The following is a 256,208-nucleotide window of genomic DNA, read 5'->3' on the forward strand; positions in this document are numbered from 1 at the left end:
CTGAATTGCCAAGTCCCCATACCTTATTCACTGAGAGGCTCTTGTCCCATGAGGCAGCAACTTCTGGAAACTAACAGCTGCCTCCCTGCTTCCTACCATCTATTCACAGTGCCCTTTTTTCCTGGAGCTCCAAAACAGGGATGCAGCTGGGTAATTTTAGACTCAAAGTTGTAATCTAACCCTGCTGCCTTTGGGGTCTCCTGCCTTACACTCCCCTTCTTTAGGTGGTATTGCTTCATTTTCTTCAAAATATGTGGCAATACAGTCCTGCTGGATTGGGGTGGGTGGGCTTTTAATGATTGTGTAAGACAGGGGTCAGCAAATTTTTTCAGCTGTGGGCCGGTCCACCGTCCCTCAGACCATGTGGTGGGCTGGACTATATTTTGAAAGGGAAAAAATGAACAAATTCCTATGCCCCACAAATAACCCAGAGATGCATTTTAAATAAAAGGCCACATTCTACTCATATAAAAACACGCTGATTCCCAGACCGTCCGTGGGCCATATTTAGCAGGCAATTGGGCCGCATCCGGCCCCCGGGCCTTAGGTTGCCTACCCCTGGTGTAAGACCTCTCCCCCAAGCTGGTTAACTGAAAATGTTCCCTTTAAAACTTCACTGTGACCAGTGATCATTTGGGGAAATACGAAGTCATATGGATGTTCTTTCCTCAACCAGACAGTTCACATTAATCATTCTGAGGAGCCTGTTTGGCCTTGTTCACTAGTGTTATGGTAGCTGCCATAAATCAGCACCACCTGGGCACAATTCCAAGCAGAAGCTGCTTGTTCAGAAGGAAGTTGTAGCATGGTGTTGCCCATTTTAATTACCCCAGCTAATCCATTCAGGGCAGGCCCCATTAGGATTGTGGTACCGTTACTACTGCAAAGTAGCTCCACAGGGCGGGCTCACACATTCCATTAGTAACTGATAGTTATCAGGATCTCATAAGCAGTTTGACTTGTGGGTACTTACTCAGGCCACTGTCTCTTAGGGCTGGCTGCCCATGCTTGCTCAGGAGGTATCCATGTGATCCTGGCTACTCATGTGCTCCAAACATCCACACTGGGCTAAGTTCAGGGTGTTGGTACTGCTATATAAAGCCTTATACAGCTCAGTACCAGGGTACCTAAAATATTGCCTTATCCCTTCCATACCCAACTGATCACTGCACTCTACAGGTGAGAACTGTTAAGTATAATTGACTTAATTGACACTGAAATGAAAACACCTGTATATTAATGAAGTTCTAAAATGAAAAATAGCTAAATGTGTGTTGGTGAAAAGGTTTAACCTGGTGTGCCCCCCCCCCAAATGGGGCTATATTAAAGACAAGGAGAGTACTCTGAGCTCTTGCTGAGTTAATTATTAACTGATGGTTGTTCTCTGGTAGCTAACATGTGAGTGAACCTTTGATCATGTGATGAAGGTATTGAGTTGCGAATCTCTATTTTGAAGGGAGTTGCCTTTGAGTCCTTTTCTCCCAAACTCCATGGAAGGGAAGATGTAAATGAAGCTCTCCTGAAGGGAGCCAATGCAGGCGATGGAGAGGAGAAAGAGAGACCTTTGCTTATAGGTCTGTTTAAATTATTTCATATTTTGTAAGATGCTGAGCCTGTGCCTATGGATATTTTTGGATATTTTTGGTTGCATCTTTGATGCTTCTGTTTTATTTTGCACAGTTCTGCTAGTAAAATTTGAATAACATTTTCATGGGTCTGGACAATGCTTCATTTCCAAAAGGAGTCAAATTTATTGCATCTTGTCACTTCAAACTGCACAATATCTGCAACAAGGACATCCCTACAGATGCAATCTGATCAGGAGGTTCATTCGATGTGATGTTAGAACTGTGCCTTCACCTGCGCTTTGGAGCTCCTGATATGAGGTTTTAGCTGTTAGCCTCCATGTTGTGTCAGGAGTGAACCAAGGATGAGTTTGGCTAATGTGAAAGACCCTGGCTTGACCTTAGGTGTAGTATTGCCATTGGTTTTTCTATGCTTGATCTTTTTGCCAGAGGATCCAGAAAGTTCATCTGACTCACTAGAAAGCCAACATGCAATAATTCTAATAAGATAAAATGACTGGAAAACAAAAGGTTAGCTGGGGCAGACTTCTGGCATCTAAAAGCCCCTGCATCTGAAGACAAATTTCCTCCATCAATCACAAAATCCACAAAAATGTAGATGCAGATCAGCAGAACAATAGCATCTGTAGGTAAAACAGCATGACTCACTAGAAAGCTGTTTGCCACAGTCATTGTTCTTAATAGGTAAATCCATTCAGGAGGATCCATTCAGGTCCACTATGTAAACATCCTGGATGAGTCATCCTTGTTGTGGACATGTCCCAATCTACCTCTTACCTTTAAGACTGGGGTCTTCTCTCCTGAAACCCTTCCCCTATGCGTAAGCCCGCCTACCTGGATTTTGCCCCCTTCTCATTGGTTATCATGCCAACTCACTGAGACACACTTTTGAATCCCCTACAAACCCTTGCAAGCCCAGATTTTAACCTTGCTCTGTGTGTGTGTCATCTCTATGACTTCTGTCTCTATATGCCATCTTTCTGGAGATCCCCTCTGGGTTTCCTCTCTCTGCACCCCAGGAACACCTTCAAACTTGCTGCTGGACTTCGAACCCAAAGCTCAGCAAAGGGTCTGTGCCTGTGACCCTGTTTTACTAATAAAGACCTGAAATCTCTTTGGCCATAGACTCCTGAGCAAAAATGCCTGGGTCACTCACAGCTCTTTTATTGTCTACACTCACATGGTGTCAGGAGTACTTTAGCCAGAATGGAAAATGAGCGAGCTCCCAGCTAAAGAAGAATGGCAACTTAAGCTGATGGAATATGCGCAGCTTGCAGACCTAACATATAGAATAAGAGAAGAAGAAGAATACTGTATTGGTAAAGAGAAGATTGGAAAATGTTTATTAAATATATGGAGGGGAATTGTGTACACTTGAAAACGTTGGCAGCATTAAGATAAATACAACAGTGTAAATAAGTTTTGATGGATGTAATAATGGAATACTGAATGGTTTAATTTATGTAAAATATGCAGGGATATATGGTATGCAGAATGAACCATGGAAAGAGAAGAAGGGAAGATATTGATATTTTAAGGATGTTTAAGTAAGTATTCAAAATAGTAAAAGAGAAAATTTAATAAAAAATTTATATATATATATATATGGAGTACTTTAGCCAGCACTAGAAGAGGTGAACTTTGCAACACTCTCTGTTTTTAGTGCTATTCCCTCCTTTTTAGTTTAGAATTCTTATTTCTTTAAGACAGAAGTGTGAGTATGTTTGAATATTCTTATGTGTGCCTGACACTGTACCTAGATATATATGCTGCTGTGCAGTGTTGTTAAATACTACATTTATAATTATCTTCTTTTTCTATCATCTTTGTTTGGGTATAAATCCCTAGCCTGAGAGGGTTCAGATACATGTAAATAGGACAGCACTCAGTTTGACGCTAGCTACCGTAAATATCTTTTGGGGGAACATCTTTCCAGGACCTATTGAATATCTTCCTCTTCCAACAAGTTTTTATCCAAGTCTTTATATAGATTGGACTACAATTGTATTTTTATGTTTTTATTGTTACATTGCTTCAGGATGTTTTATGGGAAGGAATTCACAAATGAAAATAAATGTATGTATGTATGAATGGATAAAAAGTTATCTATGTGGTGTGGGAGTGAGCCATGAGCGAGCAGATTTGGGGCAACAGCTTCATAACAAGGGTAATGAATGAATTGGGCCTTTTTATTAATTTGCTCGAGCCATTCTGGATGTAGCAACACAGTTGGCTTAGTTAGCAAGTGAAGGGGAAAGGGAACTTTGGGATCACTTCATTTTGCAATTTTTTTTTATATTCATCTGAACAAGCTGAGTTTTTCAGCAGATTCTGGCAAGTGTAACCAGTCACAACTCCTTTGACAAAGGACCATTTTTTAGGGGCTGAAGTCAACGCAAGTTGGTTTCTTCAGCTTTTTTGGCAAGCCAAGTCAGGTTTACGAAATTTCTGTCAGGAGTCCAGACTGCAGCCTGACTCATCTCCGTTTCTACAGTTCTGTTAAGATATGGCAGGTCACATTTTCAACCAATACTGCATTTGAGTGCATAAAACAGGGTCCCGTGACTAATTCTCTTGTCAGGCAGAGCAGTCCAAACCTCCTTATGCTGGGCTGGGCGAGGTGTTCCTCTACTCAGCTCTGCTGGCTGAACTTGCAGATGAGAGGCCTATTGGCAGTTTCCCCACCAGCAGGAAGCTCCAAAACAGGATGTTCTGAGGACAGAAAGGGAGCAGGGATGAGCCGGCCCAGGATCCTGAGCTTGTCTCACAGCCATCATACCATGACCTTGGCTCTAATTAGGAGTGAATATGTCCAAAGTTTAAACTTCATTGCATGAACATTTTAACTAGGGTCTCACCTACAGAAATTTGCCTCTCCACAGAAACACTCAACTGTGTTATTCCTGCAACTTACCAAAATGCCAACTAGGAGTGATTCTAAAATGCAAACAAGTTACTTATTAGGGTAACAATGAGGAAGTTCCATACAAAAGCAAAAGTTAATGCTGATGCTATCTTTAAATTGCCCTGACTCTGGGATAACTGACTCTGAAAGTTTGTGACACCCAGTAGCACCACACAATGAAGCAAGAGCTGACTGCATGACCCTCAGGTTGGAAACTCGCATGTTGAGCATAGAGAGCCAAATAGATCCTCTGCTACTGGTTTAGAATTCAACAGATGGACAACACTACAATAGAAAAAAAATGCCTGATTGAGCTCTCAAATGGATTCGCCCTTAAAAACTGGGTACATCACGCTGCCCAACTGATGGGCAAATATGACCTCTCAGTGACCGAGATCAAAGAACTTCCCTTATATTCACAGATAAATATTTTTAAACAAACTGTAAGGGCAGTGGCAATTAAAAACGACCTAAACTTTATGTACACATCCACATGCGCCCCATTATATTTTAAACTTGGAGAGGCCCATGAACAAACACCTTATTTTAATGAACTGACTTTTGTACAACTTTGGAAAGCTTTTACAGAGTTACGATTAAATACAATAAACTCTGATAATAGAGATGGGAGACACAGAGACATACCAACAAACAAACGTGTTTGCATTAGGGGATGTCCTGAAGTAGAGGACCTTATGCATTATATCTTGCGTTGCTCCTTATATAATGAAGCAAGAGAATGATTTTTAGCACCTATAATGACAAGGTCCCCTGGCCAGAACCCCTCTGACATGATTTTATATCTCCTCGCAGACATAGATAAGTATGTGACCTGGCGTGTAGCACTCTTTGCAACTGCCGCTAGGAAAATTATATAGCAAATTATATAGCCAAGATAGCCACCAACTGTAAAGGAGATGAATTTATTTGACCCTACCTACATCAAGCTATATTCTCTCTTTATCACCAAACTCCAAATATAATTGTACAGTGGTGCCCCACAAGACGAATGCCTTGCAAGACGAAAAACTTGCTAGACGAAAGGGTTTTGCGTTTTTTGAGTCGTTCCGCAAGACGAATTTCCCTATGGGCTTGCTTCGCAAGACGAAACGTCTTGCGAGTTCTTGCGAGTTTGTTTCCTTTTTCTTAAAGCCACTAAGCTGTTAATAGCTGCTAAACCGCTAATAGCTGTGCTTCGCAAGACGAAAAAACCACAAGACGAAGAGACTCGTGGAACGGATTAATTTCGTCTTGTGAGGCACCACTGTACATTGTATTAATTCACATTATTTTTAATATATTAGTGGCCATGTGGTGATTTTAGCCTATAAATTTTATTGTTTAAAGTCTTAACCTGTATATTAAGGTACTTCTATAACTCTGTTTAGAGTAGGTAATGTCTTGATAATATACCGGGAAATGTTTTAAGTTTTTTGTATTAACCCAGCATATTTCCCTTTAACTGTTGAATGATTCTGTGTACATTGCGGCAGCCTTTGGCTATGTGCAATAAAACTAACTGACTGACTGACTGACTGCATGACCCAAACAAATTACCGTATGTTAATGGACCTCACTGGCTCTCATATTTTGTACTACCTGCTATGATTCCTGCTGGTACGTCTTTTTAGTCTTGAGTTTTGTTTTCATTTGAATCCTAAATCTCAGGCTCTTTAATCACCTTGGAAAGACTTCCTTTGTTTAATCAGATTAAATACTTTGTTAAGAATGAAATCTGATGGGATGCTTTGCTGTAGCCCTGTGTGTGGCTTCTTTAATTATATCTGATATTCTTGATATCAGTGTGAGATCCATGTAAAAAAAAAAGTGGCAAGCTGTTGGTCTGAGAAAGTGACATTTGCTTACCAGCTCTAGTCACGTAATGTGGGCCAGGGCTGCAAAATGTTTTATCCTTGGCACAGTCAATATCCCTTGACTCCAGGGTCTATTTTTAAATTTGCACTTTCATAAAATTGAACTGAAGTCTCTTACGCTTGGTTGGTTGGCATCAAAAAAACAGCAGCAGAATTGCAAATTATTTTCAGTACTCACCTCCTTGACAATTACCGTACTTCTAATGTCTTCAGACATTATTTGTGTTTGGCAATACCTATGGAGGAAAGGAAACAGTTGTATGTGAAGAAGCAATATCTTTCATCCGGCTGTGAAGTCACTCTCAAGGACACTAATGACACTGTCTGAATGGTAGACGAAGCCTCCCTTCCTCTTGTGTCATCAGCACTGTAATAAATTTTAGCCCATCTGTTTCAACCACAGTTCAAAGGAAATATACAAAGCACACTGAAATGCAGTATTGCTGTAACATCAAATATGCAGTTCATACAAAGCAGGACTGTGGCACCAAAGTTTAATCACATTTTAGTCAGCACTAAAGCAATGGGTGTGACCTTTTCGCAGGACTATCTGGCATCAATTGCAAGTTAGTTTTTTAAAAAACAGCAACAGCAAAACATTTAATTCTTCTGTGTGGGGCCCAATGAGGTGCTGGGGCATTCAAACCATCAATGACCCAGGAGGAAAAGTTGTGTGAGCATTGTAGAAAAACTGTTGTACATGGGCAAAGTTGGGTGTTATATAGAAATGTTTGTGAAAAGCAATATGGTGAGCTTATTGGAGCCTGGAGATTGGTGTGAAGCAGCACTGCTTGGGCTGGATGGATCTCTATAAATATGGTCCATAAATAGCAACACCCTAGTGGTCCTGGGCCCTAAGGAAGTTAGATTGGCTTCAACCAGAGCCAGGGCCTTTTCAACTCTGGCTCCGGCCTGGTGGAACGCTCTGCCTTATGAGACCAGGGCCCTGCAGGATCTGCTTTCTTTCTTTAAGACAGAGTTGTTCCACCTGGCCTTTGGCTTGGAGCCAATTTGATTCCCTCCCCCTCTTTCTCTTTCTTTTTTCTTTTCCTTTCTCCTCCTGTGATGAGGCTACATTTTAATATTTCAATATTTTAATGTTGTATTTTAATTTTGTTTTTAAGTTGTATTCATTCAACTTGTTTTTATTATTGCTTGTTAGCAGCCCTGAGCCCAGCCTTGGCTGGGGAGGGCGGAGTACAAATAAAAATTATTATTATTATTCCCTCAATTAGCACAGTCGCAAACACACAGGTGATCACAAAGACACCATCCATTTCCATGACTTCTTTCCCTCGTTTGGGACGAAACTACCCCTGCCCTAAAAGTATGAATCTCCAGATTTGAAACAATCATCAGAATAGTGGACCTGGGGTCCTTTATGATGAAGAGTGGGATATACATTTCATAAATAAATGAAATGAATAACTCTTACTTTGTTAGCTAACTTGCACCATATTTATTTCTGTTGAAGATCTCTTGCAAGACTACGTATTCCTACCCCTGACATCTTTGTTAATGATAACATTACTAGACTCCTGGTGGGCTGAAAGGTAGACTGTAGTACATATACAAAAATAAAAATAAAAATAAAAGTAAATGAATGATTCAATAAATACTTCAGTTGGGCCCTCTCGGTTACTTCACAGAGAGCCCCTGCCTACAATCAATAAAATTCATATTTTCTCTCTGGAAATAAAAAAAGGTATATTTTCATACAACTTCCCTGGCAAGACTCTATTTTGGGAGAAAGATGGAGAATGTTATTTTGTGCACAAAATATATGAACAGGCCCTATAATTGTGCATTGCCAGAATCCTGTGTCCTCATGCAGCATCCTAAGAACAGCCACAATTCTGCTGGCACAGTAAAGGCTACAGCAAGGCTGTGTGTGAGACAGAGAAAAAGAGACAGTCAGACAGAGAGACTTTGTGTTGCTTATAAGAAGCCAGGACCTGTATGTATCTCAGTTATATTTTGCTAAATTGTGCATATATGCAGTCTCATGTTTAATACTGGCGAAAGGATCTCTCAGGTAGGAGTTCTGGGAAAAACTTTAATGAGCTGTTGCCAGTTAAAATATTCAGGACTGTGCTGGGTGGATTGTTAATCTGGGTATAAAGCAGCTCTTTATAAACCTGGGTGTGTGTGGTTCCCACACTTGAGAAGATGCACTGCATGTTCTTCCTGGTGCTAGAGCCTCTGAAAAGGAGGGTAGAATTAAGCCATAAATTACGTAGTTACTCTTGTCAGATACTTACATGGACGCTTCACCTATATGCTTCAGATCTTAATCTGAATCACATTTTTAATTAATTAATTAATTAATTAATTCCAACAATTTATATACCACTTGACTATGCAGTATACAGGAGATTGAAATGAGTTTTAAAATGAGTTAAAACTGTAAAATCTGAAATAAATTAAAATAAAACAGTTGTCAGGAGCTGTAGTCCAGGGGTCAGCAAACTTTTTCAGCAGGGGGCCGGTCCACTGTCCCTCAGACCTTTTGGGGGGCCAGACTATATTTTGAAAAAAAATAAATGAACGAATTCCTATGACCCACAAATAACCCAGAGATGCATTTTAAATAAAAGGACACATTCTCCTTATGTAAAAACACACTGATTCCCAGACCGTCCTCAGGCTGGATTTAGAAGGCAATTGGGCCAGATCCGGGCCCCGGGCCTTAGTTTGCCTACCCATGCTGTAGTCAGTAATAAAAAAACCCCTGATCAGTGAAGTTAATTCTTTATTCAAAGAAACAAAAACAGCGCAGACCCAGTAATCAGAACAACTCTTCCCAGTAGGTCTTGCTCCAATGAGGCAGTTGTGAGGACTGAAGATCCCTGCCTTCCCACCGCTCTCTAAGGTTCCTCCTCCGGTTCCTTCCTCAGCAGCCTAAGGCTCCTTTGTCTTGTCTCTCTTCACTCCGCTCTCTTCACTTCTCTGCATGTTCTGGGAGACATGGGAAGAGGGGAGCTGGTTGCAGGAGGAGTAGGAGTAGGATTCTTCAGCAGCATCTCTATCTCCTCGCCCCCACTCCTCTCCTGCCTCTGAGTTTGGACTGCTCTCTGCCAGAACCTCTTCTTGCTCACTGTTGCCTCTTCAGCTTTGACACTTCCTCTTCCCAGTCTGCTCCCTCTTCTCCCTCTGACCACTCACCATCGACCTACCAACAATCCCCTGGCTCTGAGCCTTCCTCCCTTCAGAGTTCCCTTGGGGGTTCCCCCAGCTGGTGCCTCCCATCGCTCCTCTGCATCCAGTCAATGACAGTAGTGAACTCGTGTTGAGTTATGAGACCCAAAGAGTCTCCAAGCAGCCTATATCGGTCAAAATATATATGCATAAATACATTATACTATAGAAAAGGAGGAGGGAGATCATATAGGACATTAATATTTCATACAGAGAAAACAAAAACAAAAATTGCCAGCATAAGCTCCCTCAGAACAGTGACAGAAAACATTAGCAGCATGCAAACAATAAACAATGGTTTCTCTGCTTATCTTACTGGGCTGTATAATAAAATTGCAATGGTGTTGTCATGCTGCAGTTTATGTGGCCTCCAATAGCGTGAAGACAAAACAGCAAGCAGGTGATCGAGCAAGCAGGGCAGGGGGCAGGGGGCCAAGGCAAACTGTTTAAAGGAGGGTGGGAGGTGCTTCCAAAAATGGTTTGGCAAACCATTCTCAGATGTGCCTGCCCCTCTCCTTTAAAATAGAGTGGGGGTGTGCTGGGCAGAGGTAGGCAAGGGGTAAAGGGAGGGAGTTGGTCAAGTGTAAAGGGAGCAGTGGTTGGCTAGGTATGTGGGAAGCAGATTGGCAGGTAAGTGGGGTTGGTGAACAGAACAAGCAGGAGTAACAGCCCCGAGTACATAAAAAGAACATAAGTAAACCCCTTCTTTAGCAGGCCCAAGGCCCTTCTGGTTTGGCATCCTGTTCTCTCGTTGATGAACCAGATACAGGTGGGAAGCCCACAAACAGGACATTAACACAATAGCAATTTTCCCACCCATGTCCTCCAGCAACTGTTATCAGAAGCATATTGCTTCTGATACTTGAGGTTGTATACAGACATCATGACTAGTCTCCATTTATAGTTTTACTGTCCATGAATTAGTCTGAGCCCCATTTAAAGTTTCCCAGGTTGGTAGCAAATTCAATAGCTTAACAATGCACTATGTTTCTAGATTAACTATACAGCAAGTGAGGATTCTAACAGTGGATTCTGGTGCCACAGTATGGTCTCTATTTTTACCTCATACAGTGGTACCTCAGGTTACATACGCTTCAGGTTACAGACTTTGCTAACCCAGAAATAGTGCTTCAGGTTAAGAACTTTGCTTCAGGATGAGAACAGAAATCGTGCTCCGGCAGCGCGGCGGCAGCAGGAGGCCCCATTAGCTAAAGTGGTGCTTCAGGTTAAGAACAGTTTCAGGTTGAGTACAGACCTCCGGAACGAATTAAGTACTTAACCTTCTGAAAAGTTCAGAAGGCTCAACCAGACAGTGCATGCAGGTGTGTATAACATAAGCCTAACAACCTACAATAAATAAGAAAAGCCACTTCTGTAGGGACAAGCAGGATTGGAAAAGGTTTGTGTATTTGCGTGTGAGAGGGGTATGTGAGAGGGGCGGGGAAGAGAATGCAACTCTTTATTTGCACATTGTTTCCAGACAACATCTCTATTCTTCTTAGAGTGGGCAGATGAAATATTTAGACAACTGAGAGACAGGAGAATATTCAGCAACAAAATTCAAGGGGCAATTTTGAGAACTTGAGGGAAGAACATTTATTTCAGCTTTAGTCTAAGCTATCCTTTCACACATTGCTGACAGACAGGACAGCATGCTCAGGGGAAATACACCCCATAATAACTGCTTGCTGCTACTACATCAAATCCTCCTTGCTGGGAGGAATGTACAAGCAAGGTCAGTGCTGCGGGCACCAGGGTAGAATCTTGCCCAAATCTGAAAAGCAAGCTCTAGTTGGGTAAAGCCAGTTAGAGAAGCGTGGAGTGGGGCTGTTTGTCCTGGCATGGCAGCTCCTGTCCCTGTTCTTAGCTAGCTCTGCCTTTGACACACATCTGGCATTTTGGCCTTGGGCCCAGAATCCCAAGTAATTTTCCAAACCCTGCTCCCTGAGTAGGCAAGGGGGGGAGTGTTGGGGGGGGGGAGAGAAGGAGGGAGATCAGTTTCCTTGTTAACAAAGGCTAACAACAGACAGAGCTTCCTGCTTAAATCTCAGTCCGTTACCCACCTCCTCACTGTCATCTGTCTGCTCATAACTGCTGGAGGAGAATGCTGTAGCAAGTTCACCTGAGGGGGTGGGGGAGGAGGATAGAAGCAGAGCGGGAGAACTGATCTCTCGCAGCAGATAGCATCATCTTCCCTGTGAAATGAATGAGTCATCTCTGCAACACACTTTGCCTCTGTCAGCCAGAGACACGGGGTCCCATTTCCCTGCCTGCGGAAGCAGTCCAAATGTGCATCAGCTTGACAGCACAACCCCCCTCCTTTTGAGCCACTTCTTTCATTTGTTTTTTAATGGTCGGCACCTTTTATTTTAATACACACACACACACTTTCAATTATGTTTGCTCTTTTGGTCTGAACTAGTCATTTTAAAGGACAGATTATTTGTGCCTTTTATAGTACTGGCACCATACAGAGCCAGTAAAACAAAACACATTGTTTATTTAACTACACTAAAAAAGGGTGCATGCGAAATCTAGCTGAAGTTCTCTACTGCAGTGGCTGCAAAGCTCTTTGCAGCTCTTGGCTCAAGCTGCTTTGGAAAGACAAGAATAAAGGACGTTTTTCTCCCAGCTTGCGAGTGGGAGAAGAAGAATAACCCTCTGCCTCACCCTGCCACCAATTTCTACCCAGCCTCCCCCACCCACATAGGCAAATGTGGAAGGATGACTCAGCACACCAAAGCAAAATATATTGAGCTGTCTCAACTCCAGTGTCTCTCCCCCCCCCCCCCCCCGCAATCTTCTCCTTTTTCTGAGCAGCTGGTAAGGCCTGCAGAGCCAGGGGCAATGGACATTTGTTAGCTCCTGCGTTTCCAAGCGTGAGAGTCCAAGGAAGAATATATGCCCTTGGCATGAAAAGTTCAAGAGAGCCCTGCTTGGCTGAGGTCACAGAACAGTGGAAGAGAAGGGGACCGTGCCAATCAGCAGTAAGTGACATCTGAATACCAGGAGATGAGATGGTGTTTAATGATGCCATTTCACATTTTAGGGCTGGAGTGGGCAAAGATGGATGGGGGGTCCTCAGCAAGATTTGAAAGTCCATGAAAACTAGTTGGCGGGAGGGTGGGGTAGTGAAAGAGTTTCAGTGGCCATTATTAGGAGAGCAAGGACTTTGCTAGACAAATTAGATACAACATAGGAGCCAACTCCTAGGGGCCTTGGGGGCTTTGGTCCCCACAATAAAATACTTGAGGGGGCTAGGCCTCCTAAAGTTGATGGACATTGCCATTCAAATGGTGTGTGCGCACTGCGTTATGTAATTGATTATGTGAGCGGGGCTTATCTGGGCCCCCACAATATCTTATTCAAGTTGGCACCCCTGAGATACAAATATACTGTGAGTGAAGACTAGAGAAGAAAATGAGGTGCTAGACCAGCTTTCCTCAACCTCGGCCCTCCAGATGTTTTTGGCCTACAACTCCCATGATCCCTAGCTAGCAGGACCAGTGGTCAGGGATGATGGGAAGTGTAGTCCCAAAACATCTGGAGGGCCGAGGTTGAGGAAGCCTGTGCTAGACAATGTTGGTGGGAATGCCTGGTATCCTTATTACACAGAGTCGTTCTTGCTTAAAAGTTCACTCTTGAATAGTGTTATGGATGTTCAATATTTGTTAAGCTGATTGCTTGTTAACAGAGATGATTGGTTGATCTTTCTTCGATGGGAGAAAATAAATGACTCATTCATTTAAAAAAACCCCAAATCTATCTGCAAAATGGGGTCTGAGGGTGTGTGCTCAGGGGTATGTGTGTGAGAAAAGAAAGTAGTTGGTCACTTGAATTAGGACAAGGAGATAAGCAGAGAGAATTTAATGTTTGTAGCTGGAGGAAGCAGCTGGGGAAGAGGTTGTGCCGTTGTGCTTTGTGAGATCTGAAGCAATGTTTTTAATAGGCCAGTCAAAATGTCACAAAATACTGGGTGTGAGCTTTCGAGTTATCCAAAACTCTTCATCAAGCCAGATGGTTTGGGCGGGGGAACAGAACTTGACTAATGTTCATGCCATAAGGTCTGAATCTGATCATAGTCTCTGATGGAAAAATTCATTGGGAGCCAAGATCCAAGTATGGGGCAAGTACTCTTTGGTGAGAGAACCCCAGCAGAGATTTAGCAGGGCAAAACATGTAATGCTTCTGAATGTCAGTTGCTGGAAACTATGAGAGGAGTTCTTGTGTTTATGTTCTGCTCCCTGGTTTCACACTGGGAGAACAGAATCCTGGACCAGATGGGCCATTGGCCTGATCCAACAGGCTGTTTTTATGTTTATGTTAATAAGCAGCTCAGAAATGTTAGTGGATCATGTAATTATATACCTTAATCACTGGTGCCGTTGGACTTGGGGTGGAGTCAGGTACTATTCTATTCCTGTTTAAGAGAGACAATAAAGTTATTGCCTTGCTTCTTCACTGACATGTCTTGACCATCTTTCTTCCCATCATTTGATCCTGCCCCTAGAGGTGAATGTTGTTTACAGTAGCTAAAATGGCTTCCAACAGAATAATGCTGACTGCTTGAGGCAATGCAGAGTCCCTTGACAGTGTTTTCTTTTCAGTGCCGATCTTTAAAGCTTACTGTGACTCATTCCCCATGCCAAAATAATGCTAATATGTATGTGACAGCAGAAAACATTCCCACATAGCAAACAGGCAGAGTACATTGTATATTCTAAGAGATCCTTTTCTAAGGCCATGCTGCTTTTCCCTTTGGACCCCTACTATACCTCTCTCAGAGGCTCATTGGCTGTGCTCCTAGCTTACATTTGATCTTGTCAAGCAAAGGCAGGAAGTGTCAGGTTGCAACGTACATGTGTCACAGAGAAGAGGAACAGATGCCAACTGGAAAGGGATAATTTACGAAGCTGCTCTACAGCAAGTCATACCATCAGTCCAGCTAGCTTAATATTATCAACCTGAACTGGCAAAGGCTCCCAGCCCTATCTAGGGACACCAGGGATTGAATATGGAACCTTTCACATGCAAAGCATTTGCTCTGCTACTGAGAGAGGGTTCTTCTCCTGTGTTGCTTGAGTGGGATGGCGGATGTGCACAATGCATGTATCTGAGCTACTTTGGCTTCCAAAGCAGAAACATTTGAGAATGGTCCCTTTCTTGTTTGAGCCTCCTCCCAGAAGAATCGATGACACAATTTCTCAGGATGCAGCCATGGGGTAATTAGCAGCTTTGTTATTATTATTCCTTAGGTAGTGTATAGTTGTGGATCATTTGCAGGGAACCAGGTGCACAGAGGTACACTTAATACCCGGCGGAAGGGCCTTTATTTCTTAATGATCATTACAATTGGCTCTTGAGGAATCGCTGAGAACATTAGGCGAGGCAATCATGTTGGATAGCTGCTCTGGGGTGAATGGAGCTGAGTCTTATTAAATCTTAATGCGAGCTTTATTCCTGGGAAATGTATAAAGCAATTAGGTAGAAAATTCTCATGATTTAATTAGAAAAAATGTCTGGGAAATGCAGTGCCACGTGACACTGCAGTTGTGGCCCGATCCTATTCTCAAGAGGGAAAGGCCAAATCTTGAAACACAATATCTGAAAAGGAGAGTGGAAATTTAACTACTCCTTCCAATAAAGTTGCAAGCTCATCAGATCCCATCCAGCCTAAAGATAGTAAGTGGGAGGCATTTTAGCACACCCACTTGAATATTCTTTCCCCCAAAGATGCAGCTCCTTTCTCATTGCTATAGGCTAGCTAAGATGGCATTTTGGTGCCTTCGGGACCAGTTGAGTGGTCTATTTATTCTCCTCCTCACCCTCTTCATTCACAGTGATGATCTTACAACCACTCCCCAGCCATTCACAGTGCCTATTTGTGGTAGTATTTGGAAACTACAGGTCTCCTCCAAAGCAAGCGGAGAAGAAAGGAGCTGGTGGTACTATTTGGGAACTCCTGCATTAGGGAAAGAGACATGGCTCAGTGGTACAGCAAATATTTTGTATGCAGAAGGTCCCAGGTTCAGTCCCTGGCATGTCCAGGTAGGTCTGGGAAATTTCCCTGTCTGAAACCCTGGAAAGTCATTACGGACAGTACTGAGCAGTGGTCTGACTTCATATACATCAGTGCCTTGTGTTTCTGCCTGGTCTATATCATAATTTTCCCATGGAGCTAGAATGTGGTTGCTGTTCTTTAAATCATAGGGAGGAATTCAGCAGCAGCAGCACAAGCATTCCTTCTTGCCTAGCAGAATGATCTTCCCTCTCTCCCCACTGCACCCTATTCTGGGGACTCTCCTGCTTCCCCCAGAGCCGATGGGAGGAGGAGAGGGGAGCAAAGTCCCATTGCATTATCAGTGGCACACTGTTGTTGGGGCTATGTAGGGGAGATGTTGGGGAGTGGTAAGATGTGAAAGAATCTGCAGTGATGGTAGTTGTGGGGAGAGAGTGGAACTGGATGGCCATAATCTCACACAGCATTAGGCATGTTTCAGTCCCTTGATTTGAATGTCCTTAAGCATCTCTATGGAGTCGCAGTCATCAATTTTGTAGGTCTTTTCAGCTCTATGATTTATGAACTGTTAATGAGGCCTCTCTACTTCTTGGCCATACTTTTTACTGTTTGTGTGGTGAAGCGCTAGCACTGCGCAGACAGACCCCACAACAACTATATTTAACTGTAATGTCTCTCTTTTTGGAGTGTAATGAAAACTTTAAAGGCCAACACATTTTGTGTGGGTTAGAATCTAGAGAACTGGAGTTTGGGGGCATGTCTTAATGTAGGGTGGCCATATTTCAAACAGTAAGAATACAGACAGAAAAGTTGTTGAGCTGTTTTTGGCAAAGTTGTTGGGTTTTGGGGGAAACTGGCCAAAGCAACACTGCCAGCGTGGGCTGCCATATGTCTGGGTTTCCCAGGATTCTCCCCCTTTTTTTGCTTATTTCCACCCGAACACTGCTGCCGACTGCAGTATTCTGGATATGTCCAGGAAATTCTGGACGTATGGCAACTCTACTTAATGGTCTTCTTATAAACTCATCCCACCGATGGCATTTATATCTCAGTCTGTTTCTGCTCTGCGCTGTCAGCAAAAGAGAGATAAAAAGGTGGAAGATGACTGATTGCTGAGTCATCCTTTTCTTTTGCTCCACTTCCTGTCACCTGCTACTACTACTACTGTTAATCCAGGAACTTTGAGTTCAGCCTAGAAAGGCAGAGGTATTTATTCTTCCTTGCAGGCAGTATTTCATGCTGTGCTGACAGACTGCAGCATGCAAGCTGTGTACTAAGATGCCATCTTCTGGAAGCTGACAGTTGCGAGTGAATTAATTGTGACAGGAGAAGAAACTCTGCAGACTGGCTAGGCATCAGGAAGAAGTAAAGGGTTGTCTCCAGAAACTGCTGATGCTCTTTTCCTTTTGTAGAGAATAAGCTGAGCTTCATTTTAGACCACTTTAGCTTGTGAGTAATGAATCAGCATGAACACTAAGATTGCATGGACATGTAAACACAAATCAGGACTCAAAATGATTTTTCCTCTTGTGGTTTGAGCCCAGCTTCTCTCTGAATTTGTGACCCATTTGATAGACGCACTGGCCAATGAATCACATTCTGGCTCCTTATTCTTTTTACTCATGTTTCAGGCAATCTGTCCTATTTTTAATTTGTTTACTGTTATTAAATGTAATGTACCTTCACCCTCTTCTTCTGTTTTCCTTTAAGGGCAGAATAAAATTTTGAAATGTTGACAAAAATTTCTTTGTAGAAGAAAGAGGAAGTCAGTAAGATCAGCAGTTCCCAACCAATCAGTGCTACCCACCACTTGTTTCTGCAAAAACCAGAAATTATGTTTCCCCCCTTGAACTTGATTTCAGGGAGTACTTCTTAGACTCATAGAATCATAAAGTTGGAAGGGGCCATGAGGGTTCTGAACAAAGCATGGTGGATGCTTCCACTGTGGGCTCACTGCTACAATGTGCACATTGAGTTTAGGCATGGGGGAGGAATGCTATTCAGTTCCAATTTAAAACATATATCTAATTCTCACAATATACCTAATTCTCACTTTCCAAAAAAAAATGTGAACTGAAACACAGCCATCCTTTCAGATTTATATTTTCTGAATTATGCAGTGCAGTTCTCCAGCAAAGTAATGTGCATAAAAATGCATATACTAGGATAAAGTGTTTGTTATTATATTAATTTGTAAAAATGTGCATTTTAAGGAAAATTGTATTAAAAACTGCATATTAGGAGCAATTTGCACTAAATTGCTGTTGAATTTTCACTTTTTAAAAAAATCACAAACTGATATGGAAATGTAGACAACTGAACTTAAGAATGGGAAAATGAGAAAACACATTCAACTGTCCTTAATCTTACACATCTTAAAATACAAAGGAATGGCTAATGTGCATTCAATTTTCAAAAAGGATGGTTTAACTTCCTTTGGAAAAACCACTCTTCTCATCTCAGTGCCTCCAGGTGTCCTACTGCAGATGTCAGTAAATGAATAAATCTTATCCATCTACTCCCTATTGAACTAGCTAAGTTCTTTCAAGGCAGATAAGTACATAAGAGACACTACCAGACTGTGCAGCATCTTAATACTCCCCCCCCCCAGCCAATCTTGACCGAAGGGATTTGAAGTTCCAAAAGCAATGGAGCATCCATTGCCCATGAATTCTGCTGTGATCACATTCCACCATGCCTGGTACTGAATTAAAATATGTAGCAAAATGCTCTTCTCTTTAAGAATGATATACTGTAATGGTTTGGGCCAATTCTATGGGCAGAATCACCAAGCAAATTCACAGCTATGTTGACAAGGCACTAGCAAAACTGAAATGTCAGCTGCCAGTTTTTTCAGACACGACAAATCCATTGTTTTGTGTTGTGAGAACAAGTGACAGTGATCCTTGGACTCACATGCTTTCCCCCAACTTATACAGTGTGGTCACAAGGAGATAACCAGAAGCTTCCACTCCACTTTAGATTAACCTCAGTTTGCCATGATGTCTAAATCCAGACAAATGGTGGTTAACTGGTACTATAGTCTGTTGAAACAAGCTGACTTCAGACCATTATCCATGGAACTGAGCTGCTTCAACTAGTCATAGTTATGATCCATCATATTTTAGGGTTCAGAAAATACACTAAGCCGTGTTTAAGCAGAAGTGATCTTGCTGGAGGAGACTCTTGAGAGTCCCGTGGACTGCAAGAAGATCAAACGCATCCATTCTTAAGGAAATCAGCCCTGAGTGCTCACTGGAAGGACAGATCGTGAAGCTGAGGCTCCAATACTTTGGCCACCTCATGAGAAGAGAAGACTCCCTGGAAAAGACCCTGATGTTGGGAAAGATTGAGGGCACAAGGAGAAGGGGACGACAGAGGACGAGATGGTTGGACAGTGTTCTCGAAGCTACAAACATGAGTCTGACCAAACTGAGAGAGGCAGTGGAAGACAGAAGTGCCTGGCGTGCTCTGGTCCATGGGGTCACAAAGAGTCGGACATGACTAAACGACTAAACAACAACAAAAAGATCTTGCTGGAGGGGAGGAAGAGGACTCATGAGCCTAGGCTCACTGAGATTTGCTCTCATAACACTAAAACACTTGGTTTAGTGTTTTGTCTAAACTCAGCCAATAATAGGGAAAAGTTAATGTAATTCTTAAGCATATTTAAAACTTAATGCAGCAGGCAGAGGAAGCTGGTAGAAAGCCTGTTCAGATGAGTCACCTTATATATGTGAATAAATTACTAAGCAATTAGTGAGGAATATACTGTGAAAGATAATGACTTGGGTTAATAGATGCTGGCATGGCCAATTACAGAGGCACCTGACCCAGGAGCACACCAAAATGAGAAATTAACTTTGAGTCTCAATACCTGTCATAAGACATAGGCTTCTTGTTGTTATCTGACATTACCATGAATTTCAACAAGCAAAATTATGGTAATACCAGGAAGTAGAATTCCACAGTTGTTGCTAGCTAAAGATCTGTCTCAGGCACAGAGAACGCGGTACTCTCCAGATGTTGCTAGACTATAACTCCCAGTACCCCTGACCATTAGCTGTGCTGGCTAGAGCTGATAAACATCTGGAGAACACTACATTTCCCACCCCAGTTGCTATCTGCAACATGGTCAAAATACACCCCTTTTAAAAAGTTTAATAGTAATCTCCTTCAAAATTATTATTTACTAAATTTGTATACCGTCCTTTATCTGTAGATTTCAGGGCAGTTCACAACATAAATACAAGATAAAAGACACAACATACATAATAAAAACTAGAACAAAAACAACAACCTAATAACCCTTAAATATGGCTGCATTCAGACAGCATTTTATTTTTCCTGATATTTCATTACCAGATAATTTTATCTTATGTGATCTTTCACATGACAGAAAAGCCACTTCTCAATATCTAGTGGAATCTAGCAGAAGTTTAGCATTTCTTTCCATTAAGTACTAGAAAAATCCATTTGCAACTCCATTAATCCAGAAAATTATGGGTGTTTTACATTGTATTCCTCCTGTAATTTTCATGGATCACACCACCACTGCTCACAGGGCAAAAATTGAGGTTGTATTCCAGCATACAGTTATTTCATGGGGGAGCAGAACCACCCATGACATGTCCAGTAACATCCGCTCTTGGTGTTGGCAGTAACTGGAAACAGCAAACATAGTGCGGTGGAGATGGTGGTGGGAAAGGAAAGGGAAGAGATGGAGGCTCAGCAAGTCTGACAAGGCCCATGGACAGCCTATAAGAAACAAAGATCCCTCCTTTGGCTTTCTGGTGGGGTCACACTCTGGTATTATGTCACATACTGATTCACAGGAGCACAGAGAGAGGTGTGTGTGTGTGTGTAGTTCCACTCCTGAAACAGGACTTCCCCTTCCTCCCACTTGTTGTTGTTTAGTCGTTTAGTCGTGTCCGACTTTTCGTGACCCCATGGACCAGAGCACGCCAGGCACTTCTGTCTTCCACTGCCTCCCGCAGTTTGGTCAGACTCATGTTTGTAGCTTCGAGAACACTGTCCAACCATCTCGTCCTCTGTCGTCCCCTTCTCCTTGTGCCCTCAATCTTTCCCAACATCAGGGTCTTTTCCAGGGAGTCTTCTCTTCTCATGAGGTGGCCAAAGTATTGGAGCCTGTCCTTCCAGTGAGCACTCAGGGCTAATTTCCTTAAGAATGGATGCGTTTGATCTTCTTGCAGTCCATGGGACTCTCAAGAGTCTCCTCCAGCACCATAATTCAAAAGCATCAATTCTTCGGCGATCAGCCTTCTTTATGGTCCAGCTCTCACTTCCATACATGACTACTGGGAAAACCATGGCTTTAACTATACGGACCTTTGTTGGCAAGGTGATGTCTCTGCTTTTTAAGATGGTGTCTAGGTTTGCCATCGCCTTTCTCCCAAGGAGCAGGCGTATTTTAATTTCGTGACTGCTGTCACCACTACATGCTCCCACTATATGCTCTCAAATCTGCTCCAACCCTCTAGAGCAGCTTTTGAAGGTGTGCCCAAGAAGTGAACTGATGGAGAAGAAAGGAAAGAGGGCTTTAAAGAGTCTGGTGAACTGCTAATGTGTTCTATCAAAGGTGGCACAGGCAATGTGGCCAATTTGACCAGCTCTGCCCCCAGTGCACACCCTCCTGCTTGCCTCACCCCTTCCATCTGCAAGTGTATGTGGCCATATTCACACCATATATTTAAAGCACCAGGATACTGCTTTAAATACTCATGGCTTCCCCCAAAGAATCCTGAGAGCTGTCGTTTGGTAAGGGTGCTGAGAGTCGTTAGAAGACCCTTATTCCCCTCCCAGAGCTTCAATTCCTGGAGTTCCCCATGTGGAGGGATTGATTTGTTAAACCACCTTGTGACTTGTAGCTCTGTGGCAGCAGTAGGGTCTCCTAAAAACTCTCAGCACCCTAATGAAGCTACAGCTCTCAGAATTATTTAGGGGAGGACATACCTGTTTAAGGCAGGATCATATATTAATTGTGTGGTGTGAATGTGGCCTGTGAAGGCTGCCTACAGACTTTTGTACCAAATGCATAGATGTGGAAGGAAGGGCTAAGAGCCTAAGAAGAGCTTTGTGTGACTTGGACTGATCTAATCCAATAGCCTGTTTCTCACAGTGATCATCTAGTTGCCTATGGGAAGGTCACAAGCAGAACATGAGGACCATAGCCATCTCCCACAGTTGTTCTTCAGTAACTGGCACTGAGAGACCTACTACCTCAGATGCAGCAGATAATATACAGCCGTTGTGATAAGCAGCCATCCAAGTTGGTGGCCATTATTCCATCTGTCTGCAGAAGCAAATTCTGTTGTTTAACATCAACTGTGTCCTGAATCGTTTATCATTTGGCATCTTTAGATTATGAGAGCAGGAGAAAAAAATTCCTTTTAAATTTCTCTGCAGCATGTACAGCTTCTCTTCACCCCACCCCTTACTTGCCTTAAAAAAACACACACTAATGCTAAAAGGGGTGGCTCTGTGTTTCATGTGAGAATCCCATCCTATTTATACCCTTTGCATCAGCTCGGAGTAAGGATATTAAAATTAAATGCATTTCCGGCTATTAAAAAAAACTAAAATCCCTTTGCCTTTCGAAAGACTTCCAAGAGGTAGACTCCTATTTTTTTGCAATACGTACATATGGATATTGTTTAAATTAATGTTTTTGTGGAATTTCTTCTCCCCCCCCCCCAATAATCAGAAAATACTTTTGGAAATTGTTCACTTATTTTCTGACGTTTAATTATCAGCTGAAGTCAGCCACAGTAAAATGAGAGAAGGTCCAGTGTTTATGGGTTGCTGCCACCTAAAGATGGGAAGTAATAAGGACACCCTGAAAAAAAACCCTTAAATAGCTTTCTCTGCATTATATCATGTCTTCAACAACAAATGGCCAGCCGGGGGGGGGGGGCTTGCCATTGCAGTGAGGAATTGCCATAGCTTACTTATGCCTCTGCTGCCCCCCCCCCCCAAAAAAAGCTGGAGTCAATGTAGCGTAAGTGTGGACATGGCATAGCCTATGTGGGCAGCCTCAAATAAGAAGCCAGGAAGAGGAAGGGAAATGGGGTTAATTTGACACTGGGGGAGTTTTTAAGATGCACATAGGAAGGAACTAGAGAGACATGAAGAGAAATTTCTCTAGAACTGTGAATATTCCTTCTAGGTATGCAATTAGACAAGAGCTATTTTGCACCAGAGAATTGTCAAGGCTTCAGCTGTCTGGTGAAACAGAAGGCAACTGCTTACCTCAAGCAGAAGTGGTTGGGCCTATTTTCTCACATGTGAAGCTTCTTCACAATATCACTGCCCACAACTGTTAGGTTTTTGAACTTTGAATTTGTCCGCTATTTCCCCTCACGTTTCACCCTATCCAGTAATCTTTGGTGCAGATTGTGTCCCCATTCTGCTCCCACCATAACCACAATTACTAAAAGAACATAACAGATTTGTAATCGTGTGCTATGATCTTTGGCAGAGGACCAATAATTTGGTTTTTAATAATAAATCTCCTTCTTTAAGGCTGTTCTATCTTCCAGTTAACATAAGTGGCACCAGGGGCTTGAACTGGGAATCCTGCAGCTGCTAATTCCACTATTTTTGTTTGCAGTGTTGTAGGATTGGGCTTAAGCCCAAAGACAGAAATAGGGCCTTAGAAGCCTTTTCCCTAAGCAAAACATTCCATGGCCTTCTTCCAATGTTGCCTTTCAGTTTAATTCCTATACCTTCTTTCTATCCATGCAGCTCTTTGCCTCAGATACTAACATGCCTGTATCCTGCATGTTTGTCCTTTGTCATACTTACCCTTATGAAAGGTTCCCTGCTTAAACAACTCAGGGTCACACCCTTGACTCCTTTCATGTTTTCCTCTAAGCAGACATCAGTTGCTTGTTGAGTTCAGTTTGTCTTTTGTTGTCAGCCCAACCTGGCTACTAACCATGTTCCCTATGGTTGACTTGGGCAGTATCTTTTGTGATAATCAGGAGCACATTTCTGGCTAAAACCTGCTTTGGGCCTGGCCCTTAAGAGTGCAAAGTGCATCATAACACATTCTATAGCAGAGGCTATGTGTTTAAAAAGTACCGTATTTTTTGCTCTATAAGACTCACTTTTCCCTTCCTAAAAAGTATGGGGAAATGTGTGTGTGTCTTATGGAGCGAATGCAGGCTGCGCAGCTATCCCAGAAGCCAGAACAGCAAGAGGGATTGTTGCTTTCACTGCGCAGCGATCCCTCTTGCTGTTCTGGCTTCTGAGATTCAGAATATTTTTTTTCTTGTTTTCCTCCTCCAAAAACTAGGTGCGTCTTGTGGTCTGGTGCGTCTTATAGAGCGAAAAATACGGTAATAATTAAATACTGATTTTAAAAATCAGTGCACAATATGGAGCTCTTATCAGCAGAAAGATGTTTCTGTCAGGAGGGGGAAGGTGGATTAAATATTTAATATTTAAGAATATGAAGAATTATACAGTAAAAGACCATGTGAAAGTTATGAAATTAGCCATTTCATAACTTTCTTGCGGTCTTTTACTGTATAATTTCTTAGACTATTATTTCCAAATCCCACACCACATTGTAATATTTAAAATCAATTTTCAAATTATCAGCTTGATTTGCAAGTTGAACGATACAAGAGAGAGCAACAGAAGTTAGATAATTCACTGTTCAGTTATATAAATTTGAAAGACTGGCTTAAATCACATGACTGTCCCAATTAGGGATCAGAAATGAGGTAACAGGCAGCACTATAAAGCACCGCTTTTTATTAAAGCTCAGAACCATAATGCTAAGCTTTGTACTTGGAAGTTGTGCAGTACACCTCAAGTCTGTATCTGGAACCAACTCTGATATACAAATCTTTTAATCTCTTCTCCAGGAATACACTGGAAATAATAGTTGCAGTAAATTTATATTCTGTGCAATCAGACTGTCCTGGTGAATTCTTTTTATCCACTGATTTTGTAGGGCAGCCTTCCTAACAGTTCACATTAGGACTTCCTAATAGGTCAGGTTAGGACTTCAGTAAAAAAAAAAACCCATGCAGGATTTCATGTTTACAGTCATATAAATAGATCTGATAATGCTGTCACATGGGGGAAGATTAGTTTCATTTTCTTGGAATAAAGAGGAGCAGGCAAAGCTCATCTCTGCTGTGGTTATAACACACCCTCTCCTGCTTTTGAAATTTATGTAATGGCAGTGCAGCCATAAGGTATTGGTTTCATCCAGTGTAGATTAAATCTAAATCAAAGGCTACAACTACATTTCCAGATCTAGTGGTAGACTAGATATAGTCTACCACTTCCTCTTACTGTACAATGTTGCAGATATTAGGCTATTAACTAGCGTTTCCCAGTATGGGAAAATATTTGAATCGCCAAGCTCCAGAAAAGAGACTCGAGTATCGTCAGTCAGTTATTAAGGACACATTTGAGGAGGTGCTGAAATAGGAGCATAAGGTTAGAGAAGGGTATGTAAGACAAGAAGGCTGGTGTCCATGACAGTCAAATACTCAGTGCCATAAGCTTATTCCATAGAGTCCTGGTTTTGAACTGCAGCTTTGATTCCTGAGGTAGACACCTCTCGGGAAGTTTGCTACGTCACAGTTCCAAACTCCAGCTTAAGCAGAAAGACTACCTATCGAGTGCGAAGAGTTATTAATACAACACTAGGCACAGCTCTCTTGAATTTTTAAAGAGGCACAACACAGGAACTCTCCACTATAGTATTGTCTGTCCACAGTCATTGCATCCAAAGGAAGTGTTCAAACACACACAACAAAAACTGTTCCGCAAACAGCTGAAAAAGAACACTCCAAGGATAAAATTGCTTCTTTCTTTTGCTGACATTCTGCCTTACATGCAGAAACTCAACAGGCTGCTTTCTCCATTGCTTTTTCTGCATTTCACGCCTGTGAATGGAGCCTGGAGATAATTCAGAACCAATAAGGGAGGGTATACAAAAGATCCATTTATTTGGTGGATAGAACATTAATATATAGAAAAAGCTATAGCTAGAGTTTCTCTTAGACCTTCTGGCCTTCCTCTTAGCCTATATTCCCACAATCATTTTAGTCCTTAGCAATTAATTCCACATCTTTAACCATGAAACTCAGTGTTTTTCTTCTAGAAAAAAAGGTGCTGGTACTCACCATGAAGTTTTTACAGTAAGTGCCACAATTTTAACCAATGCTTTTCTAGGGGGGGAAAGGTGCCGGTACTGCGTACCCTTGAGGGGGAAAAAGCACTGATGAAATTGTAAGACTAGAGAATTAGGATGAAGTGTGCATATTTACATAATTTGCCTGACATTCTGAGCACATAATCCAAATTTCATTGAAGCAAAATATAAAGGGTTTCTTTTGGTTTTTAGAGTAGATACAGTTTAATCAAACCGTAAGTCTCTAAATACTGGAAAATCATAATGGCAATTCTACTTCATAGCCCAATGGAAAGGCACTGTGGATAGAAACTTGGAATCAGATGTAGGAAACCAAGGTACTAATCCCAGAATTTCTCTACTTCATTGCCTCTCTTGTAAATATAGATAGATGATAGATAGATAGATAGATAGATAGATAGATAGATAGATAGTAATCTAGATTAAAAGTGGCCAAGGACTACTTATTGTGAATCTCTTGGTTGTAAAAACCAGCATTTCTCGTCAAAACAAAAAGAAGAGCTAAACAGGAAAGCACTTCACCCCAATTTCCTTGCATTTTCAAGGGGAATCTGCATTTGAAACACACATTTCCAGCTTAATTTGTGACACGTGTTTGGTTTCTAAACACAAGCCCCAAATGAGAAGCAATTCTAAATCTTAAAAAACCCCACAAATCTAACCACAATCCACCCACTTTTCTGTCTAGCATTTATTAAGTCAATACTGATAATGCCAAGAAACACTTATAGTTAAAATATATCAGTATTGTACAGCCAAATGTTAATCCCAATTTAGTGACTATAATACAAGGAATCATAGAATTGGGAGGAACTCCGAGGATTGTCTCGTCCAACCCCCTGCAAAGCAGGCATCTCAACAAATATGTATGTTTTAGTCTCACTAATGACAGCGGCATGCATGGGGCACCTGAAACTACTGTAGGAAAAATTAAATTAGACACACTTCATTCATATTAACATTTTATTAGTGAGTTTCTTCCAGCACAGTCTTAAGAGTTACTATCCTTTTAAATGAGTTAGCAAGCCAACTCTGAGTGGCAAAACAAAGTATGAAACACTGCCAACTCCCCCCGCAAAACACAGAAATAATGGCTGAATAACCTTAGGAACTGTCTGCTTTCTGGAAATAAATGCTTAACTTGCTAAATAAACTAAAACTGCCCCATGCTGAAGAAACCAAAGCAGCGGGAGAATAATTCCTTCGTCTCTTTCTTTGGCGTTTCTACCTAAACCTGTTAACAAAGTCATTTTGTTAACAGGAGAGTGGCTGGTTTGGACAAAACACTAAATTAGTCCTTCCCCTTGTTCTATGGTGTGCCTGTGAGGGGGAGTTGGTTATCATAACTAGTGGTTATCATTAATGAATACAAACAAGCTTGAACCCTAAACTGTGCTTAATCTAAAACAGAAGCTTTCAATTTTTTCCTCACCATCACACTGGAGAAGGAGAAGAGAGCACACAAGCCCAGGAGGAGTCTAGGCTCATTTTTAAAGCACTAAACCAGGGATAGAGAACGTGTGGTCCTCCAGACATTTTTGGACTCCCCAGCCAGCATGGCAAATGATCAGTGATGATTCAAGTTGTAGGCCAATAGCTGGAGGGCCACAGTTTCACCGTCCTGAACTAAACCATAGTTTAGTGTTACATCCAAACATAACCAGTGTCTGATTTCTCATTCTATAAATACTGGCAAGGTACTCCAAGAGAAGACTGTAAAAACCCAAAGGGAAAAAGGGTTTTCATATCAGATTAAAAACAACAACAACACTGGGCTGGAACATGAATTGCCAATACAGGGATCTACTGATGCTTATCAGATGTTTGTTATACCCCATGTATCAAGCCTCTGCTTTGCTGCCAGTTGGGGATCCATGCAAGTTCCCCACGTGTGAAATTAATTTCTTAATGCCTTGTGTGGAGCAGTCCTGAAATTGGGGCCCTAGGGTGTGAAGAATAATAGGGGCATGTGCTAAAAAACAAAACAAAACCTTACATAATGCTTCTTAAAGCATTAGCCTATTCATACCTCTGCCCTACTGTTACAGCTCAGACTGAGACTAATAAGGCATTCCTGCACCATTAAACAATATATCTTGACAGGATAGTGTCTTTCTTCACTAGTGACATGACAGGCCTAGTCTCCAAAATGCTCTTGTTGTCACACCACTATTTTAAAACTCTAGAAAAATGTTTAGGTCACAAGGTGGAAACCTTTAGCTGTTGTATTTCCTTATGCATGTGTGAAATATTATGTGATAATTACACTCATATATGAAGGTCTGCCCAGTCTATCAGCTAATAGGATTGTGTGCTCAGTCCATAATTCAGTGATGGGGAAACCTGTGACCCACCAGGTATTGATGGGTTGTAACTCCTATCATCCCTGACCATTCACCACACTAGTTGGAGTTGACGGAAGCTGGAGCCCAACAACATCTCATATTTGACTACTGAAAGGATTCCAATGAAAGTCAAGACACCCAGAAAAAGTATCAACAATAATCTGTATAAATGTATTCAAAGCCCTAAATTAACTTTATTGGTACAATACTGGGACTCAGATGGTGATTAAAGTAAATTAAATAATTACTCTGCCTCTCACCAACAAACCTGGAAGTGTTATATTTTAAAATGATAAATCAAGAAAAATATTAAACACGTTAACAGCAATAAGCCATATTTCAAGTTCTTTTGCAACATCTGATATTTAGGCACCTGTTTTCAAAAGCACTACATCGGCCCTCACTTGATTTTAGTGATAGAATTTTTTGTACTTATTGAAAAGATGTCTTCAATATCTGAATAGACAAAGACTCTTCTTTCCATGGAAAAAAATGGAGCACTCACTCTGAACAAGGCTACAGAATAAATATGCAGAATGAGCAATATAGGAAGTATAACCACACTGTCAGTTCCTCCCTTCCAAGGGATTGTAGAAACTGTAACCTTGTACTGAAGTTGGAGAAATCTTAAAATTCTTAGCAGCCTCTCAAAATTACAGTCCATTGTTTTCTCTATGGAATGCCACACAGTTAAACCAATTTAAAATGGTTTTACTTGCATAGTACAGTGGTAAGCCGAGTTAAAATCAGGTACCAAGTAGCAGCAGCCATACTCGGATATAGATACATAGAAAAGCTATCCTTGAAGTCTCAACATTATAACAATCTCTGACCACACTTCAAAAATAAGTATTCGATGTATTACATGACATAGGTTATGTTCAGGTGCCACAATAATTGTTTATTGTGACAGGAAGGAGCCAAGTCCCTGCTCCTCACATGACTCTTACATTAAGGAGATGCTTACTCTGCCAGGTTACTTTTGTAGGTAGTACCCCAGATCAATCACCTCTGCCAAGAATCTTAAACTATTCCAAAAATCACAATGTAGTACCTACTCATGAATGAGGTAACTGCAAAGCTTCTTCTCTGCACGACGGCTATCAATTTCATCAGCCCATGAACAGTTCATTAAAGAAAGCATTGTATCATAGCCAAAATGGGCAACTAGGAATCTCCTTCCTAGGGAGTACTGGCTGATAAGAGATAACAAACACTGCATAGCAACTAACAGAATGCACAAACACTTCCAAGAGGAATGAAAACTGCTCAAGATAAGGGGTATAACAGCTACACTCAGAGGCCTCAACCTAGTGAACAAAATCTAGAAAATTTAGGAAAAATTTAGAAAATTCAGAAAAACAAAATCTTGTAGATCTTAAGTGCTGAGTACACTGCCCTATTCCTTAGGCCAATAGACTGCCATCCTAAATTATCCACCTTTGCCACATCCCAGAAGCTTGTGCAAAACACTGTTTAACCTATGGATGCAGCAGGGCACAAAGCCTTTCTTTCTTCCTGTGGTTCTTTAAATTCCTGCACGAAATCCAGGCATTCACTAGTACTATGATACAGTGAGATCATGGTACCTCTTGCTGTACAACGTGGATAACTGGGAATGAATGCTGATATTCAGAAAACATGGTTAAAATTAATTGGATTAATTCCCAGCAAAAAAGTAATCAGATAAATAAATTAAAAAATCTACAGTGCACTGAAATTATACTGCATTTCAAAAAGCTACCCCACATATTCACATTTTGAGACATCCTTACTAGGTTAAGACACATTAAAATGAAGTATTTCCCATTAAAGATGTCAAGAAACGGGATTTAGTTTTATTGCATGACGTTGCATAAGAAAGTATATTATTGAAAACTGTAAGGCATCATGCAATTATCCGTAAGCTGATTCATTACTATTCTTTGAGAGGTGGTTATACACTCTACATTTATAAAACCAGTTTTGAAAAAAGTACATAAAAATTTAACATGATGAGCATTATATATGACCAACAAGTCTGCAGAGTTGAGCTGTTAAAAAGTGCATTTAAAAACAACAACATACTGAGTTAGAAAGTCACTGGCACACAAAAAAGGACTGCAGACAAGAGACAAGCTATGAATCCCAAAAGAAAGTTGTTTTATAGGACTAGAGACTAATGTTACAAGATCCAAAGTGACAAACTTGCTTAAAATCTGTTTTCAGTCTTTACACTTAAAATTTAACACAATTGATACAATAATAAAAAAAATACGCTATTGTAACCAAAGTCTATTGAGTTCAAGTTATGTACACTGAGAGATCAAATAATGAACAGGCTTGGGATAGTATGTACTAATGTGATTTTGGCATTAATCAATGTATTGTGCCATCCAACGAAATCCTTCACCATAGCCTTGCCTCTTTAACACACTGCACATGAAGACTTCTAAGGGTCGGGTGTTCAATTCTTTCACTGAAACATTCCCCTGAAAATGACATAAAAAGAAGAAGGTGGGTCAATAAATTGAAACTCAATCTTTCCCATTTCTCTGTACCTTTTGAGCCTCAAGTAGCTAAACTGAATGACTTCCTATCAGTTGAGACCAATATGGTGACCGCAACCCTCTTCTGGCCAGTTCTCCAAGCCCTGTTAAAGATTGCTACAGTAATCCAACCTAGAAGTTGGGTAGGGGAGCTATAATTGAAAACAATTCAGCCTTATAGTTCTTTTCACCTCTACCCCTCTCTTCTTTGGGACTGTCTTCAACAGTTAACACCAGGCTTCCTCAACCTCGGCCCTCCAGATGTTTTGAGACTACAATTCCAGTCATCCCTGACCACTGGTCCTGCTAGCTAGGGATCATGGGAGTTGTAGGCCAAAAACATCTGGAGGGCTGAGGTTGAGGAAGCCTGGTTAACACACAACTGCCTTTTGTTTTGCTTTCTCAATAAAAACTCATTTTCTGGGAAAACTCAGGTTCCATCTCTGTTGCACCCACCCTGCAAGTACCTTAGAAGGGTGATCTGCTACCTATGCAGTATTGCTGTATGTTTTGGTTCTGTGCTAGTATTGAGGCCTCTCCACTATACTAACAGGATTTCTCGCCTCTAGCAGAATAAAGTGCAAAGAGTTGAACTAGATGACCAACAGGACCCCTTCCAACTTTACAATTCTATGATTCCATGAAGACACAACCACTGAGGGAATAGGTTCCCCTAGCGCTAGAAGGCAATGTCTTTCTCTCCATTGTCGTTCATGTTCAGGGAGGGCTTATTTCCTCAGCATAGAAAAGTAGGTTTCAGATGAGTGGGTGGCAAAATTTTCAGAAGCACAAGAAATAATAGAGAAATCTGCTTCTGGTATTCAAAGTTGCCTACTGTAAATGACACAACCCGGGTTATAATTATATTTAATTAAAATATTTAAAATAAACTTTGTTTAAAATTGGAACCCTTCAGTTTATTGCTAGAGGCATTAGCAAGAACATTTCACAAGGCAACAATTCAGATTTCCATTAGACAATTAGCTCTAAAAATTCTGTATTATATTAAAAGTACAGTTTAACAAAGCCAGCTTGGCTTTATGGTGAACAAGTAATCTGTAAAGGCTTACTTGTTAGTGGCTTATTTTAAAAAGGAATCTATGAAGTCCTGTAAGCATCCTTTTAAAAATGCATCTTGAGAACAATATGGAACCGACAAAGAATTACCATACTTTTCCATGTATAAGACTAGGTTTTTCCCCTAAAAATAATGTCAAAAATTAGGGGGTGTCATACTCTGGGCCATCTCCCCCCATTTTCTTAAATCTGAGTCCCCCCAAATAGGGGGCGTCTTATACATGGGGGCATCTTAGACGGAAAAATACGGTATATGCAAGCTTTCAGTAAAGCAGACCACAGAAACACTGGGGGGAGAAAATGATAGGCACATTGAAATTACGTATTTTGAAGCAATGGGAACAGGACAATTAATACCTTTCCTGTTGTCTGGCCATACAAACCGAACATCTCTCGTAGCCCTTCTTCGCTGATGGCTTCTGGTCTGTCAATCTTGTTACCAAGAATTAGGATAGGCACGTTAGCAATAGTTTCATCTGTCATAAGTGCCTATGTATAGAGGAAAGACACATGTGTTAGGTTTTATACATTCACAGACAACATACATGAAGTGAAGCTTCAGAGACTCAATGGAGAAAAGACGGAGAAAATTTTGACACCTTTAAAAATATTCCATTGAAGGATCTCTCTCACTCTTACATCAAGGCCAAAATATATTCAAAAATAGAGAGAATGGTCACATATTAATCAACCATAACATGGCTTCCCTTCATTAAACTAAACAAAGATTCATTAATTAACCAGGGAAGGAAAATAAAGCTTTACAGAACTGCATATTTAACAAATGTATAAAACCTGTAGAAAGATTCCACTGAGCACATGGATTGATAATATGGACAGACTAGCTACATACAAACGAATTGCATGTCGATGTAAATTAAGAATGGATAAATATGAAGAAATCTGGAAGGAATATTTAAGCGATAAGGTGGACAGTGGTGGGAAGTAGGGGGAGGAAAGGTGGGGAAATATTGTTAAAAAGGTGTAGTCATAGGTATATCAGTATTCAAATCTGAATTGTCAAATTGTGTTATTAGTGTTATTATGGTTTTTGTTGTATGTGTCTTTTGCGGTTGTTGTTTGTATTGAAAAAGCAATTAAATAAATTTTTAAAAACACACAAAAAAAACCAGTAGAAATACCAAATATGATAGAAAGCTGTGAAAATCAAATGCAATCTGATAATCCAGTGATGGCTTATGCCTAATGAGACTGGTGGGGCAGAAGGCAGGGAGACTAACAGTAGGTGGAGCCAGAGCCAACTAATTCTAGTTTTGTTCCCTTCATCCTGTTTTCAGAGTTCTACAAGGACAACCTATAGACCAGGGGTCAGCAACCTTTTTCAGCCGGGGGCCGGTCCACCGTCCCTCAGACCATCTTGTGGGCTGGACTATATTTTGAAGGGGGAAAAAATGAACGAATTCCTATGCCCCACAAATAACCCAGAGATGCATTTTAAATAAAAGGACATATTCTACTCATGTAAAAACCACGCTGATTCCTGGACCATCCACAGGCCGGATTGAGAAGGCGATTGGGCTGCATCTGGCCCCTGGGCCTTAGGTTGCCTACCCCTGCTATGGACTACGGAGAATGAAGCTGACAGGTAGTACCACCCCTGGGGTGGTTTTAAATAGGAAGACCAACACTGGTGGGGCAATGTCCCATTTGCTCTTATGCACCAGTCTCCAGCAAGATAACCTTTCCCCAAAAAGTTCTCTTTTTTATCTTTATTTTATTGAGTTGTAGAGTCATATATGATGCTGTAGCCATACAGATGCAATGCCCACCCTCGTCCCTGCGAAACACAGACTCTCCCTCTTTTCCCCATCCATCAAAATGTCACACACTTCACTAGTATTTTACAAATACCAAGTACATTACTAACTCACATCAATTTCTTGCTTTGATTCAGCCAGTCTGTCACGATCTGCACAATCCACCAGAAAGACAATCCCATTGATGGCAGGCAGATAGTTTTTCCACACTCTGCGAGCTAACAAAAGAGAGTTATAAAGGAGCTGCAAGAGGAAATTATCTGTTATTCTTCTAACTCTATTCATAGTAACACCTCATTAAGGAGCAGAAACTTTAAAAAGGGCATTATGAGATATATTTAAAAGCTTTTTTAAAGCCCACTCTCTTTTGTTCTACAGTGTGAAGTACTGGGTTTAAAACTGAAAAACCATATTAATTTTACTGCAAGAAACAGCCTTAATAGCCATAAATCCACTTCTAAACATGTGCTACAGTACATGGCTTGCAGGTTTTAAAAAAGAATGCTAAACTTCGTGGTAGAACTTAAAAAACACAACAAAATGGCCGTATCACCATTAGAAATATTTATCTCCTAAACACGTGTTTATGGAAGACAATCTTACTTGGCTATGAGTGATCGCCAAAGAAGAAGATTTATCTCCTAAAAAAATTAAACTACCCCCAAGACAATAACATATTTTCTGTTTCAGCCTCTAATAAATTCTAGAAAATGCCCTCTTTGATCCACCGGATACCCAGTATCCACACTGAAGTATTTAAACACAAAACCAAGTAATATTTGAGGATCAGTTCACTGTAAGGGTGGGGGGGTTGTATCCAATGTAGTCATTGCTATTGTGGAACTTCCTCTTTCTCTCCTTTCTTCCAAATCTTAAGAGCCTACCAAATCTGCTCTGGGGGTTCCCCAATCCCATTGGAACAGATTTTGGGGTCACAGGGGTAGGAGAGGAAGGGGGAATTCCATTGCATGAGTCGAAGTTGTTCCAGGAACACAATGAGTTGCATTGGATACAACTATTAACTTAAATCAACTTGATCAAATTACTGCCTTAACCTATTTTTATTGTGTATAATGAAAACAGAGGTGTTTCATAACTTTAAGCTCTCCAAAGAATCAGAGACTAATTAAAGGCACACATTGACTTTTATTTTAGCATTGCATTGAAAATTAAATGCTGCAATAATCCTGGACCTGTTAGAAAATTCTATCACCATAAGTGTAATGCATTGCTTCCATTCTATTAAGTACAAATATTGCAGTTGAAGCATCCTGTAGCTCACACTCAAGTCAGTGTGTTGGTTTTTCTTTATCTTAAAGTGGTCAGTGAATGGGGTTGGTTAATTGAAGCTCACAGGTGTATGTTTGCAGTTTGACCTACTTAGCTGCACACCTGTGATCGCTCGACTTTTTGCCTAATTAGAAGGGGAGTTACTTTCTGCACCAAATGCAGGAAGGGATGTGACAGGATACCGTAACTGATTATTTGAAAACTGTATTTAAGTTGATCATATGTTTTGTATGCTGCTGGTGAGGAGTGGTAATGGCTTGCAGCCTTTGGCTGTTACATTTTCAAAATTAAAACTAAGCAAAGATATTGCGGACAGCCTTTTATTTCTATGCTTCAGTAGCTGTGCACACTCTGTGTTGATGAAAAAGTCCAACATCCCACACACCTTGCATGTGTATATAACAGAACAAGTAGACTACAGTAAAAATTTAATAAAATCAGGAATGTTTTCAGAATTGAAAATACACAGCCCTCTTGCAATGCAGTAACTTTTGATGTGCAACCAAGGAAGCTTAACATGTTAAAAGAAGCCTTCTGCATGTTAGCATCACTTACCTTGGGTATGTCCGCCTAGATCAAAAGTAGTGAAAGTCATACCAGCAATTGTCAGCTCTTCTGCAGCTGCAGAAACAGAAAATACTATTTTTCAAAACCCTATCTTACAGCAAACTATTCTCTAGTAAAGGTAATAATCATACTGATAAACCATATTGCATTACAGTGGTACCTCGAGTTACAAACGCTTCAGGTTACAAACTCTGCTAACCTGGAAGAGTTACCTCCAGTTGAGAACTTTCCCCCAGGATGAGAACGGAAATTGTGTGCCGACGGACCTTCGGAACAAATTAAGTTCGTTACTAGCGGTACCACTGTCTAGAACAAGGTGATGAAACTGACCCTATACATGCTTCCTCGGAAGTAAATGCTACTAATCACCTGCAAGCATGCATAAGGTTGCAGTCTAACTCACACTGAACTGAAGAGTTTATTCTGGTTCCCCATTCCTGATCTAGTTCAATAGTCTACTAAAGTCCTGAGATTTGAAGCAGCACTGGGCATATTACAGTGGTACCTCGGGTTACAAACACCTTGGGTTACAAACATTCCGAGTTACAGACTCCGCTAACCCGGAAGTAGTACCTCGGGTTAAGAACTTTACCTCAAGATGAGAACAGAAATTGCGAGGCAGTGGCACAGCGGCAGTGGGAGGCCCCATTAGCTAAAGTGTTACCTCAGGTTAAGAACAGTTTCAGGTTAAGAACGGACCTCCGGAACGAATTAAGTTCGTAACCAGAGGTACCACTGTATGAGAGAAAGGATATCTTGACTTACTTGCATGTAGTGTGGGGACATGTTGACCCAGTCTGCCATCTTTAAGCATATGTAGGAGAGTCGTTTTCCCAGCATTATCCAAACCAAGGAATACTAGTTTACCAGTTTTTTTGTACAGTCCTGGAAAAGATAAAAGTATTTGATGAGTAAGTACTAATTTCCACAAGTGTCTCATCATAATAGAATGTCTGATGATTAAGTTTTGCTAAATGCTTATTTAGGATGGAACACAACAATTTCCCTATCATTACATAGTCTCAAAACATTCTACATATGTAAATACAGCCATGCAAGTATTCAGGATCAGGTTACTCTAGAAAAGATGGAAAGAGGATGACACCTTTAAGACAGGGTATCATTCTAGCTCAAGTTTATCTGCTAAATCTAAGAGAAGAATGCAGTACAACAAGCCTAGGAGGCTCCATCTAAGATCTCCACAACATTTGGGAAGGGATCATAGGTCAGTGACAGAGCACATGCTTGGCATGCTAAGCTTCTAGGATTATTCCCTGACAATTCCAGATAAAAGCATCCAATAGCAAGAGATGTGGAAAACCTCTGTTTGATAGCTTGGGGAGCCACTGCCAGAGTAGACTATTGAACTAGATCAGGAATAGCGAACCTGCAGCTTTCTGGATGCTGCTTGGCTTCAGTTCCCATCAATTCCAATTCAGCGTGGCCAATGGTCAGGAATAATGGGAGTCAAAGTCACTTGGGTATGTATATCTACATTATGAATGTTTGTGTTTTGATCCAGGCAGACATTCTCCTTAGCTGAACAACAAGTCAGCCCTCAGATGTTTCCTAACACATTACTATGATTATAATGCAATTATAGTTATGTTTCTAAAATGCCATTTTTAATTTAAGCCCGTTTGAATAATGAATAGAGAACAGGAGTCAACTGAACTGAGTTTTACTGAGCCAACTAGGCTGACCGCGAAAAAAGAAATGAGAAAGGGAAAGCTTCAGAGCTGAACACAAATCTTCAAGCAGAAATTGCAAAGATGAAAAGTGATAAAACATCTGTTGAGTTCTAAAAGTTATTCCTTTCTCAATGAGTCAATTACCCCCTCCTCCACAGTGCCTATCTCCTTTTCAGAAACATTTAAAATTACTAATCATGTATTGCTCTGAAGGCCTGCAGAACAAAGTCAGTTTTGAGTGTGCTTTTCCCTCAATCATAAGAAAATGTAGCCTGAAAGGCTAAAAAACAACCTTCCATTAGCGGCATCATCACAAAATGAATGGAAAATGAATGCGTTTCAGAGCCTAAAATAAAACATCCTAGCTTAAAATTCATGCTTTATCCATGTATTGATTTTTTTAAGGTGAATCATGGAATTATAGAGTTGGAAGGGACCATGAAAGTCATCTAGTCCAACCCCCTGCAATGCAGGAATCTTTTGCCCAATGTGGGGCTCAGGTCCACAACCCCGAGATTAGGAGTCTCATGCTCTACCGACTGAGCTAACAAGGGTTATTCACTTTTAACAACTTACCCATAAATGGTGAATTTTGACACTTGACTGGGAAGGGCCATAAATCCCAGGTGTCTCCACCTAGGGTTGGGAGAGACCAGTACCTGAAACCTTTGAGGGCCACTGCCAATCAGCATAGAAAATCCTGGACTAGATGAATGGTATAAGGCAGCTTCCTATGTTCTCTCTGAGCAGCTGCAGGGGATTTCAGAGAGCTCTGCTTACCTGGCAAAATTTCTGAACATCCAGTCTAGGAATAAAAGACGCTACCTTATACTGTATCAGACCATTGGTCAATCTATAGCCAGTGCTGTCTACACTAACTGGCAGCAGGATTGCTTTTTGAACTTTTGCATGCAAAATATGTGCTCGAACCAATGAGACACAGCCCTTCTCGTGGTTACTGCTGCCCCTAAGGAGGAGGAGGAGGGTTCCCACCAGAGGGACCCAATCCTCAGAAGCATGTAAAAGGCAGCAGGTGATGACAGCCACTAATGCTCCTCCTGAGCACCAGGGGGGCAGTGGTGAGAGTTCCCAGGGTGCTGGGGCCTCAGCTCTGAAAGTCTAGCTAACTTCACAAATGATGCTTCTCATACATAGACTATCTCTGTGTAAGAATTATGAACACAATACTATTTTAGACACATTCAGGATGTGATGAAAAGCACCAGCAGACCTTTAGATGAACTCCTGTGTGTCATAAAGATAATGATGTGACACATTTGCTTCAAAATTGCAGAGAAGCTCTTCACACTGCTGGTCCTAAATGGTTTATACAATCTATATTTTGAGCTTTTGCTGCCCTGCTCTTCAGTTCAACAGCTTCTCAAATCGGCTTATGATTAAATTTAAAATCCACAATGAAAATCAGGAAAAAAACACCACTTCTTTTAAAAGACAGCAACCACCAAAAGCAGAACTTTTAAAAAGACCTAATAGCTTTAAAAAGCGGGGGGGGGGGGGGGGAGAATAAAAATCTTTTTCATCTCTCCTTTCCTCCCCAGACTTGCAACCAGGGAAATAATTTAAAAGTGAGGAAGCTACCTCAGAAAAGACCTATCCAGGGCCTGCACCAGATTTGAGAAGGTCCCTAGCATAGTGCCCTCCAGCTTGCATACAAACACCACCATTTCTGTTTCCCAATGAAAGCTGCCATTGTAGTTTCCCACAATTCCTTGGACCACCACCAGCGGCATAGCGTGGGTTGTCAGGACCCGGGGCAAGGCAAGTAATTTGCGCCCCCTAACCCGGGGCAAGGCAAGTAATTTGCGCCCCCTAACCCCTAACCTGCCGCCGCTGCCAGCTTCTTCTTGCTGCTGCCTGGGCTGGGCTGGTGTGGTTCTCTCCCGCGCTCAGCGCTGCGCTGGGCGGCCGCTGCACTGTCCCTCCCCCAGATAGTCCCTCGCTCTCTCTCCGCACCGCACGCCTGGCACCCACCCCCTCCACTGTGGGCGACGACCCAGCGGCTCGGATCAGATTCGCACAGCCAGCACTGCAGTGAGAGAGAGTGAGTGAGCCAGGTAGGGGCAGAGAGCTGCGAGTGCGAGCGCCCCCCCCAGATGTTGCGCCCGGTGCGGCCGGCCCCCCCTGCACCCCCCACGCTACGCCACTGACCACCACTAAGTCAGGGGTGCTCTGGGGTCATGCTAGTCGAGACTGTTGGGGATTTGGGGGGTGTAAAACCAACTGGAAGGTAACAGGTTCTCTACCCCTCCCTTAAACTGTATTTGAAAATATATTGGGATTTTTTTTTTTTTAAGAACTGGATTATAATTCATTCTGTTCCAGGCAGTAATGTAACTACTCTATTTTGAACCAGCTGTTGTTTCTAAACAGTCTTCAAAACAACCCCAAGTACAATGCACTACAGTAATGCAAACAGTGGGGTTGTGCTGTGTTTGCAGATAGTTTTTGAAATATATGTAAGTATGTATGTATGTAAAGTTAAAGTGATTTATTCTTTTCAATAAGATGTATTTTCCTCCTTTAGGAGTTTACAAATGCACCATCTTAAACCATTTCAATGTCCAGAGCTGCAATCCCATGCATCTTTATTTCTGAGCAAGGCAAGCCCCATTACGTAGTTTAAATTTACTTCTGAGTAAACATGTGTAATCTGCAGTTCAGTGCTGGTTTGTACAATTTATTATGTTTGTCATGCTAGTGAGTAACCTAGATAGCTTTAAGAGGCAGTCTTAAAGAGTTCATCTGTTACAAAAGATCTGCCCCTAGCAAAACTGCAGCTCATAATGATTTGAAGGACAAAGTTCGCTGCTGCTAAGCGTACTATGATACAAAGGTGCCTTTATTGCTGCCAAACTGGACAAAGTCAGAAGGCCTATCGGGGGTGCAGGCAATTCAGCATGGATAAGAGCATTTTACAATAACCAGTGGCAGTTTCAATCAATTAGAAAAGGTGTGTTCTCTCTTCAGGAAGACTTGTGAACAAGTACATTGTTAAGGCTTCGACAGGCCGCTTTAACATTTTATAGACCAAATTGAAAATGCTACTACATTTTAGTTTTTAATTGAGGCTTTATTACTATCCCCAATTCAAGGTATATATTTGCGGTACAGAAGCTAATTTATAGAGGCAGTGGCCAGTCTGTAATGAGAAGATCATAGTGATGATTAACTAGGGCAGGCTTCCTCAACCTCGGCCCTCCAGATGTTTTGAGACTACAATTCCCATCATCCCTGACCACTGGTCCTGCTAGCTAGGAATCATGGGAGTTGTAGGCCAAAAACATCGGGAGGGCCGAGGTTGAGGAAGCCTGAACTAGCGCATTGTAGAGGATTGGACAAGATGACCGTTGGGGTCCCTTCCAACTCTACAATTCTATGATAGTACTTAGTCACTTGATTGTACTGCATGGACCAATGGTCCGACTCTGTATAAAGCAGGTTCCTATGTTTTTATTAACAGCACAACACGTTTTACAGTTGGCATCTTTCAGAAAAGAAAATCAGCTCTCAGAAGGATGCTGCCCAATTTGGCAGCTGTCAAGCAGCTTCTTTTCTCACATTACCGACTGAAAGTATTTTGCTTTCCACTCCAGCTTCCCATGTTTTGCAGAGCAAGGGAGAAGAACATGGCACATGGGGTTATAACAGTGCTGTGTGTTTCTGTGGCTCCCCTTCCACTGCAACTGCCAGGAGGTTTATTTATTTGTTTAAAATGCAACAGGTAGAAACACAGGGAAAAGGAAGAGCATTAGTAAAAATAGGTTGCAAGGTTGCACGGTACAGCATAGGCTAAAGAAAAATTAAACCAGAAATGGAACATTAGTGAGGTGGACTGCCAGCAGATATGTATCATGACAGTTGATTGTATCCAAGGCCGTCCTTCCATCCACAGACAGCTCTCTGATCAGCAGGGGTTTCTTTGAAGGCAAGATGGAGGGAGGTATATTTTGCTGGTTTCCCTTCCCTCCATAGTTCTCTCTGCTCCCCAAACTGGAGGGTCCCACAAGTCTCTGAAACAGATGGGTAACTGAATAGAAAGGGAAAATTTATCCCCCCCCCCAAAAAAAAAATACCTCTCCTGCTTCCATTCATGAAAGCCTTTGCTGGATCAAAGAGCCATCCATGAATATATGGATATAATCAGTGTGATGGAAATGGAAGTAATCAGAAGTGTCCATTCCATATGTAGATGTCTTACCTAAGAACTGTAGTACACTACTGAAACCACTGTAAATCCAGTCAAATATAAAGGACATGTCCAAATCTTGCAGGTTCTGAAAGAAATCAAAAGAGAAGCCCCATACATCAAATGGCATTAACACTCTACTGAAATAACGTTGAAAATGAATAGAGAACTGTGGAGTACTTGACAGAAATAACATATCCAGAGATAAATCACTTTTATTATTCAGTTGTGAAACCACCAATACTGATGGATTGGAATCTTAAAAACTATTCTGGAGAGGCAAACTTTCTGTTTTGATGCTTTAAAAAAAAGGGAAAAAAGAAAGATTAAGGCCACATTCCACTGAAATGCACAACTAGTTCTTCATGTCCAGCAGGATTTGAAGTGTCATTTTTCAGGTCCTCCATCCCTTGCACTTGGAGTAGGTGTGCGCATGCATGAATGTGAGACCCATACAATCTGCTCACCTACAGCCTTTCTCTGCAAGAACAGCACAATGTAGAAAGAAAAGCTACAGTCTTCTGTGACTTTCTGTGACTAATGCAACTTGGAGTGCTTGTGGGAACAGTTCTTCTAGCATAAATCTGTTCATCAGAAGATATCTCCAAAAGGCATTTTGAAGTAAGTTTTGCGGTATGCCAAGCATCTGTGCTACACAAAGGACTCAATGGGTATGTGGAAACCCCTTGACTTCATCTGAAATAACTTGGATCCAGGTCTACAACAGCTATTGCAATATAATGGGATCATGTAAAAATAAAGGTGAAGTAACTGTGTGGCTACAGTCCAGAGACACACATATTTAGTGGGGTTTCCAATGTCTGCTAATATGGAAGTGCTCCATGAATGCACAAAAGTCACTTTCCCCCTTGTATTATTAACAATGGAGAGAGAACAGGATTGGATTCAGAAATCACAGAATCCAGAAGGCACAAACAGGGAATTGAGTAGAACCCAAAGCCCAGAAATGCCAGTTTCATCTTTTTCCAAATAAAAGCATGTATCTTCTTATACAATTGGTAACATTGCTTAAAATGTACACAACCAATTATACTTTTTAATATCACTCTAAGACTAGCATTGGTTCCACATCCCAAACTGTTATTGTGGCACAGCATAAATCTAGCTTGGTTCCAGACTTCAATGAATGGTTCAGAAACCACCCAGAAACTGATACAGGAATCTACTCTGATATGGCAAACTGCAGATGAAGTCGGGGAAAAAACCCTTGCTGCTGAACTTAAGGTGGTACAACTGGAGAGGAGAGTCCCATCCATACAAAGACAACTTGATGAACATAAGCTGACATTCGTTATGATTGAACTTAAAGAAGAACGGATGAATTTGAGGACCAGAGCCCTATCTGAATTGGAAAAGGAAAGCTTGACAGAGTTTCAGGAGGCGACAGGACTAACATTGGTTGAGAAAGAGAGGTATTTGGGGGTTAGTATGACTGCCAAAAATGTGAATCTGCTTAAGGACAACTGTGAAGGATGTTGGATTGAAGAGAAGGGGAATTTGGAAATATGGACAAATCAGAAGTTGTTACTGTTGGGCCGAGTCATTGTGGTGGGGATGAGGGCTGCTGTGTTGCTGGGGATGTTGCTTTTGTTTCAAACATTGCAAGCTCTGGATGGGATGGAGGGTCTCAGGAGGTGGCAGAGGGATGCTCCTAGAGTTGTTTGGCAGGGCAGGAAGCCTCAAGTTAAGCTTAAGATATTGATGGATGCTAAAGAAGGAGGTGGACCTGCCCTGCCAGACCTTTAAACTTCGTTGTGAACCATCTGCCTTTTGCTGGTTGAGAGAATGGTTGCTTCTTGAAAACACTGAAGTGTTGGACAATGGCAGACGAAGTTGATGGACTATAGGGAATTAGTGGAAATGACTGGCAAGATCTGAGACCAGGGTGAAGAGTCGGTGGAAGAAGATTGGAAAAAGTTTAAAGACTATTTATAGAAATATGGTAAAATTAAGGAATGTTAGAAAAATGTTGGAATGAAATTACATGGCTTTAGTAGAAATGTCATAAGGAATTAAGTATAAATAGATTAATAGAAAATTAAAGGAAAAGTATGGCAAGAATGTGTTAAGATAATTATAGAACAGAAAACAGAGTAAGATGGAAAGGAATTGCCGAAACAAATAATAGAAGTGGAATACAAAAATGGAGGTGTGAGGAAGTCGCTGGAAATAAGTGAATGAAATATAAGATATTGAAAATGTTTGAGGTGTTTTTAAATTGTTTTTGTTTGTTTTTGCTTGATTTGTTATTCGTATTGTTTTCTCTTTTTTTTCCTCTTTCTTTGTGTTTGTAATGCTGTGTTGGAAATTTTGAAAAAGTAATAAATATCATTTAAAAAATAAATAAATACAGACTTCAATGAATGGTAAGGAATATCACATCCAGAGGAGATAAAGAGGTATCATCTCTGCCAAGGGATTGTTGACCCCTTCTTTGATGTTTTACGAAATAAGAATTAAAGTGGTGAAATACAATGCCTTAGAGTTTAACACTCTTCCCTTTCATATGAAAATTTGGAAGTACTTTTTGTGAATCATAATTTAAATTAATGGCAATTCATGTTTATTTAACTAGGTAAAAGACCTAGAGGAAAACCAGGTCATTTGTTCAGCGTAATTGGCAATGCTAGCAAAAACAATTAAGCAGTTCTTCCAGCATAGGATAATCAATTTCATCTAATTTTGGGTGGGACATCTCCATTTCAAAATACAAGCAATATGACTTTCTCCAGCCAGACAGGTAACACAAGAGAAGACATCACAATATGATTCAAATTAAACTACTATTGCAGCTTGATGTGTTGTCTGAAAGTTCTCAGAAAAGTAACCAATAGTGCTGAGTATAACGGGGGGGGGGGGGGCATTGTGGAAATCATTAAGATTTTCACACACTCTGAAAAACAGCACTCTTTTTGGCCATTTTTTGCTGGGGCTCCAAAGGACACAAAAGTATTCACAGGAGGGTTAAACAACTGATGTATTCCTTCTTCCTCTCCATTCCATGTGAAGACAAAGCTAAGGACTTTGTTTGCCTTCTGTAACATCACCAACTAATTAAATCTACATGCTGCAGTGGCATCATAGTGGGCACATGAATCATGACTGGCTGGGACCTCAAAAAGAGAACACACAAAATGGTTTTGAATCAGTGGGGCAGCAAATAGGTTCACCACCTAACAGACCCTGAAAGCCCATTTTCCACACCAAAAATATTCACCCAAAAAGTGTGTTACAGTAACTAATCAACATTCTGAGCATATCATGGTATGGAATTAAGTCTTAAACAGCCTTCAGCAAAGGGCACATCCTTCGAGCAAACCAAGATAATATCTCTCATTCGGAGGAGCTGGTTTTATTAGTTACAAACTAGGAAGCCTACAGGACTTATAGATTCTTATCTACTGGCCAGCGAACACTTCCCTCCAGTCTTAACTCTTAATTGTTTAGATTGCATGAGATTGGTGTACTCGTATTAGGGTTATACCATCCATTCCTTCCCTGCTGCCATTCATGTTTTGGGCTTCTACTCCCATCATGCCAGACCACTGGCCTTTCTGGGAATAGTTGTCCAACACATCTGGAGAGTACCAGGCTGGGCTTATATCTATAGGGTTTCAATGTAAAACTGGGAGGAAACATAAAAGTACAGCAAGTGTCCCTTTGTTCCTGGAACTCCAGAACCAACAGCAAACCGTGGTCCAGACACACTGCACAAAGCATCTGCATCATCCATTAAGAGATGAATTGGTATGAGTGCAGCCAGGCCTGAAAGATCCTTTCACCCTGAATGCCAACTAGAAGCACCACAATTAAAACAGTTGCTGGGGGAGCAGTTCACTATCACCACTGTCGTGTCTAAGGAAACACATGGATCCAAGTGACCCTGGCACTCTTATTTCCTTATCACTGCACTGTCCTACTTCCAATCAAAATTAAACATGTCTTCAGCTCCTTGAGTGTTTGCATTTATAGCCTGCTCAGAAACAGATTGCAACACCACTAGGATAATTACTGATCAGCTTTAGCTTCCCTGATGGCACAGGAATCTGTGGTTACAACTTTTTATAAATGTTCACCCCTAACATCTGTGTGGATTGGGTCAGGTGATATGAGTTCAGAGTCCCTTGGCTGCAGTCTAGTGTAATCAAAACTTCAGTGATTCAGTGAAGGCTCCAATGTCCATTTTTGTGACAAGACAATAGAAACTGCGAGAAAGCCACATAAGAGAAACTTTAAACCTTTCTATCACCTGGTGTTGCAACATGGAGATAGATGGTCAATAGTTTTTTTGAAGCAGCCAGAAACTATATCCAGATCGCAAGGACTAGATCCTTATTTTCTCTTTTGAGAACTGCAGTGCTCAGTATTGTGCATGAAAAACATTTGAAAGAGGAGAAAAAACAACTGCTTCCAACTTGCTGCTTTATTTTATTAAAGTCCCTAGAACTCATTACAGCTCTCAAATAAACTCTGAACTTCTGAAATACTTTAAATTACCACAAACAAACTGCAAAGGTGGCACTCATGTTCTTTCACTCCCAGAAATGCCTATATACTGGCCTCTCCCATGAAAATATATACACTCACAGATTTGCAATACATCCACAATAGCCATTGGCCACAAATCTATCCCACTTACCTCATTAATATTAGCTATAGGGAAACATAGAAAGGCTGAATAAGAAAAAAAATCTGTTTTACAACACTTCCTCTCCCTGCTCACCAGGAATAAAATAATAATCACCATAGGTGATCTGGTAGTTTCTCTTTACAAGTCTGGGATAACATCTTACCAATTATAATACAAAGTAGTCAGGGCAAAATTCAACAGTGGATCAAGACCTAAAACAGCTCTATAGGCACTGTTATTAGGAGTGAGGAGCTATGTTTTTCCTAGATTCCTGAAGACTATTATTAAGTATCAAAAAAACCCCAGAATCTTCTGTTGTTAATATAAAAAGCAAAGATCTATCACATGAAGTGTAACAAGAAAAAACAAATATTAGGACCTATGCTGTGCTTCCCCTAATTAGAAAAAAACTGGCAACCTGTTCCTATGTTTACTCAGAACTAAGTATCACTGATTTTTATATGATTTACTCCCAAGTAAGACTGCATGGGATTGTGCTGTAAAAGGCTAGGCTAAACTATACAACAACTGATTAGATACAAGATGCATTACAAAGAAAACATTAAGGACAGAACATGCTCATCACATGAACTCCACATTACACAACGGCACATCTAAAACTGACACTTACAGGACTGAAAAGCAAAGGTCAAGAACAAGCAAACACAGCAGTACATACACGTCATCTGATTTATTTATTGCTTGAACAAAATACCGAACAGGGAAAGCTTCCAAGAGGTTTAGAAAAACTATCTACTCAAGTAACATACAAATCAGTCCACAGGGTGTGATGCAAAATAACTGCTCATATTTCAGAGGTGAAAATAACATGACTAGGCTTTAGGAAGTTGAGCTGGAAGGATCCTTTTGGGTTAAGCAATCTTGTAAATCAAAACAGAGGCCTCTGGAGATTTTATTTAAAGTTACACTTAAATGCAACACGCTATATAAGAGAGGAAATTAATATATTGGATTGAAACAAACTATGGAGGGGGAGCACAGTAGAGAAGATACCCAGCATCCAAAGTGGACATTTCTATTGCTAAATGGGAAATTACATATTTTACTGAGAAGCTTGATACTTAAAGGTAGTTTGTTCTTTTATAATTGCTGCCCTATGCTCCTTGCAGAAGGACAGACAGGATAGAAATGATGCAGTAGTAACAACAACAAAAACAATCTACAAGAGTGAAATTGAATATATCTACCATGGGAAAGAGGAGGAGAAAGAACCATAAAAGTGCAATAGTGCAGTACTATTGGCACGTACGATTAAGGATTTTGTCACCAGATATCTTTATATAAAAATCCTGTTTGGGTCTTTCATGCTGAGGCATATTCAAGCCTAACCAAAATAAAAGACATATGCAGTTGTTTGAGGAGAAACGCTTAAGTTCCCATATGGCATCTCCTGCATGAGGAGTGTCAGAGATTGCGGCACAGAAGGAAAGTCCCACCACAGCTTCACCGTTTGTTCATCCAAGTCACTCTAGGTTATGCAAGAATTCGAACCAGGTCTGGATACTGGGCCCACCCTGGATCTTCCATGCACTGTAACACTGGCTTCTAGTACAAGTTGTGGAATGGGTCAGGAATCTTCCACACCTCATCACATGAAGCAAACAAAGGGTAATGCTGCTGATTACCTATTGCACATTTCAACACTGTATTTGCTAATGTCCTATTCTAATGTCCATTACTATGTGTTCGGTGCAATGTAGCCTCCGCAGTGATGTTTGAGATATCCAAAGAAATGGATCAGCCTGGCCCAGGTTCTTGTGGTTAAAACTCTTCTTTTCACTGAAGCTTGCACAGGTCAGATTGAGTATCAAAACCCCACAAAACACAGCTGGTGTTCTTTATTTCAGAATGCTATGGCTTTGCCATTGTTTTTTTGAAAGGTTGATTTCAAACCTCTCACTGCAGGCCAAGGATACTGATGTGATTTGCACACTCCTGCCTGAATACCTATGGCTATAACTACTAAGAACACAGCAAGAGGCAAGTACGGTAAATGTTATAGGAAATGATCTAGGAATAGGTGTCCTTTCACAAAGAGTATAATGTTTGTTGTTGCTGCTGCCCACACTCTGCATGGGGTGGCAGGGAGAAGGCAGATGCAAGAAAGTAACATTGCATAAGCATAGCCCACATAACTCTATCCAATGCCTTCTTCTTACACTGCGGTCCTTGAAGTTCACAGTTGTTCTACACTGTCTGCACAAGCACATGGAAACATGCACACACTTTCCTTCCACTCTACCATATATGCTCCCTAGCTACCACATTCAGAATGCGGAGTCATTTTTTTAGATCTAAACAACTTTAACCCGACAAGATCTTGCATACATTTTAAAATGTATTCTAATGCCTTTATATTAGTCCTCAAGAAGAGGGCACACAGATTTAGGCAGCCCCAGTCCCCACAGCAAATGGTCAAGGATGATGCAAGAAACATCTGGAGGGCAGCAGATTCCCCCTTTCCCATTCTAGAATAAAGGGATATTTGAAACAGTGGCTTTCTCCAAGGCTAAACATCATAGTTTCCCCCTAGCCAGCATATAGGATGACAATTCTAAGGTAATTATTTTATAAACGTAGTAAATGATAACTTACTATTTTGGAAATTCCCCCCTCAAAATTATGATCAATAACTAGAAGAGAATTCACTAGATAACAGTAACAGCTTTGTTTCAAAATATCAAGTAAAAACTCCTCTAAGAAAAATTATGGAAAGAGTTAACATACAATCTGATTGCACTTTAGCCATTGTACTTTGTGCACCTAGAATTGTATAGATTCAATCTTCTAGAAACAGCTTGGCAAATGAAAGTTCAAAGTCTACTGTGTGACTCTGCAAGACTCACAGCAGTTTTACTGAACTTTGCATTCTAAGAACTGCCTGCATTTTCAACTAATTTTCTATTGATGATTGAGTTCTATTCCATTGTAAACTCCATCATAAGTAAAGCAGAAATATATTATGGTCTCTGGAAGCTAAGTAGTATCCAATTACCTTGGAGAACATGCAAGTTTCCAAATGAAATATTTCCATATAAATCAAAACTGTGATTTATGTAAGCCTTTTTTCTATGGCTATCTGGTTACAGTACAATGTAGTGAAACACTATTAGATAGTCATGCATTATTTGAGAGCTACCAAAGGGTGAGGTAGCACCTTTTATTTGAAAAACAGAAGCTGACCTGAACCTGCAGGCTTCTAAATCTACAAGCTATGCTAAGCATCTTTATGTAACTTCTGTAACTGAATACTGATTACCAATCTCTGATGTCTCAATAACCAGTTAAGTTTCAAATCCCAAGTACAATGGAATCCTGGTAAACCTTAACTGCAATTAGTGCTAATGGAGATTTTGGTAGGCTTCAGGCTGACAGGGTATGAGCAGTGACAATTCACGCACCAGAACAGAAGAATTGGGGGCAGGGGGAGGTATATGTCACCCTGCCTGCAATGGCTCACACCCAGTCTCTTAACTATAGTTAAGAAATTGACTATGCTCAAGTAATGAAATTATATCACGTACACCACTTCTGTTTCCCTCCCTGTCCTCTGTATCAACTTTTTGATTGTAAGCTCCATAGGACAAGGCCCATGCCACTCATACCTTGCAAATTACTTTTGTGCATCAATGAAGCTATAAACAAACAGTGAGCTCTAACTAGTCCATCTGCACCGTGTGTGTATGTGTCCCCTATGAATGAGCATAGTCAGAGTGCTCTATACCAATGGGGTTCAAATTTCTCAGACCTTCAGTGATCCCATTTCGTATTGCTGTTCACAGAATCTCTGCTCATCTTCCATTGAATCCTTGTGTGTTACTGTTTCGACCTAGTCATTGCCCCATATGTGCTGACAGGCCTTCCTAGAACACACACCTCAACCCCTTCACAGCTGCACATTGCAAGGCAATACTAATGATGACAGACAAACTGTCTATCAGGCAGCTCACCCACCACTAATAATCCTATCACTGTGGAGCTACCAAGCTTTTATGGAATTCCAAAGTTTTGTGAACACAGTTTGAAAACTGCCACTCTATTATTGAAGGGCAATTCCGTAGTGACCAATATAACATCTGGAAGCTTATGTACATAACATTTGTGTTTTAGCTACTTTTATTTGAACTCCAATTAACATTAAACTATTTGTGTAGTAACTTTATTGATCCTCCCTCCAAAACAAAATCAGTAAGTATTTTTAATTTAAATACTTCCTTTTTCTTTTCTTTTTTTAAAAAGATGTGACCAACATGACAATCTTGCAACCTTAAGAATTTACCTATAACTTTAATAATGTTATTGTCTTTAAAAAAAACCAAGCAAAAAAAGAAATCCATCTGCAGCAATATATGTAAAAAGCTAATGTTTCACGGATAAGAGTCAATCATATGCTGATGTTTCTTGGGAACTGTGGAAAAATGGTTTTCTGTCAAATGATCTGTGACCACTATAACTTGTTACAATTCAATGACAGACACTTACAAATAAATGCCTCCAAAGCAAGAGCCTATGTATATGACATTTAACTATGCATTGACAAGTTGTAGGTCAGCATCAAGTCCATGTGGAAAATTGTAATGTCATTATTTGTTTCTTTTCAACCCAACATTTATCATCATTTGCAGGGAAAACAAAGGTCACAGAAATCCCCTTTTTAAGATGATGATTTCATATCGATGAATATAATCTGGCATCATTTGGCCAACAAATTTTCATTTAAATTTCTCTGCCTCAAACTTAACAACGAAGTTGCCAGCTGACACCAATACTTCAGTGGCTATTTCTGCTTCTGCATCCTTTCAGGATAACCACATTTTCCATAGGGGAAGTATTTCCTGTGCTTGTGGCTTGTTTTAAATTACCTGAAAACTTCATATACACTTTGTGTTCAAGCCTGTTTTCAAACTTTACAGGGTTGTACGGCTCCCTAAGGCAAGGCAAGATATCTTCAGCATTTTTTTTGTGAGGGGGATATATCTAAGGAGAAGATAGAAGCCCCTAGATGCTTCAAGAAATGGGGTGGGATTCTAGTAGCAACATCAATTCTACACTTTTCCAAACCACACCTAGTTTGAACTTACTAATAATTAACCTAAAAGGTTTTCCAACTATTAAATACATTGTCTCTCTCTTGAAAGCAGTAACATATATCCACTCCTCATCCGACCTGTCTTTCAGATTGTAAGCTTCTTACAAAACCTCCATAAGATGCCCTACATGGTACAAATTTTAGGCCCAATAATTATTAAATTCTCAGGGAAGGAATTATGACAGTCCTAAGAAGGGATTTAAATGACACATATGACAACATATTTACGGTATGTAAGTTGCACATTGTGGCGTAATATGAGTCACAATAACTGTTGCATATAATATACATTTCAAGTAACGTTTTATAACTATTATGCACTGTATGTGACCTGTTGTAAGAACATATGGCTGGGCTAGTAGAGGTGTGTGTGTGTGTGTGTGTGTGTGTGTGTGTGTGTGTGTTAGTTTTCTATGTATGGCACTCAACGTGTTTTGTCACTTTCAGACCATGGCCAGAGCTGGATGATTTGGAAGAAACATACCAGAAGGCTCAAGGCAATTATTTAGTAATCCAACTCCTGCCATTCACTGCTTAGTTTTGAGTAATCAGACGTATAAGGACACCTTGGGAGTAGTGTTGCAATTGTTTGGCTGCCTTGCGTCTCTATCATCTCTGTCTCAACCTTTTAACACAACTGCATTCCTACCTTTCAACATGTAAGCAGCAACCTTTCTTGAAGTTGCACTACTACAATGCTAAAGCTAAGAAAGTATATAGGTCATGCCATGCAAACACTTATTTTTTACACATTCTTAAAAAGCTAGCCTGCTTCATAGCACTTTGTAGTGGTATATATGTATAACAGATTAAATACAATGATTTTAATGCCAATTAGATTCACTATCAGAGAGATGGTGGCACTTCTGTATTCATTATATAATGAGGTGGTAATGGTGATCAACTAAAAGTAATTTAATACTGTTTAAATTTACCTTGAATGAATTTCATTTTTTATTGATTCATTCCATTTCACCTAATGCTCCTTCCACCCAAAAAAGGTAGAGTTAGTAATGCAAAATAATCTACACTGACATATGTCATCAGATTCTTAAATGTTAGGAAATCAAAGTGAAACTTCCATGCCTGACCTATAGTGACCTACATATGACTAAGATTGCAAAATTACTTCTTAGTAAGAAACAACTTCTTACAAATTCCCACAGCAGAACTTACAATTTTAAATAGACGTGTGGTTAATGTTTAGTGTACTCCAGAGTCCATTTAAATACTAGCATATTGATTTGGTACACATTACATTCTACAAGTAATTGATGTTTTCTTTAAATACAGACCTCTTTCTTGTATACTATTTTGCTGTTGTTAATCTCTGAAGACTTCGTAACTTTCTACCAATGTAGCACAATGCCTGCCTTCTTTTCCACATTAAATATTAGAAATATATGAAGCTTTATATCAGTGAATAATATTTTTCAGTTTGCCTTCTGGTACAATTCATTTTTTGAACTTCTGACACATGCATAAATTTTCACTCATTTGTTCTAAATTAATTCACCTAAAATTCCTACCACCAAACATCAGGTCCACTAATGTGATATCTGCATTCCTACTTCATTGATAAACAAATTTAAAAGTAGGAGGGTGAGTCTAGAAAATCCTGATTACAAACACTACATAGTTAAAGCATGTTCAGGGGGAACTAATTTGTATTAAGCAACCTTAATATCCATACCTATTATTTTTAACAAAGGAACACAGTCCCCAGGAAAAGCCTCCTAGCCTGACTTCCACATAAGAAGCATGAAAACATTTTAATGAGCTGGTTGAGTAATGAAATATGTTTTAATACCAGTTGTAGGAAAACAAGCAAACGGAAGCACTTCTTAATAGCTAAATTATAATTGTATTTGCTAGAAGCAAACAAAGTTCAATGGGATTTCCTTCCTGGTGCAAGTAGTGTTAGGATTGCTATCCAACAATACTTTTGATTTGCTTCCAGGGTAGAGCTGCAGGAACCAGTGATACTCCAGATGGTGCTAGATTACTACTCCCATCATTCCTGATCATTGATCATACTGGCTGGGGCTGATGGGAGCTGGAGTCTAATACAGTAGTATCTGGAAAGCCTAAGGTTCATCACCCCTACTCTAAGTGACTTCAGATGCCCCAGAAACAGCAGTGAAGAGCGGACAAAATATTAAACGAACTATAAGTTTATGGGGTATTTATCACTTCATGTATGTATTTAATTCTGTACAAAATAGCTGATGGGACAAAAAAGGTTATTATAAAAATTATGGTGTGTGCTTTCTCCTTCTCCCAAGCTGCTATATATACTACACTATAATAGCCCACCAGCACCAAGGCAGCAGTTTCTAATTTTCAATTAAGCCAAGTTCTTCCCATACAGCCAGTGGTGTGTCTTCTGAGCTTCCCACCACTGAGAATGTATCAGTATTAAGCCTTTTGTTTCATAATTATCAATCGGAAGAATTCGCCAACTGACATCTTATCTGAGAATATCATGTCCTCAGTGAGAATGTGTGTGGCCATGGGCACAGCTTGCCAGCTTGGTCCAGAGGTGGTGCGCTTGGCTTGACCCGACTTATGTTTACGTGGGAGGTTACCTGGGCAAATCACTCCGAGTTCCGCATCCGTATATGGAAATGACAAGGGCCTACCTCACAGAACTGTTGTCAAGGGTGAAAGAAACAGAAACCGCCACATATTTTTTAGCTCATTATGTGTGCTATAGCAGTGATTCATTAGTGGCAACTTGATATGTGACAGCGGCAAAGGTTACTACTAGTCAAATCACCAACCCAGTTTCACCCTTCGTGCTCCCTGCACTGACTCATCATATGACAACTGGGCAAGGCACCATACTTGGTTTCCTTTCTAAATTGCAAGTGTCCTTTAGTTAGGCAAAATGCATGACAGCACTGATGAACTACGGAGCCACCAACATCTATTTTAAAATAAATAAATAAAAACCACCATCATAAACAAAACAGGGAAGAACATAAAGAAATAAAGAGGGGGGCAGGCAATCGAGAGACAGGGAGGGTGCGGGGGTATTGGGGGCAAGTGACAAAAGGAGAGGGGAAGAAACAGCGCGAGCTTATTATTGTTATTATTTTAGTGGGAAGGGGAAAGAATCAGTGGGGCGAAAGAAGGGATCTTTTTCGAGAAGGGGCAAACAAATATCAGAGACAGCACTAAGAGCACAAGCAGAGCCAAGGGGTCGGGCAAGGGAGGACTGGGCATGGGGTGGGGGGCAGCAGAGGTAAGGTGGGAGCATATGGCTAGCAGGACAGACCCGGCAGAGAGAGGCTATGGGGCCGGAGAGTCGTCGCGGGGCTCTGTGGGGCGGACAGGCCAGAGGCGGCGAGAGAAAGGGGAGCCAGTCCCTGGTCAACCACCTTCCCTCCCGGCCGGCAGCCCCGCCGCCAAGCGCCACTCACCCGCTACCGAGAGCCTGGGATCCGGGCCAGTCCGTCTTCAGCTCCGCCCGGCACCAACACAGGAGCCCGAGGCCGCTCCGCTCGGCTCTTCTCCTCTCCTCCGCTCCGCCCCTCGCCGGCTCCTTCCTTCCGGGTCCCGTCGGATTACGGCAGCCGCCGCCGCCGGGAGCTGAGCCGCCGCCTCCTGTTTCTGCTGTGGATGGTCGGGGTCGGCTGATGGGGCGTTTTGCCTCTGGCTGGGTCGCCCTCGAGCATCCCGGCCCCCAACGAAGGCTGCTCCTGTTCCAGACGCTTCTCGTTCAGAAAACAACCGCCACCATCGCCCTATAGCTGCTTTCAAGGGGTCTATTCGGAAAGAGGGTCCTTTATGGGAGGGGGGTCTCGCTGGAGGGCTGCGGCTTCAACCCAAATCCGCGGTTACTCCTTCAGATCCTTTGTTAGGCAGGCTGCATCCACTCCTTATTTCCTCACCCTTTTATTATCGTTGGGTGTTTTAGGGTTCCAAGCCCCCCCCCCCCCCAATATTTACCACGAGGCCAAGAGCAACATTTGAAAAATGAGAGATATTACTAGAACTGGTGGTCCTAGAGATCACTAGGCCTTGCGTTGAGTTCTTTGCAGCGCAAGCCTAACCATGTATGCTCAGAAGTAAGTCCCGTTGAATTAAATGACGTTTACTCCCAGGTAATAGTTATGGAGCAGGTGAAAGTGTTCCTGCTACCCTGGGGTCTCAAACCACTGTAAGTCACAAGAGCCCTGCTAGTATGTCTGGGTGTTGCTATTTTATTTTATTTTTTATTTTTTTATTGCATTGTACTTTGGTATTTGTATTTACTGTAGCTTTGCTATATTTTCTTTGTAGTAATCATTTCATCACTTTGGGGCCTGTGACCAAAAAGCAGTACAGAAAATAACCAATGATGATGGCTGGTTTGCAGTCCCACACAGTCTGTGCCTTTCCTTTTCAGGATCTCCTCCACCCCAGATGCTATGCAATTAGGACTTTGACATTGCCACATGTGTTTGTATGTTTGTTGCCAGGGTGTGGGAAGCAGGAATCCCTTTGCCTCACACTGTTATGATCTGGCTTCAGCTGCCCTCAAAATGGGACTTTCAGTAGGGAGCAGGGAAGTTGAAAAGCTCAGACACAACAGCCCTTCCTCATTCAGATCCTCTGGACTGTGAAGGAACAGGCTCTCAGGGTACACAAGAAGGGTGCATGTTGTTGCCAGGGTACATGAAGCAATCATTTGGAGATGGGGGGGGGAGATGGGAAGAAGGGGGGAAAGCAGAGGGCAGAGCCCATTGGGCATTTAGCTCTGTTGGGATGCTACCTGGTAAGGATAGCTTATCAGGCAACATTGGGGTGAGGTAGTAGGTCAAGTGGGGTGCCCCTGCTACCCTTTAATATACAAGCCTTTCCTCGACGTGACTCACTTGTTGAAATGTTTGGCATTTTATATAATAAAACATATATAATTATATATATGTTTTTGGTCATGTATTATTTTTTAGAACGCTGAATTTACACCCTGGGACACTTCAGTCAAACATCAAATTAGGTAGATTTCCAGGGTGCAAAGGGATTGTTAGCAACTCTGCAAAGGATCATAGCCTTAAGCCCACTAATTTCATTAGATCATCTTAACTGTGTGCTGAATTGTGGTTAGGATGTGAATATAAGTAAGGTCCAATTGCTATGTTCTTCTTTGTAAGCATGGCATATTAGCTGGATGTAAAGATAGTAATAATCTGGGCACTGAAATGCTGCATTCAGGAAGTCTTGGAAAATAATCTGGTAGTCTTATTTTGCAAAGTATTGTTTGCAGCATGAGAAAAAGAATGCCTGATTACCTTGATTCTTCCCATTGTATAATATTTCCTTAACTTTCAGCTGTTGCATAGTTTAAGTTTTCAGTATTTGATCAACAAATGTCTTCTGTACTCAAGTATTAAATAACTCAAGCGGTTGGCATCCTTACATGTAACTTTGTAACTGGGGCCAAGAATGGAATGCACTAAACTATATCACTCTACTAACATCATTCCAAATAATTTTAGAAAATAAAATAGTTCTGTGATTAGGAAATGCTTTACTAGGCAAATATTTAAAAGGGTTAGGTAACATTTGTATTGTTCAGGGCAATTATAAGTAAAATTAATGTGGTTTGGAGTTTCGTGCTTGGTTTCTCCCCTTTCAGAAAAAAAACTGAAAATACAAGGTAAATAAGACTTGACTAATTAATGGGATAGGAATAAAGCTTAGTCAGTGTGGCCTTGTGTCAGGGGAACGGCCCATCGCCCATCTGTAGAAAATTCAACATGCCAATGTGCCACGTTCATCAGAAACATTGTCAGGATATCGGTCATAAGAATCTAGCAACCATGTTCTTCTCTCGTCATTAAACACTCCCTCCATTAAACACAAAAAAATGATTGTGGCCTTCCTCCACGATAGAAAGATTGCATCATGGAAACGACTTCTTTCATAAGTCACTTGCTAAGGATGCTTTTTGGTGTACAGTAAAAGCCAGAATGAATCTTGTTGATTTCATTTTGATAGTATCACAGTTTACCTTGTAAAACCTATTTTCCAACCCCACCCTTTCAGGTAAGGGATGTATTGGGACTCTCTGAAGCTGAGAATTTACTTCTTGTGACAGAGTTTAATCTAAAAAAATTTTAAAAATTGACACAAGAACTGCATAAATTCAAGCCTACCAGCGAGTTACTTTTATTTTTATTTATTAAATGTCTATACCACCCTTCATCTGAGGATCACTGGGCAGTTTTAAATATTAAAACCACAAAAATACATAACAGTAGCAACAATAAAAAACCAACCCCCAAAGTTTAAAAGGCTATAGATTGTTTTATTAGCCAAAGGCCTGGGAGAAGAGGAATGTTTTTGCCTCTAGTGTGCACTAACAGTCATTATTTGCTACTGTCTTTGTAATAATAGTGTTATGAGTTGTGGGTACAAGATTCCCCTAAATTCTTGGGTCTGATAAGTGTTAGAATTTAATCAGTGTTTGGGGTGTTAAATTTGGTCGCCAGTCACAAAATTTAGCAAAGTTAAAATACTGGCCAAACTAGCTTCCTATTTTCAGGAAATCTTACCATTAACCAAAGGGAAGGTAATGGGCCATTAGGAAAGCCAGACAGAGGGCACTTTTTGCCAGTCAGAAAATGGGAGGGGTCCGTTACTCAACCCAGATTTAGTTTGGAAGACAAAGGAGAGTTTTGAGGTAGAGTTTTAGAAGTGACTTTAGGATTGGGTTTTTGCAGTGATGCTGCAGTCTGTGAAATGCAGCAAGTTGGAGAGAGGGTCAGAGCCATGTTTGAGAGCATGTTGGATTTCTGTTTGAATCCAAGGCTGCAGCTATGGAGGAAGCTAGATCCTCTTGGAGTGTGATTATGAGAATCTTTCCATTGTAGTCCAGGTTGTATATATGTGTAAATAAACCATATATCATAAAGACACTACAGCCTCTGCCAACCCTCATTTCCTGAATGAAACATGAACTCTGGGTAAGCACCTAGAAACCTCTGGAATCTTGCACCACTCAGAGATTGGGGTAGTGTGCAACAATACATATGTATATGCTTACCTTCAAACTGGCGTTAGATCACAATTTGGATGGCAGATGCAGAACATGAGGTGCGTTTACATTCCATTCCATATATCTATAAAAAGGAGGCTGGGCTGGAACACTGTAGAGTCCATGGACTGTCATCCTCCCAACTGCTAACCGTTGTTTCTAGGAGGGAAACGCAGCACAATGTATCTATTGCATTTAAATTATAAATCAAAACACAGCATAGGCACAGGGATTTGGCAAACACTGAGGTACATTCGATTAGCAGAGCCTGCAAAATTGCTTTGAGCCCACAACTGAGGTGTAGAGCAGGTTGGTGTGAAAATGGTCTTCCAAGTCAAATCCTGCTGATGCAGAGGTTCCCCACCACTGTACTTTCTCCAGAAAACATGGACAAAATATTACTAGAAACCACCCTCCCTGAAAAAGTATTTCCCAGACAGGAATATAATCAGACTTAGCACCATGCTTATTATACTTCTATTGATACATATATTAGAAGAGAGTGGAGAATTCACGTCATTGTAGAAGTGAAGGCTGACATTACTTTACAAGAAGATAATGGGTGGCAGTCATTACTTGATGAAGACATAAAAAGCTTTTATACTTTTCTGTGTAATGCCATGACTCCGAGGAAGGAACTAATGCATTAACACTACTAGGTATCTGAAGAAGTGTGGATGCACACGAAAGCTTATACGTACCAAGAACAAACTTAGTTGGTCTCTTAAGGTGCTACTGGACAATTTTTTTATTTTTTATATATATTTCGACTGCGTCAGACCAACACGGCTACCTACCTGAAACTATTATAATGATTTATGTTAATTTATAATATAAATACTAGATTGAGGCACATGTTTAACTACATCATAGTGGCTGAATTCTTTCAACAAATGATATGATTAATTAATTGGTTAAAAAAAGACCGCAGATGTGTAGTATCTTGGTTTTTGTTTTAAATATAATGAAAATAAAAGCCACTCGATAGCACTTTTGACATGCTTGTTTATATTTATTTATTTTTCAGCAAAAAAAGAGTAGAATGTGGTGGAGTGCCCTTATATTTGAAAACCTGAATCCTCTGGCTGATGGGGGAATCTATCACTGTCATGTTGGTGCCACTGTATGAGGAGTGGGCAGAAAAAAGTTTTCAACTTTGTTTCAGCTTATTGGAGGGGAGAAAATAACTTTTAACTCATTGAAGATTCTATATGATGAACATTTCAACGTATACCAACAGGCAAGTCCCAAAGCCTGCACTCCCAAAATAATATAGTGTATGTAACAGGGAGTAAGTAGGTATTTCTAAAGGTTTCTTAAAAGATATTGTAGAATGATTTGAAAGTGACTGTTTTGCCTGCAGAATGCAAAATAACTCATAAGCAACCATACTCTCAACATTTAGATAACTATCTAAAAGAAATACAGTACATTCAAACACCACAGTCTATAAAACAAGCAGCAACAAGAACACGCCCCCCCCGCCCACGCCCAAGCCCAAACACGCTGAATCTGGCTGGTGGTGGTTATTCGACGGCGAAGAAAGCTCACTCTGCACATCCTCAGAGATACCCTAATATTTGTTCGTCGCGCAGAATTACTGTGGGTCAGGTCTTGCACTGAAAATAGACACTGGCGAGCTCGGTTGCAACGACCTGATACAGAATAGACAGGCTTCCTCAACCTTGGCTCTCCAGATGTTTTGAGACTACAATTCCCATCATCCCTGACCACTGGTCCTGCTAGCTAGGGATCATGGTAGTTGTAGGCCAAAAACATCTGGAGGGCTGGAATAGAAGAACAAGCAAAAGTCCGGGGCAGCGCGCTCGCCGTCCTGTCCCTTTAAGCACCCCCGCCTCCCTCTCTCCCGCGCCGCTGCTCTTCAGCCATAAGCCCCGCCCACGACCCCTCTCGCTCCCTCTGTCCCCGGAAGTGCCACGTGTACGGAGTGCGCTTGCGCGGCTGCGTCCGGTTCCTTCCGGTGTGAGGAGGGTGAGCGCCTCCCCGCCCTCCCACTCTGGGCTTGGCGCTGGGGCCGGGCGCGCAGTCACGGGAGCCCGCGCACCGACGACCCTCCTGCCGCCGCCGCCGCCACCACCATGGCCCAGCCAGGGAGACCCGCCGCCTACAGCAGCCAGAACGGGGCTGGGCAGCCGCAGCAGCAGCAGCCGTACAGCAACGGTGAGGGAGGCCCGGCCGCGTCCGGGTGGGGTCGGGTAGGGGCAGCGCACGGACTGCGCGGAGGACCCCAACATGCCGGCGCTGACGCCCGTCTTGTGCCTGGAAGGGCCCTTGGGACGGGGCGCGAGGCGAGTGAGCGCCACCAGCAAAGGCAGGGAGGGGTGTGCGTGTTTGTCTAGATGTGTCTAATGAGGAGCCCTGGGTTTTCCTTCTCGTTTGTTAGCCCGCCTTACTGCTAGAAATAAGGGCTAGACGACTCACACGGCTTTGGGAGCCTGGGAGGGTTTCTACTTCTTAACCCTGACCCAGACCTTTCAGGCTTCGTTTCCTGACCGGCTCCTTAAGTCGCAGTCACGGCTTCTCTAGTAGCGAGTGACTAATGGGGAAGTGCTTTGAGCAGTAGCACTCTTCTTATTATTGTTCAGGCTTGATTTGATATCCGGTTTTGGCTTCATGGCAGACCTTAGTGTTTTCCTGCTGGGAGGCTTGTGAATGGCGTGGGTTCGGAGCCCTGGTGGCACCCTTAAAAGCGAAACGTTCCTTGCCGGAATATTCGCGTACCTTAATACAGAACAAAAGGAGAAAGTGTCGAGTGACTGCTCTGTACAGCCAGCTGCTCATGTAACCTGTTAAAGGTAGTTTCTCGATTTCACAATCACTTGATCGATGATAAGTTGCGTCTTCGGAATAACCGCCCCACAGTTTTTTGGAAGAATGAAGGGCTTGAAGAACACAAACTAAAGCTACTACCACACTGCATGCAGTGTGGTAGTAGCTTTAGTTTGTGTTCTTCATCTGCTACAAAGAATCTAGGTCGATCATGACCAAGAACTGCTGGTGTGAGTATTTGGATACAAGGTATAACATCGAATCTCTTTTATCTGACTGATTGCTCAAGTCTTCTTTTACTGTGGAACATAACTATAATCTGAGACTGGGTTGATACATGTCTGAACTATGCCCCTTCACCCACAGGTACACCTGCAGATGTTTCTGGGTTAAGCAACACAATTCATAACCTTTAGATCTGGTCCACTGTGCATTTATGCGGTTGGATGGGGCTGATAGAAAGCAATTGCTAAATATCTTTAAATTGTACTTGCTGGAAAACATAGGAGGGGAGAGTGCTCTTGTGCTTGAATCCTGTTTGCTGGTTTCTCACAGGCAATCACTGTGAGAACAGGATGCTAGACTAGATGGGTCTTTGGCCTGATCCAGCAGGCTCTTCTTATGCACCCCAGTTTCAGGATTTCTGTTGTCTGAAATACACTTTTCTTACTGATTTCACCAGTCCTTAGCAATTACAGGATTTATAGGAATGACCACAGGACTTCATTATTTGGAATAATAAAATGCTATAGCATTGGAAGTATGTTCTTCCATATCCCTCCTCTTCCTGTTGCATGCTAGCTATAGCAAAAACATTCTGTCTTCTGTTAAGCCAGAGTTCCCATTACATACCAACTGGGAAACGCTAACTTAATGTCAGTCATCCTGGTTTGCTAGCAAACATCAAACCAAGGAATTATTGCTGAGACGTGTCGTGCCTAGAGTTTTGTAAACCATGGCATATAAAGCTCTGGACAATGCTGCCCATATGTCCCAATGCTGCCTCTATGTAGCAGCAGAGTGCTGCACGTTAAGTTCACATAAAATCAAGTTGCTCACTCTTGCTCATATTTCTAAACACTATCTGAAATCTGTGTAGCACCTTAAAAAGGAACATTTCTTGTTTTGGAATCAAATGAGGAAATAAGGTTACAGATTCAGTGTGGCATTTTGGAATATCTTCACTTAGCTGAAATATCCTTGAGGCCTCAGTCACCATTTTGAACTTGGTTTGCCTATGTGGCACTATGTTTATGTGGTGGTGGGAAGATCTTTATCCCTGAAGTACGGCTCCTACACTTAAATAGCTGCAGATTTATACTTGAATATCTGCAGTTGAAATGGCTAGCTTTAAAAGATTGTTGTTTTATAAAATCATCATTTAATTATTTGTCTCATAAGAGATTCTAAATAAAGTTTGGATACATGAATGTGGCTTGTGTTTTGCCAACATCATGAATGGCTCATATAGCATAAAGACAGCCCTTCTTCTGAACAACTTGTACTCTAAATAGAACAATCTACAAGCAGAGAGTAGGCTGTCAAAAAAGTGCTTCTGTTAAAAATGCACAGTTCTGAACAAATGAATTTAATCATATGTAAGTATAGATGGAATAAAGAAGTAAGTTTAGAACAAGCTGAAACAAGGAAACCAGTGGCCTGGATCAGACATAATGGGAAACATAACGAGCTACTCCTGCCCTTCATTTATTTATTTATATGCATAATGGGAGGAGATTTGTTTAGCAGAAAATCAAGGTTTCTAATTATGCCTAGAGAGGCCCTGAGGCCACTGGAATATGTGAGGGAAAGGAGCAAAATAGCAGGCTAGTGTGATGCTTCCCAATAACGGGAGAGTTCTTTGCTTATGGAATTAGGAATTGGTTTGGCCACCTCATAAGATGAGAAGACTCTCTAGAAAAGACCCTGATGTTGAGAAAGATTGAGGGCACAAGGAGAAGGGGACGACAGAGGACGAGATGGTTGGACAGTGTTCTCGAAGCTACGAACATGAGTTTGACCAAACTGCGGGAGGCAGTGGAAGACAGGAGTGCCTGGCATGCTCAGATCCATGGGGTCATGAAGAGTCAGACACGACTAAACGACTAAACAGCAACAACATCTTAAAGGAACTTTTTGGCAGAGTAAATAAATACCCATCCTTTACACATGTCAGGCGTACCGCTGGCCCACATCCCTTTAACACCCATACCACTACTGTGCAAGGCCAGCAGCATAGCCCCAGTCATTATGTGAGCTGATGTTGTGGTTTGCTGTCTGGAAGGCCATGTTTAATTGTCTGAATAGGACCCAAAAATCTAAAGACTGTGTGTAAGGATGAATGTAGATGTAGAACTTACCAGGTCAGTTTGTGAGCTTCTGAGCAGACCTGAGATTCCAGCAAAACGTGCCTGTTCCGGCCTTACATGACACACGTATTTATTCCTCCACATCCTTTATACTCTAGTGATTCATTTCATTCCCAGAGAATTCTCATTGGACTTACCCTTGATACTTTGCATCTCTTGATGTTCTTACTTCGGCTGTTCTCATTTATTCTCATGACTCCTGGGACAACATATTCTAGCAGTGGGAAACCTCCAGCCTGTGGGCCTAATTAAGCCTGGCATGAGTCCCAACTTGGTTTTTGAGGCCTTTATCCACAAAACACACCCACTTGCCCCACATCTCATGCAATTAGTGGTATCAGGTGTGAGGCAGGTATGGATTTGGCTACAAAGGAAAAAATGTGGGCTGAGGTTCTGATCATTCTTTTGGAAGTGGTGCTCCCTGCCAGTGCCAATTGATAGCTACTGGCAGGGAGTCCCATTCCGACTGGCTGTACTAGGGAGTTCTTTGATCAAAATAGTGTAGTTGAGCGGGACTAACTTTATCTGTTTGGAGCAAGCTTTGAATTCAGACCACTTCTTCCAAATGGTGCATTGATCCTTCTGCAGATGCATGCAGAGGGGGAAATGCAGTTTGGAGGAACAGTTATAGCAAACCCCTTTGAAGATGTGCTTCTCATCTGTAACCTGATATTATGACAGGTAGGTGGTCTCTCTCCTGTCAAAGTAACCCTGCCCGGGTGGGTGGGGAATTGGGGATCCATCATGATGAATGCCCAGTTCCCCACACCTGTCTTATACTGATACCAATCCTGTATCTTGATTTGAATTTTGTAATTTTGCTGTCTAGTATTGTTTTGATTCATTTATTTTATTTATTATACTTTTGCGGTACAGTCAAACCTCAGTTGACGAATGTAATCCATTCCAGAAGACCGTTCAACTTCCAAAATGTTTCACAACCGAGGCACAGCTTCCGATTGGTTGCAAGAACTTTTTGCATTCAAGCGGAAGCCACGTCATATGTTCTATTTCCAAAAAACATTCAAATACCGGAGCATTTACTTCTGAGTTTTTGGCATTTGGGAACCGATATGTTCCAAAGAGGAGGCATTCGGGAACCAAGCGTTGACTGTATATTTGTTTTGTATTGGGAAGTATTTTTGTTTCTCCTGTGAGCCACTTTGAGCTCAAGTTGGTTGCTGGGGAAATGACATACAAATATTAAACAAAATCATTTTAAAAATCTGCCCGATCGCTTACCCTAAGTATTACAAGGATATCTGGATATTCTCCAGAACGCATCTGGCTTGATTCAGATCTTCTTAACAAAGAATGCTTACAACACTTGTATATAATAGAAGAGTGGCAAGCTCTAAAGAATGGAAGAGCAGAATTCAGCTTTGAACTCCAGCTTTGAAATGTATACAGGTGCAATTCTATTCTGGTATACCCCTGTTCATAGCACCCATACGTTTGGTCCTTCCACAGGTAATTTTGTCTTATGGCAACTTCACATACTCTGTGTCATTTGATTACTTTTCAAAATTACCGTATTTTTCACTCTATAACACGCACCCGACCATAACACGTACATAGTTTTTAGAGAAGGAAAACAAGAAAAAAAATATTCTAAACGAAACAGTGGATGTATGATTTTTGTGGTTCATGCTGTGGCCACAGACATGTGATCTGATGGTGAATTTGGGGTAGCCCAATGCAAAAATCCTGAGGATCCATGCTTTGTAACCACGTTTTTGCACCACTGTGGCCCCAGGCAGCAGTGGGTGCGTGATTTATTTGGTGCAAGCTGTAGCCATGGACATGCTATGTGATCTGATGGTGAATTTGGGGTGACCCAGTGCAAAAATCCTGAGGATCCATGTAGATCCATGCTTTGTAACCAGGCTCTCTGTCCCTCTCTCCTCCTCACTCAGCGGCTCTTCTCCCGCTTTGCTGTTTCAAAGCGAGCCACGGAGGAGGGAAGGAAGGGGAACCATGGATCCTCTGCTCACGACTGCAGCAGACCCCCCTGCCATCCGTAGGCATTCGCTCCATAACACGCACAAACATTTCCCCTTACTTTCTAGGAGGAAAAAAGTGAGTGTTATGGAGCAAAAAATACGGTATGTGGATTGCAGTTCCCTTACAGTCCTGTCCTGGAACAACGGCAGGATATTAGCTGGGGATGGGAAGGGAAAGCGCATTCCTAAATTTACTGATCTTCATGAAATCTGGCTTGAGGAATTAGAAATCAATGAGAGCTCACTTGGCTGTTCAAAAGAGTGGGATCTTGCTGCTTTCTGAAAAACAGGAAGTACAGATCAGTTGGAGAATTGACTGAATTGATGAGTTGTCATCTTGAAACTGAAAATCAAATATGAAAGAGTATCTTAGACTACTTATGTTTGGCAGTTACACTATACATAGAACACACACCTTAAAAATTATATTGGCTACCAAATTATTTTAATGGCTAGGACATCTGCATGCATGGGGAATGATTTCCCCCGTAAAAATTATGCTGTGTGATAGGTATTATTTAATATCTATATTCCACAATATAGATTTGATTTGTACTTGTTCAGATTATACACAAAAATCTGCCCACTACTGTTGAGCAGAGCTTTTACTGAGGTAAGCATTGGGGAGGGGGTGGAGAGAGGGCATGGTGTTTGCCACCTTATTCTGGCTGTCGGTGACAGTTGGAAGCAACACGATTCCTTACTACATCCAAAACCCAGCATAGATGAGAGATTTTCCCAAAGCCCTTTCCTTCTCCAGAGAAGGATGAGGAGAGTTCCTGCCATAATAACGAACATGCTTTCTAGTAGCAATGACATTGTGGACCTTTGATTCCAGTCCTTCCCATGAAAGGAGGCAAACTTGGCCCTGCAGTCACATTAAGATTCAGAGGCCCATGAAACCTCAGCAAAATATATTTTAGAGACACTGCCAGCCTTCTGAATGATGGCTAGTCAAAATGTCTGTACCCTTGGGGGAAAGCTCTGTAAAAATTACTCTGTACTGGTCAGATTATCACTTGTTGTAATTAGTTATTTACTCTGTTACCTATCTAAAACTAGGTCCCTCACACCCATTTTTCGGATCGCACCATCACAGAGACCCAGGGTGCAGTGGTGGTAAAATAGAAGATGTGGAACTTATTTCTCATGGATCTTAGCATTTTGTTTTTAAAAAACCGAGTTGATTTTTCAGAAACAGATTGTATTTTGCTGAACATTACTGATGACGAAACTAAACTTTTATTTGTGCACCAGCCATGAAACTGAACAAATAAACATCTGTTTCAAGAGAAGCTATCTAAAAATTAAAAAATAGTCAGCATTTCATGCCCAAACCTTTTGAGGGAACTGTTTTGGCAGATTGCCCTTTATTAAAGATTATTGTCCAAATTATGCCTCTGGTCTTAAGCTACAATTTGAGAGAATGATGATGATACTGAATTTTTTCAGAAAAGTTTTTAAGAACTATTCTAGGCACCCCAGCTCTCCATGAGTATTTTCTCTGAAGTGAAGTAATACTCGGGGTAGAATTGTATGTGCATTTGAACCTTTTCAAGTATTGAACTATATTGCTAATAGATCCAAAGCAGATTCCCCAAAATCTGTTTTACAGAATGTACTCAGCTCAGCCTACCAGTTGCAGTGATGTTTTGATCATGTGGATTTTTGTTCATGAGTTTTCTCGATTTTGAGCATCCTTTGTAATGCTGGGACTCAAATCCAATAATTCTGTCTTAGCGGGATGGATGGGCTACATGAAGATGGCCCCATGTTGTGTTTATGTACTAAAATGTTGCTGGAAATTATTTAACTGATACTAACAGTTGTGTTGAGCAACCCAAGTGTTTACCATTCTCACATTCTACAAAATACCACATGCAGTTCTGCATTAGAAATATTGGAAATCCCCTTCAGTTTGCACCTTTGTGTGTCATAATTGACTGCATTATTCGTTACTTGCTTAGTTATTCTACAACTGCAAGTATTGGAAATATAGTTGTCCTCCAGCTGATAAATTTGGTAAAATCTATAAAAGAAGGCCTTTTATAATGAAAATAAGCAGGCTGCACAGTCACCACATCTTCCTTGGCAAAATTCTTTTTGAGCCTGATGCTCTTGATCTGTTCCTTGGATCAGTGTGGTGGTATTTGCTATGACTCTTCAATAACAGGAAAGACTCCTGCAGTTATTTGTTCTTTCATCTTATCTGTTTCTGCCTGTTTTGTGTTTTTGTTTTATGCCTGCATTTGTTTGGGTATGGCCTGTGGCTGAAGCAAATTAACTATACCGTGGTCCCCTCTCTTACTGCCTCATGGCGGCTTGGAGCCAAACCAGATGTGACACAGGATACATGGGGAACATCTGCTGACAGCTCCTGTTCTGTTTTCAGTTGCAGCAGGTTCTAAATTTGATCAAAGCAGTAGTTTGGGATGGTCATGACCCCTTCTTCTTTCACATTTGTAGGGGAGACATCAGGTCAACTTAATATTTCCTCTTTGGGGAGAAAAATACCCTGGATGGGAGAGTTGGATTTTTTTTTTAGGGCTAAGCATCCCCTTCCCACTGCTCTGATCAAACATGGAGCTCTCTGTGGCTGCATTAAAGTAACAATCAAAACTGTTGCGATACATTCCATATCATGCCCATAGGGAGCCTAAACATTTTGGGAAGGGGCACCAAAAAAGCAATAGGGCATTTATCTGGTCTGTAGGACTTTTAAAGACAAAATTGTAAACTGTTTTTATTTAGCCTTTAACTGTACTGCAACTTGTGTACACTCAAAATATTTCACTAAGCAACTTCAACAATTGCTACTTTTCTTGCAATCAGTTAACAAAAAAGGTAACAAAACAAGAGAAACTACTAGTAGAAAGTCAAGAATGAGCTTCAACTGTATTCTTACAGTTTATAACAAAAGTTTTCTTGTTTTCGATGCTGCAAAATGTAGTGAATTGAAGACCAATGCTATCGTCATGACGTTACTGCTTAAAAGAGCAAGCTCTGCTTTACATTATTACAGTACTGGCAATAGCTGTGAACCTTAAAAAAAAAAGGGTAAAGAACCCCTGGATGCTTAAGTCCAGTCAAAGGTGACTATGGGGTTGCGGCATTCATCTTCCCGCCAGAGCGGTACCTATTTATCTACTTGCACTTTGTCGTGCTTTCAGACTGCTAGGTTGGCAGGAGCTGGGACTGAGCAACGGGAGCTCACCCCGTCATGGGGATTCAAACCGCCAACCAAGGCTCAGTGCTTTAGACCACAGCGCCACCCACGTCCCTTGTGAACCTAAAACTAGTGTTAAATTAGGAAAGCAGATTTCAGCTGTTGACATACTGCTTAATGAAAAGACCATGTCCTGGAAATGCTGTTCCATATTTTGTGAGCTCATATGCAGATTGCACCAACGATGGACGTTCTTCAGTAAGGGATTTTATCAACTCAAGCTCTGATTTCAAGTAGTCTGGGGTGTGTTTCAGTATTTCAATGAGTGGATTCAAATTGTCCTCATTCAGCGCTTGAGCAAATGTTTGCAAGCTACAGATATAACAGTATTGTATGTCTCCTTGAATGTGTTTTTTGATTAATAAGTGCAATGGTCAATGACTCACCTAATTGGTGAATTTAGATACTTAAGAAAAAATTGACCAGCTCTATCAATCTTCCGTCTTTCCATTTTAATGGAAAGCATCTTACCCTTGTCACATGATGTTTAATGGTAGGCAGATTCTGCTCCAGTACCATCCCAAATAAGAGCATATTTAAGAAGAAAAACAAAGGTTGTCATGTTCATTTTCTAAAATAATTTTAATTATCAGTTCATTAAAAGTTAGGGGGTGCAGAGAATTTGGGGGGCAATCTCCCCTATCCCAACTACAGACCTGCTTCCCATGTCTCCTGCATGACACCTGGGTTGGTGATTCAGGGAGTTAACATGACTTAATTCCATTCCCTTGTGTAACCATGTGCCAATCAGCTTGCTATAATGCTACAGTGCTAATGGAAAGGGTATCTGCTTGATTTGGGGCTATTTCCTGTCTCCTCTGGTAGCTCCCCATCTCACACCAAAGGCCTTTACTAAGGGTTCTTTGAACCTTTGGAGAAGATTTTTAAGGTCACAGGGAAATATAGTGAGGAGCAGTGGGTTGTGAATTGCCTTGGTGTAAGCTTCCCTTCTTTTTGTGCAACCAAGCACTTTTTGTGCAGTAGTGATTGCATACCTTTTTGTTTGACTGTGCAAAATCTTAAACATGTTAGTTCTTTTTATGGAATTATACCCCATTGTGAACAATGATATGGGGGCTTTATAATTAATGTGAAGCAAATCGGCAAAAATTGCGTATAGTTACTGCTTTTCCTGGTGGCTTTCTCTCTGCCTTTAACTTGTATCTTCAGGAAAATTTAGTTTCTGTTACTGTAATGTTCGCATTCCTCAATGGCAAGAATATATAGCATTCATTCAATGATTTTCCTCCTTCCCCAGGTCCTGTACAAAACCCAATGGTGAATTCATCACGCTTACCAGGTGGACAGGGATACAATTCTTTTGTCCCAGGCATGTATTCTCAGCAAGCGCCTGCAAAGAACCTGGTGCATACATCTTCTGGACCCTATAACTATGGTGCACCTCAGAACGCTTCACCTTTTAGTAATTATCAGGGACCTGGGCAAACTCTTAATCGGCCACCTATTGGATCTGCTTCTCTAGCAACAGCACAACAGGGACCTGTTGCCCAGATGCCTCCTCTATCGCAGAACTCAGCTGCTGCATCAAGCTCTGCCGGTAGCTTTCATTCTGGAGTTAATCCCCCAGCACACTCAAACTGGCAGTACGGACAGGCTCCTTCAGTTCAGCCAGCAATGGGCTCTCAGCCAAACCATTTTGCTCATGCAGGGGCAACTCAGCCATTGTTACCTTCATCAGGGAATACAAATCCATCATCAAGCTATCATATTTCTTCTGCTGGAGGTCCTCCAGTTCAAAACAGCTATACAAAGCCAGGTAAGAAAAGAAATTCTCCCAATATATTTCTGCAACTGGAGTAGCAAAGAATATTGACTGTCATTCATCTTGAGCATTCTTGAGTCCAGACTTTTGAAATAATGATGTACTTAAAAGCAATCAATTCTGGAAAAACGAATAAATGTTCTCATGTCTATTGTGGGTGGAAATCAGTGCTTTTTTTCTGGGGGGATGCAGGGATACGCATACCCCTAAACATTTTGTGAATCTAAGTTTGGCCTCATTGAGGGGCAGTATTTCAATATGAGTAGGAAAATGAGCGTATCCCTAAACATTTTTAAGATAAAAAGCACTGGGTGAAATTCAACATTGTGCTATTATGATGGTTCCAGTAGTGCAAGCATTTTGCAACAGACAAGTAGATGCTTCATTGTTGCTGGTATGAGAAAAAGGTGGGTGGGGAGAACACTTTATTCCTGCTACTTCATGGTATATGTTGTACCTTGTGGCTTTATAGACAGAATGTGTCATATGGATGGGGTTACACCATGTGTAGCTCTTACCTACAGAGTGATTTGTTACACTTGTACGAAACAAAATGAACAGGGCTAAACCTGGTGGTGTGGGTAGCCAAATACATTTCACAATATTCACGCTACACTAATTAGCACCAACATTCTAAGTGAACTCCCTCAACCTGTTCCAGCAGTTTTGTATGACATGATTGCATTGTGATATATTATCACTATATTATTATTGTTATTGTCATTATTCCTGGCCATTCTGCCTAACGAAGACTTCTGTGCATATTCCTACACCTGCTCTTTGGATCAATATGCAGATTGTATTGAAAAAGGGAGTAGAATGAGTTTGGCTTTGAATTGTATTAAGGTTACCTAAAATATCCCTCATGTAGAAGAAATTTAATGCACTTATTAAACCCTCTTGGTTGGTTCTGTAAAAAAAAAAAACAACTAATCAGAAGCAATGTTGATTCTATGTTCTGATGATTCTTGCAGGTTCTGTTCCTCTTCCAGGTAATCAGCTAACATATTCGCCAGTTAGACCTCCTTTAGGACCTCCTCCAGTTAGCAGTCCAGCCTCTACACGGCCCATGGCTCCTCCAGCAAGCATGACACCCCAAGCTTTACAAAATTCATCAAATACACAAGGAGGTAAGGAATTGATCCTGTAATAAGGAAATGTTATTTAATGTTACTACTAAAGATTAGTAGGGTATCAGTGTTGCTCTATTAAACAGCAAAAACAAGAGTTTTGTTGCACCATAATATATTTATACAGGTATAAGCTCTTAAAGGCAAGTGTATAGATCCGGAGGTGTGTAGGGGATGGGTGGGATTAAAGATGGCATTAAAAATCTAAAAGGACAGTACTGTATAGTCTTAGCAATTCAATTAGAATTTAAATTAGCTTTCCTCAACCTCGTGCCCTCCGGATGTTGTTGAACTACAGCTCCTCTAATCCCTTACTATTGGTCATGGCTGGAATTGATGGAAGTTATAGTTCAACAACCTCTGGAGTGACCATTGACAACCTCTGGAGTGACCAACAGCAGTCAGGGGACCCTCCCACATGGCATGGGTGGAAGGAATCGGCAGAAATCAGGGTTGGGTATCTCTACTTTTAATGTTGTCCATAGCCTTGCCCTACCCTCTTTCAGCTCTTGTTATATCTTGAATGTTATAACTTGGATGTTGTTGCTTATGTATTAAAACAGTATTATATGGAAGGAAATCTATGCAAGATTCTGAAATCCTAAATGGTTACTAGGGAGTAAACCCTATTGAGTTATCATGCATAGGACTGCATTGATTTATCGTAAACTTGAGGTGACAGTCTTTATCCATTCATAACTTCCAAATCACTCTTATTTTTCTAAAATAAGAAATATTCATCTGGTTCAAGTCTGATCAAAGGAATCTGGAGGGAAGAACAGGTCACCTTTGTTTTCAAAATAGGCCAGAATAATGAAATCCTGGCTGCAAGTATCTTTGAATACTCTTAAGCAGCTTTGCTTTTCAAATAGTTATCCCTTAGGATCTGACTTAAACTCAGAGTGTTATTTTACGTGCCAAAAAGCTTATGCCTTACTGGATTTATAGGACTACTGTTAACCTTACTTCTGCAGTACTACACGACAGAGGCCAAGGGGTAGCCACCAATTTTATCAGGCTGTGTATTTCTATATTTACATGTTTCTGTACCAGAAAGTGCATTTAGAAAGAGTCTGTTAAAGGTGACTTCTACACATCCCTTCTCTCATCATTCATGTAAGCATGCTGCAGAAAGGTAGCCTGATGAATTGTGGATATTGTACTGTTTGAATGGGTAGAATTGTCATGTAGGGTGACTGAAGAATTATTTTCCCAACTGAGAAAAGCTGTATATAACGGGGATTATTTAACCTTAACAACATTTAACCTTTGCATATCATCCATAATTGTTTTTAGTGGTAAATGACCAATAAGCAAGAACTACACAAGTACTAGATTTAAGCATTTGCTTTTAACAGATGCCTTTCTTGGCAGGTGATCCTGCATCCACTGCCAGTGATGGATTGTTGGTCCAGAACAATTATGATACAATAGAAGGAGGAGGCTTCTTGGGTAAGACATACTTTCTTCAATTTATCAGCCATCTCATTGCTACTTCATGACAGCAGCTTCCTGCCTCTTCCATTGCTTAAATGTAAATATATGGAGAGTTAACTGTTTCAGACATTCTGAACCTAAACACATGGGCCTGTTTAATATCCATGCAATGGTGTGACAGGTAGGCCTTTGGGTGAAAAGATTTATAAGCCTTCTGGTGCAAGAGACTGAAGTCTGTAATAGTTTGGCCTCTGCTCTTTAGCCATGCCTATTTTTTAATGAACACTGTGATGCTTTTTTGGGGGGGAACCGTTTTACTTGTTTTATAAAGGTAGAAACTACTGGGCTTGTTTGATTATATTGTAACCTGCCTTGGGATCTTATGATAGAACGGCAGTAAGAAACATTATGAATACATTTTTGTTTTAGAAAGTGAACATAACATATGTAGATTATACATTGTGTAAAGCTAAGTCCACTTTAAGTTGAATGACTTCCTTTTAATTTTAATAAACTTTAATAATTTAACTGGTAAGATTAATATTCCTGAAAGTATTAAGTCACTCACTGAACTCATGTTATATTGGGCAAGACGATAAATTCTTGACTACAGGGGAAAATTGCGAATTATAGTTAAGACCTCCTAGTGCTGCTTGAGGACATAATTGGTTAAACACAAAGCATGAAGACAAACAGGCAAATGGAATCAGTTGACACTTGCAGAACTACAGTCACTAGGCTACTGTTGGCAAATCAGGAGCTGAAACATGTTTCCTTTTCCTGATTGGCTAATTAATGAAAACCCTCTGGCCATATACAGTATTCCTAAATTAAGACTAGCAAGTTAGAAATGGAAATACTTCAGTTCTGTTTAATGTTAGATTGTAATGATATTGTTGCTGCTGTATGCCCTATCCAAGTGCATGCTGCAATGCAAGCCTTAGGTCTTCTTTAAACCACATATCCTGCAGAGTTGTTCACTCAGAAAGTGTTTTTACTTCAGTTACAGCAGTGTATGGGTTGTATTGATTATTGGGAGCTTGTGGCCCTCCAGATGTTGCTGGACTGGGGGGGCGTATCTCATCCTTGACCATTGGCCATACTGACTGGAACTGACAGGAGTTGTAGTCCAGCAACATCTGGACTCACAGTTGCAGGTTCCTCATTACTGAGCTAGAGTTTTAAAGAACGTGTAAAGTGGTGTGCATATTGGTGTTGCTATATAGAAAAAAATATATGAAGAGAGTTCCACATTGTTACGACTGGAATGTTAGTGTTATTGCTTGCATTTTAATGAGTACCTTCTTCTTTTAGCAACTGCACATCCCCCTTCTGCTCCTCAGAATCTTAAAACAAACAGACATGTTGGGAGTGCTTATCCCACCTTGCCACCAGGCTACCAGAATGCATCTCCATCTGCAGAACCAAGAATGCAGTATCCAGGTGGATCACCACAGTTTCCTCAAGTAAATCTTTAAAATCTTACTAAAATGTTAACTATGTAAGCTATCTTGGGAGTTCATTGAGCTGCCTTGAGCACTATTTGTTGGGGGGGGCACAGAATGAAAATTTAACTAATAAATACATTTACATAAATACATTGCTGACTTTGAAAGTCAGCCTTCTTTATTCCAGAGAGCTTGAGTGAGTCCAATATCTATACCAATTGAGAATTCTGGGTACATTATTTTTCCACCAGTCTTTTCTGCATTTATAATAATCAACAATCAAGCATTGTTGCTTGATATTGTAAAAGAAAATTGTCTGAAATATGTGTTCCAAAAATTATTTAAAGCACAAAGAGATCAGATGAGGCCTTTCATTTCCAGTTTGGCTCTTAGTTCAAACAGCATTTTAGGCAAGATCAACTTCTACTTAAACGCTCTAGTGCAAGTGGTCTGCAAACATAGCATTCCTCCATCCAGTTGATATGAATGAATTTTAAAGGTGACTCAAACGGCTAATCTTGCAATTCTGTTTTCATTAGCCTGGCCTGGGAGCAAATTCCTTAGCTGCATCTATGGGTGGACTGAGCCTTCAACCAGAAGGATTAAGACCTATTAATCTTCTTCAAGACAGAAATATTCTCCCTGCAACCCCTTTGCAAGCACCTATTCCGAACTTGCATGAAGATATCCAGAAGGTCAACTGTAATCCAGAGTAAGGCCAATTTAAAAATTATTTATTTTGAGGGTTGGGGGAAGGAAGACTCTTCACTTTCATATGTCCTGAAGGTGTGTCTGTCTGCTGTTGAGAGCTTAGTCAATAGCTGGCATGTAGCCTGTGATTGCTTTTCAAGTAGGATTAATAGTAAACAGAAGAACACTTCTGTAGATACCCTCTTCAGAGTGTGTCCCTGTGGTTTTCACCTGGGGTATTATAAACTATATTTAGATTTTGCATTTGTTGGTGGTTGTCACACCGCATAAAACTGAATCTGAGCTTATTGCTTGACTGAAACATTACGTAAGAGAGGGTCATAAGGAAAACTATCTGTCCTGATCAGGAAGGGGTGATGCATGCAATTAATAGTGACTTTCACCGTTTGTCCCTCATGTAGGTTATTCCGATGTACCTTGACTAACATTCCTCAAACTCAGGCCTTACTGAACAAAGCCAAACTTCCTTTGGGGCTCCTGCTTCATCCTTTCAAAGACCTATCGGTATGATACATTATGTAAAACTCTGAGTGATGGGGAGTTGGCTTTCAGAATAAGGCATTCAAATAATCCTCCAAACAATATTTGGAGGATGGAGTGTAAGCGCTGTGCACATGCATTCTCCCCACATCCCATTTCTCCTGTAGGGCTTGAATCAAATGGTGTGGCCAGTACCTACAAATTGGGATTGCAAACCAGGATAGATCCTTTTACACAGTATCACCCAAAGTGACAGTTCAGTGGTTTGGGTGGCACTGCAGCTTGTGGTTTGGTTCAATACAGAAAGTAAGGAATTAGGCCCTATGTGCAAGGGAAGGAAGAAGTGTGCTCAAATTCCCCCAAACCATTGTTTTAGAAGATCATATGGCTGCAGCCAGTATAAATGGTTTTGTTAGCCTTGCCCTAGAAAAATAACATTTCCTGCAAGATGACATTTCAGAGCCCCACTTGAAAGGAGCTTTGTTAATGGAGACCTTCCCATTCTTCAACATCTTATCTATACCCTTGTGGTAGTAACTTTGTGCATCATTCAGCACTGAAGCCTTCAAAAGCCGTATGGTGTTAGGTTTATTCTTAACAGATATTTCAGTTGCTAATCTTTAAATCAAAGAGTGCATTCAAAATCCGCCTTTCCCTGATTTTTAACCTGCTGTGAATAGGTTGCTGTTTGCAAATAGGTAGAGGGTTTCTAGGCTGGGGAATAACTACTTGATCCTAGTGGGAAATGATTGTGGCATCGGTTGTTATCATTGTAGACAGCCACGCTACCCTGTTTTCTTATAATGGGTTTCCTTTTTATGTAAATGTACATTTGAATGTGACCTTACAGGATTAAGTTTAATACTCCAGTTTAAGAATATGCTGGTAAGGGGACTAGTGGCCAAAACTAAATAGCACTTCCTGATCAAAGGAGGGATTGTGATTGTATCCTGCAAAGTAATTGCACCAGTGGAACAACATCCTCTTGCAATGGAATTTCCCTTCCCTCTCCTCCTCCTACAACTGCCCCAGTTTGCTCTGGGGTTTTTCAAACCCTCTGCAGCAGTTGATGGGGGGTAAGGAAGGAGAGGGAAGGGAAGTTCTGTGGGACAAGCAAAGTTGTACCATTAGATACAACCCTAGTAGTCCTTCTGCTTCCATTTCACTGCAGCAATAAACTTAACTTTGTGCATTGTCACTTAAGATATTTTTTTGCTTGTAAAACTGGTGATTTAACATAATAATATGGTGGTACCCAGTCTTGTAAAACCATTCCCCCTCCCAGAGCATGATTTATGTATCTCTCAGTGTCAAATAAAACACTGGGCTGCAGTTAAAATAATTGTTGTTATCACACATGTGGAAACCCACCTTCAGCTTAGTGCTTAGACCATTGCACCATATCTGTTTACATCTGGGCCAGAGGTAGGCACCCAAATTACTCAAGGTGGCTAGTGCATTCCCAACACATGACTTACAAAAGCATTCCTCTTTTCCAGCAATTGCCTGTGGTAACCTCCAGTACAATTGTGAGATGTCGTAGCTGTAGGACATACATCAATCCTTTTGTCAGCTTTCTTGACCAAAGGAGATGGAAGTGCAATTTATGTTACAGAGTGAATGATGGTGAGTTTTCTTTGTCAAATGAGCATAAATCCACTAAAAGCATCAACTGTATTGATATCAGATACCTGCTGTATGTTAATATGCTACCTGATTCCAGTGGGACATAATTGTATCAATTGCTAGCTCTTTCAAGGGTTTAGTGCTTGCGGGTGTAACATGTTAGGGGGATAAATTTTATGTGATAACCCTAGAGAATGCTAGGTGTGCGACTATATCTAGAATATTCAATCCCTAGAATGCTTGTATCTTGTAGTAAAGCACTATATTTTTCCCCCTCTTGCAGTTCCTGAAGAATTTATGTACAATCCTGTGACAAGAGTTTATGGAGAACCTCATAAAAGACCTGAAGTTCAAAATGCCACAATTGAGTTTATGGCTCCTTCTGAATATATGGTGAGGTCCTTTACCCAAGCTAGCTGCCTGCTATAATAACCCAATTAAAAACAGCTTCTGTTCAGTAGAAGTCCCTATTCCCTTCCCTGTCTTTTACCTGCAAAGCAGGGCTTTCAAAGTGACTACCCCGTTCTGTGGAATAGCATCCCTGTTGAGGTACAACAGGTGTCCACTATCTGTACTTTGGGAGTCAACTGAAGACCTTTTTGATATGACAGCCTTTTCCAGATGGATGAAAAGGTGCCTTGGGTTTAAAAACAAATCAGGGAAACACCTATCTTCAGGGCGTGGGTGGGGGTTGTATTTTTTATTATTAAAAAAATAGCTGTTTTTATGGTATGCATGGAAATCATCTGGCAAAACATGTAAAATGCAATTTATAAATAATAAAAATATAAAAGTAAATCAAGGTAAGTGTACTGCTTTAGGAATGCTTTAGGAGAACTTAGTATAGTTCTCATTTTGATTATATTGCACTGTATTAGTCTAGGATAAATGGCTGTGATCCACACAGTGCCAAGCATAAGCATAAGTGCTTATGTTTTCAGTAATGAGGGATTACCCATTTTTCTTTGACTATAGCATTCACACCATGTTGAATGCTGTTCCCTGGTGGTGTCCTTGCCATCAGGAACGGTTCCCCCCGTGTGTGTGTGTGTGTGTGTGTGTGCAGAAGGGAGCACAGATAAGCCCTGGAGAACATACAGCACACCAAATCTATCTCATGGATGCTGCCCACTGAATACAGCTTTTTTTGTAAAATTGCAAGCCTATTGCCTGTAAATGCAATAAACTGGTTTGTATTTACTCTGTTAAACTTCCATGATAGAATTGTGACCCATAAGTTTATCTGGCTTGGTTATCAGGCATAGCCTTTCTCTGTCTGAATATGACACCAAGAAAAGGAATGAAAATCCTCTCAAATAAAGATGTTCATTTTTAGTAGAAAAAAACACCTAAGACACCCCAACATTACATATTTTAAAATGCTTCCAGACCACCCTTCAGTAATTGAGATACCAGGGTGTCATACAAAGACAAATAAAGCAAATTCATTATAATGCAATGGAGGATAAAACAACAAATTCGTACATAAAAACAATGGCAAGCAGAACAGGTTGGATACTAATCAACTTTAAAACTTCACAAAGCCTCGGATCTGGTACCACAACAGGGAAGGCTCTGTCCCTCATTGTCACAAAATGAACTTAACCCAGAGATGAGTCAGGAAGACAAGCCATGTGTATTGTGCCTTCCAAGGAAAAGATGATCCATAAAATATTTTTTTCAAAGAACAACTGCTTGTTGTTCCTTGAGACTAGCCTCAGAATTTCAAAACATATTTGAAACCTTGGACATGATTGGGACAGGACATGGGATAATATTGGATGTCAGCACACATAGCTATAGCTGAGTATTCCAAATGTGTGAGAAATTTGGTTTCCTCTCCCACATTCCATTCCTGGTAAATATATTTCAATTGATGGATGAAAACACACAATGCCTGGTTGTTCTCAGTTTGGTTTTTCCCCCTCCTCCAGCAAAAACCTACCTTTTCCAATTGTGCTTCTAATTTTAATTTAAAATCAACTAAGAGTAGTGTCGTGACAAGGTTTAGAAATTTAAACTAAGGTAACTGTTTCTTTTTCAGCTACGTCCACCTCAGCCTCCTGTGTACCTCTTTGTGTTTGATGTGTCACATAATGCAATAGAAACAGGATACTTGAACACTGTATGCAAGACCGTGTTGGACAATCTAGATTTGTAAGTCCTGCACATCTTTTCACTCTGTCCATATAGTTTTTAACGTTCATGTCATTGTCAAGTTTGGTCCAATCCTTTCATGTGCCAGACCTGAAAAAAAATCAGTTGATGTTATTTCAAGCTGCCATTTTCATAATATGCACTTTACGCACTTACTGTGAATTTCAGGTACCAAATTTGTATTCATCACTGAACAATTTACATTCTCAAGCTCATTGTATTAAAAACCCCAATTTGCTGCACTGTATTTCTTTTCATTAAAGCAGCTAAAGGACTTTAGTTTCTTGTGGTACTGTACTGGATTTCAAAAGAATATATTCAAGAAGCACATTCACGCAAATAACGAATGTAGGTACTTTGTAGAGGCATTCTGATTAGGAACATTGTGCTTTTGTATTGTTTTTTCAATAAACAAATGTAAATATTTTGGTGTAACAAATGAAATCTTTATAGAACCTACAATGCATTTCAGATATGCTTGGAATAACCTAACCTAGATCCAACCCATTCCAATTTTTTTCTCCTTGCAAGATTATTTTTCCTTAGTGTGGAGCCTTGCATGGTGATATGTTTTTGTTACCTTAATAAAATCAGCATAAGGTTTTAATCTACTACATTGAATGCTGCCACCCTGAATGACATTTTGATAGCCGTTTGCAACAAAAATGAAGCATTAACCAAAGGGTAATGCATTACAAGCATTTATTCCCAAATAAAATACATCTATCTGACATGAATGTGCACCTAGGGCCTTATTAAACATGATACCAAGTTTCTATGTTTAATTTTCAGACTTCCAGGAAACACTAGAACAAAAATAGGCTTTATAACATTTGACAGCACAATCCATTTCTATAGCCTTCAGGAAGGTCTCTCTCAGCCCCAGATGTTGATAGTTTCAGATATTGAAGGTAAGTAGAAATAATCTGTAGCATTGGATTTATGAAGTGTGCTTTTATGAAGTATGCTTTGTGATTCCTAGAATCAGAACTGGTGTAATAGACTTGCTGCTGTAGAGGTGCAGGGAGGCTGCTCATTCACTTGGTTCCTCAGATATTACAGCCCCTTTCAAAAGAAAGGACAACTTTATTGACTGTCTCCTGTCATTTGTCTACCCCAATAAAGGGAAAATTGGGGCACTGCTGCTTCCTGAAAAGGCTGCCTGAGTCAGCACATGGGACATCCTTGTGCCATTGCCACCTCAGAAGCTGCTTTTTTCAGTTTGGGTCAAACCACCTTTTTGACAAGAATGGGATGGAGCACCTCACTTGCCACTCTCAAGGCTTTTGCATCTTCATTTTTATCCATTTCTGTGTTCATTAAACAACTTTTTACCTGGGCTTTCTAATTGTTGGGGGGGTCATTCATTCCTCTTGGGAGGGACATCAAAGTTGTTGGTCTTGCCTTTGAGTGGAGAATGGGTTAACTGCTTCCTGCTGACATACAAGAATGGAACTTTGCAGTAAAACCAACTTTTCATTTTCTTGCAGAGGTGCCTGTGTGTGTGTGTGTGTGTGTGTGGAGGGAAATTGCTAAAGCAGCTAAACCAACCAGTTCTTCTAAAGCATTTTTCTCAGTGGACAGTCTAAAGATGCCCAGTTGCATACCATATCCTTGACTGAAGTGTCTGTTGCTGTGGAAGTCTGATATCTCCTTCCCACCTGCCTGGACTATTATGAAGAGAATGCTTTACAAGCACTTAATGCATTTCGTAGATGTGGGGAATATTTAAGAATACTTCTGAAACAGTCAAACTGATTCAGAGAGCTTTCATCGCATTTTTGTTTTTCTTGTAGAAGTGTTTATCCCAATGCCGGAAAACCTACTAGTAAACTTAAATGAAAGTAAAGAGGTAAGATTAATACTGTGCAGTCATTATGCAAGTATATGTTTAAAACAGATGTCATTTAACTCTGTCCTTTTGATCATTTCCCCCTAGCCCTTATAAGGCTATGAGCTAAAGTTTTCCCCCCCACTCCAGTTGATTGGTTGCGCAAATATGTACAGTGCAAAGTTCTTTGGCAACTGACTAGGCAACATCTCTTCTAAGAACAGAATAAATGATAAAACCGCTAATCTGAATTTGAGGGAGTGGGGGGAGCTGACTTCTAAAACTTTAACAGTTATACTTGAACATGTTCAGTTGAAATCCTTTTAAATCAGTGGTGTCCAATCTTTATCTTCAAAGTAATGTTTTTAAAAAATATTTCCTTTATGCTTCATGTGTATTTGGTATAGATTCCCTCTTTCTAGACGAAACCAAATATGGTATAAACAGTTGCTTCCCAAATTATCAAATCATGTGGTATTAGTGTTTCCCAAAATATCCAAGTCTTCAGTTTCATTAGATTATGCTGCCATATACAGTGGTACCTCGGGTTAAGTACTTAATTTGTTCCGGAGGTCCGTTCTTAACCTGAAACTGTTCTTAACCTGAAGCACTACTTTAGCTAATGGGGCCTCCTGCTGCCGCCACTCCGCCAGAGCACGATTTCTGTTCTCATCCTGAATCAAAGTTCTTAACTTGAGGTACTATTTCTGGGTTAGCGGAGTCTGTAACCTGAAGCGGATGTAACCCGAGGTATCACTGTAGTCTGATACAAACCGAAGTTCCATGTGTGCTTGCATGTGAATAGGTAGGATATAATGCATATTACTGGAGTTGCAAGACTGTTTTAAAGCACAGATACTTTGTAATACTAATCAAGAGGACTTTAAATCCTTATTAAAGTGTTTCTATATGAGATTCCACTTCAGGAATTTAGCATTACTTTTAAGCTCATACCCTTGGTGAACACGCTATAGGCACAATAACTAAGTCCCCCCCCCACCCGCAATAAATAAATAAATCCCAAATTCTGTTTATCTGACCGCCCACCTGTGTTGCAGATATTGAAGCTTCTTTTAGTCTATCTTGAAATTATATTCAGGGAGGCGAGGATGGTAATGGGCTAGAGATTGGGAACACATTTTTGGACAAGTATGTGAAAGAGAGAAAGGACAGTTCATTGAATTTGTGGGGTTATGTTTGATTTTGAAAGAATGTGTATCTTGGAAGGGGTTTGGGTGGGTTGGGAATCTTCAGAGACCAGTTGCTATAAAATGGCAAGGCTTACTATTTGCTAACAAAATGTCTTTTATGAATGCTTCTAATGAAATTTTGAATTCTATGGGAGACATGTCTTTTGAATATTCTAATGCTCTTATTCCCCCCCCCCCCCCAGCTAATTCAAGATTTATTGAAAACTTTGCCTCAAATGTTCACTAACTCCCTGGAAACTCAGAGTGCTCTGGGACCTGCACTACAGGCGGCCTTTAAATTGATGTCCCCCACTGGTGGTCGGATTTCTGTCTTCCAGACACAACTTCCAACTGTAGGAGTGGGTGCGCTCAAACCTCGGGAAGAGCCTAACCAAAAAGCTGCTGCAAAGGTTAGCAAAAGCTCTTTCTATGTATTCTTTAAGTAACCCTTAATTTAACTTGTCTTATTGTCTGCAACTGCATCCCTCAAAATACCGTTTTGAACCCATGCCCAGTCTCTTTTATGGATAAGTTGAGCTACTGCTTCAATCCATGCGAGTTTATGAAGAACAGCAGAAATGTGTATTTTGAAGTTCTATCATTTTGACTTTTTTACTAGGATATCCATCTTACACCATCTACTGACTTCTATAAAAAGTTGGCCTTGGACTGTTCAGGACAGCAGGTTGCAGTTGACCTGTTCCTCCTTAGCGGGCAGTACTCTGACTTGGCTTCATTAGGTGAGTAAGGTATTTTCACATTTGTGTTTTCTGATGTCTCATTGTGAAAAGGAAAAGAAATCAGCATGATAGTTTTAACAATACGTTTTAAATAGTAAAAACTGAATCTTAATGCTGGGTATAGGAAGTATAGGAAGTTAAATTTTAATACAATAAGCTCAATGCGCACAAGTTAAATGTGCATAAGTTGTGGGCTTATTGTAACATTTCTACAATATTTTAAAAGACCCTGGCACATACTTTCTCCCAATACTGTTAGTGCATCTCCCAATACTATCAATGTTAGATTGTTTTTATTGTGTTGACTGTAGTTTGTTCCTTCAATTTATCCTTGGATTTTTATTTTTAGGTTGTATATCAAGGTATTCAGCTGGTAGTGTCTATTACTACCAATCTTACCATCAACAACACAATCCTCTTCTGGTGGAGAAACTACAGAAAGAGCTGAAACGATACTTGACTCGGAAGATTGGTTTTGAGGCTGTCATGCGAATAAGGTGTACGAAAGGTCAGACAATTTAATTTGCTAATGTTAAGCAAAGCAGTGCTTCGATAAGTGCCCAAATAAGTAATTGGCAGAAGCGCACATGCAAATATTTAAAAGCTTAGCATTGTGAATTTAGAATATTTAGAACAGTGAACATGCATCTGTGAATGTATTAGATTCTCCCAGTGTGTTGTGATCCAGTGGTCCAGAATACTGGGTGGTTGTTCTCTCTATCGACGAGTAGGCCAGGCTGTTTACAAAAAGGAAAGACTTGGATAAGTTGAATTTGGAGTCAGGAAGCAGTTCCCACGTCCCTAGAGATGGATTTCTGCTTCTTCAGTTTTAATGGATACAGGTCTTTAAATCTTTCCTTATACAAAAAATAGCACCTTTGTCTATTTGTTACTTACTTTTAAAAATAAATAAAACAAAATTAAAGAGAATATTCTTGAACTAACTAGCCTTGAGAAAGGTAAATGTTTATTTGTGTGATCTTGCCCTGGATTTACATATAGAGTCTACCAAGTCTAGTTAAAAACAACCTTCAGACAGTTCTGCCAGTGGAAAAATTCGTTAATAAAGTGAGATCATCCCCCGAGTGTTAATCTTTAAATCAAGTTCAGGTGAAATAGTAATAGAGTTGCTTCTCTGTCTTTTATTTTGAGAGCATTATTTTATTTTCCTTAGTCCCCCTTACAGGACTTGACGGACTGTGATAATGCAAGTGTTAATACATTTGTGTAATTATTCCCTAAGATATTGTGCTACTTATCTGTTTAGTCACTGAGACTGAGACTTTGAGACATTGGCTTGGTCCAAAGAGCCCTCTGCATGTGCCAAAATAGCTTCCACATCAGCACAGGAGGATTGTTGCCCTTTGCACTTATGTTAAATATTTCTCTAATAAAGCTTTCCAGCAATGTGAGAGTTTGTAGTGGAAATGGGTGCTAGTAGCGTCAGTAGGTCCATGGAATATCACATATGGCCCTTTGGATCTCAGCCATTACATTATACAAGTTCTCTGTATAGAGGACACCCAGTAAATAGGTGTTTAGTGGCACTGCCTAAGGCTGGTCTGATGCTGGAGAACTGGATAAATTACTGAACTTCAGCAGCTTTCAGACGTGCTTATGACTTTCTTTGCAAGGAGACAATGCAGTCAAAGTGATTGTGCAAGATTTGAGTTGAAATAGTATTCCTGAAACACTTTTCTCTTCCATAGGCCTTTCGATTCATACCTTCCATGGCAACTTCTTTGTACGGTCAACAGATCTGTTGTCTTTACCCAATGTGAACCCTGATGCAGGATATGCAGTACAGATGTCAGTAGAGGAGAACCTCACAGACATGCAGGTTGTCTGCTTCCAGTCAGCTCTCCTCTATACGTCTAGTAAAGGTAAGGATGTCATGGCATCAGTTGCCACTAGTAGTATCTGCTACAAAATATATACATGCTTGTTGATCTACATTTTTTGTGAAGTTAAGATTAATTGGTCTTGAGTCTTCATAGATCTGACTAATTAGCCTACACTAGCTTGTTTGTAGTTTTTTCATTACTGCATTAATGAACTCCAGGCCAGAATGCACATTGTTAAATAGAACGACTGCTTAAACTGAAGATGGACAATTGTAGTACAGTATTTACAATTCTATGATTCTGTGTTGAGATTCCTGCATTGCAGGGGGTTGGACTAGATGATGCTCGGAGTCCCTTCCAAATCTAGAATTCTATGATTTTTCTTCTAAAGTGTCCCTGGTGGAAGTTTGGTTGAAAAACTGCAACCTGTGTTTGACTTATGTGAATAACTACATTAAGGCGGGGGGACAGGATGGGGCTATTAATTATAACGTTGGGCTACATTTGTGAAGGTTTCTGAAGCATCACCTGGACACATTTGTTAGATGCAGCTCTGATGTTATGGATTTCCCTGTACAGGTGAAAGGAGGATTCGTGTTCACACTTTGTGCTTACCAGTTGTTAGCCAGCTGAGTGATGTTTATTTGGGAGCTGACGTGCAAGCAATTATCGGGCTGCTAGCCAATATGGGTAAGTGCTTTGGTTGTTTTTTGAATGTAAGGTATTTGTAGTTTTGAATAATAATGTCTGAACAATTATTATTTTATTACCACCATATTGCTCTTGAGATACTGAAGGTGGTGGTGAATGTTTTTGGTTTGTATTGACATAGAATGCATAGCATTCTGCTATAGCTGTGTGGGTTCAAGTGACTGGAACAATGACCCACTGTGTGAAGGGCTGACATTTTGCCATCTCTGGTTTGCATTCTTCCTAGCTTTTTGTGTGTGTGTGTGTGTGTGTGTGTGTGTGAGAGAGAGAGAGAGAGAGAGAGAGAGAGAGAGAGAGAGTCTTAAGCAACTGTAGAACCATAGATCATCAAGAACGCCTAACTTAATAGCCAAAATCAGTATGTACTTTTTTTCTTTAGCTGTTGACCGGTCAGTTACTGCTAGCCTGAGTGATGCTCGAGATGCACTGGTGAATGCTGTAATAGATTCCCTGTCTGCATACCGGTCCTCTGTCCTAACCATTCAGCAGCCTGGACTCATGGCTCCGATTTCATTACGTCTCTTCCCATTGTATGTGCTGGCTCTCTTAAAGCAGGTAAGGACAAAAGTGAATTTGAAAACATTATATCCAGGATATGAAGGTCCCAAGATGTGCACCAAAATACATGGAAACACTGGCTTTTACCATTTCCTCTGTCCACTGCAGCTCCAGTGGTTTTTCAGTGTTCTATTTTGGCTTCCCTGAAACTTTACAAGTTGTGGTTCAAGCTTTTTGACAGCAGGTTATGATGGGAAGTTGTTCCTTAAGTCCTGGTGTGTGAGGAGAAACTGGCCCTCTGGATTTAGACTAATGAATCCTACCTTCTAGATTGATTAGTGTTTGTTGCTGTTGCACTTTCAAATTTATTAACTATATTTAAATCAGACTGTATCAAACACAACATGAATTTTATACAAACAAATAAGCAGAACACAGATTTGCCAGCAAAGTTGTCCTATCCACTGCAAAGACTTCTGCCTGCACAACAGACTGCTTCTCCCTGTGTCCCCATACCTCCCTAAATCTATTCCAGGGGTTTCCCCCAATCCTCTGGAGCAGATGGGTTTATGTGTGTGAGGAGGAAAAGTCTCATTGCACAGGTGCTAACAGAACAATTTTGTTGGATATGCTTAAACTCTAGATTCTGAGTGCAGGCTTGCCTGCAACCCATAGCTCTTGGTGTGTTGCCCTCTGAGATGTCCTTTCATCTTCCTCTCTTACATATATTACCAAATGGGATATAAATTGTATGCTATGCTGTGTATGTTTACTTCCTGAGTAATGGATATGGTAATGATGCTACTTTTATTCACAGAAAGCATTCCAAACCGGGACAAACATACGTTTAGATGATCGCATCTTTACCATGTGTCAAGTGAAGAACCAACCTTTAGTGTACCTCATGCTTATGATGCATCCTAATTTATACCGAATAGACAATCTCACAGACGAGGTATGATCATTTTCCTCTAAATTGTGCCTGTAAACACCACCTCTTAGGCCTCGATAAGGTTTTGCCATGATTAAGGTTAATCATAGGTAAAGGTAAAGGGACCCCTGACCATTAGGTCCAGTCGCGGACGACTCTGGGGTTGTGGCGTGCATCTCGCTTTATTGGCTGAGGGAGCCAGCGTACAGCGTCCGGGTCATGTGGCGAACCAAAGCAGCGCACAGAAACACCATTTACCTTCCCGTTGAAGCGGTACCTATTTATCTACTTGCACTTTGACGTGCTTTTGAACTCCTAGGTTGGCAGGAGCAGGGACCGAGCAACGGGAGCTCACCCTGTCGCAGGGATTTGAATTGCCGACCTGATCGGCAAGCCCTAGGTTCTGTGGTTTCACCCACAGCACCACCCGCATCCCTTAAGTTTAATCATACTAAAGGGTAAAATGCAGTTGGAACATACGGGTCGGTACATTGTGCCTTTTTACACGATAAAGGTCTTTATTCCTATTGTTAGTCAAGATCTGACCTGTAGCCTCTTCATATCTTATCCATTATATGCATATTTCTTTAGGGAGCCCTCAACGTCAATGACAAAACAATACCTCAGCCTCCCATTCTCCAGCTGTCTGTGGAGAAGATAAATAGAGATGGTGCCTACCTTATGGATGCTGGCTCTGTAAGTTACATTCTGCTAATATTCATATTGTGTGCAAAATGTGGCTCATTCTCTTTGAAGCTTCATAGCTGTCATTTGCCAGAAAGTGTATGAGAAGAGTAAAATGCACAGAGTAATGTTTTCTGGTTATCCATGTCTGCCTTTACAGGTGATGTTTTTGTGGGTTGGAAAGAATTGTGGACAGAACTTTATCAGCCGTGTCCTTGGAGTTCCACACTATGCATCAATACCACACAATATGGTAAGAATGTGGAGGCAACTCCCAACTCGCAAAACTGTGCACAAGGGTGCACAGCGCCGAATGGGTGCGGGGGCAGAACAGGGTCAGAATGGACTTCAGCACATCCCAGAATGGAACCCCCACGTAAGCGAGGATTCCTCTGTAATTCAGAAGAACTTCTAGCTCCTTAGAACTACATGAAAAAGTTAAGCTACACAATTAAAATTCCTGCTGTGCAAACTGCAGTATTTTTAAGGATTGCCTTACAGGCAGCTCATTTCACCTGTTCTAATCTTTAGATATCCCTCACAAGTGTCTGAATTTATGGGCAGCATTCAGTGAAATAGTTGCACTAGTACAGAGGGATGTCTTTCCTCTAGGATGCCTCCAGATCGGCTCCAGAGAGTTGAGAAAGCCCCCAGAGCAGATTTAAGGGTTGTGCAGGCAGAGAAGAAGGGGAGATGGTTCCATTGCATGAGGAGAAACCCTTACACTGATAGAATGATCCACTTAACACAATGTTGAATACACCCTGTATTTCCTTATTTAGGGGAACAAAAATGTTTCCTCAAAGATTTTCCACTATGTAGGCCTGAGGGTGGGGAATCTCCAGACTGTGTGAGCTGCCATCATTTTTAAGGCTGTTTGCAAGTGGATGGTACAGAAATTGCTTGCATAGGGACTTTAGAGGCAAGTCCCTTTGATGTTGTCACATGATGTCACAATGGTGTCAGGTGATTGAGGGATCCACTTCCAGTCCTGAAGGAGACATTTGGGATAGGATCCAATGGAGTGCAAGCAGGTGTGCACTGCAGCTTTCCCCTCTCCTCCTGTCCCATGCACCCCAAAACTTGCGCTGGAGAGTTGGAGGAGCTTACAGAGCGTGGGGGTGGGAATCCTGTTGCACAAGCGAATTTCTATTGCACATGCAAGTGAACCCCATTGAATGCCTCTTTGTTTAAGTATACACATGGTTCACTACCAATTAGCCAGGAGTTGAAGATAAAGAACGGTGCAGAGAGTGAATCCTACTGCTGACTAAATCTTTTAAGTTTCAGAAGGGCTGCTCTTGCACCATGGTTGATTGATAGTGGGTTGCTGACAGACTGCTAATGACATTTGCACAACGCAGGTTTACTTGAGCAGCAGTGCCTGAAAAAATGCAGTGGGAACAGTTTTTGCCTTCTTCAGACAAATAGGGGGGATATGCATATTCATGCAGGTATATGGGGGCCAATGTCAACCTGAATATATATAACCTGAATACTTTAGATATTATTTTTGACTGGCATTCACAGTAGCTCTTTTTGTGACAGACACAACTTCCAGAACTTGATACGGCTGAGTCTTCTAGAATGCTTGCTTTTATCTCTTGGCTGAGGGAGCAAAGGCCCTTCTTTCCTATATTGTATATTTTAAGGTAAGTGGCATTTTTATATGAGAAGACTACATCAGCATACAGACCTGGTAGCCGTGCAGCTTGCTGCTCACCTGGGACAGGTAGCAACTGGCTCTCTGCGAACAGCTTAGTTACAAACTTCCTCTGTTGCATGCCTATTAAAAAGAGGAATATTCTCTGCCTGCTTGCTTCTGGCAGAGATGGAGTGAGACCACATTCAATGAAAGTAAAAAGGGGTAGCAACACTGATCTTTGGTGGCATATGGGGAGTGTTAAGGGATGTACAAATGGAGGGATGCTCAGACCCTTAAGTACTTACCTGAAATGGCCAGTCTTGTGGCATGCATGGAGTTCCCACACAAGCCAGTAGTTCCCTTCCATTTCAATAGCAAGAACAGCTACAGGGCTGTCCCAGGTGCTGCCATGAATGAAGAAGTGTTTGCTTCCTCCGATCCATGTATGTATCAGAGTTTGTGCCCATGCAAACAGCATGAGCACCTTTAATGCTATAGATTCCCGACATGTTAACAAAATAGATTTTGCTTTTATCAGACAATTCACATTGTAAATATTTTCTAGGAATGAAGCATTAAAAAGTGTTGATGCTCATGAAATTCTGTTTGCTTTTATTTTTAAGGGATGAAAGTCCATGGAAACCAAGTTTCCTGCAAAATATGATAGAAGACAGAACAGAATCTGCATTATCGTACTATGAGTTCCTTTTGCATATTCAGCAGCAAGTGAATAAATGAGCCCCTTTCAAAGGACCGTTCCTGCATACAGAACACTTGTGCTTGTAATGCTCCTATAAAGTTTTTGGCCTGATGCAGTTGATGAGAATCTCACTGTGATTTTCAGAAAGAAAGGAAAAACAAAGCAAATAAAGGACCACCAAATCTTGTACTTCAAACAATTAAAATCCATTTGAACATGTTGGATGCCTTTTTAATTTGCTGCAGAATGTTTCACTGTAAGTAGCATTATAAAGGCAATATTGAAGAGCTGAACCTTTATACAAGATTTTTTTTGTTCAAAATACTATGTTTCTAACTTTTTGTTTTGTTTTTCTGCTTTCTTTTGCTGCTATATTTCAAACCTCCCAAGACTGAGTTGCAGGGAAACTATATTGTCTTGATTTATACAATATGTATCACTAATTTTTTTTAAAATACATTTTTAAAGAAGCAATGAAACAATTCGTTGTGAACAAAATATTTAATGAACTTAGTTTCTAGTGCTTTTCAAAATGGATTATGATAAGCAAGGCAGAGTAAACGTGAAGGGATCTGGCTGGATTTAAATGAATATGAAACAATTCATTTAAAAAGCTTTAAGATGCACCAGTATTCTAGTACCTGAAAGAACCATGAACTTGCACTATGTCCATTGAGAATTATAATCACATGGCCTGAATCGGCTACAAAAATGGTGACCATGGATTCTTGTCTTCGATAGTAAAATGATGTGTGTAAGTCTTAATTCATTAATTGAAAGTAAATAGGGGAACAGACTGTCCAACCAAAAGTCATGGATTGCATTTGATTAAATATAAAGTCACATTTTTATATTCAGTTAAGATTTTTAATATGAGTGCTTAATGGTGACACTAAGCCATAATCATCACGTTAAAAACAGTGTTGAGTAACTTGTCTAAAATCCAGATGAGCATCTAACATGCTGCCATTTAAAATTGAAAAAATGCAGGGAAGAATTTTTGTGGCTTTAATGGAAAAAGATTCAGAAATCCCGCTTAATAGGCAAGAATCCCAAGTTCTGCACAGTATAAGCAAGAATAATAAATGTTAGTTTTACTCATACCCAGGAAACTACTGTGAAATAAATCATGGCAAACAGCATTAGTGTTTTTATGTAGATTACCACACAAGCAGCCAGCATTAGTATCATCCTTCATCAATGGTAGAACTTCAACTTGTAGCTGTCTTGGATTTCTATTTTCTCTCGCACCTCTTCTCCTCTCCCAAGAAAAGTGGATGGGAAATATATTTCCATTGCACTTCTTCCTTGGTGTTCCTTTTGTGGAATGATACTTTGCAGCCATTTTTTCAGGCCGTTGCTTTTGTTCAGTTATAGAAGATTAACTGAAATGTCCTCAGTGACGGGCATGGGTAAGCATTACATGCACAAAAAGCCACTAAAGTTCTCAAAAGAACTGTGGTGTTCATAAACCAGCATTTCGAATCGGAATACCAACTCTTATCTACTTCTAACAACATTGTCTTCTAATCTATCCAGTGTGTCAGAGTGGTCTATAAAAAGTTGCTTATAGAATTGTTTACTTTCATGTTACGGGGGGGGGGCGGATCTCCCTCTTCAAAAGGGATTAAAATACCTGTTGAAATCTGCAAAAGAGAAGTTCCTTATTGCTGGTGTCATTCTTTTTTTAAAGTAGTAATTCAGTTATGGAAGTTGCTATCAAGAATGATATGCACATTTTCAGCATGTGATCATAATGCAGTGCGTGCTTGTGAGTACTGGAAATCAAAACCTGAATATTATTATTTTGACCATAGTTCCATTGACTCTTCTAAACAAAAGTGTACAAAATATACCAAGAACAATTTGTGCGTAGAAACAGGCTTGTGTGCTTAGATTATTTTTCTGGTTCAGGCACAGGTACTGTGCATGGATAACAAATGCATCCAGCACCCCTTGGGTGAATAACTGCTCCCTATGCTGCAGGCATAATATTTTGAACAGATAACTGGTGCCGCCAGGCTTGATTGCACTCCTTGGGGTGGTGGGAGCCCTTAAATGTAGCACCATGCCCAGCTATCTCCTGTGCACAAAAATACTTAGTTTGAAGAGTGTGTCATGGGGTGTGTGTATTTCAAACGTGGTTTCACTTCATGTAAGACAGGATGATAGGCCTTGACGGAACTAGCCTAACTGAGGGAGAAAATGATTTCAAGAATAAATCCCTAATCTCCACCTCTTTAACAGAAATAAAAAGGATGGTGAGCACATTATACTGTCTGGATAGGAATGCTTTTTAGAATGTTCATACTCTTTTTTGCAATATTGAATTTTCTAATTTTCCTCATGATGGACAAAACTACATCTCCTTTTTAATAATAGGGATTGCAGGGCAGACCCATGTGTAAAATTGCCTATGCTATACTTTTACTTACAACTGTCTCTTTTAAGATCTGTCACAACTTAACTAGGCAAGAATGGCCCTGATGCTTCCATCTTAGCATGGCAGTTCACAACAGATGTTCTCTATTTTTCTAGTTTTAAGATTTTTAAACAATTTAGTATGATTGATGGATATGTTAAATTCAGTCAGCATCAAAACCATCCATTTTAATTAGCCTTTACATTTCTGTAATTTCATAATTTGCAATAATGATGAGGTTTATTTTTATTCAAAATTAATTTAACAGAATATATAATCATACAGAATGTGAAGGGACCATCAAATGTGACATAAAGCTTCTGTCCACCAGTTACAGATTAAATCCTTACGTAGTAAATTGGATTTTGTAAAGTAGTGTAAAATATTGTAATATTAATCCTTGTTTTCTGAACTCAGACATTGATATTCGGTGTGAAATTGTAAACCATGCTCTTCTGAAATTGGAGGCAAGGTTTTACTTGTTCCCCTTTTTACAGTTTGTAATTTTCACTGTTTTATTCCTGTATAAAGTCATTTGTAACACATGCAAATGCTTATTTTAGCTGTGCTAATTTATCAAATTTGGCTACTCAATAAAATTAATTGAAAGAGCTCACACAGAACTTCATCAGTCCTTTTTACAAACAGAAGTTGGATGCCACAGGAAACTTGGCAGTGTTAGTGCCATAGCCAGGCTTGAAGCCAGACTGGAATGGATCAAAGTAATCAGTTTCCTACCAAGTACAGTGGTACCTCAGGTTAAGAACTTAATTCGTTCTGGAGGTCCGTTCTTAACCTGAAACTGTTCTTAACCTGAAGCACCACTTTAGCTAATGGGGCCTCCTGCTGCTGCCGCACCGCCAGAGCCTGATTTCTGTTCTTATCCTGAAGCAAAGTTCTTAACCTGAGGTACTATTTCTGGGTTAGCGGAGTCTAACCTGAAGCGTCTATAACCTGAAGCATCTGTAACCCGAGGTACCATTGTATGCCTGAAGCTGGACTGCCACCACCTTCCTGACCACCTTGCCCCAAAAGGAAATATTCACCATTGGGCAATAGATTAACACTTCTGGAACCAAGTAGGTTTTCTTGAGGAGATGCATCACTGCCTCCTCTATGACAGGGGGTACTCCTCACTCTCTATTGAAGAATTAATCACTTCCTGAACCCACCTAATCAACTCCCTGCAGCTAGCTCTAAGAAGCCAGAATCATCAGCAAGGGACAATGAGACCTGTGGTCAGCTACACTTCTCTAAGCAGCTTGCCCACACCCTTAGGTTGCAATAATCTAAACTGATCCAGTGCTCCAGATGCCTTAGTTGGACTTAGTGTACCCATGAGGATACTGCCTACCAGCCTATTCACAAAAAGTTACAAGTAGAGAGTCATTAGTGCACATAAAGGAGCTTAAAAGCAAATGTCTTCATTATATAACACACACACGCACACCAGGAAAAACTAAAAGTTTGTTTAGGGGGTGGTATGGGCATTGGCACAACATTTAGAAAGAGGGGAGGAATGAAGGACAAAAAATTGGCAAGTAAAAGTATAATTGCTTGATATGTTGTACAAATGTTAATGCTGCAATCCTATGCTTGCTTCTTTGGATTACAGCCACTGAATATAATGTAAACATGCATAAGATTTGGGGGTGCATGGATTTTACAAAATCTCAGGAAACAGCATTTACAATGGCAAGGTATATTTCACCAAAATTTTAAAAACAACCAGAAACTATCAGGTATACACAACCCCCACAAAAAGACATGTCATGACATCCTTGGCACCCATTTGATGCCTATAATTAATGTATAACGACTCTATTGCTGTTTTTTGTTTAATTGAAAAGCATAGGTTTAATGCAATTTATGAACGTTATCCTCTAGCTGTAAGGATTTCTACATTTAGGAAACAACCAGTCTATAATAACATAGCAGGATGGGACAGCATTCCTTACTTGTGTAACCACAGAAGTGTGAGTTGAAGACTTGCGTGTTTATGCAGAGATTGCTGGTGGGGGAGGTGAGTGCAGCAAACAAAAACAACCCCTAATTGGTTTTGAGGATCTAGAGAGCAGTGGAAAGAAAGTAGAATGGGAACACATGGAATTAAATGGAAGGTGCCCGAGTATGTCTTTTTGTGTTATCTTTGGAACACATTAACACAATGACACAGCCGCTTTCTCAAATTACTTGACAAGGCTTTAGAACTTCTAAAATCACCCTTCAAGAATTCCAGTAAGAATGGTGCAGTCCCTTTTATATTCAGACAAAAATATGGTGATCTCTAAATCATAATATTGCAATTACAAAGGTGTGACAAAACAAATTTAAGCCACAGAAGAGGTGGCTAAGTGTGACAAGTTTTATTTCAACAGTAGGGTTTTGAAATAGGCACTAATATTTTAACTTCTAAGTTATCAGCTGGACGAAATGATCTCACCTGCTAGACTTTTTTTTTTTATCCATATGACGACACTGTCTGTAAATGACTTCACTGTTGTAGTTAAGTGTTCCTGTAAATGTGTATGTGCTAGTCTTTTTGTAAGCAGAGGGAATTCATGGTTCTGCCTGAGGAGGGAGAATATGAACCATAGAAAAATATTTCTCCTAACAGTACTAGGAAGACTGATGCTGTAGTAAGTTTATTAGTACAGTGGTACCTCGGTTTACGCACTTAATCTGTTCCAGAAGTCTGTTCTTAAATCGAGGTGTGCTTTCCCTAATGAGGCCCTTCCACTGTTTGGATTCCGTTCTTAGACTGAGGTAAAGTTCACAAACCGGGACACTACTTCTGGTTTTGCGGAGTTCATAAACTGAATAGTTCATAAACAGGTTTGTTTTTAAACCGAGGTACCGCTGTATAGAATTGTAGTGTTGGAAGGGACACAAAGGGTCATTGAATCCAGCTCCCTGCAATGCAGGAATCACTGCTAAAGAATTCCTGACAGATGGCCATCCAACCTGCTTACTACATTTGAGGTTTTGGTCTACCACCTTCCCAGGTAGTTTGTTCCACTGTCAAACAGCTCTTACCATCAGAGGACTTTGTCTATTTGCAAAACAGCTCTTAGGTTTGGAACTCCAAGCAAGATGACAGAAAGCATGGTTTAATTCTAACAGTGTCATTTTTAACACTCCATAGTAAGGAAGACTTTATTATAATTTTAAGTGCTAATGTTTATGATTTCACATGTCAAATTCTGGCGGGTCTGCTTTAGATTTTGTTAGGGTTGTGGAAGAGTAAAGAGATTAATGTATATTTTGTAATTTTGTGCATGAGAAATATCTTTGTATGCATTGCATAGCTGAGTCAGATTACACTTTGAGTCTTGGAACAATCTTAGATTCCTTAACTAAATACAGCTCTTCCTGCTTTTATCTTGGAGAAGTCCCCCAGACATCCAGGTGTTTTTAGACACCCATGATAGGAGAGGGAGACAAAACCTTGTATGTGTGTACTTACTGCTCTGTTTAATATAGGTTTCCATAAAAGACCACAAGCTTCCATGAGAGATATGCTATGATTAGCAGGCATTTTCTCGAAGACCAAATAAAAACGCTAAGAGCTATGAAGACGGGATCTGAATGAGACAAACCCTTAAAATATGGGCAAGTTATATGTATTTCCTCAGATAAAGGTGCATGCTGCTCAAAATTTCTTAAAAGGGAATATTAGTTTTAAAGGAGCAAAATGGGTGCCTGATGATTTTTCTTTAAAGAAAACAAAAGGCTGTTTAAAAAACGAAAAAAATTAACACTAAAATTTGTGTTTCAATATGAGAAAGGCAAAAGTAAAAATTGATATACAATAGCTGTTGGCAGTTGTTCGTTCATACATTGAGATCAGGCTATTCAGCTTGGATGCTGAGCTAATAAACGTTAACTCCAAAAATAAATCCGATTGTGGACCTCTGGTGCTTACTCCCAAGTGCATAGGATTTGCAGACTACATTTCCTCGAGTAATTGTCCTATTGTCACTCCCCCCAAATACATTTGTAGAGTCAGGTTTGAAGATGCCACCATCTCCTGCATTAGGACAAATGCTACAGCGTGGAGCGATTGTGACACCCACCCACCCTTGCTGTATGAGGTCATTGCATACTCCTCATCCCCGCCCGGGCACTATCAACGCCTCTCCCTCCAGCACGCATGCGCAAGCACTTCTTCGGCAGGCTGCTTTCGCCATCTTTGCGAAGGGCGCCATCCTCCAGCGAAAACAGCCTCAGGTTACGAGCCCGTCGAGGGGGTTTGCCGTAAGCTCCCGCGGTTACAAGTAAAAGCCTGTCCTCACAACCCGCATCCAAGATGGCGCCGCTCGTGCCACCGGCTGGAGGCGGTACCTAAAATGGCGGCGCCGGCGGCGCATGCGCATTAGCGAAGGGTTGGCAGAGCGGGGCCTGGCCGTTCCCTATTGTGTGCCTTCTGCGGAGAGGAAGCTCGAGGGCTTTTCGCTGCTGCTGCTGCCGCCGCCGCCTCGGTGCTACTAGGGATGGAGACGGAGCCTCTGGAAGGAGACGGCGGCGGCCATGAGGGGCCTAAGACGACTTCGGCCACGGCCCCCGGACTCACGGCCTCTCAGCGCCGGGCCGAGATTCGCCGGAGGAAACTGCTGATGAACTCGGAGGATCGGATCAACCGGATCATGGGCTTCCACCGGCCAAAGGCGGGTGAGGACGGGGCGTGGCTTTGGGGGGCGGTTTTTGACTGCGCTGGGCATCCCCTGTCTTGCCCGGGCGCTTATGAACGACCTCTTTCCTTCCTTGTCGGGGGTGGGAGCTCAACACGCGCCCGTCTTTCCTCGTCAAGTCCTCCTCTCCTTCCCGAACAATGGGTTAACATAGTCCGTATATTAACAAGCTAATCTGATCGCTCAAAATGACACTGCCCCTCCTCCCCGAGCGATATATCGCATTCGTCTTATTTGAGGTGCTCCCCCCCCTTTACCTTTTCAGTAAAGGTGCTTTGTTTGAAGATAAATCAAGTTCTTTCATGCGATCCAAGGATGGCTGTTTCAGCATTGAAAATGGTCACACCTGCCTCTACGTCCTTTGGGAAGAACAAATCATGCACAATTTATAAATTAATGTGTGTTTCGTTCAGGATTTGTGTTTCCATTTGCAATGGAGAAAGGTGAATGCTCTTACTATATTTGACGCGAAAGTGCCAACAAACCGTGCTGAATCATTTCAATACTTATTACTGAATGAAATCAATATTTTTTTTTTCATAATTCTATTCTCTGAAACATTTTTATCCCACCTGTTGCTTATTTATTCACTCAATTTATTAGTTTTTTGGGATGACATATGGGTTTAAAACAGCTATTACCACCAAGAAGCCCTGGGTGGGTGTATCCTTGCAAATAAGCTTGCAAGGTCTGACTGCGCAAGAGCTTTATGTGAGAGAACTTTAAGAGTACAGGAATTTGAATCTTTCTACTCCTTTAACCCTAACCAGTATAGCACGCTGACTGGTCTCTCTCCTGTTATTTATCATTTAGATAATGTTTCCAGTTCACAATATAACTTGTAACACTTGTTTGCCTTGTGTTGCCATTTTTAAATGTGGAACTGAGACCAAGATGATTTGCCTACTGCTTGCATAATGAATCTTTGTCATGTTCCTTGATTTCCTATTGAATATGTAGATAGTTTTATTAATGTGCTGTGCTTCTGGCTGCATTTAAAAGCAGAGAATGTAACTTAACACTTAGGTGGGGAAGCTGTACAGTAGCTCCTGCTTTTAGTACTTTTTGGTCAAGAAGAGGAGGAAGTCAGTTGTGGAAATCACAACTCATTAGAGCTTGCAGGTGTTTACGTGCTTTGATTATTTCTGTGTCCTTCCAGTACTCTTTAATATTTTCAGAGCTGAGATTCCACAGTATGTATTGGTGCCATGCTCTTTCTTCTGGTGTGTTTGAAATATTGGAGATTGAAATTGTTTCTTTCTAGTTTAAGGGTGCTAGTAATCCTCTGAAGAATGATGACAACGTGAAGCACTTAAAAGTCCCTGAACCAGGTGCTGCTGAAGCTTTTTTGTCCCATGGGTCACATTCAGTATTGACCAAACCTCTAGAGGCTACAGGCAGCGGCGTAGCGTGGGTTGTCAGCACCCGGGGCAAGGCAAGTAATTTGCGCCCCCTAACCCGGGGCAAGCCAAGTAATTTGCGCCCCCTAACCTGGGGCAAGGCAAGTAATTTGCGCCCCCTAACCTGCCGCCGCTGCCAGCTTCTTCTTGCTGCTGCCTGGGCTGGTCTGGTGTGGTTCTCTCCCGTGCTCAGCGCTGCGCTGGGCGGCTGCTGCACTGTCCCTCCCCCAGATAGTCCCTCGCTCTCTCTCCGCACCGCACGCCTGGCACCCACCCCCTCCACAGTGGGCGGCGACCCAGCGGCTCGGATCGGATTCGCACAGCCAGCACTGCAGTGAGAGAGAGTGAGTGAGCCAGGTAGGGGCAGAGAGCTGCGAGTGCTAGTGCGCCCCCCCCAGATGTTGCGCCCGGTGCGGCTGGCCCCCCCCTGCACCCCCCACGCTACGCCACTGGCTACAGGTCAGCACTGGATGTGGCCACCCCATACCCTCACTCATGCACACCTGCATGTGTGTACTTTGCCCACAGCTGATTTGTGCAGATTAGCTGAGGATCATCAAAGTATTATTGGTCATCAAAGTATGGGTCTGAAGGCCAGGGAGACGGTGATTTTCATTCCCATCAGGTTTAGAGCTTTCTATCATTGTAGCACCAATACCAGTACTTTTCTTTCTAGAAAAAGAGTTACAGGAACACCCACTTTTTTTTTAGTTGAGCTTCTTTAAGGGGAAACCAAAGCTGGCGTGGGGGGGCAGCCACCCCTGTGCTAAATGAGGGTTTAGCACTGCTTCCTCCCCACAAACATGCCCTCCTTCCTTCACTTCTTCCTGGCCAACACTAAGGGGAACAGATACTTCATTTTAGATTAACCACAGTTTAGTTTGCTGTCCAAACCCTGAACTATGGCTGATCTTAACTATAGTTAACTATCTTAACACAGTTTGACTGAGCTTGGATGACATGAGAAGCTGTGACTAATAAAAAGTGGAAAGCTCTGGGAGAGGTTTGGTGAAAGCATGTGAGCCTGGGAGAAAGATAGACTTGCTTTCGCAACGCTAAACTGTGGGTTAGTGTTCTGTCCAAACTAACCCATTATGGTCAGCTTTCTCCTTGGCAGGCTTTGTGACTTTTCATATGTGTGCTATAAAGCAGTTTTGGAAAGCCTATAGAATGGTGTTTTTAATTATTCTGTCACAGTTCTTGGAAAAAAGAGGCATGAAATGTTTACACATTTAAAAGATTAAAGATCGCATTTCTGGTTTGTACTTTTGTTCTTCCTTCTACAGTTTGTAGTCACAAATCCTTCTTGGTATGACTTGTTTCTCTCCAAACCACTGTTATATGCAAAATGAGTTATTTAAAGAGCTTCGGCAAAAAGTCTCTCTGCAATCAATCTATTTGACTCAGGAAAAAAATATGTGTGGAAAATTTATTATTTGGTTATTTGGCCTCGATAAACTACTGTAATTGGAATGGAACCAGAGGAAAGCACATGGAATGGAGTTGGTAGAAGTAACCACTCTAGCTTCATGAAAATCTGCTCTTGAGTATTAGGGAATACTTTTGGTTGGAGTGGGCTGTAGTGCAGGGGGATGAAGGTGGGAGAGGGGATCCCCCCAAATTAGGTGGAGACATGAGCGCTGATTGTGAAAGTTGCTTCTATCTGACTTTTTAAAAAATTCTCCTGCTGTCCACATAGTATGAAAATTAAACCAGCAATAAAACACAAGCAGCACAACCCTTTTTAAAATTACCACTGAACGACTAGTCCTTGTGTTTCTTTCAAAAGCCAGCAAGTAACTTGTCCTGTGTCCTTTTGAAGGGAGCTGTTTTGTAGGCTGAGGTCTGCAAGAGAAAAGGCACCAACTCTTCGTATCTTTTTGAAATGGCATTATGCTTTATTTTTATTTATTTAATAAAATTATGCCCTACCCCTTTGCCATATGACTCTCCAGGACAGGTTACTGTAATAAAACACATAAAGCAACCAGTAGTTCAAACTCATAAAACAATCAGTATAAATAACTAAATCATTGGCTATCTGTCAGTATATCACTGCACAGGCCAGTTCCTTAAAAAGACCTGAAAGAAACAGCAGGTATTTAGCTGGGGCAGGAAGGGGGAGTGTCATTAGGCTCAATGTGAAAAGTATATGCCATTCTTCTTTGACCCCTGTTTTCCTTACAGTGCTTAGTTCCACAGCTACATGGCCTAGGACCTTAGTCTGTAGGGATCTACTACCAGTTTATGACCTGATCTGAGATGGTCACAACAGCAGCCCTACCATTGTACAAATATATGGTAAAAAAATATATATGGTAAAAAAAAGTAATAAGAAGAAAATGTTCTCCAGATGCGTGTTTTGGTTTAAAGTGGGTCCCAGGTTTGAAAACATGGAAGACTACTAGCCTAGGTCTTGTAGAGTAACCTACAATATTTAGCATAGTGACTCCTTTCTTTTTTGCCTCCTCTTTAGATGATGACAGCCATTCAGAATCAAAACTTCAGCTGGAACAAGATAAGCCAAGCACCCTTCCCACTCCTGTTTCCAAACGGGTTGTGCTAGGTGACACTGTTTGCAGTTTGGCAGGAACAGCCGACCATGCAAGCAGTGCAATAGAGCACAAGGGAGAGAAAAAGGACTTGTTTAGCATAACTCCCGAGGTTGGAAATGATGGCACTGGCGAGCTCCGACAGCGCAGCAGAGGGGATCTGATGGAGGTTCCGCAGAGAGCACCTCGCCACGGGTTAGACCAGTATCTCTCGAGGTTTGATGAAGCGATGAAGTTAAGAAACCAACTTATCAGTGAGAAGCCAAGCCAGGAAAATGGAAATGTAGTGGAGGAATTTGATTCCTTCCGCATTTTTAGATTAGTGGGGTGTGCACTACTTGCCATTGGAGTTAGAGCTTTTGTGTGCAAATACTTGGTGAGTAAAGAAAAGTCTTAGTAACTTAGTACTTCTTGTTTATTTGACCTGGTTGCCTTACTGATTAGCCCAGAAAGTTTGACAGTGGAATTTGCATTTGGCAGATAAGGATTTTATGCTGAGAAAAGTAATAACTTTCCCTAAGCCCGCCCATCAAGTTCATAGCTAAGTAGAGATTTGGATTTAGGCCCAAATCCATAATTCTGTCCACTCTTCAACAGTGGCTTGTCCTAAGTAGTGATGATTGAGCAATGATTATTTTAAGACACATGGTGTTTGGCAAGAGGATCAGAACCACAAGAAATGGTAAGCCCTGGCCTAGCAAAAGCATCAAGAAATTACTGTACTTTGGTGCTCTTCTGTATTGACAATAATTAAGCTATGGGTAGCCCTGGAAGCCCAGGACTGCCAGCAGTTTGCTTTTCAGGCTGTGCCAAGTACTGTTCTAGTCTATGCAAATGGTGCTGAAACACAGCTGACAATTTACTAGCCAGTGATAACATTTAATAGTGGAACAAACGTGGCCTTATGCATGAAGCTTAACTACAAAATATGCCTAGGTTTCGCCTTGTCTTAATCCTGTTGTGAGCTAATGAAGCAGCCTGTCCAAAGCAATTGGGCTAAAGTTTTCTTGCCATCAGAACCCTTAAGGAAGATGTAGCCATCTGATTTTAGGACTGAGGTCAAGTTGGCAAGATATGGACACAAATTCCTAGACATCAAAAATGAAGAAGACTGCTTTCTTAAATTACTTAATCATCTGTCAAAAATCATACAAAACAATTCAAAGATTTCGAGATTCCCAGGCTCGTTTTTATGGGAACTGGATAATCAGCAGAAAAGCATTTCCTAACTATATAAAGTGCAATGCCTAATCATTGCTACTATCAAGTAGCTTTAAATTATTCAAAAGTAAATTTGAATGTTATTGTTTAATTATGTGCAAGGATGATTATTTACTGAATGATTCATATGAAAGTTTTCCTTGGGGACTTTTTGAATGGACATCTTCCTAGACATTACTATAGCACTCTAACTGGTCTGTACCAGTATGTTAGATATATGTTAGTGACTTCTCTGGATCTTCCTTAAATATAAATTCAGTCTGTTTTGACAGTGGTGCTTTGAAATTTGGTTATCTTCTCTATATTTTCCAATCAATTGGTTGAAACACTTCATAGGCTATTTCCTTGAAATAATGTAGCAATGTGAATTTCTTGTTACTACTTTCTGTTTCATTTAACTTCTTTGTTTTTTCCCCCCACAGTCAATATTTGCTCCATTTCTTACCTTACAGCTTGCATACATGGGGTTGTCAAAGTATTTCCCAAAGGTAAGACCTTTTTTTAGGACAAATGGATTATCAAAATGTCTTAACTTAAAATAAGATTTGACAGAGAAAGCTCTGTTTTAGAATTTTCTTAGCTTTTATGCAGAATAGCAGATAATGACAATCCAATGCTAATTTAGGTTTATCAGCAATTGTTTGCATTTTGTGTATATACATTTTGAATACTTGAGAGTAGTCAGCTACAGAGACAATGCATAAACTCTTCAGTACTGAGGATCTTCATGGGTGTAAGTTACATTCAACTTTAGAATACTTTATTTCTGAGTAAACATGTTTTGGACTGTGATTCTAGGCACGCTTACCTGGGAGCCACTCTCTGAACTCCATGCAGCTTACGTCTGAATAGAAAAATACAGGAATGCTCTGTAAAATGGGCTAACCTATTGATCTTGCCGTTACCTGGAAGTCACCATCTATAAGCTTGGTGGCATCGTTATTGTAAAATAGACTTTGTCAGACTTCAGGTCCAGGGTACCAAACTCCCATTCTTTTAGGTGCATATTGCGACAGGGAATTTCATTAGCGTGAGCAGTTTTCTGAGCTCTGGGCGCAATATTGCTCCTAAAATTTCAGATTAAAACTGCAGAGTTGAAGGAAAGGAGGACCTTTTTCTGCCTCCCCACTTCCAGCTACTCTGTGAAGACTAGAGAAGAGACCCTCTTAAGACTATTAAGGGGATGGGCAGGGGAAGGACTAGACCATGTGAAAAATGAACATAATATTTGTATTGTTGTTATAAAAAAGCATGCCTAGACATTTCGTTGTGCCCATAACATAGATTTAAGGTGCCATTTAGCTCCTAGCTTTCATATCCCAGTTTCTAACACTGACCAGGCCACATATTGTGGCAGATTTCTCAGAGGCTTTTTGTAGCATAGGCAATGTATTTTCATCTTGAGATTTTCTTACGGCATTGGCAATAATATTTATGTGACAGACTGATCATCTGAATTCTAACTGGGAAGAAAATTCCCCTTGATTGAATAGGGCTCATTCCTGTCGGTGTATGTAGGGTTGCAGATGGTTTGTAAAAGAAAAGCACAATGTTTACTTGAAAGTTGTCTCTCCTCCACCATGTTTTGCGACTGTGAATCCAGTGAACTAATCACTTTTCTGCAGATTACTTTTGAATAACTTTTGTGGGAGATGTTGGCCTTCTTGATGTATATCAGGGGCAGGGAACCCTTTTCAGCCTGAGCGCCGCATTCCTGTGTTGGCAGCGTTCCAGATGCCAAAAATGGGCAGAGAAACAGACGTGGCATGTACCTTTGTATGGAAGGTGACATTCCAGCCACACACAACAGCCAGATGTTTCTAATTACACAAACCTCTCTCTATCTTCCATCCAGGCAAGCGAGGTGCATCATTGTAGTCCTAGCTAGGCAGAAGTGCTTGAGGGAGGGCACAGATCAGGACTCATGAGGGCTGAATTTAAAGGCCTTGCAGGATTTTAAAGGCCTTGAATTTGAGACCCTGGGCATGAGGTTTCTGTCCCCTTTGCTTTACATTTTTGCCCAGGGATTGGCGCACAGCCTCATGTCTTCTTCTCACCTTTTAGTGTATTGATCAAATATCTTACTTTTCTTTCAAACTGGTGACATTTTCAGCTAACTTTCCTTTGCTGTCATCATTGTTTTTGTGACAGTTGTATTGAGTGAAACATGAGAATTACCAAATGTGGATGACAAGGGACTTATTAAGTAACAATTAGTGGACAAAAATCCCTTTTAGTATAGCCAACTGGCAAGCAAATGTAATGGAACTTTGAAGAAAGGAACAATTTCCAGTGTGATAACACCGTTTCCAGGTCCCAAAGTCATTACTTCATCACTGTAGCCTCTGCCCTTGCCTGATGAATGTAAGAGAATAGCACCAGCTGCTATTTGTGAACAGAAAGAGCTCATCATAATAGAAACAAGCAACCAAGATTACAGGAAAATACCTCTGAGATGCTTTTTTAAATGCACTTTGAGAGGTGTATGGTAGAATATTAGGTAACCTTATGAAATGTATTATTATTATTATTATTATTATTATTATATTGAATTTATATACCTCCCTATACCCTGGGGGTCTCAGGGCAGTTCACAGAATAAAATCAAGATATAAAACCATAAAATACCTAATAAAAATAAATGTATTAAAGCTCTGATAAGGTGCTTAAAGATGAAAGCTGTGAAAAACGAAGTAATTTTTATTTCTTACACAGAGTGAAAAGAAAACGAAGACCACGGTATTGACTGCTGCTCTTTTACTGTCTGGGATCCCTGCAGAAGTGATTAGTCGTTCCATGGACACTTACAGCAAAATGGGGGATGTTTTTACAGACCTTTGTGTCTATTTCTTTACTTTCATCTTCTGCCATGAACTGCTTGTGTTTTTTGGTTCCTGAAGTGCCATGATAGCTGTGGAACCTGGTGTAATACTTCAGCTGGACTGCGTCACTCTTGATTTCATACATGCCTCTGGATATATAAACAGTGTTAACCCTATATCCAATACTTGGTTCAGTGCAGCTTAAACATACTTTGATTGGGAAGAGCTTTGAAGTCCCGGCTTTGAAGCTGAACTGGTAGATTTTGAGTACAGTCCAGAGTGATCTCAGATAGGGACAGTCAAATGCAAATATTGGTCAATGGTCCAATGACACACTTTTCTGTAAAACTGAAATGTGTCCTTTCTGTCCACCACCCCAATTAAAAGGAATCACCCTGAAATTGTAACCTTTCCCTTTGGCTCTGTGATTTGAGAGCACAGTGCAGCTGAGGTCTCCTACTTGAATAGAATTATGTTAGTCTTTATGGGTGAATCCAAGGATTCCATGAGCAAAACTCAACTCATCAGATGCTCCTGCTGGAGGAAAGGTGGGGGAGGTGATTTTTGTGTTCCTCCTATACCAGAGGGCTGGGGATTCTCCAGAACTTGCGGGGGTGACACAGGAGGAAATGGAGATCAGAAAAATTGTTACCCTCTTCCTTTTCCCAGCAGGAGTCTCTGATGGGTCTCTGTTTTTCCTCCAAATGGATCTTTCTGTTCATGGAAGGAATGCTCTGAATACAAGCTTATCATAGGAATATCCTATTTTATTAGCTTATAGCCCTCAATTCATGCATTTTAGCAGTCAGGATAGTCTTACCAAAATATGATCAGCGCCAAGATTGATTCTACAATAGAATTAGGATGGATATAAGTCATCATTTTATGTCTTCCTTAAATGGGGTAGTATTCTCTTTGTTTTCTTGTAGTTAGGGAGGTTTGATTTTAGGATGTGAATGCAAGAGCTAAGACGAAGCAGTGAAATTCAACTTCTTTATGTGTTCCCATTAAGCATTCATTGGGTGATATCAAACATTAATCATACTCAAAGTAGACTCATTAAAATCAGTGGATTTTAGTCCTTCATTTCAGTTAGCCTACTCTTGAGTTTGACTTCCATTGGATATTGCCTGTTATCTTTTTTTTACCTAACTAGGAAATTTAATTACTTGTGTTTACATGATCTAATGCAATATACAGCATTAGTGCAGATTTAAAAGCTGCTCTCTTGGGTAACTATACTTTCGTACCTAAAAATGTCACAAGTTTTGCTCATTCCTCTGACTTGACAAGTGCTTTTTTTTGTTCATTGTAGTGTAAACTAACACAGGTTTCTGCTTCCTATTTCCTATATCTTCCGTTGCAAGAATATTGCATGTGGAGTCCGGCCTCTTCTGTCTGGACATTCAAGGGATCATTACATTTATCAGTAGCAGGGGGAAAATGTGACTTGTAAGAGTACAGACCAGATTTTAACCATAATTTTAATCAAATTATTAGTTTGTACAGCTGCTTACATGTTCATTTCACATGGGAATGCTGACTCACAAGTAAGTTTTTATAACCCATCTGAAACAGATACTTGAAGCGTCTTCCATCAAAACCATTAGGGCAATTTTAGGTAAATGCTCTTGATTGGTTCATTTCTGAAAGATTCCGTTCTATTGGTCAGTACCATAAAGCAAGTCTTTACTTGGTTTTAGCTGGTGGGCCTTCATATTTATTTATTTATTTAGAGTTAAGTTCCTTCAGTAAATCACAGTTGTTGTTTACCATTAAAAACAGATTTTATTACTAAAAAATAAATAAAAATAAATTAAGAACCCTATAATATTTAAAGGCTGGTTCAGAGGAAGCCCAGATTAAGAGAGCATGCACATCCAACCTTCCTTTCTCCCTCCCCATCTTTCTCTGCTCTGCTTCAGTGCTGTGTGCAATGTTTGCGATCCCTGGTTCACTTCTGAACCTGCCACCCTGACAAGTAATTGGCACCAGGCTTAGGTATTCAGTGAGAAATTAGGCTGGGAGAAATCAGGCTATTATATAATAGTTCCCTTTATGCTGAAGGATGAGTGGATATTTGCCTGGGACCTTAAGAATTAATGGGAATAAATGTTCTGGAGGTACAGTGGCCATCGTAAACGATAGGTGTTACCCATATAGCTGTGATCCCCTAAGTTACTGAAATCATTCTGTGATTATAGAGGCTAATGTAGCTTCTCTTTTTAGAGGCTGTCACTTTTTTGTTTTTGTTTTGGATAATCAAAATAAGCTGTTTTCCTTATTTTGCTTCTTTCCTCCGTTACAGTTTTAATACTGCATTCATTGACCCAAGTTTCATTGTTCTAATTGTATGTGTTACATGAAGAAAAGAGTTTTTAGAGTAAATATGGATGCACTGGAGACATCTGTGCACTTGGATTGAGGTGTTTGCCATGGCAGTTCCCCACGCTGAAGACATGATTCTGCTCAGTTTAAAAAACCAACTTTACTCTTTAGCAGTAGGAACTGTTGTGGCAAAAACAGCAAGCAAAGCCCTGTTTGTATCTGAGTTCTTTCCTGGGCATGTATTTCTTTCCTCTCTAGAATCGGGCCATGATATATTCTATTGTGTTCAGTAGACTTTGCACTACGATAAACTCTCAGCATCTAATTGTATATGTTAAGGTCGGACTATATCTCTGTCGACATGTTGAAAGGTTCTGTTTGAAGCTAATGGATGTAATACAAAAGATTCAGAACAATTGCTTTGCAAGCGAGGGCTGAAATTGAGCTGGCATTAATAATTTTATCTGTAAGGAGTGACTGTTGCAGAAATACTGTATCTGCGTCACATCTTCAAAATGCTTTGAAGTTTTCATCATTCCCAACTAATAGTTTCAGAAAGCTGATAGACTTAACCATTAAAACAACTTTCAGCTGGTGTTTCTGAATTTCTTTAATTCATATTTGCCAAGCTGGACTTTTCAACAGTGATAAATCAGTATCAAGTCTAAAATTTAATGGGTAGAATATAGAATTTTCCCATATTGCCCACTTCCGCTATGAAAAGTGATGTATAGGGTGGGATAGCAGGTGAATAGTAAAAAGGTGTTTTGTATGTGGTTCCTTTTGCAAAAACCTCATTTTGCAAAATCCAATAAACCTCATGTGGTCATGTATGTCCTCCAGTGTAATTATTTCTAGACTGCTTCTATGAAGTCTGTTAACCATTTATTTGTTGGCATGCCTTTGTAATTCATTTTTAAAGACTACTTGGGTTGTCAAGTGTTTTACTAATATATTTCCAATGTTATTTTCATTTCCAACTATGGAATATATGTTCATGTAACTTATGGACAAGCATGATTTAGAAAGTAAAGAATTAAACACTGCAGTTAGCTCTGTTGAATCTGTTTACACACCACAATAGGAACCTGCCATCTGCCAGCTGAACAAGGACAATAATGTGTAAAAAGACCAGAATGGGAGTTATGCTGAACAGCTGGTAGCAAAAAGCATTGCATGTCACCCTTCTAGAAAAATTAACACAGAAACTAATGAGAGAATGTCATATTTCTATTTACAATTGTGAAAAATGTAAACTGTGGTCCTGTACTGTGCAATTCCACCCGGAAAGAACATCTGGAGAACTACGGAACACTGTGTTTGGACACCTGTAAAAAAGAAAGATTATTTCACCCTTTGTCGTACTAACAAATAGAGCATGCTTCTCTGCCAATCCTGTCCCCGTCTCACCCACCCAGTTCTACCATGACCACCAAGTAGCTTTTTACTATAGGCTATACCAATGCACTACTACTAGATCAACAGTTGTCCAGTCTCTCTCCAGATTTGGTGGTTTGTTTTATTTATATCTACACCCATTATTCACATGGTATACTGGAGCATGTTAGCATATTTGTAAGATGCTTAGGCAGTGACTGTGTTAAAAAAGTATATCTATAGACACACTAATTAAAGCAGATTGATGTAGCATGTCTCCGCATTTAAAGTCACTGAAAGCAGCATGAAATAGCAATAATTCCATACAATTAAAGAACTTGCTATCCCAGGTCTCCTCATCCCATGATTCTGCTCACTGTAATACTATTGCACACACCTCAATTCAGTTTCCTTGGAGTGAAGGTCACTGGAGACTGGTGATTTTAGGATATATGATTTAGTATAACAAAATAACAACTTCTTATTATTTATACCCTGCCCACCTGTCTGGGTTTCCCCAGCCACTCTGGGTGGCTCCTAACAGAATCAAAAGCACAATAAAACATAAAACATTTCACTAAACAGGGTATTAACACATGAATAGATCTTGCTTCCCCATTAAATTTATAGGGAGATCTCCAAACCCATAGCTCTGGATTAAGCACACAGGGAAAGTCAGGCCTCCTGTTTTTTTGCAGCTTCAGCCCAGACTAAAAATTGTGACTAGCTCTTGGCTAGTCTCCTACCTACAATATGTCATCTCTCTTCCTGGAAGCACCATTAGCTTCTTGTTCCTATTGCAACATGGCCAACTCTCTATTCTTGTAACAAAAAAGGTGCTTAGCAGCCCAGCTAGGCTCTTAACTTAAAAAAAATAAATAAACTGGTTTGGCCGGTTCAGCAGTTCCTTCTACCACAGACTACAGTCTTATAGATAAAAAAAAAGCACAGACTTGGCTGGGATCCACAGGCATTAGCCAAACCAGCCACCCAATCCTATAGCAATACTTTTACCATCTCCATTAAGATAAATAGTTGCATACCTGGTCTGTGTTAGACATGAATCCAAGTTGTAAGTAGGAAGTATTTGCTATCGCATCATATTAGCTAGTTTGGGGTATTTGTGTATGTTAATATTAATACTAGATGGTTGTACACAGGGCATTGAAGCAATTGCCTTCAGCTTTTTCCAACCCAGCACCCAGGCATACATTTTGGGGAACAATTTCTTAATTTCTGGGGTGGGAGTGCTGCTTTTGCAACCCAACTTAGATCAGGCCATGATAGTGTGTCCCTCCTCACCAGTTGAAGACCAATGCAGTAAATACATTATACATTTATTGGGTGTATTACTTTTCTGTTCTCCTGGAGCCAACACCCGCATTTTCTGTCTCTGGCATCAAACCGTATTGTAGCTAAAAAGAGAATTCGTGAATTTTATTTTTATATCAAGGTGGCTTAGAAATCAGAACGGAATCACAGACAAGTCAGAATTAAATGCAAACATCACGAAGCAGCTGATAAATGGAGCGTGTCTCCTAGCTCAGCACCGTCCATTACAGAAGAGATTACAATTTGCGCAATTACAATTGCAATCCATAGGTTGAACATCAGCTTGCCATGGACACCCGTCTGGTCACTATGAGAACGAGATGTTGGACTAGATGGGCTTTGGGACCCATCCAGAAGGGGCTCTTCTTGCGATCTCATCACCTGCCGCCTCTTCCACACAAACACGCCGGAGAGAGGAAGGTCCCGGCCAGAGCCTGTGAAAGCTCGGCCCTCCGGACGCTAGGGGTCGCTGTGCCCGGCTGGCGGAAACGCGGGTGACGGCCCCTTCCTTCCGCTTTCTGCGTAGCGCGGGTTCATTTCCGTTTCGCTTATTCCTTCGGAAATGGCTGTTGCTGCTGCCGCCGCCGCTAAGCCTTGAGGGATCAAGGAAGGAAGGAGGAGGAAGAGGCCGCTATGGGTCGCGAGTCCAGGTGAGCCGGGAGGCCTTTGCGGGAGCGGGTCGGGCCCTGCCCGCGTTGGCCTTTCCGCAAGGGACAAAAGTGGCCGGCCGGCCCCTCGGGGAGGCCCTTCGTGGGTTAGGGGGAGCCGCGCGGGAGGAAGGCCGCTCGGGGTCGCGAGGTTCTCCACGAACTTCTCGCCGTCGGGAGTGTTGCAACTGCCAAACGGGCCGGGACTTTATTTCAGGCACTTTCATAGAGTCCGTCATTATTTTTCTATATTATAGTGATTTACAACTTTAGACGGGGCATCATCAGGGCAGTTTTTCGCTCTGCTTCTCTGTTATGTGCTTGAGGCGGCTGATGGCCATCCTTTTTTCTCAGCCCACCCCTGGACAGGAATGTTTCTGTCCCTGTTTTTGAACCCACCTCATCACCAGGCCAAGGGTCGATAACAGTAGCTTCAACAACCCAACAGAAGGGTGTTCTAAATATGAATTTCATCCAGAAAGGGCAATGCCACATATTTCCCGTGCAAAGGTTGGATTAATTTTGATGTTCATGAGATCAGTTCTACTTAATTGTAATTAAATATGCAAAATGATATCTCCTCTCTGCTTATTGATTTCTAATTTGTTGCTGCATCTCACCTATACCAGGCCATTAGTTATCCAGACTGGTCATAATCCTCTGTAAATTGGGATGACCTGTGCTCATGAACAGCAAACTCGATGTGACTGTTGTGAGAGAGGTTCTAGCAGACCAAGAACGTAGACTTTAAGAGTACACAATCATCATCATCATCTATTATTTCTACCCCTCCTATCTGGCCGGGTTTCCCCAGCCACTCTGGGCTGCTTCCAACAAAAAACTAAAAATACATGAAAACATCAGTTATTAAAAACTTTCCTAAACAGGGCTGCCTTCACATGTCTTCTAAATGTCATATAGTTGTTTATTTCTTTGACATCTGATGGGAGGGTGTTCCACAGGGTGGGCGCCACCACTGAGAAGGCCCTCTGGCAAGGTCAACTTTGTTCTTTTTTAAAAGTTCAATATGTCATTAGCTGCCACTGTGTTACTGCTGTTAATCAATATTGGGATGAAACAGATTTGCAGCACAGGTTTATGGTAGCTAGGCTGAACCAAGGCTAGCAATGAATGGTTGTAGCATACCTAATCCAAAATAATTTGTAGAGAGAGACTTAATAGTGACTTGGCAGATTACGTATTTTTATTTTTCTTGGTTATATCACATTCTTATTTTAGGAAGCTCAGGGCAACTTTTGTGGGGCTCACAGTAGTCTGTCAGGCACTGATCTAACCCATCCCTGCTTAACATCATTACATCCTTGGAGGCTCTCGGACTGTTCACTGAACCAGTAACAATAACACAAGGCTGCTTCTTATGATTTTTGTTGTAGTACATGGACACGAATTCAGTGTTGTACTATGACAAATGTTCCATCTGCACAACCATCACCAGACAGAATGATCTCCCTTCTTTCACCTGCACACTGTTCTGAAGGTTCTCCTGAATCCCCTTAAGCTAATTGGGGGGTGGGTGCAGGGGGAAGCCTCATTAGGTCAATCCCACTCCGTAGTTTAAAATGCACATTATCCAACAGGTATGAATTGTGCATGTGTGTGTTTTTAACTGTGTTCCATACTAAAAATACACACAACCAGGTGATTGTGTCTCTACCTGCATGTATGTTGAAATGAAATAGTGTGTGTATATGTATATGTATATGTTTTAATGCACAATGTGTGTATTTTGTGCTTGGGAATTCATAGCTGTTTACTGACAATTCTTACAATATTTGGACCTCTGTCTTTTCCAACATCCCTATGGTTTGCCCTGGAAATTATTAATACTGTTGGAACAACTGCTACAGATTGGTTGTCTTGTACAGGTGAAGCCTGGCCTCAAGGCAAATGGATTCCCATATTAGCCATTTGTTAAAAGCCAATGTAATGCTTCTTGGACAAAATGGAAGAAAACTCTTGACTGGCTTGGAACATGGTTTGAAGACTTCTGTAATAAGCTTGTAATGACTTTCACAGTAACACATGGTTTCATGACATTAGGGAAAATCCCAGTATTGCATGGCATGAGTCTGGACCATTTATGTCACATAGTGTGAAAGGTTTCATGCTGGTTTAGTAGAAGGTTTCACCTTGCTTATCTTAATCTCTCTCATTTCCTTAGATCAACAAAGCAACAGGTGTCCAAACAAAAACAGTGAGTTACCCTATTTAAAATAATAGTTTTTGATCTCACACTTTTTAAGCTCAGATGTACTATGTTAATGATTGTGTTAGTAAAGTTCTCATACTTTTTCAGTATATCTGTATGGGGCCCAATTTGGATATTCACAGGGCCCCTATTCTTTTCTAATATCTGTGGGTTCTTCCTGCTCAAGATGAAGTGCATTTGTTGCAAAGGAAGTAAACAGTGCTGGGACCTGTCGGTTTTTCATAGTACTACAAGATACCGTTCTTTAATTTTTCTATATTTTCAGTTCCACAAAAGGTTTTAGCAAGATATTTATTTAGGTTGCAGTGTTTTAAGTAATACTTTACTCTTTTCACCCTATGTTTGATTTTCTTGGTATGGTTTGCTTAGCAGCCTTAGCTGTGTTATAGGGTGCTAGTGGCTCTCTTGAGAATGTTTGGCATGTATTTTAGTTATTAACTAAATACTTCTAATTTATGATATATGGTAGAGGAAAAGTGCAATTCTTAACATTTTGGGCATAAAAATACTACTGTTTCTACTGCATTATTTCTATCCACCCCATCTCAAAATTAAAACAGAAGGCAATGCTGACATGAATGGCTTTCCCATTGTAATTTAGGGGCTGAGTATACAATTATCCAGAGATTGGATTGCTTGATCAAACTGCCAACAAATGGATAATGTTATCTTCTGTCCTAATTTATAATCTACAGGACATTACAGCCCTAGAAATTAACAGTGTTAATAGTTAGTTGCCTGGAAATGGTTCAAAGGATGTTAGTTTATCATTTATTTTTGCTTTTACTCACTGTTTTATTAACTCCTAAACTGCTTTCCTTCTATTATTGTTATGCTTCTTTGCCTTGAGCCATGCTTCCATTTGAAAAGGAAATACTTTAAATACAAAATAATAGAGCTCGAATAACCAAAATGACATTGTCAGCCCCTCTTATGAGTTCTGAATTTTATCTTATTTACCGTATTTTTCCATGTATAAGATGACCCCTATTTTTTGAGGCTCCAAATTGAGGAAATGGGGGGGGGTATTGCCCAGACTTGTTGAGCTTTTTTTGGGGGGGGGGATTATCAACAATCGCTCACCTGCCTGTAAAAGTAGATTAGACTAAGAGAGACTGGCCCATGCATGGTTGAGTAGGATTTGTAGCTGTGCCTCCTCAGTCCTTGTCCAGCAGGTGAAGATAAGTCAAGAGCTAATTTTTAACCTTTTTAAAAGCTCTAAAGATTGTATTCTTTGAAAACATCTGTGATTGTGTACGCTAAACTCCAATTTTGGTGTTGTATATCTTGACCATTCTGTTGCTACCACAGGCATTATCGGAAGCGCTCCTCATCACGAGGGCGTTCTGGTAGCCGTTCTAAGAGTCGCTCTCCATCTGACAAAAGAGCAAAACGTGGAGATGATAGACGTTCTAGAAGCAGGGACAGAGAACGTAGGCGTGAAAGATCACGGAGCAGGGACAAGAGGAGATCTCGGTCACGTGACCGAAAGCGTGTGAGGTAAGCAATGGAAAATTGAATAACTTATGAAAACGTTCCTCCCCTGGGAGATACTGGGTGTTTTCTGGTGAAAGAGGTTGCTTCTAACTAGAAGATGTGTCCAGTAGGAAGTGTTCTCAGTTGGTCATTTTCCTTGAAAAGCTGTAATCATTGGTATTAATGCTTGTCCTGTTTTCTTTTTGGATTACTAATGAAATCTTTTTAGATTACTAATGAATATTTTCTACTATCTCTCTTTTTAATGATTAAACTAGAAATAATATTTTGTTTACACAGTATTACCCAAAATCTGCTTGTGCGTAGGCGTTCACGAAGCAGAGAGCGGGAACGGAGCAGAGAAAGGAGACGATCACGCAGTCGAGAAAGAAGAAGATCCAGAAGCCGAAGTAGAGGGCGACGGTCCCGATCTTCTAGCCCTGGCAAGAACAAGAAAGTAGAAAACAGGTAATTGACATACTAATGCATGCCATTTTGTTAAATATTGGAATACTTTAATAGAATAGCTGTAATTCTGGTCAACTTTCTATAGACAAGTCATAAGAAAGTTTGAACTTACTCTGGCTAACCATGAATTAAGCATATACACAGAGAGGGAACCTGCCATCAGTACAGCTCATTTGAAGATTAGGGAAAAAATCCGGGGGGGGGGGGAAGTGTTTCATTGTGTGTGCTGTGAAGTGATGGTGACATTGGAGTATCTCTGATAATGTGATGAGGGAGTTACAGCTACCTGTTCTGTGACTTTGGGAAGGGAAAAAAACCCACATTGATAAATACCAGTGAGAGAAGAAGAATGTCCCTGGGTAGAGAGCAACATATAGGAAGGCATGGAGATAAGCATGGTAGAATAAAAAATAAGGAGGATTGTATTGCGTTTGTGAGGAATAGGGACAAGAGATTGAATATGAAGAAACAAGTGAGTAAATGAAGTGATTAGGGAAGAGCACTGGGGAAATATGCCTAGTTGCTTCTGTATGGTATCCAGTTAATAAGTTTTTTTCTCCCTTCCCTCTGTCCTGGTGTGAACTGCAAGAAAATTTCTAATGCTTTTGCTGCAACCATTAGTGCTAGAGATGAAATGCCCAGGTTCTGAAAATTCAGAGTCTGACATTAGAAGTTTAATTGTTGGGAAATACTACATTATAGAGTCCTTTCCTTTATCAAGTTTTATTACAATATTTCATTTGACTGCTTTGAAATCTGCTTCATCACGACCACCACCACAGTGCCAAAAAGGAAGAGCCCCACATTTTTTAACATACGTTTGCCACATCTGAACTTGGTATGATTGCAGCAGAAACTATCATGATAATAATAACCTTAAAATTTTGCTGAGATCCAGGACAGACGTTTTGCATTTGCCGCCTTCTTAGGTTTGACCTGCTGTTCACTTTGGTGGACTTTCTCCTTTTAGAACTTTTATTTACCTAAGACACTTCAGTTCTGTATTCTCTCCCCCCCCCCCGCTCTCTATCTCTCCCCCCCACCCCCAATTCCTAAGCTGTATCCAAACATTTTTAAAGCAATTCCAATAAAAATGGAAGAGCATGTATGGGCAGTGTTCATATACACAGCATTGCAGAGACTCAGCAAAGACACAAAACGGGAAATGTTGAGTATTGTAAGGGACATGTAATGCAGAGTAGTTCTTGATTCTGGCTTCATAATGAGGGAGCCGTTTCTTCTTGTTGAGGTTCTTAACTTGTATCCAAAAACCTCTCTTCATCCTTCCTGACAGGGGCTTGGTGTTGCATACACTCTAATCTATGTGTTGTTACCTGTACCATTATGACAGGGAGCCCTTTATTTTTATTTTTCTGTAAATAATACTATGTAAGAAAAGATTTAGTTCTGTTACTTGTTTGTTGAGGAGCTGCTCTATATAGAGAGAGTTGTGTGTATACTCCACCTAGTGATTGATCTTGGTGCTCTCATTGCTGGGTACTGTGTTTATCTGCTGCTTCGTTATGCTGGGCTGCAAGAAAATGGCACTGGTGATTCTCTGGCCTCTCAGAAAATCAAACCATTCTTTATAACTTGTTCCTTTGGGGTCTCTGTGCTGCTATCACTACGTTTAGAAAACCTGAAGGAGTCCTCTTTGTTCTACAGATCTGCTTTCTCAAAATTAAAAACAGGTGTGCTAAATGAAAAGTTTTAAGCAAGCATGCGGTCAAGGTATACAATAAAAATATGTAAGCCATTTCAGAAATATATCCATCTAGCTTTATCCACCTTATTCTAAAGTCACAAAGATAATGTCTTGAAAGTTCAGTGACATAAACTGTTGTTTAAGATAAGCATATGGTTTTTGTTAAAACCTTTCAGTGGGCTCTAAAGAGAACTTTATAAGATTTTACCAACCAAAATGATTTCTACATTTATAGCCAAGGGTTAGCACATGTTTGAATTGGATTTGTCCGTTTTGTGGGAGAAGAGGTGGGAATAATAAAAATCCATAATAAGCATGATAAATGGCTTTCATATTGAAGCCAAGTCTGTCAGATTCTGAGGGAAGGTGTGTGTTTTAAAACATTCATTTTAGCCAGCAGTGACTCCTTGGAGGACACTAACACTTCCAAAGCAAGTGCTAAATCACTTAGTGAAACAAGCATTCATTTTTAGTTGATTTGCACAAGCTGTTTCCTTCAAGGAGGTGTAAAATAAACACTGGGACTATTAGTTACGCGTAGGTATTCTGGAAATTAAATTTTCAATAAGTGTTTGCTTTCAAAAAGAGAGAGAAAGAAAGAAAGAAAAGATCAAAATGGAGCCTAACACTTGGTATATGCCTATAAATTGTAAATGTCTGAAATTATGTGCATGATGAGATTAAGGCTAGGATCTAAAGAGGCAAATACAGAGCGATGCAGACAGTTTTCTTTTCCTTTTGAAGGCCCTTGAGTCACATGGGCATAAGAAGGGCCTGGTGGGTCAGGCCGTCTTGTTCAGTGTCCTCTCACCATAGCAGCCATATGCCTATGGGAAGCCCACAAGCAGGGCATGTGCAAGAGCACTCTTCCCTCCTATGGTTTCTAGTAACTGATATTCCAAAGCATACTGCCTGTAATTGTGAAGGCAAAGCATAGCCATCATGGTTAGTAGCCAGTGGTTGTTTTTATTTTTTACTTCCATGAATTTTTCTAAGCTTCTTTCAGAATCATCCAAGTTGGTGGCCATTACACCTTCCTGTGGAAGCAAATTCCATAGTTGAACTGTGTAAGGAAGACACTTTATTGTGTCTTGAATATTCCAAAATTCAGCTTCATTGGGTGTTATGAGACAGAAAGAAAAACTTGTCTATCCACTTTCTTCATGATATGCATACTTTCATAAACTTCTGTCATGCTGCCTCTTGCTTTCCATTTCTCTGAATTAAAAAAAACCAACCCCAAATACTGCAACTTTTCCTTATAGGGGAGTTTTTCCATCCTCTTGATCATTTTAGTTGCCGTTTTCTGAACCTTATCCAACTCTAAAGTATTCTTTTTGATGTGCGGTCACTAGAACTGTACACAGTGTTCCTAATGTCTCATACCATAGCTTTGTGTAATGCTGTTATGATATCATTAGTTTTATTTCCAGCTTCTTTCCTAATGATCCTTACAGCTGCCACACACTGGATCAACACCTTAATTGAACTATCCACTATAACCCCAGGTCTCATTCCTAGTCAGTCACTGCTAGTTCAGACCCCAGGAGCATATATGTGAAATGCATCACTTTATACTTGTACTCTAGATTGCTTATGAACAAGTTAAAAAGCACCAGTGGGGCAGTGGTATGCAGTAGGGCCTTTTCAGTGGAAGCTCCTACATTTTGGAAATACCTATTTTTAGATGTGTGTCCGATGGCAACTCTACATATATTTTGAAGGCATGCTAAGGTACAGCTTTTTACTCCAGCTTTTGGGAGTGTTTGGTTGTTTGTGATTGTATTCTGGTTATGTTGAACTGAGTTTAGCTGTCATTATTTTATTTTATATTGTGCTGTCTTTTTGCTGTGTAGCCTGTTCTGTGACCTTGTGGTGTAGGGCAGGTAATAAATGCACCAAATAAGTAATAAATCTTCTCTAGCCAGCATGACAGTAGTTAGGGATGATGGGGTTGTAGTCCATCAATTTTTGGGGACTCAAGGTTGGGGGAGGGTGCTTTAGATTATATTTTATGGCTGTAATGTTTTGCACATTTACTTGGGTGTGAATCCTGTTGAACGTGGTAGTCTTATTTTTTAATAAACGGGTTTGTATCCATCAAATTCAGCATGCTTATTGAACAAATTCTACTTGTTCAATGGAACTTCTCCCTTTCTTCCCCCTGTGTGCCCCTCCAAATCTGCTTTTAGGATTCTACAGTGCAAATCTCCTAATCTCCTCTTTGGGAAAAGAGAGGGATGGGAATTTCCTTTGCGTGAATGGAAGTTATTCTGCAAGTGCAATAACATTATTCCCAAACATTTTGCGTTTCAGAGCACATTTAGGAAACTAAAACTATTACTTTCAGCACAAAATATCCCACTTCATGTAAGAAAAACCGGCAGTGCTCACACAACCCCCCTCTCAGAAAAGGCAAAGCACCTGCACATATGCCAAAACAAACAGAATGCACAGGAAAGAAGCAGGTAGCTCATACCCAGCAAAAATTGAGAGAGGCAGGGGGCCTTGACAGGTGCAAAGACTGTGTCTGTGGGTGCCATGTTGGGGATTCCAGTGTTAAATAATATTTTTCCATAGTTTGTAATTACTTATGTGCAATACCATTATTGTTTCGTTCACTACACCTAAAGCCTCTTAAGGGAAGCTGACATTCACCATCAGTCATATGCAACTCTTGATACTGTCTTTCAGATCACGATCTAAAGAAAAGGTAGAAGGTGTGGAAGTTAACAAAGAAAAGAAAAAAGAGAAAGAGGACAAAGAAGAAGAAAAGGGTCAAGATGTAAATGTATGTATAGTAACTATTGAAAAGTTTCATTGTTCAATAATGGGCACAATACTGTAGTTTATGGACTTGATAGTGTTTCTAATGCTGTATAAAGTCTTGTTTCTCTGCATGTAGCACAAACATCTGTTCTAAATCATCCTTCTGGACATAATGTAGTGGCTCAATAGAGGACTTCTAACAAGTAGAACATAAGCTACATTTGTGTTGTGACTGTGGGCATTTACTTACTGCTGCTGTAACAACAGTCTCTTGTAATTACAGCTGTGCAGCTGGAACCTGCTTGCTTTTTCCTATGTTCTGCTGCTTATGTTTTGCTTCATTAGTGAATGAAACACAGTAGCTGTCCAAGGCACAGAATGACAGTACTTAATTCTCCAAGAGAGTGAACTTGTATTGAGTTTCCCAAGATTTTATGTTGGATGTGACTGGCAATGTCTTGCATCTCCTTTTGGAAAAACAGAGTTCATGTCAGTGATCAGTAACTGCATATGGTTGCTTTTTCTCCCTCAGAATTTCGATCAGAACAAACTAGAAGAGGAAATGAGGAAGCGAAAAGAAAGAGTAGAGAAATGGAGAGAAGAACAGCGCAAAAAAGCTATGGAAAATATAGGAGAACTAAAGAAAGAAATTGAAGAAATGAAGCAGGGGAAAAAATGGAGCTTAGAAGATGATGATGGTATTAACTTCTTATGTAACTAACTGTGGGGAGGGAAGCCTTTTTGTTGCTGTTGAACATGTGCAGATGTGCAAGATCATGTGCTGTACTATGTCATATGTACTTTCAAAGTGGTTAAGGGAGAGTGGAAGATATGGGCTGCATTTGCATGTCACGCTAAGCCCAAACCATGGCTGATAGTATGCAAATATGCAAACTCCCGAGGAGGAAATAGCACCCGCTTTGCTCCTTCGCAGACTTCTTAGTTTGCTGCTGTGTAACAGCTAAGCCAAGGTTAGGTTCAGTGTGTTGTCTGAACCCAGGATCATGGTTAAGGTCTCTCCTGAACTATGATATGTAGCCAAGGTTTGCAGTTACAGGTCCTGGTTAGGTACGACACAGTAAGCCAAATCTTGGCTTAGCTGCCATCCCATGCTGGGGAGGAGCAAAATAGGTCAAGCTCCTTGTTGGGAACCAGCATTTTTGCATTGTCATGATAAATCATTCATTGGTTTACAGTGATGTGCAAACCAGGCCATTGGGTTGGGCCCATGTTAAGCTTCTGAGTCTATATGAACTGACCCAGACCCTGTGATCATCATCTGAGGTCCTTTGTGTGAGGTCCATGGGAGGTCCAGAGGGTGGCAACATAAGAATGGGCCTTTTTTCTGGCGGCTCCCTGTTTGTGGAATGCTGTCCCAAGGGCAGCTTGCCTGGTGCCTTCATTGCATATCTTTAGGTACCAGGTGTAAATGTTTCTCTATAAGCAGGCCTTTGCCTGATTAAATATTCTATGGCCTCTTAAATGTGTTTGTGGGAGGGGATTTGTTTTTATTTTATTATGTATTTGTGTTCTCATTTTCTATTTTTATTTTGTGAACCGCCCTGTGATCTTTGGATGAATGCAGTATACAAATATGATGATGATGATGATGATGATGATAAATGGATGCATGCAAGTGTTAAGAGTTTTCCAAGTTGTTTGGCAAGAAGAAACAATTTGATTCATTTATTTATAAAAGCATGTAATTGTAATTGTAATTGTACAAACTTCTTGTATCCCAAAATGGTATTAAATACTACTAAAATCTCTTTTTGCATTAGATGATGATGAAGAAACTGCAGAAGGGGAAAAGGAAGGTAATGAGATTGAAGATGAAGAACTTGATCCATTAGATGCATATATGGAAGAAGTGAAAGAAGAGGTTAAGAAGTTCAATATGAGAAGTGTAAAAGGTGGAGGTGGAGGTGGAAGTGAAAAGGTAAATTAAAAATAATAATAATAATGTACAGGTCTTAAAATAGTTTTTTGTCCATTAAATCTGAAAAATATGAGATCAAAACTAGTATCATATAGAGTTTGCTAGTAGGATGGCTTGTAAAATTTCTAATGTTTATGACCTTTTCTTTTTAAAGAAATCTGGGCCAACAGTTACTAAAGTAGTAACAGTGGTGAAAACCAAAAAAGCATCTCCAGAAACAGAAAAGAAGAAAGGAGAACTTATGGTGAATGACCAAGATGCAATGGAGGTAATTACAACATGCCAAATTGTTTATTTTGCCATATGAAATCCCCTATCAAATTTATAGATTTTAGAAAACAGTTTGATTTAACCATGTATGTAACCCAGTTTTGTGGTGTTCACCAATCTATATGCAAAATTGTATCTTTCCCACAGGAAAAATGAAGAGTTGCCATAGGCATTGTGAAATATAATGGCATTTGCCTATACTTAAGTCTTAATACCTTCCTTTTGAGATTTATACTTTCAGAACTGCAGAGTCACTGATAATAATTAGAAGTGAGAAGGATTAGGATAAGCAGCTTGCGAGGCCTTATCGTGGCAACAGAAGAGGGCAGAAATAGTAGTGGCAGCCTATGAAGCCTCATGGTGACATAAGCAGTGGGGCTTACAAGGCCTCGCCATGGTGGAAAGAAGTGGCGGCAGCCTGCAAATCCTCCTGGCGGTAGTGGGAGGTGGTGGTAGAAGCTGTGGCAGCCTGCCTCAGCAAGGCCTTGCAGGCCACCTCTGCTTCTGCTAGCGTCTCCTGCCACCACTACAAGGCCTCACAGGCCGCTGCTGCTGCCACTGCCATGAGAAAGGCTTGCGGGCCGTTGCAGCTTTTGCCACTGTGGCAAGGCCTTGAAGGCTACCACTACTGATGCCACCACGACAAGGCCTCACAGGCTGCCACTGCTGCCCACTGCCGTGACACGGCTTCTCAGGCTGCTGATTAATGTGCCACTGCTGCCAGGCTGCCGCTGCTACTGCCCCTTCCCCCCCGTTGTTGATTCTGCCACTGCCTCTGCCGCCTAGAAGGCCTGCTGGCAGTCCCAGATTATTTCTATTCACTATGACTCATCACCATATTTTGGATTGTCCTGAGTACCACCATTTGCCAAGTCCCAAACCAAAAATTTGGATGAATTTTGGCTTTCCTGCTGCTGAAAGTTGCCATGAGGTGATTGATAATATCATCATTTATCAGTTTTAGACCTGTAAGTAGTAGCAGTTGCTAGGACATTGTGCTGTTCGCTTCTGCATATTTCCTTCCTTATTTCAGATATTGTGATATACCACGATGTTTAGCTGGTGATATATTGCTATATTAGGGACGCGGGTGGTGCTGTGGGTAAAACCTCAGCGCCTAGGACTTGCCGATCGCATGGTCGGCGGTTCGAATCCCCGCGGCAGGGTCCCAGCTCCCGTCGTTCGGTCCCAGCTCCTGCCCACCCTTAAGTGCAAGTAGATAAATAGGTACCGCTTTATAGCGGGAAGGTAAACGGCGTTCCGTGTGCTGCTCTGGTGCCGGTTCGCCAGAGCAGCTTCGTCACGCTGGCCACGTGACCCGGAAGTGTCTGCGGACAACACTGGCTCCCGGCCTCTAGAGTGAGATGAGCGCACAACCCTAGAGTCTGTCAAGACTGGCCCGTATGGGCAGGGGTACCTTTACCTTTACCTTTATATTGCTGTATTGGAAACCAGATATTACCCAGCCCTAGACTGCTCTTAGTATAACTTTCAGTTAGCAAGGTAAGGTAAACATGCTCTGCAGAAAGCAGATTTCCCCTGAATATTACTTTGCCTGAATGTTTGGCTTTTGTGATTTTATAACTCAAACAGTATTCTTCTGAAGAGGAGGAAGTAGATCTCCAGACTGCACTGACAGGGTACCAGACCAAACATAGGAAACTGCTGGAACCAGTGGATCATGGGAAGATTGAATATGAGCCCTACAGGAAAAACTTCTATGTTGAAGTCCCAGAGCTAGCTAAGATGACTCAGGAAGGTAATAACAACTGTCAAAGTAGTAGTAACTCTAGTTTCAGAGCTGTTGCATTTCAGATGACCATGGATAAAAATACGTTGGGAGACACCTGGCATACAGTAAGCCTTCAAACTTATGTGGGGGCTACATTCTGGAGATTGCACTAAAGCCAATTTCGTATATAGCCTAAACTCATTGGGTACAATGTTGGTGGGATTGCCAAATTCTTTTCTCCTGAACACCCACACCCTTCCCCCCCTTTTTTATTTTTCTCCAAGTGCTTAAAGCTGAATGTACACAAGTTAATTACGCATAAGTTGTGGGCTTACTGTGTTAGGAAAAGAGAGTCATCAACATACATTAATGCCTATATTAATGCATAACACTGTCTTTTGTAGTCATGCTTACAACATAGAAAGTAGTCATGCTTACAACATAGAAAGCGTATTGGAAATCTCAATATGCTTTATCAAAAACATTGCTGCAGAGGTCAATAATATCACATGTACAGAGAATATCTTACAAGAGGGCATTGATTTATGTGGATAAGTTAATCAGTATGCTAATCTGGATTGTGTTTCAGAGGTGAATGCATATAGGCTGGAAATGGAAGGAATTATAGTCAAGGGTAAAGGATGTCCTAAGCCAATTAAAACCTGGGTACAGTGTGGTATTTCTATGAAAATCCTGAATTCCATGAAAAAGTAAGTGAACAACAGCAAAATGAAGCATGCATGTCTTGAAGTGTATATGAATTCTCCTTGTGTCTTTGCTTTCTGACTCGTGCTCTTAATAATAATAATAATAATAATAATAATAATAATAATTTATACCCCGCCCATCTGGCTGGGTTTCCCCAGCCACTCTGGGCGGCTTCCAACAAAACACTAAAATACAATAACCTATTAAACATTAAGAGCTTCCCTAAACAGGGCTGCCTTCAGATGTCTTCTAAAAGTTTGGTAGTTATTTGTTTGCAGCACATAGTTACCATGTGGGTCTGTGTAAAAGAAATTATCTAACAAAGCCATGCAAATTCAAGATTTCAGGGTAGCTACAGGTAACTTACTTATTTCGTGTCACTTGTTCACTAATCATATATATGTTGTGATGTATTTTAATTTCAATTAATAATTGACTCTGTAATTTATTTTTTTTAATGTGCATAATAGAATGTTCAGGTTCTTAACATACAATCTCTGATTTCCTTTAAGGCATGGCTATGAGAAGCCCACCCCTATCCAAGCCCAGGCTATACCTGCAATTATGGGTGGACGTGATTTAATTGGCATTGCTAAAACAGGAAGTGGAAAGACTATTGCTTTTCTGTTGCCCATGTTCAGGCACATCATGGATCAGAGACCACTAGAAGAAGGAGAGGGTCCAATAGGTACATGATAGCGACATTCTTTTTAATGCCATGCTGTTTGTGTGCAGGTTTAATGGATCAACCATGAACTGGAAGCAAACTATGAAAGGAAATGCCTGCTTGTGCTATATAGTTATAATTTCACTATTAAATTTGGTAGCTGTTCTCCTTGCCAGGCGGAGGGGAAGACAATACAGGATATGCTCTGCTTCTGTGTTGCAGGTGTATCTTAAATGTTAATTTCTTCTAGCAGAATATGTGTGGATTAGTTTATGGAGCCATCCTCAAGTTTCCTTCCCTCCCCAATCTTTCTTCCCAAACACTGCCTCATATATATTGAGGTACTGGGTGCTACTAAGCAACTTCAGGATTTACTAAGGAAAAGCACCAGGTTGCAGTTCAAAGGAGAATGGAGCACAGCAGGAAATGTGCAGCAAAATGAGGAACAAAACTGAAACAAAATGCAAAGGATGGTTGTCTGAATGTGCCTGTAAGCCACCAAGCTAGAGCTTTGTTATCTAAAAAAAGCAAGTTCGTGGCTTAATGGGAAGAAATTGGATGAAATTCATATTTACCTTGTTTCTTTACACACTTTTACATTGTACATAAAATCCTATACATCTATAAGATACCTATTACTATGACATATTAGATTTCTCTCACAAAAGAAAATTGTGTCATTCTAGAAATTGGATTTCTTTTGTGGAAGGAAATCTCGCTACCTTCTAAGCATGTGTTGGAAGTAAGCTGCTGAAAATGGTGAGATTTGCTTATGAGTAAAGAGTCAGGATTTTTGTAATTACACTGCTTTGTTCTTTTCAGCTGTTATTATGACTCCTACTCGAGAGCTGGCTTTACAGATTACAAAGGAGTGTAAGAAGTTCTCAAAGACACTTGGGGTTAGAGTTGTATGTGTATATGGAGGAACAGGAATAAGTGAACAGGTACATATAAATCTTGTCTCTCTATTCATAGTATCTTGATTTGTGTTGCTGTCAGTGCAGAATATGTTTGGAATCCTTATTCTTTTTAAGGTTTCAAGTAGCTTCTCTGTAACAATTGTTTAATTTAGAGAGAATGTGAAGGTTACTATTTTGGATCCAGAGAGGCATGAGCTGGGCTCTGCTCTTGCAGCAGCCTTCCATGGCTATTCTACACTACACCCATGGGGGGTGTTCGTATTTCTTCTCTGATGCATACATTAGCAAAGGGGGCTTTTTGCTGAAGGATTCAGCAAAATCACCATCTTAGTAACTCAGTAGGTGGAACATGAGACTCTTAATCTCTGGGTCATGGGTTCAAGCAAAAGATTGGGCAAAAGATTCTTGCATTGCTTGCAGGGGGTTGGACTAAATGACCCATCTGGTCTCTTCCAACTCTACAGATCTATGAAAATGAATATGTTCCTATTCTGGTAAAAATTTTACAAACTTTCAGTTTTGTTGTTGAACCCACAGCTGTTGTTTTGACTGCAGAGTTGCTTTCACAATTTAGATAGTAATTGGGAGTTTCCCAGTTGCATATTTGGGACATTCCACACTTAGTAATTCACAAGAAATGGAATGTAGTGAGTCTAAACTCTGCCACAAAACAAGAGCGCAGTATTCAACTAAGTTTTATTTGGAATAGACCCATTGAAATTAATCAACATGGCTAAGTTAGCTCCATTAATTTCACTGGGTCTACAGTAAAAGCTGGATACCACCCAAGGCAATTTAAATTACAGTAGGTTGGATGGAGACTTTGCCTTCTACAAACAAAAGGCTGCCCTGATCTAGCCAACTGCAGATCAATCTTTGTGGGACACCGTAGCAAGTAAGGTGTTTGCAAGCATCTTATTATGTTTTGATTTGTTTTAACTGACAAAAAATGAGCCAGTCAGATGTTGCAGGGGAATAGTACCCCCAACCTTTCATGTTTACAGCTGAGGGAATTGGTACTAAATCACTGATGAGTAGAATAAATTGCTTAAGGGTTGCTGATAATACCATAAGTGTTATATATTTTAATTTTCCTCAACTTATTTTATAACCAGATTGCTGAACTGAAAAGGGGTGCTGAAATAATCGTTTGCACACCTGGCCGCATGATTGACATGTTAGCAGCTAACAATGGTAAGAAGATACTTTCATTTAATGATTTTCTTTCATGATAAATAAATGGAACATTTTGTTCATAAATGGAATTCTGGAAGTTATGTATTTCTTGAAGCTGTGATATCAGATATCGTGAATATAGTCATAAAAATGGTTCTTTCCAATAACTTTTAGATGTGGGTCTTATAAGTGAAGGACAGTAACTCTTAATAATTTCTTAGAACAAGTACATGCATTTTAGATTTATATCTCAACTTCAAAATTGGCTTACTTAGGATTACTGTTTCTTAATTTGAAGTTATGCTGCCTGTCTGATGCTTGTTGACATTAATGCAACATAGTAATTAACTTTAGTTGAAGGAAATATAGCTGCACATTTCTAAATTGAAGTAAATCCACAATTCTTTTTCAACAAAAACATGAAATTTCTCTCATATATTGTAAGTTTTCCTTCTTAGTACAAATCAATATACTAAACAGAGATATTGCAGCTTTAAAATGCTTTTTATTTCAGTATTGCATGCTTGTCAAGTAATGTTTGATTTGCTTAAATATTGTACTTCAAAACCTCTACTAAACTGTTGACATTTGACTTCTGTGGGAAAAGTTCCTTCAAGAATTATAGAACTGGGCTTCCAAGACTTAAGCCATCAAAGGTAGGTACATCATTGCAGTTCCCAAGCAATGTACACTTTTAGGAGCTGAATAAATAATGAAAATTCTGCCAATTAAAATGGGATAACAACATATGTATTTAGTCCTGAAGAAGGAGATTTACCTTTTATCTGCTTTAAATTAGCTACCTTAAAAGCCACATTAAAACAGCTTTTCCTCTTCCTTTTCTTTAAAGCAATATCCTTGCTTCAAAATAGCTAAATTGTGTGTTCCTCCCCTTGTGTGTAACTCAGTCCAGCATCCAAATAAGTAGTTGAGAAATTCAGATCATAATTGATGATTGGGGTGGAAGTAACCTAGGGATCTGCAGAATTAAAGAATCACCTGGAAGGGAGCTTCTGGTGGAGTACATAACCCCTATGCTGTGGAGAAAGTTCCATGCTTTCTTAGATTTTAATGTACCCCAAACTTCATGTCGGGTTTCTGCTCTTCCCATGTTCAGAGGAGGTTGGGTAGGGTTTTTCCTGCCTTACCCATTCCCTTTACAACATATAGAAGCAGCAATACCTGCGGGTTTTAGACATTTCAGTTCTTCCCTAGTTTTAAGTGTTTAAGGGTTTTGTTGTTAAAACTCAATCTTCTCTCATGTAATTCCGAATCACATGAGATTAGATCCTAAAATCCCAAGTGGAAAGCACTACCACAAATGCAGGGTGTGTATGTGTTCTTCTGACCCCACCCCTTATTTTTTCATCGACACCCACACCCCGTGCTGTGCTTCACACTGATTCATGATCCGCTAGAGTGGTGGGGGGAGGGCTTTAGATGTTGCTGCTGATGGAGGGGGGAACCCACAAATTGCATATGCAATGTGTGTAGGGAAGTGTGTTCTACTTACATATGGGGTGTATGATATAATGTAGAATTGCTACTGTGTACAACATTTAAGTTTAGCTTCAAGTGCCTTTTGTATTGGCCCTTCTGAAAGAATCTGTTGTGATTTATTTTTAAAGACAAATTCTTTGAGTTTAGACCATAAAATAAGACAAAAGACATACTATGCATAGGCCCATTTGCTTTTTAAAGACTGAATTTTAAAGACTGTAGCTTTTTAAAGACTGAATTGTAAGTGTAAAGGTGTGTCTGAAGGTATTGGAAATGTGGCTTATACAATTCTTGTTGTTAGCTGCTGTCTAGATGATTCTCCTTATCTTCAAATCAGTGTGAGAGGTGCTGCTTCTGACAAAAACAGTGACAAAACTCTTGTCTTTGTGGTTACTTTCACCCATCCTAAATATTTCAAATAATAATCTATGTAGAGGCTTTTGTGGGGCTTCTTCAGTTAGCTCTTGAACTTTGCCTTCCACACATGCGCTGTAATCTCTAATATGTTTTTTTCTAGGTGGCGCTCACAGATAGTGGCTGATGTGGCTCGTTGCTTCACCTCAGTCTTAGTTTTATGATGTGTTTTGGTGAGGGCTGTTTTCTGAATTTTACAGGTTCTCCTGGCCCTGTACTGGTATGCAAGAGAGGAGTTTGACAAAATAATGGGCCTTGTGCATCAGTACACAATTGCCAAAATGTCAATGGAGCAAGAGATAAGGCATTTAGCAAACTGCTTTTCTAAAATAAATATAACATTTAATGTTTGTTTAGCCAGTAGTCAGAATATGTACCATTTTATTTACATTTGCTGTTGAAGAAAAATGGCCTTTAGATTTATTCTTGTTTCTCTTTATTTTTCTCTCGCCTTTTCATAGGTCGAGTGACAAATCTTCGGAGAGTGACATATGTTGTCCTTGATGAAGCTGATAGAATGTTTGATATGGGCTTTGAGCCTCAGGTGAGAATGGGGAGCTACTAGACTTAGAACAATTGTATTGTAGAGTTTGAAGAAGTTATGTGTGTCTGTTTAGTTCAGACCTTGGGCCATATTGCAACCCTCCAGGTCTTTCTATCTGGTCCTTGGGACTCTCCCTAAACCACATCCTGGCCTTGCTTAGCACCATCCTTGAGTGTTTTGCCTAGTGTCAGTTTGTCCTTGAACACTAATAATGCTACTTGCTTGGCTGGATGGAAGATAGAGAGGGATGTGTAAACAGGTGTAGAAACTAGCTTGCTGTACAAGGCAAAATTAATATTTGTTCTGCCCATTGTTACCTCTGCCCTTGCCCATGTGGCTTCTGAAATATGCCTAAAAGTGATTGCGGCTCCCAAGACAAAAATAGTTCTTCCATCCATTGTTTAGAACATATGTGATTAATCTGAAATGGGTGCCTGGAAAGTTCACAGACATGGCTGGTACATACTTAGCCCTATAGTGCTGCCTGCTCCCCAGTTCAGTAGACTATATACAAAATAGCATCAGGCAGCAACAAAAGGGATGTATTTAAGAAACTCTAGAAGGCTTATGCTTGTGGCAAACTTATCAGAAAGATTAGCCACCACTAATGTAGACACTGAAGTTTCTTTCCTGTAGAATGTAGGAGGGTTGTTCTGCACTTTTTGTTGCAGAATTTGTACAGAAGTAGACCTGCAAAAATAATCCTTATAGGAGATTGTCCCATGCCCAACAGTAAAGAATGTCCCCAATGTTCACTTGTTTTCCAATTACAATTTTCTTTCAGTAAATGAAAAAGCAGTGAGAGCATGTTGCTATTTGAGTATTTGTACAACCAATGTAAAGTGTTGGGGTAAACCAGGCATAGGCAATCTCGGCCCTCCAGATGTTTTGGGACTACAGTTCCCATCATCCCTGACCACTGATCCTGTTAGCTAGTAATCATGGGAGTTGTAGTTCCAAAACATCTGGAGGGCTGAGTTTGCCTATGCCTGCTATGTTCCATAGGCTTTTGCAAAAATGTTTGGTTACTAAAATGTTTCCCAGAACTGTCTATGTAAGGTTTTGCATTGTATTGCATGAGCTAAGGTGCAAGTAATTTGATTTGGAGAATTGTGGTGTTAACCTTCCCTGTGAACTTGCTCTAGGTTATGCGCATTGTAGACAATGTGAGACCTGATCGCCAGACTGTTATGTTCTCTGCTACCTTCCCTAGAGCCATGGAGGCTTTAGCTCGTCGAATATTAAGCAAGCCAATAGAAGTCCAAGTTGGTGGTAGAAGTGTCGTCTGCTCTGATGTGGAACAAAAAGTGGTAAGTTTCAGGAATATATCTGCTGCGTTTGCAACAAATTGCTCAAAACTCAGTAGTACATACAAAACTATACATCCAAGATGGTTTCAGCTCTGGATTATTTTGAAAAAAATAGACCTCTAAAATACATTCACTTTACAAGGTAGGGAATAGTGATTATGTTTATCCTTGTCTTACATGGCTTTGGCTAGACTGACAAAAATATCTTACAGTAGTGAGATTTATTTTTCCTTATACCAAGGATATTATTTATTTTTCCTTCCACCAAGGTTACTATTTGTATGCACAGTCTATGAGCTGTTGTGCCAGGAAGCTTATATATAATGGTAGCTTCCTTTGCATGATTTTGACCAGCTCTTTGAATCCTAGCAGCACAGCTCTTTCTTGTACTTCTTTCAAAGCAGGGTGACTCCCCAACTCCCAAAAGCAAGAGAAGAGAAGAGCCTTGACCCACTTGCTTAGATGCAGCTGTAGTTTTTCTTGCAAAATTTAGCAATTTGCACTATCAAAATTAAAGCAAGAATCATAGAGTTGAGATGGAAGAGAACTGTATATTGACTTGCTTGATTTTTACTTCCAATACGACTGGAAGCCAATTTAAGCAATTATCAGTGAGATGCTGTCTCCTTAAACTATGTTGTTCTTTCAGATTGTCATAGAGGAGGAGAACAAGTTTTTGAAGTTACTTGAATTATTGGGACATTATCAGGAACAAGGAGCTGTCATTATATTTGTAGATAAACAAGAACATGCTGATGGATTGCTGAAAGACTTAATGAGAGCCTCCTATCCCTGCCTGTCTCTTCATGGAGGTAATGGACATTATTCAGTCATTACATCTATATAACTAGAGTAATGAAACCTGAATAATGTCATTTCTCAACATCTGTATTATGTGTCCTCCACAGGTATTGACCAGTATGACAGAGATAGCATAATCAATGATTTTAAGAGTGGAGTGTGCAAGCTTCTTGTGGCCACATCCGTGGCAGCCCGAGGTCTTGATGTAAAACATCTTATGCTTGTAGTCAACTACAGCTGCCCCAATCATTATGAGGATTATGTGCACAGAGCAGGCAGAACTGGACGAGCAGGCAACAAAGTATGTATGCAATATTTTTTATAAATAAACTGCTAAAAACGGTACTCTGATAAAGATGATTTTGTTTGCTGGAGGTAGAGAATTTGCAGAACACTGCAGGTGGATCAGTTTTAAATAAAGGCTATTTTAAATCTGATCTAAGTCATGATTTAAATCAGCAGGAAGTTCATTTTGACATTCACGTTTTCTGAACAAGCATGCGTTCTAACTGATCACTCAGTTAGATCAGAAGATGATAATGGTAATAAGAATCTTATATTGGTTTGTAACTATATAAAGCCATTGTGTAACCTCAAGGCATAATTCAGATTCTTTTGGCCATGCATCCCACACCAGTTTTGTACTGTAGAATTATGTCTGCTTCAAGGCAACCATATTCATATGCAGGTACAGTAAGATCACTGCAGTCCTGGAACAAATTAGCATGCTAATTCATGTTGCACTGAACTATGGATAATGTCTATGTACAGCATATGTTTGCATTGTTCCAGTTTCTTTTTAAATGAGGTTATTTTTTAAAGAAGACCTTTTTATAACTGAAATGTAGAAAGATAAAATTAAGACTTAAAAATATAAATTCTGGGTTGCTTCCAGTGCTATGCCAGTGGGATTCTGCTGGTGCAACAGATCTTCTGTTCCCTTCCCCCCCCCCCAATCTTCTCCAGAGTCCCCCAAACTGTCTTGACCTGATGAGTGGGCTGTTGCACACACACAAGTTTCTTGCATCAGTGTAGTTGACTTGTTGGATGCTGCCCCCTGTCTCTTGCCTTTAAAAAAAGCTAAAAGTCAATCCTGGAATGCTATCAGGTCTTGTGGAAACCTTAGCAAAAGAACTGTGATACCACGGAAGTCAGCGACTACATTCCCATTGATTCACCTGTGGGTCAAGAAGTCGCCACAAGATTAAAACAGACTGGTGTCTTGTGATTGCTCTTCTTACCTGTTACCCTATTTGTTATATATTTGGTTGTCCCCAAACAGTGAATTAAGTTCTTCACACTAGCTTGGTGGATTGTTGTGTCCTAAAATATAACTGCCCCCAAAGTTTATACATAATATTTTATTAACAGGGTTATGCCTATACCTTCATTACTGAAGATCAAGCACGGTATGCTGGTGATATAATTAAAGCTTTGGAGTTGTCAAGTAATCCAGTTCCTCCTGAGCTGGAGAAGCTTTGGACTGACTTCAAAGATCAGCAGAAGGCTGTAAGTAATCCACTTTTCCGTTGTCTGATAATGTTTGTGCAAAGACAAAACAGTTGTTAAATAGGCTTCAGATGGGCACTTGTTGGGACATAGTTTTAACGTGGCTTTTATGGGGTTGGAGCCAAAGTGTCTTCTGCTCAAGAACTCCTCCCACTTTGAGTGTTTGGAGAGAAAAGTGAAACGAATCCAAATATGTTTTTCTGAGAAAGCAAACAGTAGCTTGAGGTCTGCCATAGAGCCTGCCTACTTGAGCACTATGTGTCCTTGTTTGCAGGAGCTTTGTTCCTTTTGCTTTTTGAATCCAAGCTGTACTTTTAAAGTTTGGAGGCCATGCTGTAGAGTTAGGCCTGGTAATAATATAATGAGAAGGAGGTAAAAGAATGTAGTTTACTTCAGACTGCTGGTTTGGTGATGGCATTTTTGAGTGCTATTTTGTGCAACAACTTCCCACTACAGTGGTACCTCAGGTTACATACGCTTCAGGTTACAGACTCCGCTAACCCAGAAATAGTGCTTCAGGTTAAGAACTTTGCTTCAGGATGAGAACAGAAATCGTGCTCCGGCGGCGCAGGGGCAGCAGGAAGCCCCATTAGCTAAAGTGGTGCTTCAGGTTAAGAACAGTTTCAGGTTAAGAACAGACCTCCGGAATGAATTAAGTACTTAACCCAAGGTACCACTGTAGTAGAGTCCTAGAAAAGGGAGTAGCCTGTGCTTGACCTTTCTGCCTTGTGTTTTTGTTTTTACATCTAGGAAGTTTTATACATAAGGAGTAGTAAAAAATAGCACCCACCCCCTACCTGCAGCTTGAAATGGTGTACATATGCATTTTGCTGCATATGTAGATCATGCCTCGATTTATAGGCTGAAAAGCATTGCAGTTTTATTTTTTAACTTTTTTGTTAAAATGCTGCTTGGGTGTGCATGGAAATATTTAAAAAAGAATAAGGGTTCAGTGGATTTGTTCTTTTTGTTCCACAGGTGCCATGTAGTTACTTTTTAAGGTGAAATATATTTCTGTGTGATACCTGTTAAATCTGCTTTTTTGTTTCTACATTTGGACTTTTTCTGCAGATGGAATTTTTCTACCTGCATTATGTGTTGTGGGTGCTTAGCAGTACTTTAGCAGGATCAGCTCCCCCATTCATTAACATAAACAAGTATTGAAATATTTGCAATAGACATGTTAAAAGCTAAGTTGGAATTTTTATGTTGTGGAAGTGACTTCTGAAAAGGAGATTTGCCTTTTAGGAGGGAAAAACAATTAAGAAGAGCAGCGGGTTTTCTGGGAAAGGATTCAAGTTTGATGAAACTGAGGAGGCTTTGGCTAATGAGCGGAAGAAATTACAAAAAGCTGCACTTGGCTTGCAAGATTCAGATGATGAAGATACGGCAGTTTCAGTAAGTATTTAAATTTACTTTTTAGTATAGCATTCTCTTCATATATACACATAGTAACTACAGAATTGTGACTCACTTTTTCTGCTTCTGTTCTGATTGATTTCACAAAAACATGGTTGCTTGTTAGCTGAATTTCCTTTTTATATACAATTAAAAGGATTTTTGGCATTCAGATGCTTCGTACTCTTTACATTAAATGGAAACTGAATACTGGATGGCATCCAACCTTGCACAAGTGGACATCCCCTTGTGCAGCAGGAGTTTCCTGTCTTCACCTTTTGTAGGACCCTGGGAGCTCCCAGGCTTCACTCCAAAAGATTGTCAGATCTGCTGGATCAGATTTGGGGACATGTGGGGGGCTTCAGGGTTGAGGAAAGGAAGGGAAGTCATGTTACACAAGTGAAGTCCCTTTGCAGAGTTGGGCAGACATCACTGGACGTTACCCGCTGTTTATAACAAAGAACCATGTGAGACCTTGAAGACAAACAGATTTATTATACATAAACTTTTGGGGGCTAAAGTCCAGTCCACTTCATCAGATGCATTTGATGGAGTAGATTTTGGTCCACGATAGCTGTATGTAATAAGAAATTTGTTACACTTCAAGGAGTCACAAGGTTCCTCGTTGTTTTTTTCTGCAATGAACTAATTTATCTACCTTTCTGGAAACTGCTTATAATGAAGGTCAGGCATGGTTTTCAAGTTTTGAGGATTTTTCTATTGCCTTTCACTCAAAATGAGACTGTCAGCACCCCAGGATGAATTATTTCAGAGACTGATTCTTGCTTTTATTCATATAATAGGTGGAATTTGGCGTTGCACACGTCAGATGGAACAATCCTGCCTCCACTGTGTGCTTTTCCGGGGAGTTCTGACCTCCCCCAGAGCCAATTGTGGGGGTCACACAGGGGGAGGAGATGGGAGAAGCCCCATTACACAAGGAAAAGCCCTTGCACTGGGCTTCCATTGACGGAGTTGACCATAATTTCTGAAAACTTGAAATTACATTGTTTTTTCTTTTTCAATAGATTGACGAGCAGATTGAAAGTATGTTCAATTCAAAGAAAAGAGTAAAGGACATGGCATCATCTGGCGGGACATCTAACGTTCCTGCCCCAACAGCAGGAAATGCAGAAAAGTTAGAAATTGCTAAGAGGTTGGCATTGAGAATCAATGCACAGAAGAATCTTGGAGCCGAGGCACAAGTATTGGTCTCTTTTCAATTTAAGGTCACCCTCCTTTACAAAGCAAACATTTCTAAACTTTTATTGAATATGTTATATGTTGCCGACTGCATCCAGTAGAATTCTCATTATCTGGACAACCCTAAGAGACACACACATTTACACTGGGGTAAAAAATGGTGTAGACATTGTTTACAGAGTTCTGTGTTAAAAAATGCTCAGTTTTGATTGACACAAAACCATACAGTCCAAGTTAAGTACTATTGAAAAAGGAGTAAAAAAATTCACATTTCCTTTTAATGCCTTTCTGTGGTTCTATATATGTAACTATCCCAGAAGTGAGGAGTGAAGTATTTATTTTGAATAGCTGCTACAGCAGGGATGAAGAACCAGATGTTGCTGGGCAGTCTAGGAATTTGATGACTTGGTTAGCAGAGCAGAGGAGCACAGGGCATGAAAAGGAATTCATATATGGGAGGTCCAGATAACCAAAAGTTCCACTGCATATATGTTGGCAATATTTGAAGTGTTTTCGATGTGACTGTTGATGCAGAAATTCAAAGTATTAGTGCCAATAACTGGGCCAACTATGAAAGTTAGAAATACCTTAATAATTTTTCACAGTTCCTAAAAAAAGTCATTAACCATATTTGACATGCAAATATGCCTTTTTAACAAAAGTTCTTTATAGAATGGTATTTCTGCATGAACAGTTTTTTTGTGGTTGGCTGTTAGCATGCTCGGTATCAGTGATTACCAAATAAGAATTTTCTCATTTTTGTCAATAATTCTCTCTTTTTTTTATGAACGCTTCAGTCCCAGTTTGGGATAGATAGCAAAAAAAAAAGGTGCCTAAATAGTCCCAAAGGACATTAAATAAAATTAAGTAGTATGTTTGTTGACCAAAAAACAAGGGAAATAGAAAAGGGAAAAGAAAAGATAAGAAAAAAGTGCACCAGTACTATAAATATGTATGTACTAATGCTAAACAGGCCCAACTTACTTCAGCCATAAAGTTAATATCTGAAAATATAAGGGTCTGGTGACTTCTGTTTCAGTGTATCTGAAGAAGTGTTCATGCACACGTAAACTCATACCAATAACAAACTTAGTTGGTCTCTTAAGGTTCTACTGGAAGGAATTTTTTAATCTGAAAATGGGTTACTGTTCATATACTTTTTGCTCTGCACGAGCCACTTCCTAGGTGAGCAGTATTTTGCCCACTATTTGTGTGCAATGTGGAGAACATGCCAGAATCATGAGTTAATGCAAAGTTGCCGGAAAACCTTAAACAGGATCTCTTTTCTCTGCAACAATTCACAACTCTCGTTTCTTCCTCTGTAGGTATTTTGGCACTTATTTTTTTGGTCTGAGCTATCTTCTCCTCTGACTTACTCTAACCGGTCAAGGAACATAGAGGGAATCATACGATAATGGCCAGTGTTGGCCATCAGGGAGGGGAGTAGGACACATGCCTTGGTTGCTGAGGCAGCTGGGCGGACGCTCCCTGCCTTGCTGTGCGGCAGTGAAACTGCCACAGTGCAGTAAAATCGGGAGCATTCCCATTGCTGAAGCACCTCAGTCACTTTTTCCTATCTTGGCATGCTGAGGTAATTTCACTGCATGGCAAGAGAGTGTGTTGGCTCAGTTGTCTTGGTAACAGGAGGCATTAAAATGCTACAGAATTTATTTGCTGCTCTTTCAGCACAGACTCTCAGAGCAACTAACAGTCATAACATAAAACTAAACAGTAAAAATTTAGTTACAATCATAAATAAATAAATGCAGCATAGCAGTAAAACCATATGAAAAGCCTCCTGTCACAGCAAAAAAAAAGAGCAACCAGTTATAGCAGCTAGTTGAATGATCAGTGACTGGTTGAGATCATTCAGAGAATAAATAGCATGCCAGTCAGATTATCACTAGCAGGTAAAAGACATCACCATACTAATTTTATATTACTTTTAGGTGTAATCTATTCAATTCTATTGGTCCTTGGATTTTATGTTTGGGGTGAGTTCATTTTGCTAAGAAGCGGAGGGTTTTTCTCATAGAAGGTATTTCATGGTACAGTGGTACCTCAGGTTACAGATGCTTCAGGTTACAGACTCCGCTAACCCAGAAATAGTACCTTGGGTTAAGAACTTTGCTTCAGGATGAGAACAGAAATTGCGCACCGGCGGCAGCGGGAGGCCCCATTAGCTAAAGTGGTACTTCAGGTTAAGAACAGTTTCAGGTTAAGAATGGACCTCCAGAATGAATTAAGTTCTTAACCCAAGATACCACTGTACTAGGATAAAACTCCATTCAAAACTTAGGCCAGAATCCAAAGATGCATGCAACTACTTGCATGCAGAAAATGCAGGTGTGGATTTCTGGAACAGCAGTGTTTGGAACAGAGGATTTACAAATACAGTTTTTTGCCTAGCATTGTTTTCTTTTGTATAACAAAAGCATCCTGAAACCCTTGGGCTTTTTGGATCCCTACCACTTGGTTGCTTGTATAGAGTTGCAGCCTAGGAAAGGGAGTCATGACTTGGGGGCAGCTGTTTTGAGAAAGTGCTTAATCCTGTTCCAGATTCTTTTCCTCTTATTATAAGCTCATTCTGCAAACAAGCCAACACAATACAGTTTAGGCCATGTTTATAGACATACCTGTATGTAAACCCGTGCAAAATTGGACAAGAGCCTTCTAACGCTTTTCAGCATTTTCATTTAAAAGCATAATTGGTAGCAAAATGCTGTTTTAGTTCTGTTAGGCCAAACTTGATGTGATGGGGCAGCCATATTTATTTAGGAATATGTCTCACTTTCATGCCTTAAATGGGCAGACATAAAAAATAGTACATGGATGAGGGAAGCTAGGCCATCCCTTACTTTGCCTTGTGCTCCATTGCTTCAAAACACTCCCAGCCAACTCTAATATCTGAAGTGGGGAGAAAAATGCTTGCAGCAGAGGAAGCCAGCCGTGTCGGGCAAAGGAACGAATAGCTCTCCTCACTGGCATATACTCCTAGGTGCAAAAAATAAAATAAAATAAAAATTCAAAAAGGACAGATGTTCCGCTTCATACTTGAATGCATGTAGCTGCTCCAGTCACTTATAATTTGGCCCATAGCTGACCTGCCCAGTTGATAATGTATTGATGAGTTTAAGTCTGTAATGAGAGCAGCTCCACTGTTAAAATTTCAGGGTCTAACGATACATGAACAAGATCACTCTTGGAAAATACACTGCGTTGTTTATTATCTAAATAAAAGATATATCCAGTATTGCAGATCTGTAGATTGTCACAGCAGTGGCCCTAGCCTGCATTATTTATTCTGGCAGTTCCTTCCAAAACCTGGGCACGTCACATCTGCTGTAACCTGGATTATAGCTAGTGCATTTCTGACTACACTGTGTTTGATTTCAGGCTTAACTTTGAACACCAAGACCGCATGGTTCTGCTCATAATTGTATCAATTTTTTATGTGAGGTGTGCTGTGCTTTTATATATAGTTGCTACTAGAATGCAAAGCCCGTCTGAAGGCCCGTTTTTATGATTAAAAATAGCAGTTTATGGCACTTTAAAAATTAAGAAATTTATTATGGCATAAACCTTTATGGTTCATCATCCATAAAAGCTTATTCAATAATAAACTGGTTAGCCTTTAAGGTACCACAAGCATTTTTGTTTCCAGTCTTTTTAACTGCTTTTGCTGCAACAGGCTCGCATGGCTACCCATCTGGGAATTTATATGATTAGTTATCCTGGGATAATATTGTCTTTGTTTCAATTCAACATTTGTTTTGTTTGTACATCCAAGGGGGCTTGGGATTAGTCAGTGATAGGGACGTCTCATTTGTGCAGGTTTAGAATATATATGCACAGGTGGTTATGAAACAACATTCATATGCTGATAAAATTCTTGTACTACCTCATGCTGTGGTATGTTTCTGAAATTCGTTTTGTTTTGTTTTATTTAAAAAATACCTTATTACAGGATGTGATGCAGCAAGCTACAAATGCTATCCTGAGGGGTGGCACCATTCAGGCTCCAACCGTATCTGCAAAGACCATTGCAGAACAACTGGCTGAGAAGATCAATGCCAAGCTGAATTACGTGCCCATAGAGAAACAAGAGGAGGAAAAACAGGAAGGCGGACAAAATGAATCTTTTAAAAGATATGAGGAAGAACTGGAGATCAATGATTTCCCACAGGCAAGATTTGGTGGTGGTGGATTCTTCATATTGCAATGGTGGTTGGATAGCTCAGGGCTCTAGCTGGGAATCTAGTAGACAGTTTCTTGCTAGCATAGGTTCTTAATTGCCATATCCATCCTTAATATTATCAACTGTTTAACTGCTGCTGTGCAACTATGGACTTTCTCACTAAGCAGCATTTGTGGTTTAATGAAGGATTGAAACTTTCACACTGAAAAAGATATTCTTCCACTTAATAAGATTTCCTTACTTTTTGTTTTCTGACCAATATATTTTTGTTGTCTTGAAAATTACTTTAAAAATATGTCAACTATATTCACACTTAATAATCCATTGACATTCTGCCAAATAATTTTTCTTTCCAACTCATAAAGGCACTTCAGAAACTCACTGCAGAGACTTCATTCATGAACAAAACTACACTTCCACCAGGGCTGTTTTATAATAATATATATAATGATTATCTGAGGACAGCTTGTGCATATATATATAGCTGTCTTCTGATAATGTTTTATATAGACTATTTCTGATACATTAAGTGTTTCGCTTTTTAAAATTGTCCTACGTAGTAATGAAAGAAAAGAACTATTAAATGGTGCTTATTATACTTTTCATAAAATGTTACTTATATATTTTTTAAAAATTCTAAATATCAAAGCATTAATCACTTACACTGTGTCCCCATTTCTGGTTTCCGGTCATTCTGTTATGCTACGTACTGTGAAGTCCCTTTGTTTAGAATTCCACTTAGCCTTTTTAGATTTAATACTTAGCATCTTTTACTTTTCTTTGCTTCTTTTGTTTTACAGACTGCCAGGTGGAAAGTAACATCAAAGGAAGCTCTGCACAGAATAAGTGAATATTCTGAAGCTGCCATTACAATCAGAGGAACATACTTTCCTCCAGGCAAAGAGCCCAAGGAAGGAGAACGAAAAATTTACTTGGCCATTGAGAGTGAGTATTGCTAATCATTTCCACTAAAACAATATATTTAGTACAGTCTAACAATTGTTATGGGAAAACTCCCATTACAGCCGTCTGGTGAATGTAAAATGAATGCCACATAGGGCATGTTTTTAGCAAGCATTGCAGCTAACTAGGCTGGAAAGTCAAGTGAATTGTGTTCTTGTGAAAAGATGCCCAGACACATCTATTGTTGCTTTCTTAAAGGGCAAAGAAAGGAATTCTGCCTTGTTCTAGAAAAGTTGGCACAGCAGGTGATATGTGCTGCTGTTCTCAGTGAGGTGGGAGAAGTGCTTGACACAAATATTGGCTGTAGTGATTAACCACTTAGTCAATTTGACACAAGCCAGTATTCAGGAGGGTACATCTGCAACAAGGTGTGGAAAATCTGCAATATTGAGTAATTTCAGGAGTCAACATGGTCTGACATTTCCCTGTGTGCCCACACCAGCAGAGGGCTCACTGTTGACCAGAGTGTCCAAAATTGCTGACAAGAAGAAATTAAAGGAGCAAGTTGAACAATAGTAGCTTTTACATTTTTAAATACTGCCATCTGGACTTCCCATTGGTTCACCTGGAGATGAAGGACAATGGATGTGTGTTCCGGTTACAGTGGTTACTGTGAAAGTGCATGGAGTTCAAACAAGCTGTCAGCTCATTACAAGACACCTTTCCCATCAACCAGCCAGCGACTTGACCTTCTAAAGATATTTGCGATGATTTGTCAAAAGCAAGGGGAAGTGCAGGGCTTCTGGTGGTGGCATTTTTAAGCTGGAGCAAAACAAGTACCCAGTCTTGACCAGGGTAACACACCAGAGTAGATTCAGGTTTGTCCTCCCCAACCGGAAATGCCCATACAGTAGCAGGATGAAATGTCAGTGGTAGACAGGGCCTGTTCCCTGTCTTTCTCTCAACTGAAGGGGGTGAGCACACTCCACTGCATTGTTCTAGTTCTATAACCAACACCAGACACTCCTGGCAGCCTCAATTATTGGAGCAGGAATCTTCCATATTGTTAGATGTTTCCATGTGATGGGGAGGGGAGCCACATTAGGGCCAGCTCCAAGAACTTACAAGCTCTAAGGCATATACAAATTTGTATCACATCTTGCATGTACAGGTCATCTCAGCAAATGGGGCTCTTGGGATGCAGCAGGTAATTGCCTCTGCACATCAGCCACCATTTTACTTTTGGCTCCAGCTAGGAGGATGGTAAGGGACACGGGTGGCGCTGTGGTCTGAACCACTGAGCCTTGGGCTTGCCAATCAGAAGGTTGGCAGTTTGAATCCCTGCAATGGAGTGAGCTCCCGTTGCTCGGTCCCAGCTCCTGCCAATCTAGCAGTTCAAAAGCACGTCAAAGTGCAAGTAGATAAATAGGTACCGCTCTGGTGGGAAGGTAAACGGCGTTTCCATGCATTGCTCTGGTTTCACCAGAAGTGGCTTAGTCATGCTGGCCACATGACCCGGAAAAACTGTCTGTGGACAAATGTTGGCTCCCTCAGCCAGTAAAGCGAGATGAGCGCTGCAACCCCAGAGTTGTTCGCAACTGGACTTAACTGTCAGGGGTCCTTTACCTTTTTGGTTTTTTTAGGAGGATGGTAAAAAAGATTCTACAACCCTCTTTTCCTACCTCTTATCTAACCACCATCAGCCATAGCCATAAGACGCTGCCAGTGTAACTTCAGGATGTTGAATTCTTAGTTACAGGAACATCTCACTCTTTTCTTTGGGGGCATTTGCAGCCCATCATCGAGAAGGCCTCCTTTCAGATCACCACCCACGGTGTCTCTGCTGGGAGCAGAGACTGGAGCAGGGTTTCCTTTATTTAATCAAGGTGTGCAGGCAGTTTCATATGGGAAGCCACTGTTTTAGACCTAAACTATTTTAATGGCTTTTAAATTTGGTGTAATGTCATAGAAAGAGAGAATTGCATCACTCCTGCATAGCTATTCAGACATACAAAACTCACTAAATATGTAACCCTGGCAAGCACGTTCCCATACGTATATCCTTGTTATTAATTTTGGTGGGAACTCCATGCAAGCCCCATGGATTTAAGGCGACATGAGGGTGCTTGTTCCATTGTTCACTAATTTCTTCTTGCTGTTTTTGCTGAATTTCTTGGTAATGTGAATATGTATGTGTATAACATTATGAAACTTAATTTAGGTTTAATGTCACAATATACGAATTATTGGATTACTGAAGCACTTTCATGGCTACCAACACAATGTGATTCTTCTGTTTTCTTGCTTCGTCCTTGATGATTTAATTTTTGTTTACTTTCTGCTTTCAGGTGCCAATGAATTGGCTGTGCAGAAAGCAAAGGCAGAAATCACCAGGCTTATCAAAGAAGAGCTTATCAGACTGGTAGGTGAAATAGTCATAATTTTTGTCTGAAATTCCAGGTATTTCATAGCAGTTATCAGCGGTGGGGAGCAGCTCACCTGCGGGCTTAATTAGGCCTTTCAGGCTTCCCCTTTTGACATGTGGCATGAGTTTGGTCTAAACCACGCCCACCTGCCCAACACCTGACATCGTGTGACAGCAGGTGAGGGGCAGGTGAATCCACATGGCTAAAATGTAAAGGAATAAATAGGAGACCAGCCACTGATAGAATTTGGCACTTTGGTATCTTTTTCTGTTGCCCAGCCAAATTAAAAAAAGCACCAGATTAAAGGAAGAATGCATTTCTTCTTTTGCAGCAACAACTTGAATTCTGGGGTTTTCCTTTTGATCTTAGAAGTGTATTAAGCTAGAGATGCAAAGGAAAAATCAGGAGCATGCTTAGAGATTCAAAGGAAAATCACCTCATGTCATATGACAGGTGGGCAGCCCCACCCATGTGTAGAAACTGCTCAAGGAGCATGAAGGAATTCTGGATTAGCCAGATGCAGTTTGCCACTTGTGCTATAATTCCGCAATACTATCTGGACAGATTAATCCTACGAAGTTCATGGAGGGCGGGGGAGACTCAGGGGTGAAGTAGCCTCCATTTCCAAAAGCCCTACCAGGTTTATGCCAGACAGGGCAAAATATAGTTGTGTGGGTGGCTTCTTACCTAATCCTCCCTCTTTTTTCCTCACCAATTCCTTTGTTTGAAAAACCCTCTCATTGTTTCCAGTGGGAGGGGAAATAACCTATACCAGCTCCAGAACTGGTATAGTTACTCCTGCGTTCTCTAGGCATTTCTGGGAAATGGAGGAGCTTTGGATCCAGGAGAGCCAGTGCCTCCCCCAATCTGCCCTGACATGCTCCTGTAATGACTCGCTTTGTTTTACTGCCTTCTGAGCAGAGGACCAATAAGCTGTGGCAGCAGGGCTTTGTGCTGCCAAACCAGTGAGGCCTCTGAGCATGGTTCTCCCTTTCTAGTCATGGAGAGGAAGGTTCAAGTTATTCAGCAGCCTCCCAGGCGCCCTCCACAGAAGCATAGGATTGCTCCCTTAAGCTATTTATACTTAATACCTCAAATCCAGAAATACTGGACCAGTCAGCCCCCCAGTGTTCTTGCTAGTCTGTTAGAGCAACAGATACAGAATACTGTGAGGATTTTGCTATTAGAGACATCTCTCCAAGGGGTTAGCAAACATATCCTTGTACATTAAAAAAAATTAAGAGGGTTGCATATGTGCTTCTTTGGAAACATCTCTTACCTTTCCATAGAAGACAACTGATTTATTTCCTTTTGTAAATTGAAGCTTTCTTTTTTTCAAAACCAATGTTAATAATTTTCTGCTCTGTATCGTGTTTCTTTTGGATTCGGATTTGGGATTCTTTGTTTATTCCATGGTGAGCTGACTTCAGACACTTAAACTCACAATCAAATGCTTTATTGAGCTTTCCATTATGTGTTTCCTTGCCCTTAGACACTCTTGTTTTGCTACACTGTAATATACTTTTGTTACTGTTTTTATAGTTGAGTTGGCTTAGAAAGTATGCTAACTATATGTCTGATTAATCGTATCCTGCTTTCTTCTCTTACAGCAAAATTCATACCAACCAACCAACAAAGGAAGATACAAAGTTTTATAAATATTTGGAGTAAACATGTCTGCCAGTTTTCATTTGTGAAACTTGTCATTTCTGTTTATCTTTGCTATTTACACTGCTTATTGTAAATTACATTTTTTAATGTAGTCATGCTGGATTTTTTTAAAGATCAAAATTACTTTTGTCAGGGGGTCCTTTTCTGCGCAGATTAAAACAGTTTCAGGAGGGCATAATTAAAGGGTTTTTTAAAAAAATTGTGTGCTTCTATGTATACGGAATAAAATCAGTTACAACTTTTCTGGACAACTAGTATAAGCTCAGCTTGAAAAATCTTAAACAGGGGGTGATAGTTGTACTTCAACAAAGGTTGAAGTTTCCCACTCGCATAGAAAAAACCTCCCTTGCCCATCTTCCTCCCATTCCGAGTTAGATAAGTGAGAGGCATATGAACTTCTAGAACCATATAAATGGCCTGGAAATTGTGAGTACTTAAACTCTTAATGGACTTTGATGCATAAGGTTAACAAAAGTAGTGTCTGTATATTTTCCTGCAAAATGAGAAATTTGGAAGATTTAAATAAGTTTTCTATACATGTCTGGTTTTAGGAATTAGCAAAAAAAGTTTTTTAAAAAATTGAACTTATTATTTAATGAGAGAAATCGTACTTCCATTACATGAGAAATCTTTTTCCATAAGGGAAGTACAGAATTAGTCAAGCTTATTGTGAATGTGTGTGTATATATATTCTTTAATTATTTCCCCCCATTTTTCTGTGTCGGCATATGAGAAAATAGTTTGTCAGTCACCTCCAATGTTGGTGGCTATTGTATCAGAATATGGTAGCCTACCTGAGACAGTCTCTGACCTGTAGACACTTAACTGAGAACTTAGTCTAACTCTCCCTGGTTCCAAAGCTGTTCTGTTTTCCACTTCTTATCACATTAACATTTATGAGAGAACTTTTCTCAAATTCTTGTAATTTTGCCTTTATTATTGCATCACTGGTAGTATCTGTGTAAACAATGGCAGTAATAATTGGGAGCTGAAAATTTGTCCAGTTTTGAAATGTCTGTCTTGTAGAAGGGTGTGATGCTATGGGGCAAAATCTAATTTTAATATGTAAAATGTACATTGATCTAAATAAATCAGGCTCTAAATTTAATAAACTGGAACACCAAAACAAGCTCATGTGTTTTTCAAAGCATGAATTGCCTTTAACTGTGTTGGACTTCCCAGAATATTTTGCCAGATTAATGACATGTGTTGTGCTGATTTTATGTTTCACTTTTCAACAGCTTTGACTTGCCATGTGGTAGGACTGTAGCTGTTTTGTTTTTAAAAGAAAATCTAAAACACTTTCACTGGGCTGTAAGAATTCATGGGAAGGTGAGGAGATTAGCAGGAGCATGATTGTGCTGTTAAATACTTTGCGATGGGAACTACTTTGAGAAGCCATGATATTGGAAACATTTCATTTGAGAAGATAGTTAATTCTTTCTTTACCTGTAATTTTCAGTTTTAGAATGAATACAAGGTCTTTGTAAAGAACAATTTCATTATATGTGTGTTTTCTAACTTCCTCATAAAATAAAATAAAACGTCATTGTGTATTCCTTTTCTGAAAATACTGAATAGCTAAGGTTTTTTCCTTACTTGGCTCAGACTTGGTATTTCACTCCAGCAGTTCAGCTACATTTTTAAAAGGAAGGTTAAATGCCAGGAGCTCTCTGTGATAAGAAACAGGTCACAAGAACTACAGTTTCAAATCTAGAAACATTGAAATGCTTTAAAACTAAGGTTGGTTTTTTCTCATCTGGATCTGAGCTTATTTTGGTTTAAGACATGGATGTTTTCTTGACTCAGCCAGCTTCTGCTGAAAGAAAAGTACGTGCATATTTGTAGACATAGTGGGTTCTATGTCAAATATAGGAGGTATTTTTGTCAGTACATACACTAAAAACATTTGCTACCTCTGTGGAAATTGACATAGAAAGTGATACGCTGGATCAGACAAAAAGTCCATCCTGTTTCCCACTGGAAATCTTTGAAGTCTGCTTTGACTTTTAGCATCCTGAATAATACCATATCATCTGCTTACTAAACTACTTTATGCAACACTTCCTTTTACGTGTATAATTTGTACAAAGTTTGTAGGCTGTTAACGGCTTTGATATTTTATTCTTTAAAATGTGTAGTGTTATACAATCGAAATTAATAATAATGAAGCTATGCATAAAAATGAAATACTTTTTGACAACTTGAGTTTTAGGTATTGATGAGCCATCAACTTGTAAGCTTGCTTTTGCTTTGCTCCCCATATGTTCTCTCTTTCTTCTTCCTTGGAGTCTTCATAATCCAACTGTTCAACTTGTCCCTATAGCTATGTTTCCTGCTTGTTTCTGCTTTTTATATTGGCTAATTCTTTTTATATTGGCTAATTCTTTTCATATTCTACTTACATTTCTTCTGTTAACTTTTAAATGCCTTCATTCTTACAGCTCCACTTATATATCTGCTGCTCCACACACTCTTCGCTCCTGTAATGTCCACAGGATTATATCCTCCATATCCTGAGCTTGCTTCTTCTTGCTTGCTGCTCCCTGTCATTGGAATTCTTTACCACCTGACATCTGGCTGGCTCCTTCCTTTTGTTTGTTTATAATATTTTTATCTGCTGAGCCTTTTTCCGGTTTTAAGCTTTTTTGTTTTTATATATCAGTGTTTTTTATTGTAAGCTTAACTGATACTGATGTATGAGAAGGGTGGGGTACAAGTATTTAAAAATAACAGTTCCTGATTTAAAAAATGTGCCTCTTTATACTAGCATCTTCTAACTGTTCTCAAACATCTACCCCTTTCCTTTCACTTCCCTCCCCTGCTGTGTCTTGCCTATGATTTAAGTTCTGATGGCAAAACCTTTTGTCTTCTTATGTAATGTATTTAGTCTTGAAAGATGCTTTGCAAATCTTATACCACTTGCAGCTTGCTATCCTTTGTTGATAACATTTTATGTTAACATAATGGGGAGAGTGTTCCTGCGTGTGCATGCACGTTTATTTAATATATTTCTACCCCGCCTTTTAGGGCACGTTTATTTGCTTGCTTTTCCAGTCACATGACTGAAAAGGAATGTGCTGCTCCTATGATTATTTTTCTTGACCAAGATCTCTTCCAAATATGGTATCTGCTTAAACAAGTTTGTGTTCTTAAAGGCTAGAATAGAAGAAATTCTGCCTTCTACTTAACCCTGGTTTAGGACAGGAAAAATGCATTTTTCCTCAGCACTCTTGACTGAAAAATGTAAAATCCATAGATCAACCTTAAAATTGTTTTTTAAACTGTTTAAAGATAACTTACTGTGTAGTCGTGTATTTATCTAGTCAGAAGTAAGTCCCAATGGGACTTATTCCTGGGGAAGTGAGTGCAGGATTGCAGCTTTAATTTTAGAGTTTAGTAACTTCTTTGTTTAGAAAGCATGCTTTAAAATAAATTACTACTGTGAAGGTAGCTATTGATCAATGTAGAGGAAATTATATGGGTGCGGGGAAAGGACATGACTGACTGCCCTGAGAATCAGAAAAAATAGTTTGCAATTTGCAAGGCTAAGGATTGATGGTGTCTTCTGCATATGCACACACTACTCATTTTTTGTTATGTTGAGTTTCTTTACACAGGTTAGAGAAGACTGTAATTCAGTGATATATAAATAAAATATCTACTTTTCCTACCACTGACTGAAAAAAGATTAACCCCCTCCACCTCTACATCGGAGGAGTAGTAAAAGGAAGAAGAGGTTCAGTCAGAAAAACTATTCAAGCTATGTAAAGCTGTATATGGAGAAAAAGCCATTCTTTAAGGGATGTCTTCTATGTCTTACAAATATGACTTGATGTGATGTCTGCTTTTTTGCTGCAGACTTCTAGGGAGGCCACAGATAAGATTAAAATCAGTGAGGCAGAAATAAGTCTCATACATAATTAACAAAATCATTATGGAGCACAAAAGCTGGTTTGACTGAAAAGGTTTCTGTGCTACTTCTTCCTGCTACTTAGTGTTCCGTAAACAAGCAAAAACTCATACTACTGTTACTTCAGCCCTTTCTAATTCTTCCCGAGATCAAGGCTTTGGTTTGAGGTAAGATAAATTACTCATTTCTGCAGCTGTTTTTATTCCAAAGGTCTGAAATATTTTTAACAATCCTATCTGAGCTAGAGAACAAAAGCCATCGCATAACCCAAGAGGGGAAGGTCATGTCTATTTTTTTTAAAGCCACATTCTTGTTGAAAAGCACAGCCAAACAGCCTATTTAGTCTGGTAGAAAATATGGGTTTCCTGAGGAAATTCTGTGGTGTGTCTCTAATAATACAGACCTCTTGTGGTGAAAATATTACACATGCGTGTAGGCAGCATCTGCTGAACCCAAGATTTAAAGGGCACCTTGTTTCTCAGGCTACCTCATTCTGTTTGCCCTGGCATATTATTCTAGCACATTTACCAACCTTGCTCTTTACAGGGTATTTCCCCCCCAACATGTTCATGCAAGGAGTGGGAGAGTTTGTGGTAGTGTGCAAGCAGATGTAATGTAACAACACCTAAAAAAACTAAGCACAACTCTCCTACAGGCCTAAGCCCCCTCTCTGAATTTGGCTGTTGTGCTATATGAAGAATGGTGCTCCTGATAGCAGAATATATGGGCTAGTAGGCTGCCACAATTGGATGTCACCCAACTACTTTGGCTTTCACCCACCACTGTAATGAATACATTATGGAGATGTAAGGAGAGATGTAAGGAAGTGATTTAAAGTACAGAATGTGCATTTTCATATATTGATAGAGTGCTGTGGTACATGGTTTTTTTAAGCATATCAACCTGATATTACATAAACTTTCCACAGTAGTTTGTTTATCATTCAATATCTTTAGCTTCCCCTTGTATCAGAAACCTGAGCCAGAGCAGCTGGAGGACATCATGTTTGCTTTCCACTATGTCAATGTTTGAGGTCCACCAGCCCATCAATGGAACAGTTCTTAAGTATACTGGAATTCATTCGTTTCCCAAAATTCAGAAGGACACCCAACCTAGTTGGTCTACCACTGTGGCAGCAGTACAGAAGATGGTGATCTGACCACACAGCTAACATTGTATATATATTTATAATGTATATATTTTTACACCTGCCAACTTGGGATAATTTTCCATTCATCTGCTGAAGTGGGCTCTAGTCCATGAAAGTGACTATAATTAATTGCTTAGTCTTTAAAGTTGCAGCAACACTGCTGTTTTTGCTGCAACAGTTTATTACCTCTTTGGAAACGCAAGGCAGTAATTCATTAAGTAATAATCTGACATGATAGATGCCTTCTTGCCAATCCCAGTAATTCCAGGTGAAAATATAATCCAGTTTAAATAGAAATACAGGCAACTCATTCCTAAGAATATGTTCTAACTAGCACTGAACAATGAGTGGTAATTCAACCCTAGTATTCCCCAGTGTAGTAATGCTGTGGGCTGTTATATGAAATGTGAAGCAGAGTCCCTTAGTCCTACGAGGAAGGTAGTAGACGTGGTTTAACGGTTCTGCTGCTGAGAGGGGCAAGGAACTAGACGTGGTTAAGAGGGAGAAAATATGAAGTGGCCGGGTTGGTGCTTGCCTTAATTCTGAGAGGAGACGATTCTACAGAGATGGTGCCACAACAGAAAAGGCTCTCATTCTGCTTGTCATCTCTCTAGGCTGCTGCACAACCAGGAAGGTCTCATCAGCAGACCTTAATGACAGCTCAGGCCAATACATAACAAAGCACTCCCTTAGGTAGCCTGATTTCAGGCAGTGGCGTAGCGTGGGTTCTCAGCACCCGGGGCAAGGCAAGTAATTTGCGCCCCCTAACCCGGGGCAAGGCAAGTAATTTGCGCCCCCTAACCTGTGGATTTTAGCACTCGAGTCTCTTCCGCACCCCCTCCAGATGTTGCGCCAGGTGCAGCAGGCCCCCCTGCACCCCCCACGCTACGCCACTGCTCCCACCACAAGTCTTCAGGACAGCCATCCGAAGGCTGGCGCGGGGAGAAGTTCTCTCCGCCCGCCAGGCTTCGGAGCAGCCTTCCGAAGGCTGGCGCGGGGAGAAGGTCTCTCCGCCCCACCGCCAGGCTTCGGAGCAGCCTTCCGAAGGCTGGCGCGGGGAGAAGGTCTCTCCGCCCGACCGCCAGGCTTCGGAGCAGCCTTCCGAAGGCTGGCGCGGGGAGAAGGTCTCTCCGCCCCACCGCCAGGCTTCGGAGCAGCCTTCCGAAGGCTGGCGCGGGGAGAAGGTCTCTCCGCCCCACCGCCAGGCTTCGGAGCATCCTGCCGAAGGCTGGCGCGGGGAGAAGGTCTCTCCGCCCCACCGCCAGGCTTCGGAGCAGCCATCCGAAGGCTGGCGCGGGGAGAAGGTCTCTCCGCCCCACCGCCAGGCTTCGGAGGAGCCTTCCGAAGGCTGGCGGTGGGGCGGAGAAACCTCCTCCCGCCGCCAGGCTTCGGAGCAGCCTTCCGAAGGCTGGCGGTGGGGCGGAGAGCCCTCCTCCCGCCCCCAGCCTTCGGAGCAGCCTTCCGAAGCCTGGCGGCGGGAGGAGGTCTCTCCGCCCCACCGCCAGGCTTCGGAGCAGCCTTCCGAAGGCTGGCGCGGGGAGAAGGTCTCTCCGCCTCACCGCCAGGCTTCGGAGCAGCCTTCCGAAGGCTGGCGCGGGGAGGAGGTCTCTCCGCCCCACCGCCAGCCTTCGGAGGAGGTCCGAGGACAGTGGGGTTCCTGCTTCCTCCAGGAGGGCCGGCCAAACGCGCCCCCCCCAAATGTTGCGCCCGGTGCGGCCGGCACCCCTGGCACCCCCCACGCTACGCCACTGATTTCAGGTTGTTCACATGTTTTTGTTAGATGTTACAAGGAAATGGCACTCATATGAGGGTGGGGCATCAGTTTTGTCTTTTACAATTGTTTGGTCCTTAGACTAGACAAAATTATGTGCTAGTCTAGTAGCTCACAGAATCTAGTTACTAGAGATACAAGCTAATAGTTTTCAGTGGGGTTTGCCTGCAACCAACTATGGCCATCCTATGAGTTTATAAATCACACTGAAATTCCATTAATGTAAACATGCATTTATGTGGCTACATTTGTACATCAATGTGGTGGCAGAGGAGTTTACACTATTGTAACACAAAAGTAGGACCTGCTTTAACTGAAGGAAGAATGAATATGTTGTCAACAAGAATAACTGATGTTTGTGCCACCATGAATATGTGCAGATAAATTATGAAGGTTTACGTTTCCGTAATCCTTGGTTTTGATATTGGGATGAAGGGGCCAGCATTCACGGATTCTGTGCTTCAGCTCATATTCTAAAAGGAGTCCATTTTATAGCAAGCCTTTCTAAGGAAAGAGCCAGCAAGGGAACTGCACTCTGGCTCCATTCCGCTTGCAAGCGTTATGAAGAGTGCAGTAGATTAATATTTAATTGTTTATTTGCTGCTGCAAAGACTCTGCTGCCTCATGCTGCATGTACCCAGCTACTTATGGGTAATGTGTGGCAGCAGGGTAGCAGCTGTCTTCCCTGTTCAAAATAACACAAGGTTTTGTGTTTTTTTTAATCCACACAATGTCTTCCTTAAAAATAGTCTTTAAATCTAATGCTTATTTATACTGTGTGTGTGTGTGTGTGTGTAAAGGAAGTAAGGTGGCCCTTTTGAAGGGAATGTTGTAAAATAAATTTTGTTTTGAGGCAGATATGCCACTGATACTAACCCTTCACATGCCCACATCAGAAGATAATTTAAAAACATCAGAGTCCTGGTGGTGACACCCTAAAGATTAGCAAATGTATTGTGGCATAAGCTGCTTTGGGCGAGAGCCCACTTTATCAGATGTAACTTATGAAAGCTTTTGTCACAATATATTTGATCTGATAATCTGTTTAAAACACAGATGACACAACAGTCTTGTAATTGTATATTGCTATGGAATACTATAAAGGCCAAGTAGAATAGCATTTTATAAAACTAATCTAAGAATATGCAAATATTAATTCAATTTAATATTTCTAATATTGTGTAGCATGTGTAGGTATAGAAATCAGCCACAGAATGAAGCTAAGATCTCCTGTATCACTTACAGTACAATCCTATCAGTATCTATTGAGAAATAAAAGTCACTGCATTGAAAGGCATTTACTCCTATGTGTGTTTAGGATTGCAGCTTTGATGTCATAACAGAAGGATCATGGTAACACTCATCCTAGATCTTTCTACAAGGATAGATAAAAACTTTCCATGATCCTTCTGTTATGACATCAAAGCTACAAGGAAGGGCTGAAGGGTAGAGCATCTGCTTTACATGCACAACATCCTAGGTCCAATCCCTTGCATCACCAGGTAAGGCTGGTCCACATCCCTGTCTAAAACCCTTAACTACTGCCTGTCATTGTAGACAACAGTGAGCCAGTGTCAGAGCTTGCACATAACTACCGTATTTTTCGCTCTATAACACGCACCCGACCATAACACGCACGTAGTTTTTAGAGGAGGAAAATCCGTAGGCATGCCACCCGTAGGCATTCCCTCCATAACACGCACAGACATTTCCCCTTACTTTTTAGGAGGAAAAAAGTGAGTGTTATGGTGCAAAAAATACGGTATGTCAAGAGCATCGGAAGAGGCTTGAGAAATGTGGGGCAGAGAGCTATAACTCCATTTTGCTTGCCTTGCACTGGATGCTCATACAACTTTTGCCATTATGACAGCTTAAACCCAAGTTGAGAGGATCCAGCTGTAATTTTAAAAAATGCATTTAAAGTTCCACAGCTCATGACTCATTGTTGCCAAAATTGATTAAGATGCTTTGGCTGGTAAATTCTAAACTACTCGCCCTGAGTTTATCCAGTCAGAAGACTGCAGAACCTCTTGTTCTCTCCTCAGTCCCTCATCTCTTCCCTCTTGGCCATGTGTCTCCCCCCCACATCTTCTCTACCTTCGGTCTCACACTTCTCTTTCTCCCCAATCCACCTCTCACATCTGTGAGCATCCCCTTCCCACCCCTCCTCCCTAAGACACGCGCTCTTGCGGCGAGCTTTCACCGCCTTAGGATAATAGCATAGCTGCCTTAAATTATTCCTCCAGCACATTCCGTTTTTTAAAATGAAAATAGTCCACTTCAAGTGACCAAAATGTTTCCAAACTTGGCATGCGTTGTATCCAAACCTACATTAATCACGAGCGAATTCTAATATTACTCAACATTAAGGCAGCTGCTTAACATGGAAAGGCTACTAGAACTACTATTCTTACAGTAAAGAGCACTAAGCACTTTCTTAAGAGAAAGTTGAGGCGATATTCCTATATGCATGCACGGCTAGGCAGGAGCAAGTCCCATCAAGTTTGATGTGTTCCCTCTCCCTGGCAATTGGGTTTAGGAGAGCCTTCTTACCGGCGCTCCTCTTGCTTATATTTTGTAGTCATTTAATCTTTCAGCTGAATGCTCGCGGGCTGCACTTTTCCCGTTTCATTGCAATTCGACTCCACTGTTTACATTTTTCCTACCCACACCCGTGTGTGTGTGTGTGTTTTATACGTCTGCCAAATGGGGGCTAACATTTCATGGGGGGCGGGGTGATGAGCTTATGCCACAACAATACGGCACCGGTTCGCCTTCGCAGCGCTGCGGGGCTCTTTGTGGGCCCACGTCTCTCCCTCATTCCTCTTCTTCCGCCTCAGAGCAGGCGGCACCTCCGCCGCGGCAGAGCCAGGCCCTGAGCGGCTCCCCCGGCGAGCGGCCCCTTCCTCTCAGGCGTCCTCCTGCCGCTCCCTTCCTCCTCCTCCTCCTCCTCCTCCTCCCCTCCCGTCGGCCTCTGCCTCTCCTGCTCGCTCCCGCGGCGCGTTGGCCCAGACCAGGAGCGCGCACGTCGCCGCCACGGCTCCCTGCAGCTGCTCCGGCCCGGCTCTCGCGGCCCGCTCCGCCGTCTCCGCTTCTCCCCCGCCGGTCTCTCTCTCTCTCTCGCCCGGCCGCCTGCGACGAAGGAAGCCGGCGGCGGCGGGGAGGGGCCCCAGCGCCCCGCGACGCGTCCCGACGACGACGACGACGACGACGACCCTCGTCGAGCTCGCGCCTCGCGGACCGAGCCACCAACCGCCGCCGCCTTGTCCCCTCCCCTCCCCCTCCGCCCTGCCAAGAATCCCTCAGGTAGGAGCCGCCCCGGGCCTGCGAGTGCCGCCCGCTTCTCTCCGCTCTCTCCTGTTCTCCGGCGCGCAAGATGGAGCCTCACCCAGCTGGCTCCAAAGAAAGGAAGGCAGGCAGGAAGGAGAGCGCCTTTCTCTCTCCTGACGCCTTTCGGGCGCAGTCGGCGGAAGGTAGCACCCCCTGCGCCTCCCTCCTTCTTGCACCCCGGGGCGCCCGTGGGGTTTAGCGGGGTGGCACCATTTCCGCCGCCTCCTCTACTCCCCCCCCCCCCGGTTTCTGTATCAAATTGTACAATTAGGTGGGTGGAATTGAAGGACCCTTCTTTCGCTGGGTGCCCGGAGAATAGACACCCAGACACGGCAGCAATAGGTTGAACTAGATTTGGACAGCCTTTTTTTTCCCTTTTTCCTCCCCTCCATGTAGGCGAGACGGGGTGGGTGGCTTGGTCTGCAACACACACACACACGGCGCTTCCTCCACCTTATTTCATTTGTTCTCTTCAAAGGCCCTCACAAAATTAAAACTACGACTTTTTGTGGTGGTTGAAGGCGTCTAAATTTGCAACATCGCCGCAGCCACCCTTAGTTGTGCCGCGTCACATAAATATAACTAAATTGAAACAAAAAACCGAATGCTAAAAAACCTAGGGGGAAAACCGGAGGGAAGCCTCTCCTCTCCTCGGCTTCTGCCTATCATCCAAGTGTGAACAAAAGGGCTATGTAGGTGAGAGAGCATATTAAAGGGTAACTTATTTAACTAGCCAGAGTAAGGCAGATGCGGAGTCTTAACAGCTTTTTGGCCCAAGTGGAATGATGGAAAAGGTTATCATTCCCATGCCCCGAGACCTATTTAATTTCCCCCAGTGCTGATAATCAGGCACCATCTAATATAGACACAGAACGACTGTGTCTTCCCTATGAATGTCCCAGGAAGGACAATTATGCTCCAGTATGGGGTTGGAGGGGAAAGCAGGGATAAGCTTCTGTCAGTCTGCCCTCTATTCCTGAACTGCTATGGTCACTCAGTAGCAGGGAAAGATATACATTTTGTGGTTTTTAGAACAGTATCTCTCTAGAATTTGTCTTGTTAAGTGTCCTATTAGTTAACAAAGGCACTTTGAGCTGTTCTCTTTGTGTGTGATTTCTTGTTTATATCTAACCAACTACATGTTTAATGAAAAACTCTACCTATCCCTGTATTTCGTACATATGTGTAAGCATACCTTTAATATATGGGACTGACAAATATTTGCATTGCTGGTTACTTAAATATTATATTGATTAGTGCTACCCACATTTATTAAGACCTGCTGCTTAAGTGCATCTCATTAGACCATTACATGTATAGCACTAGTGTGTGCTTTAGAATTGTTTTATGGGATCTAAGTTTATGCTTGTAAACATTTAAAATGCAATCCTAATCCCCAATCTGTGCTTCTGGAGGGGAGTAGGAGCCAAAACATATTCCCGTACACTGTTCTCTGCACTTGCAGGGTATCTGGTACTTCTGGTGCTACAGAGTATCTCACTGCAGCACAGGAGGGATGGCAGATGCAAATGTATTATTGGTGATGGATCTGCTGGACAACCCCCATACCAAGGTGTTTGGGGTGGAACTGGAGTAACAAAGATCCTCTGTATCCTAAGCTGGTCCACTTCCCAGAGAGGGGTCCAAATTGAGTGCCTCTGCTGCACCAGTCTGCAGCAAAAAATGTGATTTCAATCTCCCCATCTTCCAATCTAGCCGATGCAAGTAGGAGGGCTTTGGAGACACCAGTGGTTCTATCACTACATTTTGCCCCGCTGTTTCCCATCCAGAGGTAGGATTGCTCCCTTAGGCTGCAATCCTATACACACTTATCTGGAAGTAGGTCCCAGATTCTTGTGTGGTTTACTTTTGATTGCACTATTATTGTTGTCATGTATTTAGCTTGTACATATTTTAAGATTAAATGTTAATTTTATGGTAGATGTTTAGGAGAAACATGCAGATCTAAGAAAATGTTTGTTGAACATCTGAGGCTTCAGCACAGTCTTTGCAAAACTAGTGAAGAGCATGGTAAAGTACAGTCTCTAGCATGTTCTTCTGCTATTGATAGTGTCTTTATTTTGCATCCTCAGATTTTTATTTGGAGGATAGAATTAGACATTTGAGCATATGTCAAGATCCCGGTGGAAGCTATTAAAATTGCCTAAGAATGTACATCAGACTGATTTTATCTCCAATACCCATTACAATATGAGAATTCCAGTTGCAATGTTTTTTGTTTAATGGTAAAAGCCAGAAAAGCAGCATGCCAACTGCCCCCCCCCCGTCCCTTAGGAGTGAAGTTGATTAGGCCAGAAGATACCTGCTTGCACAAATGCCCCCTCTATTAGAGGAGTTCCTGTGAGAAAGCATTCCAGCCTGCATTTTGACACAGCAGGCTGGAGTGCTTATTCACCAGACTACTTTGGTGGGAACCATTTCCATCAATCTCCCTCCTGAATGAACAGGAATGATGGGAATTGCAGTCCATGCTCTTGAAGGGCCAAAGACTTTCCATTCCTGACCTAAGGCATGTTTTGTGGCCACATGGGGTAGCACCCTCTGGCTCTGGTCAGTACCCAGATGGAAAATCACCTGTATCCTCCTCTCTGAGTAATGGAAGAAAGGCAGGATACCAAATGTTATAATTGTTTTATAATAATGCTTGCTCTGCTCTTTGCTACAGGAACTGCAAAGAGCAGCATACAAACTTCCTGGGACAAGGTGGAAGAGTTCTATCCTTGACTAGATAGCAATTTTAGGATTGATAATAGAGTTGTTACCGGATTAAAGAGATATCAATTGATTAATTGTACGAGTCTTTGTCAGTTAACAGAGTACACTTCCATATGGTAAAAACAATAGAATGGAAACAAGATGAGTAATTTCTGTGTTGTTAATGCATACTCACATATGTTGTATGTGTACTTTATAAGAGACATTCCTATGTTACATGAAAGGGGGAACACCTTTTAAAATACTTGCTATTTGCAGTTTTATGACTTTTATAAAACATTTTGCTTAAAAATATGCTGTCTGATTAATCCAGGTAACTTTTTCGGCCAATTAACAGTTCAATTCTATAAGTACCTACTTGGAAGTAAGTCCCATTGACTTATTTGCAGTTTCCTTCCAAATAAATGAATTAAGTGGGGAAAATGATATATTCATAAGACTTAGGCACATATAAGATTGCACTGTAAAAGTTGTTAAAACTGATTAAACATTGTAGCATCTTTATTTAATCATGTATGGCCTGCCATTTTGTTAAATTAATGTTCAATTCAAGATACTGAACCTGATTCACTGCTGCTTCTTATCAGTAGCATGAAGCAAATAGTAGCATAAAGCTAATCTAACATTTCCATTGTTTGGGATATTTTTAACTAGAGGAAGTTGCATATACAGCTTTCCTTCTATTAATAGCCTGTATAACTTTCTCCTGTATCCATCTCTTTCCCCCATTTGTCCCTGCAACAATTAATTGTTTATCCACATAGAATAGTAGAATAATATTGCATCAGCCTCATGTCCTATGTGAGGACCTAGTTCAAAGTGCTGATTTTAATCTTTAAAGCACTTAATTGCTTTGAAGCAGGACAACTGAAAGATCACATTTTTTCACATACACCTAACTGAACATTGAGATCCCCTTCAGAGGCCTGCTTCAGTTGCCCTTGCCAAGTGAAGTAAGACAGTGGCTACCAGGTCTTTTTTGTGCTAGCTCCTCAACTGTTCAATGCCCTTCCAAGAGAGGATCAACTGGCACCTTCTTTATGGCCATTCTAGGACCATGTGTTGCCCTTAGCAACAACAACAACAAACCTGTGTGAAATTAAGTGTTTTATACTAAACCACTCTTGAGTGTTGTGAATTTTTTCAGTACAGTGGTACCTCGGGTTACATACGCTTCAGGTTACATACGCTTCAGGTTACAGACTCCGCTAACCTAGAAATAGTGCTTCAGGTTAAGAACTTTGCTTCAGGATAAGAACAGAAATCTTGCTCCGGCGGCGCAGCAGCAGCAGGAGGCCCCATTAGCCAAAGTGGTGCTTCAGGTTAAGAACAGTTTCAGGTTAGGAACGGACCTCCGGAATGAATTAAATACTTAACCCGAGGTACCACTGTAACTTGGTTTCATTATTTTTCCTGGATATTTAATAGCAAGTTGTTATATATTTTTGTTACATTTTATTTTATCATTTTTGTGAACCGCCCATAATTCAATGTTTTAAAGTGGAATTAAATTACTAAAGTAAATAATGATGATGGCATATACATGGTGTCCTCACATGCTTCTGGCTAAAAGTAAAACATTGGAAGTGTGCCTGCTGCACACCATGACTGCATGCAAGACAAATGCCCTACTTGGAAGTTATATATAATATGTATTTATAATACACACATTCTGCATTGTCATGTATATACTTGGCAGGAAGCATTGATAGATGCCAGCTTCCTATGGTGTGCATTACACAACATGTTTTGATTTATTTATTTATACATACCCCGCCCATCTGGCTGGGTTTCTGGGCGGCTCCCAACAAAACACTAAAAACAAAATAAAACTTCAAACATTAAAAACTTCCCTAAACAGGGCTGCCTTCAGATGTCTTCTAAAAGTCAGATAGTTGTTTATTTCCTTGACATCTGATGGGAGGGCATTCCACAGGGCGGGTGCCACTACTGAGAAAGCCCTCTGCCTCATTCCCTGTAACCTCACTTCTTGTAGGGAGAGAACTGTCAGAAGGCCCTTGGCGCTGGACCTCAGTGTCCGGGCTGAACTATGGGGGTAGAGACACTACTTCAGGTATACTGAATGACCAGGTGCATGTGGGATTCATGCAACTCCTTACTTTGAATTCACTTCAGCATAGGAAGCTTGTTGTACATGAAGCAGCACTGCATGAAAAGCTATCTGGAAGCCAGTATATAAGTAGCCTTGATCAATCTACATTACAACAAAGCCACTGGCATAGCTGCTGCTGAGGTTAGTGGAGAAATCCTCCACAGACAGTGGGGTCTCCAGTGAGCACCATGACACTTTGAGGATAAAAGGTAAAGGTACCCCTGCCCGTACGGGCCAGTCGTGTCCGACTCTAGGGTTGTGTGCCCATCTCACTTAAGAGGCCGGGGGCCAGCGCTGTCCGGAGACACTTCCGGGTCACGTGGCCAGCGTGACAAAGCTGCATCTGGCGAGCCAGCGCAGCACACGGAAACACCGTTTACCTTCCCGCCAGTAAGCGGTCCCTATTTATCTACTTGCACCCGGGGGTGCTTTCGAACTGCTAGGTTGGCAGGCGCTGGGACCGAGCAACGGGAGCGCACCCCGCTGCGGGGATTCGAACCACCGACCTTTCGATCGGCAAGTCCTAGTCACTGAGGCTTTTACCCACAGCGCCACCCACGTCCCTACTTTGAGGATAGATGATCCTAAATTGTCACATTGACAAGGTCATTGATAATAAAAGGGCTTGTGCTTCAAATGGTTGATCATTGTTTCCTAATGTTAAGACACTGTATTTCAACACCACTTCGAAGGCCAGATTACATGTTGACTGGTATACCTTTAGCACCTCTAGTTTACCCACCTTTCTAAAATGTTCTTCAGCAGACAGGTCAGGTGTTGAAAATTAATGTAAGTTTTTTGGGGGGAAAGTTAAGCCCCTTTGATGGAGAAATTATTGAATTAAATAGTTCAGTGTCATCTTTCTAAGCAACAATGTGGTTTTCACAGATTGCTGAACAATTACAACATAAGTAGATTTGTGTGTCATATTACCTAATTCTTTCTAGGCCAAGTTTAATAACAACATTTCCATAAAAATTCCATTGATGCCATTGCTTTTGAAACAATCTGGGAAAAGAACAGTCCTTTCATAATAATGCACCTGTTTAATGAATTAGCTTTTCTTAAGATCGGAGATGACATCATACTGATTTACTTTTGGTATATATTCAAATATTCTCTAAAATAGATAAATATTTCAAACCTTACATTCATTTAGAAACTTCCATTTTGTTTTCAACCTGGATACCAAGACCACAGTTAGTATTTTGGAAATGTAGACTAGAGCATCATCTTTGAAGGAAAGAGACCTAGAATAAACAAGAAGCAGCTATACAAACAATCAGTAAAGAGAGAAAGAATTACACCACTACTGAGCCCATATTATGAGACCAACCAGTTAAGAGGCTTTTAAGAGACTGATAAACAGTGGGTCACATCAAACCTTTGGTTTGATTGAATCCTCATCAAAACCAGAAGGATTTACATGGGAGATGTCATATCTCTCTATCTATGAATGAATAGGAGAGCTGCTTCATAACAAATTCATCATACCTATGCTGAAAAGCAGGAAAGAAAAAACAATGTCTGGTACTTCATAATTGATTCTACTGGCCTCCCATCCTGAGTTTGCGAATATAGGCACTGTAAATTTAGGGCATCAAAGAGAATACGAAGCTAAAATATGAGAGCTGACCCTGCATCCTTAACTATCTTAGAATAGAGAATATGAATACAGTTAAGAGAGGACTGGTCTTTAGTATATAGGAAAACATGGAAATTGATTGTGGCAGAGAAATCGCAGCAGTCCAGAATTCACTGTAGACTATCCACTCTTAAAACCAGTTTCCAGATGCACAATATAAACTCTATTAAAACCATTACCCTCAATTTATGGCAGGGCTGTGTGGCCAAAGTAATGTGCTGCCACTTGTGCAAACACTTTCTGGTCTTTATTTTTCCAGGAACTAATCACAAAGCAACAAATAAACATTGACTCCCAGTTAGCACTTCTGAATAGTGCTTCTAAAATAACAGATATTAAAAGTAAAGCTCTGATTTTGTATCTACTATTGACAGTCTGGTTTTGAAAAAAGACTATAAAAAGAGCCAAAAGAGAGTATGCAAAACGTGAAGTATTATGTCAGAGAAGCTAACATAAGCTGAGCATGGGGGGGGGGCGCAAATTATTTTTGGAATGGTTTCATTTTATTATTTATATTCACACACACAATATAAACAATGGAGTACCACCATAAAATATCTATGTCCTTTTAAATGTGTTTGTTGGAAGGGAGGTTACTGGTTTGTTCTTGTTTTTATTATGTATTTTGTGTTCTCATTTTGTATCTTTATGTTGTGAACTGCTCATGATCTTCAGATGAAGGGCAGTATAAAAATTTAAAAAATAGAAATAAAATAAAATGTCAGTATACACTTACTGGAATGGCTTTTTCAATTCTTGGTCATGTCAGATATACCTGAAAAGAACTAAGAAGAAAAATATGAAAAAATACAGTCAGTAGAATCCTATCTATACATAATAACCCCTGAAACGTTATTTCTTATGTTCCTGTAAGTTTTATGATTATGAAACCAATAAAAATTAATTTAAAAAGAAACTTTTGGTTCACTGTGATTTTTTTTAAAGCACCTATCATTGCAATGCTGAAACTGTGTAAGATTTATTTGTGCTAAATAAAAGATTAATGCAAAAATGTAAAATTAGCAGAAACCTATGCTGTAATATATTGATAGTGTTTTGGAGTAGTATTTGATTAATGAGCCTGTTGATATTCAAGATGTCTTGTTTAGGTGTTGGTTTGTGTCCTGTGCTGATTTGTCTAATTTTGGAGGGCATTGCAAATATTTCCCTGCTGAATGCTACCTTTTTTTTTTTTTACATCTCTCCCTCTTTCTCTCTCTCTTTTGGTAGAAAATGATGCATCCTGTTGCCAGCGGTAACTCCCCTTTCTGTGGGCCTGGGAAGAGTTCTTGCCTTAATGATGACAACGTGACCCCCACTGATCAGTTTGATTTGTATTCCACACAACAAACCAAGTATAGCCACACAGTCAGCCACAAGCCAATACCATGCCAGAGACAAGATGCGTTAAATGAACCACATTTGCAGACCACAAGTGGCAGGAGTATAGAGACGAAAGATGATATAAAGAAAAAGAAAAACCTCAACAGATCTGGTAAACGTGGAAGACCTTCGGGGACCACAAAATCAGCGGGCTACAGAACGAGCACAGGTAGACCGCTGGGGACCACCAAAGCAGCTGGATTTAAGACAAGTCCAGGTAGACCCTTGGGTACAACTAAAGCTGCAGGATACAAAGTCAGCCCAGGGAGACCTCCAGGTAGCATTAAAGCTCTATCACGGCTTGCAAATCTAAGTTATACTTGTAGCAGTGCAGCATTTCCCTATGCTGTGGTACATAACAGAGGAGTGCATGCTGCTGGTGAAACAAGTAGCAAAATCAAGCAACCTGCTGAGTGAAAAACGAGGAATTAAGTAACATTTCCTCAGTAATTCTTTTTAAATTATCTTGAGTTGTGGCATGTTTTTTTCACTTCTTTTGTAACGTTTCCATAACTTACTTTCCTACATTTTATTTTTTTTAAGATGTCATATCATAATCACTTAATGTTTCTTACGTTTACAAGCGGACTCCTCAGTGGTGCCCTTGTCTATTTCCAGAAAATAATTACTAATATTCTAAGTGTAAAAGTTATTGTCTGGCCATTTTAGTTATGTGGTTAGCAATTCAACTAGCAGAATTCTGCATCCTAGGTTATTTATAGTCAAAATAAAGACTTGTTCAACAAGTAACCAGAAGAAACTAATAGAAACCAATTATTCAGGACAGCTTTACCAGGAATAGTTCTGTAAAGTTTGCAGTGTACATGTCTCTTTTTTCTTTTTCTTTTTGTTAATAGGAGGAAGTAGAAAAAGAACTAAATTTTCCACAATGGCTGGAACTTAACACGGACCTCAATATTTGTAGATACTTCAAAATTTCAAAACTATATTTTTTAAAAAGTGGTCATTCCAGGTAGTCATTGCATTAAAGTGCTATCAGTTTCAAGTAATCCAAACAATAAAAAAAAATCCTATGTAGCACCTGATATATATCCAAAGTGCTATTTTCCCATTAAAGTATGGTAGCTCTCCTGCATATGCTAACTGTTGGACACTGACTTACAATTTATAAAAGCCTAAGACTACACATACCAAATCAAAAAGAATTAAATATTTGAAATATTTTATAATTTAACTTCTAAAAAGTGCTATCAAATATGCAAATAATGTACAGGTGTAGTAAAAGTTGTGGCTGAGATTCTGCACATTTGTGTGCTCCTAAATCCAGTCCATTTCAGTGACATTTGGCATACACAGATATATGTGAGATTTGCCCTGTGTTCTCAGATCTGTCAATAAATATACACATTTTAAGTGACTGCAATATCTGCATAGATGGCAGCAGTTTTTTAGGATTTCAAATATTTGGTGTGGTTGAAAATTATACCTTTCAGATAGATAATCTTGTCATGTTTAATAATTTTGCCAGTGGAAGTCTTATTTATCACACATACTGTAGCTAAGAGAGCGTATATCTACCAAAGGATGACATTTCATGGATCATAATTGGAAATGATACAGTTGATGCACAAGCAAGTTGCAATTTGATGTGTTTATAGACCCCAGATATATAACAAACTATTGGAATACATCTATGCATGGAGGTGCAGAACTATACATACATTTTGCCATTTTGTGCACCTAAAATAAAGGTTCTGCATTGAATTGGGTATGTGTTGTTATTTTTTAAAATGTGTATGTGTGAGAGAGAGACAATGTATAATACACACATTACGTTGTAACTGAATAAACTCTCAATATTGAATATATTCCAAATATTTCTTTAGAACTAAAGCTATTCTGAAAATAAGTTTACATATAGTTATAGATTAAAAATTTAAATTTGTATCTTCAAATACGCAAGAGAGAGGTTATAGATAAATATTTGCAAATTCATGGGGACAGACTTCTTTCAGGTTAATTAGAGAGATGAAAATGAACAGTATTGATTCTTTTCCTTTGTAAGATAAATATTGTGGCCTGCTGACATTTTGATGACAACTCTGATTTTAGTAATGACAACTTAAGAAATGGATGTCATTTCATGCCTTTTTTATCAGGAAAAAAGCAGCAAGCCTTCAGGTGTTCCAGTGATGCCTAACTCATAATGAGCTGGACTTTATCCTGTATTTTATAATAGGTGTGTTGAATTGTTTTGGGGGGACTTTGTATGCACTGGCAACCTTGAACCTCAACAGTACTGGAAGGCTCTTTAGTCATGTAAACTAATGGCAGCTAAATGCTGGTAAAATAATTTTTTGCTGAAGCTATGAAGTCCATTATATATTTCCTCAAGAAACTTCGGAATATGAAACTCTTATTAATTTTCCCCACAGTGGTGCAACTTCTGACACACACAGTGCTAATGTGAGCTAGTTCACCCTCAGGACATATATTGTGTTGGCTGTTTTGTTAGATGGTTCTTTTTTTTCCAACCCAGAGGCTGCTTCAGACCCTTTCTGAACTCTCTCTAGGAAAGCAGCTGAATGTAAAAACTACAAGAACGGCACACCTTACTGGCAAGGAGCAAGTTGCATGTCACCAATGTACCTTTGAGTAACTCTACTTACCTCCTCCTGTTTTTTAAAGCTACCCTTTTATTTCTCACGTGTGCATCTCCTCAATGGTGTCGTGCAGTGTGTTGGGAGACAACGCAGATGCATTATTGCTCTAGTATAATGAATTTTGTATTCACATATGCTGAGAAAATAATGAACTCATCTAAGCAATTTATGTTCATTTATAGTGCTTATTAATTATATCATATGGAAAACTTACCCATTAAAATAACTTAATATTGTAAGTTGGGAGGGGGGCCAGAAAAATCCTCTTTCATTTCTCTAAAGGGCAGTTTAACGCCTGGATTTGTTAATGAGGCCAGAAAAACACTGTTGGGCATTTCTTGATTCCAGTTCATTTTATCCTCTACTGCGGTTTACAAGTGCCATGCTGTGGGGGAAAACAGAAGTCAAGAACTTGAGATGTTTGAATGGTATATTCAAATATTTTTGCTACTCCTGTATATAATCTCCAGAATACATTGTGTTTTTCTTTTTCTTTTCTTTTTTTGTAACACTGTCTCTTGTCATGACAAACACTGAAACAGCATGTTAATTCCTATACTTTGATATTATTGGAGAGGGGGAGGAGGAATGTCCCTTTCTCCTTGTAGTATTAATACATGATTTGTAAAGCAAATTGATAATTTTATATTATATACCTTAATTCTGCTCTTCATAAGCTAGGATTGTTGATGTGTATTGGCACTGTTCAGAAAATCTACATGTCAAACTTGTGTTCACTTTTCTTTTGATTTAAAAATAGCCTTTTTCACTTTTTGATAAAGCAATTAGCATAATTAAGCATTAAGAGAGATCTATACTACAGCCGCTATTTTAAACACTTACAGAAATTGCTGTTCACTTTCTGGTGAAATTTACTTAAACCGTAGAACCAAATAATTTTACTTCTATTTTTGAAGTCTTGCACTGGATATTTTCAAAATCTTTACACACACACATACACACACACTGCTGTAAGTTTAATTAGGGGCTAACTATTGTGAAGGTGGCATTTTTTAAAAATACAGGTAATTTTCTTAAATGAATTCATGTTTTGCAAGTTTTGAGAATAGAACTTCCTGGTCAGGACTCATCTGGCATTTCTGTTTTGCAGTGGTCCATTTCAATTATGCTTTGAAGTTGCTTTTGGTCTTGGGACAAACCCAGCAAGTCAGGATAATGCATATGGGATGAGATATTCCCTGATCTACAATGCAGAAGGCAGTTAATATCAGAGCATTAACTTTTGCCTTCTTTTGAAAGACAGAGTAGTAGAGATAACTTTACAGCTTTTTCCTAAGTTGTCCTTCTGGTTTTTATTACTGTATGTATAGAGCAGCATCAATCAATTTATTAAATACAAAACAGTTTCTTGTAATCAAAGTTCTTGGATTCCACTTATATTCACATTATGTTTTATTATTATACATATATTTAACATAGTTCAAACATTATTATACATGTAAGAAAATACTAGAGCGGCCTTTCCTTCTGATTTTTTTCCAGATAGATAAATCTAGGTTCTGCGATGTGTAATCTATTTCATCTTGAAAGTTATAGTAATTTTATGAAATTTTCAGAAATCTGCTTAAATGGGCCATTTTAAGATTCTCACCTTTCACTGTTTGCTTTTCTGATGGGATGGGTTATTTTGGTGGAAACAGTTGCTCATTAATTATCACCCTGTCTTCTGCTGTAAAAAGTCTGATTAGATACTGTGTATGTTCTTATGTCCATGAACTTCAGCTACTCGTGTGCAATTGTCTGTATGGGAATGGAGTAGTGTTCATGATCTGTATTTACGTCATCATATGGATGTATATTTATTAATAAAGTAATTGCTTTAAACACCAAATAACTTTATTACTGTATGTTTTATATTCTTGCCACCCCCACCCCCAGTGTAAGTTGAAACCCAGCAAACACCTGTTAAATTAACCAGCTTTGCAGATGAATAAAGCAACTCTTCAATTGTTACCCATAAAAAGAAATGGAATGTTTTGAACTACTTTTTTATATGCTTTCTCTCGCTTGTTCTCTTATCAGATGGATATATTTTCCAAACAAAAATAATTCCCAACTCCCTTCTCTCCCCCACTTTATTTTCTGAAAGTATTAGGGATTGGGCCCACCATATAGGGATTACTTACTCCCTTCCTGCTTGTTATCTCCAGGCCAGCTTACCAATCATAATTAGGATGCTGGGCAATGCAGATAGTCTTAGTGGCCATAAACAGCAATACTGCCGCCCCACTATTTCTTGAAAGACTTTCAGAAATGTTATAAGACCACCTTGCATTAATTTTAGTGACAGTTCAAACCTTGGTTTGAGTGACTTCAGGTTTTTTATTTATCTGAACTTAATTTATTATATGTATGTTTTCAGCTTACATCAACAGACTTGCTCTGTAATTTGACAAGGAAAACATTTTTACAGTGGTATTGCATATAGAGGAGGGGTGGGGAACCGGATCAGATCAGCAGGCTGGATCCAGATCTGAGCCACCCTCTGCTGACCACTTTTGACCGGCAGATGTCATGTGACAGCCATTTATTCAAACTCCAAAAGGAAGAATCAGCAGCACACTCTTAAGTGCGTTCCTGAGACTTCCCTTCTTCCTTTGTAGCCTTGGCTTGAATTGAAGCTGCTACTGCTGCCGCAAAGACTTCTGCAGAAAGCAATGCTAATTGTACACCCTGTTTTGGCAGGGATCAGCTCCACTTGGGTGCTCTGATTGGGAGCTCCTGAGTGGAGCTGACCCCAGTGGTCTTTGCATTTAAAAGCACTAAATGCAGGTCTTGTTTGCCAAGGAACAAGTCAGAGCACACTTTAAGACTCCTGGTGGTTTCTTTGCAGTTGTGACTTTACCTGCCCCACACCTGTTACCATAAGGTGTCAGGTGTGAGGCAGGTGGGTGTGGCTTGGAGAATACAGCCTTGTAGGTTAAAATTGGGGATCCTGGTGGGCCCAATTTGTCTTGTGTGTTGGATGTTTCCCATCCTGATAAAGAGAAAGGGGATGTAGTTCAGTGCTTTGCGTGCAGAATGTCCAAGTTTCTACCTTAGCATCTCCAAGTTGGATTGGGAAAGACTTGTGTCTGCAATGTCAATAGGTGATATATAATGTCATGTGAATGGACTTCTTCCCCACCCCGCCCTACAGAGGAAATTTTTGGGGGGCTGCAGAAGGGAGGAGGACCTACAGCAGCTATTATTTATTTCATCTATGAATCACTTCCCACGAGGCATCCCAAAGCAATTTAGAATATTTTATTAGGTTGCATGTCACCCAGTGTAGATAATTGTGAGCTAATACCAGATTCTTAATCCTCTTCTTATTCTAGATTCTTATTCCTCTTGCAGTCAAAATTTTAGAGACATCCAGCTAACAATGGTGCTATACTATAGTGCTGCTCATGCCATTTATGTAAGGCACTTGATACAATTTTGCTTAAAATTTAGAATATGTAGGGTTATATCTGATGTATTGCTAGATATGTTGTTACGAGTGGTCCTCTTTAAAGATCTCAACATTTCTATGTATCGCTGTGATGTGGCAAAGTTCCAATATCAATAATAATTAGGGGGAAATCTGAACTATCAAAATTTAGCATTGTTCCTGTTGGCTATGGTAATTATGGTTCAGTAAGAGGCTTTTATCCAAACAGCTATATTTAAACAATTGACCACCTTGGTGGTCTACACACCGCTGAGTATTTACTGATAACAAGACAGAAAAAATGTCAAAAACTGCACCTTTAGTTATCATTCAGGTACATAGGGTGGGGGCAGAAACCATTCTATGATATATTTTTTTAATAGCAGCAGACCCCACCTTTTTTATGCATATCACAGCTGTTAGATAACTGTTTCAGGATAAGTTACTTAATATTCCATAAACACCATGAATTGAATCCAAATGAACTTACTTCAACAGAAGATCCAATCCCATATGGGTCCCATCTCCAATGTAAGATGGGAAGGCATTCACAAAGTATTTCATTTATGCAGGGACATGTAAGAGTGTGGATCAAAACTGAACATCTTTTTTGGTCCCAAGCACTGCATTTCATGGTGAGACAGAGACACACAGCAGATAAAAGAAAATTATGCGTGCTTTGTGTCCGAAAAGCAAATTGCCAATAACATGAACAATTGAAAGAGATATTTAAGAGCATGGCCATGCTGCCTGGGGTTGATGGGATTTGGAGCTCAGCAACATCTGGAGGGCCACAAGCTCCCCACCCATGATCTTAAATATCCCTTTCAATTGTTCAGGTTATTGGCAATTATCACCTATGAGTTTCTGATCCCAATGAAGCGGACTAATTTTCAAATAGATAAACTGCAAGATACAACTGCTAACCAAACCTGCCTTAAACAAACCTATAATTTCCAGGATCAAGTGCTTGGATAAAAGGGCTTTTTCTTTTTTGCATTTTTCCAAGGTTGTTCTTCATGTTTAAGTAATACCAAAAGGATATTCTATAGACTCAGTAAGAGTTTTTTTCATCTACAGTGACCTACATTCTAAGTTTGTTGTCAGTTATGTCATTGTAAAAACTTCCAAAGATTTAAAGCAAAATAAAACTTGCAAATGAGAGCACTTTAGATTGTTAACAGTGTCTAAAGGCAGATGGGTATCTTTCTGTACCACTTTCTGGCTTCTTTGGCATAATATCCATCTAATGTATAAGTTAAAACTTTTTGTCATGGTAGAAATAAATACAAAACCTAGTTTATTTGGAACATACAGTTGCAAACTGTGTGCGGGCAACTCTATTCTGTTTCGGAATTCTCATAAATTTTACATTAAAATGCACTGAATTTGGGCCTTTTCAAGTCTGCTGGGTAGCTATGAAAAGAAAGAGATGATGTATGAGAGTCTGGTTATCCAGCAGTGCCAAAGTAGGTTGTTTCATATGCTTCCCTAGATAAGTATAAACAATAATCTATGGACTATTCATGTTCCTTTGCTGCATCTCTCCCATTGTATTTGTTCTTGGATAAAACAATCAAACAAACTTTGGTTTAAAAGAAAATTTTACATGCTTAGGAATTTAATTCATGCGCCAAAAAGCAAGGCAATTGCAAGTTAAGCCACTCTACCCTAACTAACGAATCATGCTTGCAGAAAAATGCATTCTACAGGCTCTTACATTGTACTTACTTAGAAAAGCATTTTGATCCTAAAACAGCTTTTTGTTTTTAATGGATATTTTTTGAAAATGGAATTGAATTAACCTAAGGCCAATGATTGTGATGACTTGTCTATAATACATAACTCTGCAGTGATATAAAGTATTGAAAGTCACAATATCTCAGTAATTAGATATTGCCCCTGCAAGGTAGGTCATCTTCATATTGTTGATGTTTTTAGTTTGTTCCTAGTTTGTCCTGTAGTCCCATTTGATTAGCTGTCTGGAGAGGAAGAAGTAAAGCTCAGACAATAGCCTTGGAATTCAGTCCTTTATTATCTGAGACTGAAAATTAAGTTAACACAGAGATATCAAAAGAGATGAGATATAGAACAACATACTTGAAGTGAGCCAAACCAGTGAATAGAATCAGAGAACTGTAGAGTTGGAAGGAACCCAAAGGATCATCTAGTTCAACCCCCTGCAATGCATGGTCATGGCAGCCCTTCATTCTATCTGTCTGTCTGTCTCCTACCTACCCACCCAATCATGAGAACTTCACATGCAAACATGAGCAAGCACACATGAAAGACAGGAAGATAGCACATGCAAACATGATAATTGGCCATGCATGCTAGTTCAGTAACAACTGGAGGGCCAAAGTTTCCCTACTCCAACTGCAGAGCAATATGCAGCAGCATGCCCACGCATGAGCACATAGACTAGACAAACCACTTGAGGTAGCACAATGGTTTAACTTTAGTGTGTCTGGCTGTTAAACAGAAGGTTGGTGGTTTGAGCCTACACAAGGACAGCTGTGGGCAGGATTCCTGCATGGCCCTCAGCGTCACTTCCAACTCTATGATTCTATGATAATCATTTTTGTATGCAGGCTTTGGAATTATCATAGGCATATGGAAAACTATCTTATGCTGAGCCAGACCATGGGTCTATGTAGCTCAGCATTGTTTACACTAACTGGATTTCAGGCAGGGTTCTTCCCCAACTCTACCTGGAGATGCAGAGGACTGAACCTGGGATCTTCTACATGTAATGTAGATGCTGTAAGCCTGTACCACAAAGTTATGATCTTCAAATGTCTGTAAAATAAGTTTCCTATATTGTGCCTCACTGGCTTCCATTGGAAGTTATTTCTATGTACCGTATTGGCCTGAATATAAGCCTCACTTCTTTCCCAAATTCCGACCGTGAACAGTTAAAGTGTGGCTTAAATTCGTGACCTTACAAAAACTGGCTTTTACAATATCACTGCTGAAACACATACGGTAAAATGGAACAGGTGTGAGTGCCAGCGGAATTTTAAGGGAGCGGCTTATATTCGGGTATTGTCGTTTTTCTCTCTCCCCCACCCTTGAATTTTAAAGGTGCAGCTTATATTCGGGCCAATACCGTAATATAATTAGAATAAAGGCTAATTAGCATAGATATCAGCACAAGACAGTGGGTGAATCTTTGGGATAATCTAGGGGTCCTTTAGTCATGTCACTGTAGAACATTGCTTACACGTGAAGACTACAGCAGCTTCAAATATTAGAATCAAATCGGTTCTGCTAGCTCCATGTTGGAATAACTGAGCATTTTACAGGTTAAGTGTGGTCACTGTTGGTCAGATCCTAGCCAGTATAATGTGTGGTAGAAATAACCAAATAAATTGGGTTCCTTAATATTATCACAACAGTATTTCTTAGAAGTTATTTTTCTTTCATAATAATACTGAGGACAGGAAATATTGTCAAAGCACCAAAATAGCCATACATTTAAAGCAGATTATTTCACTCAAAGAATTCTGGGAACTTCAGTTTGTTAAGAGTGCTGGGAATGCTAGTGCTTTGAGGGGTAAACTATAGTTCCCAGGAATTTTTGGGGGGAGGCAGTGTGTGCTAAATGTGATTTAAATGTATGGTGTGTATGCTTAGTGTCCCTTCTAAGAGACAAAGCTCCTAGTTCACTGAAAGGGAACATATTTTGCATGTAAAAAGTTCATTTTTAACATCTCTACTAAAGAGCTCTGCTTGCCTACCTAAAGGCATAAGTTGTGTTAGGTAACCACTGGTCATAGTTTCTTCTGCTTTATCACATTCCGAAAGATCTGCATTATTGCAGTGGTATGTTTTAGAAGGAGACCACGTTATCGTTGCCAGCCAGCACACTCAATATCCGAAATGTTTACTGCTGTTGTCTGGGTGCAGAAATTGAATCTCCTTACAGCAGGTGTTTTGTTTGTTTTGCTGCTGCTGCTGCTGTAAATGAACCCAACTTTAGGAACTTCTACTCTTCTACGACACTGATACTGCAACCCATTTACAGAGCCCCAAACTGTATGAAGATGTTATTGCTGTGTCTTAATTAGGGGGAGGCGTTCAAGCTAGATCAAACTAACATCAGCTTCCGTAGAATCAGTAGAAGGCAGGACTATATTACCGTAAATAAATTATTGCCTCTGCAGCAGAACACTCGCCTGGAGGCTGGGCAAAGTATTCTGCGGGTTGTAAACAATGTTGCCGCCTCGGGATGCAGAGTGCTGCGGAATCGATTTTGGTTTAATGCTTTAAATACTTTCAATTTGCGCCAACTATCGTAAATTCATTGTTATTGCTTGGCGTCGGCAGTGGGTATTGTTCTTTTTCCTTCCTATGCATTTAGCAGCCCTATAGCGACCGCTACAGGCTGCATTTCCCATGCAGCCAGAGCTGCGCAGTTCTACGCTTCCTTTTCCTTTCAGGCTGCCTCATGTATCGGGGAGACGCCCGGTTTCGAGCCGTCCCTTTTAGACGGCCCCTCGTCTGGTTTGGATTCCGTTTCCGGACAGACCCAAGGTGGCAGCCACAGGCAAATCGAGAATGACAAAGGCTCCTCCCACGGTAAAAATGGCCCCGCATCGGGGATCTCTATGGGGATTGCCACAGGGAAGGAAAATCCCGATTTTTATCTGAGCTCTCCTTAGTTTAGATCTGTGCTGGGGAGACAAAAGTACCAAGGCCAGGATTGTCACAGAGCTCTCTGCCTCAGTCGAACTCTCTTCCCACCCTCGTAAGTTGGTGGCAGATAAACTGAACTAATAATAATAATAATAATAATAATAATATTTATACTCCGCCCATCCGGCTGGGTTTCCCCAGCCACCCCAATCTGCAATACGGCGATAATAATAACAAGCACTTTATTTCTTCTTGCACAACAGTTAGAAAACGGGGTAGACAGATACAGTGCTGGCAAATCCTGACAAGGGCAAGGTCTTGGGTTTCTGCACTGCCGCCTGCCGCCGAGCGAGGCACAGTCGGGTCCTGGAGAGAAACAGTCAGGACATCCGGTCCGCCAGCGGACAAAAGGATTCTTCAAGCTCCATAGAGTTTGTTTGTTTTCGTGGTGCCCCGGAAACGGAAACGAGTGGAGAGCGGAAGCGGCTGTTGTTGGACTGGACCTTGTTTTCCGGTTGATCCGCCGGGTCTTTTCCTTGCCCCCCTCTCCCAGCTCCCCCCTCCCTTGCGAGGATGATGGTCTTGTCCTCGCGCGGGCGGGGGCGGGGCCTCTGGCTGGCCTGGCTGCTCGCAAGTCTTCTTGCAGGTAAGGAGGGCTCGGTTGCTATGGTAGCACCGCCGGGGGAAGGGGCAGCTGAGCGGAGATGCTGAGGACAGGCTGCGCGCCTCCTTCGTGCACCTGTGGGGAATGGGGGGGGGGGCGAGCCAGCTAGGCTCGCGTCGCCACCCCTTGCTGCTGCTTCTTTTTTAAATGCTTTGGAGAAGTAGGAAGCAACTCCTCTTTCTCCCGTTTCTCTCTCTGGAGAACAAACAAGATAGGGGAGAAGGTAAAATGTAGTCTTGCGCTTGTGAAACTTGCAGGCCTACGTGCGACTTCGTTTGATCCAGCAAACCAAGCGCTGCTTTAGCGAGGCTGCATGCATGCTCGGGAGCAGATGTCTAAGTGAAAGATCTAGTGTTGTGTACTCTTGTTTTATAAGCTTGAAATGTGCTTGCGGGTCCTAGGGGATTTGGGGGGGGGTGAGGAAGCAGACCATACAATTCTGAAATTGCCCACCCCTGCTGTAGTAGAATATGTAGAGTGGTAGCCAAAGCTGAACTTGTATTCTTGGGTGGCAAGATTCTGGTTTTTTGTTGTTGTATGTTTCTTTTCTGTACATATCTTGGATGAGGTCTATTTTCTACAGTACAAAGAAAGACTTCATAAAAAATGACACTGGGCTTTGGTCAACAATACAGTGGTACCTCGGGTTATGTACTTAATTCGTTCCGGAGGTCCGTTCTTAACCAGAAACTGTTCTTAACCTGAAGCACCACTTTAGCTAATGGGGCCTCCCGCTGCTGCTGTGCTGCTAGAGCACGATTTCTGTTCTTATCCTGAAGCAAAGTTCTTAACCCAAGGTAATATTTCTGGGTTAGCGGAGTCTGTAACCTGAAGCATATGTAACCTGAAGCGTATGTAACCCGAGGTACCACTGTACTGAATATTTCATGCCACGCTGGTATTTATGGTGAGGTGAGGGTGGCAGTGGTTGCTGCAGTGTGTGAGCCTCACTGAACGGTTTGCTTTCTTTGAGCCCCCTCAATTCACACATTGGATTATAAGTTCCACCCACTGCTGCGTTGTTGCGTTGAATAAAGATAGATGTACTCCTATTGTTCAGCACTAAATATGTTATATGTCCTTGCATTTTTTGTAGCAGTAGCTGAAATGGAAGAAACCACTGACTCGCCATCTGAAAAGTTAAGTGAAACTGCTGTACCATTCGCTGTGAAAAGCAGTTCTGTACCTGCAAGCAGCGATGGGCCTAAAGAATCGGTACAGTACAGGACTGCAGAGATAGCTGATGCTATGATGGGTAGCAGCATACCTGCAGCTGAGCCTGTAGTTCTGTCAGTTGTTCCAGGTGAGTCCAAGGAGAGACATGTCTTGGAGCATGACACCGGCACCTGTGATGCAGCCGTTGATGGTGAATGCAGTACGCAGGGTATTGTTTCATTTTTATCTCAACCTGGGTCTCCTATACAAGAGCAAGTAATAGATTCACCTGTAGTTCTGGAAGCAGTGCATCCTTCATCAGGAGAGGACTCTAATAGCACAGATGGTATGAAAACCCCAAAAGTGAATTGTGAGGAAAGAAACATTACAGGGATAACAAACTTCACATTACAAATCTTGAATATTTCACAAGTAAGTGGAAAGCACTCTAATTGATTTTTATATATATTTAAATTATTTTAATTTAAGAGTTTTTTTCATTTGTCTTCTTATTATCAGAATTTTTTGTATAAATGTGGATGGCATAACTTGCTTGAATAAAATTATTCAGGAAGAAAAAGGATGGATTCTATGTATATTCTGTATTTGTTTTCCTCAAGCCTAAATGCTGCACCTTATACTACTTCCCTTACATCTCACTTTAGACCACCTCACTTTTTCTGGCTGGCAGGAAAGATAGTTATCTCCCTACCCTCTGGTGGGCCAAATTTGGCAGGTGGGTGTGGGAACAGTTGTGCATAGCCAAACTGAACTCTCTGCAAACTGCCACACACTGCTCCTTTCAACTTCTGATTTTGGAAGTTGAAAGGGATTATGGGGGCTGCTTCAAAGAGCAGTCCTAGGAGGGAGAGGCAATTTCTATTTCACGGAAACTGCGTCTTCCTCCTTAAGCAAGGTGCGTTCCTACTGCTTATCAGCTGATGCCTTACTCCAGCAAAGAAACATGCCTTGCTCCAGTAAAGAAATAACCAGGAGGTTGCTTAAGCTGTTGGTTGCTCCTTTGGAAGCCCCACTCTTACCAGTATGACATTGGGTGTAGGGTGGGTGTGTGGCTGAGCAGGTGTGGGTCCTCCAAAATAACCTGGCCGGCCAAATTTGGCCTATACCTGCGATGAGGTTGTGGGTTGTGTCTCTGCTGATGGTGGCAAGTAGGTGAATGTCAAAATATCTCCTGAACTTCATGGTTGCAATGAAAGTTAAAAGCTCCCTAAGTCATTTAAAAACTGTTGTGCAGGTAATAAGTTTTTTAACCTGAATTGACCAAGTTCACCTTGCACGTAGAAGTACTTCATCGCCTTGTTGAGATCAGGATAATTAACGTGAGCAATACTAAGTTAAATAAGTTCCCATTATGCCTTTAAAAAGTCACTTTTCTCCTTCTCTTGCAGGATTTAATGGAGTTCTTAAATCCAAATGGCAGTGACTGTACCTTAGTCCTGTTTTATACTCCTTGGTGCCGTTTCTCTGCCAATCTGGCTCCTCATTTTAATTCTTTGCCCCGAGCATTCCCAACTCTTCATTTCTTGGCATTGGATGCCTCTCAGCACAGCAGGTAACTTTTATATCCCTCTCCTTTCAGGACTATTGTACCATCATGTATTTTAAATCGGGGTTAAGCAAATGTGCAGAAGAGGACTTTTTCTTGAAAAGTGCATTTTAATTGAATAATAATTTGTCTATAAATTTATTTTCCAAAATTTAGTCTGTTTTAATTGCATACATTTTGCCCAGTTCACACTAATCCATGTATCCATTATCAGCACTTAGCAGAAACAACTGAAGAAATTTTTGTTCCCACAAAGTTTCCCAGCTGGATGAAGATGTCTCTGCTAAGGCTGTCTACTTTGTCTTGTTTTTAAACTCAACTTCTGTTTTCAACTCTTTTTAGTTGTTTTTATTATACTTTGTACATTGCCTTTGGCCATATATGGAAGGCAATTGATTAACAATACTATTAATTTTCTAGAGTACCCATTTGAGTCTAAAGTGTGTTGTGACCAAATGAATATATTTCTTCTGCTAAAATTAGCTATGGTTCCAATTTTGTACTGAAAAACACTCAGTTATTTTATCATGGGGTTAAATGCAAGACATATTTAACAAAGCTAACTCTTTGTTATCTTATGTCTTCACAGTTTATCAACCAGGTTTGGAACTGTGGCTGTTCCCAACATCCTTCTTTTTCAAGGAGCTAAGCCAATGGCAAGATTTAACCATACAGATCGAACCCTGGAAACACTGAAATCTTTCATTTTTAATCAGACAGGTAGGATTTATTTACTCATTTATTTAATATATTTATATTCCACCTTCCTCCCAAGTTGGGATTCAAGGCAGCTTACAGCATTTAAAAACATCAGTTATACAATACAGAATAATAAAAAGAAACTCATTGACAACAATAATTAAAATGCACTTCAGCGTATTTAAAACCAACAATTAAAATACAATTTGTCCTGACAGCAGCCCAGTGATTAGCATCATCTGTACCTTAGTTTCCAAAGGTTTGTCTGAACAGGAAGATCTGAACAGGAAGCCAATCTAATCTCTCTTAGGAGGGAATTCCACAATTTGGGAAGAGTCGCAGAAAATACTCACATGTTACCACCAGTCATGCTTCTGATGTTGATGGGACCAAGAGGAGGTACTGACCCAAGGGTCTCAGAACCCAGGCAGGTTCATACAGGGATATTTCGGGTAGCCTGAGCCCAAGCCATATAGGGCTTTATAGCCATCACTTTGAATTGTGACTGGGAACAAACCAGTAGCTAGTAAAGTTGTTTTAACAGTGGGGTAACATGCTCCCTGGAACCAGCACCAGCCAGCAGTCTGGTTGCAGCATTCTGGGCCAGATGAAGCTTCTGAACACTTTTCAAAGGAAGAGCCATATGGCGTTTGTTACAGTAGTCCAAACAGGATGTAACCAAGACATTTAACAGATTTTGTAGTCTGATAGCCACATGCCTTGCTGGATAAGTCCAAAGGCCCATCTAGTCCAGCATCCTCGTTTTACAGTGATCAACCAGATGCCTATGGGAAGCCTGCAGGGAGGACCCAAGTCCAAAAGTACTCTCCCTGTTTGTGATTCCAACTTCCAACTTCTTGTTGTTGTTGTTTAGTCGTTTAGTCGTGTCCGACTCTTCGTGACCCCCTGGACCAGAGCACGCCAGGCACTCCTGTCTTCCACTGCCATACAGCTAGTTTTAAGATGTTTATTGTATGATCTCCAGGAACATTGAGTTACAAGTTTTGGGAAACATTTCAGCCTTAATCAAGGTGTAAGATTTTGGGGCAATACAGAATAAGGCTCCATGTCCCAGGTACATTGATTTGGGACTAAGGACTATTGAGCACAGTAGGGATGCTTCTGAGTAAAAATGTGCCTGTGGGACCTGCAATAAAATGTGATCTGGAGTGCTTCTGTTTGGTGTTACAGCAAGCCGGCCATACTTTGTTTCAGGGGACATTCTGTTCTGTTCTCTCTCTCCAGCCCTCTCCCATTTTCCACTCTTTTTTCCAATGATTGGAGCAGCCCCAAGCATTCCAATCTCTCCCTTTTCTTTCTCAGTAGCTCTGAGTAGCCATCAACTCAGCACCTGAATATGTTATTACAGCCAAATCCTGTCCTATTTGGTAAGGTAGATTAAGAATCCTTCAGCTCCTGTGTGGTGGCAAGAATTGGGAATGTAATAGGTATCGCCTGGAGAATGTAGGTGATACATGGGGAGAATGCAAGAGGAGAAGGGTAACTGTTTCAACAGTTATCTCTTCCTACCTGTGTTAGTAGTGGAGGAAACCCAATGTCTTATGTGTTCTACAGAAGATGGGATAGTAAGTTGGGATCCACTTTGATTTTTTCCTTACATGCTGCAGCGAATAATAAAGAAAATGAAGATTGAAATAGACTTACATAAGCAAGCTCTGGTCACCAGACTCATGAGAGAAAGCAGTAAACCTTTCCCCCTACCGGTGTGTTTACAGATCTTTATCTGGGCATAAAAGGGAACTTGTCAGTCGAGTTTCTGTTGCTTTTCCCCTGGGAAGCTGAAGAACATACAACTGAAATTGTAGTTGGCTAATTAAGAAGCTGTTATTAAAATAGGAGTTGTAAGCTTTTGTACTGGTACATTTTCAGGGAGAGGTGGAATTAGAGCTGTTTCCAAATGACACTAAAATGCTTAAATTTGAGAGAGTCATATTTTACGTTACAGTTAGAAATACCTATTTATTTAATGCACCAGGAGGCTATAATTCAAAAATTACAGAGCTCTGATGATGTTCTAGCAGCTGGTAGTTTAAAATGTTTAGTCCTAAATTTAAAATTGTAGGTGCTTTGTGCAAATATCTATACTTACTGTTGATTCTGTTCAATCTTGCACCACACTAATAATGAATACTTTTTTTCAGGAATAGAGCCCAAGTCTGATGTGGTGGTAACTGAGGAAGATCAGGATGGTCCCCTGCCTAGCACACTGACTAGAGGCATAGACTGGCTTCTCTTATTTTCTTTATTGTTCCTCATCAGCTTTATCATGTATGCCACTGTCCGGACAGAGAGCATCCGGTGGTTAATACCTGGTCAAGATCAGGAACATCAGGAATGATATGTGAACTGAGAACTTTGTTTTCAGAACAAGCTAAACAACATTAAATTAAATGGTGGATCGACTCTTTGTGATTTCTTGTTAGGCAGGACCCTGTATTGGTAATCATACATCACTCAGCAGAACTTCCTTGTGATACAAATATGAACATGCACAGCTGGAAATTGTTCATAAAGTTGTTATGAGGGAATGACAAAAATATACCTATCTGATATGCTTAAGTTTTAGGAACTGTGGGGTCTTTTGGGGGACATCTGATGATCCCTAGTAATGCAAATGGATTGCTGCTTCATATTTAAAAAACAAGGATGTTATGCATCTGTGAAAACTGTTGCAGATGCAGACAGTTCTAATAGGAAAAGATCAGGTGTAGGTGTAAGATGCAGCTTTTAGAAAGTTTCCTGAGCCACCCCAGATGGTCATTTTAACTATGCTAGATTTGGAGCGGCAACAATTGACCCCCATGTTTTCCCTACACACGTTAAAAAAAATTAAGTAGGGAATTTGTAAGAATTGGCTCTCTTGTCAATTTGATGCTGTCACACATGTGGTGCTATGATCACAGTATTTGGATGACAGTGCTGCTGCTAACATGTCAGAGCTTTTAGTAAGGTTGCACTGACCACTGATACATGAACTTGACATTTATTTACGGCTGAACTGGGAATAATATGTTTCAGCGTTCTAAAGAGTCAGAAAACACAGAGGAATACACATACATCATAATAAACATACTTTTTACCCCATAGTCCATGTTTTGCAATGTTAATGTAATTTAAGCACTATTGTGAACTTAGTTAACCTTGAAAGGGTGTATCTCTGCTTGTTCATGTTACTGTTCTTATTTTGATGTGTTATATAAAATAGTATGACTTTTTAAGGGTAGCCAATACAATCCAATGAAGCTAGCTGCATTCCACATTTTGTACTACAGCAGCACCAAAGTTCTATTGCATTTTAGAAATTTCTGAATCATAATAAATCCATTAACATCCAAATATCCTTTTGGGCATCTTCAGTGGTGGTCTTGGCATGGTTTTCAGTGTAGAATACTAAAATGCTTTAATCACACAAGGCACCAGAAACCAAGAAATATCTAACGAAGCAACTGTAGGTTACATTCAGCTCTGGAGATGGCTGTGGTCGCTGTCTTCTGTCCACATTGGCTGAAGTTCAGGTGCATTCATCAAGCTGGGAGTTGGGTGTACAAGTTGCTAGATCCTTTGCATCCTTCAAATGTGCAGATGGGAGAATTAGCCGTGCATTTGTGGCGCAGCTATTGCCCTGCAATCCTTCTGCAGTGGCAGCAGACTTCCTTCTCTGTGGTCAGGTAAACTTGTGAGTTGTCTGCTGAGGGTAATGCAGATGGGCAAGTACAATAGGAAAGTCTGTTTTTCTTTCAAGAAGCCCTAGGCAGTAGGGACAGAGCCAGGTGCTGAGAAAGGTGGTAGCTGTTGTGGGAAAACATCAGGCGGCTGTTTTATGTGCCTCACAAAGGACACGGCCGGTGGCTAGAACCTCTGGGAGGAGATTTTCCCCCAACACTTTTGCTCTTCTAAAAATTGTTATGCTGTGAGAGCGCAGGCCAGGCGGTCTCCAAGCGACCCCCACTCCCTCCATGGAGGCTGACTCAGGGTGGGGTAGCAGCAGTGCAGAAGAAGGCCAAGGGGCTAGATGCGCTTGCAGCGGTTCTCAAACTGGGGGGTCTCCAGATGATGTTGGACTACAACTCCCGTCATCCCTCAGCTCTGACCTTGCTAGCTAGGGGTGATGGGAGTTGTAGTTCAACAACATCTGAGGACGCACAGGTTGAAAAAGGCTGCAGGGCATAATGAAAGTAAAGTGGGCGGGGAGAGCGACGGCCTTTCGCGCAGGAGGTTTGCCTTCCATCCCGCCTCTCCCTCAGCCGGGGAGTGGTGGGAGGAGTGGGCGGCGCATGCGCTTCCCCGTGGGAGGTGCCAGGTGGGCGGGTGGAGAAGCCACGCCGGAGCCATGCGAGGCGGCGCCTGGGCCGGCCTGAGGTGGCTGCGAGCGGGGCTGACGTCCGTGGCAGGACGAGGCAGTGGCAGAAGCGAGTGCTCCGCTATGGTGAGAGGTTGGGCGGCGAAGAAGGGAAGGGGACCTCGGAGGGACTCTCCCCACCCCGGCAGTAGCGTCACTTGGGCGGCGTTGGGTTTCGTTTCTTACCCCACCCCCGACTTCTCGGCCTCCCCTCCCGCGCAAAGTGGGTCCCGGGGACCTTTTGGTTTATATCCGCCCGTGCATTCATTCATAGTGGGATTCCTCCGGCAAGCATTGAGAGTGATTCCTTGGGCTTTCCCGCGCCCCACTTTCCGACCCAGCGAGGGAGGCTTGCGCCAACTTTTGCTCTTCTCACGTTTGGGATTGGGAAAGGACGAGCCTTCCTTTGGAGAGAAAGTGCATTCAAATAGGTCTGCTGTGTTTGGTAACGTTTCCTACCAGATGCTCACTGAGGTGCAAAACCCAGTGTCTGGATTGTGCCATTTACGATTTGGAAGGGGGATTCACGCGGAGGAATGCGCCCGTTTTCGGGGGATGGCGACGCATTTCTGTGCACCGCAAGCTAGCAGGTCAGGGAGAACAGCAGGCTTAGAAGTCTTGACACACTGACGTTTCCTTTTCTGTGTTCCAAGTGAGTTCAAGTCCACCTCCTGCCTGAATTCGTGCAGCTCAGACACAGGTTTACCATAACCACCTTAATGACAACTAGGCTGCATTGCATGGGGCACTTCCAGACTTTCACTACTTTTGGGTAGGATACAGTCACATACTCTTATCTGTAAATTCATGTTACAGGTAGGTAGCCGTGTTGGGGGGGAATTCCTTCCAGTAGCACCTTAGAGACCAACTAAGTTTGTTATTGGTAACATTGACCTTGTGCAACGAACCTGCTCAATACCCCCCCCCCCCAATAATTTTACACTGGAAAAATATAGAATAACAGTTGGTCGATTCAACTTCATATCATCACTCTTGAAACAAATCACAATAAATGCAGGTGCTTAGAAAATAGCCAATATAACTGAAAATAATTTTTTTTGTAACGAGTTCTTTCCACACATTATTGTGAACACCGGATGCTAAACACAGTAAGCAGTGAACATACATGTATCAGTCAGCTCTGCAGTCACCCCTTCTGTAGGAAGAAGCAGGGAATTTTCACCAATGCAACATATTAGTGGCCTGGTGCCTGTTTGTTTACTCAGAGGTAAAACTCACAGCCTTGAATTCAGAGGTACAAATGGCAAACTTATTCAAATTGGCAGGGAGCCTGTATGTTAGTTGCAGGCTCATCAGTACTGAATAATATTAAGGGATGAAGATAAGGCACACTTTGAACAATGCAGAAATGCAGTATAATGAAATAAGAAACACTAGGAACCTATTGCTATTACACAATGCATGGTAGATTATGTTTAAAGGTAGGAATTCCTCAAAACTGAACTCGTTTGTATCTCGCCTTTCCTCCACTGAGCTCAGAATGGGGAAAAAATATTTCCCCATTTTATTATTATAGCCTTAGGTACTTAGGCCAAGTAAGTGACTGACTTAAATTCACCCAGAGTGCTTCATGGGTGAGCAGAGACACCTGTGACTGTAGAAGCACTTTTTAACATTTATTTTGCTCTAGGGAAATGCCTGGTGCCTCAAAATAAAGAGAGCTTACAATTTGCAGTAGTAATTGAAACAGAAGAATAGAATAGATGAAATCAGGCATATAATTAAGGATTTGTGTCTGAATAATATTGACTTGTACTTGCATAAGAAGCAGAGAAATCAATTGCATATTCTTTCTGCCAGTTCTCTTTGGTACAAATTTCCCTCCTTGACGGAGTAATTTATGGGGATGTGAGTTCAGCACAATTATACATGGTGCAAAATTCAGCAGTCTGAAAACTTCAGCATTTGTTTAAATGGCAGTGAGGGGACACCAAATATGTTTCTGGCCATATGTTTTGGCAAGTGGCACTTGAAAATGTGGGGGCAATTGTTGGTAAACACAAATTTGTGTATGGTTATTTTGCATAACATGCCTTAAATATATACTGAGTACATAATGTAACAACTAGACAGAAAATTTTATTAGCTAATAAAAATATGTAGTTCATGATACATGCAGCCTACAAATAGGACCTGAGAGATGTGGGTTTGGGATCAGCCTCTCCAGTTTCAGCTGATTTTTGAATATGTAGATCTTCCACAGAGTCTTGAAAACTAATTTTGAGAATGTAAATTCAGAATGAGTAAATCCACTACAATTAAATATTGCCAGTTTGGGGGGTAGGCAATGGACCTCTGGGTTTATATGAGGGAGTCATGCAGCCCTAAGAAGCCTGAGCATTCCAGTGGTTAAATCCCTCCGCAGCTTTCTTTATGATCAAAGTAGATTTCTATTAGCAAGTACTTGTGATCACCATCCATTTCTTTCCATACCACAATCCACAAAATTGTACCCAAAGTGGCTCACAACATTCCGCTCATCTGGCTGGGTTTCCCCTGCCACTTTGGGCAGCTTCAAGCACATATAAAAACATAATAAAACGTTAATATAATGAAATAATAAAAACGTAATAAAACTTCCTGATGCAGGACTGCCTTCAGATATCTTCTAAAAGTTGTGTAGTTCTTTATCTCCTTGAGATCTGATGGGAAGGAGTTCCACAGGAAGGGCACCACTGTCAAAAATAACAACCACTTTTAATTTTCTTTAAAAATCATTTTATTGTAGGAGTCATTTGAATGTTTTAATTAGTAAACTCAGATTTGGAACTGATTAGAAGAAAGTTGGGTCTGAGTAAAAATTGCAATAGGTTGTATCTTTGTGGTCTTTTTCAACTTTACAATGTTAGTCCTACTTAGATTCAACCCCTTGAAAATAATGAGCATGAAAAGATTAGGTTCATTAATTTCATTGGGTCTCCTCTGAGTAGAGTGTATTCAGCTACTACCCAGTGTTGGTCTGGGTTACACTTTGTAGTAAAATATTCATAGGTGTACAAATTGAAGACCTGGGATTTAGCCTTGACTGCCAGTGTGCCCTGTGTGCTTAAGTGAGTCATGTGACAGACTGGAACCTCAGGTTCCTTCTTTGTACAAAGAAAAAAAATACTGCCTTCCTATGTCACAGACGAGTTAGAGATCTAAATTAACTGCTGGCTTCCACAAATACATAGGACACACTTTCAAATAGACTAGTGCGACAAACTACCCATACATGGTTTTCCTGTGCAAAACTGCTGAAGAAGAACATGGAATTTTGCAACATCAAAAGCAAACAGTATGTGGACATTGAATTGTCAATATTGGACAAGCAACTGAAACAGCCATACTTGACCCCGTGATCTTGTCATTGTATCCTACCTCATAACTGCTTTAAAGATGGTCAGCAAATAAAAGTGATCGATTATAAATAATCTGGGAAAGCTACAGTATGACATCCACCGGACCTCCTATATCAGTAATTCAGGTATCAGAGTGATGTCAGAAAACAATGGAAGGATGACCAGTTATTTGATAACAGTGCCCTTTGGTTCAGAATCCATGAAAGCATTTGAAACCTCTGTCTGAGGCTTAAAATCATGATCCCCTTGCCCTGTTTATGCTCATATTCTTCACATGTGCTTATTATATTAAAGTATTGTTCAGGTTTTTTAAAAAAAACACCTGTGTAATTGGAAGTGAGAATTTTAAAATTATTTTTATACAAAAAATATACACAGAGAGACAAAACATAGAAGCTTGAAAAATATACTGTCACTGCAATCTTATGCATGTCTACATAGATGTAAGCCCCATTAAGTTAAATGGGGCTTACTTTCATGTAAGTGGATTGTAGCCTAACTATATTAAATATCAATTAAGATTCCAAAATAAAAAAGAAGCATTCTTCTGCCTAAAGATAATTTATATTTTGAGAATAACTATCTCATCAACAATTCCTTTCACATTAAATTTGAATAGTAATTATTAACAGGCTAGATATAAAATTTGTCACCAGTCATTAGGCTTTCAAAATTTCTAATTACTACCAACCATTTAATATGTAATTAATTTGATTAAAATATGCAGTTAATTTGATTAATTTTTAAAGGTTTAGTAAGAGATTTCTAAAACTTCAAAAGTAATCCTAACTGCAATAAATAAACAAACACATACATACATACATACATGCATACATATTGGACTCTGAATATTTTAAGGACATGAGAAATACAATACTATAGGTTTTTTGTTTTGTGAGGGATTTTTTCCCCTCTTTCATGTTAAGTAATGTTTCATACTTATTTGTTTCGTACTTATTTGTTTACATTTATTTTGGTGTCTACAAAATGTTTTGTAATAAAGGAAAATTTTAACAGCCTGTTTTGCTTTATATTATCGTGAATCACTATTGAGACTTGAAATAATACAGTGCCATCTAGTGGGTAAGCTTAAATTTTCACGCAGCAAATGTAGCTGCTCAGATAAAGGATTCATTTTTAAAAATTGTCCATGGTTGAAATATATATGAGTATGAGGTTGAATTTTGAGGTTTACAGTGTGATCTTATACAAGTCTCATTTACTTCATCGGGACTTACAGGTACATGGGTATAAAACTGGAGGCTTATAGTGCAACCCAAACTGTGTCTACTCATAAGTAATGCATATTCTGAGAAAATTCTGAATTTGGATATCAGAACATTTATCAGCCCCAGTTTAACAGTGTGGGATGCTTCTGTTCAAGATCTTCACTGTTCCATTCCATTTCCTCTCAGTTTTCCATTCACTCAGCATTCTGTGGGCACAGAACATGCTCATTGGGTGGTTTTGATGTTTGTGTGGAGTGAACACACCAATCCCCAGCACCAGATATATTAAAATCTAGCATATATCTATTAAGTTCTATGAGCAGCTGTCACTTGCATCTCTGGGAACATTTGAAAATAGCTCATTGGTTTGTATTCAGTGTCGATCATTTTCAGAATACACCCACTGACTTGAATGGGTATGACTAAAATGTATTAATTTCAGTGGGTGTACTCTGAGCAGAATTTAGTTGACTATAAATCAGGCATAAGGGATGCGGGTGGCGCTGTGGGTAAAACCTCAGCGCCTAGGACTTGCCGATCGTCAGGTCGGCGGTTCGAATCCCCGCGGCGGGGTGCGCTCCCGTCGCTCGGTCCCAGCGCCTGCCAACCTAGCAGTTTGAAAGCACCCCCGGGTGCAAGTAGATAAATAGGGACCGCTTACTAGCGGGAAGGTAAACGGCGTTTCCGCGTGCTGCGCTGGCTCGCCAGATGCAGCTTGTCACGCTGGCCATGTGACCCGGAAGTGTCTTCGGACAGCGCTGGCCCCCGGCCTCTTAAGTGAGAAGGGCGCGTAACCCCAGAGTCGGACACAACTGGCCCGTACGGGCAGGGATACCTTTACCTTTACCTTTAAATCAGGCATAGGCAAACTTGGCCCTCCAGATGTTTTGGGACTACAACTCCCATCATCCCTGACCACTGGTCCTGTTAGCTAGGGATGATGGGAGTTGTAGTCCCAAAACATCTGGAGGGCTGAGTTTACCTGCTATAAGTCAATATGTGTAACCATCTTTGCCATATGTCATTGAAGTACATGGTTACTAACTTTTCAAAGATGGCTATTTCAGAATTAGTGAAAATAGTTGAACTCACAGGATTCTTTGGTTACTTCAGGACTTTTGATGTTGGATAGTTTTCAGATCACTCAGAGACAATTATAATAATGCTGTAAGACAAAAACACTTTTGACTACATACTTAATTCGGTATAATTTAAAACACTTACCTCTGTTGAGTTGTATTGCTTTTAGAGTGAGAGAGATAAGCATATGCTTATATATTCTATTCAAACAAGTGGGATTTAAAAAGTGATTAACTTTGGCAGCATCATGCACACAGCTTCTCATAGTGTCAGCTTTAGAACACTAATAGCATATGTACATGCTTATTTGGAAGCAAATATCACTATATTCAATGGCACTTACTCCCTAGTTGAGAGTGTTTAGGATTCCACCTAAGATACATGTTAATTTAAAAGCAACACATGGGCAGACAAAGGAGCTGCCATAGTCCAACCTCCCATTCTTACAGTGGCCAACTAGGTGCTCATGGAAAGCCTGTTAGCAGGACATGAGTGCAAGAGCAGTTTCCTCACTTGTTCCCCAACAGGTGGTAGCCAAAGGCATACTGCATCCAAACTTGGAGGTAGCACAGAGCCATCGTGGCCTTGGCCTAGGTCAGTGATGGCCAAACTTGGCCCTCCAGCTGTTTTGGGACTACAATTCCCACCATCCCTGACCACTGGTCCAGTTAGCTAGGGATGATGGGAGTTGTAGTCCCAAAACAGCTGGAGGGCCAAGTTTGGCCATCACTGACCTAGGTGCTGAATGTAAGTGGATGGAAATGGTTTGCCTGATACAAACATAATGACCTCATATAATTTTTCTGTTGATGTCCTGCAGTATTTTCACTGTGACTACACAAACCAGTATGACAAAAAAAACACATTACAGCTTTTGAAAAGAAGCAGAACTTGGAAACCATGGTTATGAAATCCATTCCCCCCCCCCTTTGTCTACCTTGATAGTCTTCACAGCTTCACTGGTTGACTACGGAAGAAAGGAACCAAGTTTTACACGAGCTCAAAGCTTCAGGATGGTCCGAGCTGACTGAAAGGGATGCCATATACAAAGAATTCATCTTCAAAACTTTCAACCAGGTAAATACTTCATTATTGCTATTTTAAGGAAATGGATCTAGCTTATATTTTTACTTCTTAGCTACCGGAACCTGTTCTTCAAAGGCCAATCTATTCACACAAATATTATCACTTTAAAAGTATTGGCGAAATCCTGATCTGGGTTCCATAGATATCATTTCTGTTCTTTAGTGTTAAATCCCTGTTACAATGAATGAGCCAGTCTATATTTGAATGACGGGGGCAGGCCATTTGTAGCTCTGGATATTTATTGATGCCACACCTGATTTGAAGCTAATTAAACTTAGCTTTACTTCAGTTCATGTTGTCTGATTTTCAGAAAGAATTTGCATACTTCCTGCTGCTTTTTTCCTGTGCTAGTAGGATTCTGGAAAGTAAGCTTCGCCAGCAGAAAAGCATGCTTGGTGAGGAGGTTTCAGAAGGATTAGTTTGAACAAGGGAAGATTAAGTAACCCCATTCTGCCCACCAGTTCTCTGATTTAAATTACTCTCACTGCTGTGTACCCATTTAGTATGACCCATATTCTAGCACACCATCATGTTTACTTAGGCACTGAAATGGTACTAGGAAGCAACTTGTGACATAAAATTCTTTTGACTTAATGTGGGTTAAAATGATCAATTTTTTTTTTTGCTTTTGGAGATAGATATAAATCTTTACAATTTCAGTTCCATGCTGTTGATAATATTTACTAGTACCCCAATGCTTTTAATTTATAGAAACTTCCCAAAGCTTGGGTTTGTGCACACAGAGAGAGAGCAGATCTAATAGATCTAACACAACCTATGCCTAAAACTCAGCTATGTATCAGTCAGTATCGTTTAAGGTCAGGATGTAAACTACCATATTCTTCCTCAAGTCAGTAAATCTTCAGTTTACAGAACATAATACAACTATTTAACAAAAGTCAGACAGCCAAGAAGTATAATTTCCTCAGTGAGCTTCACTTTGCCCTTTGCAGATGGCATAAAATCAGGTGTGTAAAAAGCTGACAAGTTGAAATGACATAAAAGGCATTTCAGATTTATTTGTTGCACATGATATTGAGTTGATTGATCTGTTCATTGAATTTTTATTGCTTTCACAGATAACACAAATGACATATGATGCTTAGAAAACTCTTTATTCATTCCAGGTTTTGAAGACTGTATATCAACAGATGTTAACATACCTTATTGCCAAAGTTTTGTAAGCCCATAGGAATATCTATTATTTTGTGTATTACATCCAGCAGAGGAAGAATGGACAGATTCTTTGCAAATCAGGGTAAATATGGGTCAGAGGTAGTTTACTTGGTAAAAGTTTTCACTGACAAGCTGTCAAGTTATGGATTTACGGAATTGTTCTAAAATACCATGCTTTAGAATTCTGACAATCTCTATATCTTCTACCAAGTTGTAAATATGGTATAACATCTTCCCTCCCCCTCCTTTTTTCCTTTGTGTCATGTCTTTTAGAAAGTCAGCCTATAGGCAGGGACTATCTGGTTTTTCTTTATCTTACAAAAGCTACTCAGGGAGCCTTTTGGGCTGAAGGAAGAAGACATAAAAATGCTTTTAAATACGTAAGACCTATTGGCTTATGCTCGGACCATAGGTGAAGAATAAAAAGGTGGAATAGGAACTCCATTTTTTCCTTTCCTTTCATTGCTTTTAGATTATACTTACCATTATATTGCCTTTGATGTTGTGTCTGAACAATGCAGACATGGTCTTTTATCTTAAACTTGCTCATGTGACCATATCCTTTTCATCTGTGGGGAGAGGAATGAACAACGTGAATAGGATTCTTGCAGGTACATATAAATCTGATAGTAAAATCTTACCATAATAATATATGTTTCTTAATATTTATATAGCACTCTTAGTTGTCCATTTTTAATCCATACAACCCAGGACTGAGGCTGTGAGAGAGTAGCTTGCTTAAGTTCATGGGTGACATAAGATTCAAACCAGGGAGTTCTTGATTCATAACTCGGTCTCCAACTACTACCCAAAAGAGTTTTGTATTTATGCACAGCCCACAGTGAAAAACCAGTCTCTAGAGCTGTGGTTTCCAACGTGGGGCACCCCCCCCACAGGGGGGCAATTTGATTTTTAAAGGAGCCAATTCGAGAATGAGTTATTAACAGTTAATGGCCTTTTAGGCTTCTTCCATGTGAATAGGAGTTCACTTTTTGAATAATAAGGGGGTGGCATCAGGATTTTAGAGATGCTTAGGTGGGGATGGCAAAAAAAAGGTTGTGAACCCTGCTCTAGAGGAAAGCTAGCTCTTTATTTGAGCCAGGAAATATGGCTGTTGAAGAGCTGATTATATACATCCAAACAGAAAGAAGCTCGTTACACTTCCTTTTTTGGTCTATATTTTTTCTTTTTTAAAAAAGGAACAGAAACATTGGGGATTTGGGAGAAACGGCTATCTGTTACTTTCCTGTTTAATATGTAGGCAGTTCAGTAAGCTTCGCTGAAAATTACAGCTATAACTTGAATTTGTCATCTCTTGTGGATTTTTTTAAAAGTACAAAACACATGCAGTTATCAATTAAAACCTAATTCATTATGTATCAGAATTCTGCAGTGCAGCATTCATTAACCCTATTTCCTCTCAGCGTGCATAACAAAAGTCTTGCAAACATCTAGACCAGAGAAGGTCACTTTACCAGATGTTTGGAGATGAGACATCTCTGCTTTGCATCACCTCTTGTTTGTTTCTGATTGCATCCCAGTCTGTCTCTTGAAAAGGGCCATCATCACAAGGCTGGATTTCATCACAAAAGGAATACCCTTCAAAATCATGTGTTTGACTGGAAAGATTCTTCTCTGGGTTGTGTGTGTGTGTGTGTGTGTGTTTTGTAGGTAGCATAGAATATGATTACAGTTAAAAGGGTAGAGGAAACGGCGTTCCTTGAGTTTGGAAGTAGTTACGGAGTTTCTTCCTTTCTCCCGTATTGTCAGCCAAGTTTCCTGTTTATTTTGGCCAAACGGCAATAGAAGAGAGAAGGATATTTAGAAAAAGGGGCACATGGTGAAGATACGCAGGACTGGCTGGGATACTTGAAGGCAGTTTACAAAAAACTACTATGTTTATTAAATAAAGGCTTCAAGTTAAAGACTTCATTTAGCTTTTGGTACCACTTTTTTGCGTCTTATAACTGATGTGAGAAAGTAAACCCTGTGAATGTCAGGACTGTAGTTAATATGTTTTAACAGGGTGGTATTCCTGTTTGAAGACTCCTAGTCTGATTTTTAAGATGCATGACTAGGTTCTATTTCAGTCTTGTTAGATACATGAATAATCTAATGGAAGTAGGCTGCAGGCAGGTTGCCAATTCAGTTGTACAAAGAAATATGTTTCAGGAATCCTGCTGAGCTGAATTGAGTTTCCTGGAGAAGATTTTTCAGGGTTCTTGACTTCATCTTCATTGTTCAGGGAAGTTTTTAATCTGTGATATTTTACTGTATTTTTGGTTTCTATGGAAGCCGCCCAGAGTGGCTGGGGAAACCCAGCCAGATGGGCGGGGTACAAATAATAAATTATTATTATTATTATTATTATTATTATTATTATCTGCAGTGACTGTATTTCACAATCCTGAACCATAAGAATCATAGCGGATATAACGTTTCTTGTCATATATTTGTATAAAGGCTTGCACAGTATGCAGAGCAAACTAAATAGTAGTTTTGGTACTGAAGTTTTATTAACTGTCAATTCCTTAACTCCAGTAAGTTTGGTAATTTCTGAAAGGTTTCTCTCAGTTTCCTGTATCCTATTAGGGTATTTTTTTGCACATTTGTAGGTGTCCTTGGGCCCATTAAATGATACTTTTCTCTAATTGAGATTTATAATTAATATTTTCTTATTTAGCATGGACTGATAGTATCTAATTCTCATAGTTTTGGAGAAATGTTTGAGATCATGCAGGTGAATGTTTCAGTCCAGCAACAGCAGTCTGCACGTAGAAATAGGTTTCCATGCATGGATTTGCTGTAGAGACACATCACACATGGGGTGCGGGGAAGAGGCCTCCTATTTGTGTGCAGTGCAGCAATTGAAGGAGAGGGAATTGTCTCTAAATCCTCTCAATAACGTATCACTGAAAAGCTTCACCCTACACAGTAGCTTCCATTAGCTGTTGAGTGGGTGGAGTAAGGAGAAAGGAAAGCGTGAGGACCCTTTCCAGGCTAACAACTGAATGTTGTTAGGAGAGATTCCACACACAAGGCAGTTGCCTTGGGACACAGCAGCAGATTATATAGACACTTGTTGTGGTTGTCAAGCTCCCAGCATGTCTCTCAGTTTGGGACCTGAAGGATGTTGGATAGGGATTTATCTTGGTTTGCACCACTGAACCAAAGAATGCAAAGGGGAAAGCCACAGTCTGACACTCAAAAAGTAGAATTTAATATGATCTATAAGATGGCTGATATGTGTTGATTTGTTTGTTAATTGACAGACTTCCTGGTTTGGATCTTTTTCTACCCATCCCCATCCCATCTAGCATTATTTGCAAAAGTTGAGTCCTTATAGTAGCTCTGTGTTTGGGGGGGTACTTATGCTGGTGGTGGCTCAAAAACCCAACAGGGCTTTCGGCTGAGTTTTTTTTTTGGGAAAGAGTCAGGGCCATAGCTGTCAACGTTTCCCTTTTTTAAGGGAAATTCCCTTATTCCGAATAGGATTCCTCGCAAGAAAAGGGAAAAGTTGACAGCTATTTTCAGGGCTCTAGATTAGTTGTCTCCAATCTGTTCAGCCCTGGGGCTCACGTTTAACTCCAACATGCACTTGGGGGCCTATTTCTTAAATTTTCTTAAAACAGTTGTATGGTGGAAGTGCTGCTGTTGCAGACCCCTCTTGGATTAAACCACAACCCAATAATGGGTCCCTCCCAGCCCACTAATTGAAAACCAGTGGTCAGGTGCTAGACAGGTATTTGGAGACAGTAATGGGGTTGATATGGGCCAATAAATTGAAGCTGAACCCTGAAAAGACACAGTTGTTGTGTGTTCCAAGTTCTCAAGGAAGTGGGTAGACTGCTTGTTTCAGGCAGAGTTGCATTCTCCTGGAAGGATCAGGTCCATACTCCTGGATCCCATATTGTCACATGAGATCCAGGTGGCCTTGGTAGCTAGGAGTACCTATTTGCAGTAATGGTTAGTTCACCAGACCTGGCTCCTTTTGGATAGAGATGACTTGGCCACATTGCCCCATGCTCTGGTAACTTCCGAACTGGATTATTGCAATGTGCTCCACATTAGGCTGCACTTGAAGACAACTCAGAAACTTCAGCTGTTTTGAAATGCAGTAGCCAGATTATTGGCAGGGGTTGCCTTTAGAACCCATAAAACCCTTGTTCTACAGTGGCTGCCAGTTCATTTCTGGTTCCAATTTAAGGTGCTCACACTAGTGTTTAAAGCTCTAAATTACATAGGGCCCAAATGTTAGAGACAATCTCCTGTCCTACAGACCCTCTTGGGTGTTAGGATGTTAGGATCAGCAGAGGGGACCCTCTTAATAGTTCCACCACACTTTTAAGTTTTGAGTGGTGTTGACTCAGGGGAAGGCATTCTTTGTGGCAGCCTGTGAGTTGTGCAATTCTCTCCCCATAGATGTGGGTCTGATGTCTTCATTGTACAGCTTTCAGTGAATGCTGAACATTCACCTCTTTACCTTAGCCTTTACCATCTGAGACATATGTTTTCAGCACCCACCCTATGAGTACAATTTGTCTTAGCTGTTTTTAATACTGATTTGTAATTTGTTGTCACCTGCCCTGGGGACCCGCTGGTGAAGCGTAGGTCATTACATATTAGTAATTAGTAATATGTAGCTCATTGCTACACATAGTCTACAATGCCATTCGTACTTAGCTGGAAGTACTCTCCATTGAACACAGTGGGACTTACTTCTTTGTAACATTGCCTTGTTAATAGCTGCTAGCACCTGTTCCCTTGCTAAATACCACCAAAATAGAATTGCTTTGGCAGACTGTGCACCAGGGCTTTTTAGGCCCCCTTATCCCCACCCTTGGAATCTCTCTTGCCAAAGCTGCTTCTGAAAGTCAGGAGACGGCTCCCCCCATGACGACATTCAGTGTCAACACAGCCACAAGTTGGCAACCCCTCTTTATGTTCTTGGGGCTCTTTTGATCTTGGCCTTTGAATTCTGCAAAACCACAGCTATTGCAGTTATGCACGCTTTATAAAATGTGAATACTTCGGAGCACAGAGCGCAAGTTGAAGAATTTAATTCTCCCCACGTGGAACTTGGAACTTTTCAGCTGAGGGACAGCCAGCTCTGCTTATAAACGGAGCATTGGGGTGACCTAGATGGACTGGTCTCTACTCATAGTATTCTTCATGTGTGATGATGGCTTTTTGGCATAAGGTGCTGGGTTTTATTTATTTATTTTTATCTCTACTTAATTAAGTACCATGAAGGGACTACTTCTCATAGTCTGTGGTACTAAAATTCTTTGGCATAGGTTTTTAATCAATGCCTGGAGTCAGCTATTCCTTAAATGTAGGTCAGCTTGCTGCATAAAACAATTAAGTCCTTGGGAACTTACTTGAATTTGGATACATTCTTCCCCTACCCCGCCACTCTGTAACTTTCTCATCACATCCCTTTGTCTTCTCTGTTGATCAAAGTCGAGTCAAGTTGTTTTTATGGGCATAGTCCGAATATTTCATAGCTGTCTTGCAATACTTAATCCTTTGGCTCTTTGACTGAAAAATGTCTACGCCTTTTTATGTACTGAAAACATAATATCTTTTAGCCTACAACCTGCAAACTTAAAATGAATTTTATGTCAAATATTCAGTTGTGGGCCACATCTCTTGCTTTTTATGTGCCACAGTGGCCTTGTGTTTCCCTCCCCTCCATTGTCTGATAGTGAGGTCATTTCTAGTCCTCTGAGAAACTTTATTCCCAGCCAGATGCGGCCCATATATTAAAAGTAGCACCTGTGGCTAATATCACAGCAGCTTACCATAAATTTACATGGTAACCAGGATTATATCTGTCAAGACTGTTAGAAATGTCTAGATTTAATTTGATTTCCAGTATTGAAGGGGTTCTCCTAACATTTTGCTTCATAAATATATTTTTTAAAGTTTTAAAAATCACTCCACTGTTAAGGTTTTTACGGCACTCCCAGCACCCTTAAGTTGATTTGTTAAATGGAGGGCAGAGTAATGCAACTTGGCTGTATTAGGATCGGAAACAAAAGCATTTGTGACAAATTTAGCCCTTTTGCGTGAATCTTCTTGGAGTCACACCAGTGATTGCTTTTGGGTGTAGCTTGTGTCGGATGTACTTCTTTTCTAAAGAAGAGCACTGAAGATCTGATAGGTTGACCATTCAAAAGCCAAGTTCATTTTCATGGCTTTCAGTAGATTCATTGTCTTAGTTGCTCCCATTTTATACTGTTGCACTTGATTACCTTTTGAATGAGTTTTATATCCACCTACGTTGGGCCTGTGTTTTTCATATGTTTTTTCCTGAGCCGCCTCATTTCCCATTATCCTGAGTCCTCTGCCATATGCTGTGATTTGCGCACCTGCAAAGTTTATAACAGTAATTCTTTGGGTAGTTAGGTTGATGGGTAGCCTCCCTGTATACAGGGATAAAATAGCCGATTTGCTATAAATCAAGGTTATTTACGAGCAGTGTTTGAAAGCGGAGAAAAACCTCTGTATTTGAAAATGGTGGTTGAATATTGAACTTCTGGTTTCTGTACCTGTTTGAGGTTATTTCTTTTATGAAAAGCTGGTGGTAAAATTTCCAGGACTCAAAGATATCAATTCACAGGTGCAAAAGTATCAAAACCTTAGTGCAAGAGTAGACTGGTAATACAATTCTAAGCATATATATATATATATATATATATATATGAAAAACAAGTAGTTCTAACATGACCAGATTCTCTTTTGGTTTATAACTTCTCATTGGGTGAGTAAATAACACACTTGTATCAGACTCAAAAGATTGCAGGGCAAAGGTTTAGCTGTGAGACCTGGAAGCTTTCCATCCATTCGTAATTTTAACATGCTGCTAGTGCCAAAAGCTAATTTTCTGGGTGATGATTAAGTGAACTTTAAAATTAACCATTTATCATTTCTTCTGTCTTGAGAGAAAGACTAGGAAACTGGTAAACCTGATCAACACGGTTTTTTTTTTTTTTTAAATTATTATGAAATTTGACATTGTTTTTCCTTGTAATAGGAGAATTTATGAAGTTCCACAGGTTGTTGCAGTTGTCTGCATTCAAATACTTAACTTCACAGCATTCAGAGTGTCAATGGTAGTCAAAAGCATCACTAAAAATGCTTGAGTCTGTTAAAAGACCTAAGGTCAAGGCAACATTCATCCCTGTGTGCAGTTAGTTTAAAAACAATATCAGCTCCCCCCCCCCCCAATTTAAACAATAGAACTTTCACGCTACATTGGTAGCTCTATTTTCATAAGGGTGTGCTTGCACCAGCAGAAACCTACTTCATCTCAGTTGGTCTGAATGCAATGGAATGACAGAGTTGGTGTTAGCAATGCAACTAGTACAGAAGAGAAGAGCTTTAGCGCTAATGCAGCTATTGCAGCAAACCACTTCTGAGTGAGAGGGCAGGTGTGGAACTACCCCATGTGAGTCCCATTCTTTCTGTCTGTAGTTGTTCCACCAGTGACAGATTCCAAAGTTGCATACTTTCTCAAGATTTAATTTCAAAACACAGTGCCATTGTAAACGGCAACATGCTTATGGAAGAGAAATTAGCACAGTTGCCATATATTATTTTTCACCACATTTATCTTTATTTAGGAAGTTGGGCTCTCTTAACTATCTTCATTCATTCTGCCTTCTTACTATGGGGTTGGTCCTTTGGTAAACCAATTTTTTTGGGTACAATTTATCAGAAGACATCCAATTAGGTTGTTGCCTTTATATTCCATTGCGTCATAAAGGCAGTGATGGCTCACACAAGAATCAGAGCTCACCTCTGTTTTGGTAGGGAGCAGTTGTTAGTCCTGTGAGTGGTTGGTTGGGGGGCAGAATTCTGCACAAATGCCAAGTATTATTTTGTTTATGTTTAGCTACTGTGAGCTTTAATGCCCAAATAATAAATTGTCAGTATCAGGAGGCACAGCTATTGCTAATAATTAAACCATTGCAGATGTGTTTGGGGACCATTTGACTATGTTTTTAGAATGAGAATGGCAATTTGATTGCACACAGAAAATGCCATGTTGAACTATGAAGGATAGAAATTGAGAAACGGTGGCTGGGGCTATTATAGTCTGCCTTCTATGAACTGCCCAAAAGAGCTAGTGTGCTGTGCTGATAAAAATGGGGTTCTAGCTGCACATAGTATAAGGCAGCTTCCTATATTCCTAAGTCAAACCACTGGCCAATCTAGTTCAATATTGCCTACACTGTCTGGCAGTGACTTTCCCAGAATTTCAGGTAGGAGGTATTCCCAGCCCTACCTGGAGATGTCAGGAACTGAACCTGGAACTTTCTGCCACTAAGGTAGATGCGGTTGCCCTTCCCCACACTTCTGGCGTGGTGCATATTATTATCGGTAAGATTTAGCTGTGGCTTTTCTTTAAGTGGTGTTGTGAGGTTCTTTAACTTGTTACAAGTGAATAATCAACACTATGATTCTGTTATTCTTCTGTGAAATAATATACCCATCACTTCCTCCAAGAACCTCAGAGTGATGCTTGCACTCATAAAAGACCTGTATGTTAGATTACGTTGAGAGATAGTGACTTGCCCCAAAGCTTCAAGCCTGCTTTGGGATTTGAACCTGTGGTTTTCATGTCCAAGCCCAACAGTCTGCACCACGTGTGTGTGTGTGTGTGTGTGTGTGTGTGTGTGTGTATGTGTGTATTCCCTCTCTCTGTTTCTCTGGAATGGAGATGCTCTTCTAGAATTTACTGTGATTATTGCAATACAGGTTTAGGTATGTTAATCCTGGCGTATCCAAAATAAATAGAGCCAGGAAGTTCCATACAGTTTGATTCTTATGAAAACAAATCTTTTGAAAGTAGTATAGATTTATTAACTATTATATGCTATAATAATTATTCTACAGTGAATTTTAAGTATGTGTGAAAACACTGGCCGTAATCCAAACAACTGTGTGACTGTCTTAGCTTCTCAGAGAGACTTTACACTTTTAAAAAAATCCTGGCGCTTTTAAGAAGCAGTGTAGTTTAGTTGGAGTGTTGCACTAGGACTGGGGTGTCCCAGTTTTAAATCCTGACTCTACCATGAAGCTTATTGGGTTAATTTGTGCCGGTAATTCTCTCATAGCCTGATAGGTTTGGTGTGAGGATAAAATGGAGAGGACAACTATATATAATGCATTTACGTTCTTGAATAAAAGATGTGTTGTAAATGTAAGAAACAAAAATTAACTGAATAGCAGCCCTCACCTCGTGTCTCCTGCTGATTTTGAAACTTTATGGTTGTTTGAAAGAAAGAGGATAAAAACACCACTAGATATCTCAAGGCATAGTGGCAATTGTCTTTGTCAGCTAATTTGAAAGGATGAAAAGAGATGTATTTATAGATAATGAATTAAATGTTCTGGTTTTAACATAGACATTTATTTTATAGCCCATCTTTCAGTGTATAACAGGGCCACAAGTTTAGCTGTACCAAATCCAGAAGTTTCACATAGTTACTAGCTTTGTGAATTCATGGTTCCTCATTACGTTCAAAAGGAGAGGAACATATGGTTGGGTCAACTGCAGAAGGAAGGCAGCTATTTATTCTTAATTTGAGCTGCCGAATACTTGTAAGATGGCTTGATTAACTAAAATTTGGAGTTCTGCCATGTCTGAAAAACCCATCACTATTCATTCAATCTGCACCATGTATTGTTTTCAGCTGCTTTGTTTCAGTTGTGCAAGTCTTTAGCTTTGCATCGCCTCCGTCTTCCAACAAGATCTCAGCTGGACATTCATTTTTAAAATGTTAATAAACATTTTGTCTTGTAGATTTCATGAACACTTTTGGATAAATATTTGGTGTCTTGGATGTAATATTTAGTGCAGAGGTTACATCTGTCCAAATCTCTTTAACAGCCTTCACCTACTTTGAAATTGCGGCCGTGAACAAGTTCATAAAAATTGTGTGTTCTTTTTCGTTATTTCTAAAAGCATTAAAAAAAATTATACTCTGTAATTAAAATCGACTCTGGCTGGTAAAAAGGTATAAAGGGGGTGGGAGAGAAAAACTACAATTATACCTATTTTAAAAATTAACCATTACTTGCCAAAAGAACATCAAACCCACTTAGCGGACATCCGTTAATCCAGTGGTTAGCTGTTTCAGGCTTTAATGCACACTGTTTTACACGTTAACGGTTTTGAAGTTCCAGGCCAAGGCTGACCTTTCACATCTGCTCCTTTCACAGTAGGAATCTCCACTTACTGCTTCCTGTCAGAGTGGATTACAATGACAAAGTGCAGAGCTTGTGCTGGCTGCAATTTCGTTTTTGATCAGAATTATTTCTTTCACAAACAATCACATTTGCTAAAATGTTACATCTGCTCTGAAAAACCACTGGCAGCTCCACAGTTTATCAGTTGGGATCAAGTACAGTTTTTCATTTTGTCTTTTCATAAAGCTGTAAATCAGCCTTACTTGCTGGGGCTCTATTTTTAGTTTTTTCCTCCGCTTTCGCTGTTTTGGAATTTTTGTTCTGGCTGGGCCAAGAAAGTTAACTGGTCAGTGCATTAAAGTAGCATGAATGTGTCTAAAATTCTAGATGTACAGGTGATTCCCCCCCCCCCTTTAGAAACTGAGAATTTCAATTCAGAGTTTCATTGTTGCATCTAGATCTTACAAGGTGTTGGTGAACCTACATTAACTTGATTTTTGTGTTTAGCAAACTCTGACATTGTTGATTGATGAAGGTTTCTTGTAATACAGTATTTTGAATTGTAAAAGGGAAGGTAGGGATTATTTTCTTGTGATTTGGTTTTATTTTCTTGATGAAGATGGCAGTAGAAGGAGTGAATTAGAGTAGATTCTTCATGCAAAGGACCATCTTCTGGATTTATATTACATACACCATTTTGTGTGTCTGTATAAAGGATTTATCTATCAATTTATTGCATTTCAGTAAGCATGTATGTTGCAGAATCTCAATGAAGATGTCTTTTTGAGATTCCTAAAAAAAAAAAAAAGCAGTTTCTCTTAAGTGTGAAGTACAAGCAAGTTCAAACTAACTGCTGGCTTTAGATAGAGACTGTCATCTTTCCTTTCCTTTCATCAGAAAGGACAAAGAAGAAGAAATGCTGCAACATGGTGGAATACATGGTCCTTTTTAAGGGTCACAATTCAGGGGCAAGGGACTTGATTAGCAGTGCAATTCCAGCCATGTCTACACAGAAGTAAGTCCCATTGAACTTACTTCAAGATAAGTGAGTATAGGATTATAGTCTAATGATTTAGTTGACTAATCAAACCCGTTGAAATTTGCAACCATAATAAAATCAAAGCAGGCTTCTTCATTGCCATTCTTCCGGTATAATTCAGACATTTTACCTAACCCTAAATAACAGTTTTATAATCCAGCATGCCTTTTCTTACACACACCCATAACACATTGTTTTAAATGCTAAAAGCAGAAGATAGGCCTTGGTATGTTCAGTGTATAAAAAAACTCCATTAAACAATTTAAACCTCTCTCTCGTAAAAAGGAAACTGCATAATGAAAGCTGGCTAGGTATAATTTTCACGTTTCCTTCTTCCTTATTTTAGCTTGGATCCAAAGTCTCCTTTATATTAAGACATAAAATATGGAAAATTGTCATTTGTGCACAGACATTAAAAACATTGTTCACAAACCAGTCTCTGGGATTTGCATTTGGCACAGAGAGTCTGGAGGATTCTACACTCTCAAATGAATCTAGTGCTAATTGCCATGTACACTTACATGCAGCTCCCAAGGGCCAGTGTGCCAGATTTATGCTATCTCTGGTACAAGAGCGACACACCTCCATACTTCTCAGCAGGGGATGCTGCCAGCTAGGCTGGTTCTTCTATGTAATTCTGAATGGATTGTCTGGAGGATCTGGGCCAGAGTGGGCTTGTGTATGAGGGGGGTCCATACCGGCAGGTGTCCTACAGTTCTCCCTTGTAGTCTTAGACTCCTCAGGCTGCCTCTGAACCAGATCGAAAGTTGAAGTAGGCTTCAAGTCTGACACTCACTGTTGCTTTATATAATATTACTGTCAATTTCAAATTAGTTTTAAAGTATAAATGATAATGCTGTTTCATTGAAGTTGATTTATGTTGGAAAGCAGATGAATAAATTAGTCGGATAATGGTCATTTATTTATTAGTGTTTAGAGTAATGATTTCCAAGGCAATTTTTTAGCCATGCATATTCTTTCTTTCTTTTTTGTCCTTGATTTTAAGTAAAAAGAAAATATTACTTTGTGATATTTGTGAGCTGTAAACCAGTAGGAGACCAGCCATTGGGCTCTTACCTTCAAGAAGGCATGTTTTGCATATGCTGTCAGTGCTGCTAATTTTTCAAAAAACCATTTATTTAGTAATGGGAGAACTCCTTTCGATTTGAGATTGGCCTTGCTTTGTTTCTTTCAGAGACCCAGAATTGCCATTAGGAGTTCAGTGAGGCCGCCTGTGAGCTGCTTGGAACCTCCCACTGTGGGCTCCAGAGCCCTGCCCTAACACTCCCTTCTGCTCTCCCAAAATTGTCTGGCGGCAGTGGCAGCAGACAGGAGGCTTCTATGTAAGGAAATACCGTATTTTTCGCTCTATAAGACGCACCAGACCACAAGACGCACCTAGTTTTTAGAGGAGGAAAACAAGAAAAAAAATATTCTGAATCTCAGAAGCCAGAACAGCAAGAGGGATCGCTGCGCAGTGGAAGCAGCAATCCCTCTTGCTGTTCTGGCTTCTGGGATAGCTGCGGAGCCTGCATTCACTCCATAGGACGCACACACATTTCCCCTTACTTTTTAGGAGGGAAAAAGTGAGTCTTATAGAGCAAAAAATATGGTAGGTTTAACCTTGGAGGGTGTTCCAGGGGGCGTAGGGTTTTTTGGATCTCCCTTCTCCAAGGGCAGGGACAGAGGCCTTGGAGAGGAGGATCTGACTCCCTGGGCCTGCTCTGTGAGGATGGAGAAAGTTCTGCAGTTGGTCTCCTCCATCAGTGTGGGCCAAAAGGAGGCCTGCCAGTGTGTTGGGAGAAACTGGTTGACCCCTGAATAGAGTAGGAGCTGCGCCAGCCCTCACTTTACAATAAAGGTTAGGGAAATCCCCCTCCCATTTTTCTTTTAAGCTTGAACAGGACAAAAAAGAAAGAGGAGAATTGTACCCTACACATCTCCCACTCTTCTGGGGAAGGGCCGTAACTCAGAGGCAAATAATCTATTTTGCATGGAGAAAGTCTCCAGGTTGGACTGTGAATGTCCCCTGTTTGAAACCCTGCAGCCACTGCCTATCGCTGTAGACAATATTGAGCTAGATGGACCAATTGGTTGGCTTGGTGAAAGGTTCCTGTGTTACTGTCCTAATTCTGGCAGAGCATAGGAAAAGGGGAACATACACATCCTGTACTTCTCCCACCCTCTTTGGATTTCTTTGCTCATAAATGCATGAATTTCTGTGTGGATACTTCTTTCTTGTTTTAGGATCTTTGTTGCCATACACCATTGTGCTTTCATGCCCTCCTTTGTGGGGAAGGGGCATTTCTGTGAGCAAGATGCTTGGGTTTATAATCTTACTGCACCTTTCCTTGAGTTTACAATTTCAGACATGCTCTGCTTGACACAGGTGTGAAGTTTGCTGTGTAATATTCAGAAATCACAGGTGAATAAAAATCATGTGAGCTAACAGTTTAAAAGTACATATTCTAATCAGAACGACTTTAAGAAGGGCCCGAAATGTCTAGTTTTCTTTGAGAGGTGCAATAAGGTAGTACTTTGAGTGTGTTTGAGCAAATGAACTCTCTGTCCTTTTGAATTGTACACAGAGACGTTATTATTTAAAGCCAATGATTGCTTTAGCAGGTGTTTTGCTGCTAGAGCTTATAGAATAACAGAATATTTTGGCTGAGTGCTGGAAGTCCATTTACTTAAAACAAAGAACAAAACACTCCATGACCACACAGGCATATTTCCTAATGCAAGTGACATCTTTTCTCCCACCCCGCTGCTTGTTGAGCACAAAGCATGATAACTAACCTGGGGAAAGGAGATGGTAGTGGGATGTCAGCTGGTATTTACCCTGTGGTAACCCATGGAACATCTTACATCCTTTCTTCTTTGCTGTTTCCTCCGACACACTTTTTTTTTTTTACAATACTACAAATAAAAAGCAATAAAAAGAAAAACATCACTTTCAAACCTTTTTGTGAAGCTGGAGAATGCTGTAAAAACTTGTGTTATGTTATGAAGAAATATAACCCCCCCCCCCCAAGTATGGCTTTATAAAGCAGCATCTGTGCAGTATGTTTAACGATCAAGGCTCCTACCTGTTTAGCATGATTTCTGAGTCTCTTTGCCAGAAATGTGGGCGAGGGTCCAAATAGCTACTTTCTGCTCACTTAAAAGCTTGTGCGTGGAACTTTCAATCCCACCCTCCCACACAGCTGACCTTCATGCTATATCAAAATGGTTTTTTAAAAATTCCCTTCAGATCAAAGGCAGTTTGTCATTTGGCATTGGACAGGGTGTGGGGAAGGAATGTTGTTTGAGAGAAACAAATTTGAGACCCTCTGGGCTCTGTTGCATGGTTCATTGGATCCTGGCTATAGAATCCAAGCTTGCCTCTTAGCTGAATTTTGTTCATGCTTTATAATTGCAAGTTGCTTTTGAATGTAAATTTATTGTTACTTATTTTATTTATTGTTACTTACTTTATTCATTTATTTCACAAAATTTAATACACCGCTTGATTGTGTAAAAGACCTCAAAGCTGGGCATTTGCATAGTTATGTAAGAAGTGAATGCATCTTTAGTCAGTGGAAATCAGGGTTCACCTGTGGAATTGGACCATGCAAAAATAGGTCACACTAAAGGAGAGTGTGGGCTTAATTCTTGCTAGTTATTTCTTTATCAATAAGAGAATCAAAGTTGCTAGTTATTTCTTTATCAATAAGAGAATTGACATGAAAAGACCTCCAAGATAGGGCACAGTAATAAAAAACATAATGGTAAAATATTCTTTAACTCTTAGTTCCCCACTACTGTAATGGAGTGTAAGGGCCGCTCATTTGCACACCTACTTAATATCAGTGGTGTGTAAATCATACATTTCCACCTGTTTTCTGACCAGTTTCTCCCACTCCTTTGCTCGCTGCTGGACCTACTCTTTACCTCTATTTATTTGGGAAATACATAGCTTCCAAAACTACTTAAGAATTAAAGCGTACTGATTTAAACTAATCTTTTCTCTCTATATCTCCTACCCACTCTTGCAGCTCTTGACGTTGTGCTAATACCTGCATGTGAAAATACTGTGTAACTGGCCATTACTTTTACCCACAGTTCGATTTGGCTGCATTTATTCTTCATGTCCTGAAAATTAGCAAATCATATGACAATAAACAGAAATGCCCTCAGTGAAGAGAGAGGGGGAAGCTGTTGTTTATCTGGTCAGGTGGTTTAGATTAGCAGTGGTGCTGGTCTGTATTATGTTACTTTAAATCATGGTGTCCCAACAGGACATAAATTATGAAGATTGTTACAGTATGTTTCATCCAATGTAAGATCAACAAATAGGAATAATTTTATAGGAAAATCACAGCATTTTGGCAGGACAGTTGTTAAAGAATTTGCTATAACGTGAAGTTTTGTTCACATTATTTGTTAATATGTAAAACATTGTTTGAATAACATACTTAGTGTAAACAGTCTAAATATCAAAGGCAAGAATGGCTTTTACAAGATTACACAGAGTGGCAAACTACTTAAAATAGATCAGTGTTTGTGCTTTTGCTGTCAAAATGTTTGATATAGAGCTGGCTAGCTAGTTTCTTCACCAGCATAATTGTAAACAAGTGTGGAAGCTATGGAGCAGTCTACAATCCTAGTAAAAAGGGCAAAGCCCCATATATTTTCTTTAAAGTTCTTCTAATTTTCTTAGAAAAATACAGAGTTGAGGTGTAGAGCTCAGTATCTGAGCACTGGTCTCTAACCTGCCCTTGAGCATAAAAAGAACAAAGTCTCTGTTATATATAAATAAGCTGTGATGAGGCAGATACCAGAAGTTCTGTAGGTTCCAATGTGGCATGCCTTGTTTTTTGCCCTACTGGAAGAATCTAAATTTGGAGCCCAACATGAATTAGTGTGCAAATGAAGTGAAAGTTGCACGTTGATGCCATACAGCTATAACTCTACTTTTGTATTTTTCAGAAGTGCAAACATTCTGATTTTTATCTTCATGAATGCCCTGACGCCCCCCACCCCCTCCTAGGATGTGGTAGGCTCCTAGAGGAGGCTGGTTGTCCAGACAATTGCAGTTTTCCTCTTTCTTCAGTGTTACTAGGGCAAGGAGGCAGCATATCTCTCCAAATATGATGTTATATACAGAATCAACTCTGTGTATATAAATGTAAACCAAGGTAACCCAGTAGGAGTCATTTGCAGAGAAAAGAGGAATTAATCATAACTGAGTGTAATTTTTAGGAAGTGTCAGTATATCACAGTTCGTTTAAACAAATTTCGGATCCATCTTCATTGTGATGAAACTTTCTTGGTATGATGGATCTGATATCAGAAAAAGGAAACCCAAGGATTAAACAGTGTACAGTTTGCATGAAATCCGCTCACATCCTCTGTTTGTGGATAGACAACTCTAGGGGTGCCTGTTGCCTTCATGCCCTGATTGTGATAAATATTTGGTTGGCCACTATTCAGAACAAAATGTTGGTTTAGCTGGTCACTTGTTCTGATCCAGCAAGGAGTTCCTATATGTGGGAAGTGGCATGCAATGTTGATGAGTGGCACTGAAGCACGTAACTTGGATTTGCTGATAAATTATTTGTAGAAAGTAGAATGGAGACCTATATAACACATCTATTCCCGATCCATTTTATACCCAGTTACTTAGAAAACTGTCTTATTGATTTTGGCTGTGTGTGTTGGACATAGTAATTGTCATTGGCACAAGAAGAGAATATTATGAAGCTAGTCAAAGCTAAGTAAAAGATAATTAGGAAGTGTGTAGCTTTCTAAACATAGCATGGCCTTCAGTAATTTTGTTCCATTTCCCAAAGAAATTGTATGAATCCTTAGAAGTGAATAGTATGCATATGTGTTGCAAAATGGGACCAGAATAATGGTTTGCTGCAGTAATGTTATAGAATGTGTGCTGCAGAAATCGTTTTACGACAGAAAAGCAAACATAGAATCATAGAGTTGTAGAGTTGTAAGGGTAATCTACCTACATGTTAAGAAATGCTTATCAAGCTTGGTAATGTACCCGAGCAATACGAAAGGCTGTGGTGGACTTATGTGTCAATATTGCCCTTGCTTGCACCCAAACTAGGGCTAAAGATGAATGAGGAAGTGTGCTGGTGCATAGATAGAAAATCACATCCACTTCATTTCTCTTACCTGGAGCAAAGTAATGGTAATTCAGGGCTCATGATTTGCCTTCTCCAAATAAACCATGAGTGTTAAGCCAATAACAAACCTTGGCTTTATCTCATTGTTTGGAGTGAAACAAACTGAGTTTGCATGTAAAACTAATCCAAACAACCCATAGCACTTTACATTGCTTGGATAAATTGCTTAATAAGTTTTATAAACATCTTCCAAAATCATTGGCTTGGATCCCAAGAACCAGGTGGATGGAGAAAATGCATAAGAGTTGTTCTGCAAGCTAGAGGAGTATGACTTGTAGTATACTACCACAATGTCCTGGTGAATTGCATTACTGTATGAGAAACATGGTAAATAGGGGAGGTGTAGGCTGTGTTATATAAAATATAGTGAGCTATAGAAGGCCTTGAGAAAAACCTTGTGACAATTTTGTGCACTATGACTTGTCTTCTGTTAGGTTGGAAGCAGTCCTTCCATGAGGGGAAGAGGTTTTTCTGCTAGCATCTTGGGAGCCATTTAGTTTAAAAAAGTATTGGAATAATTTTATTTCCTGATCTAAGAGTAATAGCAAATTACCCCAGACACAGTGTCCTCCTCTGATAGCTATTTGGTGATTCTGAGTGCAAAGAAGGTAGCACAAAATGTCCATTCATTTCTTTCTGTTTGGACAGATTTATCACAATGATGTCATCAAATGCAGATTGCATAAAAACATTGCCACAGCATATGGATGTTGTATGTTTCATATATCTGGCCCATATAAAAACAGTTTTCTGGCATCCCCTGATTGTTTTTCTTAGAGTATGTTCATTATGAGAAAGCAAGTCCTGTTGAGTTCAACACAACATGTTTAGGATCCCACATTTATGGAACTACCTGTATTTGCCTACAACAGAGGAATTTGCCGTCATTTCAGAGAAGTTTCAGCTCAGTTTTATTGGGAATACTAGATTATCAAGGCCATCTTTTTGTAAATGCAGACTATTGCTTATGGTTTTTAAGGATGCATTTCTAGCTACTTACTTAATTTTTTTTTTGCTTCTTAAAGATGTGATAGAACATTTTAATGTCTGTATTTTTGTGCTTGTCCTTTAAAAACAAAACACTTTAGAATAATTCTAGCCACATCACTGTTGTTATCATGACCAGAAGTATGATGTTGGAGTGTGATGAAACCTTTGGAACTGGCTATTTATTTATCTGACTTTTCAAGGCACAAAGCCTTCTCAAAGCTTCTTTCTGATAAACAAGTATCTAACCCTCTTCAGGAATCAAGAAGTGGCACCCAATTGTGATATGAGAAGGAGGGGGAAATTGTAATGTAGGCTGCAATGTTTGTTACACCACTTAATTACATTAGTAAGCAGTGCACATCAATTTCCTAAATATAAATGAATGAATGAATGAATGAATATGCTAACTCCATTCAGGTATCAGGTCTACTGATGTTTAGGGCTTGTGCACTGCATATGCTATATAAAAAAATACGGTTTTGTGTAATGTGTCATAGTTTCCTGGAGTTGCAACTAAAAAAACCTAGTTGGAGCATGTTGAGGATGATGAGAAATTCTCTGTGAAAAATCAGACATATCAGACATTTGTATCTGAACATATCTCATATGGGCTTCCTTAGAAAGGCATTGAGTGCATTTACTGAGAGAGACAAGAACTTTTCTCCCTCTCCTCTTTATCCTTTGGGCCAGTTCTGCTGATAAGGTGTGGAGTTGAAATCCTGGACTATTGTATATTGCTTTGGGAAACAATTCATAAATTAAACACACACACAAACACACACACACACACACAACCTCTTCTTCATCCTAGCAAGTGCCAGATCACAGTAGAAGCCAATGACCTTTCATGGCTTTTCCACTTACCTCATGGATAACATGAGTCTGCATGATTCTGCACACTTCTAGTCTTCCTGGCCCAAGGCTTGGGCTGTGTATGAGTAGTTTGCTCAAATGTTTCTACCTTGGCTTCATTTTACCTATTTTTTAGGAAGTTTTAGCTTGGTTCCTTCCTTCCTTCCTTCCTTATTTATTTATTTTTTAAACTATTTTTATATTGCCTTTCATCCCTAACAAACCTTTTCAGGATTTATTTTTCACTTTCAATCAGTGGGATAAGGAGACACCTTGGCCTTAAAGTGGCTCTCATTATTAAAAGAATCACAGTGCTAATTTTTGTTTTCCACTGAGTTGCTTTTTAAAACTGATGATTTAAAAATCTGGATATGAAAATACACCCATTGTGGTAAACTAGAATAGTTATGGTGCTGAAATGAAGGTCAAGGCCATGGTGGTATTTTTCAGAATAAACAAAACACTTTCCAACATGAAGCGGCTTGCTAGCAAACAAAACTCACCAAAACGAATCTGACACTACTGCCATATCACGTATGCTTGACCATGATCTTGGCTCGCAGACTGCTTAATAATATTCCTTCTTTTAAATTAAAGTTGAAGAAGTGCAGACTCCAGCTCAAATTAAGATTGGCCGTGATGCCGGAATCTGGTAATTACTTTAATTGATCACCAGATAGTTTCCTTGATCACCAATTACACCCAATTACTGATTATGTTTCAAGACGTGAAGAAATGTCCAAACTGATTATGTAATAATGTTTTCATATATAATCAATCCTAAATAGCTTCTCCCTCCACTGCCAATTGTATTTTATAAAAGGAAGGTTACAGGCCTACAGATACAAAAGGTGATCCATAAACAATAAAGTTCTAATTTCATTTAATTAGCAAGGGAAGTATTTAGGGGGCTTAATGGAGATTGCTCTGCTGAAATTACTTCAACAGACCTGCTTCTCATTTTCATGGTACAAAATGTATGCAATAGGGGGGTGGCTGTACGTGTTTAAAATGGACTGTAACCAAGATTTGTGCCTCTTGCACGTCCATGTAAACCTGATCAGAAGACTTCAATATTCCATGCTACATATGTGCAAATCAACAGTCCTTACAAGAGGGACAAATCCATTTATTTACTTAAAATGTGCCATGTAACCTTTGAAGCCCAAGAGGTCTTAGAAATGCACTTCAAGTTGATTAATATTACTTTTTTTATTTGAATGAGACTTGCCTGTGCTTAACTTTCCCTAGATTATGTCCGGTGAAGTTTAGCCTACATTCTAATGGCTGAATTATTCCCTACGGGATGGCTACCAACTAACATTTACCCTCTGATTTGCTTGCCCTGGCCTGCTTATAAAAACATAGGAAGTTGACCATATACAGCAGCCAGCCATATGTTGAAGAAAGCAAATATTAAATTAAAATACTTGTACAGTTGGTATTTAAACATAGTTATTCACAAAGGTTTCAAAACTGCTTTTTACAAAGTTTTGAAAACATTACCATTTAGTGCAAGTGAAATAAAGACTGCACTTCTGTTCACGTTTACTGGAAAACACGTCCTGTAGAACTGAGTGGCGCTTAAATTCGGGTAAACATGGATAGGTTGAGGCTGCGACGAAACAAGACTGTCAAGGAAACCCGTATTGGAACGCTCCTGACCGTTTCAATTGCTGACAGTTTGGTGATTTGTAAATGAAAAACTTCATTGGAATAATTTGCCCTGATTGTAATGACTGCATTCATCTTGCTGACAAAATGGTTTGCAAAGCCATACTTCATTCAGTCACCAGTGGCGGAGGAAAAAAAAATACTGGAACTATTACCGACCATTATGCTGTTTCTTGATTATATGTGTGTTCAAAATTGCTGCTGTAGGATTGAACATATTTCTATGCAGGCCCTTTTGTAATGAAATTTCAGTTAGATTTATGGTTAGATAGTAAATTTATAAAGATATATTTTTAAAGAACCTATTTAATACATCATAGATAAATTTCTTTTAAAATAATCTTTACACTAGGCTATTAGTAGTACTTTTGACTTCAGTAATTGAAGTCAAGTTACAGAGTTAGATTCACACAAAGCCAAGCTGGTGTAGCCTAGCAGATAAGAGTTTGTGTATGGAAGCATCTGACTCAAATCTCACAACAGCCACAAACTCACTAGGTGGTCAGTAAGCCAAATAATATTGTCATAGTTTCCCTGCCACCAACAACAGTAGTAGTAGTAGTAGTAGTAGTAGTAGTAATAGTAATGCTCTTTTATAGAGCTTTTGTAAGAATCGCTGAGGTAATGTATCAAACCAAATCATTGCACACATAAAATGAAATTTCCCCTCCCTCCCCCTGCATGCCCCCCTCCAGCCGCTCTCAAATATTCTCCAGAGGGTTGGGTGGATCCCCCAGAGCAGATTGGATGGCGAAGTTCCATTGCTCTTGCAGAAGTTGTTCTATGTGCAAAAGAATTTCATTATCTACAACACCATCCATTTGAATTACTTTGAATGCAACCCCTAAAGTATATTTCCTATGTTCAATGTTAGTCATACTCAGTGTAAACTCATTCAGATTAATGGTCTTAAGCTAATCATGTCCATTAGTTTCAATGGGTTTACTCTAAGTATAACTCATGTTGGATGTAACTTGAGAAATTTTATTATTATACGGATGGGCTTGCTATGTTTTTCCACCTCACCGTCAAATATTGTATGGCCATTGAGAATTAATTCTCGGCTAACACTTCTATTCCTCAAGTGAAGTTATGCTGGGCTTTGTTTGCATTGGAACCATTGCAGGCCTTTTCTCAGCATCTCCCTTGTTTCGTAGTTGCCCTTCCCTTCTACTCTTCTTGCACAAGTTAAAAGTGGCATATGTATGTAAAAAAAAAGAGAGAGATATATGATAGGAGTGTATAAAATTATGCATGGCATGGGGAACAGTGGATTGTGAAAATATTTTCGCCCTTTCATGTAAAACTAGAACTTGTGGAAATCCAGTGAAGATTCAGGACAGGTAAAAGAAAAGATTTCTTCATTCAGTGCACAGTTAAACTATGCAGGCCCATTGCCGCAGGAGACAGTGATGGTCACCAACTTGGATGGCTTGAAAAGGCTATCCATGCTTATCATCCACAGTGGCTCCACAGTCGGAGGCAGTATGCTGAAAGCCTCAGGACAGAAGAATGTTGTTGCACTCAGGTCATAACTTTGGGTTTGCCACTGGCATCTGGTTGGCCACTGTGAGAACAGGATGCTGGACAAGATGGGCCACTGGCCTGATCCAGCAAGGCTATTTTTACAACTTTTTTTTTAATGCAGGTTTTTTGTTTTGTTTTTAAGTTTTCCCATAAGGAGGGAAACATCAACAAAGCATATAATACCTTTACATTTTCTTCTTCTTCTTAACACAGGCTTTTGGCTTTATGACTCGTGTTGCTCTTCAGGCCGAGAAGATGAATCACCACCCTGAGTGGTTTAATGTATACAATAAGGTAATGAAATGCACCATAATATACTTATTTTCATTGGCTGGTCATACTTGAAAAACAGCCTGGAAATGTGAGTAGAGAATCTTGGCCTTATTTGTTGTTTCTGCTATCCTACGCTTGCTCTCACCTTCCTGAAAGGTGCTTCCTCCATTCACAACAGAGTATTTCAGAGTCTTGCATGCTTCTGTTAACCTCCCAGCATTGAGACTATATTTTGCTGATTTTAAGGTGCCAGTACTTCTAGGGCTGCTTGAGAGATATTAACTCCATGTTTATAAAAATCATGTATGGCACACTGAGGAAGACATTTGTGTAAATATATTAAGTATCTAATGCTGGAAACAGATGGTGGTTTTAAGAGCTGGACATTTGAGAGAGGCCTTTCCCCCTCATAACATACATCAGAAGTGAGGAGCCTGTGAGTTTCCTGATGTTGGATGGTGCTTCCCATTGTCCCTGACCATTGGCTGTGTTGCTGGGGCTGCTAAGAATTGAAGACCAAGTGCCATAGATTCCTCACCCAAGTTGTACAGACCTATTTCCTTTGTCTCACTGTTACTTTGGGTCAGACAGGTTGTGCAGCTTTTTTAAAAACTGAAGAAAGCAACTCAAAGCCTGTTTTGCCATACATGAGTTTAGGGTGACCCTACAACACACCATGAGCTGCAATCCACCTTCCAAAGTAGATCTCTAAAATTTGTTTCTCTTTAGACCTCTTAAAAGTAAAAGTAAATTAAGACCTCTTTGCTTTCAAATTTTCCAAATCTAATGATAAATTAAGAAATCAGAAATTCAGACTCTTAGGAAATGTAGAATCACAATTAGTATTATTTATTAAATTTGCCCAGGGCAACCCAAAGCAACTTACAACCAAAACATGCCTCTTAGCTCTGAAATGAGGGATAGAAAACTTGTGAAGGGGGCAGGAATCTGTGAGAAAGCAACTTGAAATGAAAGTCTCAGAGAAGGATCTTAAACTTAAATGCTTATGATTTGGGCATTATAAAAGCTGTTTGCTAAGTGTTCACATTGCACTGTGAGAAAGGTTTGCTTGCAGATAAATATAACCCATTTAAAACCAAATCTAAGGGTGACTAAGGGACGCGGGTGGCGCTGTGGGTAAAACCTCAGCGCCTAGGACTTGCCGATCGCATGGTCGGCGGTTCGAATCCCCGCGGCGGGGTGCGCGCCCGTCGTTCGGTCCCAGCGCCTGCCAACCTAGCAGTTCGAAAGCACCCCCAAGTGCAAGTAGATAAATAGGGACCGCTTACCAGCGGGAAGGTAAACGGCATTCCGTGTGCTGCGCTGGCTCGCCAGATGCAGCTTGTCACGCTGGCCACGTGACCCGGAAGTGTCTGTGGACAGTGCTGGCTCCCGGCCAATAGAGTGAGATGAGCGCACAACCCTAGAGTCTGTCAAGACTGGCCCGTACGGGCAGGGGTACCTTTACCTTTAAGGGTGACTTGTATGAGTGCAATATGCACAGCATCATTTCTGATAATAACAGACTCCTATATTTGTATTGAAAATTGATAATCAGTAGTACTGGAAAGCAAGAAGTCTGAGTTAAACATGTTTCCGGCACAGTTTTCATATCTGAGAGTTAGACAAAAATCATATAGACTTAAAGTCTCTATCACTTACCTCCCTCCACCATTTTTTCCCCGGCTAACAGATATTTAGCAAAGTAGCATGTAGCATTCCATTATGGAGGTGTCAATAATTCCTTGCAGGCAGCTGTATTTTACCATTAAAGGACCAATCTTGTTTGTTTTCCCTTTCAGGGCTGATCTGCAAAGTACTGCCAGCTCTTCACCGTTAGGATTCTGGTTTGAGTCGCACAACTTAATATTTGCAGTTGAGTCAATGACTTGATTTCCTTCTGAAATCAATCTGTGCAACTCTTCCCCCCCCCCCCAAACTGAGTAACTTAATTGGACACCTCTTTCTGGAAGGAGCCCAAGAATCCTAACCCTAAAGTGTTCTCTGTGCTCTGCGCTGGAGCTCTCTTTGGTTAGTCTCCAAGTTCTTTCAAGGCTGCTCACCTGACAGCTGTGTTATGTGATGCCTTTTTATTTGAAAAAGCCGTGCCATTCCAATTTACAATCAGACAGGTCTTTTTTTATTTATTTAAACCTACTGTTTGTAAATATACAAATCAAGATGTGTGTAAAAGAGTTTCAGGCTGAATCCGGATCTGGTCAGTCTGCATTAGACCACATGGGCTGGCGAATTATATATATTTTCTTCTTCTCTTGTTAAAACAGGTCCAGATAACTCTCATTTCCCATGACTGCGGTGGACTGACGAAGCGAGATGTCAAGCTGGCTCAGTTTATTGACAAAGCTGCTGCATCTGTCTAACAAATGAATGCCGAAATCATCACAAAATAGCATTTCCTTCAAAATATTTTTCTTTGCATTGTTATGAGATGCTTGTTCAGTCCTCTCTCTCTCTCTCTCTCTCTCTCTCTCTCTCTCTCTCTCTCTCTCTTCTTTCTTTTTGAAAATTGATTTCAAATTTCTCCATTGCTTCCGGGGCTGAAGAGTAAGGAAAGAGAGATTCCTTAGGCATGTCCTCATACAGTGGTGCCTCTCAAGACGAAATTAATTCGTTCCGCGAGTTTTGTCGTCTTGCGATTTTTTTCGTCTTGCGAAGCACGGTGTCGGGAAAGTTTTGGAAAAGCTTCAAAAATCACCAAAGTCTTCAAAAACCTCAAAAAAGGCTACCACACCGCGTTCTATGAGTTGCTCCTCAAAGTCAAGTCGCAACTGTATTAACGGTGTTAAGAAAAAGGAAACAAACTTGCAAGACGTTTCCGTCTTGCGAAGCAAGCCCATAGGGAAAATCGTCTTGCGAAGCAGCTCAAAAAACAAAAAACCCTTTCGTCTAGCGAGTTTTTTGTCTTGCGAGGCATTCGTCTTGCGAGGTACCACTGTATCCTGTAATGGAGAAGACACAGATCAGCTTGAGAACTGCAGCCCAAATTTCTGATACTGCATTGAATGGTGATAAGCATTATTTGTAACCGCAGCTTTTGCTTGATAACTGACCTGTAGTAACTTGCGCATCAAAGGCTGAGAGATTAAAAGGCCCTTTCCAATTTATATGGACATCCTGATGCTTTTCAGGCTCTCCCATTTCACACTGTAGGTCCTCATGACAGCCCCCTCACCCCACCAAAAAGAAGACTCACCATCCTCATGCATGGGACTGTTGGATACCAGCCATTACACATGACCTAATTATGTGCTCAAAGGTCACGTTGCATTCTTGAAAATCATAATGGTTTATGGACTTAAAAGAATTGTCGCCACAATCCAGTTAGGGTTAAGTTCCTTTAAGTCACGTTGATTGCATCTTTTTGCCCAATGTGGGACTTGAACCCACCACCCTGAGATTAAGAGTCTCATGCTATGCCGGCAGAGTTTGGAAATGTGTCCCACCTTGTTCATTGGGGTTTACTCCCTGGATGGGACTGCAATCTGAGATGACTTTCTTAAAAGACCTGTTAGGTATTTAAGGCATTTGTGTGGTTTTTAAGCAGGGCATTGTAGTAAAATATTTTTCAGTGGGGGGGAAAAACAACTTGTGTTATGAGAGGCAAAAATCATGTGAACATTTGGAATGAGTAAATGGAGTTCTTCTGTAATTTGTTTCTGTGTAATTTTTATTCTGTATCATTGTGATAGTGACAAAGTGCTTTAGCATAAACTGTATATTCTTATTGGAAATTCTTGGATTTATAATGTTCATCTTTATATATGTCTGCCTAAAACAAATTCCTATGGTATTGTTGCCAGATGTCCCATATTTTACAGCCTTGGGGCTATTTGCTTTTAGCATGAGACTGTTTTATGTTTCATCCAGTGAGAAATAAGCAGCAGTAACTACATAGATAATATGGCTTAATATATAATAGGCGGCTATGTGGGGAGTACAAAGTGAATATGCACATTCGGGATTGCCGCTCCTTAGTTTTTGAAGATATAGGAAGACAAACTAGATTGTCCAGAAAGAATACATAACTGAGATGTTATTGCCTCCCACGATAAAGTAAGCCATTTACTTACTATGAAAACTAATAATAATAATAATAATAATAATAATAATAATAATATCTTTATTGTCATTGCCCCCTTCGGGGACAACGAAATTACTTGACTGCTCCATAAAAACACTAATTAATCAATACAGTATAATACAGCAAGGGAGATTAGATGACTTTCAAAGTCCGGGCTTCCCATTCAGGGCCGAGATCGCTCTGGAGAAGAAGTAGATGATAGTAGATGAAAGTATGCAAACACCTAATGCACCTGAATTAAGGCTTTGTCTCTGATCTTCAAAACTATTAAGTCACTGTGGAAGCCCAGTTGTGCTCAGTGGGTATCATCATCATCAACATTTCAGATGTTTACCTGCCCCTTCACAATAAAATACAATATTAAAATCAGTTTAGAACCAATTACAGACACAAGAATAGGGTGTGAACTAAATAGTTGCATCTCGGGTGTCATTGTTGCATATGTTATGAGGACAGTGTTGCAAACCACACTGGTGTTCAGTAGAAGGTGAGAGATTGGGAAGAAAAGCAAATGTTGGCCTTTTTCACGATAAGTTCCTTCTCTGTAGGGAGGAAGGGGGTCCTGTGTGAATTGTCACCGCCTACCTCTCCCCTGGCAGGGAGTCAAACTTTCAAGAGGGTACACCTGGTGAGCAGGGCAACCCTCTTGCCAGTCTCTGTTGCCCCCTGAGTACATTATTAGGGCACTCCACTACCTTAAATGATCTAATGTGACACTATGCTCCTATGTATTTCAGTAAATATGCCAATTTCTGGTGCAGTTCAGCTAGGTGGACAACATCCTGTTCTCTAGCAGAATAGAGCCAGGCTCACAGTAGGAAACAGTTCTAGTACGTTTGAGCTAAATTTCCTCCAATCATTCCCTGAATGCGGGGAAGTATTTGTCCTGACTCTGAGCAAGATGGGACTTATAGGTAACAGTGCTTAGGATTTCTGAATTGTTTGGATCCAAAATGTTTGGATTCATCTTATTGTTCCTCACCTCTTTCAAGTGGTAGTTTTCTCCTAGTTCATAAATTTGTTCCCTGCGTCTGTTTCAAATGGGACCGCATATTCCAGATCTTGCACATGCCATTCTAGAACTGTATACTGTATGTGATCTCATAAAGGGAGTGAGTCCACATAGAACATTGCATTCTTTTTCCACTAGACTTTCTTGTTCAAATCTCCAGTGCTCCTTAAGGGGCAGGGGGATTAACAGCACCTACAAAGATGGCTGAAAAGATGGCTGTAGAGTTGCCTGAAGAACATCAGCTTATTGACCAGCTATCTTACGAGTATTTTAAGTCCAAATCTGACGTTGATGTGAAACACTATGTGTGGGGATTCAGGTAAGATTTCAGTTGGTTCCTTTTAGCTGTACAGTGGTACCTCAGGTTAAGTACTTAATTCGTTCCGGAGGTCCATTCTTAACATGAAACTATTCTTAACCCGAAGCACCACTTTAGCTAATGGGGCCTCCTGCTGCTGCTGCACCGCTGCTGCACTATTTCTGTTCTCATCCTGAAGCAAAGTTCTTAACCCGAGGTACTATTTCTCGGTTAGCGGAGTCTGTTCCAGCAATCCTGTCTAAATCCAATGGATTTCTCATAGGTACTACTAGTTGTATGAACAACTAGTTTAGATATTGCTTGTTGAAATGAGCAAGTGGTTTTGACATCTCTTGGACTGCTTACACCTTGGGGTCATAGCAGATAGCTCGATGAAGATGTCAGCCTAGTGTGCAGCTGTAAAAAGAAAAGGCAAATTCCATGCTATCAGGGAATGAATAGAAAATCAAAACTCTTGATGTCATAATGCTGTTACGCAAATCGATGGTGGGATACTGTTTGCAGTTCTGGTCACCTCCCCTCAAAAAGGATATTGAAGAGTTGGGAAAGGATTGGAAAAGGACAACCAAACTGATCATGGGGATAGAGTAGCGTAGCGTTTGGGACTTTTCAGTTTACAGAAAAAGTGAATAAGAGGTGACATGATAAAAGCTTATAAAATTATGCATGGCACGGAGAAAGCAGATAGAGAAAGGTTTTTCTCCCTCAGAACACCAGAACTTGTAGGTATCTAATGAAGCTGAATATAGGAAGATTCAGGACAGATGAAAGTATTCATTCATTTAGTGCATAGTTAAACTAAGGGACTCCTCTCGGGAGGCAAGGATGGCCATCAACATGGATGGCTTTAAAAGACAAATAGAAAAACTTATGGAGGATAAAGTTGTGATTCGAGTACCTGTCCCCTGCTTTGGGTTAATAAAGACACGTGGACACGGTATATTAGGTTAATGGGCTAGAAAAGGCCATAACTTTATTGATTACAGCATGTGAGAAGGTATTGGCTTAGGCATTGGACAAGAGCAAATTTGACTCCACCCACTCGGAGAGGGGTGAGTGACGAGGAGTTAACCACCAGTAGGGGGAGCCTGTTGATGCCAATACAACTATAAGCTCTCCCCTGATGTCACCGGGGGTCGTGCCATGGCCCCCCGCCACACAGGGCATCGGACAGGATCCACGACCACCGGATTCCTTTAACAGAATACCCATAAGTGAAGGGGTAGGCGATGGCCAGACCTTGCCCTTCCATAACACCAACAACACATTCCAATGCCTAACCGCCGAATACCAGGAAAGTTGTGATGATTGCTACGAGGTCGGCGAAAAAAACCAAGAGGCCGGTGCCAATTTGCCAATTGGAAAAAAACTCCCATCCTGCCCCCTGGGCAACCAGGACGACCAACCATGGGTCCATAGCAAGGTCAAGCGAGAAGCTACGCACTAGAGGCAGTGGCGGGTGGGTGACTCGCGAAAATTGGCAGCACAATGGCGGGGGGAGCTGGCGCGGCCGCATTTGAGCGGCTAAACCACGCCCCCCGCAGTGTCTCCCGATTGGGTCCCCAGCTGGGAGGCGTGGCGCGCCAGCGATGATGGCAGGGCAGGGAGCAGAATGCCCCCTGCATGACGCGGGGTTCTGGTCCCGCTCAAAACCCCTCCCCTCCGGAAGGAGGAGAGGCTCTATCAGTGGCTACTAGCAATGGTTGCTATGCTGTGACAGCCAGAGGCAGTAATGCTTCTGAATACCAATTGCTAGAAAACCACAGGAGGGGAGGGTGCTCTTGTACTTGGGTCCTGCTTGAGATTTTATCAGAAGCGTCCGGGGGACCATTGTGAGAACATGATGCTGGAGTAGATTGGCCACTGGCTTGATCCAGCAGGCTCGGCTTAAGTTTGGATAGCTTAGAATGTTCTGTTTTACAAATTTGTCATTCTCTTTCCAGGAGAAAAGACACTGAGCTATATGAGTTCGTTGAAACATTATTCTACCATCCTCTGTTCAAATCAGTTATGATCAGCACCATCACAATCAATGCAATATTTTTGGCCATAGAAACAGATTACAAAGTTCGCTATGAGTCACATTTTTTCCTGGAGGTAACAAGACTCTTGATTGCCTGAACTTTTCATTTTTCTCTATTGTTCTAAAGCCACTTTCTCTCTTCCAGAAGAAGAAAGGAATAAACTGGGGCGGGGGCAGGGGGAGAGTCAAGTAGAGAGTTTACCTGGCTCTCTCATTCCGTTCTCCTTTTCTTCTTGACTTCTAGTCAAGTTATGAGTAATGCCTTATATTATACTCTTGTCAAGCAAAAGCATTAAATGGATGGAATACCTTATTCACTATACCTGACACGAGCTTGAATTTAGGAATATGTCCACTATTAGTATTGCTCCATAAAGTATGAATTGGAGAAAGTGTAGGATAAATACTAAGGCCAAAATTTAGCTTACGTTTGTTGTGTTAGAGCTCAAACGAAAGCCTCAAGTCAGCGGTGACTAAGAGTTTCAAATGTTGAAAGAACTCTATACCTATGAGTGCGTACCATTGAACCCTACAGAATTTCACTGTTAGTCATAACCAGCTGAATCAGGGTCTCAGTACTCAAAACATTTCACATACGTAATCTCAACAATATTTACAATACCCTATATGGTAGGCCAATATTATTATCCCTAAACACTGATGGTTCTCAGATAATAGTTGTCAGATAATAGTTTTTCTAATGCTCCTCAGATCGATCTGAGTCATAGATTTTCCATTCATGCACTTAACCACTATATTATGTCAGCTTTTTTACTCTCATTACCATCATTTCTGCTGCACCTATTTGACCCTAGCATTGAACACAGAAGTGACACATTCACTGCTCAGAGAGCTTACTGGTAAGTCGAGAAGAGGTTGAAGGGAGAGGACAAAACAGAGAATAAGGAATAACAAATGAGTGCAAGAGTCGAAAATATTAAAAAATAACAATAAGGTTATTACACAATAATATTTCCAGCCTGGCCTTTCACCCTGCAGAGGGCCTTCTCGGTAGTGGCACCCGCCCTGTGGAACACCCTCCCATCAGATGTCAAGGAAATAAACAACTATCCGACTTTTAGAAGATGTCTGAAGGCAGCCCTGTTTAGGGAAGTTTTTAATGTTTGAAGTTTTATTCTGTTTTTAATGTTCTGTTGAAAGCCGCCCAGAGTGGCTGGGGCAACCCAGCCAGATAGGTGGCGTAGAAATAATAATTTATTATTATTATTATTATTATTATTATTATTATTATTATTATTGCTGTCCTTGTTTGTGAATTCCAAAATATTCCTGTGCTGGCTTTGGCTGCTTTAATATTTTACATTACTGAAAAATCTTGTTTATGTTGGGAGAAGAATCTAGCTTAGAATAGTCACAAATGCCCTATCAACATGGTTTCAAAACTTAATGGTGATGTAATGGAGCAAGTCTGAGCCTATACTATAAATACTGATAAAACTATCGTGCACCCATTCTAATACATTGAAAGTTTAAACATTTTGCACATGTGGTTCAAGATATCTCCTGTCTGTAAAATAGCTAGGGACATTTGTCAGAAGGTTTATATGAGCTTATGAAATGCAACTGATTGCCAAATGTATGTGTATTTACAAATGTATATTGTCTTTACCAAATATTTGAATTTACTATCAGCACTATCTGACAGAGGAAATCTATGAGTAGCTATAAATGCAACCATGCACATGCAGTATGTATACCTTTGCAAGACCTGGGATTTCTAGATAGACCGTCAAAGGGCATCATAGTTCAACGACAGGACTTATCACATTGGGTGTGCAATTGGAAATAGCTGGCTTCTTGCCAATGATACTGTCTTGCCAAGTCACCTGATACTATCCAATCCTGACATGTTCATTTTGTCATAAGAACATCGTAAGAGCCCTGCTGGATCAAAACAAAGACCTATCTAGTCCACCATTTTGTTCTCACAGTGGCCAACCAGGTGACTATGGGAAACCCACAAACTGGACATAACCACACTAACACTCATGATCCTAGCAACTGGTAATCAGAGCCATACTGCATCTAGCTAACACTAGAAGCTACACACACACACACACACACACACACACACACCATCATGACTAGTACCACTGATAGCCTTATTCTCCATTAATCTCTCTAATCCCCTTTAAAGTTGTCCATGTTGGTAGTTATCACTATATATTCTGGTGGCAAATTCCATAAGTTAACCATGTGCTGTATGTCTCTCTGTCATACTCTCTTTCCTCTTCATTGATATCACAAATCTCAAATAGCCCTAAAGCTGCTTCTAGAATATACTTCACATTTAGTATGATGGAAACACCTTTTATCTGACAACTATTTTTGCCCACACTGGTATTCAGTACTGCTAGTGATCTGCCCACCTGCTGATGTTTTGATTGCATTTGTAGGACTCTTCTTTTACAATTGAGGCTGAATAACATTTTGAACTTGAAGTGAGCACACGGTTAATAATTGCTCTCTCATGATTTAGATGTCCTCTTGAGAAACACTTATTTTTCACACACCTTGGATGTCTTAACTTACATGAAGTCAAGTCAGCTACTGTACACAAACTCTGGGCTTTAATTATATATCCCTGTGACGTGGTAGCAGAAAGAGAAGTCTGGCTACTGTCAAGAAGTCCATTCAGCACTTGGAAACATTTTTTCCCCTTCTAATGTCAAGGTTTTGAGAATGGACGTCAATAAGTTTGCATGCCCTACCTCCACCTTGGGCATTGTGGGAGATGGGCATGCATTTTGCACTTTAATTATCCTACTTGTGCTACATTCCCAAAAGAAAGACATTGTTTACACCATATATGAAACAGCAGCCTTAAAACCAATGTCAATGTGTCTTTGCTATTATGTTCCCCTTTTGGCTGATCCTTTTGCCTGTTATCATCTTCACATTCATGTGAAGCCGCCCAGAGTGGCTGGGGAAACCCAGCTAGATGGGTGGGGTATAAATAATAAATTATTATTATTATTATTATTATTATTATTATTACTTATGCATCATCCCAAAATAAATTTCAAACATGTACTTTTCCCATGTGGGAAATAGACCACACCCCATGGGTAATCTTTTAGGGCAAATGTGATTTCCCTGTCCCTTATCTTTCTGACATCCTAGGCCTCTGTACTGTGCCTTTGGTGGAGAGGCAGCAATTCAATTCAATTCAAAATAATATTTCATACTGAAAATGCTTGTTGGGAAATATTCAGCATGGCCCTACATAAGATTAAGCCTGATGATGGCCATGTATCTGAAGTTCTTTATTTCTGTAAGAATGAGCCTGTGGTTGACCTAGCAAAAGCCATTTCAGCAGCAACTACACCTTCCCTTGTGGTTCAGTCACCAAAATAACTCCTCCTAACAATGCACCTTTGTTCCCTTTTCAGGTAGCAGATCTGATTATTGTGGCCATGTATACAGCAGAGTTTCTGATGAACCTTTACCTGGATCCCATTAATTACTGGAAGGATGGTTATAAGCGATTTGATGCGACTGTCCTTTTCATTGCTTACCTCCCATACACCATTAATAGAAGCAACCCGCAAATGCACCATACTGCAATGATGCTCAAAGGATTCCAGTCACTCCGGGTTCTCAAACTCCTCTTCTACAGCCCAGGGATGATGGTAAATGGATGTGGTTTCATGTAAATACAGCTTGACTTTTCCTCTTCCAAACTGCCATCTCCTTCCCCCGCGGAGGATTAATGCCATTCTCTTTTGCTCAGAGGGTGATTCAAATGTGTGAAAAGCACACAGAAAGGAGTTCTTCCTGAATTGGACCATCTCAGGCTGCATTTCTGAATGCTGCCCAGTGTTTTTGCTTTTGAACACCTCCCCCCCCCCACAGAGAATATTACCATGAATTTTATTTTATTTGCCCTATTAAATGCCAGTTTTCCATTACAGGGATTTATTCATTTATTTTAAATGTGGGGAAGCTTATGTTAATTCCCATACAATTAACCTGGCCCCAAGTTTCATCAGCAGGGAAGGAAACAAATAGTCTCTGTTTCAGAGTAACAGCACAGTCCTATACATCTCTACTCGGAAGTAAGCCCCACTGAGCTCAATGTGTTCTGGACTGTGTGCTATACTTGCTGCTGACATCTGAGTTCAGGATCAGGCAATATTCCTAGTTATTAACATGGTTAACCTGTGCAAGTAAATTCAACGAATGGGGATTGCCCTTTTTAGAGCTGAAACTCTAAAAATATGCAAGGAAGATTTGGAAAAGGAATTAATTATCATGAAGTGTTGTGTTCTTTTGGTTTCTTTTGGAGAGCCAGTGTGATGTAGTGGTTAAGAGCGGTAGACTCATAATCTGGTGAACTGGGTTCGCGTCCCTGCTCCTCCACATGCAGCTGCTGGGTGACCTTGGGCTAGTCACACTTTTCTGAAGTCTCTCAGCCCCACTCACCTCACAGAGTGTTTGTTGTGGGGGAGGAAGGGAAAGGAGAATGTTAGCCGCTTTGAGACTCCTTAAAGGGAGTGAAAGGCGGGATATCAAATCCAAACTCTTCTTCTTCTTCTTCATTATTTTCACAAAGGTTATGCAAATTTTCAATAATAGCATAACATTTATCTGTAGTTTAATGATGTCATGACACAGAACCTGTAATGGCTGTTATTAATACCACATGACCAGCTTTCATTTTACAAAAGATGTTAAAATCCATTGGCGAAGGATTCTAGGAGATGGTATGAACTGTGTGTTCCCTTCTCTTGCCTGAATTGTGTTTGCCATGTAGAGGGAGCCTGTTTTGTGGATTCTGCTTGTCTGGCCTTGTGTTTTTAGCATTTAAAATGCTACTGAGATGTTACTTGGCAGAACCCTCCCTTGATTAGCTCTTGAACAAAATGAAATGCCTTGAGGTTGCAAACACTTAAGTGAAAGCAGATATGTCAACCTCAGCCTGAGCTCTGATTGGCTCTTCACAAGCATGTCCTCTTGCCCTTATGTACAACGTTGATTGATCCATATCACCAGGGGGTGGCTTGTTGCCATCCTTTCTATCCCGACAGCATGAGAACTTTTACTCTTGCAAGATTGAATGTACTGCCCTCGGCTGTACTTGAGGGGCGATTCCAACAGTTTCCACACGAAAAACGCTTATGCCCCTGTGGAGATGGCAGTACCGAATTGGTGGCGCATGCCCTTCTGGCTTGCCCTCTTTATAAAGACTTGAGGAATGAGATTATCACCCCTCTTTTATTGTCCATTCTGGGTTGCCCAACCACTGCCACAGTGTCCTTTCTCTTGGCTGATCAAGATGAGCAGGTGACAGCAAAGGTTGCAAGGTTTTTAGCTGGGGCAATCATAATAAGATCCACTACAGTCATACCTCGGGTTGAAGTTGCTTCAGGTTGAGCGTTTTCGGGTTGCACTCTGCGGCGACCCGGAAGTAACAGAATGCGTTACTTCTGGGTTTTGCCGCTTGTGCATGCGCAGACACTCAAAATGACGTCGCATGCGCAGAAGCGGCAAATTGCGACTCGCAGACGTGGGTTGCGTTCGCTTCAGGATGCGAACGGGGCTCCAGGACAGATCCTGTTCACATCCAGAGGTACCACTGTATTTGACTATTGATTCAAAACCCTAAAATGTATTTTATATAATTGACTTTTTATTTCTTTTCTTTGTATATCGTATTGTTGTTTTGCGTGGCGAGTTCCCGCCCCCCACCAGGATAAATAAAGACACAAGACACCATAATTTAAGGTTAAATGGGCGAATTAGGCCACAACTTTATTGAATTCAGGAATGAGAGGCATTGGCTTAGGCATTGATCCTATCGACTATCCGGCTCCAGCCCATTTGCTGGAGACATGGGAAGGGTTAACACCATAGAGGGGGAGTCTCCTGCTGAGGCACGTCAACTAGGAGCTCCCCCGGGTCACAGCTTGGGGGCGTGCCTTTGGCCCACACCTCCATAGGCTTCGGACAGGGCCACGCCCCCGGAGTCCTTTATCGGAACACCCTTCGTTCACTGGGGGGAGGTGATGGCATTCCTCCCCCCCCACATCCTCTTAACCCCTTCTTACCAATGCCTAACCGCCAATGCCGAGGAGTTGTGACGAGTTGCTATGAGGTAGGCGAAAAACCAAATGGCTGTAAATTGCCAATTGGGAAAAATTCCTACCATGCCCCTTGCGGCGACAGACCGAAGTCCATAGCAAAGTCAGAGACCTACCTAAAGCCTACCCAAAGGGAGGGAGGGTGGGAAAACGTGGGGGCTAGCCGGCGAAAAGAGGGCGAGCCCCCTCTGCGCCGGCCCTAAATAGGGCAGGCCACGCCCCCCCAGCCAGCCGATTGGCTGGCTGGGGGGGGGGGAAGATGCGGCCGGGATTCCCCTGCTCTCGCGGGGGCTGAAACCAGCCCCCGCTCATGTGGGGGTGGGCGTGAAGCCCGCAACCCCACCTCCTGGGCAGGCCGGAAGTGGCTTTATTGCTATGGCTGATGGCTGATGCAAATAAAGATTCATTCATTCATTCCTGACAGCATGAGAACCTCTAGGGATGCGGATCAATCAGCATTGTCCCCAAGCCTTGCCTCCTACCCTCCTGAACAACCTTGACACCAGTGGGTTCTCATGCTGTCAGGGAAGAGAGAAAGGATGACAGAAACTCACCCTCTCTTAACACGGATCAATCAACATTGTACATAAGGGCGGGAAGCAAAGCTAGTGAAAAGGCAGTCAGGACTCAGATTAAGGTTGGCAGATAAATTTTCACTTAGAGTTTGCAACGAGGGGCAACTTCCTTCTGTTTGTTGATTTGTTCTGATTAACACGCTGAGGTCTTATGAGGTCACTTACCTCCAAGGTCTTAAAAACGTGAAGTAGGCTTTAACTTCCAAAAACCTGCAATTCTCTCTGTGTGTATAGTTTCTTATAATAATTGAAGTCTGGGGTTTTAAAGTCAGATTTCAAAACTTCTCCTTTTATGTTTACAAGCTAAGTGAGTCATATGTCTTTCGTGAGCCCTGTTTTTTCTGCTGCACTGTTGTGCCTGTGGATTTAAACCCTCTGATCATGCAGTTTTCTACATAACTACCGTATTTACTCGAGTCTAATGTGCTGTTGAATCTAATGTGCGCCTCAATTTTCAGAACCTTGAAACCAAAAAAAGTATTTGCTGGCGAATGTAAATGTGCCATCGAATCTAATGTACACCTTAATTTTTGCAACGTAATTTGGCCAAAAAAGGTGACCATTAGATTCATGTAAATACAGTAATTAGCAGACGTTTGGTGAGGGGCTCTCTAGAAAAGTTGGGATGTTCACAACAATAGTTACCAATTTAGGGAGATACTTGATTTTTTAAAAAAACTGGGAACCATCTGAGTTTAGTTGAATAGCCAGCTGAATTAATTGATAAATGATATGTTAATCAATTACAACTAGGGTTGGATGAACCTATGAAGGTCCCATGATCTGCACTATATATTTAAAGTGATATCACAACCACTTTAATCAGTCATGGTTTACACCAAAGAATCAGGAAAACTAGTTTGTTAATGGTGTTGAGAGTTGTTAGGAGGCCTCTATGTTCCTCACAGAGCTACACATTTCAGAATGGTTTGACAATCAGCTCCCCTTCCCAGGGAATTCTGAGCTCTATGAGGGAAGAGGGGTATTCTAACAATTCTCATTACCCTTAACAAATTACAACTCCCAGGATTATTTTGGGGAAGCAATGACTGTTTAAAGAAGTATGATACAGTGGTACCTCGGGTTACATACACTTCAGGTTACAGTCACTTCAGGTTACACACTCCGCTAACCCAGAAATATTACCTCAGGTTAAGAACTTTGCTTCAGGATGAGAACAGAAATCGTGCAGTGACGGAGCAGTGGCAGCTGGAGGCCCCAATAGCTAAAGTGGTGCTTCAGGTTAAGAACAGTTTCAGGTTAAGAATGAACCTCCGGAATGAATTAAGTTCTTAACCCGAGGTAACTGTACTTTTAAAAATGTGTAGTGAAGATTGGGCCCAAATTTGGTTTCTCTTCTTGTTTCGTCTTTTCCAACATTAGGTTTGGCTCACCACGTTTCTGCATCATGAAAATTTGTTGGGAGTTTTAGTGTGCATTTTCCTAATACATACATTTTTATGCAATTTAGCCTAATGTACACATTTCCCCAAGCAATTCTTGTAAGTTATTTTCACTGAAATATTTGCATGTTTATTTTTATATATGCATTTATGTGCCCGTTTTTGGGTTAGATAACTGGATCACAAAATTCAGAGAAGTGGTGAACTGAAGGATTTTGGTTTGTGTATAGTTCTGGGGGGAGTAAATTAGGTCAGAATAAAAAACCGAATCAAATTTGCCCGTCCCTTTTTGTGTATTGATATAATCATAAATAAATAATCCATAAATTTGTTTACTTATAAATCTGCAATATTTAGCCATTATAAATGTATGCAGGAGTGCACATATATGCATATATATAGGCACATAAATTCTATCACACTGTGTGCCTAAATACTGTTGACTCATGGTTTTCTCTGGCAACCTTGGAGGTTTAGTTTTCAGTGGGGAGCTAATGTGTGTAGTGGCTGCTCAGCCGCAAGTTTCTGCTTGTCATTAATTGGCTGGGGAAGTTCACCAGAAGTGGGACATTTATAGGCACAAAGCTCTTATAATGATCACTTTTGAGCCTACTTTTGATCTTGGACTTCAGTTATCACCAGGTTTTTATATGCTAATTATCCAGTGTTTCTGGGGGACAAGGTTGGGACGGGGGTATATAAAACTACCAGCAATTTATAGAAGGTAAATCAGGCATTTCCATTTATCTTTGCTAATAATACTAGAAGAAAGGGATACCCCATATAAAATTGGGAAGAGAGAAAACTGATTTAATGCAGTGTATAATTAACTGGTGGAAGCCTCTTTTTTCAATGTTGAATTGACACTGTACATTGCATTTGTGTATATTGTATACCACCTCGATATTTAACATGAGATGGCACAATATAAATACTTTTATAAAGAAGTAAACAGCCACTTCATTGATGCATATCTGAGCACACAGAATTGTATAACCTTGAAGTCAAGTTAGTATTTGGGGGGAACAGACACATTTAAGGCTACAATTCTGTGTACACTTACCTTGACGTAAGCCCCATTGAAGTCAATAGCATTTACTTCTCTGAGTAGACATGTAACCTGTGACTCTATAAATGCAACAGCAGACCACTCATGCCTTAGGCCCAGGTAACCCTCCAGGTGCTTAAAGATTTCTCTTTTGAGGAATCATTTGAGGTTCTTTGTAAAGTTCTCTGCATCCTTTTCCTTTAGCCACAACACCGGTAAAATATTATACTTGGGATTTTGGCCCAAAGTAGTGTGACAATTCCCTGTGTTGCTAAGGAAAGCAGTCACCCCCCCCCAAATATCTTTGTGTTTTAGCGATACTGCCCCTGTCCTGGAAGATGTAGGAGCTTGCATATATCTCTGTGTGCATTATAGTTTATTAACTGCTGTGTAAATTACTTCTTAGCAAAGAAATGGAATTTAAGGCATGAAAAGCACGCAACAACTTCTTAGTATGGTTCCCTTTTATTAATTAAAAAAACAACAACCACCAAACTCATTACAATTTTCTGCCTCCCACCTTGGTGCAATAAATTTCTACCTTGAGGATATAATTTCCTCATTGGTATTCCACACAGAGAAGTTATGTTAAGAAACAATCCTGATGATGATGCATGCTCCGTTTATCTGCCTTTTGGTTTGAAATTAAATGTTTAGAATGCCCAGTTCTGAAAATGACCTTTTAGGATGATGTACTGAGGATTAATCTCCATGCAGTTTACAAGATTGAAAGGCACAAAGCCTCTTCTTAACGACAGGAACCGCTGTGAATTTTTGAAGGCGTAGATGAGGAATGTAAAGATGGATGTGAGGGTAGCAAAGTTATTGGATGCCGGTATTCAAGGGGTGCTTGCTGGCCTGTTGCTACCACTGGCATTTTACAGCTCTCCTTAAGGGAGGCTGACTTTTTAAAGATTGTATCCAAATCCTTGATTGACTGGAGCACCATTACATCGCTTTATAAAAACGTCCCATGCTGTGGAGTGTAAATGGGTTTGTTCCTTCTCATTTTGAGGGCCAGTTCTATTGCCATGATTAAGAGCCTGATCGTGCAAGGTGCTAAGCCCCTCCCCCCTTTTTGTGGGGGCATTTCTTTATTTGCATATCACTTTTAAAGGCATCATCCTTCCCTGCATTGATCCTGTGTCCAGGCAGGGAGACCTTTCTCCTGCGCCCCTACCCTTGGTCACTACACCAGTCCAGCATTATGGATTCTTTTGGACTACAGTTCCCATCTCCCCTGACCTCTGGTCTTGCTAGCTAGGGGTGATGGGAGTTGTAGTCCAAAAAAACCAGCTGGCCACCCAAGTTTGGGAAAGACTGATCTAGAGTAATAAATGGCTAGACTAACAATAGCTTGAAAGTGGGAGGCATTAGCTCCCTGCACCTTTGCCATCAGTTACCGGGAGTGTCAATAGAGTCTAAATAATCCATTGTGTGGAGGTAGCCAATATTTTAAAAGACACACTGGCATTAGTGGAAGACACTTCTGTTTGTGCAATTTCTGATAATCCCCCCCTCACTACACCACTTCATGAACTGTTCCTGAAAGTCACCTAACCCTCAAAAGTAGATTTCAGCACAATCAACACAACGGAGGTGGGAAAGGCAAGGCCCATTATGCAAGCAGAAATCTGCTTGCGGTTCTCTGAAAGAAAGATGTCATGCTTAGCACCAGCAGTATAGCTGGAGTAACTGATGCTTCCCTAACCTGAATTACTAACCCCATGTAGACTTGTCACAGTAAGATGGGAAGTAATAACTTCTCAATCCCACATAGAGTTGTCACAATCAAAAGGGAAGTAGTTACTTCTCAAGGAACCTTCCTTCCATAACAAAGCCACTACAGTACTGTTGACTGCATGCATCAGTAATGTTTATTATGAAGCAGATGTGGGTCTTGTTGGTCTTTTGCACTACGAGAACTCCTGCTTAATATGCCCCTAGAGGAAGCACCGAAAAGCACAGGGTCACTGGGTAAGAACTCTAAACAGAATGAACTCATATAAAGTGCTACAAATTACATCAGAATGTACACTAGACTCTCTGAGGAACGGATGGGAATACTGACTTGGGAATACCGCTTGAGTCAGACTGTTGGTCATGGATCTTGGCCAAGATCACAAACATTTCTATTAACTCAAAACTACAGAAGACTCTGCACTGCTTGAGTATTATATTACTCCAGAGACTGACTAAAGAATGGGCTGGCTGCCTTCCTTTCACTACAGAAAGCATACCGATGCCAAATACAAATGCCAGAGGGGTTCTTATATAATCTGCTGGTCCTTTTAAGACAAACATCTGTGACTGCCAACACTGTCTCATACTTCAGATCCCAAATCCATTTGTTGGTCTGTTCAGGTGTCAGTTCCTGGTTAGTGGGTTTGTGCAAAGCCAGGATAAGATGCTCATCTGCCTCTCTTGCATGGCAAAGGAATTTGCTTTGTGCCGTTAGATCAAGGCTATAGTCAGTTTGGCAGTTCCCATGCCTAGTAGAAGGACTTGTAACTGGTGTCAGTAACTCCAGATGCAGCCATGTCTCAGACTCAGAATGCTGTACCTGGGAACCCATTCTTCAGTACAAAACACAAGTACATGGCGTCATTTACGAATGATTCCCATGGATGAATTTTGTCATTTTTGCCTAGCACATAAAGAAAGGCTGGGCTCTTTTCTCTTCCCCCTGCGGCCATTGTGGCCCCAAAGCTCTGTTCAGGGGGACTGGGGGACACCTCCAGAGCAGCAGTAGAAACAGCACAGGGGGCTACAGGGGAAGGGCAATACTGGTGAGATTTTGGATCTTCCCATTGGTGAGGTCCTTTGCTGGATCTTGGTCCCATCCATGAATGAAAGGTGCTCTTCTGTTGCAGAAGTCTAGTTAGGATCCAAGCCATGATCGATATCTGAAAATGGGTCAAGCGAAAGCAACCCCATTAGATGAGTGGAAGTCATTCACAAATGATGCTATGTGTACTGCTGTTTTGTTCCTCTGGAATCAGTTATCAAATGCAAAAGGGGATGAAAGGCCTGAAATAAATTTTAGGATTGCTGGTTCTTTTTGAGTGCATCCAATCATGTTAAGGCATGCCTTGCCACTGATGACTTCACTCCAGGAAACAGAAGCTCTGATTGGAATAGAAAGGAAGATCCCCAACCCTACTTCCTACCTGATTTTTTTTTAAATAAACTTTTTTCTTCACATGATGTAAATTGGATTCACTTGCTTTTCTTTTCTCTCTCTTCCCACTCTGCCCAGGTCCTGGTGGCAGCCCTGGCCGAAACTGCCAAAAATGTGATCTACGTTCTCGTGCTGTTGTTCCTGCTCATGTTTATCTTTGCAATTCTGGGTCAGGGTTTGTATGGAGACCCCGAACACGGGGACACACGTAACTGGGGCACCCTAGCAGCCGCCTTTTTCACTCTTTTCAGTTTAGTGACGGTAATTATCCATTCTCGGTTAGCTCTGTCCCACATTGCTTTTATATAATGGCAAAATCATTTTGAATAGAAACTATTTCAGGGTGTAACTAGGTCTAGATCTGTTATGTTTCAAGGTTTTTTTCTTATTTTAAGGACAAAGGTAGTTTCTGGGAGTGGTCTACTTAAGATGAGGAACATGGTTCTTAGGATGGTTGTTTAAGCTTTCCCCTTGCCATTGTTCCACTCATTCAAAAATCCTCCCTAGAGATGCTGTTTGCCCCATAAAGCAAAACATGCTGGTATCATGCTGTGCCATTGAACACTTGAGTGTGTCTTCAGTCCAGCTATTTTTCAGACGACTGTAGAGTGGGTGCAGTTTGCATCTCATCCCCATCGTTATCCCCATCATTATTTTGCCAATGAACCTACGTAATTTTCCTTCAACATTCCCCACAATATCTGGACAAACTTTGAGAACGGTTTTGTGGCTTCCCTCCCCCCATAATCAATTGTCCCCCCCCCCAATGTTTATCTTTGTGCACATATAGTGCAAACACACCAAGATGGGCCCCAGAACAAAGAAGGGTAATAAGGTGAAATGGGACAAGGACAAAAGCGTGATCAAGATCTCGCGGGACAATAATGATTGCCCCAAACAATTCCTGCATGAAGCAGGGGGTTGGGCTGATTACCACCAAAGGATCTTCTGATTCTATCAAATTACTGTTAATTAGTAAGAGCAGTTGTTTTAAATCTGAAAGTATAGGCATGGATCAGTGTGTGTGTGTGTGTATGTGTGTTGGGAAGAATGTATTGCATTGAGGAAGGCAGAAAGGCAAAAAAACCCAACCAAACCAAGCCTTCAGTCTTGTTAATTTCATCGCTGCCACCAGGTCAATATCTTCTACCACCATGGGCCCTCAGCCGCCTGCACTAAACAGCCTTCTAAGCTTTCCCCTCTACCATAGAGTGGTTTGGCACTTAGTTTGGGGTGAATAACAAGCTCACTGACCACCCCCAACCCCCCCACCTTTAATTAAGGTTTTAGTAAAGCAACATTAAACAGCTTGTGAGGAAATAATTTTAGATTTTTAAAATATATATAGAGAGAGATAAATGCACCTGAGATAAATGTACCTGTTCTAGCCTGTTTCCCCAACCGAGCCAATGCTTATGAATCTGTACCCCCCTGCTTATATAGGTTCCTCTGTGCCCATATGCTGACTCGTTCTGTTGTAGTGCCCCTTTGAGCTGCCAAACATTTTCTAGTGTTCCAGCACTGTTAGTGTTTCAGCCTTTTTGCTCTCAAATCTCTATCTCTTCTCATCTTTTCATCTCTTCAGTTAACTACGCTATTTTCCAACTCAACTTATGCACAGTATTTTCACGCCTCTTCCCAATCTTTTAGCCAATTGGAAGGAGAGAAGATTCCTGGTTAAGTTTCTATCTTCCATAATTGCCAGGTTCCTCTGTGCAGAGCTTCCCCACGTACATTTAACATTATTCAGAACTTTTACCCCTCTTGTCCAGAAAAGCTTCCAACACTAAGCAACTGTTTTACAATCGGAGTCTTACAACCCCAAATTAAATCACTATGATTTATATGAAACTTGGTTGATTCTTCTTTAGAGTTTAATCACTGATCTGATGACCTTTCAGGTTGATGGCTGGACAGACTTGCAGGATGAACTGGATGCCAAAAAATTTGTTTCAAGCCGGACATTCACAATAGTGTTCATTCTCCTGGGATTTTTTGTGTTTTTCAACATGTTTATTGCAGTTGTTATCATGGATATTCAGGTAACTTGCCTTTGTGTGGCAGAGATAGCAATTTTATCTCTGTATAAATTCATTTATCTCTGTATAAATTCATTTGTTTGATAACCAGCACTTACTGAGTTCCCACAAAACTGCTATGCATGTGAACTATTTGTGACTGAAAGTCTGCTCTGATTAGTGAATTTTAGTCTAAATCTTATGTCTAATTTTCATCCAATTTAGGCATATCTTTTATCTATATACTGCAAAATGGGTATAGTGACACACGTGATTAATAATAATAATAATAATAATAATAATAATAATAATAATAATTTATTATTTATACCCCGCCCATCTGGCTGAGTTTCCCCAGCCACTCTGGGCGGCTCCTAATCAAGTGTTAAAAACAGTACAGCGTTACATATTAAAAACTTCCCTGAACAGGGCTGCCTTAAGATGTCTTCTGAATGTCAGGTAGTTGTTTATCTCTTTGACATCTGATGGGAGGGCGTTCCACAGGGCGGGTGCCACTACCGAGAAGGCCCTCTGTCTGGTTCCCTGTAACCTCACTTCTCGCAATGAGGGAACCGCCAGAAGGCCCTTGGCACTGGATCTCAGTGTCCGGGCTGAACGATGGGGGTGGAGACGCTCCTTCAGGTATACAGGACCGAGGCCGTTTAGGGCTTTAAAGGTCAGCACCAACACTTTGAATCGTGCTCGGAAACGTACTGGGAGCCAATGCAGATCTCTCAGAACCGGTGTTATGTGGTCTCGGCGGCCACTCCCAGTCACCAGTCTAGCTGCTGCATTCTGGATTAATTGCAGTTTCCAGGTCACCTTCAAAGGTAGCCCCACGTAGAGCGCGTTGCAGTAGTCCAAGCGGGAGATAACTAGAGCATGCACCACTCTGGCGAGACAGTTCGTGGGCAGGTAGGGTCTTAGCCTGCGTACCAGGTGGAGCTGGTAGACAGCTGCCCTGGACACAGAATTGACCTGCACCTCCATGGACAGCTGTGAGTCCAAAATGACTCCTAGGCTGTGCACCTGGTCCTTCAGGGGCACAGTTACCCCATTCAGGACCGGGGAATCCCCCACACCCATCCGCTCCCTGTCTCCCAAAAACAGTACTTCTGTCTTGTCAGGATTCAACCTCAATCTGTTAGCCGCCATCCATCCTCCAACTGCCTCCAGGCACTCACACAGGACCTTCACCGCCTTCACTGGTTCTGATTTAAAGGAGAGGTAGAGCTGGGTGTCATCTGCATACTGATGAACACCCAGCCAAACCCCCCTGGTGATCTCTCCCAGAGGCTTCATATAGATATTAAAAAGCATGGGGGAGAGGACGGAACCCTGAGGCACCCCACAAGTGAGAGCCCAGGGGTCTGAACACTCATCCCCCACCACCACTTTCTGGACACGGCCCAGGAGGAAGGAGCGGAACCACTGTATGACAGTGCCCCCAGCACTGTTCTGTTAGATCTGTTAGATCTGTCATAGTCCTACTGCAAGCTGAAAAGTCTTGTGGGATGAACATTAACACCAAAAGTGTATACAGTCGTACCTTGGAAGTTGAATGGAATCCGTTCCAGAAGTTTCTTCGATTTCCAACACATTCAGAAACCAAAGCGTGGCTTTTGATTGGCTGCAGGAAGCTCCTGCAGCCAATCAGAAGCCACAGAAGCCCCACTGGACGTTCGGCTTCCAAAGATCGTTTGCAAACCAGAACACTCACTTCCAGGTTTCCAGCGTTCGAGAGCCAAAATGTCCGAGTACAAAGGCATTCAGGATCCAAGGTATGACTGTATAAACAATTACTTCAAATATATTGATGCTGTTACTTCTGCAGAATGATATATCACTACTTTGGCATGAAGTACAAGGGATATGGTTATGAACTGGGCTGCTCTACTATACAAAGTATCTAGAACAGTTTGTCTACCAGTAATAAATGCTGATTAATGGGATATCCAAGGCAGAGGATCACCTTGGCTCTGTACTTAAGGAGGCAGGGAAGGGTGTAAGGAGAGGGATTACACATACCTTATTCTTTTACTGGTTGAGAAAATAAAATTTCCTGACGATGTAGTAAATGAACAGGAGCTTTGTCTCAATATATTCTATCACCCTTTGTTTTGATACAACCAGGGGACAACTGATGAATATGAGCAAAAGCTTAAAGCAGACAGGCATGCTGCTCTGATGGCAAAAAAGCAGTCCATTCTGAAAAGACAACAGGACGAAATAAAGGCATTACTGAATCAGCAGGTTAGCACATAATAATGTTACATTGCAATAAGGGCATACTTTTTAGTAGATGATTCCCATTCAGTTAGTCTCCATTAATTCACAATGAATGAATAACCGACCAAGAAAATAACCCACCTGTGGAGAATTTTAAAAGTAAACCAAGTTGTAGATTTTCACGTCATTTAATGCTCAGACTGAAGTTGTTCATTTAGCTTATAAAGTGGAAAAGCCACAGCTGTGCTCCACTCTGTGGGCCACAGAGCCCAATGCTGTACAGAATATTGGGTCCAGAGAGAACATTATACCTACCTTTCAAGCTATAAAATCTAAATAGACTATTGAAATTGTCCGAGCATATTCAAGTGTTAGTCTTGTAGCTGGTTAGGGCTGGGATTGTTACATCTCCTGAATGAACTAGCTGTGGCTTATTAATTTTAGTTAATAGGCTTTTTGACCGCTTTTAAGGCAATATTGCATACCAAAGCAGATATACAACTACATATCCATAAAACCCAAGAACAAAACTATTTAAAACAATGCAGATATCCAGTTCTATTCCCAAAATATACTAGTTTGCATACCAGAAAAGAAGTGGCTTACCTAACTCTGAAAAACAGCATTCATTATCCTAGATTGAAAAATGGTTATTAAAGCCTGTTTAAAATTAACGAGGGATGGAGCCTTGGGCATCTGTGGCAGAGAGCAAGGAAGGCAAGTCCCCTCTGCTGCTGGATGAACTGTAGTATCCAATTCCCAGCTTTTATTTTTATTTTTTCCTGTTTCAGGCATCTGTAAAACACGAGATGTGGTGCAACATGTGTTTTCCTTTGTTTTGTGAGAAACTAACTTGCTCCCACCTCTAGGGGTTTTTGGCCAATGAATGAAGTCATAGCAGTGACTGACATTTAAGAAACCAGATTGTTATGTACTGAGTTGAATGGGATCCAAACTGCAGCAGTCTGATTGGTCCTAGAACAATAGGATCCAAAATGCAGCAGTCTGATTGGTCCTAGAACAATGCAGCAGTATGATTGGTTGGCAGGAACCACCCAATCATGCTCCAGATAGAAGTGAATCCACAACCTGATTGGCTTACAGTAGAATTCCGGAATTAGCCAATCATGTGCAGCCCATTGTGTAAATAATGTATATAAAGCAGATACTTTGAGGGGACATTCATTCATTCTTCCTCACCACTATGAGCTGAATAAAGAGCATGAAATCACTTTGCGACTCTGAGTATATTTCACAGATCTAGACAATTAGACAAAGAGAAGGCTAGCTACCACCATTAAGTCTCCAGAACTACCAGAAATGGTAGGCCAGTTATCTCATGCTAATTATGTATGTTTATTTATCCCCTGCCCCGCACATGAAACATTCCTGCAGATGCCCATGGATAGAACTTGCCTCACTTGGAATCAAGTTCCATGAATTGGGAAGTGTATTTCTTAAGCTTTCTTACAATTTATACATACACATCCCTTACTCACACATTCGCTCATATCTTCATCTGCAATGGAGTTCCGTTGACCCTTTTTGAAATCTGAAGGATCCTACACAGGGCTTTTTTCCCAACTGGAGCTCAGTTCTGGCACCTCTCAGGTGGGCACCATTGCCGTTAATAAGAGAACAAGGGAAGCATGCATGGTGAGATCCAGTCACCTCTTTTTCTAGAAAAAAAACACAGATCCTACAGATTTTGGAAGGCATGCAGAAAGGGGGCCATGCAGGGATGCGAGGAGCTCCTTGGGAAACATGGTGCTAAGCAACTTCCTAGATTTCTATGACTCCTCCCTGACAAAACCCAAACAGTGTCAGTAATGGAATATGGACAAACTTCATACAGTTTCTAAAGGGCTACCCATATGGTGCCCTTTTTAAATCCCACAAAACGTCTCCCAGAAATTCAAGGGTAAGATGGACCAGTCCTGATCTGGATGTGACTTCTGTTACTTTAAAACATAGGTAGGGCACCTCAAGACTGAGGGCCACATGCAGCCCTCAAGTTATCACTATCTGGCCCGCAGAACATTCTCCAGGCCACACTCCTCCCAGGCCACCTTTTGTACCCTGAATGCTTGTGCCTGACTAGTATGTGCTCTTGAACTCTGATAATGCCTCGTGCTTGTCTCTATGGAGGACATATAGGAGATCTGTGAGTGTGTGTAGAAACTTGCCTCCCATTCAAAGGTAAGCATTTACATTTGTTGCTCTACCTCCTTTCCCCTCTGGCCCTGCCCATCACTGTCATATGGGTACCAGAAGGTTGTCCCCTGGGCTGAAAAATGTCCCACCCCTACACCTCTGCCAGCTTTAAAGCATAAAAAAACTCACCCCCTTTCCAATGTTGCTTATTTGCCTTTTGTGGAAGTTGCTGGGAGTATAACCAGCTCTGTGAAGCCGAACGCGGCATTGTAGCACTGGCATTAAACCGGTTGCCTGTCTTTTCACACCAGAAATCAACAGAATATAGAACCTTTGATGAAATGGTGGAAAGCTTCAAGAAAACCCTGTATCACACAGATCCCATGATCTTAGAAGATTTTTGTTGCAGCCTGCCGTTCATCGATCTATATTTGTCATCTTTGGATCGTCAGGACGCCACAATTTATAAGTATGCAACACTTCCTAAGTCAACCGTATAAGGGTTAGATCATGTTCATATTAATAGTTATTTCACTGCAGCCAACGCTAATTATTTTAAATCCTTAACACTCCTGTGCTGTTTGTACTGAGATCTAACAGAAATGTTTTTTTTTAAGTGTGTGGCATTGTTTCCTAAATACTGTGAAGTTAAGGAATTCTGAATGTTGGTTGGCAATGGTATGATTGAATGCTTCCGAGGGGGCAAAAGCATTCCTTGCATGTAGAAAGCTAGAACTTCAGGAAGAAGGGTTCTGGGATAATCTTCCCAATCTTTCCAAATGCAAGGAGTTTTTGAAATGGAAGGCAGTCTAATGTTTGAAATGGTCTTGCCATAGGAGAGGTGTAAAACATTGTTTTTTGTGTTTGAATCAGCACTCTGAGAGAAAACCATGTTTAACAGCTTTGCAATGACAGGACCATTTCAAACATGTAAAAACTGCAAGAACAGAAGCTTCCCAGTCAGGGTATTTCTGTTCAAAACAAGGAAGGAATGAAAAAGGTGCATTGTAGACTCTTGTTCCTAACAAGTGCATGAACGGTATAGAAGGCACAGCTTCCTGAATAAGCCCTACAAAAATACCTTAATACTGGCCATTTAGAGTTAGAAGAATGAAGCTTTGGAAATGATTAAAGATCACACTTGAATATTTAGTCACATTTTAAACTCTGTTTTGCCAACTGATGCATATGGATCTTGTGATAATTTGTTCCTACTGATGAAAATGTTGTAGACCTTTGGAAGAGACTTAAGAGGCTGAATGTAAGAAGCCACTGGGGCTGTTTCTTGCACCTTGGAAACATTGCTTCCAGGATCCAAAAATCTGTGATCGTGTAAATCTGTGTGTGATGAATGTTATATTGTTCTTTATTTTAAAATAATTCTAAGCTGCTTTTATATTTAAGAAAATGCATCAACTGACTTGCTAAAAACAACAAGACTATAACTCAAAGCAGCAGAAAGAAGCAATAAATAAAATTTTAGACTGAGGGGACTCACACCGTCCATACAATACATCTGCTTTGTATGCAGAAGGTCTAAGGTTCCATCCCTGGCATCTCTAGGTAGGACTGGGAAACTTTCCTGTCTGAAACCCCGAAAAGCCGTTGCCAGTCAGTGTGGACAACACCAAAAAACATGGACCAATGTGAAGAGCTCCCAAATGCCCTCTCCAAATTGAGTACAGTGGTACCTCGGGTTACATACGCTTCAGGTTACATATGCTTCAGGTTACAGACTCCGCTAACCCAGAAATATTACCTCGGGTTAAGAACTTTGCTTCAGGATGAGAACAGAAATCATGCAGCGGTGGCAGTGGGAGGCCCCATTAGCAAAAGTGGTACCTCAGGTTAAGAACAGTTTCAGGTTAAGAATGGACCTCCGGAACGAATTAAATACTTAACCCGAGGTACCACTGTAAATGGACATTAAAAGGGGAAAGGCAGTTCAATGTAAGCAAGTGTAAATTGAAGCATGTTGGGGAGGAGGAATCCCAATGGGGTCTGAACTGATGGTGACTGACTAGGAACAAGGCTTGGGGTTGTAGCTCAATGAAGATATTGACCAAGTGTACAGCGGCAGCAGTGAAAAAAGCAAATTCCATGTTAGGGAACGTTAGGAAAGGGACTGAAAAGAAAACTTCTATGGTTGTAATTCTGTTATACAAATCTAATGCACAACAGCACTTGGAATATTGTGCTCCCTTCTGGTTGCCTCACCTAAAAAATAAAAATACTGTGGAGTTGGGAAAAGTCCAGAAAAGGACAACCCAAATGATTGAGGGAATTGAGAAACTTCCCTGTGAGGAAAGGTTGCAGCATCTGGGACTTTAGGCTTAGAGAAAAGGATAGTGAAGGGTGACCTGATAGAAGTTTATTAAAAGTGGCTAGAGGAACTTTTTCTCCCTCTCTCCTAACATGATAAGTCCTGGACATCCAGTGAGGCTGAATGCTGGAAGATTCAGGATAGATAAACGAAAACACTTCTTCCCACAGTTAAACTATGGAACTTGCACCTGCAGGAGGCAGTCATAGCTACTAACTTGGATGGCCTTAGAAGAGGATCAGATAAATTCATGGGGCATCAAGACTGTCAACAGCTACTAGCCATGATGTCTATGCTCCACCTCTGTTGTCCGAGGCAGTGTGCCTCTGAAGTGGTTGCTGGGAATCGCAGTGAGGGGAGAGGGCTCTTGTGTCTGGGTCCTGCTTGCGGGTTTCACCATAGGCCCCTGGTTGGCCACTTTGAGAACAGAATGCTGGATTAGATGGGCCACGGGTCCAGTGACCCAGCAGGCTGTTCTTATGTTCTCAAGACCTGTTGTAGCATCATGAAATGAGCATTGCATGTGTTTTGCTTGTTTTCTCATTCCAGGCTGCAAAAATTGTATTATGAAATCGTTGCCGTTTTGACTAATATGCTGCAAGAAGCAGATGAAAAGCCTTTGCAGAGCTTGCAGACTCATAGGTGAAGACCTGAGTTTCCTGCTACCTAACGAAAAAGTGTTTTTTCCCCATTTGAAAAATCTCGTGCACGCTCCTTAGCAATTAGCAAAATGAATGGAAGACCTTCCAGCAGAGCTAGAGTTTTACTTTGTTTGTATTCACATCTTAGGAAATATAAACGTAATTTGGCTGCTTTGCTAATGCATCCTTGTGTTTGCGGCTGTATCTCTTTCCATCTTTATAGGCTTAGGTCAAACTGTTAGATCATATCGTGTGATTTTTCCTGAGGCCATGTGGTAGCTTTCAACTGGTAAACCCAGATGGGTTGCAAACTAATGGAGTCATTCTGTGTGTGCAGGAGAGTTTTTGGGTTGCTGTGGGGAAGGGGAAGGATCCCATGATTGTGTGCAATTTTGTTTCTCACAGCACAGAGCTCAAACAAGGGCCTCAGCCATGACCACCACCTATAGCAGCCTTCTCCAACATCTACTGCCTTCCAGATGTTTTGGACTACAAGTCCCATCAGCTCCAGTCAGCATGGGCCACAGTCAGGGATGGTGGGACGTCTACCCCAAAACAACTGGAAGGCACCAGGTTGGGGAAGACTTACTCAACTCAAAGGGCACATATGAACAATTGGAGTGCATGGTAGAATTTGGGTTCCTGAATGCATGTTGTCTCTTGAAACTTCACTTAAGCTGGTGCACATTTGATTTACTATTTGCACAGTTGACATGGGTTGGGCACTGATGTGAATGGTTACATTCTGGATTCTTGGTGCCACAATGGAGATGATTATGTCAACACAGTTGGAGCCATGAATTGCCCTCAAGGTGAGATGCTTCATTTCTGTGACTTCCTCAACATACATGTATATTTTCTGGAACTTTCAAGGTAAATAATTCTGTGGATATATTCAATTCATTTAAAGGGAAAACACGCATACACACATATACATCCATTTCAATTTTATCAGGTTATTTCTCAAATAACAGCCAGTCTTGGGTTTCCAATATCTCAAATCTCCATACTTTGCATCTGATTACTAATGAAGATTTCATGCTTCAGAAACAACAGCTTATGTTGTAAGATTCTGTAAAGGCTGGGATCCTTTGTGTTTGTTTATACAAGAGAATTCTGTTTCCTTGGAGGCTGGTGGAAGCAACTCAGTCTTAATGTAGTGTATATACACAGGGGCCTATACCATATCTATTCCAAACGTATCCTTTATCCCACAAGGAAAATGTGTGCAGCATATTTAGAGCGGGGATGGTCAACGTGATACCCTGCAGATGCTGTTGAACTCCCAACTCTCATCAGCCCCCGTCAACATGGTCTATAGTCAGAAATTATGGGAGTTGTCATCCATAATATCTGGAGGGCACCAAGTTGGGCTACCCCTGGGTTACAGCAAGCGCTACTGCAGAGAAAGAGTCTAACTGATATACTGTGACTTCCCAGCTATCTTGAGAGGCAATGCTATACTTGGAAGGGAACCCACTGAAACACATGCTTGGGATTATACACTTAGCCATTTTGGACAAGATGGAAAAGATTCTCTTTAGTGATTAAGTCCATTATTTTGGAGCCATGGGACACAAAGCCCATTCACACAAAGGATGTATCAGATGGTGAGCATATGCCCTTCTTGAATTAGCCCCAAACTATGAGAAACAGCCTAGAGACACTGTTGGATGGAGAACTGTTCCGTTCTTGAAGTATTTTGAGAATTTCATGGATGGAATTTCCCTCCCAAGGGGGGAAAAGGTGATAATATTTGGTGCTGAGTTTTCTGACTCGCGTATCATTTTTATTTTACAGCTGGGAAGCACTTTATGATTATATGTAGTGGATTGGTGTATAATATTACAAAAAGAACCACTTGAAAAATGTCCTTTATAATAGTAAGTGGTTAGACTGGGTCACCCTATGCCTTTTTAGTAGTAAAATAAATTAGAAACAGACGTGTACAGTATCTAATTCTAGGCTCAAAAATGTTTGAAAAATGATGCTCATAAAGAAAAACTATTGACACTTTCTGAGTGAGATATGGGCTGACTTTAAATATATATAACAGAGCAAGTTGAGTTATCCTTCTGCAGTTATTTTTCTGAGTACAACTCACTCCACCAGACTGGGTATTGGTTTGCACACACAGCTAAATCATTTCGGGGCTAGTTCTTCCATTGTCAACAACAAATTCCTCTCCATGGACCATTAGTTCTGAGAGGCTATTTCATATATCAGTATCACACAGTGAACATATTTTGTGTTATGTATTAGCTACACACACACAGTTTGCATTGGAGAGTAGGCATTAAAGTGTCTAAATTCCACTGGAGAATGTAGCCTAATCACTCAGTACAGTTATTTGCATTGCTTTTGATCACAGCCCCTAAGTAAGATATAGAAACAACCCAAACATTGCACACCACCCTTGAGAATTTCAGCAACATTTTTCCTCATCTTCGATAATTTTTAATGGAATTTTTTCTTATCATTGGTGATGGACACTCTCTCTCTCTCTCTCTCTCTCTCTCTCTCTCTCTCTCTCTCTCCCACACACACACACACACGTCCCAATCCTGATGCACAGAGCAGGCTATTTTTGAAATATTTATATCCTGCCTGTCAACTTTACTTTTTGAAGTGACATACCCTTAGAATCTATACAATCATAAAACTAAACACAAAAAGACAATAATAAAAAATGAACACCATAAAAATTATAAACACAGAGCAGCAGCATGCAACAACATCCAATGAGAGCTTGAAATGTGTTGAAAGCCAATATGCATACACTTAAAAGGTCCTAAACAACAACAATAAAACCCTGCGCAAGTAGTAGCTTCTGGTATTTGAGAATCTTTCTGCTGAAAAGATGGTTGGCAATGCCAGCACTGATAGAGCTCTCTCACTTGTGTGTACAGAAATGAGGTGACTGGAATCAGTTTCCTTACCTCAGGAGAGGTGAACAGAACTGTCCTTAACAGCACTGAGCACAGGTATTTAGTGGGTACCTGTCGTTTACCCCTTGCAGCATCTCTTTATATGAAAGTGGCCTGATAAATGGAAGCCTGTTCTCCAACACACAGATCTCCCTTGCTGGGTCAGACCTACAGTGCCATTCTGTAGAACTTTTCAACTTCAAAGGTTTTAAGGACAAATCCATCTGCATGTGCCCATTCCCTACCATTTACTTTCAGATCAATGTTTCCAACTGCAAACAGAAGCTCCTCATAAAAGCCCTAGAGCGGAACCAACCATACAAGTTCCTACTAAATTTGGTTTTCATGTTGTCATTTGTAGCAATGTAATGTTTTACGAAGAACACTTCCTCAAACTTCCGCAGCATAATGAAAACATATGTGGATCTAGAAGACAATATGTGACCGTTTTCATGGAGAGATTATATCGAAACCTCATTTCCCCCCCGTTGACAGTTATATGGGCCACATTTCAGCGAGACTTAACAAATGGGGAAGAATACTATTAAGCACAGAACTTCTCACTTTTACTGTGGCCATGTACATGCTAGATGGAATAATTTATGATTTAATAATTTTTAATTATCTGAAATAATATGAAAGATGCAACAAATGAGATACACTGTATAATTAAATGATAAATTATGATTTATTTGGATTGTTGTTGTTTAATCGTTTAGTCGTGTCCGACTCTTCGTGACCCCATGGACCAGAGCATGCCAGGCACTTCTGTCTTCCATTGCCTCCCGCAGTTTGGTCAAACTCATGCTGGTAGCTTCGAGAACACTGTCCAACCATCTCGTCCTCTGTCGTCCCCTTCTTCTTGTGCCCTCAATCTTTCCCAACATCAGGGTCTTTTCCAGGAAGTCTTCTCTTCTCATGATGTGGCCAAAGTATTGGAGCCTCAGCTTCACGATCTGTCCTTTCAGTGAGCACCCAGGGCTGATTTCCTTAAGAATGGATAGGTCTGATCTTCTTGCAGTCCATGGGACTCTCAAGAGTCTCCTCCAGCACCATAATTCAAAAGCATCAATTCTTTGGCGATCAGCCTTCTTTATGGTCCAGCTCTCACTTCCATACATCACTACTGGGAAAACCATAGCTTTAACAATCTGGACCTTTGTCAGCAAGGTGATGTCTCTGCTTTTTAAGATGCTGTCTAGGTTTGTCATTGCTTTTCTCTCAAGAAACAGGAATCTTTTAATTTCATGACTGCTGTCACCATCTGCAGTGGTCTTATTTGGACTAGTGTTAAATTAAATATTGTATTGCCTAGTTTGTGTTGATTGTTGACTACTTTGGAGTTTGCCAGAACATGGATAACTAAACATCTGAGGGTGGTGGAACTATCAAGTGGGGCCCTTCTGCTAATTTTACCAACCAAGAGAATCTGTAGGGAAAGAGGTGGTTTCTCAGATAGTCTGAGCACCTTAAACTAGGCCCAGAATGAAGTGGCAAACAATGCAGTTCTTTTAGAACAGATTTGCCTAACCTCTGTTATATGAGTTTGACATGGAACCCTAGTTGGGTCCAATTTAAATATGCCTGGAAAAAAGACCCAGTGGACTCAGTGGAACTTACTTCTGAGTAGGATTGTGTTGTACAGGGCTGAACAGAAATATACTCCCAAAATTGGGCGGTAAAATGGGTGTGTGTGTGTGATTAGATGGCAATAGATGAAATTTTACAACAGTTCTTCTTAGAAAATTCTCCACAAATACTCCTGTGCAGAGGAAAATGTTATACCTGGAATTAAATATCCATCGCTTATGTAGTGTCAGAGAAAAATTAGAAGATGCCTATCAAATTCTGGGAGATAAAAGACTAGGAGTAAGCATGCCCTCCAGCTAATATGTTCCTGCGAGATAAAAAGACAAACTACAAAAAATATGTGTCTGATGTCTGAGATCTGGTCTAGACATTACTTTCACAATAGCCCTGTGTTGCATTTCCATTAGGGGACTGGATCATGGTGGGGAGAGGGGGAGGGGGAATGGGAACAAGTGCAGGGTACTAAAAAGTGGAGGGAGCCTCCATGGAAACAAAAGGCTTCCTGTTTCAGACAGGGTAGATCAAAAATAGTTTGAAACTAGGAGATAGGAAAGGGGAACCAGAACCCAGATCTTTTCAACTGGATGAATATTAACTCCCTGCCCGCCCCAGCTTGTATGGCCATCTGTTACAAGCATTTGTGCACACCTTGATCAGAAGACTCAAAACCAGTTTTACTACTCTGTTGCACAGCGGGTTCTTGTACTTATAAAGCAGCTCTTAATTACTTCCAAAGTTACTTAGCAAGGTAATGTTGGTTTTGTCAGTCTACTTTCCATACCGTTTGGGGTGGAGGTGGGATGCCTTTAGATGCTATATATGCAAGCCCTTTCTATCCAGGCAAGTGACCGATTGGGGGACTTTCTTAGCAGAAGTGTTAATATTTTGAAGTATGCTCTTATACCCTTGAATCCTGAACCTCCAGATATAAAAAATATAAATGAATATGTTGAAAAGCAGGAAGGTTAAGGGACATATAAGACTTGGGGGGGGGGGGCAGCTTTTAAGTGTGCTTAATAACTTTCCTGGAGAACAGATGTTCTCAGCATCTCCAGTCCTTGCAAGAATAAGGCTAGTTATTCACCCATCTGTATGGAAGGAAGGGCTATGGCTTCAACTTAGGAAGCTGCCTTATACCAAGTGACACTATTGGTCCATCTAGCTCAGTGTTGTGTACACTGATTGGCAGTAGCTCTCCAGCATTTCAAACAGGGGTCTATCATATGGTTACCAGATTTTTTCCCATGAATCCAGGGACACTTTTTTTTTTTTTTTTGGAAGCTGAGTAGCAAGAGGGAGTCAATATTGGGGGTGGTGAGGCAAAAGACCCTGGGCACAAGTACACATGCATATTGTATAAAGGTGCAAAGCCCTTCTTTCGCACCTTCTCAAACATAAATGCGCAGAGACTGCATCCATGCACACCCTGCATCCATGACTCCCAAGCCTTCCTTGATCTCCTTCCCCCTTACCCCTTCGTTTTGAGAGATCAGGGGAGGCTTGGGAGTCACGGGCGCAGGGCACACCATTGCCCAGGAAGGGCCAGCTTGGTAGTGCAGTTGGCTCTGGCTGGCTTCAGGAGCTGCTTGCTGCCGTGGTGCAGGAAAAATGGCAGGCGCCACGGCAGTGAGCAGCTTCCAAAGCCAGCCAGAGCCAACTGAACTAACAGGCTGGCTCCAGGCTGCTGAGGCTGCCACTGCCATGTTTCCTGGGGACAGATTTGCAAATCTGGGGACATTCTGGGGACAGATTTTGTCTGGGGTCAGATTTGCAAATCCAGGGACTGTCCCCGGGAACCAGGGACATCTGGTAACCCTAGTCTATCACAGCCCAACCTGGAAATGCCAGGGACTGAACCTAGGAACTTCTGCATATATCCCACTGAGCTACAATCCTTCCCAAAGACCACATGTCTCACTAAGCTTTCATGCCCTACCTTAAGAATTAATTAAACTGTGCATTCAAGTAAGGGTTTTGAATAGCCAGAGGTTGGTGAGCTTGCTTTAGTTCAGAGGCAGGGAGCCTGTGGCCCTCCAGACATTTGACTCCTACTCCCATCAGCTCCAGCCTGCATGACCAATGGGAAGTCTACCAATATCTGGAGGCCGTAGGTCTGTTGTACATAATAGCAGTTTCCTTGCCCATGACACTTGCCTATTAAGATAGACAGGTGTGAGAAATCCATAATGATGTAAATTGTGAGTGTGTGCAGAACTTCAAATGCTGAAAATATTCATATTTGAGGCATGAGATGCAGTGTGATAAAACACACGTACATTTATGACGTTGTAATGTCAAAATGCATGCAGAGAACTGCAGAGAGATGTTTGGTTGTCATGTACAAACTTTTATCTAGTCTAATGGCTGAGGAGGTTTCCTTAAAAGGCATTAATGGACAGCAGATGTTCTTCAATGACTTTTGATTTCGGGTGGCTGCTGGGTTTGATGCACCAGACCCGCTTGGCAGGGTCCTTGAGGAAAATAGGCAGCACCTTCAAGGCTATGCTGTTTGCTACTGGGGACTTGAGCTTGCTTCTAATTCGGCAGTGACTGTGTAATTGCAAATAAAGTGTCGTCACAGATACACCAATACTTTCCTTCAAAAGGAAGCTGCCTCTGTAAAAAGCTGCAACCTTTAAACTTTCTACTGCAGTGGCTCCCAAAGCCCTCTACCTTCCCACCCCCCATCAGACCATTTGAAAATGGCTGAATGTCTTGGCAGACCACTTCATGGTTTCTCTGCCTAGTGTTCAGTAATCGTAATGTGCTGTATTAGGTTATATTTGGATGAATTCTAATCTTAATACAGTATAATACATTAAGAAACAAAGCATGCAATAAAAATATAATTAAAAATAAATGTCATATTTTTCGATGTGGACTACTTTCCTTTTTTTGTAAACTGACAACAACTCCCACCCTGAGTATTGGAAGACACAAGATCTACCCACTCTGGAAGAATGACAGATGAAGGTGATGGACTATATGGAACTGGCAGAAATGACTGGCAGAATCCGAGACCAGGGAGAAGAGTCGGTGGAAGAAGATTGGAAGAAATTCAAAGATTATCTACAGAAATATTGTAAAATTAATGAATGTTAGAATGATGTTGGATAGTAATTAAGTGGTTTCCAGCTGTAATGCTTTAAGGGAATATGAAAAAAGGGTTATAAATAGGTAAAAATTTAATATTATTACTTTTAAAGGATTTGCTGAACCAACAGATTGAGGTGGAATACAAAAAAGGGAGGTATGAGGAGGTCCGGGAAATAAGTCAAAGGAAAATAAGTAATGGAAAATCTGTGTGTTTTTAACTATTTTTATTTTGTATTTTTGTCATCCCCCCCCCTTCATTTTTATTGTAATATTTTAAAAAATCTTAATAAATATCTTATATATATATAAAAAAACAACTCCCACCCTGAGTCACTCTTTTGCTCTGTCTCTTAGCTTCTTCCTCCTTTTCTCACTGCTTCCTTCATTCCCATGCATTGATTCTCCACTCCATTGAACTACCTTTTCAGACTCTTTTCCCCACTCAGGACCTTCTCCCATCTTACTGCCAGCACCAAATTTATTCTCTAAACAAGGCAGAGTCTCACCCTCCACCAACACTTTTGGTCGGTCCGGTTCACCTTTTGGGCAAACCCCTGAGTCCTAAGAATGATGGAGCAGTTGCTGTGAACACTGTTCTTCAAACACACATAACCTCTCTGTACCCTCCACTCCAGAGTCATGGACCACCTGAATAAAGCTCATGGACTACTTATGGTCCATAGACCACACTTTGGGAACCCCTGTGTGGATCGTGAAAGAATATATTCTGAAATGACTATTTTTTAAAAATTATTTGGCAGAGTCCGCCATCCGTTTCCCATAGGAAGTGGTATCACTTGTTAATGTGAAACAAATGTCTTCCCCCCTCCTCCTGTGTCACATACTGCCTCTCTCTGCAACTCTTGAGAATAAAAAAAAAAAGTTCCCACAAATTCTCAGTACCAAGTAATTTTCCATTCCTCACAGTTGAGACGTTTCTAATTCCATTTGCTTATGCTCTACGGGAGCTTCTAACAGTGGTTTCAGGTGTCTGTTCAAATCTGCCACCTGGTTTCATTAATGGTGCTGTGTGCTAACAGAGTGACAGGTGTTACCTGCTTAAGCACTGACTTCAGTTCCTAGGGCATCCTGAGTTTTCCTTGGAGGCCTTCCTTCAAAAATATTATTCTACTTAGTGTCAAAGATCTATTGATATCCCAGTCAAAAGGAATATGAAAAATAAATCAGAACACTGATATTCCTTGAGACATGTCCATTCAGTGCAACAGTTAGTGTTACTATGTCAGATTTACACAGCAGATTATGTAGATGATTGAAGGCATTCTGGCATTACTGAATGGTAAGCATTATTGTAGTTTACTGTTAAATCTGATCCAACTGAAATAAGTTTGTTGTTACTCTGTGTTTACAAAGTGAATGCAAAATGACAACGGTTTTGGGTTTGTTTAAGCCAAAATGTGAGGTGAGGGAGAAAGCAATTTAAGGGAAAATATTCACTTGGGATATGAAATACATCAGTCTTCCCAAATGGGCAAATATTTATTTGATGTCTAATAGTTATAGGCTGTAGCTCATCCCTGGCTATTCAACATGTAGAAAGAAAAGAAAAGAAAAGAACTCAGAACTAATAAGAAACACTACAAACCCATATAAAGCACTCTATCTCAAACATCGAAAAACAGAGTATATTTTTATGAGTTACAAATAGATCCAATGATAAGTGATACAGAAAGGAGTTTTAGTAGAGGCTTTATAAGGCTAAAATGTCCTGCTGGAAGAGGAATATGATATCTGCCATTAGAATAGAAATGTGTGTGGGAAAAGTTGTTGGCATAATCAGTGCAGGATGGAAAATAGCCCCAAATATTCTAAGAAGTGTCACAAATGAACTGTGCTTCCTGTTTTTGTGAGAGTACTATTGAACTTCTTTCATGCTTATGGGCTCCCATAGGCATCAGCTTGGTCACAGTGAGAAGAGAATAATGGAGCACATGGGCAACAACAGTCTTCTCTGTCAATGGCTGGATGCCTTGGGTTCATCTGTTATCTTCTCTAAACCTCATGTTTTATTTCCATCATTATATTCATGCTAACATCAGTCCTAGAGCTAATTGGACCGATAACAAATCTGTGTTACGAACGTGGGCTCAAGGTAGCCTTAATGTGAGCACTGTTGTTTGCTGCTTTGAACAAACCAAACAGCCCTGGGTACTCTCACATTCAGAGAGGGTGGGAGTGTACAATATCCAAAGAACTAAATAAAGCAGAAATAAATGTATAAAGTGAGATGCTGTTGAAACAGAAGGACATTGAGATGGAAGAAGATCTTCCATTTACCAGCCTCTGGTAAATCAAGCTTTGGAACAACATCAAAAATCTGGAAAACCTGTTTATCAGAGTCAAAAGTGATATAGCTACACACACCTTGAGCAGTGGCCTTGCTTTCATTTTGCCTTCAACTGTGTCTCAAAAAAACAGCGACTCCAAAACAGACGATGCTCTGCATCCAGCCTCAATCTGAATGGAACCTGCGGAGCAAGTAACTTGTGCATGATTAATTCTAGATTCCATACCTCTTGGATCCAGGCCATTACACCTGTGAAATCATGACTTTCCATATTTCCTCAGCTGGAAGAGATAATTAACATAAGAGACTACAAAACATTTCACTGCAGTATAATTATGTGCCATTAGAATGTAATTAAATGCTTATGCGGAGAAACCCAGCCTTCTAGTTTTAAACCCTCTTTCAGACTTCAGCCAGACGAAATGGAGATTATGTTGGGATGGCATGAGGACAGTCTGGGAATAGGTATTCAGCCAATTTAGGGTAGGTTTTCACTCCCCTTTAAGGAACAATCCATAATTTGGTAGTGCTGCTTGGTCATGTTTGCTCCTCAATAAAAGTGGGTCACTGTATCCAGGAATGCTGTTGTTGTTGTCAGCTGTGGCTAGCGCACCAACAGCATCCTTTCCTGGCAAAGGCAGATCTGACCACAGTTATGTGTGTCTTAGCTACTTACAGGTTATATTAATGAAAGTTATTCTTTGTGGAGCTATCTTTGAAAAGCCTCCAGAAACCTTCCTTGACAGAAATCATAGTTGCTAGACTGCTGATAGGAGTTCATGTTCATGTTCATGTAACACGTTGCATCAACTTCCAATTGGCTTCCAATTGGCTTCTGGGCCTCATTCTAAGTGCTTGTCTTAGCCTTTACAAGCAGAAGTGGGGAGGCTGTGGTCCTTGTGTTCAACCCAGACAATGGTCATGGGTGTTGATGTTTGAAGCCTAGCAATATCGGGGGGGGGGGGCACTGCTTCCCCACCCCTGCTTTAAACCCATAAATGGTTTGGGACCTAGATACCTGAATGACTGCCTCAGCTGTCATGTTTTTTGCTCTTCAGAGGAAGTTTGGCCCCTGCCCCCTGTTACATATCCCATCTCCATCTAAGCTGCAGTTGGTGAGCAACAAGGGTTAGGGTTTTCTCAGTCATGGTGCTCCAAAGTTCTGGAGCATCTTGCCTCAAGAAATCGGGGTAGCCCCTTCCTCCTGCTTTTAGCCCCCAATTAAAAACATTCTTATTTAGGTACACCTTCCAATGATTTGTTTTATTAGGGGTCATAATGGTTGTTTTCTGTTTTTAATGGTGTTATTGCCACTATGCACTGCCTGTGCTTTTTAGCCGAGTTTCAGCTTTTGATGGATTGTTATTTTAAATAGCTTTTGTTATTGTTGTTAGTGGTCTTAGAGGCTCCACTAAGGATCTGAAAAGTGAGGCATAAATAGATAAAATAGAGCATACGAACCAATACCTTGCAGACAGAGAAAGCTATTTTAGCTACAGGTGCCTGCACAATGCTACCCATAATTATATAAAATTGCCAGAAACCACCCCCTGCATTTCTAAGCATCGTATTACTTATATAGCCTGTCCACAGTTATCCTTGCTCTGGTAACATCCCATTTGGATTACTATAATGTGTTGCATATGGGGCTGCCTTTGAAACCTGCTCAGAAGCTTCAGTTGGTGCAAAAAATAAATACTGTTCCTCAATTGCTGGCTGGGATTGGGCAGGTTCAGACTGGGGTCTTGCCAGTTCTGAAGGAGTTGCACTAGTTCCCGGTCCACTTCCAGACACATATGTTGTATATTTATGCATTTTTTAAATATTTTGTGCTTTGATATATTTTATTGTATCATGATTTAAAACTGTTGAAAGCCTCCCTAAGTGGAGTGGGTAGACATTTTAAATAAATAAAACTCACAGTGCTGGTACTGACCACTTGAAGCCCTTTGTGGCTTAGGACTAGTGTTGCTGAAGGACACTTCTTCCCATATGAACCTACCAAGGTGCAGAGATCTGCCTCAGAAGCCCTTCTTTAGGTCCCCTTGTTTGGGAGGTGAGATGGATGGTGACCTCCAGACAGGGTGTGTTTTTTTTGGTAGTGATGCCATCAGTTGCCCAATCTTTAGAATGCCTTTCCTGGGGAGAATGATCTGGCACTAGTTGAATAGTCTTTTCAGTGCTGGATGAATAATTTTTTTGTTTTCCAAAGCTGATAACATGCCATTTTAATGGAGTGTATATCTTTCTGGTTCTGTATTTATTTGGCATTTGGCATTAATAGATCAGGTTACATAGCGAAGCATAGATCTGGTTACAAATAAGTAAATAAGAAAGTTGTATATTTATTTATTTATTTATGCCATGAGCATAAATAGAAGCTTAGGTTTTTTTAATACACACACACGTAAATAGTTTAATATGCCAACGAACAATCTTAATCCATTACAAGTATATAACAGAATATAGAACAACAGCTTCAAAACACACATTACATAAACTCAGCTAAGATTAAATAGATTTCATTCATAATAGCATAGTGATTTTTAAAAAAAATGTATATTGTTTTTTGGGGACACGGGTGGCGCTGTGGGTAAAACCTCAATGCCTAGGGCTTGCCGATCGCATGGTCGGCGGTTCGAATCCCCGCGGCGGGGTGAGCTCCCGTCTTTCAGTCCCAGCTCCTGCCCACCTAGCAGTTCGAAAGCACTCCTAAGTGCAAGTAGATAAATAGGTACTGCTTTCTAGCGGGAAGGTAAACAGCGTTTCTGTGTGCTGCGCTGGTGCTGGCTCGCCAGAGCAGCTTCGTCACGCTGGCCACGTGACCCGGAAGTGTCTCTGGACAGCGCTGGCCCCCGGCCTCTTAAGTGAGATGGGCGCACAACCCTAGAGTCGGACACGACTGGGCCGTACGGGCAGGGGTACCTTTACCTTTACCTTTATATTGGTTTTAGAAGACTAATACAACAAACATGGGGTTTCTGTATTTTAAAGAGCAAAAAAGAGGATACATTTGCCAACTTCTACATTTAACTATGGAGCGCTATGAGGACTCTACCCATAAAAAAGAGGATGTTTCCTGGAAAAAGAGGAAAGATATTACAAACATTGACATGACTTGAGTCCTTCCTTTCCCCTTCTCCCCTTGCAAAACTCAAACTTAGCCCATTGATACAAATGCATACAAAAGAAGAAGAAAAAAGGTGACTTTCAAGTTACATGAAAACATTAGTGCATAGATTCCTATGGGTTTTTGACAGCCGGTTACCATGTTCTGGGTGGTAGCATATGAAATAAAATTAGACCAGGTGTTGTGAAATTTCATAAATAGTGTTATATACCAGTGGTGCAACAAATGCAATCTTATTCCCAACCAGGCATTTAATTGTGCATTTAGTTTTATAGAGGGCAGCATCGAGCACTGGTGTATACCATACACAGCTTCATTTCTTGCCCCCATGCAAAATCAAATCCTCATATGTCTTAAACTAATGGAGTGACCACTATTCATGCATAGGCACAGTAGAATACACATCACCTGCTGCTGCTCCTGGCATTACGGACATTTTGTATCTTTGCCACATTCCATGTTGGTCAGGGCTGATCCATGGATACTGGTCTGTCATGAATCAGCAAGGCTGCAGTGGGAAACCTTTCAGGGGTACCATCTCGCCCTCAGGATTGTGGGTGCCCACCGCCACAATGGGGCTTATTCCCAGGTAAATTGGTATAGGATTGTAGTCTTAGTTTGTTAAATATACATTAAGCTTTCAAGATAAAAACAACACTTTAAATTGTGTTCAGAAACAGACCACCTGCGCCCTACACTGCAATAGCACCATCTGGATGGTATAGTATGGATCATCCTCCATCAGAATGGCCAAGACTATTTCAGGAGCAGAAGTGTGCCAGGTTGAGATGGATCCCAATAATCAATGTCTTCTAAAAATGCCTAGAGTTGCCTGGTAACAGTGTGAGAGGTGTGTCTGCTTTTGGGTCATGTTATGAATAGAAAAAGCTTGTTTAATTAGTGTTGAGATCAGTCCGACTAATAATTTTGGATCTTGTAGCACCTCGTGGGTAGCAAAATCAGGTCAAGGCTTTAAACCAGAGATGGGGAACCTGTGGCTCTCACAGATATTCTTGGACTACAATTCCAATAATCCCTGATCACTGGATGGGTTGATGGGAGATGGATTCTAACAGCACCTGGAGGGCCACAGGTTCTCCACCCCTGTTATAAACAATGACCATTGTCTTCATTCAAGATGTTGACATTGTTCCATCAAACAGTGAAAGAAAAGCAGATGTTGCATTGCTGTTGCCTTCAGTGAGATTCTGAGAATTGCTTAAGGGGTTTTACATACTCAACAGCAAGGAGAGAAGGACCTTCCAGGCTCTCTCCACCACAGGAACCCTTCAAAACCCACAACAATTTCCACTCTTCCAGAGTCAGTTGAGGATGTTCTATCACATCCCTGATATTTAGGGGTGGTGTGTGTTCCTGTGGCTTTGAAGCGTGGGACCTGTGTGAAGTGTGATGGGGAAATAAGGGAGAGGTGGCAGAATTTTTACAAGCCACAT

General features: G+C 40.7%; 8 protein-coding genes and 3 long non-coding RNA genes across 24 annotated transcripts; 8 read left to right on the top strand and 3 right to left on the bottom strand.

Annotated features, from left to right (window-relative positions):
* Positions 1-3,264: 3,264 nt before the first annotated feature.
* Positions 3,265-9,363, bottom strand: LOC308471986. Of its 2 annotated transcripts, none has more exons than XR_013983228.1 (3): positions 9,147-9,363; positions 6,544-6,601; positions 3,265-4,298 (listed from the first exon to the last, which is right to left on the bottom strand). It is a non-coding gene; the product is annotated as an uncharacterized lncRNA (long non-coding RNA). The 2 variants fall into 2 exon arrangements; XR_013983229.1 differs by lacking the exon at positions 9,147-9,363 and adding an exon at positions 7,801-8,209.
* A 14,831-nt stretch (positions 9,364-24,194) lies between these two features.
* Positions 24,195-28,911, top strand: LOC308471980. The gene is made up of 2 exons (XR_013983220.1): positions 24,195-25,673; positions 26,405-28,911. It is a non-coding gene; the product is annotated as an uncharacterized lncRNA (long non-coding RNA).
* On the bottom strand, positions 26,730-54,608 carry SAR1B (secretion associated Ras related GTPase 1B). Its single transcript, XM_080996362.1, has 7 exons — positions 54,450-54,608; positions 41,276-41,351; positions 36,131-36,250; positions 35,354-35,419; positions 33,623-33,726; positions 32,088-32,219; positions 26,730-30,596 (listed from the first exon to the last, which is right to left on the bottom strand). The coding sequence occupies exons 2-7, from the start codon at positions 41,331-41,333 to the stop codon at positions 30,480-30,482; spliced, it is 597 nt and encodes a 198-aa protein (XP_080852488.1). The 5' UTR covers positions 41,334-41,351; positions 54,450-54,608; the 3' UTR covers positions 26,730-30,479.
* A 5,435-nt stretch (positions 54,609-60,043) lies between these two features.
* On the top strand, positions 60,044-93,030 carry SEC24A (SEC24 homolog A, COPII coat complex component). 2 transcript variants are annotated; one of them, XM_080996266.1, is made up of 23 exons: positions 60,044-60,232; positions 69,698-70,216; positions 71,215-71,352; positions 72,727-72,804; positions 74,104-74,255; positions 74,777-74,949; positions 75,350-75,452; positions 76,928-77,054; positions 77,338-77,447; positions 79,099-79,211; positions 80,004-80,122; positions 81,008-81,063; positions 82,436-82,642; positions 82,852-82,972; positions 83,322-83,480; positions 84,682-84,855; positions 85,396-85,506; positions 85,907-86,082; positions 86,843-86,980; positions 87,548-87,652; positions 87,801-87,893; positions 89,189-89,292; positions 89,909-93,030. In XM_080996266.1, the coding sequence occupies exons 1-23, from the start codon at positions 60,151-60,153 to the stop codon at positions 90,021-90,023; spliced, it is 3,273 nt and encodes a 1,090-aa protein (XP_080852392.1). In that variant the 5' UTR covers positions 60,044-60,150; the 3' UTR covers positions 90,024-93,030. The 2 variants fall into 2 exon arrangements, with proteins under 2 accessions (XP_080852392.1, XP_080852391.1); XM_080996265.1 differs by having other exon boundaries at positions 60,045-60,232; positions 71,197-71,352.
* A 3,496-nt stretch (positions 93,031-96,526) lies between these two features.
* On the top strand, positions 96,527-108,250 carry CAMLG (calcium modulating ligand). Of its 2 annotated transcripts, XR_013983216.1 has the most exons (5): positions 96,527-97,078; positions 100,975-101,426; positions 102,694-102,759; positions 104,987-106,030; positions 106,070-108,250. XR_013983216.1 is itself a non-coding variant. In XM_080996360.1 (4 exons), the coding sequence occupies exons 1-4, from the start codon at positions 96,901-96,903 to the stop codon at positions 105,167-105,169; spliced, it is 879 nt and encodes a 292-aa protein (XP_080852486.1). In that variant the 5' UTR covers positions 96,527-96,900; the 3' UTR covers positions 105,170-108,250. The 2 variants fall into 2 exon arrangements, 1 of the variants encoding a protein (XP_080852486.1); XM_080996360.1 differs by having other exon boundaries at positions 104,987-108,250.
* Positions 108,251-110,634: 2,384 nt separating this feature from the next.
* DDX46 (DEAD-box helicase 46) lies at positions 110,635-146,285 on the top strand. Of its 4 annotated transcripts, none has more exons than XM_080996267.1 (24): positions 110,635-110,780; positions 112,960-112,992; positions 114,319-114,507; positions 114,784-114,951; positions 119,351-119,447; positions 119,958-120,123; positions 121,207-121,364; positions 121,519-121,632; positions 123,228-123,393; positions 123,956-124,076; positions 124,587-124,762; positions 125,564-125,685; positions 126,777-126,855; positions 129,213-129,295; positions 130,441-130,605; positions 131,255-131,417; positions 131,514-131,707; positions 132,778-132,915; positions 134,164-134,313; positions 135,342-135,542; positions 139,484-139,702; positions 140,515-140,659; positions 142,966-143,039; positions 144,654-146,285. In XM_080996267.1, exons 1-24 carry the CDS (start codon positions 110,764-110,766, stop codon positions 144,699-144,701), a joined length of 3,186 nt encoding a protein of 1,061 aa, XP_080852393.1. In that variant the 5' UTR covers positions 110,635-110,763; the 3' UTR covers positions 144,702-146,285. The 4 variants fall into 4 exon arrangements, with proteins under 4 accessions (XP_080852393.1, XP_080852394.1, XP_080852395.1 ...); XM_080996268.1 differs by having other exon boundaries at positions 135,342-135,518; XM_080996269.1 differs by having other exon boundaries at positions 114,811-114,951.
* An 8,271-nt stretch (positions 146,286-154,556) lies between these two features.
* Positions 154,557-167,234, top strand: LOC308471973 (UPF0461 protein C5orf24 homolog). 5 transcript variants are annotated; one of them, XM_080996367.1, is made up of 3 exons: positions 154,557-154,854; positions 162,603-163,032; positions 164,876-167,234. In XM_080996367.1, the coding sequence occupies exons 2-3, from the start codon at positions 162,606-162,608 to the stop codon at positions 164,914-164,916; spliced, it is 468 nt and encodes a 155-aa protein (XP_080852493.1). In that variant the 5' UTR covers positions 154,557-154,854; positions 162,603-162,605; the 3' UTR covers positions 164,917-167,234. The 5 variants fall into 5 exon arrangements, with proteins under 5 accessions (XP_080852493.1, XP_080852489.1, XP_080852490.1 ...); XM_080996363.1 differs by having other exon boundaries at positions 154,559-154,854; positions 162,603-167,234; XM_080996364.1 differs by lacking the exon at positions 154,557-154,854 and adding an exon at positions 154,869-155,021 and having other exon boundaries at positions 162,603-167,234.
* Positions 167,235-173,253: 6,019 nt separating this feature from the next.
* Positions 173,254-179,962, top strand: TXNDC15 (thioredoxin domain containing 15). 4 transcript variants are annotated; one of them, XM_080996339.1, is made up of 6 exons: positions 173,258-173,396; positions 173,717-174,099; positions 175,217-175,704; positions 176,682-176,845; positions 177,429-177,559; positions 179,701-179,962. In XM_080996339.1, exons 2-6 carry the CDS (start codon positions 174,027-174,029, stop codon positions 179,895-179,897), a joined length of 1,053 nt encoding a protein of 350 aa, XP_080852465.1. In that variant the 5' UTR covers positions 173,258-173,396; positions 173,717-174,026; the 3' UTR covers positions 179,898-179,962. The 4 variants fall into 4 exon arrangements, with proteins under 4 accessions (XP_080852466.1, XP_080852465.1, XP_080852463.1 ...); XM_080996337.1 differs by having other exon boundaries at positions 173,260-173,396; positions 175,214-175,704; XM_080996340.1 differs by lacking the exon at positions 173,717-174,099 and having other exon boundaries at positions 173,254-173,396; positions 175,214-175,704.
* A 1,869-nt stretch (positions 179,963-181,831) lies between these two features.
* Positions 181,832-215,165, top strand: PCBD2 (pterin-4 alpha-carbinolamine dehydratase 2). Its single transcript, XM_080996361.1, has 4 exons — positions 181,832-181,985; positions 188,515-188,646; positions 212,512-212,592; positions 214,857-215,165. The coding sequence occupies exons 1-4, from the start codon at positions 181,890-181,892 to the stop codon at positions 214,950-214,952; spliced, it is 405 nt and encodes a 134-aa protein (XP_080852487.1). The 5' UTR covers positions 181,832-181,889; the 3' UTR covers positions 214,953-215,165.
* LOC308471979 lies at positions 214,256-217,745 on the bottom strand. The gene is made up of 3 exons (XR_013983219.1): positions 217,656-217,745; positions 216,906-217,013; positions 214,256-214,948 (listed from the first exon to the last, which is right to left on the bottom strand). It is a non-coding gene; the product is annotated as an uncharacterized lncRNA (long non-coding RNA).
* A 49-nt stretch (positions 217,746-217,794) lies between these two features.
* Positions 217,795-241,887, top strand: CATSPER3 (cation channel sperm associated 3). Its single transcript, XM_080996318.1, has 8 exons — positions 217,795-218,004; positions 219,948-220,101; positions 223,441-223,680; positions 232,417-232,599; positions 234,240-234,380; positions 236,490-236,609; positions 239,051-239,208; positions 241,612-241,887. Exons 1-8 carry the CDS (start codon positions 217,886-217,888, stop codon positions 241,706-241,708), a joined length of 1,212 nt encoding a protein of 403 aa, XP_080852444.1. The 5' UTR covers positions 217,795-217,885; the 3' UTR covers positions 241,709-241,887.
* The last annotated feature ends 14,321 nt before the right edge of the window (positions 241,888-256,208 follow it).

The sequence above is a fragment of the Podarcis pityusensis genome, assembly GCF_964106645.2.
Source record: "Podarcis pityusensis genome assembly, chromosome: 2".
In the NCBI taxonomy this organism is placed as follows: domain Eukaryota; kingdom Metazoa; phylum Chordata; class Lepidosauria; order Squamata; family Lacertidae; genus Podarcis; species Podarcis pityusensis.

Coding starts and splice junctions, on each gene's coding strand:
- PCBD2 (XM_080996361.1), top strand. CDS start 181,890: ATGCGAGGCGGCGCCTGGGCCGGCCTGAGGTGGCTGCGAGCGGGGCTG. Junction 188,647..212,511: donor TCTTCAAAACTTTCAACCAG/GTAAATACTTCA, acceptor TTCTTAACACAG/GCTTTTGGCTTTATGACTCG. Junction 212,593..214,856: donor GGTTTAATGTATACAATAAG/GTAATGAAATGC, acceptor TTGTTAAAACAG/GTCCAGATAACTCTCATTTC.
- CATSPER3 (XM_080996318.1), top strand. CDS start 217,886: ATGGCTGAAAAGATGGCTGTAGAGTTGCCTGAAGAACATCAGCTTATT. Junction 232,600..234,239: donor CTCTTTTCAGTTTAGTGACG/GTAATTATCCAT, acceptor ATGACCTTTCAG/GTTGATGGCTGGACAGACTT. Junction 234,381..236,489: donor TTGTTATCATGGATATTCAG/GTAACTTGCCTT, acceptor TGATACAACCAG/GGGACAACTGATGAATATGA.
- CAMLG (XM_080996360.1), top strand. CDS start 96,901: ATGGAGACGGAGCCTCTGGAAGGAGACGGCGGCGGCCATGAGGGGCCT. Junction 101,427..102,693: donor CTTTTGTGTGCAAATACTTG/GTGAGTAAAGAA, acceptor TTCCCCCCACAG/TCAATATTTGCTCCATTTCT. Junction 102,760..104,986: donor TGTCAAAGTATTTCCCAAAG/GTAAGACCTTTT, acceptor TTTCTTACACAG/AGTGAAAAGAAAACGAAGAC.
- TXNDC15 (XM_080996337.1), top strand. CDS start 174,027: ATGATGGTCTTGTCCTCGCGCGGGCGGGGGCGGGGCCTCTGGCTGGCC. Junction 174,100..175,213: donor GCTCGCAAGTCTTCTTGCAG/GTAAGGAGGGCT, acceptor CATTTTTTGTAG/CAGTAGCTGAAATGGAAGAA. Junction 176,846..177,428: donor GATGCCTCTCAGCACAGCAG/GTAACTTTTATA, acceptor ATGTCTTCACAG/TTTATCAACCAGGTTTGGAA.
- DDX46 (XM_080996267.1), top strand. Junction 114,952..119,350: donor AACAAGAAAGTAGAAAACAG/GTAATTGACATA, acceptor ACTGTCTTTCAG/ATCACGATCTAAAGAAAAGG. Junction 119,448..119,957: donor AAAAGGGTCAAGATGTAAAT/GTATGTATAGTA, acceptor TTTCTCCCTCAG/AATTTCGATCAGAACAAACT.
- SEC24A (XM_080996265.1), top strand. CDS start 60,151: ATGGCCCAGCCAGGGAGACCCGCCGCCTACAGCAGCCAGAACGGGGCT. Junction 79,212..80,003: donor GTGTTGGACAATCTAGATTT/GTAAGTCCTGCA, acceptor TTTAATTTTCAG/ACTTCCAGGAAACACTAGAA. Junction 89,293..89,908: donor CCTATATTGTATATTTTAAG/GTAAGTGGCATT, acceptor TTTATTTTTAAG/GGATGAAAGTCCATGGAAAC.
- LOC308471973 (XM_080996363.1), top strand. CDS start 162,606: ATGATGCATCCTGTTGCCAGCGGTAACTCCCCTTTCTGTGGGCCTGGG.
- SAR1B (XM_080996362.1), bottom strand. CDS start 41,333: ATGTCCTTTATATTTGACTGGATTTACAGTGGTTTCAGTAGTGTACTA. Junction 32,220..33,622: donor AATCAAAGCAAGAAATTGAT/GTGAGTTAGTAA, acceptor CTCTATACATAG/GCACTTATGACAGATGAAAC. Junction 30,597..32,087: donor ATGGCCAGACAACAGGAAAG/GTATTAATTGTC, acceptor TGTCATTTTCAG/GGGAATGTTTCAGTGAAAGA.